Here is a 276244-nt window from a genome sequence, read left to right as displayed (position 1 = left end):
CATTTATAACATGATGAATACTCTGTCATGCACCATCGATCAGAGTGAATGTGAGATGTCCATGGCCAAAATAATACCTGTTATTTTTCCATACAGCCGTAAATGCCGCTCTCTGTCTCTATATGGACCCACTGGGGGCTAAAGTTCACGGAGAGGCTGTGAAACTTCTTCCATTGCCCTACAAACTCTGGAAATTCAGATGCAGGTCACTCAAAGGTTTGTTTTCCTGGAATGAGTTGCGCTCCATAATTTTGGCCTTAGACTGACGAGGAAACCTTTTGGCTTTATGGCATTGCTAAAGAGAGCAAACACGGGTTTAAAGAGGGAAAAAAACGAGAAGTTTACATTCTTCCATGTGGTGTGTTAATGGAAATTAAGCTAAGCTGAGGCCTGCGTGTCAAGCAGCAATTCAGGTAGCTCATACCAGGCATACCTGTGCTATTGTGTGGCTCTCAAAAGTGCCTTGTGAACGGCCTTTTTGAGTTTCACATGGGTTGGATGACATTTCAGCCGAACATTGTTATTACACTGGCCCTGGACATCTTCAAAAGTCCAGAGTAAACAAAAGACTTTTGTCAAGCTCAGGCCTATTTGTTTTTTTTTTAATATGAAAAATAGGCTAGGCATCTCCATATATAGGTCAGTTATTGTTACGTTTAATGACAACTAAGAATAGGTCTATTATACTTTAGCATTATGCACACATGGAAAAAATATTGTTCTCAGTAAAGACGAATACACCTTTTTGCGCTCCTTTTATAGAACCGTTTCACAGAATTCTGTTATTGCGCTGGCAAACACAGGTAACAAATTATTGGACCTCGAGCCTAGTGCTATGAACCAGAGTTTGACACTTCAATAAATAAATAAATAATAGGTGGAAACCCCAGTGGACCACGGAGTCTCAGCCAACAATGTCTAGGCTACGATACAAACAGAGCCTTAAGCATTGACGGGTATAGATGAACGGGAGCGCAGAGGTTAAAATACACGGTATACATCACACTAATTGAGCACCTCGTGCCTTAAAAGCGCTTGAAGTTTTCTCCGTAAAAGACATAATAACTCATGAACAGACTAAGGTCGTTTGAAGAAACATTGCTCTGAGGAAGACGGGAAATTTGACCAACTCGACTGTGGATGTACCAAAAAAAAAAAAAAACGAACCAGCGTTCTGATGCTGCAGAGTCTGTTTCTTTAAGAATGCAAGGTGGGATAGACCCTCACTGACGCGCACTGGGTATGCAAACATAAATTTAGCAACAACGTGTTCCCCGGGCACAAAATTCTGGAAGCAAATATGAAGTGTCAAGTTGTCATCAGAAAGGTTTCAGTCAACGCCTTAAGTAGTTCACAAGAGCTTAGAAGGTAGACGCCTCCAGTCTACATTCGGCTTGATTCACTCCTAACCGCGCAGAATTGAATTCCCTTACAACACTAACTGGGCGAAACTCTTCACCGGCAGAAAGATAAGGAACATGAGGGGATTTCTGTACGTATGGACTCTGCTGTTCCTTCAGGTACGAATTTTGAACTCAGTCTTTCGGGTGGTTTGATGGGGCGATGAACTAAGCATTTAAATGCGCAACGACATCTGTGAAAAAAGAACAGTAAAATCTGCAAGTTTATTGTCTCGTTCAATAAATGGGAAATAAAGATAGTTTAAGGGATTCAAATGTCTAAAATTTCTTGTACCGGACCAACTATCATTAACTTGAAAATAAGAGACGTAGCGCTGGTTTTTGTAAGACTATTTCTTGTTTCATTCAAAATTTTCCATGCTTCTTAATATAGCTCATAAAACTCAATATATCCAATGGCTAAAATCATGTTTAACTTGACCCACATAAGATACTTAAGTGAGGATTTTTTTTAGTTCAACTTGGCAAGAACTGTGGTGATTATAGGCTACATTTAATTGCCTCATCTACGCAGCTTGTAAGCAAGAGTCTGTTACGTTCGTAGATCTCCTTCTGGGATGGTTATGACGCAATTAAACAAATTAAAAATGTGCAGGCAGCAGTTTCTCAGTTTCGTGAATTTTCAAAGACTGTTTTTAGCATACAATACAGTGAAGAGAAGCAACAGAATCGTTTTTTTCCCCCCCCAACATCCCTGTTATGCATGTGGGCGTGCGCGCGTTCGCCGGGTTGTGTGTGAAGATGTGTGTGCGCTTGCAACAGATGCGTTTCCCATAGAAAGTTGTAGTGGAGGTCTCTCGTCTCCAAACGCGAATAGTAGAACTGGACCTGTATCAGGACCATTGACGGCTAGTAAAGAGGTGCCAGGCAGAAGGGGATGGGAGCTCTGTGGTGTGCTTTAAACAGACTGTACAGACCAGTATGAGGGGCTACATGTCTTGAAAGAACCCCCCACCCCCCCCCCACACACACACACACGGCACCCGCAAACCTCTAAGCTCCATCTTCCTCTCTCTCTCTCACTCTCTCTCTCTCTCTCTCTCATGACAGACAAGGTGTCATGCACCGTTGCTCCGTCCCCTACCAAATATGTGACTGGATTTGGTGTTGATTTTAGTCACTAAAAATTCTGATCCGCGGTGTTGAACACTCACCACTGTGACCAACACGAGTGCAGCCGAAGGAGAGTTGAAATGGTTTGTGAAATGATGTTTGAAGGATATGCGCGTCTGTCAAGCTCATTAAAAGACGATATGTACTCTCAGACAACTGGACGACTCTAGGTCTGCCACTTTCCTATCTGAGACTGTCGTCACGTTGACTTAACACCTGCTAAAGTGAGAAAGGAACATGTTCTAATTGGATTTAGGCCTATATTTTGCTGTCTGTTTATTTGTTTAATGATAGCATCAGGACCAGTTGTGTTGCTGCTTGCTGAGGGTAAAAAACAGGAGATTTTGCAAGAGATCGGATCTGAAATAAAGTACAAAAGGGAGATAGCTATGAAAGTGCAGGCAGATACTCAGAACTAAAACATCGTGACTCCAGACCAAATGAAGCTGGAAAGTTGCAGCTTCACCTTTGTGCTGGAATGACTTGGTCAAACTGATAGAAAATGACACCACCCATGTATGGTAAAGTCCAGCTCTTGGAAACAGGCCTTTGAGAGACTGAAAATGCATGGAATGAGAGAAGCTTCGGTGGTGCAGGTTGTCAAAGGAGAAAGATCAGAGGTTAAAAAGAAAAAGCCCCGTGGCTAATGATACAGAGATGAACTTATGAAATGGCTTTTATAAGATTCAGGACATCAGTCTGGCAAAGGAATTGAGATGATGCCAAGAGAGATAAAGTTAGATCCCAGAAATATGCTCACACAGACACACACACAGACACACACACACACACACACGCTCTGCCGATTATATCTTAATATGCACCTCTTTCTCCCTTGGTCAGTCAGTCTGTTTCTCTCTCTCTCCCTCTCTCTCTCTCTCTCTCTCTCTCTGTCAGTCTATCTGTATGTCTCTATTACACACACACTCACTTGCTTCACTGGGTTTTCCACCAGCTTCTTCAAAAATGTAGTTACTTGTGGTCTGGTTTCCCTCCATTTGGGGACATATTCAGTTGTGAAGGATTGTGGTCATTTGCAATCAAAAACTTTTCATCACTCTCTCATGGCAGTTAGTGGGCGGAAAATGCATTACCTTGCTATCAGTAGGAGAAGTGCGAGTGTTGATGTGTGTGTGTGTGTGTGTGTGTGTGTGTGTGTGTGTGTGTGTGTGTGTGTGTGTGGTGTCGCTGCTTTTCTGTTTAACGGTCTCTGTGGAACAAAAAAGTCCCTCTTCTGACACTGACATAATGATGTCCTCTTACCAACTCCCGACCGGCCTTGTTGACCCCGCGGACGGTGAGTTCCCTCTCTCTACGCGCAAACAGAGCAGCTAGGCAAATTCTTTACAATGAAACCAAAAGACTTCACTCAAAAGTACTGAACCGAAGCATAAGCAGCGGGGACACCACAGCCCGTGCCTTCCAAAGACGTCTTGGCATTTCCCACTTCACTGAGGTCAACAAGCTGAAAATGAAGGAACTGTAGACACATAATTGGCTAGTAAAAGAGGGCTGAAGGAGGAGAAAGTCTTTAGTTGTTTTTTTTTTGTTTTTTTTTTGTCATGTTATAATCCCCTCATTTAACCAATGAGAGCTCTAGAATGTTCCATGCCCTTCAGGGAAACAGCTGACAGAGGAGAAATGTTACATGGCATTATTTGCCATGTAAATATTGCGTATTTGCAACAGGAGATTTCGTTCCTGGATGAACTTTCCCATGCCTTGTATGACAAGAGGAATAAATCGCATAGCTCTTCGCATCAGTGAGAGATTTGTTTTCCTCTTGCAAACTCCAAAACAAACGCTTTTCCAAATCGTTGTCTTCCGATCAAAATATTTGTGTGCTTTCTCCAAATCCACAACAGTATCAACAGTTTTGTTTTTCTTTTTGTTTTGTTTTTTTTTTTCTGTTTAAATTTGATATACTGGCAGTGACGCCTCAAAGCTCACAATTCAATATTTATTGTCAGTAGGACTAAATATGGAATCATTTTTTCATTATTCCAGATCCTTTGAGTTAGCCTATCAATCAAGAGAGTTTATTTTACAAACAAACTTTTCATAATCATCTTGAGAAGTGCACAAAAGCTTATCTCTTTATCTCCGCTGCATTTATCTTTGGGGAGTGTTGCTCCTCAAGGTCATATGACATTCACGTCCAATTTGGAGACAATGCTCAGACGCAAACTGTATATAAGTCCAGGTGAGATGTCTCATTCTATATTGGGCTAAATGGTCTTTTTCATTATGGATTCTGACACTTGGACTTGATGCTTCTTCTGTGTTGACATTCTTCTTATTTTAACTGCGCTGTTAAAAAAAAAAAAAAAAAAATGATTCAAAAGCCTGCGTGATCACAAAATACCCCAGAAGACCCAATTAAGCAGTTTATTTGCAACTTTGTTGTGTGAAGGAATGGGATTAGATTGGAAGCATATTACGTGAAGAATGGTTTTGTCAAATATTGTCAAAAAAAAAAACAAAAAAAGAAAAGAAAAGAAAAGAGAGAAACTCAGTTTTCTGGCTCTGGGTTAGGAGCCAGCTTTGGAGTGTGCTAACGAGATTGAGTGTTTTCAGTTAAACTGCCGAAGCCCTCATGCTCATCTCACGGCTCACATCTGGGCCCAATCTTATGTGGGAAAAAGACTGAAATCCCACTGCGGCGCGAGAGACAAGGGATGAATCCGTCTGTATCATTTTTGGGCTCTTTTCTGGTTGGTCGAAGTTCCCAAACTCAGAGGTTGTATTGTTCACTGTTCTTGGTGGAGTTTCGTCCTCGTTTGTACTTAACCTGACTTGTGCTTAACCTCTCCAAGCAGTGTTCGCTACTCTTTTACGTAATGCATGCACCTGATCCAGCTAATCATGGTCCTAACATCCTCCTCCTTACATGCAGATTAATCAAGCTTTTTTTTTTTTTTTTCTTAGATTAAGTCAAAGTTTTACCAGTGTCTGAGAAGAGGAGATGACTCTTCCTGGTGGGAAAGCGATAAGATGTTATGAATGAATCTTTTCCCGCCCTTGACATCTGTCAAAACTGATTTCATCCTGCTTCCCCAACAGGAAGTCCTGCTTCTCTGACTACAGAAGGACAGATTAGGGTGGGGGATTGGGCGTTGTTGCACTTTCAGGGAATACCATGAGGAAGTATTGCATGGAAGGATAAAATTTGGAGGAATGAGGCTTTAGCCCCACCCCAAACGAACCACATACATTGTCAGACCAGGCCACGACTCAGTATGCCAAGGCGTCGAAATAGTATCAAAGCTAATATTCGTGAAGGAGTTTTGAATAGTTTATTGGTGACATAAAAAGTTCAAACCGTATCATGAGAGTCAGTGTGCCAGGGCAGACAGACACGAACAGGTTTTCATCTTTCCATGTTACCATATTAATGCAGATATGAACATGGTCTCAATATTATTTTCTATCAGGTGAGACAAAAAAAAAATCAGTCTCTCTGCCTACATAAGATGAGGACAAAATGAAGGGAAAGCCAGACAACACAGGATTGTTTCGTATTCAACAGAATCTACACTTTGAGACGTCAAGACTTTGAATTCCCCCGAGTCTTCGAAGTGACCTCCTGTCCTGCTGCAGGAGCATCGTCCCCTCAGCTGTGGGGTTTTGTCACCATCCCTGGCCTTCCAGTGACCATCAGTGCCCAGTAGATGGCACTGAAATTACAGAAGGCTCTTCACCTGTATTAAACGCAAAATCTCGTTTCAGCTTTTACGCCCTTAAATCGCCCGACCCCGGGGCCACAGAAGACGTTTTGTTCGTTTCGACAGATGTAAGGTCTGCTGTGCCTAAGAACTGATTTGGAGTCAGTTTCGATTCAGTCATGGAGAGAACCCAACTGCTCCAGTATCAACCACCTGTTGAGCAGTTGCTTAACCACCATTTTGTTTCCTCTGGCGTCTCCTCTGTTTTTCCTATGTACTAAAGTGGTTTGCTCCTCACTCAATCACTCAGTCATTAGGAGGTTTGTTTGTCATTGCTGGTTGGGCTATACATGAAAGGCTTGGCTGCTGGCATCCAGGGTCCTTGATGAAACATATTGGGCCAGTCTTTTTAGAATGATCGCACTTTCCATCATAGTGATGAAGTTTTGTTGTACAAGTCTATGTGTATGTGTATGTGTATGTGTGTGTGTGTGTGTGTGTGGTGTGTTTGGTTTGTCCCTATGGTGTGTAGCTGGATGGGAGTTCAAAATTATGTTGCGGTGAAATGACAAAAAGAAGAGACGGAGAAAAGAGGAGAAGGGGGGAAAAAGAGGAGAAGAGAGAACTTCATCTGGGCCGCATATTGAGTGTAGTTCATTTGATGTGTTGCTTCGTCCCTGAACTGAACTCCAGACCTGGAGAACAATTGAGAGGGTTTGTGTGTGTGTGTGTGTGTGTGTGTGTGTGTGTGTGCGTGCGCGCGTGTTTGTCAGCTTTGGAAGTGGAGGTGTCGCTCTAAATCCCAAGCATTTAGCTTTCTACCTTCTAATTAGGGAGTTGAGCAGGTACCACTTTGGGGAATCATTCGCGGTGCAAATTGTGAGGTAGTGTGTGCAGTGGGAGTGTGTTTGCCATGAGCAAGGAGTGAACAGATAGCAGAAGAAGGGGGTCAAGTCAATCTGAAGGCTGTTGTACTCAAAAGCAACTGAGCCATGCCAAATTCCAGTCTTTTGGACTTAGTCGGTTGAATGTTTTCATTCTACCTCAGTACCAACACACCTGATTCAACTTGTCCACTAATCACCAGCCCTTGATCAGTTGAATCAAGTATGTTAGTGATTTTGAGTGGGAGCCAAGACCAGAACAAGAGGCAAAAAGAGGATTTTTTTTTTTTTTTGAAGCAGGGAGATAAAGAGAGACAGAGGAACCCTTGGAACAGGGAGGCAAAGGGACAAGAGGATAGTGTGAATGAGAGCTTTAAGAAGAGGAGTCCAGGGAAATACTGGAGAGATGAAGGAGAGAGCGAGAGGCAGATGGTTGGGACAAGGGAGGAGGGCAAGGGAGGAGAGGCGAGTGTTGGAAAGAGGGATTGAGGGATGTAGAGAGAAGGAGTGTGTTGATGCTGAAAAGGCGGCTGTGCTCTGACAGGGTCTCCACGCCTCACCGGGACCAATGTTTGTGAGGCTAATGATGCTTCCTGTGGTTTGCACATCTGCTTCCCTCCGTCCACATGTGCACTGTGTAAACAGTACCTCAGCACAGGGTGTGAGTGCACACACACACGCACATGCACACACGCACGCACACACACACACGTGCACACACACACGCACACGCACATGCACACGCACCACACCACACCACACCACACCACTCACGCACACAAGCACACGCACGCACACACACACACACACACACACGCACATGCGCATGCACACACACCACACCACACCACACCACTCACGCACACAAGCACACACACGCACACACACACACACACACACACACACACACACACAAATTCAGTAGAGCTGCGCCAGCATTTGCACACTTTGTCGGCACCTGGGTTTTTAGTCATATGCACACAACCCTTTAAGCATTAATATGCCTCAAAAGCAACATCTAAGCAAGCAACATCTAAGCATTGATTTCTATCATAAACAATGGGACCGCTAATACAAAAAGACCAGAGTATATTGTCCTATGTGGCTACAATAAGAGTTTCAGTTTGCAGAGACATGATTATGGTTTCTCATAGAGGTTGTCCCAAACTGCAAAAAAACCCCAAAAAAATACAGAAGAGGCAACAGAGATCAAACTGTGAATTGTATTAAAAAATACAGTATGTCATGCATTTTTAGTCTGTCTGTGGTGGACATATTCAGTTACACCTCAGAAAGGCTCTACTCAGTGTCTTTCATACTTGATTACTGACAGTCAGTTTAAAATGGCCCAGACATGCTTGCTATCCACGGGTAAGCAACCAGCAGAGTTCTGCAGTTACAACAGCCGGCTGTGTGGATACTAGATGTCTTTGCTACTGTGGTCTGGCTTGTAGTGAAGTGAAGTTTTTGGCACTTGTAGTGAAGTGAAGTTTTTGTGTGTGTGTGTGTGTGTGTGTGTGTGAGTGTCAGTGTGTGTGTGCATGTGTCCGTGTATGTGTTTGTGTGCTTACAACCAACCGTGTGATTGAGACTGACTTAGCTTTTCACTTATGCGTGGGATGTGAACAAATATGAATGTGTATGTGTATGTGTGTGTGTGTGTGTGTGTGTATGTGTCCGTGTGTGTGCCTGTCTGTTTTTTCTGTCAGTTATAAGAAGATGTGGGTGGCACCTCTCGTGACTTCGGACCTCATGTGAGCGCTGGTAGCCGCACGTCTGTGTGGTCTGTGTCAGTGGGACTCAATCTGAGTCTCATAGTCTCATGACAGCTGTGTGGCTAACCCTCTAGTCTCCTCGGTCCCCTAGTCTCTGTTCCCAGGCAGGGATTACACACACACACACACACACACACACACACACACGAACGCATGCACACGTGTTACCACCAAACCCAAAGTCGCGGCAGCAGACACAGCTTTCGTCCAGCATCCTTTATGGAGATCTTGGCCTCCCTGTGAGGAAAGGCCCTAACTCCTGTGTGGTCCCCCCCCCCCCCCCCCCCCCCCCCCCCCACCAGCCAGGTAGCAGGGCCGTGGGAAACAGACCAGAGATTTTATGAAAGATTTGGCCCCTGCCTTTCACAAGAGGCTCTTAAACTCCAGCAGAAGGAGTAGAGGAGCATAGCAGGAGCCCGTGGCTCTGATGAATGCGTGTTGGTGAACTGGACCGAGAGCGGTGACACCAGTGTTTTAGACGAGACAGTGTCACTAACCGTGTTTCCCAGCACGGAGTTCACTTTGCCTGTGTGTTCTCATAGACGTGAGTGTCCAAGAGGGGATTTTCTTGTTGCGTTGAAGATTTACGGTATTAAGATTTATGGGCGTGTACATTTATGTGTGTGTATATGTGTATGCTTTTAGAGAGGTGAGAAAGGTCAAATGTGCTTGTGTGAGTGTGTGTGTGTGTGTGTGTGTGTTTTGTAATTGTATGGCATGTACATGTCACAGAACTCTCCTGATCACAAGACACTATGTCTAAAACAGCTTTTGTATCTGGTTGGTGTCATTTTTAAAGTGACACTGTGGAATTCCAGCCTTTCAAGCCCGTCGAGCTCCAGACAATGACATCACTCAAACCGAGACCAGGCAACTCCTCATCACTGACCACATGGTTTGCTTTGAAGCCGCTGATCACAGGGTCTCTAAGCACACACACGCGGTCACGTTTAGCTCCTTTTTTTTTTTTTCCTTTTCTTTTTTCTTTTTAAGAAACAAAAACACTAGTCTTTAGCACACGGAAAAAAGCAATTATCCTGCCATTAACCTGTGGCCATCCTGCTTACTGCCTGTTTTAACCTGTCATCCAGAGGCCTCTGCCTACAGACCTCTGTCAACACTGCTCCCTATCCTCTTTAGCCTGTCTCTGAGGACTGACCATGGTTCTCTCTCTCTCTCTCTCTCTCTCTCTGAGAGACATCTAACATCCACGGCCTGGTTTAAAAAAAAAAAAAAAAAAGACATGTACCCAACCCCCCCCCCCCCCCCCCTTACCTTCACCTCTTTATATATATATTTTTTTTTTCAATACTGCCTCACTCTGCAGGGATTTCGAGAAATCCTATTATTGCCGATTTTCAGTGATGGATCCTTGGAAAAACAACAAGGCATAGTTGGAATTTTAGGGCCAGTGGAAAATGCCTACTTCTCTAATTGATCATTACTGTGACCGTTACCGGGAGCGGCGGAGCTAAGCCTCAGTACCTGACTTTTAGACAGAGGTGAAGGTTGTGCAGTTGATAAATAACAGGCTAAGTCGTTTAAAAATATGGTGTATGCACGAATGTGGGAGATGTATGTAACAGATGTGGCACCACTGTTATTCCGTCTCTACAGATGCATTAAACTACCACTTAAGTCTTCATGTTTATGCAGTATTAAGTGGCCGCGTAGTCTCTAAAAACAGCTAATAGTAGGCTTTTGGGTCAGATAATGATCACATGCTTAACATGCAACACACACTGAAATGGAACTCCAGTGGGTCACCAGATCAGAATCAGCGATTTTTGATTTTTTGTGCCACATTTTCATCGCTGTTTCAACAAACAAAAATGATTCATTAAGACATAAAATGAACTGTTCTGCTATTTTTTTTTTGTGTGTGTGTGTGTGTGTGTGTGTGTGTCAGAGATAGAAAAGCAAACATTTCCATCTCTGACAGTGTCTGTCACTACCCCCATCCTCAGCAATCACTCCCCACCCACCACCGAAAAAGCCAGAAGAGGGCTGAAAGTAAGAGGAGCCCCACACATCTGATAAATCCTGTAACATTCCAGCCTCAGCACATGGGACCTCAGTCTGATAGATACATGCAATCTGATATTCCACTGCCACTCAATAACCAGATAATGAAGTAGGCCTCAGAGATAAGGAAGACAGAGCAAAAAAAAAAGAAAAAGAAAGAAAGAGAGAGAGAGAGAAGTTGGGAGAGAATGTGCTTTGACATATCTGATTGACAGCGTGTGAGACATCATCTCACGTCTCTTCTCAAAGGTACAGAGGAAAAACAAGGAAAAAAAAAAAAAAAAGAAAAGAAAAAAAAAAAAGAAGGGGAAGAAGGGGAAAGAAACGAGGGATGGGCAGAAACGGGTTCCCTCCTGCCTCCGTATCCCACGCCGCTGCGCAGACTGACAGAAGGGTGCAGCAGGTATGCTCTGGCCCTGGCCAGGAGACAGCTAGACACCCCGTCAGTCATCAAGCATTCACTGGAGAGAGTAATCATTACAGCAAATCATTTCTTGATCAGACAGCAGAAACTGCGCCAACTATGCACTATGTGTACTGAGAGGAGGAGGAGAACTGATGGAAAAGAGGAATAAAGAAGGAGAGGAAGAAAGAGAGAGAGAGAGAAAGAGAGAGAGTTTATTTGTGTGACAGAGAGAGAGAGAGAGAAAAAGAAAGAGAGAGAGTTCGTTTGTGTGTGTGACACAGAGAGAGACAAAGACAAAGAAAGAGAGAGCAAGAGAGAGAGAGAGCGAGAGAGAGAGAGAGAGAGAGAGAGAGAGGGAAGGAGAGAGGGAAAGAGTGAGAAAGAGTGAGAAAGAGAGAGAGAGAGAGAGAGAGAGAGAAATAAAGAAAATAATAGTGTTCATTCAGAGAGAGGAGGTTTTATCTGTAGGCCTGGTTACTGGCAGAATGTGCCTGAAGGGGAGTGTAGGGGGAATGTCTGCCAAGATGCATTTTCATTATCAGACACGGTATTCCTGCTTGTAAAATCATGCATATTTACTGTGCATTACCACCTGTGGCATTTCAAGTACAAACGGGCCCTCCGCTCGCATGTATGTTTGTGTTGTGTGTGTGTGTGTGTCTGAATCACTAAATGTGCCAGATTGGCAGTATCATATTCTGCCTGGTGTTGATGTCATGCACCTCCTATAATTCAGGTCTAGTTGACATGTCTCTTAAAAATAATGAATTTCTCTGCCTCATAACTCTGCAGTGTCTACACCGTCTATGTTAAGCAATACTAACAGTCTCAGAATTCATTGAACTCTGGTGAATTTCCCATGGACCTCCACCTCTGCAGAATATGCCCACAGGCCACCAAATTTCAGACAAATTCACTGTTAGGTTCGGTGTATAACTAAGAGTACTTAAGCAGTTATCACATTCATGCTATTATTCACTCAAGTTCCTCCTCTTTCACATACCTGTACACATACCTGTACATCAACAGTGTGACATTAGCCATCACATTCTTGTGATGATACAAAGAACAGGGTCATGCCTTTTGATTGGTTGCCTTCACTCAGTATATAATAGCTGGTGTTGTTGTTGTCATTGTTGTTGTTGTCATAATTAAGATTTGGTTACAGGCCACTATTGGTCACTGTGCCGCTCTACAGTGTTCTTTAGTGTTGGTTGTGCTTATTAAGTGCAAATATGTGTACACTGTAAAAATGTCATCGATTGTCCAGGCTTGACCACAGTCTGTATTCGGTTTAATTTACAATGCAGAAAAAACGGGGACGGATTTGACCCGTTCGCAAACTGTTACCGAGCAAATGAAAGAGGGAAGGCCATTCTAGCACTTTCTCACCGCCATTCCCTTTCCTGTTCTTGCTCTACTTTTTTTTTTTTTTTTCTTTTTTTTTGCCCTCGCTTGCTTCCTGTTCCTTGCAGGTTGCTTTCCAATGGCACATCAGTGGCATATCTTTCCTTTGTGTCAGATACAACAGTCAGAGAAAAGGAAATCGTTATTTTTCATTCTTGCGTGAAATTGAGGTGTGGATTATTTATCTCTTTAGGGCGTTCGGTGTCGCAGAAGGGTTTCCAACATCTTAAAAAATAAAATAAAAAAAAACAAAAAAAGACCTTTTGCGGTCGTAGTAGTAGTTAATTTGGAAAAAAAGAGGACATTACCACATCTTTAGCGGTAGCTGGAAAGTCAGTGTATTTTTATCCATACATTCCTCTGGGGTTTTCCAAACATTCCAATATCTCAGCTATTATTCTTTCCATGCAAAGAGGCATAGTAACATTGCACATGGGGCATCGGGAGTAACAGTGCCTGCAGCTGTAGCACAGCCTAAGTCCTGACCTAATTCCACACCACCTCTCTGAGTGATGGCCCACACGGTATCTGTGACTTCCTCACCAAGGTCGGAGGTCACGACTCTTAACTTCCTCTGACCTCCTGTAGTTATTCAGGAGCGTTGCCCCGGCGACACGTTTATTGCCGGGAAATTATGTATAGGAAGTACAACAGCACAAGGCCGCAGTCGGGTTTTTACATAGAACTTTTGTGTACGATGAACTTATGAAGTCGTATACCAAGGTTAGGTACATAGTTTTGGCACTAGGTTGAACTTTTCATCTGTTCAAATCGGCCCCACACATCGGGATTGATTCGTTATGTTGGCCACGCTTTCCGCAGTCTCTAGCAGTCCAGTGCTTCCCGGCGTGTTGGAAGTCTCGTCTAATTTGGTAATGTTGTGTACTTTTTTGTTCTCTGACTGCAAATAATGTTTAATGTTCAGCGGTAGTTTCCTCGGGATTTATACTCACATCCCATACTGTCGATCCTTTTCAAGGGCCCGTAAAGTAAGCCTAACCCGGCGTCATTAAAGTCTCTCGTCGTGAAGACGAGGGCATGCCGTGAACCTAAGGCAAAAGATTTTGGTTAAGGTCGCTCACCCCTTCTCTTTGTTCATCCATCTCTTCCTACGGTCGCTTTTGATTTGAGAATTGGAACGCGCTGCGATTTGGACAGCTCTCCCGCCGACAAGTCCAATTAAACAGACCGACCTTGACTCTCGCGGAACAACTTGACCGCTTTAGCCAAACGACCGGCTCTTCCCTTACTGGGAAAAAAAAAAAAAAAAAGATTTTTTCTGGTTCATGCATGAATATAATGATTAGTATTCATCTTAAAAGACCTTGAAATCGTGATTTCTGCAGTGACTGACTGAGGTACAACGGCAGTTCCCGTTCCCATTCTCATTCCCAGCAGGGAAAAAAAAAAAAAAATCAACTCTTATATTAAAGCTTCATTGAAAATGCAGTGGGCCGTGGGAAATGTTAATTTCCATGCTTGTACCATCGGTTTCAAAAGTATTTACACCGGCTAAAGACCAGCTGGTCGGAACATCCAGGTCACCGAGCTCCCCCCCTCCCCCCCCGCGAGACGGGCGATTGGTGAGATGACACGGATCCACTTCCATCAAACAAAGGACAAATCTGTTTTCTGCCATTTCGCTCACCATCCCTCAACCACCTGCCTGGTAGCGAAACTTTCCCCCTGCCGGCGACCTATAATTCCCTCTTTCCTGCCCAGATCACTCTTAAAGATTAACAGAGCGCTCACTACCTGTAGACCTGTTAGAGGCATTACTTTTACAGGCAGGGTGGTTCGGGGACAGCCAGTTTGGTTTTTATAATCCCTTGGAACAAGAGTAAGTCTTTTGGTATATATTCAGTTTTAGAGGGTGAAACCGCAGACTTGAGATCACATTGTCACCGACTATCGTGACCTTTCCATCGTTGGCAAACATTGTTAAAATAAAGTTACCGCTGACTTGGTGCCAGTTTGGCTCAATAAAGTTAATATTCATACAGTGCTAGATATACATATGTACATAGGCTATATATATATAAAGATGGTATTTAGATGTAAGTAGTTTTGTTTTTTTTTCAAGTAGAATCGGATATCAGGAAGAACACATGACATAGCATGTTTGCATAAGCACGAAGTTCGAAACCTCAAACACATATTTCACCAAAGTCAGAACATTCCCCTGCCACTTCTTCATGCAGTGCTCCCTCAATTATGTTTCAGTCTACTGAGTGACATTATTCCAAGGAACGCAGAGCCCCCCACCCCCCCCCCCCCCGCCTCATCCCCTACCCAAAATACACACCCCCCCCCCACACACACACCCCACACACACACACACACACACACACAGACGCACGTACACACAAACCCTACCACTCGGAGTAATAGTAGAGGACTGCGGGAGGCAATTTCCAAGTTATCAGATTGAAACACGAGACGGTTTATCCTTTTTCATTTTTGTCAGGAATACCTCTGGAAATGTGTCCCAAGCGCTACTCCATTTTTTTTTTCTTTTTTATGCCCTATCCCTTTCCTCTATTTTATTTCTTCCTTTCATCCCTAAAGTAATTTAACTCATTCATGAACTGATGGGCATTGACATGATGGGCGCCCTCTGATATGTCAATCAGTGGCACTGTGGTTTCTCAGTTGTAGGACTAGGTTTCATTATGCCCTTGAAAAACCACTGTAACAGGATCGGCACTCGTATGCCGGCGTGCCTCATGGCAAACCCAGAGGCTCTTGAGAATGTTTTACATTAAGAGTGTACTCTCTCATGCTATATCTTTTGTCCACCTGTGACATTGCAAGTATCTGGAACCAAACGGAACGTAAATGCATGTTTCTTCCATTTGAGTCGATTTTTTTATTTATTTATTTATTTATTTATTTACAGTTTCCAGATATGCAAATTTAGTATTGTTTTACAGTTCAGCTTGATCATGGGTTCTTAACGGTTTAATGAAATAGCGTCATGTACTTGGCCTTCCTATAACCTTGCACTTACATAATGCGACGGTATTGTGAGCATTTAAATACGTGGGAACCGAAGAAACAAATTAAAATGTTGACAGTGTATCGCTCAGATGAAAATATCTAGTATTGTGTAATGTTCAGGTATTGGCAGGTTTCTCGTCCCTGTATTTTCACAGAGTCCGGTTCATGCATCATTAGTATGTTTTCTACTGTCCACTTGGCCATTACCGCTCTTTCCAGAGTTCAGCTCACTTAAAGTCCTGATGGGAATCGGACTTTGGGCTTTAGACCAAGGTCGGCGGTTGGGGGGGGGGGGGAGGGGGAGGGGGGTGTTGAATATCATGTTTCCAGAATGAGGGTGGCAGCAGTAAATCATCTTGTATAATTTCCTTGATTCGAGTAGTTTGACAGAGAACTCTGAGGGGGGTGGGTGGTTTACATGTGCCATCGCTATAACCATGGCAATTGATGCATTACTATCATCTCTCTCTTATGAAAGAGGACTTGGTGCCAAGCTTTGTGTGCATTGGTGCTTAGAAAGATCTGGACTCGTGTAAATTTCTTTTTGATGAAAGAAAGCTTCCAACTGCTTGGCACTGACTGTGTATCCTCTCTGTTCTTGGATTTCATGCCACCAGGGTTTCTGTGCACCCTGATGAAAGAATATTACTCTTACAGATGTGAGCTGTAGCCAGTGAATCAAAACGAGGAGAGGGAGAGAGAGAGACAGAGACGGGGGGGGGGGGGGGGGGGGGGGGGAACGTGTAAGTCTCCTCATCAGATTGCAGCCATGCAAGTGGAAATACTGAAATGCGTTAAAGCATTCTGAAAGAGATTCTTGTTAGAAACGAATGGCAGATGTCAAAATAAAACAGTTGTCTGTTGAATAAATCTGAATTGTTACTCTCAAAATACTCCACCATCCTCAAACTTGCCACCTACACACAAATCTAACTGGTGCCCACTGGATATAGCTGAATACCCCTTTGTCTGTGGCTTAAAGCTTGTGGTTTAGACAGTGGGCAGGTGGCAAACTCAACAGGATGGAGCTCCAAGTCAAACAAGGCCCCAGCAAAAAGACGATGTGCTCATAGTTTTGCCAGATCCTTGGCAAGCATATCTATGGGCAAGTGTGGCCCAGTCACTAAGGGCAGTGCTAAAGAGAACACCTGTTTGATACTTCATTAGTTGGTTCGTGCCCATTGCCTCAGGCCATAACTGTTAACATTGCTCTATTTTCCGAACATGAACAGCAGAAAGTTATATACTGCGAGTTTTTTGGGGGGGTTGGTTTCTTTTTTTGTGGTTCAAATCTCAGGTGTTTCATTACAGCATGCTACATTACCCATGATGCCTTCCCATTGTGAAGGGCCTAACCCTCATTCAGCTGTACAAACAGATCCAAATCACAGAGCACCTAGATTTTAGACAACTACATTTTGATCTTTTCAAAAATACAGGCGCCAACATCTGAACATAATGCACCCACAACCAAACCTTTCACTATACAGAGCTGCTGTCTTGGATGTTTCAAAGTAGACCTTTCTTGTTTTTTTTTTCTTTTTCTTTTTTTTTTTTTACCCTCTCTCTTGACACTTCCAAGAAATTAAACGGAAACATTCTGTTGCAAGAACTCTCCGAGTCAACTGGCCGAGAAACGGGTCCTCAATCCTCAAATTAGTCAACACAGACAAGGGGCAAACACCACCATGACATCCTCAATTATTTGTTTTACGAAGCCAGTGTTGTTCACGGCCAGCGAGCATGAGAATCTGCTAAATTTCACCCCTTTGGCCTTTTGGTTTTGAATCTCACTTTCTGAGCGTTTTACTGGGACCCATGCATCGCCAGCTTGCAAAGTGCCGTCAATTCCTTGACCACTTGATACTCGCAAGACTCGATTCTTTGCCTTTTTTGACGGGGGGGGACCTATAAAGACATTATACTAGAGTTCATTTGCGTGCCAGCGCCGAAGTCTTAGTGCATGCTAGATAGGATTGGGCAGACGGGCTCTGTTACCGTCGCTGAAGGAGCTTGTCGAGCGTGTAACGCTATCTCTGGCAGCACACAATGGGAATCGATGCTATCACTTTCACATCAGGCTGACAGGCTATGGAGACTTCACAGGCTGCATATTCGCCAGTTGACATGTTAATGGCCATAGAGGGATGGTGAGCTCTCGCTCTTTTTCTCTCACTCTCCCCTTCTCTTGACCTCTGTCTTTATCCTGACTGCAGAGACTGTTAGTAACCACAAGAATTCCCTTGCCAGTGCACACACACACACACACACACACACACACACACACACACATGCACGCACGCACACATGCACACACACACACACACACATGCACACGCACACGCAGACAGACATGCAACTAGACGCACACCCTCTGACAGCTGTGAACTACATATTGGTAGAAAAAGCTGACATGAGGATTTTTATTACAGAATTGAACTAAAGAGGGTTGACTCTGCATTCGTATAATTTGCACATTTAGAATTCATTAGCTGAAACCAGAAGCATTCTGCGGTCATTTTCTGTAGAGATGACATAGCAGAAGCCAGTTATGTATTCCTAGGAGCACACATCAGGGCTTCCACTGAAGAGAAGCAGTTGGTCAGTACCAAATATTTAATCGCATAAGGTCATAGACTGCTTTTGACCGACGTTATTGTCTGCTCGCTGAGATAAGCAATGCCACCGCTCTGGAGAGGGATCCTGGTAACAACGAAAACAAACAGGGTCCGTCTCTCAGCACCCCGGTGTTTGGGTAAGGCAGCGGCGCTGAAAACCAACAGAACAAACACAGCTACTGCGAGCTTTACAGCAACACATGAGTCCAGGAATTAAAAAAAAAAAAAAAAAAAAAAAAAAAGGCAGGCATAACATACAGCACATTATGGAGCGCACAGCGCAGCTATTGCCGCACACATGGCGTCCAATAAATCTCCCCGTGTTGTGTTAGAGAATTTAAACGGTGCCGCGGAGCTGTCTCCTTAGGATAGAGAGAATGTGCTCTGCTAGGTGGGCCAAGTTTTTTTTGTTTTTTTTTTTTTTTGTTTTGGATTTTTTTTTTTTTTATTACTATCATTCACACAACATTGTGGCTGCACTCAGACTGGTTTTTTATATTGTAATTCATCAAGCTGTGGTAGATTCTTACAGAAATTGTTTTTACTATGACTTTTTTTTTTTTGGTACCGATTGTATATATGAGTCTGTAAACAAAACCTAAAATTACTGCCTACTTGGCACCTAAATTATCAGCTCACTTCGGGCGATCCGTCTGCTGACGTCTACACAAGCTTACACCCTAGTCAGAAGTGATAGTCCGCTTTTGTTGATTCTGGACTTTGGCGGGGGTAAGGCCGGTCTTACATCAGTCCCCTTGGCAGGAATGTAATCGGCCCAGAGCCGTTTCTCGTGGAAGGAGGTTTGGAGACGGGCGGGCAGCGTTCGGTCTTCCTGCTGTTCGTTTCAGGCATCCCTCTCACAATCAGTGTTTTGCTTGCCGGACGTCGTGTTAAATCAAATGTCAAGCTTGACTCTCACATTAGGAGAAAGATAGACAGATAGAGAGGCACGTGGGGTATGTTTTCTTTCTTTCTCTTTTTCTTTCTTTCTCTCTTTCTTTCTTTCTCTCTTTCGTTCTCAGTAGTAGCAGACGCTATGGCTCCAGAGGAGTGACCATGTACTGAAAATACATGGCCGAAACTTTGGCACAGTAAACTGTAAAGATCCAGTGCCCATACTCCCAATGAAGTCACACACACACTGCCATAATCTGGGAGGTCAGTCCAAGGACCCCTAGGAGATGTTACTATGATCCAAACCTTTAAAAATTCTCCATCATCTTTATAGGAGTCTTAAACTGTGAGACTTCACTTGATGGACTTAGTTTACTGGTCAGGGACAGTACTGTGTGCATTATATTTTTCTTAAAAAAGCGCCTATCGCTGATCTGGTTATGTGCAAATACAGTTTGAATCAGCGTTGTGTCTCTTCTCCTTTTGCGTGGGAGGGGGGGAAAAAAACCCTTACGATCTTGGTTTAATGTAGGTTGGTTAAGTGCAGGAACTTTGAGAGATAAGGAAAAGACAAGGTCAAATATTTTAGTCATTGGAGACACTGCATAGCTGGTTTTTTTTTTTTTTTACCTCCCTGCTTTCTACAACCCACAGAATTATGATGAAGAGAGAGCTTTAATAGAAAATGAACATTAAGCTTTCCGTTCGACGGGCCTTTTGAAACACGATGGTGTAAGATGCCAGAGGCCTATGATGGCACTGCCTTAATAATTATGCCTGACTGCTCATCATGAATTTAATGAAATACATGATTCTTGATATACACTGTTTTGGGAGGACAACATTTTTTTTTCAAATGGATTTTTTTTTCTTTGGTCTTGTAACGGAACGCGTTGAAGTGACTCATAGATCAGTCGTCTTCCCTGTCGTCTCTTCGATGACTGATCAGAAAGCGCTTCACGGTTCTTATTATTCTGTCCTCCTAGGGCCCGATTGGTTTCTGCACGTGGAGACGTGCGGCTTCAGTTGAGCCCAGAGCTGCCAGATGGGTTCTGTGTCTCTTTCAATGAAAGCTGTGATTATGGGCTTGGGTTTCTGGGAGGTCCTGGTTATGTCACTGGTACAAGTGACAACACCGTTCATGTTCAATCATTAAGGAATATGAAAAGTTAATGTTTGGAAAAGTGAAGTCAGGTAAGTCATATACAAGCCTGGAGACTTGCAGTTGCTCTACGAGCCTGCCTTTTTTGTGTGTGTGTGTGTGTGTTGAGGGTATTTTAGGCTGTGTTGGATCATTTTGGAGGTAAATGGGAATACCATTCTGAAATGGTGAACCGAAATGATTGTGTTCTTTTCACTGTGTGTCCTCAGATTGTGGTGTTTTAGCGGTTAGGAACCTTTCTCAGTTTTCCTTTTCTGTTTCTCCTTCTCTCTCTCTCTCTCCTTTAGAAACACACACACACACACACACACACTCATTCAATTTCTTGACATTGATGCAGACAGCTGTGTTAGTTCAGACTTCTTTCCCTCGTGTCACATCCCGTTTATGAACCTTTTTTTCTCCTAGCGTAATGAGCAGAAGCTATTGACAGATGTGCTGCTGGTGTGTCTGTGATGTGGCAGTTCTACTTTTACTTTCTTAAAGCAATGAGAGAGTTTCAAATGGATACACCGAAAACAACATGAAACGTGTTTGTGCAACACTAGAGTCCCCTGTTCACACGCTATGTAAATGCAGTTTCAACACTGTTCATTTCACTACCTATCACACCTCTCTGTCTCTGTACTCTGTAACGTACATTTTCGGGTTGATCACATATACCGAATTGAAGTGACAGCCATGGCCCCGTTACAGCGGCCTAATGACTTTTTATTCATAAAATCTGGCCGTTGACGTATAGAATCTGATGGCGCCGCCAGTCTTTTGGTTAATGCGGTGCCCCTGTGGGGTTTTTTTTTCTTTTGTTGTTTTGTTTTGGTTTGGGTTTTTTGGGGTTTTTTTCTGCCCAGTCTCTGTGCCCCTCTCTGCCCAGATAACAGGTCTAATCCTGCGCACTCCAGTTGTGATGAGGAGAGACAGCTGACAGGGTGGGAGGGCTGAATCAAAACCAAACACTCCCCACTAACTCCTAATTAAAACACTGGCGAATGGACCTCCAATCATAACATACCAACAAGCTCCAAAGAAGAGATGGCCAGGGTGCCTGCATGTGACAGGCTGTGTAATTACACTAGCACACAGCCAGAGTTCTGGATTTGAACACTCGTGTGTATATACCAGCATGCATGTGCGAGCGCGCACGCGTGTGTATGTGTGTGTGTGTGTGTACGTGCGTAAGCAAAAAGAGGTCAAACTAGGACACATTTCTCGCAGTTTGATTAACTGGTCACCTCTGTGTTAATCAATGTTGCTCATAAATGTATGAATTTGATGAAAAGCTCTGTGGTAGTGTTGCTGTCAAGCAGCTGGATTTGGAATCCAATACTATTTTCCTTGTAGTTCTTTCAGTGTGTTTACTCAGTGTAATTACTGCACATTTGTCATGTTAGAGACCTAGAAAATGATTGTGTGTTTGTGTGTGTGTGTGTGTGTGTGTGTGTGTGTGTGTGCAGAGCAATCCTTTGTGTTTATATACAGAGAAAATACGAAGGAAGGATGCATAACACCCATCCGATATTTTCGTAAACACTTGTGTTCGAATAGCATAACCTTAAAACATGAAAAACGTTATGAATCAAGAGCTGAGTCGTGTTTTGACATCTTTGACTCTTTCTAGTTAATCAGCCCAACAGAGAGAGGTGGACTATGTGAAGCATACACAACCCAAAACGCAAATAAGATTTTTACAGTTGCTCAAGGGTTTATGGCTGAGTGAGATAACAGCGTGTTTGTTGAGGTTGTTTAATGACTAAAACGCAAAATAACTCTCCTTAGAATGTTTGCCAGCCGAAGCAAATACACATTTGCGTGTTTGAAGTAGTCGGAAAAACCAAATACACATCATTTGTGAATAAGTGTTTATTTGAATGGACGTATGTATATGTTTGCATCTTTGAACACCGTACGTGAGGGTTTGAAGAGGGACTTGGATGAGAGACGAGGAGAAAACTGGAAGCAGTCAGAACGGTTGTCAGTTGGAGTAACAGAGGAGTACTAATAATCACAGCGTGGCTTTCATCTTTCCTTTTCCCCTCTGTCCTGCTGCTCCCGACACATTTGAGGTTACACAGCTGGTCCAGGGTCAGTTCCGCTGTTAAGAGTTTTACAGCTGAATTTTATAGGTGAATGTTACGGAAGACTTAAGGGTGTTTGAATCTTATTCACGGAGAAAATCTCAACACAACATTTTTTGTCGTCGTTGACGTTTCCTTAATCTATCCTAACGTACCGTTCCGGCCGACCTGAAAGTAAAGCCGCGCGAAATCTTATATGCGTCTGGGTGCGGATAGTTATACGTTCATTTGTTTAGTACGCTTACGTTGATTTTGGAACATGCGATTGCAATAGACATTTATTCCTACCACCCTTGTATACGTCTTGTCACTTGTAACATTCATTCCCAGAAAGCATGTAGTTCTTTTAGATTTACCCACTTCCTCTCGGCCACCCACACCCATGGCCAATGGGCTGGCTGGATGCCCTCTCTTCCATTCTGTGGGGCGTACCCACATATCTCTACACTCGGGTGTCTACCACATATGCCACTAGGGAGACACCACCCAAATCTTCCAAACTCTCTTTAATCAATTACAGAACTACATTTTGGGTGTTCTCGACAGAGGTCACCATAGCAACAGTGTCCAGGACCGGGGGTCAGCATTTCTGCTGCAGAGAATTTTGTAAGAGGCCGTTTACTCTTCACGGGGAGGGGTTTCATGAATAGGACTAATGTAACAGGCTTAAATCCTCCTGAGATTCTACGCATGCAATCTCACAAAAAAAATTTTTTTTAAAAAAATACGCTAGCGTATAGCCAGTCATTCATCATCCGTCAGGGTTGCTGTCAGGAAAACGAATAGCGTTTTTTTGTCTTACGTGGGTGTGATGGTGGGACAAAAAAAAAAAAAAAACTAGATCTATAATCAAAAGCAGAATGATTATGTCAGTGCAGAGTTTTCTCCACTCCTCTTTCCTTCATGGCCAGAACTCAAGAGAACAGCCAGGACAGCAGGCGCTGAGAGATGAGATGAGATGAGCTAGTATTCTTGTCTCCATCTGTCTCAGACCAATTACTGCATTTACCCATATTTCTTATCAGCTGTGCTTAAAACACCTTAAAGTGTAGTTTTTTTTAATGTTTTTTTTTGAGGGGGGGGGGGGGGGTTGTTTGTTTTTTTTCTTTTTGTTTGTTTGTTTGTTTGTTTTCCGTGTGCGTTGTGATTCTGAAACCTGTAGATCATTTTTTTTAAGTCTGTGCACGAGCGAACATTCATGTCTATTAAACCTTTTTAAATAAATAAATAAATAAAGGTATTTTACATGTAATAGGCAGAAAAGATACTGTGGTGGCCTCTATTTTCTCTCTGTTTCTAGTTTACCGTGGCTTCATCTCTAGCTTCTTTTATTTCTATAGCATTTTACAGAGCACATTGTAACAGGAAGGGTCGGCATGTCTTGGGAAGTGACAACGTCTGTTTTGCCGGAATTGTGCTGATGGCTTCCACATCAGTGTCATTATCACAACTTCTTGTTTGCATGAGCATGACAGCATCTCCCAAATAGCCGTTGGCATCCGTCTTAAAAGTCAGTTGAGGCCAGCTAAACTACAGTTCCCAGCAGCCCTGGTTGTGCGGCTCATTGAATCACTCTTCTTCACGCTGATGTGTTTATCAGACTCTAGCAACTATGAATTCCTCTTAAACATTGCATAGAACCACAGAATGGTTACTATACTGTTTTTCGGAGGATCCAAAAAAAACTTGGCTGCATGTTAGGCCCCTGATGTGTTTTTGAGTGTCAGTGCAATGCAAGTGAAGCCAGCCTGTCTCCTGTCTCCCATTTCATTAAAATGATCAGCATCGCTCATCACGTCGAAAATGATGCTCTCGTCCAACCTCACTCAGGCTTTATGACTCTCTGCGGAGCTGGGAAGGGAACACTAAATCATTACTTTTAATGTCACCGCCTGCCAGGAGCTGTTAGCCTGCTTAATTTCACCAGGAGCTCCAAGGCTTGACACGACTCGAACGGAATCTCCTTACCCCCTCTGAATGACTGGAGCGACTCGACTCTTTCTCCGTTCGCTGGTTGGTTCCGTTTTAACCTGGGAACTGAGGTTCAGGTGTGGAAGTGACAACAGATGGGACCTGACGCTTATTGCTTGTCCTTTGAGAGCGACTCAGCTTAAAACAAAGGAGTCTTGAGTTTCGCGTCTCCTCTCCGTGTTGAAAGCGTAGCTTGTCTAGTCGGCCGCTGTACAGTCACGGTAATAACCTCTGACACATGTCATTCAGCTGTCAGATTGTGTCTGAAAAGCCCATTGAGGAAAGTAAAGACTCACATTAAATCAAAACGTTTTTGTCACCTAAAGAGGGAGGCGTTATCTTTTTTGATATTTTTTTTTTATGGAGGAATTTCCTGTTTAAACAAATGCTATGTTTAGGCATTGCTTCTGTGCTAGGCATTTGACTCCACCAACATTCACTTGAAAGCAATGCAGTCATTCGCATGTGACTTGTGTGCAATGTTTTTCTCAACAAATTTCAAAAAATGAATTTGTGAAAGCCAACAAACATCTGAGGGCCCCCCCTCTTTTTTTTTTCTTTTTTTTATGTTGCAAATCTAAAGTGGAGAGACTATGATGTTTTTTTTTGTTTTGTTTTTTTCTTGTACTGATCTGTGAATGACATGTGATCTGCTAGGGCACAGACAAGCAGCAGCCACACGACTCTGCTCTGTTCTTTATCAAGGCTGTCAGACTCAGGAAGCTTGTGGATGTGCTTGGTAGTCAAGGAAACAGGCACAAGCAAGCAGACGCCAAGGATACGGACTGCTTGGAAATTCTTGGGAGATAAAGCTCCTCTTGCTTTAGGTTTTGTATGCAAGCTGCTGTTGTAAACTGACTTTTGTCTCTTACAGATCAACTGATGAACATCAGGAAAGATTTTTTTTTTTTAGTGCAGAGGTGATGGGTAGATCTTTATGAGTTTTTAGGATTTTCTCTTTTACAAAAATAAAAATGTTATTTATACATATTTACAGAATGTACAAATGCCGTATATACAAATTTACATAGTTCCACACAACTTGGTCTTCATATCCAATTCCTCATCTGTGTTCAAAAAGCCCAGATGCTCAGTTCCACAAGAGTCTTTGGTGCTGTACTCAACAGTAGGAAGGAAGCCAGGGAGGAAGCCAGGGAGAAAGAACCCAGTGTCTTGATACTAGAAAAAAAAAATCTACCATTATCATCTTGGCTTGCATTTACATAATCTAAATAAAATATTCTATGTCAGTGGATTCCAGAAAAACAAACAAACAAAAAACTTTCATGTCAAAATTTCAACACATTAACTTCAAAATATGAAAGAAGGTATAAGAAGATATATGAAAGAGGTAGGAATAGAAAATGTTTTTTTATGTTAAAATAAACTGTTCAACTGTAAGTATTCAAACTCAAATGTTATTATTCTCCAGAGTTGCTTTTGATTTCAAGAGCTCTGGATTGCGGTACAGAGTACAGTTGCTAACACAGCACTGTTAGATGATTAGATGCACTGCCACTGATAAAAAAGAAATAACTTGAATTTCAAACATAAAACATTCTTTCCATACTATAATTAGGCTTTTAGAAGACCAGGCGACACAGTGACAAAGTTTAAAGCTCGTTTAATCAAATTCAAAATAAACACGTCTAATTTTAAATCAAGTTGGCATCACAGCACTGCATATTTTTCATAGCAACAGTAATGAAACTTAATGAGAAACTGTATTTAATGTGATCTGAAGAACCACATTCTCTTGCAATCAGTACTTTAGTGAAATCCCATTAGGTCAAAACATGTTGTTCGGTCCTACAGCTTACAAACTCTAATGATTGTTATTTTCAAATCAGAAATACTAAACCTACTGCCTTTTGCATATGACATTTCATAACATTGCCAGTCTTTACTTTCTGAAAAATTCCATGCTTTTAAATTTTGATGCATTCCCTTTCAGAGTTTCTCCAATTTTCACATGCTATCTCTTGTTTTCTATGTACCTTTAGGCCAACATATAGAGAATGCATACCACCGGTGCCACTCTGCATTAAGTCCATAGCATGCCTCTTGTACTTAGTGGCTTGTGATAAGTTTCTCATGCTTAAAGTCTCTGGTGGTGGTATAGCGCTTTACATAACACAACAGTGACTTGGTTACAATGATCAAAACTGCTTCCTTTTCAAAAAGGTCAAATGCCTCAACTATCCTATGACAGCTGCAAGAACTCTGAACATTTCTGCAAGTTTTAAGTCTATTTAAGGCTGTTTTAAATTTAACTGTGCGACCCTCTTCTGGAGCTACTCACCTCGTTTTCTCCATCTGTACTTTTAAAGTTAGTATTCAGCAGGATGCTGCTCCACCAGGGACAAATCTGGGAACCACTCTTTGGACCATCTCTTCCTGCAGTTGCTAGTGTCACTTTGTGCTTTGCTTCCACAAGGCCTCCTACAGCTTTCCTTGTTGTTAAAACCACCAGGAGAGTTGAACCAAGGAGAAGTGAAACTTTTTGATGAAATGCGGGGACACTGTCCCTCAGTAATCACACATTTCACCGCCATGCCGACCGTGGGTTTTAAATACACCTTGTTCACCAAAGACCAAGTGAAGATTGGTTTTATCCCATATGTGTTTGCTCAACTACACACCCTTCCTCTCCTTTTGTGCTTAATGAAAGAAATGCATAAACCAGTATGACCTAGGTCTACCTCAGTGCGCCTAGGAGCATATGCCAAAGTGGAGCTAGCTTTATAGAGGATGTTTTGGACTTTGTTCTGAAGGACTGTCGTCACATGTGTGGCATACCTGCGTCAAATTTTTCTTTTATCTGAAGACTGAGGTACATGGGTGCGCACGTATATCACATGACCAGACAATTGCTTTTATTTTGCGATTGCTTTGTTAGAGTGCTATTTTCCTATGTTGATGTGTATGATTTTTTTTTAAACGATTTAGTTAGGGAAAACTGCAGAACTCTCACTATTTTCCTAAATACCGAACTTTGATTAATTAGGGTAGCACTAATATAGTTACTCCCATTGGGTGACACTTTAGAATATTGTACATTGCCTATGCGGAGTCAAGAAAATCTTTGCTCAAAAATTATATTCAAACTGTGCATGCATTTTTCCATCACATGACTCATATAACTATGAGTACTGTCTCCCAAAGCTATTTAATCTCCATTGACAATCCCAAGGATCATTCAGTTATTCCTTTACAAGCAGCTTTATCTGTTTTATTTTTTTACTGGCATTTTGATTTGCCATGTCCGACGCCATATATGGTGAAGTGACCTGATTCTTTTTAGGCACAATAAGGAACTACAGTACGGCATGTGTGGAGGTAAAGTCACACTGTTATGAAATCCTTTGAGCTGCGACCAGAACATGTCCATAGAAGGCCATGATAATACATTAACGATGCAAAAAAAAAATTCTGATACAACACTGCAATGATATTTTGATAAATGATGGTAACTCAGAGGTCCAGGTCAATTCCACCAACGATAAGTAGATTTTTAACATTCTGAAAGCATAAATACATAGAAGACTGAAATGTAAAATCTTCTGACCCAAGCCAATTAATGCTGTTAAAACCACACAGATTATCATTCATTCATTAAGCACTGTTCAGTGTTTCTAATATACTTTCAGTTACGGAAATATGCAAAAATGGCATATTAGCATAGAATGTTGACCAATAATTGATAAACAGAGTGAAATAAAATAAAAACAATAACAGAGTCAAACTTTGTGTTGTTATCTGAAGGTTTCAGTTATCCAAAAGGCAATTTTAAAGCAGAAATTTACAAAAGTTATGATTGCACAAAACATTAAAAGATTTCCGCACATTAGGACTAGCATACTGTGGCCCTCACACATTACCATTTTAGTTCATGAAATGAATTTTTTCTTTGGTATGCGTTATCAAGCTTTTACTGGCCTATGAACTCTTATCATAGTTTTCCGTCTTCCTGTTGTCTTTCTGTTTTAGTTTAATATGTACCTGCCAGGTCAATAAATCAGCCTTCAGAATCATCACCTTTTTAAATTTCATTCTTGGGTTTTAGGCATATACTTCCCCGTTCATACAGCAACACTGGAGTTGTACTTCAGTGGTTCAGTGATTTCATAGACATCATGTTGTCTCTAGTGTTCATATTTTTGCAAAATTTTCAAAGAACTGTTTATTCCGTCTTCCTTTGCTCTTGCAGAATGGAAAAATCAGTCACACAACACCCTCCCCATATAAACACATGGGGGTCAAAGTTCTCTCCATTTGTTGTAAAGTTAATGGTTAGCCTGAAGAAAAAGAACGGTGGATTAGCACTGATAAAAGCATGATCATTCTTTTTGTGCAATTCTATTTCCTGGCTACAAATCAGCTTGTTTATGAAAGTAAACCACATCTAACATTGAGTCAGAAATCTGAAAGAGAACCCTTTATGATCCGTATTCTATTCATGTTGGAAACCCTGTTTTAGCAGAACCTTTAACGTGAGCAAGGTAGACCATATGGTTAATCGTCACTACCAGGTCATAAATCAAAGCTGGCTGTTTGGATGACAGCATTTGGCAATGTGTGCGCTAATGACCTTTTCTGGTCGCTCAAATCAAATACCAAAAATACCATCATGGAGGGGGTGGAAGGGCACAGCGAGTCAGGAGACTGTGTGACAGGCATAGTTTACAGAGCGGAAGCTCTTCAGGAATGTTGGTTGGTAAACAGCAGAAGACAAGCAAGCAGAAAGGTAGCCATGGACTTGAGAGTAATTGAAGAGCTAGTCATCACTGCTTCAAGAGCACTGCGACCTTCTGAGACCATGTCAGGGTGAAGTGGCTTTGATATAGCCATAAGAGGCTAAAAATCCACCCTCATTCCAGTTCCGGCTGTCCAGACGCATACAGGCACCAATTGTGAAAGGGATTCATGTCTTGCTTGGCTTGATCTCATTCCCATGGTCATTATGACTTCTGAAGGGCAGAGAAGCCTTCTCTATAAAAGGCAAGAGAAAGAAAAGATTCATGACTCTTCACCAACACATTTAGTCTGAGGAAAAGGACGTTATGTCTCATCTGAGAAAAGTCATTCACGTTGGCAGATGGCATCACTGATCTGTGTAAAAAGTTGAACATCAGCACAGTAGTAACAGAACATTAAGTTCTTTCTCTCATTCTTTCTTTCTTTCTTTCTTTCTTTTTATTTTTCTCTCACCCTTTCTCGTCCACCTCTTCTCGTTCTTTTTCTTGCTTTCTCTTAACCCCCCCCTCCACTCATTCTTTTTCTCTGCTTTACCAGAAGAAAAAAAAATCTTTCACGGGCAGAGTAGGTACATCTTCAAAGGCCTCAGCAGGAAGACTGAAAATATAAAATAACCAAACAATCTGTCAGGACTCTGAAAAAGTGATGAAAGGAGCTGCTTTTGTTTTCTTGTGCGGTCGCTACTCAGCCATGGTACCTCGTTCCTCTAGCGTAACGCTTGAAGTGCAAATTGTAACCAGGAGAGGATATTACACCAAAGAGTGTTATATTGCACGGTGCCAGCCAAGACCCTGTCACTGACAAGAGATGTATGCCTTTATCAGGACTGTGATCACTGGTGATCTGGCTTTTCTACGGTAACAAGCAAATATTAGGGTAGGCTCTTATGAAATTCTGCATGTGTGTCCCTGATTATGTGTGGAAAATCCTCCTATAGATCAATGTGTGGGGTACAGGCTTAAGTCTCTCATTCCCATGGAAAATGCTAGAAAGGCTGAGCAATTCAGCCCAATGAGAAGAACAGCTACAGATGATAGCAAGAAAGGGGACAGTGTGAGAATGAAAGGACATGATGGAGAATGACAGAGCAAGAGAAAGAGATAACCGAAAGACATTTAAATAAACCATCAGAGACAGTAGGAGATAAACAGAGCGAGAGGAATGGAGGGCGAATGGTCATCATTCAGTGTTTCTCCATCCATGACGTAAAATCTAAAATAAAATCTAGGGCTGATCCCCCCCGAAAGCAGATAAGCCATCTTTTACCTCCTTCATTTAAGATAGCTAGAAGCAGATTGGAAAAAGAGGGAGGCGTTATCCAAACAGTGGAAGGGATCTTATTAATGAAAGGAGGCCATGCATGAAACAGAAGCCTAAGTTGGGCTGGTGCAACGAAGGTGTAGCCCCCCTCTCATTTCCCTGGCCCTGGAAGCTGGCATCTCTCTCCAGAAGAGGCCAATTATAATATCGGGTTGGTGTTATTACTGCTGATTATGTTCGTTTGAAGCACCGCCGTGCCCTGGGTTCACTTCCCCTCTCCCCTTCTCTCTGAGGGCTGCTCTCACACTTTGAAATCTAATCCAACTGCAGGGAAATGAATCAGCACCATGGGCACTCCATCCCCAACTAACTCTCACTCTCTCTCTCTCTCTCTCTCTCAATACAACTCATAGATACCCTGATATTCTGGTGGACCTCCATGTTAGCTCATACAGTTGTGTTGATGTTGGATGGTCAGGACGTCACTTTTCTTTCCAAGTGGTGGTTCTATTCTCCTTCAAACATGTCATGAGAGGGTTATTTATTCCACTGAGCCCTTAGCCATTTGTATCTGCCACTAAGGTTACTAGGGCATATTATGTGGTTAAGCAAGTCTCTGTTTTTAAAAAGTATTACTCATCTTAAGCATAGGTTGGGTTATAGACAGACTTTTTATTAATGTCATTACATCATTGCTGTTAATGATATAGTCATGTAGCTAATGCAGGAACTATAATGGCATACATAGGAGCATGCCCAGTTGTTTTAGGGTACAGAATTTGATGGGTGACACAAAATGATGCTACCACAGCAAGTATTGCCAAAGAGTACAATCCTTCACAGAAAGTTTTGTTGACCAATGAGTGGGACATTAGTGTCCTTACCACCACAGAGACTGAGTTCAGTGGGATTGCAAGCCCATAACATCTGATTTTAACAACCGGGTTGTTTTCTTAAGCAGGATGCAAAAAAAGGTGGGTGTGTGTGTGTGTGTGTTTGGGGGGGTGATAGATTCGCCTTAAAGACCCAAGAGAACACTTGGCTGCCATGCTCCATTAGGACTCAGTTCAAGCAAGTTTCATTCCACGCCCTTGTTCAGTTCTGGTAAACTCTCGGTGATTGATTTAGATACGGTGTGATATGGACGAATCAAGCAGACGTCAGTACTCGCCACATTTCTCTGTCCAATCAGTGTCCAATTAGTGGGTGGATATGGCGTCAATGACCCAAAAGAATGTGCAGCACAACTTCATGGGCTCCTCTGTGCTAATTTAATGTCCGTCGGGAAATCATTTTTAAGTTGACTGTGACCCAATACACACAACTCTTAGAGGTGAAAATGTCAGTTGGGTGTCAGGGAGCTCTGAAAAACGCTTCAGAAAATATGAAGGAAAAATATAGCTTTCATGACTTAGTTTACAGCAGGCCTGTGATATTAGCACTAACCACTCTGGCTTTCTGTTTCTTTTTTTTCACTGTTTGTCTTGTTCTGGGACATTTGGGCAGTTCTTCAAGTTTTTCTCTCAATTCTCTTTTGCCTTTCTTGGAGACCAGTGTCAATTTCCTAAATTATTAATTTACTAGCCATGGAATACCAAACTTAAAATAAATTGAACATGACGGCATGACTCATACAACAGACGCTAATTGCTTTAAGGCCCGAGATATGTGGAATATGCAGAATTAAACAAGCCAGAATTTGGAGGTTGTTGAACTTCAGTGATAAGCAGGAGTTATGTGCTGTTGAATGTGGTAATCTGCCAAAGGAACAGCCACTCATAAACACACGCACATCCTTTCTCCATTTGTTGATTGAGGCGACGTCAAAAGTCAAAACATGATCTGTCTCAAGGAACCTAGCTGATGGAATGTTTTTGATGTCATGTGTCTTTTTTATCAGGCTACGCCGCTCATTTGCTAGTGTTAAATTAACTACGCTGTCTCATATTTGTGTCAGACAGCATAAACATTTTCAAAACTTGTATTTGGAATCAAATATTATGTTTGCATTTGTTGAAGCTTTTCCAAACAGTGACTATATCTATATGGGTTTTAGGAGTCATACTGACATTTATTTGGCATGCTACGTGGGCCCAAGTGGTTACGAAATACTCTGCGCTGTAATTCAAAGCTTCATCTACAAGGCATTGTTACAGTCCCTTAGTATTAGAATAGGACCCCCCAAAATCCAGTGGAAGTCATGCTGATATCCGTTCCCATATTCAGCTGGACTCACGTTAGACTGTTGATATACAATGTGCGGTTATGTGTCAGTCATGTGTCATAGCTCTTTTCTCCCATTCCCATCCTGAAGACCCAGTTATTGCCCAATGCCCAGTTATTTCCCAATCCACCTCACTGATTACTTTCACAGATGGAAGTGAACAAGCTAATGTGTCCTGTCAAGGGTATACTAGCCAGTCTGTTCAAAGTTAGCATGCCTAATAAACAAAAGGAGCCAAACAAGGAAGGGTTGTCTTAAAGAAAGCACAGTTCCAGTTTAGATTAAAAATGAGGTACGTGGTATTTTCCACATTGCAAGCATTTTTTTCCCTAGATATAACATCACACCTGTCCATTATTGTGGCTTTTGAGGGCTTGAATTCAGCAGAATCATGATGGCTAAAAGACAGACGACGACGATGTTGGTACTTCATAGACGCAATTGTAGGGAATTACCTGAGCGACCAAGACCCCGCTGTCTTGTCATTGTTCCTTCTTCTAGCCACCTGATTTTCGTGCACGGTGTTTGAGTTTTGGTTATTACTACATTTGAGTTTGTCACATTGCGTGCCAACTCACAGGTGAGATCCCATAATTACGTGGTGTGTATTTTGGAGATGATTGCTTAGCAGAGCCTGCTTTAGGCGTTTCTTTTTCCCCCACTCCAAACACCCCCACCCCCACCCCTCCCCTGTAACCCTCCAACATCTCCAGTTTGGCACGAGTCTTCAGAGGCCCACACTTGACCTCACTCATTATGGGGCGTTTATGGCCCAAGGAGAGCAGCCTAAGCCTGGGGGCCGTGTTTGTGCATCCTTGAGAATGATTGGTGTTGTTAATGGGTCCCGTCCAAGCGGTCCCCTGGTGTGACGTCTAATATGGGAAGCTTTGCTAAACACTGAAGGGAAACCCAGCACAACAGGGGCCAACCACATAACACAAACCGTTTAGTCAAGCAAACAGCCTGAAAATCCATTTTTTAATGTGCGTGAAATGGTAGGAAAAACACACGTCTTTTTTTTTCCCTGCACACTTGACGGGTCTGTAGAGACAGAACTACTGGTATGACCAGAGGAATGCATGAACTGATCTTACACCCTCTGATTTACACTCGGAATACTCCAGACAATATCTTATGAATCACAGATACTTTGGCAGCGTTTGTCTCCTTGCAGTTCTTGATTGATGAGTCCTTATCTTGTCACATTCTTGTCTTCCGTTATTATAAATCATTCAATTAACCTGAATAGTATTATCTGGGATAAAAGAATAATATCAAAATTAAGCTGTGATACCTAATTGTTCCAGTATATACTTCAAGATTAAGTCAAAATGAAGAAATAATGTACAAGTAATGTAGTACACATAGTGTAAAAGACATTTCAAGTTTCAATTTTTATGTTTTTTTTTTTTCAACCTTCAAACTTAATACCTCAGTTGGAAACACTCTGTAGAATAACTCATTTGTTGGTTTTATCCGCAGACGAAAGTGTATGGAAATGACGGCAACGCTGTCTTTATCCGCGAGTTCACCCTAATCCGGCACGATGACCTTCCGGACGATTCTCTCCACGAGGCTACTGGCAGCCAGAAACCAGAGGACTCAGTAAGACACCATCTGAAGTTACCCAGTAACATACGGCACCTATCTTTGCCATGACACCATGCTCATCGTTGCAAAATGCCTTTTCTTTTTAATTGCTTCATGGTAGAAATGAAACATGGACATTTGTTTGTTAAAACTACTCACACTTTAACCGAATGTCTTGAAATAAGAGTCGTAGTTTTTACTGGTTCTTTTCACCAGCACTTTACACTGGAATACATAGCACGCTGCTGTGACAGGAAGGGTGTTGACAACTTCTCATCTGTGCTTCTGCATGTGACTGTCATAGGATTAAATATCAGCGCTCACGAAGCTTTACGGCATTAAGGACAGCACTATCCACTTGACAAATTTTGATATGAAGGGGTAACCAAAATCCTTAAACATGGATATGTATATAAAAAAGGCTAGTCCCCTGTGGGAAACTGCATGACGCATGAAAAGGGTGGGTATACCCTCTCTCTGACCCGATTGTGTCTCTGTGGTCCAGGGAGCGGGCCACAGGGCAGTACAGCTGCTTCCTTGGGTCATTATTCACTCACACGTTTGCCTTATCTAAGTGGGGCAAGGTTGCTAACGTTTCAATGGATGCTAATAGGAGCTTAGTCGTTTTTTTTATTGCCTGCATCTTGTTAGCACTACAGACGTAGCACAGTGGCATCGGAGACGCGAATCTGGGATCATCTCGAAACGGTCACAGCTGTTGTTCCCCTGATATATGCAATTGTCTGAGTGGAACTGTGTGTTCTCCTGCTCTGCTAAACCAATTGTTACAGTGATATTGTGGATTGAGAGATTCCATTATCCAGTGGAATAACCTGATCCAGCTGTAAAAACTAAACTGTTACAGTCATATTGCTTCACTTTTTAAACACTTAAGGAATGTGTCTATAAGCATTTAATCTAACTGGCTTCAGCGGTGAATTTATAAAACGGAAATTAAAGTCAAATGAAACGCTTCGAAGTGCCTCAGATCTTTCATTATGTATACAATTTACAAGATCTTCTTTATTGCATACTTTGTTCCCCTTTTTAATTGAAGTGCATTGAGTCAACTGCCTAAACTCTGCATTTGATGTATTACTGTAAGTCACCGCTCACTCTTGCATTTCCTAGAATAGCTGTGGTTCCTTGGAAGTGGTACCAAACAGTTAATAGATGCCAAATTGCCTCTTATTTGACCATGGAAAATGTCACAGCATGTTGCTCATAACATTGTGTGCTTCATCTTATATTTTTGTGAGACAAGGAGACAAAAAGCACTCTTAGACGTGTGGACGTGCGAGATTACATCCAACTCAACTGATTTTGTATGTTCTCTCTCTCTCTCTCTCTCTCTCTCTCTCTCTCTCTCTCTCTCTCTCTCTCTCTCTGTCCAAAATCCTATTCCATAAAAATATTTCGAGACATCTTTCATCCAAATCCTAATAACCTGATCATAATTTATTACAGTTTCTTGATCTGGAGCAAATTCACAACCCCTTTTTTTTCAGACTACTAGCAGAATCTTTGTAATACAATGAAATCTTTCTAAAGCCTGTGAATTACCATGGGGAAAGACTGACATTATGTGTGTCCTTAATCATCAAGGAAGAAACGATTGTTCATAACTGCATATATTTACATTACCTAATTATGGTGATTATACAGCTTTTTCCTCTCACTGTGGCATACACGCTTTCCATTGCATTACATTTTGAAATTAGACTGACCTTTCCTTCCCCATTCATGCTGCTCTTGCACTAATTAGCTGCTTTTGCTTAGGCAAGTCTTTAACAGATGTCTTACTGCAACAAGTTGATGTGTCATGCAGTGTATAATGTGTTTTTCAAGCAGAATTGTGGTCATATACAGAAGATCAACTCAAAGCTAGGCAATAATTTCTATTTTCAAACGTGACTTAAACAGGAATTCGTCCTCTATCAGGTTTTCAGAGGTCATTCTGTATTTGATCTGGTCATTCTGTATTTGATGTCACTGGTTACAATGCCACCTACTTTGAGCAAATCTTTACCAGCTGTGACCTGTGTTAAATTTTAATGTCATAACTCAACAGTTAAATGGATTTGAATTCCAACTGAACTGCCCTAGTAACTATGTCCTCTTTTAGTTTTTACAACTCATGTAGCTGAAAGAGAAAATTAGATTTATGTGCAAAAAATGTTAACCTCAAAATACAGTTGTCTCTTTGAGAATATTAGTTAAGGTATTGACCACACGGAATTAGCTTAATGTCTTAACGTGTGTTGTATCATATCCAGTATTATTCGCTATAATTATTTTCTGTCGTTATGACATACTTCCCCCACTTTTATGGAATGAACATTTAAATTCTCTTACATCAAAATCTTGGACCAGTCAAAGCTTGGTAGCTTCAGACCCTTACAAGTTTTTTTTTTTCTTTGTATTATTAGTGTTGCTCCAAAGCCAAAACTAACACTTCACAATTAAACGTAGCCTCGGACAATAATTTGAGGCCCAAAAGAGTTTTCTGTCTTGATTCATGAACTTGTTCTGAGGTCTGTGAGGCCAGAATGGAGCCTGGCGGCTATTGGGACTCTGGCTAACAACCCTAGCGTGACATGAAGGAAGCCATCCTTGGGAGGGAAAATGTTTGTCCTGGCACATTCAGTCAAGCTGGGACACCAGTGAGTACTTGGTATGGATTTGACTATGCTGAAGAGGCCCAATGGGCAAACCTACATAAGCAGGCTACTCAACACAGGAAATCCAATGGACCTCCTGTCAAAAGAAGACCAAGGTGAAAATGTAGTTGGCTTTTCAGCGATTGAGTGGACACCGGTCTGACTTGTCCTCTGAACCTTATTTCTTCTCTTCTTGGTGTTATATTAAAGGGCGTCTCCCTGTTCCTATTTACATTCTTTCTTACTTTACTTCTGTTCTGGCACGCTGTACTTGTACAAGCGAAACAGCGTTAAATATTGGAGACTTGGTAGTTTGGACTGGATTAAAACATAACCGTTGGTTTTATCTTTGTAGTTCACACACATCCTTTCTGCTGTGCTGCTTGTTTGGAGTGTGAAGTTGGTGCCTTTTTGTCACCAGAGAACTTCCTCTCACTGTGTGGACGACATGTTTACCACAGTACCTACGTGTCTCATGAGAGGAAAACCCGAGACCTACATTCTCTGTCTATATGTTTGAACAGATTTCAAGTGTCGTTTTTCCATATAAGTAAGACAACAATCAGCCATATCCATTAGAAAGACTCATTAATTAAGGTTAGTTTACATTGATTTACAGAATGATTTTGATACAAGGCGTTCTGTCTGTATATTTAAGTAGTTTTCAAACGTTTAATCGGAATCTATTCGTGTGCTTGAGCAGTTTTTCGTATACACCTGTAAGACTGAGGAAAATCAGGCAAACATTTGACAGGACTGAATACCCAGTAATTTGTAAGAACCCCATCCCAGCTGTGTCACTAAACAATACTTTGACAATCAACTTGTTATGAGCCTTTTTTGAGGTTAGCAGAAAGAGATACCTCGGTATCATGTGTTCGCTTTTGCTGAAGCCGCTTAAAGGTATTTTTTTACTTCCTTGTCTCTTCCTAATCTCAGAACCATGATTAGTGACAGAAACATGATGAGCAGGGATATGTTTCTCTTAGATAAATGGGATGACTGAATCCTGGGTGATCTCCATAGCTTGGAGGAGTTCTGAAACTCAAGTAGGATCCTGAAGGAATGATAGCTGGAGTTGGCAGCTTAAAAACCTCCGGGCCCAGGGAGGAAGAGGAAGGGAAAGAAGGAGGGAAAGAACAGAGCAAGGTGGAATGGAGCGTCAGAACACTTGACATGACATGGCACCGCTCCATTCAGAAGTCTTGAGTGAAGGTAAGGTTTAGATGAATGAATAAGCACTTTGATGTTTCTTTGTCCGGCACAACAAAAAGAGGCGCGCCCTTCATCATTAGCTTTCATCCTAATCCTGATATGACTCAAGTCCAAATGGCCCTGTTACAGAGGATTTTGAGTAGGATACTGGTCTCTATAAGCCTCTGGTAACTATCTACAGTTGCTGGGGGAAGAATATGAATTCTTTTTCAAATGTTCTGTCAGAGACTCTGTTATCCAAAATAAGCTTTTCCTGAAGATACCATTGCATTTGCGCACAGGAAACTCCGATTATCACAGCATGCGAGGCCAAAGAACTAAATCATCACCCTAATTGTTTTTTTTTCTTTTTTCTCTCTCTCTCCCTCCCTCCCTCTCTCTCACTCTCTCTCCCTCCCTCCCTCTCTCTCTCTCTCTCTCTCTCTCTCCACTGTAATGAGCGGACACTTGGCGAGATCTCACTCTCGTCTCCCTGGCCCTCCAGAGTCTTCCCCTTTCAGCTTGCCAGCACAGACATGTCTTAGACCTGGCTGCTTTTCTGGATGGATGGTTAAGCACTATGTCAGAATCAGGAACAGTGGGGAGTGTTTCTGAACAGTTCACACATCTGCAGAGACAGAGTGTGTTTTTTTTTTTTGTTTTGTTTTTTTTCCAAAGATCTTTTCAGAGTACAATCTACATATGACACATGCCCCAAGCAGAGGACACAGGAGGCAAAGGTAACAGGGGGCAGGAGGTAAGAAGGAGGTGATGTGGGTTGGCAGACGACGCCTGACCGGCGGTACGGGTCTGTAACCGGGCAAAGCAGCTGTGTTGTGGGTAAAGCTACGGAGCATAAATGCTACCTTGTTAAGCGCTTATTTAGTCCTTAATTTAGGAGAATGGGATGTTGAGCTTGGCAAATGGTGTCTCATCGCAAGCTATAAGGCTGACTTTGGCTTTCCGCCCCATTTGATGCACTGTCTACCTTGTACTGCAACCAAAAAACGAAAGTCCAAAAAAGTAAGCAAATCGTTTTTTGTTCGCTTTGAACATCTGTGCTCATTAATTTGTCATCAGTGGATAATTACTCAAATGGGGCAACAGACAGAGCCAGTTCATCTTTTTCTGTTAGAGCTCTTTCTTAGTAGGTGGGTGGTTTCTGGCTTTTTTTTTTTTATGCAAAGAAAACAATGGTTCTGTTTGTTATAATTGTGTAAGTCAATAACTTGACTTGTGAGCAAATATTTACACGGAGAAAATGACACAGGTTGATGATCGGTTTTGGATTTGGGGGGGTGTGTCCGCTGAAGCCGGAGCCCGAAAATATTGACGGCTTGTTTGCGTTCTGTGTTTAAGTTTTAATCCTCTCTGGCTGTCTTTGGCTTTCTTTCTACAAGCTGTTTGTCTGTGGAGTCTTCTGGGCTTGATCAGTAGAATCTGATTACTCCTTTGCTGGCTAGACCAATTGCGGCGCATGGCAGTCATGGGCCTTTGTGGCGCAGCTGGGAGAAAGTGCTGAGTGCTGGAGAACGTTTCGGAAAGCCATGTGTTTCTGGAAGGAGTGAGGCGAAGCCCCCCCCGCCGCCGCACCATTCGGTGTTTGCTTCGCCCGTGGTTTGCCATTGGTTCAGAGCCTTGACCTAAAGAGTCAACCGACCTTTCATGTGGTCTCATCTCATTGTGCTGTGGACGCTGGAGTGGAACTACATGTACAGACCTCCTGAAAAGATAGGGCACACGACTGTTTCCACAAAACAGTGTTCCTCCAAACTAGCAATACTGGTTTATGCTTTTTTTTTGCGCTCTCTCTCTCTCTCTCTCTCTCTCTCTTTCTACTAAATGCTAGAACATATCACTACGGGCAAAAACAAGGCATCCACACATTTCTGAACTCTTGTTGTTCTCAACTCAAGGCCATGTCTTCCATTAGTGGATGGGGAACCCATTCTGTACTCACTCTATATTACACCCTCCTCTTAACTATGTGCAGGCATGAGGTTGTGTGATTGTCACAAATGCCAAGGTTATGGACTGCCAAAAAAAAAATATACCAAAATTGCAGTTCAGGATCTCTGGGCTGCATTGTGAGTGAAAGGTTTTTCAGATACACGTTTTTTTTTGTTTTTTTTTTGTTTTTTTTTTGTCTTGACCTCAGAAATAATTAAGAACAAATGTCTGTTTAGGTCTTGAACACAGCAACGAATGATGACAGCTGGGTACATTAGCAGAAGTGGTCGGGTGGCCAAAACAATATGATATAAATAACCTCACAGTTTCCATGCCCACCACAGCAAATGACGAACCATAGTGAACTCACCTCCACACCTGTAGATTTGCTTTCCCACCCAGGCTTTCAGTCAGCACAGCCCATTTCTCTGCTGTCTGCTCAATCCCTTTTAGTTTCCGTAGATTAGCTAGAGGAGTTTGTCTGCTTTGCTTAATGAGAATGTCTTTCTTTTTTTTTCCAGCAGCGGGGATGTTAAGTTACAAGGGTCTGGCTTTCAAATGACTGCCTTGCCCTGGAATCGGATTGCGCCCTGTTGGAAACGCGCTCCTTTTCTCTCTCTCTCCTCTCTCTCTCTCCTCGCAGAAAGACCATGTTACTGGAAACGCTGAATGTCTACACAGAGCATAAACAGAAACAAATGAGGTCCTTTGCAGCGTGTGGATAATCGGGCCACAGCGAGAGAGAGAGAGAGAGAGAGAGAGAGAGAGAGAGAGTGGAACGGCTGGGATTCAGACAGACAGAGTTCGCGAAGTGGGTGCCAAAGAAGGCCCTTCCTATGAAAAATGTTCTTGTTTCACGACCGCAAAATTGAAAAAAAATCTCCCTCTTTGCAATATTAGAGGATGCAGTTAAACAAAAACCTTACAAATTCTTGCTCCTGAATCTCAATCAGCTTTCGGTAATATCATCAGGTCCAATATGCTCCTCATTGTTTACGCTTACATAGTAACCTTACATAGTGGTTTCACGCTTGATTTGACAATCATTTAGTAGAATACAATACCATTGTTTGAAAATAGCGTGCTGAGATTATAGACTCAAAGTGCAGTTTTGAAATAAGGCTTGATGTATATTTCTATTGGTCATGTATATCCAATTATATATCCCTCTTGACTAAAAGGAGGAAACTGAACAGTGAATACACCAGTGTTAAATTAACACTAAGAGTGTACACTTGGAATAATATATACTCTCGTCCTGTTAATTTAACATTGGCAAATTTACTCTGTGTTCCTGATGATGCCCTACTTTTTTTGTTGGCAGTACGGAGCCACAAAGAAAATGAATATGCAAAGATGAGAAGTTTTACTAAGCACATACCAAGTTATGCCAAAATTTCAGAGACATTTTTTGTTCTTTACTCAAAGGTAGAAGATTCTGGGGAAATTCCGAGGAAAGGGATTGATTGCTGTGTTATAGGTTAAGAGAGAGCAGTTTATGCTGTGAAAATTCTTGAGAATTTAGAATGACTGACTCAAATGTAAAGTTGAATAGGCACTTTTTTCCACATAGTATGAAATAGTCATAGATCATTGCACCTACTGCAAAGTAATCCACATAATTAAAGGATGCAGAGGAGACATTTTCTCCAAGCTGGAACGTGGCCCACAGAGGCTCCAAACTCCTCGACAAGGCAACCCAAGCTCAACATACTAAGTGCACTGAGTATAAAAAATATATATTATACATTTTTAAGAGGGCACTTTTTGAAATGTTTTATGAAAAAGTTTAAAATGACATCATGACATTGTTTACGTATCTTAATGGACACATCTCAAAGAACCTCAACAACTTCCACCAAAAAACAACAACAACAAAAAAAAAGGAGCAGAAAGTGCAAACAGAAGATGTGGCGCAAAAAAAAAAAACCCTTACAACATCACAACACAAACAGAGGAGCATGAATACAGTCTGAAGAAAAAGACACAGGGAAATGCACTTGAGCCCAAACAGTCAAGCGCAACGCGTGAGCAGGTCTCAATGTTGTGTGTGTCCTCCCCCGGGCTGTAGTTTATGCTGCACACCTGGCGTGTGCATCTTACGCGATCCCAAGGAAGCGGTCAGGTATTCGAATGAAGTATCCAAAGAGCCTTGAAGATTTGATTTTTTGTTGGGTTTTTTTTTTATGCTCAGCATATATGTTGTTATTTTATGGTTGTCCAACGATAGGACAGGGACATGCTTAGCAGATTGAGCCTCGGCGGTCAATCCGACCCCAAAGATCTGGTCACTGTAAATTATTTAAATATTTTGAAATTGTATATCCATTTATAAATGCAGGTTTGAGGAATTAAATGTTATTTTTATCCTCACTAAGCCGTTTATCCCAATTAGGGTCGCGGGGGGGGGGGGAGCCCATCCCAGCATTCGCTGGGCAAAAGGCGGGGAGACACCCTGGACAGGTCGCCGGTCCATCTCAGTATATTGAAACTTATTTAGCTAATTTCTTCTGCATATCGCTCACCGTCACCATCAGTTAGATGGGGTGACATGAGAAAACGAATGACCTGCATACCTCCCCTTCTCTTCTTCTGCCTCCTTCTCTCCTTCCATCTCTTTAAAAATCCATCAGTTTTCTTTTAGCAATTTTATACCCTTTGCTTTGGGTCCTAAAGGAGAAAAAAATATGTTTCTGATCAACTGGTGGTGAAACAAGGAATGACTCTAGCTCTAGCGAAACAAAACTTGTAAATAATACTGCTTGTTATTTTGAGGAATATAGGCTTGTGTCAATTACAATTAATCACTTTATAGTCCTTTTCATCTCCTTTTCTCGTAGTGGCTTTTTTTTTTTTTTGGTGGTATTTGATGACTCGGCAACTCGGGATTTTTAGGCCTTTTCATATTTCGTAGGAGGTACAAGACTATTAAAACAATCTACCTGACCTCACAATCTAGAAATCAAACCAAGGTCTTGCATATCTTGGATCAGTACTGTGCTCTGAACATTTGGTTTTGATTGAACCTGTAAACACTAATGATATTGTTAGCAATTTCAGAATTAAAAGTAATACGAAAACACCAAATGAGGTGACCCACATTATGGAACAATCTACTTTAGATACGCAGCTGAACTGATTAGGGAAAATTGTTTCTGTAACTACTTTTATGTTTAGCTGTATTACAGAAACTGTAATTAGAGGTTTTTGGTAGAAGCGATTTGCTTCGAGACGATACTGAATCATACATTTCAAATGGATGCGTATTGAGTAAACAGCTTTTTCCCGGCCTTGTGGATAAACGAAAGTGCCATGTGGTTCTTTACAGTCGCGACTAGACTTTTCATGCCCTCCAGCATTACATGGAATATCTAATGGCTTTTTTGTGTGTAAGTCTGAGCTTGGTCATATTACCTACACGTGAGGTTCTCAATATTTTCCAACAGCTTTTTTTAAAAAATTTTTTTTTATAAAACCCCAACATTTGATTTATGCGTGAGAAGAGAAAGCAGGATTTCTTTTTTGTTTAAATACAGGATCTTCTTCAACATGGGACTGATGAAAAATGATCTTATCCAGCTGGATTATTTGCATTGACATGTCATGTAGTACTACAGTCAGTCTAAGCGGGGCAAAGCCGGCAGAATTGGAAAAACACGTACATTAACCAAAAAATCACTAAACACATAATCACTCAAGCAAAATTCTCTCCGAGCTCCGGTTTATACAAGTCACTGCTCAGCCGTTCCACTGTCTCCCACTATCACACAGGGACGTGTCATCTAATAATTAACGATGCTTATGGTATCATATTCCCAGAGATGAGTGTTTACAGGTTCCAAAACCCAAACATGATGAAAGGTAATCCCAGCGGTACGCTGAGCCCGGGTAATGGATGGGTCCGCAGTGTGCAGAGGATTCTGGGAGTTTCTGGGTGTGGGCCAGTGTGTCAGGGCCGTCACATACTCCTCGGGCGTCTCTCCAGACAGTATTAGAATCCGTAGCAAATTGGAGACCGCAGTAAGTCATGTGATGGGTGTGTGTAGTCATTGAATAGAATTTTTATAAACACTGCATAACCTCTCACGGCCCTTGTTACAAGCCTTTGCACAAATGTTTGCAATATGGGGAGCTTCATGTAAGATGAATTAGTGAGTGAATCGGTGAATGAATGAATAACTGAATGAAAGAATGAGTGCGTGAGTAAGGCCCTGAGGAGAGAAACATATTTTTTTTCAGTGCTTTGCTGTTATGCAATGTATCCTCACTTCAGTTCAACTGCAATCTGCAATCTACCATCTTAACAGGCCAATGCCTGTAATACACAATACTGCACACCAGAGGTCACTCTTCATTGAAACTGCGCGTACAGAATTCCTATCCCAGATGTCTTTGACGTTGTCGTACAGCCACTGAGCTGAAGCACTGCAGTATTTTTCATTACTCACAAATATAAATAACTATAAGAGGAAAAACATAACTGATGGAGGATCATGTGTCAATATCATTTTTTCAACAAATTTTGGGTTCCTCATATAAAACTCACTTCTAATCAAATAAGGATTGGATATAGTTTTACTCTGTTTTTGTTTCCCTGTGATTCTAGATGGTTTGTCAAAAAGTGTTGTTCATTATCAGTTAACCCTTAAATACTTCCAACCGAATGTCCTTTTGAAAGAACAAATGCCATATTTTCTTTCGTAAAGAATGCTCCTTGGTTTGAATCAGTTGAATGTATCATATCTGGTTTCAGTGATGGCTCTGTGAAGCTCTTCTTCACACTCAGGAGGATAACCAGGGTGGTCCTGCAGTCTTGAGAGTTTTTAATAGGAACAGTTCGGCAACAGGATGATCCAGTAATTTGTATAGCAGATCACAGCATTTCACAGGGCCCCGAGCTTCTTTAAACTCCACTAAAATGGAGACTAAAGGAGGCTGTCTGCACCTCGCAGTTGATAAGTTATTAAACGTGACCCTTGAGGGCCTGTTTTTCTCCTATCTCCCTCAACTCAACTCCTTTGTCGACTGCGAGTATGCAAGTGTGTACGTGAGTTATTACTTGTGTGTGTTTGTGCATTCGCTTTTACATCCTTTTTAAACACATATTTTTTCTTTAAGTCAGCACAGACGAAAACTCTTTCTCCTCACCTCTCTCTCTCTCTTTCTGTCTCTCCCTCTCTCTCTCTCTTCCCTTTCTTCTCAGCGTACTGTGCAGTATATGTGTGATTGAGTCTGATGTCATAACAATTGGACACTAAATCAAGAACACAAAGATTTTGTTGAAGACACTCCTAGACAAACATAGATTTAGTCCCCTCACATTCAGAGAGATGATGTCAGTTTGTAGTTTGGCAGAAACGGGTACGCACTCAGCGTGCCAGGTCAGTAGAGAGTCAAGGAAAGGACAAAATGAAAATGGAGAGAAGGAAAGTAGACTCTTACATACAAAATAACTGGCTTCAGATCAGCAGTATTGCAGCTCTTAGGTACTGATGTAGCACTATGGATTTAGCCTGACTTTAAGTGGACTGGAGTTCCACTGTGCACAAATCAAACACTATATATTGTACTGTGCCGTGAATCAGCGTGGTAAATGATACCATAACATGGTGAATCAGAAATAAATGACTTAAAATAAATAACTTCCCAAATTGTTATTGCCTTGATTTTGTCCTTTATATGTAAGTATGATTAAGAATTAGATGAGACGGGTATGAATGAGTATAGAAATCAGAAATAAATGACTGAGACGTGAATGGTCGACTGGTGCCGTACAGTTCCTCGCCTTGCAGAAGTTCCAAAGAGCCAAAAGAGTTCCATGAGTTTGGAATTTCTCAGCTGTATTTGACCTCTTCCGTACAGAGTGGACAGGAAATTCTGATTTCATTTTCAGTGTATTTCAAATGATTCACATTAAGGATTATTTATTTACATTCTCTCCGGTCAAGCCTGTCCTGATGAAATTCTCACAGCTCAAGGGACGGTATACTCAAGCTTACCGTATGACGAACTCAAGGATGGCCCTGTCGACTCCGGTTTGCACTGGCGGGAGAGTAGCAAGTTCTCATTTTGCACCCCCCCCCCCCCTTCTAACTCCTCCACCTCCATCCAGGATGATGTCAGCTGTTTTCATTTGCCATTATCTTGTGGTCATATTTCTTGGATTTCTGCTCCCTAAACCTTGGCATGTGATCGTATGATAGATTTTGGAGCTCAATTCCATATTTCCTTTCCCTCTCTCTCTCTCTCTCTCTTTTTCTTTCCCTCTCTCTTGCTCTCTCTCCCTCTCCTTCCCTTTTCCAGAACAGAGCTTAAAAACTCCTTTTTCGCTGTTGGCGAGGATTGTGGAAGACCTCTGGAGTGGGAAATGAGCACATTTACACAGTGTTTATCTTGAGGCTTTCGGTGCAAAACCATAATATGGTTCCCGTGGGATACAGTTCCCCACTGACCTGTTCTTTAGTGCTGTGTAGTTCAGATCCCAGCGGGTTTTTTGAGAGAATGGACTGCCACCGGATGGGCGAGCTAGCTCTCACCTCTACTGCAGGTATATGATCTTCTGACAGTTTATGAGAGATAGCTCTTAAGGAAAATCCACTGCAGACAGACAGGTCTGCATTAAATCCTTTAGAAATCCCACCAGAACCCCTCTTGGGGCTTGATAGTAACAAAAAATAAGAGAATGAAAAAAAAAGAATTGAAAGAGAAACAAATACAGTGATAGAGTGAGCGAGAGAGAGAGGAATTAGAGGTTTATGGATTTTTTTTTTTTTTTTTTTTTTAATTTCAGTGTATCATGTAAAGTGTTCAAAGCCAATACCTTTTTATTGCCCCCAAAACAAATCCTGTTGGAGGGATTGTCTCTTCCCAGAAAAGATTTATTACAGCAAAGATTATTTATTGACTCTCGTTTGTAAATCCGCTCGTTCTTCAGAAAGCACAGTGGAATATTACAGATTAGGGATACGCTCGAATGACTTAGAGCCGTCCTCCCATTTGAATAGAGCTGTATCGACTTTTGTATTGGTATGTAGATGGCTTGTCATCTGAGAAGTAGCTAAATGATGAGTCCCATACAAAAATCATAGATCTTTCTGGAAAACAAAGGGGAAAAAAGAGGGACGTTTTCATTTTCTTTCCACGTATTAGATCCGCCATAGAAAAAAAGATCTGTTTTCCCCAAATATTGAAATTCTCTCTGTTTCACCATTCAGTTTAGATGTGTCAGTATGTTATACAATGACATGTTAATACCGGCTCTGTTACAGATGATATTATAGCCTCTAGCCCTTTTCCCCATACTGTCATTCCCACTCGCTAAATCCACAGTCTCATCCTTCTGATTGCCAAAGCATATGGAAGTGGAATTTACATTCCAAAAGCTCCACTGGAGCAGAAATTAGTCAGACTTAATGCCGTTTTATTTGTCTCTCTCCCTCTCCCTCTCTTTCTCTCTGTCTCTCTCTCTCTCTCTCTCTCTCTCTTTCTCCACATGTGCTCTAAAACAAAGAAGAGTCATAGAGTCTGATATCTGGCCGTTGTCCATTAAACCTTCTATTATCTAAGGATGCCTTAATGAGAGGCAATTGTATTTGTGTAGTCTAATTACTTTTGGATGTATAAGGAATTCAGTGCATTAACTAAAAAATTAATTGGTGACAGTTCAAGAAATCTCCACACTAAACCATCGGGTGTTCAAGTGGACCCAGTTGTCCATAGTGGTTAAAAAAAAAATTATCTGAAAACATATTAAAAATTAATTTCCAGATATGTTGGGATGCCCGCCAATGTTCTTGTACACCATCATTTTCTACCTTTGCCAGGCTTATCCCACCTTGTCAGACCAATGGCTCTTGATGTAAACAGCCTCCACTGACTCACAGCTGGTGAGTGAAGTTGTGCAGGTTAAATCTGTTCCACACACAGTTTGATTGACAGCCTTGTACTCATAACACAGCAGAGAAGATGGCTGAATCAGGGATAACTTTCACAGAGACACACACACACACCGCAATGTAATGCTGCCCAGGGAAACATTAGCACTGTAAACATATGCACTCATAATCCCGCATCATTCTCCCTCTCTTTTTGATGAAGGCCTGATTCAAAAGCCAGTTTGAGGGATTAAACGGGCTGTCTAGATTTAGTGACCGCACCTGGAGTACACTCCATTCTGTTTGGACTTGCAGCCACCTGTGGAGTAGCACAGAAAACGGATAGCACATGTTGCGGTAGCTAAGGAGGGTGTGGCTAGGCTGTTAACAGAAAACAAACCTTAAGAAAGCCTACAGATAGTTTTATCCTAACTCTTGCTGACTGCCTATCATTTGTCATCCTGCTAATTTGTTTGTTTGCACAGTAAAACCTTAATGTTTTTTGTAGTTGTTGTTTTGTTTTGGTTTGGTTTTTTCCAACCTAGCTACTGCAGCGGAAATGATACCCATGCTGTGCTCATTCGTGAAGCCGACAGTATATTCCACACTGTGACTGTTTGACAGCCTTCAAAGATTTTCAGTGGAGAGTGACCAGCCTGGCTTGAATTCAAACATTTGACGCTTGTTGAGGCCGGCAATACTGATGTACCTTTTCACTCTGTATATTTCAGTTGTTTTTTAAAAAGCCACTCTTAAACCAATTTTTTTTTTTGTTCTTTTCGATGCCAACTGTAGTTTCCAGTCGTGTGTCGTCTTTTAAGTCTTCCCTTTCAGTCGCTGTAAGATAAGCAAGTGAGGCTTGGTGTATGTTTCCTCAGGCAGATGAAGAGAACTTCCCTTTTTTTTCCACATTACAATTTGCATAGCGTGATGTAACACACATAGTATGACACAACTCTCTAACGCTTTCGAGATGTTACACATGTGCATGCAATCTGTTATGTGGCTGAGAGGTGTTGGCTTCTCGAGACTTTTGAAAATCTCAAAATTGACCATCTCTTTGACCATCTTCCTTCATATCACTATCACGTTCCCTTGTGAACCAAAAGAGCCAAAGTCAACACAGAGTTTCTTTTCAAAAAATGAAAAACACATGGTCCCATTTAAATCATTGCTAGGGTTAAAACCTGACACTTGGTGCGGTGTGTTGTACAGACAAGATCGCTGTTGAGGAAAACCTTTGTTAACCTTTGTTCCAAAATTCGTAATTCATCCATAACTGCCCTGCACCATCGCACACTCCCTTGAACTGACTTTCAATGTCAGTTCTTTCTCTTAGGAAAGTAATCCTTCTGAGGGTCGTGGAATTGGAGAAAAGGTAGTATGCAGTCAAAAATGGATCCCCCTCATAAACACTAGCCTCCCCTGAGCTCTGTACCAACAACAGTGTTAAGGCATGACCTTCTCACTCATTACGTTGAGGCTGGCCAACTCACACACTCACACACACACACACACACACACACACATACACACACACACTTAACCAGATGGAGGGCACCAAAAAAGTAATATTGTCCCTGCCTGCCCTCATTTTTCACTCTTGTCCTATTCAATATATGAAGTTCTGAAGTAGCCTACCTGTTGGCTCTCAAAGCTGTCCACTTCTATGGCTTCACTTATAACATGTTGCTAAATCCTGGTTTGTTGCACGGCTACTCAGGGGGAACGAAAACTGAAAACTCTGGAGCTGCAAGGAGCTCGACTGTATGAGATACTCCCCATGGTGATTGTAATACTAAATATGTTAATCAAAAACCAATGGAAACCTTAGCTCTTTTTCAGGGTCTTTGAGCTTTGTTTCATAAACTAGGAAATGAACTGTTGTTATTGTCCTGAATTTGGACTCCAGTGCTTGACCTCGGCAGGTCCCAAAAGGCCACAGAATGAAGCAACTGCTAAATGTCAGCATTAAACAGACCGTATCCTTTTCACTGGCTTTTCAGCTCTCTGAGCTCTCTCTTCTTATGATAGACAAAGTGGAGTTTTCATAACCTTTTCAACCGGTAGGGCAAAACACAGTCAAAGGCTTAAAGTGTCTGTGATACCTGCCCTTTTGTCTTTGAAAAGAGTTATTTGCATTTTTAAGGGTGCAGGGACAGTCCAGCGATTATAAGGCTCCCAGAGAAAGATACTAAATGTTCATGCTTAACAAAAGACGTATTGTCCCCTCTTAAGCATAATGTATTCATATTAAAGTTAAATGCGAAAGCTACCATTACCCAGAACTCTGTCCTTGTTCTAGCCCTTCGGCATCAACACAAGGACAAAAACCACTTGAAGAATGACAAAGGCTCACCACAGCCACCAGAGTCACCCCCCTTGCAAATGCATCTTAACATAGACTAATCAGAAGGAGAGGGAAATTTGGGGAGCCAAAATAAATTAGTTGGCCAGACAAGAGGAAGGGCTGAAGCCGCCACTGGGTCCCGCACATGCGGTAAACTGTCTCACATGCTGGATCTGGCACTTTTCAGAGAGTCTTCAAAGGCAATAAGGGCAGAGATGGAGAATCAAACCATTGAAATTACAAAGACATTGGACAATTTAGGATTTTTTTTTCTCCTTCAGGTGAATGATTGAAAGTGATCGTGCTTGTGGTCTTTGATTTAGTAAGTGTAATAATGCACAATTTATAAACACTACTGAGTTCATCCGCATGCGTCTTATCCACTCTTGCCTGACATTCATTCATGTCAAACAATTTTACTAGTCTACTTACTTACTCCATCCTCTTGTTCCTGAGGGAACAGTTCAGTGTAATTACTGCAATTAAAATATTCATACAGTTGACAGCGTATAAAATTATACACACTACAAACCGAATGTGAATGGTTAGAAATAAAAACAATAAGTAGAATGGATTTTAATGTTCGCAATATTGTTCTGCCCCTCCCACACTCCCTGCTCTGCAGTGTAGTCTGTAGTCAACACAGATTAATTTACACTCAGGTTTGAGGGGGTTTTTTTTCCCTTAGTGAGGAGAAGTGACTTCCTCATGTAAAGTACTAGTTCAGCACTGGGAAATAAGGTTGCTTGCATTTATACTTCCAGAAATTTCTAAAAACACCTAGCTGCCTGTGGGAGTGTGTTAGCAAAAAAAGAGCAAAGAGCAGAGGTTCAGGAAGTTATAAATACTTTCACTTCCTCCTCCTGTTTTACTTTCAGAGGGAAAGTACTTGGAGCTTCTATTAGCAGAGAATGGTGGAACGCTGGACCGCGTTTAATTTCATATAGCGGAGATTAAACGTGGCAGTCGACAGGAAAATTGAAATAGCATAGTGTGCTAAACTGCTGTTCGAAACCACTGTCACACCGTTCACCACCAGCACATTAATAAAGCTTTCTTTTTTTCCTCTATTCTTTTTAAAGTCAACTCTAGAATACAATGAATTGGCAATGTTTTAACACAAGAATAAAGGCTTTACATGAAGTGATGGCACTTCATAGTTCATCACAGGATTATATTGTTTAGCAGTCCCTGGCTAATTCACCCCCTGCTGTTAATATCAAGGTTAACTTCGCACACGGGCTTTTGACGAATGAGCAAAACTTTGACTCCTTCTTGCAAGCCCTTTTCAGGAAATTAAGGCCCCGTGCATTGGACAGACCTTATTTATTTTCCCCTGCAAGGGGATGGAAAACAAACTTCTCTTCGGCTAACCGTTGGGGAGCAATGTTCAGGCAGAACAAATATCTTCCTGTGCAATGGCTGCTGGGAAATTGGTATAGCCTATAGGTGGGGATGGACTCCTAATCAGTCAACCTGGCGTTTGTCACTCCCATGTGGACATTATTTACCCCAGAATGGCCTTGCCTGTAAAACTTCTCTGTTTCTCTTGAAGACTTAGAGCGTGTCCTCAGTGGAGTTGTTTACGAGTCAGTTAATTTATCATTCCTGGATTACTCAGAAAGCAAATGCATCACTTGCAGTGACTGCCCCAGTGTACTCACCATCTAATGGGTGTATAGAAGGGTATTGAAGAAATTAAGGCAAATAGATATATAATGATGATGATGATGATGATTCGCATCAATGCTTGCATACAAACTGAAATAATTGTGATAAGTGTCAACAGATGCGACGGCAGTCAGTGATGGTGTTTTTTGATGACAGACAAAAAAAAAAAAAAACAAAAACAAAAGCAAAGCTGTCAATGATAATAAGAAAGTTCATGAAAACCATGACAAAATACAAAGTCCAGACTGAACTCTTTGGCCTTCGCAGTAATCCCCGATGAAAAGCATTCTTAGAGAGAAAAATGTGCTGTTTCTCTCTCTCAAAGTGATCTAGAAATCCTCAAAGTGTCTGCTCCGCTGTTAATGCGCCATGTTCTGTCACACTTTATTTGTACTTTAAGTCCTTCCCCCACAGTTAAAAATGTACAAGGAAGGGTGTTGGAGAAAAAAAAATGAATCCTTGGTTTTGGATTTGTGGTTGATTTTCAGCTGTTGTAAAGTTGTAAAGTACCTCTCCTGGTAAAAACATTTTATATCTGGATCCGGAAAGCTTTTAAATTATGACTTTAGTGTAAATCATAGCGTGAGCACATGTACCACTTATCAAGAGGGGGAAGGGGGGTGGGGGGGAAGGGGGGGGGGCTACCATTTATCCTGCTCTAACAATTTTACTTTTCTCACAGGAGCCTGACCTTGGATAGGAGTGAAGCTTTATGCTTAGTTCTTAGAAGCCCTGTATCACGAGCCTCTGTTTCTTTCTCTTTTGTCGATATGAGCTCAAGATTTGTGCAATCTTATTTTACTTCCAAAAACAAGGAGATAACCACACTGCTTTGCTGTTTTGAAGAAATTTGTGTCACAGAGAATGTGAAATAAGTATTTTTGTCCATTTTTAATTCAAAGTTGAGAGAGAAAAAACATGATGCCAAAATGTAGAAGCTGAAATGTGTCAAACTAAGAAAATGTGCTTATAAAATCAAACAGTCATAAAGCATAATTATGAAATCTGGATAAAGAATTAAGGTAAAATCATGTTAAAAGCTCAGCACATGTGAACAGTTTGCAAGCAATTTAACAATGCTAATGCAATTCATTATCAGACCGTGAAGTCGGTTAACCGCCGGTGGCCGGCCTTCAAACTCAGCGTCTCCAGACAAGGTCAAGTGGTCACTCTGAAAGAGTGTGACGACATCTACTCTCAGACCAGAGTTGGCTGGGGTAGTTGATTTTTATTGATCCTGAACAGTCCTCAACCTACATGTCTCCCTTTTTTTCATCCCAGCCGAGCTTTGAACATGGGAAACAACCATCCCAGGAATAGCTGGCAGCCTTCGTTTATCATCTGGTATTGTGGTAGACCTCACTACATCATTGTCATTATCTCTTGGCCCCTCTCATCATCCATGGAAACAGCTCAATCATTTTCCAATTTGATGCAAAAACTTTTGCTCGGTGCAACTTATGAAAAGACTGTTTATTGCATTTTCAGCCTATAAGTTTGGAAGGCAGATTTGCTTCCTGCATAAATCATCTCAACATGGAGCCCCTGGAATCGCTGTTCATCCCTTTTGATTGCCCCATGGTTTTCTACAGTAAAAGATCGATATATTCTTGCACACAGGTTTTTAGACTATTTGGGCCTCCCCGTCTTTGTCAAGGGGCCTGTTTCAGCACATGTGCAGGGGCTTGTTCCAAAGGCGTAACGGATCCAATGGAGCGCTATCGAAATACACCGTATACGCGAGCCTTCAGATTGAAAGAAATGTTTAAATCCAAGGGACCTTTTTAATGTTTTGAGGACAGTTAGCATTAAATGCCATGCAGGCAGATTAACCCTCAGGAGGTGCCAATCACAGAGCTCATTTCCTCTAGATGTTGTTGGGTTTCGCTCTGGGTGTCCCATCGTTTATTTTTATTGGGCATAAATCCACCAAAACTTGGAGACCCTGTAGAATGGCTATTGGAGTGTGTATGTGTGTTTTGCAAGAACGGACTGGTTTTCTGTGTTCAGATAAAACTCAATGGGTATTTGTTTTGGAGAAAACCACATTTCTTTCCCCCTTAATTGAGAGTGATTGTGTGGCTTTTGTTCTGATGAGAGTGTTGGAAGGCTTTCTATTTGACATGAGGAGAGCTGGGTTTTGTGCTACTGGCTAAATGCCTTAAAAACATCCTCTCATTATTACACAGGCTAAAATCTTCTTTAGACCTCTCCAAAATAAATGTCACCAGCAGCAACTGACAACTCTGAAGTGTGTTTACAATGTTCAGCTCAGGAAGGGTCACATTATCCAGTATATTTTAACAAAAGTTTGAAGAGACAACATTACATCTTGAAGCAAGATCTCTTAGCGATCCTTCAGCTACCCCTTCTGTCCATGCACTCTGTGAGGGATGTAGACGGTAGAACTGTAATATGAATGCACTAGATTCCTTGCTAATCAAATTCCCATCCATGATGTGAACACAGTGCTCAGTAGTGAGGGTTCGGATGACTATTGCATTGCTCTCGAATCCAAGTGTTTCCCCTACAGACTAGAGGGAATAATCTATCCATAATGTGAATTGCGTAATACGAAACTGAGTTGTCAGTCAGTGCTAAAAGGTATTAAAAATACATCCTTATGCTATTCACAAAAAAAACCCTTTTTCAGTTAAAATTGTTCCTTTGTTGGTGTACCAAGTTCTTTAATTCAGATACCAGCTGAGAACATTAGAAATCTCTTGACTTGTAATCTTTTTTTTGAAATTCACCTCTTTTTGAGTTTAACAGATGTATGACGTTTCTGAACTGCAGTGTTCATGATCTATATCCTCATTACAGCCGTGAGAATGTCGTGAGAGTATTAAAACTGCCTGGTGAGAGAGAAAAAAAAGGCCTTTTGCAGATTAGAGAGTTAGTGTCATTTCACATCTGAGGACCATCTTTTCTCATGTGTTCCTCATGTAGAGCTGAAGCAGCTCTCGGGAGGTAAATCAAACGTGACGCCACTTTCCTAGAGGATTATCAGAGGACAGGCCTTTGGAGTGACTTTTGTTTAACAGCTTTGCAAATGTTCCAGTCACCACACTACCTCAAATGTAATAACGCTGCATGTATAAGACAAGGCGTGTATTTAGATCGGCAAATAAGTGAAGAACGTCCAACTTACAATTCGGTATTTCGCAGACGCTTTTAAAACAAAGTGACTTACAGTTAGTGCAGTTATCAATCAGGTTTAACTACCTCATAAGCAAAAAGATCACCACAGGAATGCAAATTAATTCTATTCAGTACCACGTTCCTGTATGTCCTGCAACGATAAAACCGAAATGTATATACAGCAATGTATATCCTGCATATCAATGCAATGATAAAACAGAAAGAACTCACTGAAGTCTGAATTTGCTAGAGAGGTTAACTGAGAACCAGTATCAAGTGGAATGTAAATAATTTGGGCATTCATCAAGCACGTTCGGGACACTTCACGAAACGCAACATGAGTTGTCACAAGATGCTTCACACGCGGTAAGAGAGGTACATGACAGGTTTTTACAGTCTGCACTTTCATGAACTCTTCAGGCTTTTTTTTTTTTTTTTTGGCTTTTTTACACCGTATTTTTACAGTGAGGTCTTTCCAATAAATCATATTTTAAGTCCTCCAGAGTGGTCCCTTAGATGTACACAGGGGAATTCTCTCCCCTTCTGCTCCCTACTCAATGCCCTTACCTTTGACATCCAGATGTTGTGAGAGAATTTCATTCAACCTACCCCCCCCCACCCAAAAAAAAAGAAAAAAAAAGAAATGTCAATTGCTCTTAGTTTGACCCAGATCCCTGGTTCTTGCATGATTGTGACTCACAGGGGTCTTGAAAAAAAAAAAGATAAATTGCAGCGTGAGGATAAAAGGAAAGTGTACAGAAATGTGTACAGAAATGTGTATTCGTGTCTATTTATGAGCCTGTGTAGATGTGGAAATTTTCAGTGATTTAGTCATCTAACTGTTTTTCTTCCAAGGTGACTGTAGTAAGTGGGCTGTTAGTTGGCTGTGGATAATGCTGGACAGGCCAGGACTAAGATTAGCTGGAGACAGTAGACAGAAGCCAGGGGAAAAGTGAGGAGGAGGAGGAGAAGGAGGAGGTGGAGAGAAAGAGAAAGAGAGAGAGAGAGACAGCACCAGAGATGAATAACAAGGAGAGACCAAGACAGATAGAGAGACAGAAATGGAATAGAAATTAAACTAGGTTAAAGAATGAGAGAGGCAGAACTGAAGGGAGAGAAAGAAGAGAGGGATTAAAAGAGAGTGCATGAATGTGTGAAGCTGCAGCTAGTCAGCGCCTTGTGTTTGGTTTAGCATGCTTGACTGGAGCCCCCTCTGATTGGCTGGCAGGTTGGACCCAGGGGCTCTTGGGGCTTGAAGCCCCTCTCTCACTCTTTAGGAAGAGAGGAACAGCCGAGGAGGCAGAGAGACCCAGCAGAAGGACACACACACGCTCACTCACTCGCTCACTTGCGCACACGCACACGCACATGCACACGCTGTGTACCGGACACCGAGAAAGGAGCTCCACTAGCTAGGCTCATACTCACACGCACACTGACACATGCTCAGGTCACTTTCCATTCCCCTAGAAGGCATGGACCGTCCCACCACAACTGCAGTGCTGCTGACTGCTCTTTTGCTACTGGTACAGTAATTCTACCTCTCTTCTTTCTCATTCCTGTCTTTCTGACTGACTGAGAACTTTTGAGAGTTTCTATAAAATGTCTGGTGATGATTCATTCTGGGTTGATTGTTTGTGTGTCCTTTCACGTGCATTGTAAATGTGAGCACAATGGAATTTTCATGATAGATGGTGTCTGCTTTTTCCGTAACATCAGAATTTATGTTCTTTCACTGACATCAGGATATATTCATTATTAAGAAGTTACATTAGACAAATGGAATGCACTTTGGAGGGGTTGAATGTTTTCACGTTTGAATGATGGTCACTTTATGAGACAAGGATGCAGGCTGTGTTATTTCTTGGTCACTTTAATCTGAAACCTCATGAAAATGGTATTTTTAGTAGGGAGTTTGTGGTGATTAAACTTAAGCCTGAAGGTCCTCTTTGTTTTATGTAGCTGACATAGATGGTTATCTGTGCTGTAAAATCTTTGGGGACCTTTTCAAAACTATCCTTTGATAGTTTAGACTTTAAAGCTTGTGATGAAAAACCAGTTATACCACCAAATCCTACGAGAAGGGCATAAATACAGGATGTGGCACAAAGGAGGCAGACAAGGGCTTAAACAGATGTGAGATGATCATATGACTTCCCAATTAAATAAAGGTCATAGCGTGAATATTGATATAACCCTTGGTCTGTGAAAGTGAGCATTGTGCTAGACTTCCTCAGCCTGTCACAGAGCTTTATTTTAAATAAGCAAACCCTTAAATCAGATTCACAGGTTTTGGTTCAGGGTTTGATCTGTTCAGACAAGTCTCATCGACTAGCTCATGCTGAAGGAACTAGCCCTTTTTTTTCTCCCTCTTCTCAGCCAGAGTTATCTTTCATATTATTGGGAGTCCAGTGTTTGGAATGGAAATCGCCATTCTAGTGAGAATCTCCCACCCAGAGAGAAAGAGAGAGAGAGAGAGACTGAGAGAGAGAGAGATGATGAGGCAAAGCATTCCTAACAGGAATAATCTTGCGTTTAGAAATCAGCGGAGGCTCCAGTGCAAACAGAGCTGCCGATTGATGACTGGGCAAGGTTTAAAACATCAAAACGATGGTAGAGACCCAAAAGGATATCCAAGACTTGATTGCCGTATCCAAGCAAACCAGTAGATTTGAATTGTATGCCCTGCATTTATAATCGCATAGTCAAGAACGGTAGTAATCAGAGCTTGTTTCATTCACACCCATGCCCAAGAGGGTCTCCATGCTGCTTGGATATAGCTTCGGTTATGTTCGCCTAGGTAGATTCACTCTCTGTAATTGATAACAAATCTGCAGATTGTGTTTTTGAATGAAAAGTCAAAGCGGCCGTTGGACAGCAAGCACAAATCAGAACAGACGTTTATTTATTCGGATACGGCGCCTACAGAGCAGGCCATTGGGGCAGTCTCTGCTAATATGATTTGCTCTGTGCTTCATCGGCTGTGTTTAGATCTCAGTGTTCTCTGCAGCAGTCTGTTTGGATTGCTAGTTCTCAGGCTGTTTATAGCTTTCCCTCTTTAATAATGTGGAACCTCACAATGAATAATGGGCCGTTTTGCTACCGGGCCCAAAGAAAATAATCCGTTGGTATCATTACCTTGTATCTCCTTTCTTCACTCGGACCATTTTTCAGGCTTAGCTAAACGGGATGCCATGCTTTTTGGATGGGGTCATATGCTTTTAAGTAACTGTTTTCCTTCAAAGGAGAGAGCCTTGCCCAGTAGGCATTTGTTCTGTGATTTAAGCATTGGAAAAGCAAGGCTTTAACCAAGTTTGCAGCCTTCTTTAAAAATTAAAAAAAAAAAACAAAAAAAAAAACCCACTTGAACATTGTGTGTTTCAGAGCAGGTGCTCCTTGCAGGAGTTCTCCGACTATGGTTTTGTGTTTAGAACCTATGAATACTGCAGCTTTGAAGAAATTACAGCTTTGTTTAAACAGAAAAAAAAGGACCTCACTAGATTCCCTGCTTCCATGAGACTCAAATGAATACTAACAAGACAGGTGTTGTTTGGTTTGAATGGCCTCTGCCTAAGACGTTGGCTCATGCTGAAATATCCATTCTACTTCCTAGAACTTTACACAAAGGCTTTTCTGGGAACATTTATATGGATTCAAGGCAGTGTTAAGAATCTTATCCTCTTAGACTAATCAACACTTTTTATTTCATGGTATTTCTGTATATTATCCTTTACTTAACTTAGCATAGCTTTCAATGTGTGGTCCCTAGGCAGCAGGCCCAGAGAATAACTACTTCGGGTGACAACTCAGAACTGTCCAACCCAAGGATTTTTTTCTCACAGCCTTTAGGCTACACTCCAAGTAAAATTGATTCAATGTTACCTTTTGATTGGTTTGAATACTCTGTGGTTGCGAATAAAAGAACAAAGTACTTTTGTGTGGAATCGGAGGCAGTATCAACAAAGGAAAACAGAGAAAGAGAACAATTCATCCAAGCACGACAACTGTATCCATTTTTGGCTGACAAATTCGACACCTGACCAAAACTAAGTTCTTCTGTGAGTGATAAGTCCCTTGCGAAAACAGCATTTTGGATCTGGATCTTCTGTCTTTGGTTTGGCCTGAACGTTAAGGCTGCGACCCCATTGGCTGTCACAGAATGCCTAGGATGCACATTGTCCTTGCAAATGTTGAATTCATCTTCTCATAATATTGATCTTGGAACCAGATCTCTGTCTCGTATCTCTCCTCAGTCCAAATGCTTTGCAGAGCAATTATAATGAAAATAGAAAAGGAGGAGGAAAAAAAAATGGTACTGGAGCTTGTTAACTGAGGTGTAACATTTCACAGTGTAGAGGATGATTCTGACATCTGACACAAATATGCAGAGGGAAATGTGAGAGCCTCTCAACCATCTCCTGCTTGTCTCTATTCTACCACACCGCAAACTTTCAGACAGATACCCAGTGGAATTTTCACAAGATCTTTTCTTTCCTTTTAGTCGTCTTTAACACATTTAAGCTTACAGTTTGGCTGTGAGGATATACATTAGTGTTAATCAAAGCTCAGCCTGATTTTTGTTCTTAACAACCGAGTTTCAGACCAGTAAATGAGATGTGATATTCTATAGGTTGGTAAGTTCAGACAATAGCGTCAAGCCTTTCGGGCTGGTTTGTCTGATCCTTTACACTTTCTCCTGCACATTGTCTGCCTTGACTTGTTTTTGATTCCTTTTCCTTATTCTTGTCTTGTGTAATCCTTCTCCTGAGTTCGTGACACTAGGTGATATGCTGTCATCAGATAACCATAGACTAATTAGATGCAAAGTATGAAGATTGCCTGATCAACTACAGACCAGTTGGGAAAAAGACAAAGACTTTTTTTTTTTTTTTGGAAGATTGGCTTGATCAGGGGTCTTAAAAAGCCAAAATGGAGGATGCGGTTGAGTACAGCAAAACCGAACAATGTTTAACCACAGATTAAAGACTTGAAATCTGACTTGGCATGGTTGGGTTCTTCTGCAAAGTGGAGCATTCTGGGTCGCCCAAAGTCTCTTTTTTTTTTTGGTTATCTGAGCTTTCCCCACCATGCATTTTCAAAGTCAGTCAGGAACTGAGTAAAAGCTCAAGTAGCGGTGAAGAATGTCGAGCTTTCGTCCCGAGATGTGTCTCCCTTATCAAAGAAATACGTACAATCAGAAATCAGACTTTGCTTTGCGTGCCCTGACTTTGGGAATATCTGACAGCATGCAGTTTATCTACATTGGATCACATGCGCATTATTTGTTTTGTTTGGTTGGTACGTTAGAGTTTTGCACATCTGTGGTCAAATGACCAAATGACCGTGTGACCATTTCGGTCAGGTCTTTCTGCTTTATGTAATGGAGCAGTAGAGCTGCTTTTACACCGGTATAATCATCAAATAATTGCAAGTAGGTCCTGTTATTACTTTTTAGACTTGTTTAGACTTAAGAGGATTGTAAAGTACAATTATTTGTAATTAGAGTTTAATAAACTCATTTTCCTTTGTCCAGATCAGATAGTGGCTAATAGGCTTTTAAATTTTAACTCGGTCTTAATTCTCTCTCTCTCTCTCTCTCTCTCTCTCTCTCCCTTGTCTTTCGTGTAGAGCTCTCGGACAGCTCGCTCAGAGGAGGATCGGGATACCCTGTGGGACGCTTGGGGCCCTTGGAGCGAATGTTCACGCACCTGCGGCGGTGGAGCCTCCTACTCCCTCAGACGTTGTCTGAGCTCCAAGTAAACAGCTTTCCCATGTTCTTCTCCCTCTTCCTCTCCCTTTTGCCATCTCTCTCTCCCACTCTCCCGCTCTCTTGTTCTCTGTCCATCTCTCTCTCTCATGTTTCACCACATTATTCTTCGAAGAGCCAAACCTTGGTCACCAAAGTAGCATTCTGCCCCCATTTGCATTTAGTTTTTCATTTATTTAAGATGTAGCAATAGTTTTCCAAGCAAGAAAGGTTACAACAATGAAAAAAAAAACCCACCACAAGCTAAAATAAAACACTGGCCAAAAAGGAAAGGAACATGAATGGTGAAAGACCTCGTGAGTGTTCCATAAGTTTATGGGGGTTTTTTTATCTGGGATTTATATTTTTGTGGTGCTCATGAGTTTTTTTCCCTTTTTCTTTTAGAATTCTGTACCTGATTAATATTTTTGGAGTCTGAAAATTCCTACCTCGAGAATACTTAGAAAAGTGCACTTGAAGTTTTGGGAACTCTAAGAAAGAGTTTACCCTAGATTCCCAGGAAAGGAACCGTTTTGACCATGCAAAATTTGCCAGATGGGATATGAATTCATTCTAGACCGTAACAGAGCTTTGTGAATTTCCTATATTACAACATAATGAAAACATCCATCGACAATTTGTAGAATGCCCTTAAATGAGGCGGCAGTAATCCCTTCTAAGAGTGACCGGCACTTGACTGCTTTCCATTAGACTCTAAATGATGGACGGAGGTCTCCCTCACTCTCTGGGTGGTTTATCCCCCGCCAAATGGACGCAGACGCGTCCCTAATAGCACGAGTAAATTTCAACATGAGCCCGCTTCCCTAGGGCTGTAATAGAAGAGTTCAAAATACATTTTATGTGACTGTTAAGGACTCCTTTAGGGCCAACAGAGAGATCTATTGTGTTACTGGCAAATGGGCTCCAGCTGCTGTCTGTATTTTAACGGACAACACAAGCAATATTGCACAGGACTTGATTATTGACAGCGCATGATGTACTTCCTAGCAATCAGGGGCACCTTGGTCCTGCAATGATTGGCTGAAAACGTTTGTTCGAAGCAAGGTGGAGGGGGGAGAAGGAGGAGTTGTGGTTCTTGAGGTAACTAACAAATGAAGAAGCCAATCATAAAGGGATTTCCATGGTGTGTGTGTGTGTGTGTGTGTGTGTGAGAGAGAGAAAGAACGCAAGGGTATGCTTTCCATAGAAATGTTGTCACATTTATAAGCTGAGAAATGTCTGTGAGCTGACCTCATGCATTCCACATTTAATGATTCCCAGGGCACTCTGTGCTCCTCAAAAGGTACCCAAAGAGCTTCGTGCGAGGGGGTCAAATCTATGTTGCTGCGTCGCCTCAAAACACGTCCGCCACCGCCGTGACAACATCACTCAACATGGACGGATAGCAGTATATAACCTGGCAAAGCTGCAGAAGAGGAAGTTCAGCGGGACACTGCGGCATTATTGATGTCTGGCAAAGCACCGTCTGAAAGCTCCGTGTTTGATTACAATTGAAAAAAGAAAAAAAAAGCTGAACAGAGAACACATAACAATGTGATCAGACTCATGCCGACAGGGCCTGTTATTCTTAAAATGCTTTACATCAAAACAGTGTCGTTCTTTAGCCCAATGTGACATATCTCCCCCATCAGTGCAAACTGAGAGAACATTTCAATCTTGTGGTTTGGTTACATGGGGTACTTTTCATTGCACCATCAGCCGTGAGTAGGAGCTACTCGTTGAAGAAACCTCAAATTGGAATGGCAGTAAAACCAACCCCTGCGACTTCATGTTGCGAGGTGTTTGAGGTCCAGTTCTTTATTAGGCTTTGTGGTCAGATTTTTGTGGGAGAGGGGTGTTTGTGTGAATTGGCGATGTCTTTTGAGAGCTTTTGGTTTGGATTTTGGAAAGGGGGTGGAGGTTGCATGGGAATGGAGTTCAGTAGCCTGGATTGGACGGTAGATCAAAGCTCGTTTAAGACTGCCGCACAAGGCCCTCATGTGTTAGTGAGAGGGGACTGTAAATATTCCTGTAAAACTCAGACCCACACACACGTTTGTTGACAGGTCTCACACACAAACACCGGCCAGCGCATACATCTGCCTCTCTCCAAGACATGCACTCACACACACACACACACACACACACACACCTAAGCACACACGCACACACACACATGGACACACACACACACACACACACAAACACACACACAAACACACACACACACACACACACACACACACAAACACAGTCACACACACGCACACACACACGCAGTCACATACACGGCTTGAACACATATAGCAAACATAAACCCAGTGCGGTACCCCTCTTCTCATGACCCCCCACACCCACTACTCCAAAAGACACACACACACACACTCACACAGTCATACACATGCGCACACACACACACACACACACCACACACACATACACACGCACACAGCCTTTCACTAACATATTTAATCACATGCAAGTTTGCCTAACTTGCCTGCAGTATGCACATGCAAACAGACACACATAGGGCACGTATGGCCCCTTATCCATCCATTCCTTTGCCTTCCATTTTGGCTCTAAGGCACATGGACCTCTAACTAATTACACAAATAAATACTGCAAAAGCAGGAAACTCAGCTCCTACAGCTAGAGAAACCTATACATTCTCATTCCTTTTAAAGTATACTTTTGTTAAAGAGCTTACAGGGCATATAATGCTATACATGCAAAATAAAGGGTAAAGTTTTGTACATGTAGTTTTTTTACAGCGGAGATCAGATGAAACCCAGGACAGATATATTCAAGTTAGATTGTTGTTATCACATTCTTACCTTAAGGCTATGCATTACTTTGTAATTTTATGTCATGTGTAATGTAGTCACACAATACATTTGACCTTTTTGCCCCAGAAGTTTCGTTTTGCTAAATGAGGACCAAGAGGACTGTGCAGACTGTGACAGACTGTGTCAACAGAAGAATTGAGAAGAAATGCTTAAAAGCAATGGGAAAGAAATCTGTATTTCGTTGTGAATCAGTGAGATTAAAATTAATCACATGTGTGGGGAATATGAGATGTACAAAATCTCTCTGATAGGGAAATGGTATTTGTAAAAAAACAAAACAAACAAAAAAAAAGTTCATTGTGGTCAATTGTTGGATGAATATTTTGAGGTTTTCGGCCTGAAATTACTCCTACCAGCGTTAGGAAACCTACAATTGAGCATACTGAGTACTTAAACCGAGTATGGCACAATCCAACACAAATACTTTACTTGAGTTTCATTGTATAAACACACTGAATTGACTAGAGACATTGGAATTGAACATTTAAGTGCAGAAACCACAATCAGCAGTAATTAGAAGGTCACACACTCGTATTTTGGTACCCTTTTTCTCTTAATTCAGGAAAGTGAGAGGAGAGCAGTAAAATACTGAGCAACATTTCATTAATTGTTCTAATTAGCAGCTGACTAGCAGTGTGGAACTTGCTAACGTAAGACTGTTGGACCACCCTGCGTTGTTTTTTAAACTGTTTGTTTGTTTGTTTTCCCTTTCTGAAACCTTAAGTTAATCCTTGTGGAATAGTCTAAAATTGAATAAGATCACATATTTTTCTTAGAATCTCAAACAGTTACCCACCAAACGACCAATTTTGGACACTCTTCTGTATTTTTAGAGAGGGGCTATATAGCATGCCCCTGCCTCTGTATAAAGAAAGTTAGCATACCCTTATAGTTTTATTGCAGTTCCTGTCTAAAGATCCTATATTTACCTATCTTAAATATCCTCTTTATCTGCTAAGTTTGTTTTGTAGTGGTCACTCAAAATAGAAACTTAACTGACATTTGACCTCGTCTTAACTTTTAGCTCTTTTTGAATTTGCAATTTAATTGAATCCCTGTGAAACTTTGAGTTCATTCTGAATTTAAATTCACATTGAAAAGCCTTTGAATAATTCAACTTCCAGTTTTTCGTTCAGAGAGAAGAGCGTCACAATAGGAGCATATTTCTTACATTATGAATTGGCTACGTTTTACGTTTAATCTATGATTTGCAACATGAACTGTGTTGATAATGAGCATTACATGCATTACAATATCATTTATTCAAAAGACATAACTGGCCATCTCAAGATACAGCTGAAATTTCGAAATGTAGAACAATTCAGTACAAGGGATTTATATGATGGCTTTAACAGATTTCAGGTCAGCGCTGTTTACTTTAAAAAATTGTAATATATCCGTGATATTGTCAGATCCTGTTTCGATTTGGTCAGTTGGGGATTCATATATGTGCCAGTATTCCTGTTTTGAGTACACTCCGATTTGGAGTGCGTAAAGCAAGGGGTCTGTGGTAGCCATATGTGCTTTGTGAGTCTGTATGTGTGTGTGTGTGTGCGTGTGTGTGTGTGTGCGTGTGCGTATGTGTGTGTGTGTGTGTGTGCGTGTGCGTGTGAGTGTGTGTGTGTGTGTGTGTCTTGGTTGCCGTTCAGGAGTTCAATGTCCGTTTAGGGGTCACCGGAATCCACAACACCCTGGATCTAAAATGATGTCATCCTGGAACTCTCATTCACCCTTTCCCGTTTCGGCTTCCGATTCGTTTCCAAGCTTGCGGCTTATGTTCGGCTGATGCAACGTGATGGGAATTTCATTTTCTGGCTTGCATATTGTCCATCTCTTTCTCCCAGCTAACAAAAGACTGGGAATAAATCACAGAAGTGTTCTTTTACGCGCCGGATTCCATCTTCGCTACCTGTCTCCCTGGCATCTCCTCGAAAAGTTGGTCAAAGCCCCACAGCCCACTGTTTGCCTTGGCGGGGGGACCATTTTATGACACAGATCTAATATTCTTGCCATGCCACACAAAAAACTCTTGCACTCACTCCTATTCTTCCTCTGAAATAATATCATAAACACTCACGAGTCCCTCACGAGTCCATGACTCACAATTCTGCCATGTAGCTTCTAATCGTGACTCCAGATTAGCTAAGGGCCAGTGACACAGGAATTTTACTTATGTCGGTGAAGTCGAAACGTTGCCTTTGATTAATTTCTTCCGTGCTGTAGAATGAACTGCCTATCTATCACTTATCAGACTGAGCTTCAAAAGCACGCGGGAATCCCAGCCTGCATGAACGGTGAGATAATGTGGTCAAAAAGTCAACATCAAGGGGGATACTTTTAAGAGGTCACAACTCCGTGTTGAATACACTTAAGTCAGCACATCTAGAATGGTTATTTTTTTATGTGTGTGTGTAGTTGATGTAGTATTTCATTTCGGGGTGCGAAAGAGGTCGCTGCTCCTCTCAAAGCAATAAATAAGTTATGACAATACACTGTTATATTTCCCAAAAGTAAAGATGAATGACTTTCTTTATTCTGTATGAAAGATGGTGTATAATTATTCACTAAGCTGACTTTCTGTTCTCTCCTTTCTGCTCCTTTTTGTTGTTTCCAATACAGAACTTGTGAAGGACAGAATATCAAATACCGCACATGCAGTAATGTGGTGAGTGAGCATTCCTGCAGTATTTGAATTGGTGGATAGATGGTTTCCATTCATTTAGCAAGATATATGCCGCTAGTTGTTATATTTTTGGAAATGATACTTTAGCCAAGTATCTATTAACTGTGGATAATAGCACTTGATGTCTGGAGGTCCAAGTGCATCATGAAAGTTTAGCGTTCTTCCTCACACTGTGTCATGTGAACTCCTTGTTCAGGACTGCCCACCAGATTCTGGAGACTTCCGCTCCCAGCAGTGCTCAGCTCACGCTGATGTACGTTACCAGGGCCGGTATTACGAGTGGCTACCCCTCGACAACGACCCTGAAAATCCCTGTGCCTTGAAGTGCAAAGCCAAGGGTACAGATCTGGTAGTTGAACTGGCACCAAAGGTTTTGGATGGAACACGCTGCTACACGGAATCCCTGGATATGTGCATCAATGGGGCCTGCCAGGTTTGAGAGCTATAGTTGTGCTTCTGCTAGACTTTGAGCTTTTGCTCTCAGCAAATTGCTTAATAATTGAATTAAGGTCTAAATCCACAATTTAAATCTTTGTATGATTGTATATGAACTACATGTTGGAAAATGGTTTCATACTTGCCTGGTGAGTGTCATGTAGTTTGGCGACAAGGCGGCTTAATGGCTATTGGATCAGTGCAACTGGTTTTAGCCTTGAATTCAGTTATGCATCTTGTAATATGAAAATCACCGGAATCCCTGTGGTTCATAAAGTGTGTAATATGTACTGGGCTTCGGTTCAAAGCACACTATATTTCCATTGTTGATCATAACCATAATAGTGCCACAAACCATTGATTTGAGCTCAGATGATCAGAGAGAAATAGGAAACACGTTAAATTGTGAAAAAAATGCGAATTGTGATATGTTACATCACATGGGAATAGAAAGCAGAACAGAACACTTGTTAACACTCATGTTCAACTGGCCGCTCCCTTTCCCTTTTGGCAGATTGTTGGCTGTGACCATGAGTTGGGAAGCACAGCGAAAGAGGACAACTGTGGGGTTTGCAACGGAGACGGCTCGTCTTGCAGATTAGTGAGAGGCCACTACAAGTCCCAGCATGCCACCGGGAAAAGTATGTGAAAGCCGACTCACGTTATAAATGTTTAGCGCAATCAGTCAGCGCTGCACTGCTTAGTATGTAGCATGTAACAGTTTTGATTGCTTAGTATTTTTCACATACATGTTGTAATAAGTAACCATGTCAACCACATGTATTTGATTAAAAGCCCATGTGCACCTGTGTTATCTTTGAAACAGCTATAACTGACAAGGCAGACAACTACCTCAGAACTGAACAGAGCTCGTAAAATAATAATGAACATCTGAGAATGTTCCAAGTACGAGTAATGTTCCACGTTTACTTATCACATAGAAAATGAGGATTTTTTTTTTCATTTGTCTTTCAATGTTCAGATAGCTCAGATAGTTCCTCAAAGTTCAGATAGTTTTCTGGAGCTGACCTGAATTCTGACCAAAATTCAAAGAATCATCTCATTTTCTCCCTCTGACAGCTGAAGACACCGTCGTTGTTATCCCCTATGGAAGTCGACATGTACGGCTAGTACTGAAAGGACCGGATCACTTGTGTAAGTTTTTGGTAGGTCCAAGGGTTTCCATTCAGACCTGAGGTTCTAGAACAGTGGACTGGTATTGAAGATTAGGCTATATCTTCTGTAAGCATTCAGAGAAGACACTGTATTCCAGAGTTACCAGAATTCAGAAATTTAAATGAACTCTAGAGCATACTGTGGTTATCATTTCCAGAAAGAATTCCAGAAAAAAATGCTTCCAGAAAGAATTTTCATCTTTATTGACAGGTTGTTTTTGAAAAACAAAAAACACAGAACATTAAAAACACATTGTCCAATGACTCAGGAATTTTCCTTTGTGCAAAATTTAATCATTCACAAACTCTTAAATGGTATGTTATTGAGACTGGAGCGTAAAAGAATTATCAGTTCTTTTAAAGATGCAAAACTGCATTTCTACAAGATTTTTCAGACTCTTGAAATTATAGATATTATGAACAAGCTTGCTCACAAGTACATGCACCAACAGTGACAATACTATACCGTTAAAGGAAGGAGAGTACCCCCCCCCCCCCCGAACACACACACACACACACACACACACACATCCCGACCATGAGAGTCTGATCCAAGGGCTCTTAGTTACAGCGCTGCTGGTGTCAAAATGTTGGTAAAAAAAAAATCCTCACGTGGTTGAAATCTATAACAATTGTTCCATCCTTTTGTTTCTCACATGGCAGACAGCTAAAAGATCTCCTCTTAGGGTCTGTTGTAGTTACTGTCCTTGAGGACAGATTTCTCTTTCAAGCGTTTCACCAGTTTTCTCACAGAGAACAATGAAATGGTAACCATCTGGATGTACATGATGAGTGCTGCTCTTGGATGTTTCCATGTTCTGCACCATTGTTTTGTAAACGTCCTCACTGGATTAAGACAGAGGCCTATTAGTGGAAAGGTTGACTCAAGGTCGGGCTGCCGTGAGACTAGAACAACAAATGGTTTAAGAGGTGCGCTATTACCCATAAGGCTCACACCCATTTTATGAGGATCCAAATACAACTGACTACACATCCAAATTCTTTTGTTTGTTATTATTTATTTTATTTTTGTTTGTTCTTGTATTTTTTTTCTGGCTTCCTGTGGGGAAACTGGGGTTGAACAGGTTTTCTGTTATAGTTATACTCATCCATTTGCATTCAGGAGGAGAAACAGTTTATGAATAAATATATGAAAAATGTCTTTTGCGCATTAAAGGTGACAGTTTGGAAGAATAATGTTTAAACCATGTAAGTTAAGATGAATTATTGTGGTTTTCCAGTGCGTGTTATATTTTGACTGGAAACTACATATTAAGTTAAGCATCCTAGTGCTATTAAGTTGTTTCCTACATTTTTATAAATAACATTTTAAAAAGCTGAATAAAGGAATTCCTATGGTAATATGTCCATTGCAGGACATTGTTAATAGTAAACAGGAGCTCTTTTGTCTAGATCTGGAAAGCAAGACTCTTCAGGGGGTGAAAGGGGAGCTCTCTCTGGATGTCTCCAAGCAGTACTTTCTAGAAAACACCACAGTGGACTTCCAGAAGCTCTCAGACAAGGAGGTCCTGCGAATTGCCGGCCCACTGGGAGCTGACTTCACTGTCAAAGTAAGCCAAAATTAAATAAGTTAAATTCCTTGCGATGGAAACATTTAAGTGCCTTGTTTTCTGCTGTTCAGTGAAGAAATTGTTTTATAGCACATGGGAATCACATTATTGGAACTTATTAGTTAGATACAGAAAATGACATATTTGTTGTACCAGATATTCATCACAAATGCTTTTTTGAAGCTGTATTCAAAACACGCAGATGTTTATTTTTGATTTCCTTTGACAGTAAGTTGATTGAAAATTTGTTGATACATAGATACCTATTTGTAACAATGGCATTACGGTTTTGGATAGGAATGTAAGTAAACCGATTTCACTCCTTTGCAGAATTTAATGTTGTTTTATCCATGATGTGTTGAACTTTACAGCTGTATGGGAGGGGAGACAGCTCAGCTGCTTCCTCGCGGAAAAACTTCAACATTTGTCGATGCTTTCATAATCACAGTCTCTGTGGAGATGTGACTAACAGTTGAGATCCCAAGCTGAATCTTAAAACCTCCCAAAATCCCAGTTATCTTTTTCATGTGTGAGATACACACACAGACACACACATACACACACACATATACCCTGACCCTCACTCTATGACTGAGTAGGGGGTCAGCCCAATTGGTGGGGGTAAATGCCGTGGATAATTATGAACCTCTCTGACCAAGCCTGTAGTCCCCTGGCTTATCCATCCTAATACAGGTCAGCTAACATGCATAGTTCTCACCCCTAACTTGTTCCAAAATGATAATTAGAGCCCTGGCAAAGGGCCAAGCACCAATTATGTCTATAGTTTCCCGTATATTTTGAGTAGCCTCTGACTAATGTCCTGGCCATCATGTGCTTATGGAAACAAGGGTCAACTGACATTTGAAATGAACCAGCCCACAATGGAAAAAGCCAGGAAAAACAGCCCCCCTTCCTCAAACAAGTCCAAATAACACAATAAATAGGAATGTTGGAGACAGAAATCTGAGAAGTTATAAATGCCTAATTTTCTAATCTGACACTAGGCAAGGTGCCAGTTCATATCGCAGTTTTGGAGAGGCCAAGCAAAGTGGAAAAACTCATTAAAATGCTAGACAGTTGTTCCATTGTAAATAAATGTGTGAATGTATGTCAAAGTTCAGTCTCTTTGACATGTTTTTCAATATTTGAATATGTCCAGTCTTGGGCTGTAATTTGCACTGGCATTTCAACACCTTTTTTGGACGCAAACCAAGACACACTGTCTTAGCTGGAGGATCCTGTTGGCTGCTTAAGTGACTAGCCCTTTTTAGACAAGTTAATAGATTCTAACTCTGCAATCTGAGTAGGACTCCAATGTGGCAAGCAGAATTTAAACGATGTTTTTAGTAATTCAGTCTGTTGCGGTTTGTTGTTGTCACTCTGCGAGTTGATGTAGAATTTACTTGCTGTCTAATTTTCAGTACCGATGAGCTTGGGTGATTGCACATGTAAACATATCTGCTTTGCAACATTGAAGACACTTCTGGCATCACAAAACTGAGTTTCAAATTGCAATTGCTCATAAAGTCCAAAGATCTGTGTTTGCTAGTTGATTTCTGTATACCTCCATTCCTCAGTGTGATATAATTTAATCCCGCACTGGCACATGTGAGTTAGTCGGTGAAGACTTTGGATGCTAACTGATGACTTGAGCTAAGTGTGGTATGACTAAATTAAAAGTGCTGAGAGCAGGGAGGTTTGCAGGATTGGATGGGAGAACATTCTGAGACAGAAAAATAGCGTTTCATTCATCTCATTCAGCGAATGATTATGATTTAAACACACACACACACACACAATTGGCTTACAACCCATTTGAGACCAGCAGGGAGTCAAAGAGGAAGTGTATGTTTTGGAACTTATTTCAAAACACATGTTTTTCAGGTGTATGTTTTTACTAGCAGAAGAAGCACAGGGAGAGGTGTGTGCTTTTCTCTTTCAGCTCCAGCTCCAGCTCTCAGTGGAACCTCTAGGGAAGTTATGTCTTACTGTGCAATATGTGAAACACTTTTGTCACAGACAAGGAATGTGACAGGCGGAACAGGTCTACTCGGACAAACCCTGGAACAATGACATCACTTTATATGTCACAGTTCACAACAAAAGAATGGGTGACTCTTAACTTGAAATGGGTGGTGTAATTTCTTAATTATTTTGTCATAGATTTGGCAGAAATGAAAGTTTGAAATTTAGGAGATGCTGTTTTAGGTATAATGGTTGTCAAGTTCAACATAGTGTAGTGTAGTGTTTTAGCAACCAGGTCTCATGAAAACAATGTCCAAAACTGACATGAGATCAGGTTGAAAATGATTGTGTAAAAAAGTTTCAAAGTTAGCATTCCTAACCCTAACCCAAGTCCTAACCTTACCCTTCAGCTACATGTTGCGTTTGACATTGTTTGTAGCTATTCTGAAATGAAGCAATGAAGCCGTGAGATCATGTTGAACCAAATTGCGAACTGTGAAAAGAAAAATAGCAGCCTCTCATGGACACAGTATGGAACTAAAAACATCAAATAGTGATGTTTTCCACCCAAAAATATACCTAATGTTTAGATTTGCCAAAATCTGACATTTTTTCAGTCTGTTGCTGCAATTACGAAATGACTGTGTCATGGCTAATATGTTGAATATGGATTTTTTTTTCCGAAATGTCAATAACTGATGAATTTTCACTAGATCGGATTGGTTTCGGAGATTCCTTAATAGCCAGGAAACAGACTCAAATGCTACAGGTCCCATTGCTTCATTTGTCTGCTCATTCAAAAGTGATGCAGGTGTCAAGCATTTTGCAGGGGAGTAAAACAGTCTGTAATCATTGTCATTAGTGGCAGGAGGAAAGACTTTATATATTTGGAGAGCACACAGTTGCCTGCAGTGTGGTGAGGTCTAGCTGGACAGATGCCTCATTCCAGTCACTACGAGGAATTATCCTGTCATAGCACCAGCACATCCATAATCCCACCCCGACACTATCTTGATAGCTTGATGTTCCGATATTAACAACAGCTGTTCCAAGAAAAATTAGATTTGAAGTAGCTGATCCCAAGTCAGTTCACAAGGCTTTAATGTAACCACACCACAGGCCCCCTCATCTTTGTCATGTCTCCATTGAAATTACCAGGCTTAAGAGTGTGGTGGTTGGAAATAAGAGAGAAAACACTTTAGGGATAAGAGACAACATGGTGCTATTTGGTGCCTAGTCAGTGGAACAGTTGGAGCACTGATGGAGTGTTGAAACTATTCTCACAAAAAAAAAAAAAGGCTTTTGTCATTGGCATGATTAAAGAGCTGATTTTGAGCCCCCTTGGGGCCAAATGGAATCAGTATGCCTGCATATGGGGGAAAAGAGCACACACTCTGGCCACTTTCCTCCTTCAGTTGAAAGAATTTGTCAGTCACAGCAAACCGAGGTCTCCAAAATGCTGAGCAGAATTTAAAAAGATGTTTTTAGTGATTCCGTACGTAGCAGTTTGTTTCTGTGCCTCTGAGAGCTGACATAGAGCCCCTGTGCCATTTTGTAGCAGAAGACTCAATTGGGCCGTTGGTAAGGATGTGTAACTAAATCCAAGATAGAAAAACAAATGACAAAATGGAGATGTTCACTCCAGGACACGAAGATGCCCTGAAGTTACGTATTTTGTCAAAACTGGGAGAAGAAGTACATCTGTAGTGAGTATCACTAACAGTCCTGTTGTGCCACCTGTTTGTCACCCGGTGAAATGTGATTGTGTGTTTGCCAGGTGCAGTATGTGAACGGCGTAGACAGCGTGGTTCAGTTCATCTTCTATCAGCCCATTGTCCATCGCTGGAGGGAAACAGACTTCTTTCCCTGCTCTGTGACTTGCGGTGGGGGTGAGACACCTCTCTTTGCAAATTCTGTGCCAGGAGGCAAACAACCTTTTACCAAAAGCCATCGAACAAATGTTGTGCATTGAGGCATTCTTAGTCATCACCTTTTCATGGCTGTGTGTATAAAGTTGTGTCTGACTCACTGTTAAATTGGACACAGGGTACCAGCTGACTTCAGCAGAATGCTTTGATCTGCGTAGCAATCGGGTCGTGGTGGATCAGTACTGTCACTACTACCCTGAGAATGTTAAGCCAAAACCTAAGCTGCAAGAGTGCAACATGGACCCCTGTCCTGCCAAGTAAGGAACTGAATGTGCATAAGACAATCTTCGTTTTTACCTAGTTATAACAAACAATAGATAATGCATTGCTGAAAACGCATGATTAGTGATCCTGCCTTGGTTCAAAATCTCCACTAGCCTAATTGTTCCACTCCGTTAATTGTCTCATCCCAACGGATTTGCGATTTGATACTAGAATAACTCATGAAAATGTTATCCCATTTCAGAACATTTGTGTTTTGTTTTGTTTTTTTATTTTTTTCCAGTGATGGCTACAAACAGATCATGCCATATGACCTTTACCATCCCCTGCCACGGTATGTACCGTGACCTCCATCGGAGACCTCATACTGCACATTTTCCTTGGCTTGCTCCTGGATCAGCCAAGCTGTTCCAGTTTTCCAGTCCACCTGAGACTGCCTTCACCGAGTAACATTTCAAGCTCTCTTCCACAAAGTCAGAGTGCCAGAGAGGTCTCCGGTTCGGTTCCAGAGTAGCAGAGTTTTCGGATCAAAGCCAGACTGAGGGAGGGAAGGCTTCTCAGTTCTTAGATGGGTTTTGAGAAAAGATCTAAAGAAACTGTTATTATGCACTTATGTGCATATTTTATTTAAGTAGTTCTATTCAAAAATTAAGATCTTTGAAATTCGAGCGAGTAGACCAAAAATGTGGGTCTCAATTAGATAGTGACGTGTTATAGCATGACTTCAAGTATTTTTAGAACCAAGAGCGCGCCCTCCGTCCGTGAGTTCTAAGTTAAACACAGATGTGATGTTGTCACTTTGTTGTACTGTCTCAGAGATAAATACAGAATCTGACACACTAGATCTTTTCTTTGTTTCGCAGGTGGGAGAGCAGCCCGTGGACAGCATGTTCCACCTCCTGCGGCGGTGGGGTCCAAAGCCGCTCAGTTTCCTGTGTGGAGGAAGACATGCAGGGTACCATCACACCCACAGAGGAATGGAAGTGCCTTTATGCACCCAAGACTCCTATTCTACAGTCCTGCAACACTTTTGACTGCCCAACGTGGCTAGCACAGGAGTGGTCACCGGTAATTCTGTTCCTCTCTGTTCTATTCTATTCTGTTCTATTCTATTCTATTCTATTCTGTTCTATTCTAGAAAACAGGGGTCCAGCCATATTGTTCAGATTTGGGTTTTTTTAAGAGGTCAGCATTGACGGCAATAAGAGCAAGATTCTTGGGTCTCTTTTTGCCTGGACTCTGGCCACTCCTGTCTTTTTCCCTCAACAAGAGGGATAATGTCCAGCTGACAGCATTATTTGATTTGCTGTCAGTGGCTCTTTGGGATTTTCATTTGGCTTTCTTTTATTTTATTCCTAATGTTAGGCTTAACATAGTAAATCATGTTTATAGTAGGAATTTCCCTATAGAAGAAGGAGAAGTTTTTGATAAGTCTACTAGCTGAACTTTTGCTGACCTTCCATTAAGAGCAATTAAACAGTTCCAATTGCTGTATTTGCAACACAGTCAAATATACAACCCGTAGAGGTATAATGTACCTGCTCAAAGAATGTATCCACTCCACAACTCCAAGGTACTGAGTTTTGCTCTGTTGTTGTGTCAGAATGTTAAAAGGATGGATCTCCAAGGAGCCAGTTTATGGCTCTGGCTTATCTCCAAGAATCAGCCTTCTTGCTCTGAACAAAAATAGACTTGCCATCTTAATTTAGGGGCTGTGCGCACAATGGCATGGGCCTAAACCTTAATTGCAGGCCCCAGGGTATTGTTCAGTTCCCCCCTATTAAAACACTATAACCACTGTGTAGTCCAGAGTCACAGTTAAACTTTGCAGAGTTCAGGGCATTTGCAGATATTCATGCTTGAGATGTCTTTGGCCCAAATCTAGTAGGTTTGTTTTTGGGGTTTTTTTTCTCGGTTTTGCTCCCACTGTTAGTACTTAACCCTGAAATCATGCATCAGTGAGCAGCTCATTAATCTCTGCTATCTCTGATCCACTACAGTCCTCTCCCACTAACGACGTGTTAATTAGCCAAAGGAGGTGAAAAGCGGCACAATTGATCTTCTTGGGATATGGCATGAAACTCGCCACTCGACATTTCAAAGAGCACACCTCGCCGCAAATGGCATTCCCAGCATAGCAGGCAGCTAGCAGCCACTAAAATAAACCAGTGTTGTACTTTACAATCCTCCGTTATTATCATCGGCAGTGTAAAATCCTGCACCCTGCCAACTACAGCAATTCCAAAACATACAAAAACTTTAATTAAAACCTCAAAGGTAACAGATGACATTCGTCATCTCACTAGAAGCCACACACTAAGATGATCAAATTGGTTTGATCTGGATAAAGTAGAGAAAGTTCCATATTTAGGTATATCTCAGTATAACCAATCAGAGCCCCGCTGGTGGTGTCTAGTGATTTTCAATTTTACAGGGAAACTAATTTCCCTCTCCTAACCAGAGCGAATGAGGCACAGAGAACCAGATCTGTGGCCTTTTGAAAAATGTGAAAACCTGGGACCATGTTTACCTAGAGCATTCCTTGCTCTGAACTCCTTTTAAATGCTTGTCTTGGCAAAGGATACACAAAAAAGCTCTTTCCAGGCAGCCAGTGTTTTTTGGTCTTCTTCTATTCTCTTCTTTTGAATTGAGACCTGCAGCAAATGCCTTAAGCAAGACATTGTCAGAGAAAAGGACAAATCCCATTTTGTCTTGTTTTTTAGAGGCTTGGTTAGTTGCTTGGCGTGGTTGATATGTGGTTGATATGAAGTTTTCCATAGTAAGCATTTTTGTAGATGAGGTAGTCTTCCCAACATAATGAAACATGAAGGGGTCAATGATATATGTCATATTGAAAATGAATTATCTGTCGACAGACTGACTGGCCTACTGACAAACATGCCATTTTGACAAACAGAGAATGTAAGGGTAATTTACAAACAGTTGACCTGAAAGGTCAGCTGCTTAACTGATTGGTTTAGCATAACTGGATGTTTGCTTAAGTAGTCAGCTGACAGCTTTTACGCAGCAGTATGTGGTTTTTGAGCTTTCTATAACATTCATTTAGTTTAATGGTAATGATTTTCTCTGCAGTGCACTGTGACCTGTGGGCAAGGCCTACGCTACAGAGTGGTCCTCTGCATTGACCACAGAGGCCTGCATGCCGGAGGCTGCAATCCCACTACCAAGCCACACATTAAGGAGGAGTGTCTGGTCACAGTGCCATGCTACAAACCTATAGGTGAGAGGCACCACCCCCTGCTCCCAGACTTTTCCAGCACAGCTATGGGAAGGCATAGTCAAGTGTTTCTCAGTCCTTTCCTTGGGCCGTTCCACTCTTCATACGTTCTCGTGCAGCTCTGGCAGACTTGATTCAATTAATGAGCACCAAATGGTGAATGGGCCCTTGTAGCCAAACTAAGAAGGCCAGCCAAGGACCAGAACTGAAATGACAAAGGACTGGATGACCTGAGGAAGACTTTGAGAAGCACTGCTGTAGAGTGCTTGTTTATATGCCTAGGGGAAGGGGGGGGGGGGGGTTACTGATTTATTTTATTTTGGGCCCATCCTTTGTTGATATTTCCCCTATATTTGGCCTTTGATATGTTGATATTTGTTGGTGAATCGTTACACTTTTTCATTTCCTTCTGAAATCATCACAAGGGGAAAACCCGCGCGTAAACCATTATCACTGCTCAAAAGGGAACGTTATTGAAGTAACTGTTTTTTTGGACACAGCAAGAAATATTTGGCAAAAGCGGAACATAATTGGAAGGCCCAATTATGTGCTGTACTTACCGTACCTTTTTTGTTTTAAGTTTGTATTTTACAACTTTGAATGTGATCAGTTACACCTATTAACACTATGGTTTGGGTCTTACAGAGAAGCTACCTGTGGAGGCCAAGCCACCTTGGTTCAAACAGGCCATAGAGTTAGAGGAGGAAACAGCATTGTCTGAGGAACCCACGTGAGTGCTCATGCAAACCAAATGATTCATTGTTGTATCTAATTAATTAACAGATTGTTTCTGTTTTTATGGTCTCTCTGAAAGAGAAGGAATCGGCGTCCTTCCCACTAGTTCCCGTAAGCCTCGCCAAGTCCTCACCTAAGGATTTAGGAAGAATCTGAGCATGCGAATATAACTTTGGTATTTGCTTAATCTCCTTCATAAGTCTGAATTTAGAGGTAAAGGAATATCACCAAAGCGCACTCTCCCTTTCTCTTTCTCTTTCTCTCTCTCTCTCTTCCTCTAGTTCTAATGCTCAAATGGAAATTTTGATCTCATCTAGGGCCTGCCTTAGTAGGCTGGTCCATGTTGGAAAAAATAATAGAGATTGGTACAAATAGTGTGAAGGAAAAGAATGGGTAGGTGGTGACCGTAGCTCTTTTTAAACAGATGTTCTGTTGAAACCATCACATCTTTTTTGGGTCAGGTGATGATTCATACGGAGGATTTAGGCTGAGCGACTGCGTCTCCAGATGCTCTACTCTAAACGCGGAGATTTACAGTGTTAAATATCCGTTTTTAAAGATTTAACATTGCACCACAGAGGGAAGTGGTGAATGGAGGACCCAAGCGTGTGTGCTATCCCATAGTCCCCAGGCAGTTACTTCAGCCGAGGTGAAATTTAGGTGGACTGAGGTTACTTCTGCTGTTGTAAAGCCTTTGGTGTCATCACCGCAGTCATGTCAAAACTCATTTCCCTCTGAGAGATATGCAAACAGCTCAGCTGTGGACTGAAGCAAGCACCGATTTCATGCTTTGCGTGATCCACGTCTCCTTTCTCATATCACTGGCCTACGTCTTGTGCATGAATTTGAGTGATCCTCTGGACATTTTTAGGATACATCTTGCCAAAGCTGGAGGAAGACATTTATAAAAAAACAGTAATAAGATAATTCAGTGACAAGACATAATCTTGTTAACTTTATTTACACATGCTCTGTGACTCACTCGTCTGTTCTTGTAGCACTGGCCTCATGAATTTGACTGAGCTTTTAGACGGTTTTGTCCTTTCATTGCCAGAGTTGCAGGAACACATTCATAAAACAGTAATAAGAGATTTCAGTGACAACACATAATCTTGTAAACTTAATTTACACACAGAGACGAAGTGAAAACCACCCAATCTCATTCTTTGTGATAGCTGTTAAGCATGCCAGGAACATATAGAAACATTTCAGTTGTATGTTAACTGCATACAGATATGCTTACTTTAAAAAGGATGCCAACACCTGTCAACAATTCATATTAATTAATTTCTATGTTATGATGTCTATGTATAACCATATCCCATCTATATTTAATGACGCTTACTTCACTGTGACCCCTTTTTGTGTTTTTGGATGAGGGTGGTGTGAGAGAGTCGTTTGATGCCAAAGCATATGATTTTGTTCTTTGCAAGAGCCATGTCTTGCCCTAAAAGCACATAAATAACAGTGTATAATATGCTGTCACCCAATGGCCAACAACAATATCTGCCTGCCATATGGGCCCAGGTTACGGATGCTAGAGGAACGAAGAGGAAATTCCTACGTTAGACTTATTGCACCTCCTCTGCCAAGATTTAAGCCTGCCGCTCTGCAGACACGGTCGAAACCACTGTAATGATTGCTCCCGAAGATCAAGGAAAACATATCGCTGGAGTTTGGAGAGCTGACCATCGACTAGCCGTAACCGTGACCGAACAACAGGTTTACAGTTGCCAGGACATTCGGACTGCAGTGGAACAGAAACAAAGCGAGTGTTTCTCATATATCAACAGATGAATCTTCTGCCGATGTCCTGAGTGTGAGGTTTCGAGCACAGACCGTAAGGAATCCAAAACAAAAGAACCTAAGGAATCTATAAGAATACGAGGGAATGCATGTCTTACAAGCCAATGCAAAGGGCAACCATCAAAATGAACTTTGTTTTTGTGTTTGTCGATTCATAAACCAAATTGGTGGTATTGTCTACTGCTGTGTCACAGATGATTCCTGAAGTGTTCGTTTTAGGGCCTGTGGGGGTGTATTTATAGTTTTCTCGCCGAGCCAAATCGTAAAAGACGAACCATGCGCATGCTGCGGTTTCACAGCTCATGCAGTAAAGAATGCGCGACACGACCTCAAAGACGCAAACACGATGCCTCCTGGCACCGAGAAACACAACAACAATGAGCGTATGGAGAACGACAAACACAGTGTTAAGTTTCTGCTCCTGGTATGAGGAGGCTGGATCCAAGTGTACACGTTTACCGTGCAGATGGAGTGGTCATGCCATGTGTTCTAAGCAGCTGTTGACAGTTAAAGGGCTATCATCGTTTTTTGTTTGAGTGTTTTTCATATCAAGGTTAAAGTTATACTTTCACTCGTCAGAGAGAGAGAGAAGGGACATAGGCCATTACTGAGTATTCTAACAGGCTATGTATTTAATGTTCTCTCTCACTCGCTCTCTCTCTCTCTCTCTCTCTCTCTCTCCCTCTGTCTCTCTGTCTCTCTCTTTCTCCTCTCTCTCTCTTCTTTCTCTTTATCTCCCTTGAAGACCACATTTATAAAACAAATGTGTGACATTCTTATTTCTGAATCTTCTTCTTGGTGGCTGTCAAACTGTCAAATAGGCTTGCTTCAAAAAAGTGCATGAGCTCTGTCAATTTAAAGGTATTTCCTCTCTCGGACCCATTCTTAACTAGGAGGAAGAACGCATCAAAGCAGTTTATTCAAGAACGTTGGGCCCTAATGTGCTGCAGCTGTTGAATGAACTGTTGAAGCTCTGAGTTTTAGAAATAGCTCTCCAGTTTATGAACTTAACAGCAAATGACTAAAATGTGTGAGGACAAAACGAATGCCAGAACTGGGCTGTCTTTCAAAGAAACTATTTTATTATGGCAGATTTGTGTTATGAGTCCCAAATTATTTATTGAAACATTTTTGTCCTCTCTTTTCTCTTTGTGTGTGTGTGTGTGTGTTGTCTCTCTGTGTTTATGTGTGTGTGAACGGTTGTGTCTGTTTCTCTCTCTCTTTCTCTCTCTCTCTCCCTCTCTCTCTTTCTCTCTCTCTCTCTCTCTTTCTCTCCCTCTCTCTCTCTTTCTCTCTCTCTCTCCCCCCCCCCTCTCTCTCTGTCTCTCAATTTGTGTGTGTGTCTGTGTCCCTATGTCACTGTGACTGTCTACATGAGCAGGTTCATCAGGGGAGCCTGGGGCCCTTGCAGTAGAACATGTGGTGCAGGGACCCAGCAGCGGACGGTGAAGTGTCAGGTTCTCCTGTCCTTCTCACAGACAGTGGCTGACCTTCCCGACGATGAGTGCGAGGGACTCAAGCCGCCTGAGATCCAGCCCTGCTACCGGACCCCCTGCCCCGGTGCAAAGGAAGAGGAGAGAGAAAGAACAACAACCTCCGATAAAGAGGAGCTGCACGACTGGGAATATGAAGGCTTCACAGAGTGCTCAGAGGCCTGTGGGGGAGGTGAATGTCATGATTCCCAAATGATGGGGTTTGAAAAGATCAAATTCACATTTTAGGAGAGTTTTTCACAGTTTATGTTTAAAGGGCCATTATGCATTTAATGTCTAATTATCTCTCCATGTTATGATATTGCCCAGTGTTTAAGAAGAATGTTGTCTAGGCAGTAAGCCGGTATAATGATGAAAAGACTCAGTCTTTAGATGTGCAATTTATGTTAAGAGTTTGTGTAATTTCACCTATACACACACACACACACACACACACAAACACACACCACTACACACACTTTAGAGTCAGAGTCCTGTGTGACATCACACTAAAAAACCCTTTGATGTGGCAGACGCCACTGTTCCGCCTTATTTGTCCTGATTTTAAAAGGCAGATTTTGTGATTTATGAAAGTCGTCACAGCGAGACATATGTGATGTGCAGGACGTCTCTGAGCGGGAAAGAGCTGCACTTCAGAGAAATTTGCCCACATAAGATCTGCTGTTTTGATGTTAATTTGAACTTAGTGCCTGTAATCAGGAGCTGTTTATACAAAGAGCGCAATGACTTGTGTCTGCTTTGAAGCTGTTGTTTCACCAGCTATGTCGTGTGTATGTGTGTGTTGCAGGGGGAGAGATTGGGATGGATGAGAGGTGCATCTGTGTATGTGCAAGAGTGTGTGTGTGTGTGTGTGTGTGTGTGTGTGTGTATTTTTATGTGTATGCGTGTGTGTGCGTGCATGTATGTGTGCATGTATGTGAACATGTATGTGTGTGTGTGTGCGTGCATGTGTGCATGTGCCCATAATTATCTGGTAATTACCAAACTGGAGTCTCATGCTATATGCTTGTCCACATCTGCAGTCACTAACAGAACGTGGCACTCAATAAAAAACCCCAGCACCCTGCAGTGCTTTCTCCTTATCCCACTGACACCAAGAGATATACTCTTACTATCAGGAGTCTTGTAAATGTCAAGGCTTTTCTTTCCCTCTCTTCATTTTTTCCCTTAACATATAGCATGTAAATTTACAACGCTGCCCTGTAATAATGTCCTCTTTCCTCCATAGCTCACATACTGTCTGCTGAATTAGCAACCCCCCCCCCCCCTCTTCAGCCCTCTAATGCTCTTATCAAAGAGTCCTCCCATATCTCTGTCTTTCCAGTGACTAGTAAACTGCCAGAGAGTAAGAACAAGTGGGACGGAAGGATTTAGTTTCATTGCTGGCAGGAAAAAAAAAAAAACTGGTAACGCTTTATTTTACAGTCTGCTAATTACCAGGTATTAACTAGGAAATGAGGTGGTAATAAAATACAGTTATTAAGATAGCAAGTACTAAATAATTTCTTGGTAGGTACATAGAAACCTACTAGGAAACTAGATGGCAACAACCCCTAACCCTAATCTTAACTCTAACCGTTAAGGTTTCCATGTACTTCCTAGATAATAATTTAGTACTTACTATACATTTCTAATGGGTACTTTCCAAATAACTATATTTTGTTGCCATCTACTTTCCCAGTACATTTCTATGTACTTACCAGGAACTTATTTAGTACTTCCTATCCTTTTTTTGTCAGTTTCCTAATAACTGTATTTTATTATCATCTCATTTCCTAATTAATACCTGGTAATAAGCAGACTGTAAAGTAAAGCATTACCAAACATTTTGCCTTAAGTTTGCATTTCAAAAAATTTCTTTTCACCAAGGTTACACATTCATGAAGAAATGTACACAAGTGCAACTTGTCAAAGGCTTCGGAGGCATCAGGTTCAGGGTCAGAGTTGTGTAAAGGGAAGTTGGTCATTCATTGCCTGTCTTCTAAACTTAGGTCATCAGATCCTGTCTATGAGCTGTTTTTTTTTAACATTTCTTTAATGCTACAGGTCGATTCAAATTCAGAATTTCTCTAATTGGGCATGCTTGAATCATTGTCCAAAGTTGTTAGTGATAAAAATGACTTAACCACTCTTTGATACATCAAACTAATTTGGTTTCTCTGAGCCCAGTGTATTCTAGCATACTATCCACTATTCAACTGAAGCAATGTAATCTATGGTCTGAAGCACAATTAAAACCAGCTGAACCCTTTTTTGCCTGCAAGTACTGAGTTGGACATCCCTGCGTGTTGTGGAAAAACTGAAGCTGACACACAGAGCATAAACAGTGTGGGTCTGTCAGGCGACACTGCTGTTGGAGTATTCACAGTGGTGGATTTTGGTAGATCTGTGTAAACAACTGTAAAAAGAGGATAACAAACATCTGCAGAGCTTAGCATTTTGAGGAAAGCAATCTTATATGTGAAAAATGATTGGAGAGGTCAGGTTTAAAATAATAGAACGTCGTTCTCTTCACTGGGGCATTGCAGCATTCTAACAATACCATCCTCAGTTACTGTTGTTTCATTTATTGTTATTTCTCACAGAAATGAGGAGCTACAGTCATGATACACACAGTATATTTCCAAGTGAATGTGCTTTGTGTGTGTGTGTGTGTGTGTGTGTGTGTGTCTGTCTGTCTGTCTGTCTGTCTGTGTCTGTGCGTTTGTATGTGCAAGTGTATACAGATTTGAAAGAGACAGTGAGTGAGAGAAAAAGAGAGAGAGAGAGACAGAGAAAGAGAAAGACACAGCATGTTTGGTGATTTTCATTGTTCGTACCACAGGGATGCAGGAGGCTGTTGTGATCTGCCTGAACAAACAAACCAGAGAAGGTGCTGATGAGAAGCTGTGCGTGAGCAGCCGTCGACCCCCTCAGCTCTTACAGGCCTGCAACACACAATCCTGCCCAGCCAGGTATGAACCAAGATCACACTGGTTATCACTTGCCATTGCTGACTAATTTAGTAATTTTCCCCTCTTCATGTGTATCACATTGCCTTATGACATTCATTCATGACACAGAACCCAGAACCCAGACACAGAATTCTCATGCATTCTCTTAAAAATTGTAAACAACAACAAGCATTAGGCTAAAGTTCACAGTTAACTTCAGTGTAATAACGGCAATTGGATTCCATTTAAAAAAGTCAGGCATCTATCAGTTTAGTGCTACTATAAGGTAGCAGGTCCTGCAGTGGGTAGGAAGTCTACAAAGTGAGATTGCCCATGAAATGCAAAAAGCGTTTAATTTGATGTTTTTGGCTCCATGTAGAAAACTCATAACTGTACTCAAAGAACTGGATCCAGGCACTGTAATATCTTTGCTCAGTTCAAAGCTTATGCACTCAAAAATGCCCATATATTTTGTCAGTTCTGGAGAAGTCTGCTACGAGGCCGTGGTGAAGTCTCACCATGTCATGCATTGGCTTCGGAGATTTTCAAAATGAAATTGCTTTGCTCGTTTAAAACTTCCTTAGACCTTTACAGGTTATCCTAAAACTATATCTTACTCTTGTGAACAATTGCACAATCTCTCTTATTCTTTCTTATTAAGTTGTTGGGAACCAACAGGAGTCCCTCTCACTGTCAGGAAATGAAACTGGTTGCCCGTTGGAACAATGCAGACAGGGATAGACAGAATGAGCATCGGGTTTCAGCCTAGCTGCTTTAAAAAGGCTGCTGGAATGTCAGATCTGTTCATCCCTCACCCAGTTACCAGCTCCACAAGGACCAGAGTGGAGCCAGGGTACTGTGTGAGAGGGTCAACTGTCAGATACTTTCAACCACTCGATCCAGAGTTGCATTTTTGTGCTTCCTCTGCCAAATATAGATGCTCTTTCATCATCTTGCGTTTCAGGGAGAAAATCAGTATAAAACAGTAATAATAATAAATAAAAAATAACAATCATTGGGAAATACTAAATCATGTTTGATGGAAAGGGGTGGCATTTCTGGTGTATTAGCCATATCAAATCTAATGTATATTTCAGGATGATTTAGTAGGCATTCAGAGATCCTGGTGTTGAAGCATCTCGGCCATCCGCTGGATAGTTTTTGCGATGGTCCACATTTGGAAAATTTACGCCCTCAACATTGTGCTGGTGTTCCACACTTTGCTCCTATGACTGAAAACCCTGAGGCTTTCTGCCTTACCCTAGCCTGTTTTTCCAAGTGTTACGTTTGTTTTCAAGTACAACAAACCTTGTGTTCTACTTGTTTCTTTTGGCCGACATACACCCACACCGCTAGGCCTTCCCACTCCCTCCCGTTCATGATTCCATTCCCTTGTAAAGGGAATCTGCAGGGTTCTTGTCAGCAACCTTGTCCAGGCTGAAATGTCATATCATTGAGGGAGACCCAGACGTACTGCCAGGTAGTGGGGGGTCCAGCTGTGCGTTGGCTGACCACTGGTGGTATTGGAGAGTGGACAGCCTGGCTGACACCAGCTTCTGTTGTTGCCATGGTTAAAGTTCAAGTAGTGAACTTACATCAAAGACCGCAGAGGGACTTCAGCATTTGTAATACTGTAAGAATGTGGCTACATGAGCAAGCCTTCATACCGGTTGTCAGATATGACCATAGTACCAGTTACATCTGTTGTTACATGCTTAAAGCTTTATAAATATTTTCATGCGGATGCTCATAGATGTATTTACTTATTTTTTTTATTTTTGCCGTTCGTGTCCCTTCACCTCAGGTGGGAGACTGGGCTGTGGAGTCCCTGTTCAGCTACCTGTGGGGTCGGCCTTCAGACACGGGCAGTAACCTGCACACACCGATCTAGATCTCACAGCAATTACACAGAGAAGGTCAAAGAGGAAGACTGTCATCAGCCAAAGCCCACCTCTTTCCAGGCCTGCAACCGTTTTGACTGCCCACCCTTTTGGGAACCTCAAGACTGGACTCAGGTTAGACACACTAGGTCTTTGCTAAGCTTTAATTATTCCACAAAACTACTTCCTGTCCGTTTTCAGTGCCCATAATAACGTAATTCATTCTGTTGTGCTTCCACTAAGCTAGCGTGAATGAAGGCTCATTACCTGTGTATGAGTGAAACTATGGGGTGGACAAACCTTTCAAGTTATCTTTGCATTTTGTTGCTTTAGTGTTCTCACAGCTGTGGGGGTGGGACTCAGAAGAGAGAGGTGCTCTGCAAACAGCGGCTAGCGGATGGGAGTGTCCTTGAGCTGCCTGATACGTTCTGCCCATCGCCGACCCTGCCCACCATACAGACCTGCGGCAAACAGGAATGTCCTCCTCAGTGGGTTTCCACAGAATGGTCCCAGGTGATAAACACAGGCTTCGTCAATAGATATATACATATACATATATATGTGCCCATATTTCCAAAATTCTGATCGAACGACGCAGACTAGAGTGACTGGAACATTAGAATTATAAAAGATACCCCTGCATGTTTTGTGCTCCTGAAGAAGTCCCAAAGTCCCAGCTTGTTTAAGTAGTTGTTTTTCTGCCAGCAACCAGCCTCTCTGCTGTTTCTCCCAAGACAAATTCACCCCGCTGATGTATGTTAACTTGCAGCAAATACATCAGAGTTGAGGAATGCTCTTAGTCAATGCTCACCCGGATCTTAGTTCACAGTAGGATTAGATTTATGGCTCCTGGGCACAAACTGTGTATGGTCAAAGTGTGTGTATGGTCAGTGAGTGCAGTGTGTTTTTGTCCAGTGTTCCGCAACCTGTGGGACAGGGACTCAGAAGCTGCTGCTGGTGTGTAAAATAAAGGGGGAGAATGGAGAGTACCATATAGCTGCCCCAGAAGCCTGTGCCTCTGTTTCCCAGCCTTCGACTGTCCGAGCATGCTCCCTTGGACCTTGTGAGAGTAAGAAAAACCTGTACTGAATGTTAACTATTCTCAGACTCAGTATTTTTCATGCGTTAATTCACTTCAACCCTTGTGTCGTCAGACTGAGCCAAGACTTAGACGCCATATATTATTTTGTTCTAGGTTTTTCAACACTTCTTTTTGTCTCACACTCCTTGTTTTGACATCCATGTAAAAAACAATGACAAGAAACATCAGTATTTTATTTATTGACCATCAGAGAGAAGGGTGTGGTGAATAGGAAGAGACACATACAGAAAAAGAATAAGCAATGTTTAAACAATTGATGATTCAGCTGGAACATTGTTCCAAAAAACAATAGGGAAAATGGAAATGTAGTTGTATAATAGTGACCAGACCAGTTGATTTTGCTGGAACAAGACAGTTCTACTGGTGATGTTTATTTCTTTGCTTCCAGCGCCAACTCTTAGTCCTTCATGTAGTTTTGACACATTTGGGTGGATCAGCTTACAGATGAGGTTCTTTGGAACTTAAATTACATTGTGTACATTAATCATTACAGAAACCTTCCAGTCAGAAGATGTGAAACCAAACCCTGTTATCTTAGCTCAAAGGAAGGTCTACATTCAGTTGAAGAAGGGCAGGAAGTTACACTTTGCGGTAGGTGGTTATGCCTACTTATTGCCGTGGACTTCTGTCGTCCTCCGCTGCCCAACCAGACACTTTCGCAAGGGCCATATCCGTTGGCTGAAGGACGGAAAGCCCCTCTTGGGACTTCCCCACCTATCCATCTCTCATCTTGGTTACATAAAGATTCAGCAGCTCCAATCTTCTGATACTGGTGTGTATACTTGTGTAGCAGACCAGACACAGGAGAGTTTCATTCTAAAACTCATTGGTAGCAAACGGAAGTTGACTCTGCCAGAGAGTGACCTCTGGTTGGCAAATGGTGGAAAGAAGATTCTCCAAGGTTCTCCAACATCTGATGAAAAAAACAAGGAATTGCGATTTAAATTTAGTCGTTACGACAGCATCATACAGGGTTTGCTGGACTCTCGAGACTTCCCTCAAGAAGGCCTCATCTCAAAGGAACAGCCAGACTCCGCTGAGCAGAATGCTTCAATTTTGGAGGAGGATGTGTCTCTTGATTCTGAAAATCCCCTGATGCTGGTGATAGACATGCCCAAACTGGATGAGATCACTCGTAATCTGTCAGGTGGTCAGCGTGGCCTAGAGAAAGACCAGCTCTTTGCTCAAATTCTTGGAGACCTTACCAAAAACCTTGGGGAGAAGAATGAGTCTACTCTGCCCCTTCAGGATAGGTCAGGCTCCTGGCAGGGTCACAGTACCCAGGGAACCAACCCAAGGGTGGTTCCTTATACAAGGAGGCAATGGAGAGGACAACTTAGAGGCCCTGTTATTGTTCATAGAGCTCTCAGGGGAAAAAACAAATTCCCATCGGAATTGGTGGCCAATGTGGGAAGCTTTGTTTTAGTGCCCAGACAAGCAACTATGGTAGTCCTCAAGTGCCATGCCCATGCAAACCCAGATCCAGTGATTAGCTGGACTAAGGATGGGAAGGAGTTGAAGAACAGTAGCAGGTAAGAGCCTGGCTTCCAAATTTCAAATAAACATCACAACCAGCCATGCAGTGGTACAAAGTAAAGAATTAACTTTCTCTAGTGCTTGAATGTTTTTTTAAGGAGTCCTCTCAAAATTACACTATGTTTACCTGTACTGTAGGACATTTTAGGGACATTCTCTGCTTCACTATGACACTGTTACAACTATCTTAGTGAACTGTTGTTTGACTACAGTAAAACACCTCAAATTGTGCCAAGCACGTCTATGTGGTTCAGCATTGTACTTTGAATGACTGACATTCTTATGGCTCCCCAAATTAGGCTTGGCAAGAGTACTACCTATTTATTGTTGTCGTGTCCTAATATTATCTTACTATGGTCAGCACAGGCTGAACTCATATTTAGGATCGTATCAAACTCTTTCCCGAATTATATATGAAGAGACAACCGCGTGGTTGGAGTTGGTGGCTAGCCTCTTACAAGATAAAAAGGAAGTTGATGATATGACTGATACTCAAGACACTAACAGCAAAAGCAAAACACAACAAAACAAGAAGAAAAGAAATGATTTTTACTGCCGAAAAACAATACAACATTTTTCTCAATAATACCTTTGCACCAAAGATTAATGACAATGTGCAAATTAATGATGAGGTGGACTTAGATACTGATGTAAAGATACATTTATAGATTAACGTGTTTGCAATGTTAAACAATTGGTGGGGAAAAGAAACACAAGCACTTCTAATTTAGTGCTTTTCTGAGCAGATGTGCATTTATTCTTACTTCTTAAGTAGTTTTCCATACTTCAAATCACGTCTGTTTAGAAATAATGGAACTTCTATTTATTTAAGATTTATTTTAGTACTCTTTCATCCCTGCAGCCATGGTAACTTATATCTGTTGACAACCCACTATTTAAATGAAGTGTTCAGCTAGTCATTTAGCTCCAAAGGTGCACTATATTTATTTCTGTGTGACTGTCATGATATTCCCTTTTCATCTTTGTGTGCTGCTTTCAGTAGTTTCCATTGTCTCTGTCGTGGCAGAGTAGGCCTGATGGCAGATGGCTCCCTGCAAATTCAGGCTCCAAGTGAGACCGATTCTGGACTCTACACGTGCACTGCCACAAACCTTGTGGGCTCCACTTCCATGTCCTCTCAGCTGCAACTAGAAGGTTAGACGTGTCATACACAGCACCAAAAGCACCGCATCAAGACTTCTTGGACTCAGCAAAACCTGTTTTGTACCTGGAGATGTGCTTCTTAGTTTTGCAACAATTTATGGGTTTGGTGTTTGTTGAGAAAGTCTTTTTTTTGCACTATTTATTCTCAATGCTGACTTCCAGAATAAACTAAAAGCTTTAGGGAGTTTCCTGATTTCCAGTACATATCTCAGACTAAATTTACTTGGATTTTTCAATAATAAATCTACAATGTGGTCAGGAATGTCTGCAGTGTTTGTTAAAGGTCAGTTCAGTGCTCTGGCAACTTTGTGATTAGTTTCTGACCTCATGGCAGAAAGAACAAAGCACCGCTGTGGCCTGTTCCAACGTACTGGACCTTGTCCCAACATCCGTCAACAATTAGTGAATCCAGGCGGCATTTCAAAGTAGATTAGGGGAATACGGCCGCACACTTAATCAGAATGGAGTGGATAAGATGCTTAAAGTGCTGAAAAGAATCCAGATCCAAGCCTTTACATTCTCTTAAATGGCATCCTGTTCTTGTACATGTGGAAGATTGCTGAAAAGCTTTGGAGTCTAATGTTTTTTTCCATTTTTCTTTTTATTCCAACACAAGTCTTTGTCATCACAACAGAGGCTTGTGCAAAATCAAAAATACTAAACACATGACTAACATACAAAAAAGTAACAAAACATTGTATGCATTGCACTAAGTAGTATATTTACATTGACACTTACATTTGTATTATAGGAAGTGACTGTCTGGGTGGTGCGGGTACAGGGAGCAGTTCAACATGTTCAAACAAACCACAGAGGTCTGAGGCTTGCACTGGACAACACTGCCCCCACAGGTACAAATGTGTTACTGCATATGGTATCACAAATTCGAATTGCACCTGCTACCACATAAAGGTTTCTCTGAGACCTTAACAAAGTACAGTCTGATAACAATTAAACTTTAAAAACAAAAAGTGTGATGAGATGTTTGAAGAAGGAGTATGCAAAAAGTATTCTTCTTAAAAATATTTTTGTCAAACCATATTTTTGTCAAACCATACTTTTTGCTGTTTATTTGAACTAAACTAACTTCAAGTGAGTGTATTCTGCTTTCTTAGGGTGTCTGTAAACAGATTTATGAGGCAGGCAGTATCCTTTCATTGATTTAAATGATCCTCATGTTGCAATTATTTCTCTAACGTGTAAATGAGTTATTTTACATGGGAAACCAACTACTAGTATGTAGAACTGTTTATATTCATGATGTGTTTCCTGAACAATTATGTTTTCTGTTCCAGTTAGACTTGCTTTTGTGAACATCCCTTTAATGTATTTTATTCTTAGTCTCCATGTTTTGCTTCTTTTTTTTTTGCTCTGTCCAGGTGGTTGGTATCCGTCTGGTCTTCCTGTTCTGTTAGTTGTGGAGGTGGAGTTCAGACTCGCTCTGTGACCTGCCAGAGAGGTGCAGAAACGGTAGACAAGTGTGTAGGTGCAGGAAGAAGACCGCCAGAAACCCAATCCTGTAACACCCAACCATGCGTTGGCTGGGCAACTACAGCCTGGGGACCTGTGAGTATCCTATCTCTGAAACCAGATGAGACGAGCGAGCAACCACATTACCCAGAAGGAACAACTGAGCCAAAGCTTTGTGAATGTTCAACTTAATATAATCACATTTTACTGGACAACTATTGGAACTGTTTAGTACATAAGTATTTGTCCTAAATATGTTTTTTGTTGGGTTTGTGAAACTAACTGTCGTTGTTGGTTATATCTGTGTGCCAGTGTCAAGGGCGCTGTGTCGGTCCACGTCAGGCCACGCAGCAAAGGCATGTATTTTGCCAGGACAAGAACAACACCCGATTAGCTCACCAAATGTGCAGACCCTTCCCAAGGCAAGTTCAAGCAATGACGGTCTTTTAGCAGTGTGCCTTAGCATTGTTGTGTCTTTATCAGTCTGTTTTCATCTCATTTGGTTACAATTGTGTCATATTGTCACATATTGAGTTTATTCAGACTGTTTAGAACTACAGTCAGCGTACAAGTGTGGGCTCAACTGTGGGAAGGTGTTCATTTTAATTATTTGAATAAATAAAGTGCAGCATTTAAAAGGGCACATTTCCTATACTGTAAAGTAATTTGCACAAAGTACATTAGGAGCATGGAAACTAATAAACAAGCAGTAAAAAAAAGTTCATTGAGTGTATATCAAAGCTTAATCAATATTTCCAGTCAAGGAGAGAGCATTATTGGAGTTCATCTCTCTGTGGCTGTTTCAGACCTACCTCCCGCAGAAACTGTTCGACAGAGGCCTGCGCTTTACACTGGCGAGTCGGGCCCTGGACTCAGTGCACTGCCACATGTGGTCGCCATGGCTTTCAGTCACGTCTCGTGACCTGTGCTAACCGTCGCACCGGAAAACCGGCACGAGAGTTCCACTGTGCTTGGAGGCCTCGGCCAGCCAGCTGGCAACGCTGCAACATCTTGTCTTGTGGGAGAAGTCAGTTGATTTCTTGTTAATAGCATCTACATGTACTTCATGTTCAGTGAAAGCGTATTCATACAAGTTAACGTTGTACTCTCAAGCTATTATGTTTTAATGTTGATCGCAAAAATTGCTTTTGTGTATCACCAGGTGATTGTCAGGACAGCACCAGGTACTGTGAGAAGGTACGACAGCTCGAGCTCTGCCCACTGCCCCAGTTTAAAGCTCGTTGCTGCCAGTCCTGTAAAGACACCTGAGACTGGGTCCAGACAGAGGCACTAAGACTGATCTACAGACAGAGAGAGAATGCCTCATGCCCTCCACGCCCAAAACACACACCCCCACCCCAAGGGTTGGGGGGTAATCTCGGATCAGGGCCAGGGAGGCTGTCGTCCTCAGAGGCTAGGCAGCAATTACATTCATTATTCAGTCCAATGAAGATGAGCAATCAACAGATATTAACGTTTAGTTTCAGACTTCAGTGAAGGTTTTGATTTCCATTTTGTTTGTTTGTTTGTTTGTCTGTTTTCTCGTTTATGCTGAACGTTATCTTCTGAAGGCAGAGAGCACTGTGAGAAACCTTGTTTGATTTTGTTGAAAATGAACACTCTCTTAGCTGTTTCCTCACGTAGATCATGGTAACTAATCCCAGTTGCCAAGGAGGAGATTTGAAAAGGAGAGCCAAAAAGATAACACCTTCAGGTTTCTTTACCTGTCTTTGATTTGTCAACATGTTACCCAAACACCACCAAAAACTACATCTAAATGGTCATAGGCTAATAAATTAAAATCCTTTCAGGAATTTAATTTATGTAACATTTTCTTCTCATGGTTGTCCCAGAGTTTGTTTTACCTCTAAATTATAAGGGATTGACTAAACACTTTTTAGTGTTTAGAAGCACCACCCATGTCAACATAAAAATGTGACATTTGTAATCAAGTGTTGTTGACGCAGATTTAAGTCCATTGGATTTTAGCCCTAAACTGAGACTAAACAAATGAATTAATAATTGCACTAATGCTTAAATTGTGCCATGGTATAAACGTCTATGGTAAGACTCTTGTCTGAGTCTCATGTGAGTGGTAAATAATCCCTTTGGCCCAGTATTGAGGACTGGACAGGGTAAACGGGAAGCCTGTTTGTTTTGCACTTGAAGTCCATGTTCAAAATGTGGCTTTGTTTTTCATTCTGTTTGTTATAAAATTGTTGTACTTGCTGGCATTTTATAAAGTAATTATACTCTTGATCATGTATGTCCATGGTCTTGTGTTATAGCTTTAACCACTGTCTGATTTTTTTTTAATTCACATTACAGAGTTTTGATAGTTTGCAGTACCATCCTTTTAAAAGCAGTACTTGTAATGGAAATGCCTGACTGTATCATTACTCAGTGGGCTGTGTTACAAAGCAAAATCATTGTGACACTGCTGTTTTATAAGAGTGGGGAGACTACTGTTAAGTAATTCCCCCAAGCCATTGCATTAGAAAACCCCTCCATTGTTCCTGTTTTACATTGTATTTGGCATGTATATTACAAATTGCTCAGAAAAAAAAAAAACCCAAAACTTTCTCTGCGAATGCACACCGCTGGTAGAACCGATAAATATACAGAATGTTGTAAGCTTTTGTTCATTTTTTTTTTTTCAATTCCCTCTTGTACGATTGTTCCCATAAAATCTCTTTGTAATTCCTTTTATTTATTTCATTGTCTGACTTTATATGAGTGCAGCTGTTTTGTAAATGAACATAATTTTTATACATGTCATTAACCTGCTCTGCCATATTGTACTTCTGTGGTCTATCATACTGAATGCTTTTCAGACCCCAACATTTGCACCTTTCCATTCTACAACAGGTTAATTTCAGTCAATAAAGTGAGTTACATTCCTTCCCCCACCAGATATACACCCTTGTAAGATCTGTTTATCTGTCTCATAAAATGGTAGCTTGAACAATACAATGTAACAAACCATGATATCAAGAGTGTTACCTTATATCTCACTCCTATTGTTGTATAATAATAAAAAAAGCTTCATCATACACCATTAAAAAGCAGTGATATTAGTGAACACAGCATGAAAGACATCATAGCAATAGCAACACATGACACACATTTCTAAAATAACTCCCTGTGTAACTTCCTTTTAGCAGTCAGTTCCACGAATCTAATAGCATATCGGTCACATCCTCCATTAGGACATCAATTATACAGATGTCATCCGTTCTGAAGGAATCTTGGAAGTATGTGCTCTTTTTTTAGCTGATTTGCTTGAGGAATATCAGGCTGACCATGTTTTTAATGTTGTTTTGAACATATTCCTCGTACGGGTCTGTTTATCACCTTTGATGGATAGATTATTTAAGATGGAACAAACAAGAACACTCTCACCTTGCCTGCAGTCTCTGAGGAAACAACGGGTTTCTCTTGTGGACAGTCTAGAGGGACATATCGAGGTCCTCTTGGATTTCCTGTTAATGGAATGTGTGTTCACCAGAGACGACCAAGAAGAGATACTTTATGAAAAAGGACCTCGTGGGAAGGTGCGAAAGGTGTTGGATATTCTGGACAGCAAAGGAGAAGAGGCAGCCAAAATCTTTCTTTCTGCCACCAGCAGTCTGAGTATGGTTTCCCAAAAGGTTCCAGAGCATTCTTTAAAACAAAGAAACTCTACAGGTAAGTGATGGAGTTACCACTGACAAAGCACCATGATTGATTTAGACAGATGAAGGAGATCAGGTCATATGAAAGCAGTAAATCACATTAATACTAATGCTGTTGTGTTTTCAATAGTTGCGTTAACTTTTGCATATGTTTTATTAAAATAAAAAAAAAATGCCTGTAATTCTCCAAGTTACTCTATCATTCGCTTTCACATTTCAGAATATCTCAGGCTAATACAAAAGCACAAAGCAGTCCTGAAACGCAGAAGTGAAAGTATGCTTTACTATAACACTCGACACGGTGAAAAAGTCCCTTTCTGTGAACACTACGTGAATCTTCTGATTGTGAATGGTCACCATAGCTTGGAAAATAAGAAGCATGAGGTTCTAGCCTTTGGCCAGCATAGAATCTCCCTACAACAGAATTCAGTGGAGCAGAGGTTAATCCAACCAGAGCAGCTATTCTCCCATGCAACAGGCACCCAATCAGCCCAAAAGATCCTGGTTGCTGGGGTTGCAGGTATTGGAAAAACTGTCCTAGTGCAGAAGATCCTCTTTGACTTCAGTAATGACAAAGAACATTTAGCTTTTGATTTCATTATTCACTTGACTTTCAGGGACTTGAATTTGATAAGCAAACCTGTTAGTTTTCGAGAACTGGTCCTCCGTAAAAATGGTCATCTCTCCAAACATCTGGATACCATCTTGGAAAATGACTCCAAGCTTCTGATCCTTCTCGATGGTTTTGATGAATTCAAGCACTACATGGGCTGTGATGTTGACCTATTTGTCACAGACCCTGATGAAAAAGGTGAAGTAGTTGAGGTCCTATCCAGTCTCATGCAGGGTGAACTTCTCCCAGGAGCTTCTGTGCTACTAACTAGTAGGCCGATGGCAGTAAGTCATATCCCAGTTGGAGTCATTGATTGCTTTGTTCTCATTATGGGATTCTCCTCCAATGAAATCAGGGACTTTTTCCATCGCTTCTTCCAGGATGGAGAGCTAGCCTCTAAGATGTTTGAGACAGTGGCAGGAAATGATTTAATGTTAACTCTTTGCTACATACCAGCTTTTTGCTACATTGTGTGCAGCATCCTGAAAGACAATGATGGTTTATCAACAAACAGTCCCAAGACAATGACAGATATCTACACACAGTATCTCGTGGCACTGATAAAATCTCACACTCAAAACCGGCAAGAGTCACTGAAATGTAAAACCACCGTCAAAGGGCACTTGGACCAGCTCCGAGAGATCGTGCTCAAACTCGGGAAACTAGCTTACCAAAAGCTAATGGATCATGAGATGCTCTTTTACAGCACTGATGCAGAAGTTGCCATGCTAGACAAGTGTGGCATAGTCAGTACATTCCTGGACATGACATCTATTCAGGAGCCAAGCTGTACAGAAGATGTGTACTCCTTCACGCACCTCACTGTTCAAGAGTTCCTTGCAGCCCTTTACTGTGCAATGTCAAAGACAGCCTTACCTGAGAACTTGAGATACAGTGTAGAACGTGGTCCTGAAAACATGTCAGGACGCCTAGACTTGTTTGCCAGGTTTCTCTCTGGACTTCTTTCAGAGAGAAACCAGAGTTTGCTCTCTCGAAACCTAGGGTTCAAACAGGAGGAGGATAAACAACAAACTTATCGATTAGGGCTTTTAAGTAGCATTCAGGCTCTGTGTGAGAATGGAGCTTATATCCTAACACACTTGCACTGTGTCTTTGAGCAGCAGGATGCTTCACTAATGCATGAACTTCAGCTACAAACGCTGCGCATTAATGTCAGCGATGTCACACTCTCCACAATGGACTACACTGCTATTAAGTACTTTCTTAATGAAATCCAAGGGACTATATTAGAGCTTGATCTGACAGGGTCTAACATCAACGCTGAATCTTTAAGAGACCTACAACCCTACCTGTGCAGATGCGAAAAACTATGGTAAGTGCATGTGCAGGAGATGATGTTGATCTCAAGTCTGACAGGAGACAAAGAGAACAGCATACTTGCTATGGCCTTTTATAGAAGCTGTAGAAAAGATGGGTACCAAAGGAAGGAAAGGGGCATAACATGATGTCATCAATTTCAGGCTTGGGGAAAACAAACTTGACATGAAAGCAGTTGAGGTCATCGCCGACGTGCTACGGTCTTCAGATACCATTGTTTATCTCGGGTACGTACATTGTTAGGAGACAAATTTTTGGCAGCATAGCTTATTCTTTCACAATATACATTACAGTGTTTTGGGTTTTTATACTTTTTTATATAAGTTGGTTGTTCTGTTACCTTTACAGTGTTATCACTATTCTCTTTTGCTTATGGTTTCCCACATTTACTTTGTTGCTTTGAACAGTCTAGGGTGGACAAATATTGGTGATGAAGAAATTTTTGTTCTCATCAACGCAATTAAGACCAGACAAACCTTATCAGAGTTGTGGTAAGCTGGCATCAAGATGGAATGATATCTGTTGGCAGTATGGGAAATAACCTGAGAAGGCAATTTCCTTTCTGCAGAATTCAAATAGTGTGAGGCAGAAAAACACCCTTTTCAGTTCTCTATTTTTTTTTAAATATGCTCTTATATTGTTTGTGTGTGTATTGTCAGTCAGTTCTCATATTTTGTTGGACATGCTTCCTCTCTATTATAGCTGAAGGATAATGAATAATAGATATAGTTAATATAGTTAATACTTATGCGGCTTTAACAGTCTCTTTTTCACCATTAATAAGGAACAGCTACTTTTCATTCATATAGTCGTTACTTTGTTACTCATTATTTTGCACTTCTGTATTTTATGACTGAGCAAGGTCTCACTACCGCTATTGTTTAGGAAATGCTCTTATATTTTACAACTTAAAAAAATACACCACTTACCATGGTGCTTGAAAAAAAAAAATACATGGTTCTGCCATAGCAAATTCAACATATCAGCTTTAAATTAATTAAATCATGTTTCCATAGGATGGAGGGAAACAAAGTCAGCTATAAAGGTCTGTCTGCACTACAAGAACTGACCCCATTTCCTCTGCGTACAGTGGCGTGAGTGAAGCGCTCATTTAAATACAGTATACAACAAGCACCATCCTTATTCCACTTCATATTAACCCCGTGCATCTCTTATCTTGTGAGACACCCTCTTTCTCATAATATTAACATAACAACTGATATAATGATACGATAACATCTATGTGGACAACGGTACATTCTCATTCATCTTGGATGCAGCACTTACACATGGACAATAACACAAGCTACAAATAAAGGATTGTCTTTCAACTGTAGACACCACACCACACATGTTCTGTTGCTTTGTGCAAACACACCTGTACTGCAGACACCAAAAAGAGCTACGGTCTGTCAAAATGTAAAATATTTACTCACAAACTTTTAAAGAGAGCATTCTGTACTGTATTCTATATAAATGTGTAAGATAATTGCCATCATAAAATTTCATGATGTCATCTATTGCAGTGCTATATGGAACGATGTGACTGATGAGGAAGCTGAGGAACTTAACAGCATCTCTTCAGAACAGTGCTTTACTGTGTCCTTCACTGACGACAACAGAATGTGGGAGGTATGGGCTGCATGGGTCTATCAGAGATGTGAGGTCAGCGGCAGTGAAAAACTGGTGACTTTTCTCCAAAAGGTCTGTAACATATCCAAACGGATTCTGGAGATTCCGTGGGCGGAAACGTTTTACCAGAAGCTTGTGAAACTGATCAAGATCAGGACGGACCAGTGTAACGAGGACGACATACGACGGAAACTGGAAAAATTTCAGGCACTTCTATCAGCAGAATGAACATCAAGGTTAATTACCGGATAATTGATTCATGAATTGACTACCCTAATTAATTAATCATGTGTCATTTACATGTCATCTTTCGTGGATGCCATCTTGCTGCTTCAAAGAGACGTGTCTTTGTAATGTACAACAGATAAAATGGCACGCGGGGTTCACATCAGTAAAGTAAAACAACTGCTGTCTCATTATTATGTGAATTCATTTAGTTTATTACAAATGCATCACGACTATATTAAAAAATGTATTTTGTTTTTAAATGTGAGCCTTTGAATCACCTGTCTGTTCCATAGTCTCAGTTCAGTATAGCCCAGTAGAAGTGGTTGTAGTTTGAAATTACTCATCTTGTCTGTAAGTCTTCAGAGGTTGCCAAGACAGTATTAAAAGAGATAAACACATGCATTTATTCACTTAGTAAATCTTACTGATTTTGTACAAGGCCTAAATTAAGGTAAGACTTTTGGTAGGCTGTAAACTGGTGCCGACAATACACGGATGACTCTTATTTTGTAAACACTTTAGAAGCATCTTGTTATTTCGTCTTTAATGTAATTTGAACGTCTGTTTATAATCACTTAATTGCTTAATCGTTGTTAATCCAACCTTTGTAATAACTTTACATGGTGAATTACACAGCATAACATCAATAGTTCAACACACCCCTTTTCAGTTTGCCGGTCAATTTAAACGTCATCAACAAGAGCCACAAGTACCGTAGCACCGCTGAACCTTAATTTAGTGCAACCATAGGTAAGTGCATATTTTGGATCTAGGCAAAGACGTTATTCGTCGGAAGTCACACATATTGATTTTACTGACATGCTCCTAAAGAACTGTAGTGGTTCATTCTGTAGTTCATGGACTTAGTTCGCAGAGATGAGCGAAAAACTCCGTATTTGAAAACGTTTGAATGGCGTAGGAGCTAACTTATTGACCTGAGTTGTTCAGTCACACTTCATAAAAAAGTTCGTATAGTTCGCTAAATATCGATAAATATCGCCATGCCGAATCAGTACTATTAAAGTGATGTGGTATGTTTGTTAAACAATGACCTCATGTGCTGAAACTTCTACATAGTGAAGCGAAAGTTAGCATAAGCATGCTACTGATTCTTAGCTTTGACATGCTTCGTTGTGAATAAAATGCATTCCGGATTGCTGGTGTAACACATAATCAGGGTGGATATTTTACTATCCTATGTGGTCGACTTCAACTGGCTCAGTAAGATAGTGAGAAGAACACGGTTTATTGATGAATGTCACGGTTAAATGCTGAATAATGGCATGTTTTTAAGCTGCTTTCAGTTACATCGTTTTCAAACAAAAGGTGTGCTTAGGTTAACTGGTATGTCACATCGTTACATTTTGCCCTTTTGCCTTAAAATGTCGAGTTTTAGGACTTTGCTGTAGTTGGTGCTGATCTTAAGCCAGACATCCGGAACACAGTTCATAATTATACAAAGTGTGTCATTGTTTCAGCACACCATATCTATAGCACTATGGTTGACGCTGAAAAGAAACCGCCAGGAGGCGATTCTACCATCAAGGACCCTAGTGAAAAGAAGACCGAAAATGAGAAGAAAAAGAGGTCTCGTGTGAAGCAGCTTTTGACAGATATCAAGAAGCAAGTGGAATTCTGGTTTGGAGATGTGAACCTCCACAAGGACAGATTTCTGAAACAACTCATTGAACAGTCAAGAGATGGATGTAAGTATTAGCACTCAGTAGTGGAAGAATACAGATAATAGGTATTCAGTAGGCTGCACTGAGGCCGAATATTTTTTAGGCGTAAGAATGCATACAGCATGTACTCTGAATTTCCTCTGATGTTGTTTCTGTTGGCCTTACAGATATTGATATTTCTGTGTTAACGAGTTTTAATCGAATGAAAAAGATGACAACTGATGTCAAGTTGATCGCCAGGGCGCTTAAAAATTCAGCGGTTTTAGAGGTAAGTGAACATTTTTGAGTGGTGTTCTTATGTGGTCCTCTTATGTTTATGTTTCCCAAAAGGTGCTGAAACAGTAATAAGTAAAAACAGAAAAAAAAGTTGTTATTTTCTGACCGTCGTTTGGTCCATCAGGTCAATCTTGAAGGAACCCAGATCCGTCGTAAGCATGTGCTTGGTGACAGACCAAAGGATGTAGATGAAAGAACAATATATGTGGTAAGTAATTTGGCCACCAATAATAGTTTGACTTCAAAACTCTGTAGTGTCCTTTTGGACTTAAGCCTCTAGGAATTTTGCTATTATACAATGTTACAGTTTCTGTTAATACCCTTTTACATTTGAAGATGTTTGGCATTATTTAGGAGTTTTTTGATTTTTTTTTGTAGGAACTTCTGCCAAAAGATGTGACCCACAGTTGGATAGAACGTGTGTTCTCCAAGTGTGGGAACGTGGTGTATGTCAGTATCCCAAGATACAAGTCATCAGGACAACCCAAAGGATTTGCTTTTGTCGAGTTTGAGACTGAAGAACAAGCACAGAAAGCCATAGAGGTAAAAGTGTACGTGTTATTGTGTAGATTTTTACATCATCTACTGCACAGTTAAATTGTTTTTCTTAGTTAATCTTAGGACAGCAGCTTGTATACTTCACTGACTGAGTACCACATAAAGGACTCTAAACTAACGCGCATGAAGTGGTAGTAATTTGAGTAAAATAATAAAAATGTTTTAGCCCAGCATGAGCGGATTATGAGAAGTATGGGTTTATCAGGAAACAATGTGTGGAGTACTACAGGCATTTTCCATAACCATATCTTCTTGACATATTTTAGATGCTGAACAATCCTCCTGAGGATGCTCCCAGGAAAGCAGGAATTTTTCCAAAAACAGTAAAGAACAAGCCTATCCCCTTTGAAGCGGCTCAGGATACCACACAAGGTGTGATCATCACACACAAATGCATCTCTGTATTACCACAGCATGCGAGATTAATTTCAAACAAAACTTGGATTGTGGGAGATGTAGTTTTACAGGCCATTTCCATGCATTTTTTTTTATCTTGCAGAAGAAGACGAGGATGGAAAGAAGAAAAAGAAGAAGAAGAAAACACGGAAAGAAAGCGCCAACGCAGAGACGGTATCCGTCGGAGACAAAGAGAAGGAACTTGCAGCTGAGGAAGAGTCCAACGATAAAACAAGGAAACGTTCAGTGGAGGCCACGGAGATGGAGGAATCGGAGGCACAGAGGAGTCAACTGAAAAAAGTAGAGAAGAAAAGACGGCGGTCCCGCAGTACCGAAGCGTCTGGAGGTGATGACCAGGTGGAGATGCCGGCCAAAATGAGAAAACTGGGAGAGGAGGACGAGGCCGTCGCCAGTGCTGAAGGTAAGGATTATTTTCCGTCGCCAGTAATACTAGCTTTCCTCTACCGCCTAGTCTACACAGGAACGGAGTCTAGATCTAGATCAGCAGGTTCGACCGAGCAGAGGTGATTTGGTTCCATGGTTCCAGTTTTTTTTTTTTTCCTTATTACAAGCAAGAATCTTAAAAAAAAAAAAGAGCTGTTATCTGTATGCTGACAGCACAGAGTGACATCAGTGGATGTACAGTTGGTGTCATACGAGTGACTGGATGTGAGATCTGATCATCTGTGGTTATTGTAGCCTGAGATTGTTTTGTTTTTTGGAAATCTTTCTAAAAATAGATTTTCTCCTTAAGTGTATACCAGGCCCATTTCTGTGACCTTCCCACATGTCCTGATATTTTTATAATCATTTTGTAGTCACTGCCAAATGATGTTTCTAAGTTCCATCACACATATTGTTTGACCAAAGTACAGTGTAGACTTCCACCTGCTGTTCAGTGAACTTTTGACTCCATACTGACACACAAAATATTATGTTCTCCTTGGCAGCTGCTAAGATGCCTGCATACCCTGTGATACCCAAAGCAAATATTTTTTAAAAATTACGTCTCACACAACAGTCATCTTATTGGTGTTTGAAAACAGTATTTGCCTTGCCGAAGGCAATCACAGTGAAATCAGATGGTTGCAGGTATTGAGCGGAACCAAAAAAGGACGATCATTTTCACTGTTAGATATGAGAAACTGTGGGATCAAAGTGTGAGAAAATCAAGCTAATAATGGGCTTTACCCAAAGCTCCATTCCAAGTAAAGCCATACAGCAGTGTAAAAATGATTATCAGTGTGATCGTTAGTTATGAGATCCTGCTAATATAACTAACCATTATGTTTAAGAGAACATTTTAGAAATATTTTGACAAGTTGTTTGAATCATATAGTCAGAGAGATATTTGATTGACTGAGGAGGTGAGCGGCTTATTCTGTCTTCGTAGATTTGGCATCTGAGGATACTACAATGAGACAGGAGGGGGATGAAAAAAAAGAAGATTCCCTGTTGAAGGCCAAAAGAAAGAGGAAGAAGAAGCACAAGGAAAGACTGAAAATTGGAGAAGAGGTCATTCCACTCAGAGTTCTCTCCAAGTAAGTCGAGACTTTTCCCTTTTTCATAAGCTCAACCGATGGTTTGAGTCCCTCGCTGCTGTAATGTCCCTACTGTGAAACCAGATGAGTGAAACTAGTAGTAATGTCTTGACAGAATATATGCGTATTACAATTAGAGGTGAAATAACAATATGAAACAATATGATTTTGTGATTTTTTTTTTTTTGCTAAACTGGGTTTTCTTTCTCTCACGTCCTGGGTTTTGCGTATGGAAAAGAAAAGAATGGCTGAACCTGAAGGAGGAGTATTTGATGCTCCAGAAACGCAGCATGGCGTCTTTGAAGAAGTCCATGTGTGAGATTAAGACAATGGAATGTGAGCCTATTCAAACCGGCGAGGATACCAGTAAGTATCATCAGCCTACGATTCCGCTGCTTAGTGGAGGAGACTCAAATAAAATAAGCTCGGTGTGCCCCCACCTCCCCCTCACGTGTCAGTAACGTTATTGTTCCTTTCCTGCCCCCCTCCACCTAAAAGCTGAGAAGAGTAAGGAAGACAAAGAAACATCCACCGGCCCTTCATTTGAGAGTGGAGTCATTGTCAAAATCACTCATACACAGCCATTGCCAGGAAGAAAATGTGTCAAGGTACAATTTTTGGAATCTCTGAATTCCAAAAATCCTCATGCATCACTCTTTCAGTAGTCAAATCATACTTTTTTTTTCTTTTTTTGCAATCAACTGTTCTAGTTGTTTCTGATATGGACTGACTCTTTTTTTTATTTCCACTTCTGTCTTTGTCATGTGAAACCCTACACTGGCCATTTCAAACGTGTGCACGTTGAAGGACGCTCTCTCTGAAATTGCACCGGTGGCATACGTGGACGTGCTCGAGGGGGACGCGGAGGGCCACATCCGATTCAAGACCCCCGAGGACGCGAAGGCCATTATCGCAGCCGGCTCGACGCTCCAGAAAAAACATAACTGGAAACTGGAGATCCTTTCTGGTGAGCAAACATCAAGCATCTTCACACCCCATTTATCGAGCGCTCTCCATAATAAGTACACGCTCTCTTTGTTTGCTTACCGAAGAGCACGCATCCGTTAGCTTTTCTCAGAAACGGATTCCTCGTACCAGCTTCATGACTTTTTACCGTGTTTCATGAATGAAAAGGTGACAATGAACAGAGGTACTGGCAGAAGATCTTGGTGGACCGGCAAGCCAAGCTGAATCGGCCGAGGGACAAAAAGCGGGGCACAGAAAAGGTAAACGGATCACAGACAGGTCCAAGGCGCGCATTTTAAGCCCCCCTCTTATTTTCAAAGCCTGTGTAAGAACTGCACAGTTTCAAACAATTTCAGCTTGTTTACATCGACTCCAGTTTTGATTGTGAAGGGTCGAATCTTTCTCCTCACACGAGTAAAAAAATGTTCCCCTCTGTCGCAGCTCATTTCCAAGGCTGAGAAGATCATCATTGCCCGGGCCAAGGAGCAGAGCAAACACATCCGTTTCGATGACTACTGACGTCTTCTCCTTCTCCTTTTTTTTTTTTTTTTTTTTTTTTCTTTTATTTTAAAGAAGCAATGAAAAGGGATGTAAAATATCGGAGTGTTTTCATTTTACGTGGCTGGAAATCGGTTTAATATTTTTACTGACTTTCATGTTTTCGTGCAAAACAGGTTTGATCTTAATAATTGCCAGAGAGTTTTATTTTGTGTAATGTTGTCATGAAGTGATATGTGAGTCTGTAATGGAACAAACCATTTGAGAGCATCCTCCAAAAGATGAATTATTTTTGTACATTTAGCCTACATTCAGTCTCACTGAATTGGCCAAATACAGTTTAATTATTTAGGTTGTAAATATGTACTTTTAGATGCCTATTGTGTCCAGCCTCAAATTTACAAGGAGAGATAGTGTGTACAATGTAAATATGCATTATTGAGTGTCATTTGTTTCCTCTGGTGTAGCGTCAGTCTTTTTGACTTGACGATGCAGATCTTGATGACAGGCTTTTTGTCAAATCTATCTGCAGCTGTTTAATCATCTTTTTTTTTAATAAAAACACTTTTTTATTGATATCTTTTTAAAATGCATCGCTGTTTTCCTATGAAGAAACACTCCAGGTATATAACAGCATATTTAAGCAGTTTGATGTATTCAGATTTCTGCTTTAGCAAACACTACAACTGACGTAAGGTAAAAGAAATAATAATAGTAAAATGTATTAAAATGTCTTTATTTGCATAAAACAATACGGTACCGTGCGTAAACAATTGGTCTAATGTGCTCTCGTGTTTCTGGTGTTTGCTGCACAGTTCCTCTGGTTTTGACTGTGGCAATGAGTGGGCTTCTGGCTTTTGACGGGGGCCTGTTTGGCTGGACTAGTGTGTCCTGCTGAGAAGGTACGGTACAGCCTGTATCCCTTGGACTCTGTGCAGTCACGCTCTAAACCAGTAGGCTCAGCATAGCTTGCCGGGCAGGGCTCCAGTTCCTTTTGCTCATAACTGGTGGAATATGCCGTGTCCTCCTGTGTGGGCTTGTAGCTAACGGGCCGCTCTGCGGTTTTAGGCGTGTACTCTGACGTGTAGGTGGTGACCCTCTCAAAGGCTCCCGTTGGCCTGTCTAGCTCTTCGACGTGTACCGCTGCTGATGGACGTGTTACCTCACAGGCTTTGTAATCCTCCTTCATCACTGACTTAGCCTGGAAAGGCTCCTTATCCTTCTCCCAGCACTGAATGGGTGGCCGAATCGGTTGTGGTGGCTGACACTCGTGTTTCACGTAATCGGAGTGGGCGGTGGAGAGAAATGCCATTTCGCCTTCTGGAGGGGTCCACTCCTCCACCTCACGGGCCTCCTTTGGTGCTGTTTGCCAAGCCTTATATCGGTAACGATACTCTGTTGTCCCCTCGAAGGGTGCTGGGTTGTTCTCCCAGGCAATTTTTCGCCTGATGCGCTTGGGTACTTCAGTGACAAACCCCTTAAAGTCCTCTTTGTACGTGGAGGTTCCTTGAAAGGGATCAGAAGGAGACTCGTACGACTCGTACGTCTGTTTTTCCTTGAGCTGTCTGGCTTGCACAGGGTGAGGGACATAGTGGAGCTGGTAGTTGGTGACACCATCAAACGGAAAGGATTCTAGCACCTCGGGGAGTGGCTTGAAGTTTTCCCTGGCCGTCACAGGTCCCTTGGGGCAGTAGTCATCTCTAAATGTGGTGCTTGTCGCAAACTTGCCCTCGTTCACTGTCAGGTTGTCATTTTCTCTGTAAGGTTGACGTTTTTCAGTGCGCCATACCTTGAAGTCCTCTTTTGAGAGCAGATTATTAGGTTAGATTATTAGATTATGTATAGTTACCAAAATCTAAAAATAATGCCAATCAAAATAGTATTTAAGGCTGCCACATCCTTGTCTTGATTAATTCATATTCATTCATTGGAAAAAGACTGGATATATTTCTAAAACCAGTTTATTTCAATTCATTTTGTTAGATAAAGGAAATATGGCTATTATGTAATACTCTCCTAAAGCCTATCTCAAATGTTTAATGATTCAGCAGTTTTAGTGTGTGTGTGCGTGTGTGTGTGTATATATACAGCTAAGTACAATATTTACCTTGGTATACAGACTTGGCATGCATCTTTACTGATGGTGGACAGTACTCTGCAGTCTTAGCCTTGCGTATGTTCTTCTGCACTGTGTGCTTTTGATAGTCCTGTGCATATGTGCTGGTCAGACGCATGCTGTCATCATGGAGCACATGCTCTCTTCTCCTTCTTGACCTCCTTTTCACCTCAGGTGGCACATAGTCCAGACTGAAACAGATAGTCCATCTCTGTACAAGACACTCTGTGGTGTAGTGTTTTTTGATTGTTTGTTTGTTTGTTTGTTTGTTTTTAAACAAGTAATACTGTGTTGAGATTTTTCTCACCCACTTTCTAATTCCCTCTTTAGATGTTTAAATCTTACACAGATTTGCTCTTGGGAAGCAGGCGTTCACTCTGTGGTCTTTCGGCAGTCAGGTACGCATCAGAAAAATTGGCGGGATAATTCTGTGGATGCACTGTGGCCATACAGTCTGTGTAGGGGACTGCAGTCTCCTTCATGTTCCGATGATATGGGCACTGATGCCGACTGAATGGAAAGAACGCATAGACATGGAAATGGGTTTTATAACCATGGAAAAACATTGACTGCTTATCTTGGTGCATTGCTCACATCAGGGCAGTCTGTGCGCATATTACCTTCTGCGTTGTGGCATTGTGGCATTCTCTTCCACTGAGAAATTATTGACAGTAAGACTATGGATGGAAAACGCTATACAACGAGAGCTGCTCGGGGCGTTCCGTGCAGCGTCCGAAAATAAGTACTCTGATATTAGCTACTTTTCCAAAGAGCCGTGTGATGGAGAAAACGGGCTGTAAACGGAAACTATGTAAATGACTGTCATTCATATGGGATTGCTGTTTGACTTTTAGAGGATGTTATCGGACCACAGCACAATTACTGCATGTAATTGTATGTCTGTGGCCGTGCTATACGCTTTGCAGACCATGCGTAGTTTCGTCTCCATCTATCGTTATCACAGTCTCAGTACTGTTCTTAATACAACTACTATTTTTACTACTACCACTACTAGTACTAGTACTACTACTACTAACAACAACAACAATAATAATAATAATAGCAGCAGCAGTAGTAGTAGTAGTAGTAGTAAGTTACATGCAGTGCAACGTACTGACAGTTGAATTCGCTTTGCCCTCAGGTGTTCAAGAGCAGCAGCCTATGGATACAGAATAGCCAATGGAAAGAATGATCTGCTTGCCATCGTACTCACCCACAAGTGCATATCTGGCAGAGGCATTGATGAATAGTCTTTTTTCCTTCAGGGTGTTTCATTCTCAGGTCCAGAGGCTAGATCGACCTGTAAAAATTTCGCCTTAGACCTATGATGTTAACTATGCCGAATACAGCGTGCTCTAAAATAACCTACCACTACATATAGCTTACTTGTTGCACATTGTCTGGTGTGTCCATACAACCTTCCATCTAACACAAGTCATGTGAAAAGAGACGATATGTAACAGTCAAGTTTGGGTGAAGGTTTTTGGAATCCGGCAGTTCTGCTTTATATGAATAGAATGTATTGCTACGTGTTATGAGTTTGTGATGTAACAGTTGTTATCTTTCAAACATTTGTCACTGTTAACAAATTTATTAAGATCCCGGTGCAATTTATGAGTCAGCTCTACGGCAAGGTTGAAATTGCCTGGGATTTCTGATGAACTGTGATTCAATGGTATTAATGTGAATGAGCCGTATCGCTGAATTCCATGGGCTGTGCTCTCTAATTCGCCCACAAGGTGGTAGTATTGTTAAAGTATTATTTTGTACCTGGTGAGCTGGTTGAAAAAGAATTGGCTACCAGCAGAGGGACAAGATTTTCAACACGATACATTGTCACCTTGATGATACATTGTTGATCAATTAAAATCCGCATATTAATTATGATCGACATCAACAATATATCCGTCATCGCTCACAGCTGTTGCGGTTAGAAAATGTGACCGGTTTAAAGATGTAATGCGTTGTGAACTTTCACGGCAGGTTTTTGAGTTGAACTAGGGAGTTATGTCAGGACGTTGACCTGTGGCAAACGCAGTTCATCTGTGCAATGCAGTAAATGGAGACGTCTAGCGGATTATTGGTCCACTCAGCAGACTACAATAGCAAATATTTACACACAGTGTGTTTTGTAATTGTTCCGCTTAACCGCTCACGAGAATCATCAAACTAGTCTCATGCAATCCGACCGTTTGTGCTCTGAACTTTCATTTTTTATTTAACCGTCAGTAATTCATTAGGTCAGCATACTGGCTGCGCACTAACTAGTGTGGTAGTCTAAATGAAATCTTGGGTAATCTCGTTGCTTCCTTGACCTAAACGTCATCGTGACCCATGGCATAAAAATCTTATTCATCATCAAATGATGACATCTACGCGATAAAATATGTCATCATTAAATGTTGTACAAGTTGAACTTTGCCTGCTTCCACCTCACAACGCCAAGCCTTATGATCAATAATGAAATCAAAGTATGATCAGGTCATAGTCCAGCAAAACGTGTTTCAGGTCACTTATTGTAGTCTTATTCATTTGCTTTTAATTCAGGCCATCCCAATGCGGTCAACGACCGTAGATTTTTTTTAAAGGCAGAAAATACTTTTAATACATAGAGAACGTACATATGAAATACGTAGCCAAACATTTGAAACAGATGATGGAATGCTGGAAGCCACGGAGATGTTGACTCATAAGATCAGTTTGTTAGGGACGACTGACGAACTCAGTTTAAGCTTTTGAAAACACAGTTAAAAACAATAATGTAGGTGAAAGTTCATTCGAAACAGAATGGTGTATTAAAAATGGTTTTATTCAACCGTTTTGAAGTATTCATCTACCAGCCAAAGAAACGTTTTACAGGTTTTATTTGGGGATCAAATGAAACAAGTCTCTTCACATAACCTGTCACAACAGTGTAACAGAGTTTTACCATTTATGCTACATATAGTCTATTAATGAAAAAAAATACATTAGGCTACTCTAGACGCATAATTTATAACCAGCTGTAATACTAGGAAATCCCCGCTGATATGCGCACCCAACCTTTGCCCTGAATTTTTGTCTCATGAGTGTGAAACATCTCGCGAGAAACCCTGACTATAAGTACTGAAGACTGCGCTACACAGTTGATACATCGGATAGATCCGGGAAAGGCGTAACTCGTGACTTGTCGGTCTCCCTAGGACAGGTAGGTAACTCCCTTTACCTACACTCATAATTATTTGGTAGTTATGATCTCTGATTTTGAAAACAGCTTTTCATTGAGCCGTCAGCAAATATAGTTTGTCAAGTATATTATGACTATTTCAAAAGTTTTAGTTTCTTTCCAGAGACGCTGGATTTATTTTGTTTAAAGTTGACACTTCATTTTTTAACATAGTCTCGTGTCTTTACAGTAAGATATGGCGCCCATGGAAGTTACCAACCAGGTAGGCTATGATGTTTTGATCTGCATCATAATTTATCACGAATGTGCTTAATAACAGTGTAAACAGTTTGTGTTTCGCTTGTGACTCACGTACGTGTCTCTACCTGTTCTAGAATGTGGTTACCAGAGTCGTAAACCTACCTTTGGTGAGCTCAACATATGACATGGTTACAAACGCGTACTGTAACACGAAAGACAGCTATCCATACATCAAGTCTGTGTGTGAAGTTGCTGAGGTTGGCGTGAGAACCATCACCGCAGCGGCTCTCAGCACAGCTATGCCTCTCATTGGCAAACTGGAACCTCAAAGTGAGTATCTCTCTCTCACACTCACTCACAGACACACGCACGCTTACTTGACGACATACAGACAAGACAGTTTTGGGTTTATGTGAAAGACGCTAAGCCATGTTTTAGCTCTATTCCATAGTCTATATGATTAATTAATTTTTTATAGGTGTTGCTAAACATGATTCATTTAAACAGTAATACCTTTGACACCTGGTTATTACAAATCCTAGTATTTATATATTGACACCATAATTTTAGTCACTGAGTTTGTTATCAGACCTGTGTTCTCTCCTCCTTTACATTATACACTGAGAAAGTAACTCATTCTTCTTCCCACAGTTTCCCTGGCAAATGACTTGGCATGCAAAGGTCTGGATAAGATCGAGAAGACCCTGCCCATCTTACACCAGCCTTCAGGGCAGGTATGTCATGACTGATTTCCAAGCTAAAAATTATTCTCTCATTACAACTAACGATTTTCTTTTATTTCCATTTATTGCAATATATATATATATATATATATCAGTTATTTCTTCATTTATGAGACTCGTATCCATTTGCCTCGTGACATTTTTCCTCTCTCCCCACAGATCATGACCAATGCGAAAGAGGCTGTGACTGGAGCCAAGGAGGCGGTGACCGGAACCGTGAACGGTGCCAAGGACTCGGTGTCCAACACGTTGAACGGGGTGATGGACAGGACCAGATGTGCAGTACAGGACCGTGTGGAGATGACAAGAACAATGGTCAGTGGAGGGGTCAACACTGTAATGGAGAGCAGAGTGGGCAAGTTGGTGAGCAGCGGACTGGACACGGTACTTAGCACCTCGGAGAACCTGGTGGACCAGTACTTGCCTGGAACAGAGGCAGAACAAGGTATGTGAATACCAGCTGAGAAAACAGGTTTATGATAAGAAAAGAAAGATTACAAATATAGATTCTCGTGAGGAAGATCATGATCTCAGTTGTCATGTGTGTATGCATCACATCCAGTGGAACAAACAAGTTACAGATTTTTAATATGATGTCAGTTGAGTTTTAATATACTGAGATGGGGGTCATGTGGTTATGGTATTTGTGGTATTAGATGAAAACATTTTACACAAGATTAGAAGCCATGCAATACTGTTTAAGGGAAAAATAATAAAGATATAATGTTCAAATGTAAGATTAAGTGCTAAATTGTCCGTGGATCAGTCATGGATATTAATGCAGCTGTAACATCAATGTTTGAATGAATTTGTTCACTTTCCAGGCAAAGACTTGGTAATCTGATTTACTTGGTTCTTCTCAGCCTAAGCTCATTTGAAAAGAGCTATTGAGCAGTAATCCACACAAACAGTTCAGTTTTTGTTTTCTGAACCCCATAGATCTTTGTTTAGATTATACCCAAGGAAATCCCTCAGCACTCAACACAAATTATACTTTGTTTTTACCCATGTTTCTAAGTACGCCCCCCCCCGGCTTTTTTTCAGAAAATGAGATTAAAATGACCAAAGGATTTGACGATCACTCCGACACACCCAGCTACTACGTACGACTGGGCTCCCTCTCCAGCAAGCTGCGCCAAAGGGCCTATCACAGAGCTGTTGCTAAGGTGCGTGATGCTAAGCAACGAAGCCAGGAGTCCATCTCTCAGCTAAACCACACAATGGATCTGGTAGGTCTCTAATTAAACCTTGAGCTGAGCTGAGATCTAGCTGATTGTAATAATAAGCCATTTAAAGTAGTATTAGAATGCTGAAATTAAATAAAGCCGAGAACAAATTTGAAACACGTCTCCATTGTCTATGACAAAGTTTGGGGCTTTGACCAGGGGGATTGTTTTATTACAATAAAGCCTGCCAATTTATCAGTAATCCCTCTAACCGTACCTAAAAGAACTTTTGCTGCGGCACATGTAATGTAATCACGACAGAGGAAGTTCTTGCCTCAGAGTTTAACTCGTGCTGTTTAATCATCAGATTGAATATGCCAGAAAAAACCTAGATGGTGCCAACCAAAAGCTAACCGACAAACTGAACTCACTGCTGGAACGGAAATCTAAGTCTCAGAAAAATGCTGAGAACGAGAGTGCTGGGGACCATGAAGCAGAGGTATGGACCACATACATATCCTGTCTGTTTACAGTAGCATGTTTTTGAACAGAAGGACATAATCCTGTAAACCCTGCAAAGCACACGGGCTTTTGTATCAACTCTAAATAAACAAATGTAATTCAGAAACATCCGGGGGAGCCTGTTAAATGTTAAGATCACATCTGGTAGAACGGAGCGGTGTCAAAATCCTGTAGGACATTAAACCTTAATGGGATGTGGATTACTTTATTTGATCTTTTGGAAGCGGATACCACAGAATAAAACGGCGGTTGGTAGAAGATCAACCATAACCTTCTCTTCTCTGCTTCTCCTCAGCATATCGAGTCTCGGACCCTGGCCATTGCTCAGGGTCTGACCCAGCAACTTCAGACAACTTGTCTGGAGCTGGTGTCCAGTCTGCAAGGTCTACCAAAGCACGTTCAAGACCAAGCCATGTCCGTCAGTCAGTCTGCCATGGAAGTATACTCCAACTTCAACAAAGCCACAGCCTTTAACGACCTGTCCGACACCGTTCTGACCACTAGCCGGGCACAGCTGGGACGCATGAAAGACTCTATGGACAACGTCATGGACTATCTGGTCAACAACACGCCGCTCAACTGGCTGGTAGGTCCGTTTTACCCACGCATGGAACCGACCTCATCCGGCCAAAGCTCACGATCTAACACACAGACCACGCCTGCATCCGAAGTGGAGATGGAGCCAGTGGACAATGACCAATAGTTCACTAACAGTGAAACTTTGGAATAAAGCAAGAACCTCTTTTTTTTGTTTGTTTTGTTTTTTAGCCTTATTTAGATAACGGTGATTATAACAACATTAACATTCCAGAACTTCCTGTCCTGTTTAGTCTTAACCTCTGCATTTTGCAAATGAGGATCAAATCACTGTTAAGCCTTAAAGTAAAAAGTCATGCAGTTTGTGCTGTCATAGAAGAGGATGAATTGGACTAATATGTCTGATTTTTCAGTGACCAGTGCCATAATTCCTAAGTGCCTGCTACATGCTGTTTAATGTTTTGACTTTCTTGTGCCTTTTTACATTTCTAATAAATGATTTAACATATAACACTTGTGGTATTTTGCTTCTTTGAAACCAGTGTCAGGGGATGGGAAGAGTTTGACAGTATCTCTGTTAACATTACTGGACTGAACAATTTTGCTTCCTGAGATACGTCTCCTGGTTTTGTATCATAACATTAAAACCAAATTCACTAGTCTAGTAAAATAATAAATGCAAAACAATGAATGAAACACAAGGGGAATAAGTATTCAGTAAGTCCATGCAACCTAGTCCTCATCCTTGTTATGGGTGAAGCTCCATCATTTGTTATAATACTCATTCTCAGTGGTCAGATACTTCTTCTTCAGCTGTTCCCACCCTATCCACAGGTGCCTGACTTCACCATCTCAGATCTGGCCTCCGAACCTGATCTATCTTCAGATGAGGAACTGGAATTCTACGAGGAAGACCTGCACCATTACAGTGCTTCAGTCCATTGATTTAATCATAGCACTTTGTGTATATTTATGCTAATGGTTTGTACTCTCTATTGTATCCCAACCCAAATTGCTCCCCATCACTCAAAACTGATCTTCATTAAAAAGTACTGGTTAATCTGATGTCTGTGTGCGCTATTTCACCAATGTTTGATGCTCCATTTTGAGCGTAACTGCGTTAGTCATGCTGCTTTAATTTAGATAGAGCTACAAATGAGTTCAGAATAAAATAACTAAACAGCAGATGCTGTGGAGTTGAGATGTGATCACTCGTCAAAGTTAGGCAGTATTTTTTGTAATGACAAAATACAGATTGAAAAGGATCTCTCTCTTGATTCGACTTTGCAGCTGTTGTTTTGAAAGTAGCGAAAAACAATGATGCCTCAGTATTTTTGGTGCACACTACCGTAACAGCAGCGCAACTTTTACAGCAGAGTTCTCCCTCCTTTGTTGTAAAATAAGGGTGAAGTTTTGTATAGCGCTACAGAAGCCTTTGTAAGTGCCCGATCCGTCCAGGCTGCGCGATCCGTTCTGCACATGCGCAAAACTAACTATTCCAAACTCTAACTATAAGCGCGCTTGCGCAGAACAGATCGGGCAGCCGGGACAGATCGGGCACTTACAGCCGGTTAGTGTTGCGCCGGAAGTACGTGTATTTTACTTCCAGAGTAATGTGATTCTCTCAAAGCATTTGGCGGTATAGAGGAAATACTTGTCAAAAACAAACTTTGTTAGCTGTGCATCGGTGCAGCGTTTTATATCATTGCTAAGCTACGTAGTACGCTAGCTCAGTGGATCTGAAGTGTAGACGTAAGAGAAAATCATCGGTCAGCCTTATCACAGAAGCTATATATGCGAAAATCGGCACGATGTCTTGCCTTCAGAAGGCAAACTCAGAATATTTATGGTGGCATCTACTGAGTCTCGGATTTCAGCCCGATGTCGCCGCATCCAGTGGGATCAGCAAAACCAACGCCCGACATCTCGTTCTTGGGAGGTGAGAGGCATCTGTTAGCAAGTGTCCTCATGTTAATAATGATTGTTCTGACGGTTAGTTATTGTGAACTGAGTCAGGGGTCGCTTATTAATATTACTGATAACCGTTGGCAACTAATGTTATAGATTTTATTGTGAATTATAAGTATATCTTGATGTACGGGTACGTCATCATCAAAGCACGTTACTGTAATTACGTGGCGAACCCGATAATTAACAAATTTAAATAAAGTTGTCTTCACAAGAAGTACGCACTGTCAACGGTTTCAGTACTGCGGGTCTGAGTAGACAGTAGTGATGAGAGCCAAGGGGACTTCGTGAAAGCAAGAGGATAAGACATTGACACTTTGTTTAGCCTACATGCACATGATGGTTACGGTTGTTTTTTTTTGTTTGTTTTTTTACAGTAATATGTTCGATAAGCCGAACAAGGAGGCCTTCTATATTGTCACTCATTTCTTGTTGGGAAAGTTAAATTCGTCACGGGCACAGGATGCTTTCCGGTAAGATCACAGTCATATATTGTAGTATCTTAAAAGCTTTCGAACTTGTCATCGTCATTAACGTGACCGCGACGTTATTATTTTAGGTATTGTTGGCCAGTTTTGGATCGCAAGGCAGATGCAGAATTCCGTAAAGTGGTTTTTGGATGGCTTCAGGAAATAGCAGTATGTAACATTCCTACCTTTTACACCACAATTGTATTTGATATTCATTTCGAAAACATTCCTTTTAATTTGCTAAATCTAACGCATTTCTCTATTTAGGCTGAAAGTGGTAGCACCTTTCCCAGAGTACTTGCGTCACACTTACTCTCTCCTGGTGGTCCAAAGTTTATCAGCATAATGCTCCACCTCGCCAAACATGTGATGTTACAGGAAATTAAGTCATTTTCCACAGGTAAATTATTTAACATGGTTCTTCTTCTAGCTACAACCAGTTTCAGTTCCCAGTCACTCCTTTATGGTAAATGAAATGCTTAGAAACTCTTACCAATATTGTTAAAAAATAATTACAACAATATCCTTACAGATGGCACTTGGATCCCAGAGGCTGCCGCGGTTCCAGCACGTTCAGCTGAAATGGAGGCAAAGCGGTTTCAACGCGTGAAAAGACGATTTGAGAGAGCTGCTGTGGAGGAAGACCATGTCATTCAGGAGCACCAGAGTAGAGCCAAGTATGTGGTCCTGTTATAAAAAAAAAAATCAAATCTCGCAGTGCCATTCTTACATTGATTTTAGCACACTGGACACTTTAACATGCTTGAATTCATTCATTCATTCATTTTCTAAGCCGCTTATCCTAATTAGGGTCACGGAGGGTGCTGGAGCCTATGCATTGTCCAATGCATTATGCATTGGGCAAAAGGGAGGGAGACATCCTGGATAGGTCGCCAGACCATCGCAGGATGCACAATAGAAATTTTGATCCCCTCTCTCTCACCTGCTTCTTCTATTTTTGTCTGTTTTAGGGCCTTAGAGAAGTCCCTGAGGGATCTAAGGGCAGAAGATGCCAAGTATGCCGATTTGCTTGAGTATGTCTGAGTAAGATTGCTAAGCATGGTTTTACCTCTAATACGGTGTGTTACTGTGGTATTTGTTGAATTAAAATGGCTGCGCTTTATAGGAAACATGACAGAGATGCTGATCAGGAAGGAAGCATCCTAGAAGAGAAGACTAAAAAGGTTTGGCCTCATTGCAGTCTCTTGGCACAGGCATAAAGAATGGTTCTCGTTGACCACTCCCTCTGGTGATCTAAATGTCATACTTGATCTTAGGCACGATCGCTATGGGCCACCGTCGACACAGTCTTATCCACCCTGGAAAAGGAGAGGGCGGTCGTGGAGAGCGTCGTCCAGGGAAACGTGGACCAGTACACCTTAGATGGGTCTGATTTGTCAGTCAAGATACCCCATGTTCTCCTAGAGAGGATGGAGAAGCTCTCTCACTTGGTGAGGTTCATAAGGGATTAAACCATAAACTAAATATTCCCCAAACATAAAAAAAAGGTTATTTTATTGTTGTGATTAAATTCGTAACATACTCTGTATAACAGGTAATATACTGTTTTCCTTTGTTTTTGGCCAAAGAGAAGAAGCTCTGGTTTTTTAGTTTTTGTCAATTGATTTTACATTATGCGGCTCGTAGTCAGTTTGTGTCCTCCCCTGTGTGTCCTCAGTCCAGTGTGGGGAACGTCTATGAGGCAGGCCGGCCGGTGCTGCTTAGCCTGCTGGGGCTGCTGAATGAGGCACTGGGCCTACTGAAGGAGGAGCGGGACACAGCTGCAGGCCCCACGGTGCAGCTCCAACACCAGGCCCTTCAGGAAAAGGCCCTGCTCCTGAACCGCTCAAGAGAGGCCCTCAGGCTTCTGAGGTACAGTCGAGCAAAACATTTGAGGACCATTGAGATGAGTAACATAGTGTTAACGTAATGTGACTAACAAATTGCCAATATTGAAATATGTCGTTTTGTTTCCTCGTGAACCTGCCAGCACCGTTAAAATTGTATTCAAAAATGCTATGTGCCCTAGGCAATTGTTTCCTGTGTAGTGTTTGAAAAAGATTAGTTATAGAGGTAGGAGTCTTGTCTTTACCTGTTTTATTACGGTTGTTTAAGCCAAACAGGTATTCATCTGCTAGTTCAGTGATTCTCAACTCCAGTCCTAGGGGCCCACTGTCCTGCACGTCTTTGTGTTAACTCAGGACTGACACACCTGATTTCACTGATCAATTAATCATCAAGCCCTTGATTAGCTGAATGAACTGTGATAACGAAGGGTTAAAACAGAGACGTGCAGGGTGGCGGGCCCCTAGGACTGGAGTTGAGAATCACTGGATTATTAGTCTCACTAGGTGGTTGGTCGATTGATTGAACGCATGTGTTGGTCATTTTCGTTTGTGGCCACACCCACTGAGTTCATTCCTTGTGGGGAATCAAGAGCTAAAAAGGCTGACTTTTCCTTTGGCAGTGTCTCTGCAGTTTAATCCAGCCAGCGTTCACCTACAGTCACAGACATGGAGAAGTTTTCATTTTATTTCTTTTCAGATGTTGTTTTGAACGGGCGAGCTAAGCTTTGTCACATTAATCCTGTTTTTGGTTCATTCAGTAAATGCATGTAAGACTCTCTTCTTCTTCTTCTCAGGAGTAAACTGACACAAGAAGACATTCCACAGGTTAAGACCTCCATCAGGAAGTTGGAAGCAGACTGGGAAAGGAAGTGGGCCAAGTGCCTTCAGTTCACGCCTTTGACATCCTTCCTCAGTGAGGATCCAGTGAGTGTGTGTGTGTGTGTGTGTGTGTGTGTGTGTGGTGTTTTTGTTTTTTTTGGTTTTTTTTTTGTTTTTGTTTTTTTTTAAAAATCACCATATCCAATCAAAAATTCTTTTTGCAGTCATCAAGTTTTCTTCTCCGAAGTGGTGCTTCTACTGCTATATGTTGGAGTTTAGAACTCAGTCAAACATGTTGGTTACAAACAGACAATTGTATTTTGAAGTTGTGAATAAATGAAAACATTACTCGGGCGTCTCTATTAATAACCTTTTTAAGGCCCTTGAATTCCTGTCTCCCATGGCGCCTCTGTCCTTTGAGCCTGCATCTGAAGCCAGCTTCAAAAGCAGCATCTTTTCCCAGTACCCAGCCAAGCTGTCTGGTAAGTATAGCCTGTAAAGGTGCGCTTTTTTTTTTTTTTTTATAAATTAAAATAAACTACTCACTCTAAATTTGCTATGTTGTACAAAGAAATATGATGGTCTTTGTTGTCTTCATATGTAGGTATTCAGATTGTGTTTTTACTCTCTGCCTTTATGATATTGAAATATCAAATTATGTCTCTTTCTTTCTTTTTCTTAGAATTATTGAAGCAGAATCCAGATTCACTGGAGACAGACGTCAAGGCTGATGCTGACAATACCAGGTATTGAACTAATTTAAAACCATCCCCTATGGTTCTGAAAAAGTCTAAATGCTTAAGGTGACAGTTGTGCCTTCTCACTTTTTGGATAGGAAGGGGCATGGGGAAAAATGATGAATATGGGGGGGGGGGGGGGGGTTTCGGCCTCATTTTGTATGTACTGACGCCTTTTTTTTTTTTCCTTCTTCTTCTACAGTTTGATGCTCCCAGTTTTGGAGCAGACCGATGACTTTATTTCTGCCTGTTCCCCAAGCTCCTTAACTCCATGTAAACCTCCCTTATCTGAGGTTCCTCCAGACGACCTTCCTTTTATCACCCCTGTTGCTCTTGCACCCAGCTCTGTACAGGTATTGGGCTCTGCACTGACAAATGGGATTCTGTTCGCTCTAAATCTGCTTGTGTATGACAACACTGCATTGCATCAGAGACTGGTAATAGATTTACATGTATAACATTATGGGCTGGTTTCCCAGACTACCATTACTACATTAGGCTCTGGAATAAGGCAGTTTTTTAGTAAGTTTTGTTTAGGACCAGAGCATAATTGGCTTTTGCAGCTGGTTCCAACCAAAATGACCTCAGCTTCAACAGATGAGGCAGACAGTTATTGGAAAACTTCTTGGTGTTGGTGGGAATAATGTTCTTGTGTGTTTAATTTTCCCACTGTGATAAATGCGAGCAGCTTCAGTGCTTTTTTTTTTTAAATATTCAATTTTTTTTCTACCAACATTTTTGCTTCTGTATGCTGGCCCCTTTTTGATATAATAAATCTGTCCTGAACAGGACAGTCACAAGAAAAATTGGCAAAGGCATACAAAGACCTCTGAAGTGAAAAAGGTGTCTCAGATTTTGGAATTGGAGTGTGACAACCTGGCAAGTCAGGTACAGTTAATTTTGCTATGATGTTGATCTGCTGATTATATTCAGTGCACTTTGTTCAAAACTTGAGCTCAGTTCCAAATTAATTACTTGTTATGGTTTTATTTTGCGTCTGTGTGGTGGGAGACAGATACCTGGGCAGTCCTGAGCAATGCTCTGTCCGTCACTAGCTCTCCCTATAGCATACCTGCTTTCTGATGACCGGGGCAAATTGAGAGAAATTGCAACGGACAGATACGGAGCAGACAGTCTCATGCTTTTTAGGGTTAACTCACTGGCGGTTTCCAGGTCTTGAAGACCAACTGGAGTATGCATTTGTAACTTAACCTAACTGATTCATTTCAGTGCATCAGAGCCTTGGTACTATAGAATTATTCTGAGCTGTATGATGTGTAGCTCTATCAAGATTTGTAGAGCTGTAGATCAAGACTGGAAATTGTGGAGTCATCGATTTTTCGAAATTAACCTTTCACGTTAACGTCTGTCTCTTTGAAACTTAGTTCGCAGAGGCTGTGATCACAAGCCCTGCTGAGGGAAGCAAGAAAGGCCTGGAACTAGAGCAACTGCTCAACACGCTATCAGATCCGTTCTCCACAAGGAAACAGCTGCCTCGCACCCCAGAAAGCCTAAGTAAGCTCTTTCCAAAGCATCAGAATTAAATGTTGTCTAATTTAAACTTGGATACTTTAAGTTGGATTAATTACATTTTCAGTTCTTGTTCTTCAGTCTTTTTAATTTGAATCTAGGGAGAACGATTGAAGAGGGTTTTGCGATTATATATTTAACGGTCATGTACGTTCTGCAGTTATGGAAGTTAGAAGCTCGTGGAGAAAGGCTGTGGAGGAGGGCGTGGCGGAGAAAGCCCGTCTATCTGGAAAGTTTGACAGTTTCACTCGCCACTTCACGCCCGTTTCTGAGACTGAAGAGGACCCCAGCAAGCTGGAGGCAGCTCTCCTAAGTGCCCTGGAGACCTCAGCTCCTGCACCTCCGAACCACAGTCCCCGTGTCCTCCAGCAGGGGGCCTCCTGTCACTCTACCTTGTCCTGGGACTCTTCACAGCTGGAAGCCCTCAACAGTGAGAACTCCAGCAACATCATCCAGTTCAGTATCGCCCATGAGACCTTCCCTGATCTCCCTGGCAACGATAGCCTGCTCAGCAACGCTGACGAGTCAGCCGAAGTTCTAGATGAGACGGAAGGTGAGGAGGAACTGGTCCTCCCGCAGGTACTTTCACATTCTCCTAAAAGAGAGGCGGCCCTGCAGTCGGCACGGCAACGGCTGGCGACCATCCTTGGTGAATCGTCTTTCATGGGCACTTGCAGGGAGAGGACAACAGAACCCCTACCGCCAAAGGATTCTGGGAGGGACGATTGGAGCAACAGCGAGAAAGTGTTTTCCCTCGATCTTGAACAGCTGGAAAGTCCCTCCCCTCCACAGCAAGAGGAGTTCATGCTCCCAAATCTAGTCACATTTTCTCCCATAGATGACTTCTAGTCCTTCGATGCAGATCTGTAAATTTGAAACAATGTCAGATTTTGAGACCATTTGCTCAAGGGCATTTGGTTTTAATGAACTTTTGAATCCACTTGAACACGGGTATGATGGCATACCACTTTTTTCTGTGACTGACTCGTTTTTAGATGAAGTTTTCATTTGAGCCTTTTGTAAATTGAACTGCATTTTATTTTTAGAAAATGCGATAGTTCTCTGTTAAGTGTGCTTCCTGTATACTCAAATAATGCAACTAATTAATTCATGCTTAACTTCGGTGGGATTGTAAAACATTGTGCTAATTTAATTGTATGAATTAAAGTTTGTTTACAATAAATTTGTTCGTTCGAACTTGATGGTTTTTAATTACATGATCTCAGCAATCAATGGTTTGATCATAATATTTAGTCACTTATTACACGTGACTCCCTTGCCCCATTCAAACTTGTTAAAACCATTTCTCTCGTATTCTGCGTAACCAAAGTACAACGTTCGCTGGTTGTCCACCTGTTACACGGTGATAACTATCACTCACCCTTCGCTCAAGATAGGGGGCATAAGCAACCTGCCGTTGTAGTAAGCCGGAAAACAGTGCAGTCATCTGAGCGAGCGAGTCACTCTTCTGGGCGGTTCCATTCCGCCTCTAGCAGTGGAGTCTGCGAAGCCTAAGAGCTCACCAAAGTAACAAAACACAAACATGGCGCCTACTGGCACCTACACTCATCGATAAGTGTAACGCGATCAAGTTGGGGGGAAAGTATTCGGGGGGAAATACGGAGTGCACTGATTCTGTGTGTATACTGGAGTGTTTTTTTCTTCCTCACAAATATAACGAAGGCGGAGTAACGAGGAGGTGAAAGCTACAAGTTGCCTACATGTCAACGTTCTCTCCCTGCGTGGTGTAAACAGCTGGTATGTGCTGCTTTGCTCTCTTAAGTTGTCTCGTTGAACAAATGCAGTACTGCAGTAAGTAAAGTTCCTGACGTGTACTGGATACAGTCTTTTGATGAAACGCTGGACTTAACGCGCCTGTGTTTCTTCCGCAATACACTTCACGAGCCACCTGAATTGTATGCTTGAATACGTTAGAATATAAAAGCCGGTCCAACGGATAAAACATTGTCTTTTGAGCGTGACAAGGAAGTTGAGACTGACATTTTTTTCCATTTATACTTTTGGTCGGGTTTTCACGTTGAGAGCGCAGCGGTATAACATGAGAAAGTGGCCGCTGTGATAACTGTGCGAAGTTGACCTAGTTACTGGCTTGAGGAAGATGCAACAGTTGGAGACTTTAGAGTCAGTGCTCCCTACATACAGGCCGCATGTGAGGGATTGTTGCTATTTCAAACAAAAGTGTGCAGGTGCTTAAGGGTGTGTCGGTGCACAGAGGTAGGCTGTAATCTGTTGAAGTTGTCCAATTCTGTAGAAACAGTTGCCTGACTTGTAAACCCAGGAAGTTAAAGGAGAAAGCCGGAGACAAGCACCGTCCTCTACTCACATGGCGTAGCCGTTCTAGCTGAAAAACAAAACATATGAAAGCAGTCTTGTAAAATATGGTTTCTTTTCAAGCTTGAATGTGCACCGTTGAATTTTTATCTGGATTATCAGACAATGTAGTACGCAAGTCTGTTGGACATTGTAAAAACAAATGCTGACGTGCCATTACTTCGCTTCACTGCTTAAACCGTGTAACAAGCATGTTTGTCCAGTTCGTAAATAAATGCACTTTAATTCATCGTTGAATTGGCATGATTGAGTTGCTCGAACAGTTCAAGTTTCGCATCCTGACAGTGACGAAAGCAGGTCATACATGATCAAAACTTTGGACCTCGTGACCCAGAGAAAGGCACCTGATGTGGATTTTTTTTTCCCTCTGGAATTTAATGTCCCAGTGTCAGGCATTTGACACTGGGAATCGTTAGGCATTTGGGTCCGTTTAGCATCCCGATATGCGTCACTGTATTCATAACAGAGTCATTCCCTGTTGTTTTTACTGTCAGCTTTTTATGACGTGACCTTTGTATACCTCTCACCCAGCGTTCGCTTGTCTCTTCTGTGTCCAGTGTTGAAATGTTTGCATTTGTTGATTGAAGGCTTTGGCTGTGTTCATATGTACACAGCCTGGCATTTAGTGAGCAAAGACTATCACGGAAAATGGCATGTAAATGTTCTTTCTTTCCATGCAACGAAACACCGGGTGGAAGAGGCATTCGTAACTGTCGTTTTCCTAACTGTTAAGCACCTTATATTTTAAGCTCGCGTAGGTATTGTAACTCGCTAAAAGGAATGATATCGGTTAGCTCATCTCATTACTGATTATTCTGTTAAACGATACCACATGTAATTGCTTTCTTTAAAAAGTTTAGAAGGAGGAACAGCAGTTCAAAATATGACTTTGGCCATTCTCATTGTCCAAATCGAAAACTCTCTCATATGCAGGTACAAGTGTTGCTACATTTAATTTTTTGTCAGCCTTAAAAACACCATGTGGTTAGCGTTCACCAGCTTTGCTGTTAAATTTTAATAGTTTGTTTGTGTGTGTGTGTGTGTGTGTGTGTGTTTGCATGCATGTGGATTGCTCTGCATGTCGAGAGAACGCTTTACAGGAAGTAACAGCTCGTGAGCAGTGTTTGCCGGGTCATAATTTACTAGTTGATCAATAGCTCCGATGACCTTGACATTGGACTGTTACACTTTGAACTTTGATCGCACTATGAATCTGGTGTGAAATAGGTCTGTCTTATGTGTTTAAACCTGATTACACTGATATATAGAGAACAGGATTACAAAGTTCAGGTACGTAATCTTGTGCTTCTTCTCTCTCTCTCTCTCTCTCTCTCTCTCTCTGTTTACTCTCATATTTGAGTCAAGTGACTTTGGAATCATAAAGAGGCACCAAACGGTAGTGAGTGAGGAAGTCCAGAGCTAGGCATTGTGGGTATCACAAAAGGGAGTGTATGTGGCAGGTAGGCTGGGCCTTGGCAAAGAAAGAGAAATGTGATACCACACCATCCTACGTGTGTTGTCTCCACTGCTTGCTCGCCATAGCTAACGTGTAAGCGTGGGACAAGGAAGGATGCAGCACGTTAGACTCTTGCTTTCTTTCCATATTGACTCCTGGCTCGGAATGCGTTGTGTTTTAAAACAAACCACTGCTCTGGAAAAGGGCGGATAAATTGTTCTGGCCCATGTAAATGAGATGAATGCAGGTGTTGTGTGCTTGTTTTTTTCCTACCCAAGGATAAATTCACAGCCAAAAATTGGTTTGTGAGTTTTTTTTCTTTAAAGTTTTTTTTTTTTTTCCTTTTTTTTCTGCTGTGCTCTTTTGATGAAATGTTAAATGTCAACCTTTACTCTGCACTAGATGTTCTGCCTTTGTCTGTGAGTGAGATTTTGCAGAGGACAGTGACAAAGGTCAGGGTGTGTGTGTATATGCGTTTTTGTGTGTATATTCATTGTTTAACGTACATTCAGCAACGTTGCAAGAGAAGCCGGCTTTTTGCCCTCTGTTTGACCTAATATTGTGACTCTTATGTAAAACACAGCGAGAGAGAGAGAGAGAGAGAGAGAGAGAGAAATGTTTTGGTCGTACTCACCTTTCACCCTGTCTGAAGGGCACTTCTGCTTCCCCTTATGCCCTTTTCTCTTTTCATACAACACCATGTCCTGTGGCTGCCTTTATAAAAATTGTTTCCCCCTACAAGCTAAAGCATTAATCAGCAGCCAAAAGTAATAGACACTTTGAAAGACTCAGTAACTCTATTTCCCCTTTATTTATTTTTTGTTTTGTGCCCTTGTCTAGTACCCCTGCCTCTGTAATAGACACGGAATGACATTTGTTACTGAAGCAGTGCTTTAAGTAGACATCCACTGTCTAACCTAAATGTATGAAGCTTTTACCTCCCTTAATGAGAGTGAGAGAGTTATAGTCTATTTGTGTGCACGCGTGCGTGGGTGTGTATGTGTCTTTGTGTGTTTGTCTTGCGTTGAATGAAGTGTTTAAAAAGCACATCAGAATACATTCATGCATGTTCTGCCAAGAACACCTCCTTTTTTCCATGTTTTCGGGTTAAAGTATTGAACTAGCAGTGGGGTGTGTGTGTGTGTGTGTGTGTTAGTGGACTAAATTGTCTTCCAGTCTTTCTAAGCCTGAGCTGAACCTCTCATCCGCTATCTGCATGGCAGAACAGACACTGACCTGTTCCCCTCACAGTTTGACTGTGAGAACATATCGGCTAGAGGAGAAATTAGCTATCTCTTCGCTCCAATAAACAACTCTAAAATGGGGTTATGTTTAAAAAAAGAAGAAGAAGAAAGAAAAAATTGTACTTAAAGGGAATTTTTGAGACTGAATAGGTGCACTATCTTACCAAAAGTAACAGGTCACCGAACCAAAGGCCAATAGCTATGGTAATGATAAAAGTAGGCTATGCTTTCCTTCCTCAGAAATGAGCTGCACAGTGTTTGACTGATTGACTGAGAAATGCTTTGTGATGTCGTTTGTTGTCATGGAATTTGCATCCCAATCATATCAGGAAAATTAGATTTTTTTTTTTTTTTATTTCATTTTGACTACAAAGCCGTAGTCTCTATATTTTCATTATTTTTTTTCCCCCTTTGATGCTGCTGTTGTGTTTATGCCGGCACGGCAGGCGTGAATGCCATGCTTTAGAGATGTCACTTTTCTTTTCATCTTTCTGTTGACAGTAGCTCTTAAAGATTGCAATACCAACCTCAGGCCTGGGAAAAAAAAAAAAGTTTCAGATTGCTTGTGTATCCCTGGCATGTCGAAATATTTTGAGAATACCAGCTGTTTATCTGTTTAAAGGAAGAGGAAAGGTGTTGTCTAGGAATCAGACATATGAAATGACTGCATTTTTCCTGACAGAGACTGACTCAGTACATGAAAGATTTACTTTTGTATTACAAAAAAGTTCTAGTTGCTGAAGCAGCTGTTTAAAAATTGTCACGACCCTGCTTTGTCCCGTAGAAACGATTTTAGTCAAGGCACTGTTGACACGAAGCTCAAACTAGTGAGCGCACTCAGAGTAAAAGACAAGTTGTAGTGGGTATTTGCTGAATGGAATATAGATTATCTTTCTCTTTTCATAATTTTTTTTTTTTTTTTAAATGTCTGTGTGAGTGTGTGTGTGTTTGTTCGTCTGGTTCAGTTATCATAAATCGAAGCAAAACATGTTTGTCATTCTGTCTGCTGTCTGCAGCTGATTGCAATTTTCACTGTTGACACAAATGTATTGGCTCCAGAACCAAACCAGAGACAAAGGCTGAAGGGGGGGAAAAAAAAAAAAGTTTGTCCTGTCAAATGGACTCCGAGACTACACGCTGCTTTCATAAATTTGTGAGTAAAGTAAGTATTCACAGGGCATCTCCACTGAAAACAGACCAGCACACAGATTTTCAGTGTCCTACAACTCTGGTATATCTTGTTTTATATAGCATATCTTAAAGCATATTTTACCAGCAGTTCTCTTTGGTGAGATTTCACCTGCTTATTAGGTCGTTCAATGCTTGCTTATTAAATACTTAATTGGTCGCTCTTTGTTCGTAGACCCAGGTGCCGACAAGACAACACGTTCCTCTGACAGGCGCCAGGGTCCCTGTTCAAAACATCACTCAGTTCAGTCTTGTTGTTTTCATCATGTCACTTGTGAATATCTGGGGTCTCCTGTTAGTTGATGGCCGGCAAGCACTTGTTGAGAGGGTTCTTGAACATGACTAAGCAGCTCCATCCATCGGCGTCAGTTACACGAGACGTCAAACTGCAGAGCGGGAATAGCATTATAGCGGTCTGATTTTCCAAAGCCTCAGCAAATTCAGCTCTCTCTTAAATGTTTGAGTCCCAACTCAGTGTCCATACGTTTATCGCCAGCTTTCTTTTTCGAAATATTTTGTTGGTGATTGCCTAGTGGTCTGTGATGCAGCCTAATTGCCAACGTAGTCCGTGGTGGCTGGCTCCTGTGTCTGCAAGTGATTGTGTTTGTTGACTGTGTGTGTGTGTGTGTGTGTGTGTGTTTGTGTTTGTTGACTGTGTGTGTGTGTGTGTGTGTGTGTGTGTTTGTGTTTGTGACCGTGTGTATGGGTTTGTGTTAGACTCAGGCTGTGCCATCGCATTTCCCCCTTAGGCCAAGCAGTTGTGGTGGCTGTGAATGGACTGAATAGACTAGCATGATGGGGCCTCCCGGCCAACAGAATTGAAACAGGCAGTGCAGGATAGAGGCCTCCCCCCCGAAACCCACCCCATCCCTTTCCCGGTAGAGTCTCTCTCTCTCTCTCTCTCTCTCTCTCTCTCTCTCCCTCTCTCCCTCTCTGGCAAAGAGTTCTGGGCCCATTGTGTGGTGTTGGTGACATCACTTGTTATGGGAGGGGACTGTTCAGTTTAAGTGACAGGGGGTGATGGGACATGGTGAAATGCTTCACACTCCCAACTACAGACTGCTGTCTCCGACATCAGTGATGTCATGACACTTTGTTAACGCTTGAAACATGGCTCACAGTTTGAACTATTGATTCACAACGACTTGATCTGACAGTGTTAACACTGAAGAAAATGCTAGCCTTAACAACTGAAGACATACATACATTTTGAGTTGGATGAGTGGGACGGGGGGGGAGGCAGGAATGAAAGGGTGTTCTTGTATTTTGTCATCTGCATGCAAGCTGTTTCATTGCAAGCTGCAGTTCAGGTTTTCAAGTCAAGGCTGGAAGCATTGCCAAGAAATCTGACCTCAGTTTTCCAGAGACAAAAGGGGGCTTGGCTGTCCAGTCGCATGTGGGGAAAAAACAGAAGGCTCAATCAAGACTTTAAAAAAAAAAACAACAGCAACAACAAACGCCTGAAATTCCACACCTGCTAGAAAGACCACACAAGCTAAAGGCACTCAACCAGTTTAGCTAGGAGTTATAGCTTGGGGGCAGACATCTATGATAGACTAGATAATAGACTTAACCTTAATGAATTGCATCGTCATGAGTGGAACTACAGAGTATTTGTTGACTGTATATAAAACTACAGACTAGTTCTTATTTTCAGACTAGTCAACAGTGCAGAGAATCCTGGCCTAAATTGCCTCAACAAATATGGATGAGTAATTTTCTAATGTTAATGAGGGTCTTGGTTGGATGTTTGTTTTAGGTTTTGATCTCGGTAGTGAATAAAGATAAGGTTCCGTGAGGGTTCTCCAGCATTGCCCTCATAGCCAGCAATGTCACTGAAACAGCTCCACAAAGAGTGTATGGTACTTTCCAGACAGAGACCATTGTGACACTCTACCTACAAAGCAGAGAGAAACCGGTTCTTAAGTTATGGGATGGGTTGCTCCAAGGGAAATGTCACGAGGCCTCGAATTACAACGTTCAAAAAAGCCCAAGACACAAAGCTTTACTCACAAGCAGGGGGAGAAAAAGTCACAACTTTGTTTTGGTCCACCTTTAATAGTTAGCGGTCTAGGTTAATTCTAACTCTCATGTGGACTTTGTGGTAATTGTTTTTAGTACCTACTATAGGCCTTGACCTAGTTCAGGGCTAATAAAACATCATTTCATGAAGCTGTATTGTATACTAATGTTCCAAAACAGCTATTTCTGCTAAAGAAGTTTCAGACACACGTCTACAGAACAGAATCAGCAGTGTTAGAGTGGAGCACATACCTGCATACATTGTGACTTTCACAGGAGGTTTGCTTATCCCTGACCTAGTTTTTAAATCTGTATATGCTTTGTCCACTCCCTATAGTTTTCTCACTTAGCGCAATGATGTTTTTAGCAGACAGAATACGTTAGCGAAGTCAACAATTACATTGCTGAGGTTGAAAAACTTTTCAGTGAACAATCTGCGCTTTTAAAAACAACCACATCTTAAATCGATGAATTGAACCACGGCTTTTTATAAGGTTGAAATAGTACGCACATGGTCTTCTCAACTTTTTACTTTTCCCCTTTTATTTATGTTGTGGTCTAACAAACTCGGCAGTACGATACCACTGGGGAAACAGGTTGTTTGCGTTGCTTTGGGATCGCAGGCAGCTTTCGCAGACGTTTGCTGGTGGGTGCGCGTGAGGATAAACTCTCTGCATAACACTCTTTGAAGGCCTGCATCAGATCAGTTTCCTCTTGCCGCTCAACTCAGAACAGTTCACGCCACAGTAGTGTGTGTGTAAGTGGGGGAGTGTGCGTGTGTTTCATGTGTGAGAGTGAGTGTACACAGCTATGTAAGAAGCAGTTGCCATGGCAACACTAATGTTTATGCCCCAACTGTTCACAAAGAGGACTTTGCCTTTTTCTTTTTTTTTTTTTTTTTTTACCCATAGCGTTTCAAACTATGAAACGTTTCAAAACGTTTCATTTAGTGGAAAAGAGAGATACATTCGTCAGTTTTTCGGATTTCCATGGCTGTGCTGACTCACACACAGTTCAGTTCTCTATTTTTGTTATGTTGATTTCTTTTTATGCTCCGGTAGTCATGAATTATTCCTTTGAATGAAAAGTGGCTTTCATTTCCCTGCAAGGTCCAAGTGTATCATAAATACAAAAAAACCAAAGGCTTCATTTCGATAAGCGAGAAAATGGAACCGAATTAGTAGTTAAAGCAGAGCTCCTACATCAATATGAAACAATGAGCGTAATAATAGTAATGATGATCTATGGCAGTTCTCTCCCTTTCTGCCCCAGCCCATTTTCCCAGTAGAATGTTCATCTATTTCTCCACCCCCCCCCCTCCTCTCTCTCTTCTCTCTGAGGAATGTGAACTGTCTCTCTGCCAGCAAGACAGTAATTAGTGAGGCTCTTAGCATGGTGGATTAGGTGTTTGGCAAGCACCTTTCTGTCTGTCCTGTTTAGAGTTCTCAGCCATCTCATACCTTGTTTTGGTCCGTTTCTCTTCTCACAGTTTGCACCCAAAACTCCAGCATACCCTTCAGTTTCCTCTTTGCTACAGTCTGGCAGAATTGGGTTTGAAGCAAAAGGTAACGAAACAGCCTAACGTCAGAAGTATAGGTGTGGTATGCTTCACAATCCTATGCTTTTTGCTCTGAGCGTTGTTGCCAAGGTAACGGTGAAGAGTTAAGCCACTGTGTCAGTGTGAGCTGTAGTAATCAGGGTGCCGGATGAAACCCCAGATTTAATTAACTCAAAAGCTAAGTCAGTTTTGCTGCTCACGGAGAACACTGAAAATTGTGTCTCAAGCATTAGCTGCACAAAATTCATTCTTTTGTATGATAATTCCGGGACTTGCACGTGTTCTTAATTGAAATCAGGAGAGGGATTTTGGAAACCAATACACTGGGATGATGAGCGTCTACAATGGAGCGATACGGTGAAAGAATCGGAAATGGGTATGTTAAGAGCTGTGTCATCATTGCACCTGAAGAGTGACATTTCAGTTTTGTCAGTTTGGCTTTCATCCCGCAGGAAACATTAGCCGTCGTATTAACATAGAGACAAAAGTGAGAGTGGCAAATTACCATGTAACTCAGCATCCAGACTGCACTTGTTAATTCTGTCAGTCATTTTATCACGGGGTGTCATAATTAAAGCTTAACATATTTTGGCGTGAGAGCAGGTTGCCTCGCGTCCTGTTTACGTTTTTGTTGTGCAGTGTCATTTGCAGCCAAAGCATCTCAGCGTGAGTGCAAGCTCTCGTTTGGCATGTACTCCACCAGATTGGTTTTGCCCACGCTGCCGGGAAGCCGACACTAAACTGGATGACTCAGGCTTTCCTACCCCTCCTGGAGAACGGGGCCAATCGTCCACCAATGGAAGACCAAAAGCCTTTGCTGGTGCTTGTAGATGTTGATGATAATAATATGTACAGTACGGTTCAGTGGGTAAGGTAATGGCCCAGTAATGAAATGGTTGCTGGTTCAGATCCCTGCTAGAGTTTACTCTTTTGGTGTCCTTGGGCTAGTTGCATGCTTGGAGAGGTTCAAGAACCTCTGATTAGTATCCTGCCAGTAGGTTTTTTTTTGTTTTTTTTTTTATTACAAGGCAAGACTGTTTGTTAAATGACCAGATACAAGCACGAGGTAACATATAATTACGGAAGCAAGATCCATACAAGATTATCTTTCCCTTTTTGAAAATGTGATCTTGTCTCCGCGTCCATTCGGCACTCGTTCGGTTCGCTCAGGCCACTTCCCTGAGAGCAGAGGGCCTGACCCACGGAGTGAGTTAGGAGTTGTGTTAAGAGTGGAGGAGCAGTTGGGTTTGGTCTGTCTGCTTTGCCGCTGACCTCTGGCTTTTCACTTGCCTGTCTGAGGCGCTTAGCGCTCCCACATCAAACAGCTGAGAGATGTGGTGCTACTGGCAGTCCTGTCTGTTTTGTCCCCTCTGGGCATGCTTCACGTCTCTGCCTTTGAAGACTCGTCTGGGTCATCTTCAGCATGAGAACAAGAATCTTTTTTCTTTTTCTTTTTTTTTTTTTTTTTTTTTTTTTATAGACGTACTATAGGGTGTATTTCTTAAATGCACGTCCATATAGATTTTGAAATGCTTCTGTCAGCATATGTTATACGGCCATCGTGATGCATATTGTGCATACGCGAGCAAAACGCCGATTTGTCATCTTAAGCCCTCTTTCCAAAAGTAGACACAGTAAACCAATATAAATGTCAGTCTTGTGTAACCTTTTTGCAAGAGAGCGAGATGTGAGCCAAAATATCCTAGAAGCCTCAAAAATGTGAGTGAAGGAGAAAATATAGAAAATGTGAGAAATGTCTCCCTCTCTTTTCCTCTCTTCTCCTCCTCTCTCTTTTTCTAATGCTCTCTTTTTCTTCTCTCTCTCTCCTTCTCCCTTCATGGCATGGAAAGTCTGAGACTCCCTATGTGTGCCTCTAAAACACCGAGACAAGTTTCTACCCACGCTACTGAATAAATTTTTACAGTTTGAGCCCGTCACAACTCAGCTCAAGGCTCGGTTCAAGGGTTCCTTCTCGTCTTGTATTTTATAATTGCGTCTGCACCAGGGGCTCATTTAATGGTGTGGTCTGGTTATGCAGAAGAGCAAAACCAAATGAAAAGAGGGATAAAGAGCCTTGCTCTCCTTTTGGCTGACCGGTGAAATGTAACCATGGTTACAGTCCTGTAAATCTCAGTCCACTCCTAAGAGGACCAACAGACACATTTTTGTATGTCTTTACCGTAGCGTGCCATTCCCAAACAACAAAATGAGATGACAGACATTTTGTGTAATCAGTTCTTAAACATTTTGAAAAGTGTGTTTGATAGAATCCTTACACTTAATTTCACATTTCCTAATTTAATTTCCTCAGGATACATGAATGGTGATTTGTAGGTATTTTCTGGATTCATTAAAGTCCATAATTCACTCTCAGTGAGTGCGGTCTGGATTTGTCTCTGTCTTTGGCTCAGCTGTACTTGTAAGTCAAAACCGCACTTTCGGTAAGGCCTTCAGCGTGTATTCATTGTCTTGGTCTTTTAGCTCAGATTGAGAAAGCTACTCTGTCTACTGGTGTTCACCAAAGACAAAAGTGACTTTAGCTTGTATAGCTATGTCCCACACAGGCCATAGTAATTATAAGGATTTTTTTTTTTTATGTTAGAAGGTCAACGCCCCAATCTGTCACCTTCAACAAGCCTTGGCTTCAAAGCACCGGACGGACAAGGTGTGGGGGGGTCTCATTGTCTTGATTTTTATTGCCTTTTCTTGTTTGTGAGAACACAAAAAAATCTTTTCCTGACTCACACATGAAGTTGTGCCAGGCTTAATACGTTCCTGAAATGATTTTTCTCTGAAACTGCTTACGCCAAGTTATTTGGGAAAGAAATTTTTTTGGGATTGCTCATCACGTTTTTGTGCCCCCCCTCCCCCTCCTCCGGATGCCGTGGGATTTCAAAAAAAAAAAAAAAGTCATGAGAAGCATGGAGGGTAGTAGGTCCAGATATGCGTGAATTAAAAACATTTCAAGGGATTCCCCATGATGTAATTTATTAATGTTGACTTTCCTGCAAACAAAGACACCAGGCTCAGCTAGACACCTTTCATATGCTAATGTGGGTTCATGTTTGCCTTCGGAACAGTAACAGTATCTTCATCTCAGTCGCTACAGCTGCTGGAAAAAAAAGTGTGTGAACTTGCTCTCTCTAGCTCAGCCTTTTATAAGGGAGACAATTTGGCATCTTCCTTTGTTTACAGTTGTAAGCAGATGCTCTTCCCAGTACTGTCATTTAAAACCCTTAGAAATAACACTCTTTTTTTCATACAGTCTTGCTCTTCAGCCATATTGAATGAGTTGTGGGTTATTTATTATGTGGTATCGGCGTTTAAAAGCAAATTTTCACACAAGACATAATCATAACTTGATTATCACTGCAGTTATTTCGTATGAGTACCGTTGAATTAAATTGTCCTGAAGAGGATCATTGTCATTGCTACTTTAAAAAAAAAAAACATTGATGAGATTCAGCAGCAGGTTTTTGAAGTTCCACCATTTGTCTTTGGCAAACGCTTCTGGCCTGATCCCTTTGATTGTTCGACATTGTGCTGGATACAGTGAGTGATGAAAGGGTTTTTCCAGTGGCACACACCATGCACCCTCTCTACCTCTCCATTAATGTGTTTTCTCCACCTAGCTGTTTCTCCCTCTCTCTCTTCTAAATTGAATCAGTTCTGCTTAATGATTGATATGCGAGGATCGGATGAGGGACCTGCAGCTCATGCTGCCGTCTGTGGTCACTGGAAGAAAGTCTGGACCAATTTGTTTAGGAAATTGTTATCTTGGAGCGATTAGTTTGTACCTGTTGTATTTCACCATAATGTGTAACCTGTACCTCTGAGCATACCTTTACCCTGCACATGTCGCTGCTGTTATTTACGGGTTGCTGCAGCGCTACTCTGTGTGCATACTCAGTCAACAAGATGATTGATTAGTTTCCCAGTCCCTCTAATTAAAGCTTGGTGGGTTCGTTCCACACAACTGTAGGCTCCAGCTGAGTGACACCTGGACAGAGATGATGAAGCACTGTTTGAGGTGTGGCTTTGTCAAGTCTCTTTTCTGAGGTCCAGAGGCGTGCAGTCTGATATATAAGATGTAAGAGACCGCCCCCTCCCCGACTGACCCATCTGACTGGAGACTGGAAACTTTCACTTCCTGTCTCGGTCACTGAATTTCTTTGAAGAGAGAAGGAATGTTTGCTTATTCAGCTTCACTTTCTTCTCTGAGAGCCATTTGTTCCTACTATCCCTGCTTTATTCCATGTTTTTAGAGGCAGTGCGGTTCTATGGTGTTTTGAACTTTTGAATTTTCCAGCTCCGCAAGAACTCTTCAAAGGCAGAGTTGGTTCTTTGTAAGACTACGACTTCTCATATCCTCTCTGAACAATAGAGGACTGCCCTTGACATAACCTTGCTCAGTACGTTTGACCTTCTTTCCACGTTTTAATTCCATTCAGTTTGGAGTCGAACCATGTATTCTGCTACATGTCGTGTATCAAGTTTCAAATTCAAAGTGCTTTATTACGTTGTACTCTTTGGTTAATGGTCCATGTCCTGTGAAAGAGTAGCCCAAAGGGACCAGCACCGGTGACAAAAAGGACTTTGTATTCTCCCTTTTAACTGCCAACTGCAAGACAGCCATTTCTCACATTTTGTATTTACTGATTGTGTGACACATTTCTTTAACCTACTTAACCAATGTCTGTTCTGTAGGTAGGCTGTTTTATCTCTTTGAGGGTGCCTCAAAGCACTTTGATTCTCCTCTAAATCAGACACACATTTTTCAGGCTTCAAATGAGTATTCACGGACGTTCCACAGTTTCACAGTATTTATAGTTGCGTTCATTGTTCATCCATTAGGAGAGGCATATGAAAACTATAAAAACTCTCGTGTAAGAATCATAGGGTCACCAGCTCTTGGCGTATGATAAGCTCGATAAGTCACAGCCTTTTGCTCGTCCAGTTCCCTGTTGGTTTAGAGTACACCCTTGATGAATAGGTTTGTGGGGAGGGAGGTTATTTTTGGTGGTGTCCACAGCGTTGGACTGCTAAAGTCTCCTCATTCTAAGGACTCCACAGAAAACAGCTGTGAAGATGGTGGTGCTGCAGCTGTCTCCACCACTGTGTTTCCTCCCTTTAATAAAGAGGTTTGCTGACTTCATTAGCGACTGCTCTGCTAATTACAGCTTCTTTGCCATTATGCGGCTAATGCTTAATTCAGCAGTCTGTCGCATGCTCCACAACAGTCTCGACGGCATGGAATTGTTATGCAAATACAGCCAGTTTTCCTCTCCAGGCTTAAAGGTCTAGAGAAAAAGACATGGAAAAAGAGTTTATTCCTGAGAAAAAAAGAGCAGTGAATTGCCTTTCTTTTTTTTTTTTTTCCTTTTTTCGAGAGGAACGTTTTATAACGTTGCTCTCTTGATTTACAGCCCTGGTGGCGCTTTTTCACATTCCAGCGGGCTCCGCTGCTCCCTGGAGCTTCAAGCCCGTCTGTCTGCTTTTTGCTGGAACGGAGAGATGTTGACTAGTGACAGGGAAGGTTTGTGAGCAAAGTAAAATACTTGCTGTGTTAGGCTCTGTCCATGCTTTTAAGCTCTTTTCTGAGCTTCCTGTGGCAAAAGGTTACGGAGCTCTGCTCTGTGTCTGCAAACATGTTTGCAAAATTTCTTGCTGTGTTATTTAGTCACCGTGATATTTAGTCTGGCGTGGAAACGCAGGCAGTTGCTCATTGTCATGCAATGTACAGAGGTGACCTTCAGTGTCGCCATCAAAATGGAAAACCAAATCAGGGAGAAAGAGTCTGTTGAGCTAATACACATCTTTTCCCTGGGTATGCACCTTCTAGTGGTTCAGAGAAGAGAGAAGTCAATAAAAGACTCAGAGAAGTCTATAAAAGACCTCTCTCAAAATTAGCGCTTGCACGAGTTTTTTTTGGATGCGAAATCTGATCTGTTCGATCCGAAAGTTCACAAGCATTCAGAAATCGCAGATAAATTTCTAAACTCTGAAATGTTCGGTCCAGTAGTCCTAACTGTAAGGCCTCCTTTTTCCCAGGCCCGCCCAGCCATGATTGAGGACAAAGGTCACCGTGTGACAGACTACTTCGTGGTGGCCGGACTGACGGACAAGTCCACGCCGCTTGAGCAGGACCTGTCCGAGACCAAGTCCAGCGGGCCAAAAGCCCCCATCACTGACCTGGCCGTCATCAACAAGTCTGCGGGGGAGACGGTGCCTGAGGGCTTCACCTGCATCGAGACAACGTACAGCGGCCAGCCTGCCAACCTCAACCACGGCAGCCTCAAAAGCCCAGAGCTCTTCCTATGCTACAAAAGAGGCCGGGAAAAGCCCCCACTCATCGACATCGGGTAAGCGCATCTGTTTCAGGGGTCACGTGTTCGAGAGCAGTGTTCTGGATGTTTGCCTTTTGTCATTTGAAAAGAGTACAAACGCAGGTACATTTGTTATGCTAATTTGTACCATCTGGTGACCTATCTATGGAATAGTGCCAAGAGGGTAAAATAACCTGGCCTTTCAGCTCACTAGATATTGTTCTGTGTTCTTACAGAAACAGTGGTGACCTAAATAGAGGGGCATAGACTGCCTTACGTCATGAGTCATGTGTTTGTGTATGCGCCCCACTAGACAATTAACATAATGTGGCTACTTTAGACTCTAAAAACACCTGTGTACAGAGACAAGTTGACAAAGTGACCTAAGCTCACATACATCTTACATACTTTCCTTCTGCTTGGTAAGTCATCACTCAGATTCTGTCTTATTTACCAGGGTGTTGTTGTCAAACACCGTACCACCTCAAACAGGAGTTCTCCTGACCAATATTTTCCACCCATCTTCCCATCCTTCCCATAGTAACTAGTCATACTTGCGATATCTGCCAGAAGTATGGCAAATGCCACAAGAGGAAGACGTGTGTACACGTTCGTGGCGAGGAACCTTAGAGGTTGGACTTTGCCACAGTTTGCCCAACAGTTTCCAAGAACGTAATGCAACACTTGAGGCCCTCACTGAGGAGATTGAATGTAAACAGGAGATCGAATGTCTAGTCGACGCATCTGAAGAAACGATGTAGATGTCGCTCGGACTTCGGATGCGCTGGTTGTGTGTTTAGAACGGAAGCAAGGGAATGCTGTAGATTCCCTCTGTCATCTTAGAATGACATGAATCAAGTGAAGTGTTGAAACAAGTTACCTGTCATTCATGGTTTAGATAGCACAAGATAACATCTCTATAAAATAGCTAGCTCTCACAGTTTTTCATCTGCAACAGAAATGGAGTGAGAATATTTACGTCATATCGAGAATCAAAGACCAGGACCAGGTCAAATATATAAGTATGTATATATATATATATATATATATATATATATATATATATATATAGAGAGAGAGAGAGAGAGAGAGAGAGAGAGAGAGATGTACATGTACATGTATTTGCTTAGTTTTACTCTCCTTTATGCCATTTAAATCCATGACTTTTTGGGAAATTCTGTCTCACTAAGACCTAACTGCAGAGAAAGCAGGTTTTACCGAACCGGTTCACATTGTTTATTATTGTTGATATGTCCCTTGATTAACCACTGGAAACAGTGTGTCCAAAACATACAATGAAAAAGAGTTTATTGTAGGTTAAATGAATCCTTTGAACAGTTTGCTGTGTTAGTGCTCAATTCCTAAAAAAAAAAAAAAAAGGTTTTCTTGAAACCAAAACAGGTTAGATTCCTTCATATTATTGTCTGCTCAAATCCAGATGAGTATCTGAAGAAACTACCATATATCATGCAATCTCTCAGTGGAACTAGGATCTTACAATAGCTTTGTCATGTTCAAAAAGAGAACCAGAGTTATGGATACCTGATTTTAGATCCACTCCGTTGGGTCATATGTGATTCAAATGTACATGCTGGGGTTTTTTGTTGGGGGGGGGGGGGGGGGGGGGGGGGGGGTCAAGGCATATTAGCCTTGGGGAGGAGTCAGTTGTTTTATACTAGGATTCTTCATTAAGAATGCCACTGTGACAAGGATTAGTGTTTATCTGAGAACCTAGCCCATATTTTGTTTGTATTGCTTAAGTAAATGAGGATTAATAGGGCTGTCTAGCATTTTACTAGGATGTTGTCAGTTTCTCTTTTACTTGCCAATTTATGTATCAGATTTATGTAATGTTGTGAAGAAACTGACACACTCTTTGCTCAAGTGCTGCACTACACGGGGCCGTTAGAGGGTCTCTTATTAATCTAAATCGATTGCTGCTCTGGCGTCTCATTTTCGTCAGACAAAGCATTAATTGCCAAATGATATTAAAAAAAAGAATGTGATCAATCAATTATTCATCCCTCTTCTGTCCACTTCGAAAGGCAAAGTAATTTCCTCGCTCTTGCCTCAAGGTTTCACAACTGACTGTTCCCATTTGAGCTTGTTTTCGTGTTTTAATTTGAGCTGGCCGGAGCTGTTCACTGGCTCAGATACTGGGATTCCACCCTGCTTCTTTTTCTTCTTTTTCTTCTTCTTCTTCTTCTTCTTCTTCATCATCCTGGAAGATGAACGACGGAGCTGCTTCCAGACAACAGGAGAGGCTTGGACTCTGCTTGTCTCCCAGAGTCACAAAGCGCTTGAAGTCCGCTCCTTTGACCGGACCCTAAAGATACCAATTATGCGAACAACACTGCCAGGGGGGGGTTGGGTTTGGCATTAGTGGCCTGTTCTTTTCCTGGCTTGACTTTTAAGTGGAAGTATGCAAGGATAGGCAGCTGGAGTTCTCCATCACCTGTCCCAGATGAAATTTTCGTCCCTCTAGATTCTTCTCTGTTCTTTCCAAATGACTGCTTTTAGAACACTCTCGCAGCCATTTTTGCATCCTTATGTGTTGAACAAACATTTTTTTTTTTTTTTTTTTACTTTCAGCTAGTTTTACACCCAGAGGACAAGCATGTTCAAACTCAATAGCTTGACTGATGGGATAGAGACTGGGAAGCGCACTGCCTTGTAAAAATGTCTGAGTCATATGTTAGTTGAGTGAACAGGGCATAACCATAAAACCGACGAGACACTCCCCACCATCAGTTCTCAGCTGGCTGAGATAAAGACGCTTCTTTCAGCCTCTTTATTTTCAGAGATGTGACTAATGCCTCAAAAATGCCGTTCTGGTTGGTCATATTGTGCCTCTAGTCATTTCTTTACATGCTGAAAGGTCTGGCAGACTCATCCCAAGGAAACGTTCCATCGTAAGAGGGGAGCATTAAGAGAGAGGCAGTGGAGAATCTTAAAAGAGAAGCCATCAGAAAACCAACTTAAGAAATTAGAATGAAAGCCAGTGTCTCTGTGGCGGCTGTCAATTCAATTATTCAGAGAGAGGTTGTCTTTTTTTTTTTTCTTCTCTCTTTCTTTAATTCTGTCCCTATTTTCTCCAGTGGAGCACACCTGATTGCATTTCCCTGGGCTGGGACTGTGGTGTGGCACCCCCTGGCATCTGAGCCGGATCACAGATGCAGGATGCACTTCTGCATTGTGTTGTTACTGTAGCAACCAGTTGCCAAGCACCTCAATAAACCAGAAGTGGAATTACTGACTGTGATCCTAGTTAAACAACTAACTCCTAATGATACTTTAGTAGTGCGGTTACCCAAACTTACAGTATTTCTATTTTTTTGCACCATATAACTGTCTAAGGCGGTTCTAGTCCCAGCTGCCCTGGAGAGCAGTTCGGTAGGCCATCAGCTCCGAGACACGAATTGCCCAAGCTGAAATTGTTGGTTTGCAGCAGTTGTATTAAAAAGCAGAACGGAGTTAGAGGATCTGAGTCTATGATAGTACAGTTTGTCACAGCAGAATGAGTCATGGCCTAACAAAACTTTTCACTGGAATCTTTCTTCTTTTTATTCTGCCGGCTTTTTCCATTTTGAAAAGAGATGTTTGTGCGGAAGATTTGACTCCACTGTGGTCTTTCTTTCTCTTTCTCTCCTTTCCTTGCTTTCCCTTTGGTTTTCTTTATTGGTTTGGGGTCTTTGTGCATTTTCCTCTCGAGAGATTGTTAATGATGTTGTTTCATATTTATTTTTCTGTTAGTGTGTTTTTTCCTTTGCAGGTCAGTAAAAAAGGACATTTTAAAAACTCAGTCAAAAAGCCTCTCACTCGCTCGCTTGCTTTTTTTTTTTTTTTTTCAATTTCTCCATCTCCCTCCAACCCTCTCTCCTCTCTCTTTCACCTCTCTATCTTCTCTCTCTCTCTCTTCCTCCCTCTCTCCCTCTCTCTCTCTCTCTTTCTCTCTCTCTCTCTCTCTCTTTCTCTCTCTCTCTCAGCACACGCACGTACACACACACACACACAAATTTAGTCATGTTTTCCATTTGTACGGTACAATCGTAGGCTTGCAGTCATAGAACAATAGGGCCGTTCTGCCTTTTCGTTTGTTGATCGCGTCTGAAAATGGCTTCAAGGTCAATTCAAATATTGCCTTAGTTTCACTTGGTTGCAGCCTCGTTGCAATCGAACTTTAATTGTCCATTGTTGAATAAGGTTACTGTTTAATGTTCCAACACATTGTCCCAAACATGTGGGAACGTATGCTTGCTGTGCACACATACACTGTTTTCTAAAAGTATATGCAAGGTTTCTGCAGTCACAAGGGCACACATAGAAAGACTATATCAGGCTGCCTAGTGAAGTCACAAGATGTTTGGTTTTAATCATATGTCTGTATTTGTCAAAGTGCTCCAAAAGGGTAAGAGGCAGTTGGTGTGTACGTGTGTGTGGACTTTGTGTATTTACATGTGTGTGTTTATGCTCTTTTTGTAATGACTATATCAGATTTCTCTCAGAAGAGGATATTCTGTTACTGGTTTACATCCGTATAGCTTTTTATCGAGTTATTTATCTTTTAAACCGGTCTGTATTTATTTCAGAGTGCTTTATGAGGGGAAAGAAAGGCTCATCCAGGGTTGCGAAGTCATCCAGGCCACACCTTTCGGTCGATGCGCCAATGTCAACAACAGCTCGGCCACGTCGCAGCGCATCTTCATCACGTTCCGCCGCGCACCGCCCATCCAGCCCCAGAACTCGCTCGCCGTCACCGACATCTGCGTCATCATCACCAGTAAAGGCGAAATACCCCCCCCATACCTTCTGTAAGGTGGACAAGAACCTCAACTGTGGCATGGTGAGGTCACACCCCCCCCCCAAAAGAGGCGCCATCTGAATCCAGATATTTTGCTGACACCACTTTACATGTCTCATACCTGAAAATAATTCATTTTCCATGGGAATGGTCCATTTGGGACATTATCCATGCCTATTGGTCTTATACTTACAAATTACATTCAGATATATCTGAAATATTTGTTTTTGTTGTTTTTAATGTGACAGTATGAGTAGCTTTATGCAGTATTACCTTCTGGGGCAGTCACAGTTTGAGCCGACAGCGTGAATTGATTTCCAAATGTCACACTTGCATGACTTTTTGTTATCAGTGGGGATCTAGTGTGTTCCTGTGCTATAAGAAGTCAGTGTCTGCCTCCAACTCCATTGCATACAAAGCTGGTGAGTCCTGCCCCCCACCCCCCCTTCTCTATCTCTCTATCTCTCTCTCTCTCTCTCTCTCTCTCTCTCTCTCTCTCTCTCTATTCATTCATGTTTCATATCCCCTCTGACTGATACTGAATCATCACAAACGGCCTGCCTGCTGCTGATAAGAGAACACTTCAAATGTCAGCTCTGTTATCATGGATTAGCACCTCAGCAAGCTACACTGTTCCATGCATCAAGCTCCAGAAAAGACATATCATGCTATAAGCCACAGAAAGAAAGAAAGAAAGAAGGAGAGAAAGAAAGAACATGTACAGTGGAGAGGTTAAGGATGGAGCGGTCACTCATAAGCTTAATTTCTCATATCACATTGTTTGCTTTACTTACATTCATCAGGGGCTAATTGAATGCTAATCTGGAGACTCGTAGGCGGCTAAAATAAAGTCTTAGAGGCAGATACACTCGTGCAGTTAACAGAGCTTGACAGTGGAATTCATTTGTTCTGATCCATTTATTGCCTCTGTGCTCATGAAGACCAAAAATATAAATAAATAAAATTTGAGATATCAGCCATTACCTTAAGCTTGCCTTTGTATGTTCGTACGAAGAGTTCAGCGTCAAAAGCTTCATTCAGAAACATACTGTTTTATACAGACATAACTAAATGACGGGGCTGACCTCTGGCAAACTGTTGTTTACAGCATTTTAGCAAATTAGCAGTTGGTACCAAGATGGTGATAGGGAACTAATGAAATTACTGTGTTTACAGGTAACCTCACCTTATCTGTAGAATATGAGTCAGTAGACTCCTGAAGCTAAGCGGAAGTCAGTTTGAGATTAGACTGACCCAGTATGCCAGTTTTGTCTGACATTCTGTGTTCAGGTCATGCCCTTTGACGCTCTCTTATCACAGTAGCGTTCTTGGAGCAAATGAGCCAGCTTTTATCTCAACACTGCCTAACTTCCTGTCAGGTGACCATATTTCTTAATCACTCAATAACAGGACATCCTGTCCTGCCCAGCCCTCTTTCTCCTCTCACTGGTGAAGAAGAACACTCCTTTGAGCATGCGTGTGTGTGTGTGTGTGCGTGTGTGCGTGTGTGCGCGTGCGTGTGTGCGCGTGCGTGTGTGCGCGTGTGTGTGTGTGTGTGTGTGTGTGTGTTTGTGTGCGTGTTCCGCAGTATCCCAGTGACAGTAACCTGGAGGCTGAAATCTAAACCTGCTAACATTGCAGTAAAACCTGAAATTACAATGATATTTTTCTTTTGTGTGGTTACAGTGTAATGAGAGAGCTCATACATAATGTGTACCTGCAAGAGAAAAGTAAATAGCACGTTTGCATACGCACTGTATTATTGTGTCTTTATGTTAGCACTCAGACCAGAGTCATGCCACTGACACACAGACTCCTCACTCCCTTTTCAGGTCTCATTTTCCGCTACCCAGCGGAAGACTATGAATCCTTCCCACTCTCTGAGTCTGTGCCCCTCTTCTGCCTGCCAATGGGGGCTAAGATTGAGTCCTGGGCACCCAATACACGCTACCCCCTGCCAGTGTTCTCCACCTTTGTCCTTACAAGCTCTTCTGGGGAAAAGGTACGTCTCTGCGACTTACAAGAAGAGCGTCGGACATGAGCCCTGTAAAATGTCTTCTAAACTTTTTTCTGTCGTCACTGTGCATATCACTTAACGACAGAAATCACTGGAGATGTTCTTTGGAACGCCTGTTGTTTCTCATCCTGTTAGTTAAACACTGGAAGTTGAAATAAGCTCACCAAACCAATCCCAGAATAAAAGCAAATGAATAGTACATATCCAGAGATTACAGAATCTGTGGTCAGATGTTATGTGTTTGACATCCAGTCAGAGGTTGTACTTGAATTGGTCTGTCCAGACATCTTTCTGGTCCCTCCTTTGCCGCTCTTTGAAACTGAACCGGAGTCAGTGCAGTTGGCCTTGAAACCCCCTCTCTCTTAAGGTTTACGGCGCAGCCATCCAGTTCTACGAGCGTCACCCTGTGGAGAACCTGAGTGAGAAACAGAAGATTCAGTTGGGCCTGCTGACGGCTGTGGAGAAGAAGCCCATCACTGACAGGCTTGTCAACACCAACAAGTGCATCTGCCTTCTCTCACACTGGCCCTTCTTCGAATCTTTCCGGAAGTTTCTCATGTTCCTCTACAAACTGTCGGTCTCCGGTCCGCACCCACTGCCCATTGAGAAGTAAGTCACGCAGCTGAATGCTTTGTGAGCATTAACATGGGCCAAACCAGGTCAAAAAAAAATATCTGTTTTACTTGAGTGCTTCTTGATGTAGACATGTTCGCTGAAATTGTATTTGGTCGAAGTGTATTAACAGCCGGTGGACGTTTCTTAATTTGTATTCGCCCAAATAAGTGTATTTTCTTAGCTTCTTAGCTTTGATCTGTTTAACGCTGCCGAGGTGGACGGCAGTTCAGACAAACGTTCCTGACTGTCATTTCCTTTTTCAGGCACATTTCTCACTTCATGCACAATGTGTCCTTCCCTTCCCCTCAGAGGCCCAGAATACTGGTCCAGGTAACAAGGGTTTTACAGGGTTTTGGAGGGGGTGGTGTTTGTTTGTTTGTTTGTTTGTTTGTTTTTTTGACCACATGAAACATTTTTCTGTGTCTCCCTGGACAATCACTTTACCTTTGGCCTAACCCTGTGCACAACTATTGTTTGAATTTCGTTCCCTGTGTTTATATGTGGGTGTGAGGTGTACCACGGAAAATTAAGGGGACTTCATGATGTTTCTCTCTTTGGTGTTGTGTTGCACACGTGTGCATTTGTGGAGGGAGACATAAGAAGACTTCAGTTTCAGTGACATTTCAACCTGATGTGTGGTGTTAATTGTTTTTTTGTTGTGTTTTTTTTAGCTCTCAGCGCATGACACCTTAACCCTCTCTCAGCCTGTTTCAACACCTTTACCACTAAGGTAAGCTAAGCTTCTCATGCTGCCACCAGTAGATTTATTAGGTCTTCTAAGACCTTCATTTTCAGACTGACCTTGGGTTTGCAAATTTTATTTCTCAAGGATTCTCTCTCAGGCGGTTCACTCGTTGGCTGCGTCTCACTCAAGCATTCACACAAACAGGACCGTATAAACTTTTCATATTCTTATGGAATATTTTTTTTTTCTTTTTCCAGAGGAAGTGCGTGTGTCTTTAAAGCAAGCATCTTTGGACTTCCTCTGTCCATTGCAGAGTTTCCATCTCTCTCTCTTTCTTTTTTTTTTGAGTAGGGCTAATGCAAAACACACTCAATCCCCACTGTCAGCTTAAGAGCATTTTTACGAGCACGAAGGCTCCTACTCACCAAAAAAAGTCCATCCGTCGGTCAATGCCAGAGCGATCGGAAAAAGTGTTGAGCTGTGACATTCCCATTTTTGAAGGGGGGGGAGGGAGGAATAGCGGTTCCAGGGCGAGATTTAGGATGTTTGCTTTTTTGCGGTGTTGGTAGTGTGATCCAGAGATCAGGGGGAAAATGTTCCTGGTCCAAATTCTTTGTCGAGTACACAGCTGCTGACCCTGTGTTTCAACATCCTCTCCCGTCTTAAAGATGGATTCAGTGTGTGCACCGTGGCTGGAAGATGTTTTCTGTTTCGTATCCTCCAGGTCATTGTTGACAGTGCTGTGTGTTAGTATGCTTTGGCAGCTCGCATTTGTTTCATCTTGCACACCCAGACTTTTCCTGGGGGGGGGGGGTTGTCACTCAGCTGTTTTCTAATTGGTCTTGATTGATGTCAGATAATGGTTTTGATTCTAGTTGTCGAAAAAATGTTTCATATGTCGACATTTCCGCACTGTAGACTTGACCCCTCTCTCTCTCTCTCTCTCTCTCTCTCTCTCGCTTTCTTTCACCTCTCTATCTTCTCTCTCTCTCTCTCTCTCTCTCTCTCTCTCTCACTCTTCATCTCCTGTGTGTGCTCCCTGTCTCTCTCATCTGCAGTGGGGCAGATTACAGCACGCTGCTGATGAATCTCGGCTCGGAAAACTGCGCCTCGCTGCTGCACTTTGTCCTGCTGGAGAGCAAGATCCTGCTTCACTCCCTCAGACCAGCCGTGCTCACAGGAGTGGCTGAGGCAGTGGTGGCGGTGAGTCAGTACACACGTGTCAAACCAGATGTCACATGGTCTTAGAGTACTTTATGTAGACTTAATCTCTCTCTCTCTCTCTCTCTCTCTCTCTCTCTCTGTTTCTCTTCTTCCGTCTTCCAGATGATCTTTCCTTTCCAGTGGCAGTGCCCCTACATCCCCCTGTGCCCCCTCTCTCTCGCTGGGGTCCTGAATGCACCTTGTCCTTTCATCGTTGGCGTGGACTCCAGATACTTTGACCTCTATGACCCCCCACCTGATGTGGTGTGCGTGGACCTGGACACCAACACTATCTATCTGTGAGCCCCTTTTCATCAACTCTCAGTTCCACGTCTTTTAAACCATGAACAGTTTAATCAAAGACGTTCATCATCACCGATAGAAACCGCACAACCGCAGCGTTCTCATCGTCAACTGTAACTGCGGATACCAACACCAACACGTTGAATATCTTTATTGATCTGAGGTTTTTCTTTTTGTTTTAATGCAGGTCTGACGAGAAGAGACATTCTAACTGGAAGAATATTCCAAAGAAGCCCTGTAAAAGTCTTATCAATTCCCTGAGCAACCTGCACAACCAGCTCGCCGCTGGTACGCCATCTCCTCACTGTTTACTTTCCAAGACTTTCCAGTTGGATGAACATAATCTGATGATGTCAAAGAATTAGACAAAACACCTCAAGCTCTCTCTCTCTCTCTTTCTCTCTCTCACCATTGTCACAAGTCAACAGATGCTGTGGTTGTCTCTGATATGAGCAACACCAGCTGCTGAAATGCTGCATGGCTGTTTGAAACTGTTATATCGAAAGTTTTCTGTTATTGTTTTGCTTACGTGTGTGTGTGTGTCCGTGTGTGTGTGTCCGTGTGTGTGTTTTTGTGCAGTACGGCGGACTCCCACGGAGGGCTCAGCGATAGATATGACGCCCATCGAAGCTGACTTCACCTGGCAGAAAAAGAGGACAGGCCTGGAGATGGAGATCCAAGAAGCTTTCCTGCGCTTCATGGCCTCCATCCTCAAAGGCTATCGAACCTACCTCAAACCCATCACCCAGGCTCCGTCTGAGAAAGCCACTGCAGCTGACTCCCTTTACGACCTGCAAGGTAACACCCCCTCCTCCCCCCCCACCAAAAAAAGACCACCCACACACATTGTGTATACAGACGTCCTTAGCCACGAGTGCGTTTTCTGCTCTCCTTGCAAATTTAACCCATTAGTGCTTTTTTTTTTTCAACGCTAACGGTCGCTACGTTAATCGCCTGTTTGTTCGTATTTACTCTGTTGAATGTTTTGATAACTATCCTCTGTGCTGTCTAGCGCGCTACAAGTCATTTTAAAAAATAAACTATAAAGTTGAGATTGTGGTTTTCATGGTTAGTTGCATTTGTAGGAATTTCCTGTTCAGCTATAGTTTAACCTGTTCAGTTTCCTGTTCGAATACAGTTTAAATATAGCTGAACCCACAGCTGCTTTTGCATTGAAGCCTTGTATCGCATCCATACCACATTAGTTCATATGTCTGCTCACTGTGGCACAGCTCTACCCAGTGAGACCAGTCTTTTTATGAACTTACCGTGATAATAATTCCATCTCCTTTTCTAGGGTTTTTGAAGAGTAGGGACCGCGCCCATCAGAAGTTCTACTCCCAACTGACCAAGACCCAGATTTTCATCCGCTTCATAGAGGAATGCACCTTTGTCAGTGATAAAGACACAGGCTTGGCTTTCTTTGACTACTGCATTGAAAAAGTGAGAACTTTACACACACTTAAACACACACACACACACACACAGATACACTTGTTGAAATATAATCAGCGGTCTATGATAACCCACCTTGGCAACACTTTTTTTTGGTGTTTATGAAAAAAAAAAAAAAAAGTCACGCCGTGAAAAGACGTGTGTTTATTCAGTGCGGTGTGATAAACAGTGGGGCTTGCCGCACGGTGCGGAGGACTAAAGAAACGCGGTTTCCTATGATTGATTCTGTTCCCTCTCCTCTCTTCTAGCTTTTCCCTTCTGATAAAGGAACAGACAAAGGCTCAAAGGTATGTTTTTATTTTGACACGAATTCTTTCCACACAGCATAGCTTTACCTCCACTATGGTGAGGTGATGATGTTATGATGAATGGAAAAGCTAAGAGAGGAAAATGCAACGCTTAAGTGAAGGCTGAAGTGATAAACTTTAATCTCCACAGATGGCTTTTGTTTCTCTGATGTAGGCCAGTCGGTTTAGCTGTGTGAATAATTAACTTTACCATCTGCTGACAATTACATTGTCATGTCATCAGTCCAGAAAGAGTGAGCCATAAAAAAAAAACAAGGAGTCCTCGCTAAGGGCTTCCACATATGAATTATGGTACATTCATCCTCCAAATGCACTACAGCCATAATCTGTCAGTTTTATATAGATATTCTGTACTTTTTTATGTTTCTTTAGTTTCCTAGTTTCTAAGTAAATGCATTTTTAACATGTAACTGTCCCCCCCCCCCCCCCCCCCCCCCCCCCACGTTGCTCTGTTTGCTGTAGTCTCTTTACTGTTACGTTCTCACTGCTCTGAGATCAGTTCTTACCAGTTTGTATGCAACCCACATTCGTAACAAGCTTTGGGGATCGGTTTGCGAGGTGCTAATGCTGGTGCTCCGCTGTGCAGGTGGAAGGGGAGTCATACGAGGACACGCGGCTGTTGGAGCTTGATGAGTCCCAGAAGAGCGAACACACCGTGTTTGTCATGCCCCCAGAGCCCCCGCCCGAGGACGGCTCAGAACCTCCTCCTAAATACAGGTTAGCTCCCAGTGCGCGCACACACACACACACACACACACACACTCACACACAAACTCATTTGCCCTCGTACATTTTTACGTGGCTATTTTCTACTCCCTTTACACTATTGACAGAGTCACCCATGCCCTCTTAACGCATCGTTTCAATGCCAATGCCGTCTATTTAAGGGGCTGTTGATGGCAGAGTCAATGCCAGCCTGTCATTCACATGCCAGCCTTGAGACTATGCCCAGGGCTGCAGGTGTCAGTGCCAGGCGTCCTGCTCGCTGGCTGACACCCCTTCACTCGTTTTGTCTCTTTTCCTCCTCTCTTATTTCTGTGTTTCTCTCATCAGTAAAGAAGCTGACATGTTTGTGAGAGTTTTTACTCTGCACAAAGTCTTGAGTTTGTGTTGTTGTGTGGATTGAATGTAGACGTACTCAATCTCTCTCTCTCTCTCTCTCTCTCTCTCTCTCTCTCTCTCTCTCTCTCTCTCTCTCTCTGTCTGTCTGTCTGTCTGTCTGTCTGTCTGCTGATATCCATTCATGTCTTAAATCGCTATTGCCTAATATTGAACCATCACCAACTGCCTGCCTCTGTTTGCATCTTTCTCTTTTTTTTCAGTTATAACAACTTTCCTCGGTTGCAGCTGGATCTATTTGATCGTCCTGTTGAGTTAAGGCCAGCACTGAGTACCAGAGCAGCAGGCGCCAGTTTGTCAAGCAGCCCAGCCCTCCTTGCAAAAAGAACCAAACAGGTTAGACTTGCTTAAATTCATCAATCTGTGCAACACTGCAATACCTTGCATCACTTGTCAAGTCAAAGCTGTGTAAAATGACCAGACATTTCCTTTGAACCTTTGCGGAAACTGGTTCCATTCGCTACCGAACCTGTTGTAAGGAGTTTGAGTCATGTCATCACTCCTGACACCCTAACATTGTTTGAGTAAATAACTGACATGTTGTTGACTCATTGACTTCCTTCTGGCAGACCTTGATCTACCACTAAAATCTGCTGTCAAATCTTGAACTTCCGTTCTTGTTGGTCTGTGCCCATTAAAGCAGACAAAAAAAAAAAAAAAAGAAAGAAAGAAAAAAAAAAATCAAAAACTTGATGTGTTTTTGGCTTGATGTTCACATACGCGCTAGAGGTGAATTAAAGGTGCTGACTCAGGGAGTTAAGTCAGGAGGTCAAGAGTCACATGATCCCTCATATACTAGTATCAGATCAGCGATCATACTCTGTCTGTAATGATTAATGGAGCAATAACTGTTTGGAACACTGAACCCAGATCTGTCTAGAGGAAAAGTAAATGGGACTGGCTACTGTCGTTTCTGTGGTTTGACTCTGTTTTCTCAGATTCCCCAGTGTTAGTGGTGAGATCAACAATGACAAGGCATTCAAAGACAAGGCACACACTTCAGCTGCATACAAGCACAGTCTGTATGTTTTGGATCCGGTTCTCAAAGTGGGACATGGCCACGCGTAGCTAAAACAACAAATGACCATGAAAGCTGTTTGTTTTCTTGTCGTGTACTTGCCTGGTCTTTGCCAGTGCTACAGTTCATATTTCAAAATCCTCTGTAAGGCAGCAGAGAACTGAGCACAAACCCAGCATCGGTCAGTCCGTCCAGAAATTTACTCATTCACTCACTCACTGGCTCTTAGATACGCACTCTTCTCCGGCTGTTGTCTGGTATTGGTTATTTAGCATTGCTAACACAACAGATCCCACATCTGGTCTCTCTCTCTCTCTCGCTCTCTCTCTCCCCTTTTGTCAGTCCTCTTCTCTCTCATACACAGAGATAATAGTCTATAGACTTACATCCACTCAGTTGTACCCTCTCTCTTTCACTAATTCATTCATACCCAAACATAAAACACGCACGCACACGCACACACACACACACACACACACAGAGCGGTAGGGTGTATTGTGTTCTGGCGTGAAGATGCTTGGTGGTCCAGGCAGAGCGTACACCTCTGTGACACGCCGTTATTTTTAGACCATTGTTATAGTGTGCCGTACACATGGGCTGGGCTCTTTTCACTGTCTGGAGCGAGTGCTTTTCCAAACTATATACACAATATGAACCAGACACGCTTTAAAATGAACAGAGGTCTCATTGGGACTTAGCTCTGTACTTTGGTGGTCAGACGAGTACGCTCTAGACTGAGAGGTGAAGTCAGACTTGTAAACTAAATTGAATTAAATCTTAATAAAGGTTAATACAGTGACCTCCGGAATTATTGGCACCCTTAATATAGATATTGATTCAAAACAGGCTGTGAAAGAAACAGCATTGGTGTTTAGCCGCTTGGTTCTCCACTGAAAAGATGTTAGAAATCCAGAAGAAAGGTGTTTGAAAGAGCGGACAAATATCTTTCTCTTTTCATTTATTCTTTTTCACCAGTGCATGTTTGTCATAATTATAGGCATCCCTTGAGAGATTCTTATAAACAAACTCTTTGACAGATGAATACTCCCATATTTAACCTTCAAAATTCATCTGTGTTTGGGAAGTTTTAAATGTCACCCGTGACTTTCTGTTTCACCGCGGTGTCAATATGAGGCGACACACAAACTAAACTCTTTGTCATCGACATGGGGAAGGTCAGAGAGAACACAAGCGAAATGAGACAAATGGTTGCTGACCTTCTTAAATCAGGCAACGCCTGCAAAATCATAGCTACAAAACAAGTTGAGCTGTGATTCACCTGCCTGGATAAGGGCACGAGTGTCTCTTTTCCCTTACAGTGATTGGGACGGTTCAAGAGGCAAGAATTTCTCAAAGTCACAAAGTCAAGGTCAGGAGAAATTCTGTATTGAGAAGTGGTCTCAGATTCCTTATCCTGTGTTCTCCCACTTAATCTCTCTCTCCTCACTCACTGCTAGATAAGACTCACAGAGAGTATGTTGGCAAATGGGGGTGCACAAAGCACTGAACACAGGGGTGCCAGTAATTGTGACACATCTTTTTTTTTTCCCAAATAAAATTCATTTTTGTGTTAGATTGGTCAGAAAAAAAAATACAATGAAATCACACTAAAAATAAAGAAAGGTTATTATACTTTTATAGCATAAAAATACAGTTGACAAATAATTAAAGCTAATTTCGTCCTCATCCTTTGCTCATATTTATTCAGGGTGCCAATCATTCTGGAGGTCACTGAGAGAGATCCAAATAAGTTTTTCAGGCAAACGCCCATTCTTCAACCCCCTCACCCGGGAGCTTTTTTCGAAACAGAGCCAAACCCATTGTATGCAAAACAGAGCATTGTTCTCTTAAAAAAACTGCTCTTCGTATGTTTTTTTTCCTCTCCTCATAGGAAATCAAGCTGGCGTACAAAATGGCAAAGCGTTTCTACTCCAACCCTCCACTGTGGGCCAAGTGTCTGTTCAGTCACTGCTACAGCCTGTGGTTCATCTGTTTGCCCGCTGGCATGCGCGCGGCTCATTCCAAACCCCGCGCCATGCAGCAGGCCTACGACGTCCTCCTCAAGATGAGGAGCACTGAAGTGGAGGTTCTGGATGAGGTAAATAAGACAGAGTGTGCAAAGTGTCTGTGCCGTGTTTCACTCTGTAGTTAAGCCGCTTGACTCCGGATGAAGTACGTATGACTTGTGTGACGCGCCTGCACTGTTTCACTCGGTCGTTAAAACAGTTTTGTTTTGTTTTTTTGGGGGTTTTTTTTTTTCAAAGTTGATATGATAATTAATGTCTTTTGCAGGTGTGTTACCGTGTGGTGATGCAGTTATGCGGACAGTGGGGGATGCCTGTAATGGCTGTTCGTGTGCTTATGGAAATGAAGAAGGCTAAAATACATCCTAACGCCATCACATATGGATACTATAATAAGGTACTGTTGACTTTTTAGGTTATGTTTTGTTTATATGTTTTTTTTTTCAATTTAAGAGAAATGTTACAGTTTAACTTAAACACAGCATAATAATTACACTAACATAATTACAAAATCCAGTTTAAAGGTTATGGCATTATTTTAGCTATACCTATTACATGGAAAAAGAAAAAAAACACATTTAGATGACAGTTAAATTTGTCAAATTCATTAGCCATACTGAATTTACCAGAGACACGCTTTGCTGCCTTATTTACATGAAACTGAACAAAATAGCCTGCAGTATAGCAAAATCATTCAAATACTGGATATTTTTGCAAATTCTCTCTCTTGTTTTCTGTTAGGCTCCCATGTCTTGTGGGAAGAATAAGATTGGATTCATTTCATTGTTCTAAGCCTTGAAATTTCAAAACTAATCGAAATGTCCAAATCCCACTACCCCTCTCCGAAAACAGACTTCAGCCAATTTAAGCCAATAAAAGTAATGGCTTCATTTGAAAGCAACGCTTTGGCTGATATAATTTGTCAATTTAGTGTTAATTTCACCAAGCCTGAATTTCTCCTAGCTTCTCATTTATTTAGGAAGAATTGATATTACAAAAAAAGATTGGGTTACCAAAGAAGAATAGGTTGTCATGGTTACACTTATCCCTCTGTCTAACCTCGCGCATAGGCCGTTTTGGAGAGTCCTTGGCCCAGCCGGAACCGTAGTGGTCACTTCATGTGGACCAAAGTGCGCAATGTGGTGCGTGGTGTGGCCCAGTTTAAACAGGCACTCCGTGGGAACGCACACTCGAAAGAACCACCCCTGATCAACACCGGTGAGTAGGACAGAAATTGGAGGACCGCTTGAGAGACGCGGACACCTTGTCCAAGCTCGGCGCTTTTTTTGAGTTACCCATCGGAGCGGAACATTTTAACGTGAATGTTGGGAATTTTGTGATGTCGTGAACTTCAGATACAAGTGAAAACCCGCTGGGTATGAATCGGTTTTTATAAATTTGCTTCCGAGTCTTCCACGTTAACAATGCTGTACCACATTAACAGCCAGCAGTGGATTAAATTATATTGTCTGTCTCACAACATAAAATAAAGAGTAAATGCACTGTAAGTGACGTGATGTCTAATACGTTAATGGACGTTGAGGGACTTTCTTCAGTGGTTTTGGAAAGTGGGTGACTATGCCGTGTGGTGTGTGTTTAACGGTGCAGCAGATACAGCGGGTGCCAGGGCCAGAGCAGATGGAGACAGATTTAGCCACGGAAGCGCTGACAGCGAGGCCAACGGTGACGAACACACGGTGTTTTCCCGCCACCTCATCGTAGGAGACCCCAGTGAGAGTCAGTGCAGCACAGGTACATACACGGATACACAGGGGCTGCTCCTCTTTACTGCACTCATTGGTTCACCACTGACGTCTGCTTAATGTGACATTGCTTTGTTTGCGTGAGATAGCTCTTCGATCACTGGAAACCTTTACTCGTTGCTACGTGTGGACGCGCGTGCGTGTGTATGTGAGTGTATGTCCCCACGCATTACACAAACTTGACGTTCCAAACTGGGTTTCAATAGGTGGCCAGTCTGATCAGGGCTATGGGTCTAAAGATGAACTCCATCAGGACTCCTCTGACCTGGCTAATGTCCCCGCCTCGCCTCTCCCCACTGCTGACCACAGCAGTAAGAGTAAAGCAGCTGAGGACCAGCATAATGGTACCCAAAATTCAAACATGCTCTAATCCACTTTAGCAGTGCCAGGGAGGCACCGATATCTGTGATACCAAAGTGGTTTTTATTATGTATATAAATAAATGTACATTCACAGTCTACATTATCATGGCCTATTAAAAACCTGCCTCCTCATGCCAGCAGTACTTTCCTTTTAAGTTCATGTGGAACTCACAAATCATCTCTTTGATGATGTGTTAACAGTTTTTCTATTTGAAGAACTGAAATGCATGTGTTGTTTGGTTAACTTTGCTGCAGGCGAAGATGCTGCTGGCTCTGTAGACAGTGCCGTTGCCATAACTGACCCCCCTAGTCCAGTTGACCCAGCCCCACCACCTGCCAGTATAGTCAAATTATCCACAGGCAGTTTTGATGGAACAAAAGGGATCGGAGAGACTGGTGAGTCAATCAACCGTTACACGGAATCAGTGAAATGATGCCCCCATCTGATGCTTAACTGTAATAGATTATACACTCTCTCTCTCTCTCTTTCTCTTTCTCTCTCTCTCTCTCTGTCTCTCTCTCTCTCTTGACTTAAAAAATAAAATGAATGGGCCCATTTAGTATCTCAGAGACAGTGACTTGGATTAAGCCCCTGGATGAACTGATCTTATGCTGTCAACAAAGTTAAACCAAAAACAGCTGAAGGTCAGCTTAAGCGTAGATGACAGAACTGGGACACTCATGGAAAGTGTTACATTGTTAATAAAAAAAATAGGTCAGCTTAAAATTACAATGCAATTTTCAGACTTTTTTTTGCATCTGGGGGGGGGGGGGTGGGGGTATATGTCAAAAACGTGAGTTTAAAAAAAAAAAAAAAAAGCCGCACAGTATTTTGCCTTATAATTTAAGGTGATGTAATGTTTTATTTTTTAGGGTTTAGACAAGTTGTGCTAGAACAGGGTTTGATGAACATTTATCTCTGCTACACCAGGAGTAACAGAAATGTCATTGTTTGCCTCATTCGCTCTGTTCTTTCCTTTAGGTGGTGGTGCAAGTAAGCTCTTCATCCCACGCAGTAAGAGTGAAGACGTGGTCCTTCCTGTGGAGGGTGGCTCTGGAAAGCTCGATGCTGTTTCTCAAACAACCCAGCAGCAACGGATCAAAGCCTTTGCTGAACGCAGTTGTAGTTTTAGCACGGAGAGCCGAGCCGGCATGCTTGGAAAGAAGGGCAGTCTGGAGCTCAGCGTGGACCACATGGGTGCCGACGCCAGGATCCTCGCTGCAGCCTTCTCTGGAGGCAAGACTCCTCCCCCTATCCTAGCAACAGGCTCTGCTTTCAAAGAACTGGAGGCTGAGACTGAAACTAAGCATTCCCTTGTGAACAAGGGCAGTGAAGAGGAAGGGGTGGGAGAAAAGGAGGTAGCCGCACCAGAGAAAGAGGAGGAGCAAGGGCAAAAAGAGGAGCAAGGTGAAAGACTCTCGAAGGAGGACGTTACTCCTCAGGGAAGTGTTGGAGTTGGGAGGAGTTGCAGTAGCGGTTCTTCCTCCTCTAAAGTGGTGGAGAGGGAAGATGTGGAGGTGGGTGCCGACCCTCTTTCCCTGTTAGCCTCTGAGAGCGAAGACGCTGCATCCATCCAGAGCCAGGAGTCGGCACGTAACGTCCCACCAGTCGTGTCAAGGAACCTCGCAGACGAGATTGAGATGTACATGAATCTAAAGAACCCGCTGGGAATCAAGGCCTCCAGCATGGAGCTCCATCAGGGGACCAATCAAGACTCGGAGTCCCAACAAGGGGACTCCACGGATTCCCCTGCCACCATACAGTCTGTCGAAAGGAGATCTAGCCTCCCTGTTGGTCACTCGAAAATGCCAGGCCCACGGGACACGCCCAAACGCAGCCCTGCCGTCACACGCTCAAAAACCTTCGCTGCCAAGTCCCCGAAGACGCCTGGTTCAACGCCAACCTCAACATCACTGACCGCCCTGGTCAGGTCGTCACAGAGCGGATCACTGGGATCAGTGATCAACTCCATCTCCGGCATCAAAATGGATGCCCTGCTCTCGGGGCCTAAGATAGACATGCTGAAGTCGGGTATGAAGCAGGCTGCTAATGTGGCCAGTAAGGTGTTGGGAGCAGTTGCCTCAGCCTACTCCTACTCTGACGACGAAGTGAGTAGATTCCAAAACTATTATGGTATAAAATAAGGTGAAAAGGCAAGAAATGACTGATTCTGAAAGACTCACAGGAATCAGCTAATTCTAATGCTAATCTTGTGGAGCAGCTGTTAGCATATAACCCTAGAATTTGTTTGCTTGCACATTTCCTTGCTCTGATTACTACATAAATCAGTGTGATTAGTTTTGAAAAGAGGACATTTCATCTGCCTCCAAAAACCAGAACCCTTTTAGTCTAACTCTGCTGTTAGCCTCAGTGCATAAGCCTGTAGCAGGTCTGTTAACTGGTTACTGAATGATTGTATATGTTCTGTAGGAGGACACGGCTCAGCCAAGAGATGCTTTCCCAGCCCGTCTGGAGGACCATCTTTTTTCTGACGACGGAGAAGTGGAGAACTCCGTTCCACGAGGTCTCATGCCCAGTCTGGCCTCCAACGGCCTCACCCACAGCACGACTAGCCTGGGTAGCAGCAGCGGCAGCAGTGACACGGGCAAAGTGCAGCACCCGTCATGTGAGTACACAAACAGAGCATGACTCCGAAACGCCATCTGTTTATTTGTGTGTAGGAAAGTATGTTTATCGGAACTAAGTTGCATTCATCCCCTTCGTCTCTCTCTCTCTCTCTCTCTCTCTCTCTCCCTCTGTCACGCTCTCCGATTTATTTCTTTTTCTTTCTATCTGTAGCAATGCCTGCAAGCAAGTCAATGAGGAGTGGGGACTCTGAGAGGTCTGAGCAGAGCTCCTCACATCACGCCAGCACCTCCAGTATAAACCAGAACTGTGCACTAGAGGTGAGAGCAGCGCCCCCTGCTGTTTAGCACTTAGGCTTACGACCTGATACGGAGTACATGGAAAAATGCCCCATCGTCGCTGTCACATCAGTGGGATGACGCCTTCATCATGTGATGCTTTGCAGTCATGGACTGTATCACTACCTCTTTTTTTCTCTTCTTGAGAAGTGCTTTTTAAAATTCAAAAGGCTGAATCGATGCATTTACCAAAACAATTACGTCATGCTACCAACCAAGTCAAAGCAAGAAATGGGAAACAACAAGGATGTGTTTAAAACAGATGAAGTCACTTAATTCAGGCGTTTATGTAACTCATGCTTGTAGAAGAGGTGGCAGTTGATGTGTTTAACTGAACTGTTAATTAGAAATTAACCTTTACTCCTGTTGTCCTGTTGTGTGTGTGTGTGTGTGTGTGTCTGTGTGTGTGTCTGTGTGTGTGTCTGTGTCTGTGTCTGTGTCTGTGTCTGTGTGTGTGTGTGTGTGTGTGTGTGTGTACGTGTGTGTGTGTACCGACAGGTGCTGATGTCCAGTTGCTCTCAGTGTCGATCATGTGAAGTTTTGGTGTATGATGAGGAGATCATGGCTGGTTGGACAGCCGACGACTCAAACCTCAACACCACCTGTCCCTTCTGCCGAAACTCCTTCCTACCCCTGCTCCAAGTGGAGTTCAATGACCTACGCTCCACATCCGGGTTAGTCAACTGCTCCACTTTCCCATGTCTGGCCCTAATCTAGTCTAATTCACTTGTCTGGAAGTGATGTGCTACAAGCCCGATAATATCTGAGTCCGAAGTACAGTTTGATAGTCAACAGTTAAGCTATTCCATCAAGTCTTATCAGTTAAAGAGAACGTGACGACTTCTCAGTGGTTTAAATCAAGTCATTTGATGATATGTTCGTTGAAATTTCACACAAGTCATTCCTTGACCCGTTTGTCCTTACGGTTGATTAAATATTTGTGGTTCGCGTGGGATGCTGAGGTTTAGTTATACGTTCTTTTTGAGGGTTTGTTTTGTTCTCCACTCTCTTTGAATAGAACTGTAGTAACATTGACTTTGATGGTACATGTCCGTGTGCCCGTAGCTTCTACCTGAAAGGCAGCACGTCAGGAGACAGCATCCACAGCACCAGTACCCAGCCCACTCCGTCCATTTCCTCAGAGCACAAAGAAGGCAGCCCCAGTGACCCGCCCGATCTCATCAGCTTTGCAGAGTCCTCTGAAGACACAGAAGAGTTGAGAGTGTCCCCCACCGATCAGGCCGAAACGCAGAAAACGTACGTTAACGCTTATCAGTCTCTGATGGAATTTCACGTTTTTTGTTTTTTTTAAATATCAAATGAGATGTTATTGGATCCATAAGAGAATGCAGCCACTGTACACTGGCCAGTTTGTTAGGATAACAGATGGTGAGCCATTATACTGGCTTAGATCAACATTGATTTGGCACATTCAACTCAGTGCATGTGGCTACGATTAAACGTCTGTGCTGAAATTCAGAGAGGGTACACTAAAAAAAATCAAACTGAAGTTATTTTGCTAAAAATGTTAGCGTTATCTGGTTATATTTCCCTTTGTTTGTTAAGAATGACCAGCGTATATATGAAGTCTCTTTTGTCCATCCCCTTTAGCCTTGTACCAACTCCTGTACATTCGGACCCCCTGGGCCTAATGGAGAGGCAAGCAGAAAAGCGCGGCACCTCTCTGACTCGCAGCAACAGTGTGGGAGGACCCCTGCAGAGCCTGGACTCCACACAGCGTCCCAATCACGGCGTCTCCACCACCAGCCTGCCCAGCAGTCTGCAGGAGGTGGCAGTAAGTTGACGGAGATACTTTCCAAAGATGATTTTGCAGTCACGATATTGTCACTTCTCAAAATAAATATCTGAGCTGGGTTTTTTTTTGGGTTTTTTTTCCCTGTACGCTAAGGTCAGATTACCACCTGAAAATTAAATTGTGAAAGTTACTTAACTGCACTTGCAAGATGTTGTCTGATTTAGAGAGATTACTTAGGATGTTGAAATATACGGGGGTGGGGGGGGGGACAATCAAGCAAGCTTGTGTTACAGCACCTTACTTAAAGGCACCACAGAGGTTTTAGCAAAAGATGCATGTCATGAGTATAGCTTCATAACTCCTCCATTGTGTTTGGGTTTCCCAGGAAACCTTGGGGCAGAAGAGGCAGAACCCAAAGCCGGTGTCTGTGCCTTATCTAAGCCCACTGGTTCTGCGTAAAGAATTGGAATCATTACTGGAGAATGAAGGGGACCAGGTACTAACTTACACACGATTAATGTTACATGTTTGAATAATAGTTCACCCCAGCATGAAGTATAAAACGATCTATAGATATGTACAGGTTCCATATTTTTTACCTGTTCATCCTTTAATGTCCTCAGGTGATCTACACTCATAAGTTCCTCAGTCAGCACCCCATAATCTTCTGGAACCTTGTGTGGTATTTCCGTCGCCTGGATCTTCCCAGCGTCCTCCCTGGCCTCATCCTCACATCTGAACACTGCAACAATGGAGTGCAGGTTAGAGGCTACAACTCTCTGTCAACTGTCCCTTTTCTCATGTCCTTTCTATCCTCTCGCACTCCTCCTCCTTTCCTTATCCTGTAACTAGCGGTCTGCCTGCAAGTCCTCCTCCTATACGCTAGACCAGCGTTTCTCAAACTGTGGGCCGCGGACCTGCCGGTCCATAGAGCCCTGCCGCTGTGGCAGTCAGATTATGCTTCTGTCACTCATCAAAATAGTAACATTTTATTCAAGATTCTGGAATGTTAAGCAAGTTCGCAAGGGCAGGAACACTTAACATTCTAGAATCTTGGATAAAATGTTATTAGTTCAGCAGAAAGTTCAGCCAAGGGGGCGGGGACCTGGAAGATTCCTCAGCGCCGGTCCACGGCCCATAGTTTGAGAAACGCTGCACTAGACAATGTAATAGGTTATACAATGATATACACTGTGTTAATTCATTGGAATCTGCACTAATCACCTCATCTCACTTTATCACACAAAGATACTTATTCAGATATTTCTCCCACGCTTTCTTCCGTAGCTCCCACAGACGTCACTGTCTCAGGACAGTAAACAGGTTTATGTCCAGCTGCTTTGGGACAACATCAACTTGCACCAGGAACCCAATGAGCCCCTCTATCAGCTCTGGAGAACCTTCTGTGAGTATAGCTAATAGACTGGAGAAAGTTACCGTAGAGAGATCCGCTGTGTCTGTCGGTGTGTATGTGCACGAGCTGTTAGTTTCTAAATGTCTCCTGATTCGTCTGTTTTTAGGGCAGAAGAAGGGCTCTCTTGCCCCCACAGACCACCAGGAGACGCGGACCCTGCTCAACAGTATTGTACGCAGCATCCAAACCAATGATGTCTACAGCCCCATCACCCTGCTTCTCAGAGAGATCAAGAGGCGCCCTGATGTGAAACGGCAGAGGTTAGACTCATCTTCATAAAGACTTTAATAAAAATGCAATCCCCTCGCTCGCCACTTTTTTTTTTTTTTTCATTCTAATCTTTCTTTATCTTTCCCTTTTGGTACAGGAGTATCTACAGAGAGATTTTATTCCTTTCACTAGTTGCCTTGGGGAAGGAGAACATTGATGTGGGTAAGTGACGTCGTAAAGGAATGTCTCGTTTTCTCAGGTATTTTGAGAACCTTTCTGTTTGTTTCGCCTTACTGCCTCTCGAAAGGTTTTATTTGTCTTCTCAATCCACAGAGGCCTTCGATCGTGAATACAAAGTCGCCTACGATAACCTGAGCCCTGAGCAACTCAAAGCTCTTTCCTCCATCGACAGACCACCGAGCAAAAGCGTGCAGTGGTGCCTCAAGTGTTTTGGAGCTCCGGTCATCTGACGTGGCGCCCCCTGGTGGTCAAAGAAGGGTATCAGCAGCCCCCCCCCCCCCCCCCCCCCCCCCAAACACGTAGACTGAGGGTTGGACTCTGTAAATGTGAGAGTGGGCTAAGGCGTCTTGGAGAATGACTCGGCCTGGGACAATTAAATCGCTCATTTGCACCGTCACCCAAAGATGGTACTTTTTTTTTTTTTTTTTCTTGGTTTTGATTTATTTCATTTTTCACTCCCTGCTTTTTGCAGCTTTTTTTTTTTTTTTTTCCTTGCAGTGACAGTTGTTAAAGCAGGTAATTATCTCTCTGGGTGTTGTCTTAAGGCCCCAGCGCTGCCTGTCATGTGTTGGTCCTTCCAGGCAGCAGTGAAAATTATGGGTAACTTGGTGAAGGACAGAAAACTCAAGTCCCCTTAAGACTTTTGAAGTGACCTATCACTGCCTTTTGTCCTGTCTGTTCCTGAAAGCCCTCCTGTGGAAAAACAAAAATCCAACGGAACAACGAAAATAGAGAGTGTATTCTGGAGAGATATCAACAGTAATGGTCTTATTTGATGTGCACTTTGCAAAATGGTTGCTTTATCAGTCTTCTTTGTTGTCTTTTTTGTATATATTTTTCTATGTCGGAATATTTGAAATGGGGATGCCTGTCTTGAAGTGAGGGATCTTTAGTCAGATTTCTATGGAGTTAGTCTTAACCACGAAGCTTGTAGGATCCATGTCAGTCTTCAGTTGTCACAGTGAAAGCTGTGTGAATTTTTGTGTGTGTGTGTGTCTGTGTGTGTGTGTGTGTGTGTGTGTGTGTGTGTACAACATGTGTATGTGTCTATATAGGATTCACCTAGACCTAGAGCAAAACAAAAAACAAAACAAAACAAAAAAAAAAACAGAGACTGTGACAGCAGACAATCAGACTTGTACCAGAACATTCCTTGAAAGCTGAAGAAAGTCTTAAGTCCTAAGTCTTAGTGATATGGTGACAGCGGTTAAGAAATGAAAGATGATTTATTACCAAGCACCTTGCTGAGTAGAATCCATGCCATAGCTGGTTTTTGGACCTTATTACATAACCATACTCTACAGTTATATCAAGGCAAATAGCGAGGAGAATGAAAATTCAGACTACTGAATGACGTGGTTATTTATCAAAGCAAACCTTTAACAACATATGTTTGCGTAGGCATGTTTCTCTGTCTCGGTCTTTCAACACGTTCTTTCATTCTTTTCATTCATACTCCCTCCATCTTTCCATACAGAGATGTTATCTCTCACAGGGAAGGAAAAATGTGCTCATCCGTACCTCAGTAGGGGGCAGAAGTGTCTCTTCTCCCTTAAGTCTGTCAATATTTTAACATTCTATTTAACATAACTGTCATTTTAACCACTGACATGACTTTGCATTTGATTAAATGTCATACTAATGCCTCTGGTTAAGCACAGAGGCCCAAGTCTTACACCATTTTGCAATGTTTTTCTGTGTGAGGTGACTACAAAACACACACCGCCAACCTTAAGCCTTCCTTAGAAATTTGACTATTCAAGGACTCAAAATGGCTTTGTGCCTTGATTACCTGAAAGACATTCAGTTTTATTACTAATAAATTAAAACAGTAGAGTTCAGTCTGTTTGCCTTAATTTATTTATCATTTTGTTCAACTTCCATTATTATTTCTAAGCTGTGACAGCTAGTGTGAATACATTATGAACTCATGGCTAGAACAGCACGCATTTTAATCAGAATACATGAAGTGATCACACAAAAATAATGATAGTAATAATTGTTTAGTAAATCTTCTGGCATAGTGACATTTGTAGGTCAGCATAAGGATTATTCAAAATTTTAGCGCTAACAGATTACTGATTCATCACTCGTTTTACAGATTAAGTATGTTGCTTTCTATTTCGCATGATGAGGAAAGTGAGCAAGCAGTTACTCTGAAAGATGTAGCTCAACCTGTTTTATTTACTCATGAAAAGAAGCTTGAAACTTTTTTTTTTTTTGCAGTACAATGTGATTGTGTCAAGAATTTTCCAAGGTAAATCTCAACATCTGCCCTTAGAGCGCTTCAAGCTTTTTCCAAAAACAGTGCGAGAGCTTGAAGCAAGGCTTCACACAGCACAAGAACGTCTCTGTGCTCGTGAACATAGCAGACACTGTGGTAAAAGGTGCATGCAGACACAACACATACAGCTTCAGAATGTTGCACTAAAACATTATTTTTCTATCTTTTTTTTTTTTTCTCTGGACGGTTTCCATTCTTGTGTCCAGAACACAGTTCCAGAAATGACAGAAATACCCACTAGCGATTGTTACTACAAAGGTTTTGGAGCTGTGTTCAGTACTGCAGTGAAACTGAGGTGAGAATTAAGCATTGCAGTGCTGTTTTGAAGACAGAAATACAGGGACCATTCCAAGCCTTAGTACTTTAAAAGTACCTGCCATTGTCTTGTGTTCATCGCAATGTCTGTCTGTCACACCCCAAGTGTATACTGTTTGTTAAAGATTGGATTACTGACCTGTGTACATACCTGCTGAATGTCAGATTTGTACATTACACAAAGCTGACGTAGAGTTTGTTCTGTTTTTTTTTTTTTTTTTTTTTCTGCAGCTAACATCTTAACACCAAGCAGTTCCGATTTGTTTGTTTTTTAAACATTGTACAGTGTATTTGTTCAAACATCTACAGGTTTAGAATTGAAACCCTGTTAACAAAACAGATCTCCTGTTAACAGAAATATCAGATCCTGGTTTTGAGAGGTTATGATAAATAAACAGATCGAACTCAGTATCATGGAAGCTAACCGTGAACTCCAGTTGCAATAAAGAATGTAAAACCCAAGGGTCTTTTAGCACCAGGATCAGATGCTACTGTACAGGGATTTGTGCAGCATGCCGCTTCTTAGACCATTTTTCTTTTACCATCCTGTGGAATGGATGTGAATTTGTCTATACAGAAATCAGTTGGTCTGCAATAAATGAGCTTCGTCTTGATATACATGTCAAGCAGGTATGTTTATAAATGAGACATTGACTCTTCCGTGAATATTAGTTTATGTGATATCTATTAGCAAAAGGAAAGTGTGCTTACGTCAACATAAATTACAGTTTGTTTGTTTGTTTGTTTTAATTTTTTACTGTGGCTGCTAGTAATCATAATGTAATGCTGTTCATATTTATATAACTGACATTTAGGTCACACGAACAGCACATGTACCTCAGACTCTGTGGTCAGCTGGATCGTGAGACGTACATCCAGCAGTATTCTGTAAACACCACTAGAGGGTGCAGTTTGACAGCGACCCCTAAATTTATCTTGAACGTGTACGCCATTGTAAACAGGTATTTCAAACGTTTCAGCAACCCCTTAAATTCCAAACAACGCAGTTTCCTTTGAGGCAAAAATTCCGTAGCGGGCTATGTAATGTAGTTTCGGCACAATACACCAAAGCTTTCCTTTTTTGGCAACTAAATTTAATCTGACACAGTGACTTCCTCGTCTCTTCATTCCAAAGATGTAAATTCCTGTAAACAATAGCTAAACTTGGAATGTGAACGTTTTGTATATGACGCTAATATAGGCTTTAAACAGGAAATATTCAGTACTTTATTCATGTCTGATGAGTATACACTCGGCACATTTAAGACCTTTCCTCCCAGCTTCCTGTTTTGTAAAAACAGGCTTTGTTAGGAGAAATACACGAAAATTCCGGAAACCACATCAGTAAGGTTCTCATTTTCATCTCCTGGGCTAAGTCAAAGTAATAAATTGACCACATATGACGTAATTCGTTCACAAAAATTAGATTTATGCAATTGATCTAGTATTTGCAGTACACCGTGTTATACTTATAGGATATTTATATCACTGTATTGCCTTTAAATGCCGCACCGTACTCACACTGAAAGTACGATTTTGTTCATGTTCGGTTTTCTAACAATTACCATCTTATGGTATTGCATTTGTTCAACAGTTGATAAAGAAGGTAAATGCCTGTGATGGTATCAGTGCGCATGCGTCGGTCACATGTTGCGTACTGTTGTTGTTCCCATTGCTGTGCACTGACAAGGAAGATAGCGGTTCGCCCGAGATTGGCCAGACTTTAACTGGATGACAGAATGACAACGGGACCAGTTGTGGATACACGTCGAGGGAAGCGTACTTACTGTATGACAACTACTCTGTGAAGGCTGCAAGTCGCATCACATTTTTAGTTATACATGAGAATGTCACAAAAAGATTACTTTGTGTAAAGCTATTCAGCCACTGTGGTTTATTATTATTTAGGGCGTCAGTTAGCGGCTGTTGAAATCGATAAACAGGTCGTTATTTAGTTGTCCCATAGAGTCAAATATGACTGTTCTTTTCTGGAACCAACTTCAAGCCGGGAGCTCCGAAGTGGACTGGTGTGAGGGGAATTATCTTATCTATCCTGGAATAGCTGAGTTCTACAACACGGTATGTCACCAGAGTGGTGTTTGGTCCATCGCTATGGTCTCTCGCTTGCTTTGTTTTCTATGCGTATCGGTCGTCACACTATGATGTACTCATAACTTAACGAAGTCTGATTCAGTCGTGGTCAAAGTGTTATGCATGTTGTTTGGCTTTGTGTCTTTGTACAGCGAAATGTATATTCGCTGTACATGTTATGTTTGATTAATGTCAGTCATTAGTCTCAGTATGGGGTTATTAGTTGTAGTTTTGTTGTTCCTACATTGTAACAATACTGTAACCAAATGTATGTTTTTTTGGAATATCGGTAACTTTGTTATATTTTCCCGTAAGATCGTGATAACACATATATGTAATTACACCTTCCAAACATTCTCTCTCTCTCTCTCTCTTTCTCTTTCTCTTTCTCTCTCTCTCTCTCTCTCTCTCTCTCTCTCTCTCTCTCTCTCTCTCTCTCTCTCGTGTTTCCTTATAGATTAGCAACATTCTGTTCTTCATTTTGCCTCCGATTTTGATGTGTCTTTTCCGCCAATACGCCACACATTTCAACAGTGGGATTTATCTTATATGGACATTGCTGGTTGTGGTGGGTGAGTGGTCTTTTGTAGCCTATTTTTATGACCTACAGTAACACTTGGAGACATAAGGGAACCTCTTACACAAGACGGCAGTCATTTACTTTTTTTTTTTTTTTTTTTTTTTCACAGAGGTCCAGAATGCTGATAATGATAGACTGTGACCTTTAGTCAGCTCTCTCCTTCCTTTTTTCTCTCTTTTTTTTTACAGACTAAAGGAAATAGCTAAGTACAAAGGGAAGTACTGTATGTCAAGAAAGGCTAGATTATATAGCTGGCGAATAGTAAGACGCTTAAGACACATTCAGTTTACCCGGTCTTCACTCAATGCACTCTCTCATGACAAGCTCACAATACTACAGTAGCCACATTTCCAAGTCGTCTGAAAAGACTGGAGAAAATCCTCAAATGACCAGAATATCCACACATTTTAGCCACACATATGCAAACAGTGAACCTTCAAGTCCTGGAAAGCTCAATAGAAACAACAGAAGTTCTGTCCTCTTCCCCCATTTCTCATATCAGTGTGACCTATGTAACTAGTCAAAAAAAAAAAAAAAAAAAAAAAAGAAAACCCACCACACAGCTTCATTGACACAGCAATGCAAACCGGTCACAGATAGTTCTGTTCAGAGCTCAACACTGGGGTGCAGCGACAGCATGGGAAATTGGCCAGCTCAGCACAAACACAGCTCTGTTGAAGCCTCTATGATTTACGCTGGTGTTTTCTCAAGCCCGCACCGTCCCAAGACTGCTGCTGACTTTATTAATCCATGTTGGATTTAACCTCTAGGTATAATCCGGTGGGTTTAGAGATCAGAGTTTGAGAAATAAAGTCTTTGTTCTGCGCTACAGTATAGGGGAGTGAAATAAAACCGTTTGTGCTGAAAGACATATTTATATGGTCGTCGTTAATCGCTTTGTAGATAGGCAAAATCTGAACAGTCATACCAGGTACAGAAATTGGAATGGGTTTTGAAGGTTTAATAAACTGTCCGGTGACATAATTTTGATGACACGCTCATTAAGACACTATTCTGTAGGCTTTTTGGAATCCATTGCCATCTCAGACATTTGAAACCGATTCTTCTGTAGACTAGTTAAAGGAGCACAATGTCATTTCGTGATTGCTCCCCCCTCCTGCTTTTTTTCTTTTTTTTTCCCCCGTTTTTTTTTTTTTTTTTGAGGAGGGCCACAAGTTAAGATGACAAATGTACACCCCTCCTCCCTTCTAGAATGTGTTGTTTATAGTTGACCTCATAAGAGCTATCATAAGTAAACAATAAATTCAAGGCAGGAGTTAATGCCCTTAACATGTATAGAAACTGTAAATCCAACCATGTAGAGGTCCATGTCTGACCGTACACCATGTCCTTGGGGACGCTTATAGATTTATCCAAGTGGAAGATTGATTATGGTCAGTAGGCTTAAAGTTATGTCTCCAACAGAATGATGATCAATTCAGTATTGTTGGTGTGTTAACAAAATTATTTTTCTCTTGTACCAAAGCCATTTGATAATATTGCTTGTTCTTCAGTTAAGTTTTAATGATTCTTCATAACTGGTTTAAAGGAAGTGTAGCAGTAAAAAAACAACAACAACAACAACAACAACATATGAACCATAAATATACAACAGCTGTTCTCGGATCGGTCCTTATTAACGTTCCAGTTTTTGTCAGCATCGTTTTTCCTTGATGATTTTCGTATCTGCTCCGGAATGCAGAAAGAGAATGCCTCGGCTTTCGCACGGTTAGAACAATGTACCCACTCTTTTGTGTGTGTGTGTGTGTGTGTGTATTGTCATTAGCGTTTCCTAACAGGATCATGGGCACTATGTATGTACAGGATATAATGGTTTACGTAAGAAAGACAGACACACTCTGTTTTCTCTCGTTCAGGAATTGGCTCCACATACTTCCATGCCACGTTGAGCTTCCTCGGGCAGATGTTGGATGAACTCGCCATTCTCTGGGTGCTTATGTGTGCCATCGGAATGTGGTTTCCCAAGAGATACCTGCCCAGGATATTCCGCCGGGACAGGTGAGGAATATGCACTGTGAAGACACACAAACACACACACATGTGCACACACACACATTCACACAACTTGTATTACACATTCTAGAACAAATACCTACTGTCATTAATTGAGTGTCTTAGGCTCTTTGCAATTATTCGCTGAATTATCACAGCTCAAGTAAATGTACCATCTGGCTTGTGTGTGTTCGGTCATTATGTTCAGATGAGTTTTCATGTTAAATAATACTGTCTCTTCTCTGAGAACAGATGAACATGTGTAGGCTAAAGGCTAATGTGTCCATGTGGGTGGTCCTCATCTTCTCTTTTCATTTCTCTCATTTCTCTCTCTCTCTCCCTCTCTCTTTCACACACTCACACACACACACACACACACATACACACACACACGCACACATGCACACACGCACATACTTCCTCCTCCACTCTGTCTGTTTCTTTCTCTTTCTCTCTTTGTATCTTTTTTTTCTCTTCGCCATTCTTTATTTCCCCCCTCTTTTCCCTCATTCATTTTCTTCCCTCTTCTCACCTTCCGTTTCTCAAGGTCGAGGTTCAAACTGGTCGTGGGCATTCTCTCAGGGATAACCACTGCCCTGGCGTTCGTTAAACCAGCCATCAACTCCATTTCGCTCATGACTCTGGGCATTCCGTGCACCGCCCTGCTCATCACAGAGCTTAAAAGGTCAGTGACCCCGTTGCGTGGCACACTGAGAATCCAGCGCTCTCAGTCCACAGGCTTTCTGGTATCTTATAATACATTTATGGCTTTGACGTGTTCTGTCTCCGTCTCCACGGTTACTGTACAGCACCAGCTCTTAAAAGCCAGGACCAGAGATATAAGCTGGTCGTGTATCAATGCGTATTTAAAGAAAGGATTAAGTTTTAAATTAGGAAATGAGGCAGGCTCGTCGGCGAGTGGATCTGCACGTTTTTTTGGGGGGGGGATTTGAAGTGAAGATTGTAATTCGTCTAGATTTGTTTATTCCGCCGAGCGTGTCTCGGGTCTTGTCGAGGCGTCTCTTGAGAGCTCAGTTTTTTTTTTTTATTTGTGTATGTTTTCCTGTGTTTTTATTTTATGCTTATGCGTTGTTGCTTTTGGTCATGGCAAAAAAAAATTCTAGCTCCCTCATGCATCATGACTCATATGCTGGAATACAAAATACTCCTATTGTCTTACCTCTCTCCAAACCATCCTAGCATTTAAATAAAAGGATAAGTATTTTTCTTTTTTTTTCTATCAAATGAGATCTTCTGTTTACATGCCGTTCTGCCCATACTGTTTAAACAGCGTAGAAGGACTACATGCAGATTTTAGTCAGACCCCCCCCCCCCCCCCCCCCCCCCCCCCCCCCCAGCAATATCTTATTCCCTTTAGAACATAACAAGCGAAGGAACCCTACGCCCCTTCGTGCCTCTGATCTTAACTAGCATCTTGTTCATTTGCATCCCGCTTTATTTAGTGAAACCGTCTAATCAGCACTCCCGGTTGGGATTGGCGTTCCGCGCTGTTTTTCCTCACAACAAACACTGAGATCCCAGCCCGTGATTCCTCTCGCTTGACTTCACAGTGACCTCGGGTCAAACGTTTATTTTGAAAAAGGCAAAAGATTGCGTGGTCATCTGCGTAAACTAAAGCGCTAATTAAGCGAACCGTAATGCGTCAAGCGCTCAAAATCTTTCAAACGAACCCGGAAAGTTCGATAAGGAATAAAAACGTCTAAAAACGCCGCGAATCCCCGTTGGATTCGAAACAGGATGGAGTAAAGATGGGAATCTTTTTTTTTATGGACGGGAGACCTCGTTGTGCTCCATTGCTTTTTCTCTGCTCGGTTTAGTTAGACACATATGTGCAGCTCTTCTGCTCGAAGGCCAGTGATGTAATCACACCCACACTCACGCACACATTTTTCCTCTGCGTATTTCCCGCAGTCGGATGCGTAGAAAGTTCCTGGGTCAGCCTTAGCTCAAAATAGGTTAGAAAGTATGGCCACGGCGTTGAATGTGCAGGCCGAAAGATAAATGGAAGAAAAACTGTATGAACAAGATCAGACATCAGGGGCAAAGTAGAATTTGGAGCAATACTCTTTTTGCATTTATTTGTTAAGAAAATTGAATGTTCTTGTAAATATGTTCAGTAGAATTCAAGCTCTGCTGGGGTTTTTTTTTTTGGTTGTTTTTTTGGTGGCATGTACTCATATCAGATATTCATGCTGTGGGCTTTGTGCATGCGTGCGTGTGTGTGTGTGTGTAAGACTATCTACCCTTGCTCTCTCCACTTTGTTCCTAAAATGCCAAATGACAGCCAGTCAGGAACACAAAGATTCCCACTAAACAGTGCATGCATTCCTCACCTGAACCAAAACTGTCCAAAAGCATGCTTCAATACGCTTCAAAATATTTGTTCTTCCCAAACAGCCTTTTGAGTAAACCCTTACTGGCAAGTCATTAGGGTTTACTTTACAAACTTATGTCTCAAATTTGACAAATTAAATTAGTTTCCCATTTTACTAGGCCGTATCAACACCATTTCAGTTTATCAGACAGTTTGCAGAATGTTTAAGAATTCAATCCTGAGTGCTCTCAGTTCTGCGTCCTAAGAGACATACATGAGAGAACATACTCACAGTAATTTCAAACAACCCATGGAGACTCTTTCACTGAACTCAACCATCCTTTACCTTTCACCCCTCCTCCCTCTCTCCCTCTCTCCTTCTCTCATTATTTTCTCCCCCTCCTCCTTCCACCTCCTCTTGATTTTGTTGTTGTTTTTGTTTCAGCTCTTGATCTCATCTCTCCGTTTTTTTTTTTTTGTCCCCCTGACGTTAGTTTGGCTTCACCCTTCCCCTCCCATTTGAAGTTAGCATCAGCCCTCATGAATTAATCATCAAGAAAAATCGTAATTAGCAGCCTGACATTGAATAGACAAGTGGGTAGAATGCACTTTTTCCTTCCACCCAAGAGTACGCACAGTAAACTGCACAAATGACCCGGCACATTTTCACCACAAATAGTGAATGTAACGTGTTTTGTGTTTTGAAGAACTAATAAGATTTTCAGCGTTGGCTCCGTTTGGATTCATTGTGTTCCTAATGGTTCCTTTGTCCTCACCCCAAAGTTTTCTTTGGCCTCAGTGTCCCTGTTTCCCCGCACTTTAGGCCCCTTCTTAATCACCTCTTCTCGTACCTCTTTTTTTTTTTTTTTTTTTGCTTTAACATGTTTGGCAGGCACAAATGGCTTTGCTCCAGTATTGTTAAGTAAACGACAGCTAGTGTCAGCGATCGGGGTCAGAGATGTCGACAGTCACAGACAATGCCGGCGCCGAACGCTGCCTCTCAGGGAAAGACGAGAAATTCCTGACAAAACTTTGGGAGAGGAATATAGGCTTGTACGCTGATGTTTGATTTGTGTTTTTTTTTTTTTTTTGTTCCCACCGTCGAAGACGGTGCTCTGATCTACGCATCCGTACATAATATGCGGAACAGGAATGACTCCCTGGTGTAAGCAGAAGGAATTGACATGAAACTGGAGGTTAAAAGTACATCTCTCTAAAACCTGCTTGACCGGTACGTTGAGGTATTATCCGGTCTGACGATCTGTTAAAACGAAACCGTCCCCTGTTTGACTACGCCTGTGCTCTATTCGCGGATCTCATTCATTTTAAAATGTTTTGTTCATCACTCTATCTTAGCGTTTAGCTGACTCACACCGATACTCTGTGGCACGCTGTGTGAGAGTGCAGTGATTTCGAGTGTGACACACACTGCTTTACTTTGCAGAAGAGTCAGTGTTTACCTCAGAGAACCGTTACTGCGGGCTAAATCCCAGCCACAGCTGCAGAACAGAACGAGCGTTGTGTGTCCGGATCTTTGTGCACAGCGTCCCTGTGGAAATGGCCTCTTTTTTTTTCTATTTTATTTTGTGCTCTGTCAGGCTTTAGATGTCCTCTGCAGAACATTTTACTGGAAAAGGCTTGTGCTTATGTCTGTGTGGGGTCGATAAATAACTTCCATATTCCCTCTCTCTCTGACTCTTTTTTTCTTTCTTTCATTCTTTCTCTCTCTCTCTCTCTCTCTCTCTCTCTCTCTCTCTCTCTCAATCTCTCTCTCTTTCTCTGTGTGTGCGTGTGTGTATTACTCTGCTGACTAACAAAGTGAAATCAGTAATAATGTCCCAGGGGTTTGGAATTCCCTTCAGATTACACGTGCCATCTGAACAGCATGCTGCATCTCTTTAACATCTTGTTTTTTGATTTTTTTTTTCTTCCCCTCCTCCTTAGTGTATGTCAATATTTATTTCCCTCAGTTAGATGTTTGGTACATATCTTCAAATGTCATTAAATGCATTGTGACAGTTTGTTCTAAGCATGTCTCTGTTTGTATGTGCGTCTCTGCAGATGTGAGAACCTGCGGGTTTTTAAACTGGGTCTCCTCTCCGGTCTGTGGTGGACACTGGCCCTGGTGTGCTGGATCAGCGACCGAATTTTCTGCGAGATGTGGTCGTCCGTCAATTTTCCCTACCTACACTGCGCGTGGTAAGTACCCTTGTAACCTTGCTAAACTTGCTGAGGGCGGTCACTGATTTCACGTTGCACTGAGTAAGCACACACTAGTGTGCCAACACTGATGAGTGTGCTCTCCCCTTATCTACTGTGTACACGCTTTATTACGACATGTCTACGTCCACTTCGATGGAAGTGACTGCTTTTAGCAGGCCTATGTATGTTACTTTATACTGACTGCTGTGAGTTAAATGTGTTTGAAAAATTAGATACGGCAGTATTTACGGCCCTATCCACAGATGTGATTCTTTTTTGTTCTCCCCACAGTGGTGACTAATATATTTGTTGTCATGGTTGCATCTGACCCAAATCCTGTTAAGCACAGGAACCACACAGAGTACAGAACATTCTCAGGATACTGTATCCTAATTTTATTTGAATTTTTTTTTTCTTTTTTATTTGTTCACTGCCTGCCAAATCATATTCATTTTCCTCACACCTGTCAAAAACAGTATCCTGTTTATCGAGTTTGTGATTTCAGTAAATGATAACTGCACAGTTTGAAAATGATCCTGTAATGTCTGCGTTGCATACTGAGAAAAACGATATGTTGCCACTCAGCGTCAGTTGACTCTTGTTGATTTTGTTGAACATTTGATATCAACCCCACCTCTGAAACTGTGTGTCCTCCAGGCATATTCTCATCTGTCTCGCCTCCTACTTGGGCTGCGTGTGCTTCGCGTACTTTGACGCCGCGTCCGAGGCTCCGGAACAAGGACCCGTGGTCAAATTCTGGCCCAGTGAAAAGTGGGCCTTCATCGGGGTTCCCTACGTCACCCTTCTCTGCGTCCATAAGAAGTCCTCCGTCAAAGTCACGTAACCCGTCTTGGCCGCCCGTTCTCCCCGCAGCATCAATGCACTTTCCTCTGGTCTCTTTCGCGAGACAGAGGAGAACTCATGTCGTCTCACACAGATCTCTATTTTTTTCAGAAGTATTACGATGTCACGAACTGCTCTCGAGCGTTTCCTGTAAGCAAGCGGCGTAAGACGAGACCAAATGCAACGGAACGTTTTAGATTTATACGGATCATATTTTTTACAGCATTATGTATATCCCCGCGCCACATTTTAGAGGACAAGAAAAGGCTACATACGTGGACAAACGTAATGATCTTGTTTATTTCAATAACCTTTAAGGACTGTCGTGGCCCATATGACCTCATGCTCCTGTAACTTTTTCAAAGGACGTAAGAGTAAGTATTTTGGAGGATGCAAGAGGGCTATAGAGAGCTCACACAAAACCTATGCAGAGCTCAGTAAGTATTTTTCATGTAGTGGTAGTTGTAGTTCATTAGCAATTGTAGTAGTTAGCATTTGATAAGGGTTTCAGTTTTTGACAGGCAAAACATGAAGCATGAATGCCTTCAATGTTCAGGTAATTTGTATTATACTTTTTGCCAGACTATAGATTACCCCTTTTATCTCATACCATTTAAACAAATGAACTGGACAGTTTTTCGCTTGGACAGACATAGCCGAACAAAATTGCAAAACAAGTTTTAACTGGTACCTCAGTTTTCAGCTGTCAGTTGTTCTGGAAGTATGCTGTGTGTTTTGGCAGTATTAGCATGGGTTTAGTTCCTACTGCCAAAATAGTTCTGACCATTTCGAAAATATGTTTACTGCCTTCTCGCCTTAGCCAAACAGACTTCATCTGGTAACTGCAAGCTAACCGTCCTTCAACTCTCATAACAATAAACCATAAAACGAAGCCTGTTAGTCAAAGATAGGCACATGAACTGTCTCGCCCTCACCAAAAAACACTTAGTGGGTCTTGGCTTTTTTCCACACTGAATTGTACATGGATTGTATAATGATATTATACTGTGTTTAAGAAATCGAATGCCATTCAGTCGGTTAAATCTGAGTGTTTTATTTGTTGTACTTTGAGCCATTTGTACTGCTGTGAAAACAAATGTTTTGCTACTTAAAGGAAAATGTGCTTTGCTTTTGGTATGAGCATGCATGGTTTTGGACATTGCATGGTAAACTGGAATATATTTCCTGAGTCTTTCCACAGTATCGCCAGATAGTAATTTTCTCTGTTTGGGGTTGTTGGCGGAAAGAACCAGAACAATTTGCTGGACCGTACTCGCAGGGAAAGTCATTTTGTTGTGCGGAGGTGCTTTGTAATTGTCTGTAGTAAAACAAACCAGATATCCTGCATTACCACTCCCAAATGATTTGTTGAAAGAATGTTGAAATGCATGAATCGACAGACTAAAGTAAAGTAATATGGTAGACGTCAATTTTTAGGACAGTTGTGAAATAGGTGTCAGAGATTTTATTTCATTAAAACCATCTGGGAACTTCCCGTACCTGTATCCATTAGAAGCACATTGTTAGTTACCGGTGATAAAGACGAAAGGTAGTCCTTGGTGGCCAACATCTCTTCAATAACGTTCCCCTTTAGAGAAGGACATAATTGTTGTCCAAAGTTCCATAGCTTCAGCTTTGTAATTAGAGGTCTGGAATTTTAAGTTCATAGTTGAGCTATGTCTATCAGCTGCCCAACTGAAACTTCAACCACAACACTTTTACTAATGCAGTCCACTCAGGTCTGTTCCCACAGGGAAGGGTTAGCTGTTTTAGATTAATCCAACTGAGCCATCAGTTCGAGCCACTGCTCTTGGTGGAAATCTGTTGAGTCTCTGGAGTCCGTAGATGACACAGAGACCATTTACACAAAGACTATTTATTTTCATATTTGTTACCAGTTCGTACATTTTTGTAAGCGTTAATAATGAATGACTGTCTTGAAAAAGAAAAAAAAACATTTCACATGGCTGTATTTTTACATTTTATTTTATGTAATAAAATATGTACCGTTTTACAAAACATTTGTTGTCCAAGAGCTGTATTTGAATGTGTATTTGTTTATAATTCTTTATGCAAAGTTAGAGGGATCAGGGTACCTGTTCATTTGTATAGTTGTCTTGAATTTAGTTTGGAGGGTGTGGTAAAGTGAGCCAGTAAGGAGTGGTCAAGACCATATCATCATTATGGTAGTTTAGTCAGGCTAATTAAAAAAAAACCCTACTGTTAATACGTTAGTGTAACAAAACCAAATTCTCAATATTGTACTTTAGTAAGGCCAATTAAAAAATACCGCTTCAAAACTTTCAGTTTAGGATTGACCTACCGCACATGTGGTCAAACGGTTTGCTCTTGCAACACTGTTTCTGTAGTAACCAGTTTTCTCACAGTGGAGAGCCTTGCTAAATCATACAGGAAGCGCTGTTGAACTCTGGCACCTCCTGTGAACACTGACCAGAATTTCAGGAATTTGAAAACAAGAAGTGTCGTTGAATAGGAATTTTTTTTTTTCTTTTTTGGAAGCCTTGAGGGGGAACGAACCTAGAAATAAGAGGACGTTTCGTTCTGAACCCTTACTAATACACACATTTGAAAGTCTGTGGTCCCCACGGGAACCACTGACTCCTCACCCTGTTCCCTGTGTCCGTTCCCCAAGGACAACAATAACCCGAGACCCTCATCCAAGCGGCACCCAAGGACGGGAGGAGGAGATCCCATGGGGAGGTATGTCACATGACCCCTTCTCTCCTGTCAGTTCTTAGCGCTTTCAAGATTTGATAAACAGAGAAAAACCAAAACTTTGAACAATCTTTTTCAATGATGATTCGAAGGCAGGTGTTTATAAAAATATATATTTAATGTAACAAATTTACTGACAAAGATGGATTTTCATTTGACAGCTGTGTAAAACATCTGGCATAATATAGGAGATATCATTTTACAGCTCTGCTGTTTCGTGAACAACTCGTGAGGCCTGTCACAAATTCTATTTCAAGTTGCCATATAAAAGACACCACATCCATTGGTAGCACTGTTATAAAACCAGGTAGTGTAAAAAGGAATAATAGACAGATAATGACATTTATATAATAGCAAACACCATAATAACATTGTCACAACAAAAATATGTCGAAAATGTTGACTGTAATAAAATATTTAAAAAATATATTAATACAATATTAATAAAATATTAATAATGACAATTATAGATCAGTACAAAGAGATATAAGACCACAGCCAATAATTATGTGCAGAATTTAACAGTGACAATGACTAGTCTTGTGTTCTAAAAGTACAAAGCACCATATATAAAAGTAAACATGCTACGTTCAAGACAGCAGAAAATAAAAAACAACATTCCACATTAGACAGGACATTGTCCTCAGTAGCTCTAGAATATATCACAAGGCGTAATTTGACTACATTTCTCTCTGTAGCTTCTCCCAAACTCTGGCTCTATGCTCGGGGCTCAGGTATGGACTGATCACCTCCTCAGTGTGCTTCACTCTCCGTCTGAAGCGATCTCTGTCTCTGGCCATCTCAAGCCAGCATGATCCATCTCTCGCTTCCCTGCTAGCACCACTCCAGGACTCTAGGGGGTGCACTGTCACACTGTCGCTGAATCGTACCTGGAAATGAAATTTATAAATAAAAAAGAAAACTCGGTCAATCGAGGAACAAAATTTAACAACGGTTACATCGTCGCTGTTGTTGCAAGTGTTGTTTGACTTCTGATCCCGTCCAATCTCTACGCAACTTCTGCTCGGACAGCTTTTCCCTCTTTGATTAAAATGCACACTTCTCTGGGGTAGGTCAACATTTCAAACCCCAGTACTACAAAGCTGCTGAAAAGGTGGTTTATACAAATATGTTTAAAACAAAAAAAAGCAAAAAGGACTCCACCCTCAGCTGTCCAGCCAGAGAGGATGATTCACATGTTTTTGCCTTGCAAAAAGGAATGGGCTGGCTCCATAGGGTGTGGTGTAGACAAACTAATCTAATAACAATCTGTTGTCAGGGAAACATGTTTTTTTGTGTCTTATCTGTGTTCCTAAGGCTCTTGTTACAACCCTGTGGCATCAGAAACATAATCTGTATGCCTCTGTGTTGATGGTAAGCACTGTGCATTCTCTCTCATGGCTTGCACAGTCTTACATCACTAGCCTATCCTCATTATATCTCTGAAGTCACTCTCGTCTGTCTCTATGTCTCAGAGCCACAAATAATGAATTTTAGCATAGTACCTGACGGTCAAAAGTATAACCGAATAAGGAAATGATAACATCAATTTAATAAATCTATGATTAAGAATAATTTAATAAATTATGACTAAATGCAACTGTGAAGGGTAAAAGGCAATCCCATCAATATTCACCTTCTTTGCTCCCTTCTTTGAGTTTGGATGTGAGTAGTCTTTCTTATCCTCCTCTTCTGTAGATGTTTTCTTACTTTTTTCACCGGTTTGAGAGACTGTTGGACGGTGTTGTGCAGTGTCTCTGGTCGTTGCTTTTGTTCCAGTGTGTGAGGAAAAGCTGAGGGGGTTGTAAGGGTCATTGTTGTTGAGAAAGGACTCCCAAAGCTCAATGCTCTCCGCAGACTCCTCTGAATCACCATCATCATCATCATCATCATCATCTGACCAGTCTGACTCATCCTCCTCATTCTCAGAAGCATACGAGTCTCTGTCCTCCTCTGTTGTGAGGTGTTTCTCTGTTTCTTCTTCGCTAGACTTGTCACCCAGCAGGACTTGATGATTCTCTTCATCTTCCTCTCGCTCTGAGTCCCAATCGAGCCAGTCTGAAAGTGCGACTTCGACATCTTCACAATCATCGTCACTAATGTCGTCGTCATCTTCGTCATCATCATCTTCACAAGCCTCCTCCTCTTCCTCCTCATCATCATCACTTTCTGCCTCCATCTCCCCAAAGTCAAACTCCAACACTGGTTGCTCCTCAGGGTTAGCCAATCCCTTACTAATAGGCTCCTCCTCCATCTCCACTTCTAGGTCCCATGTCACAGGCAGCATGGTGGTTGATCTTATGTTCCCAAGCCTGGACTCCTCTCCAACCCTCCCAAGGGCTTTCAAGCCCAAACACTTCTTCCCCGACCCTCCTGTCATGGCTACTTTGTCTCCAGCAAACAAAAAGTAGAACATCTTAGAGCTGAGAAGCTCTACAACGCTAACACAGCGATGAAAGATCTTACGAGCTGCTGTCCACAGCTGTACCCTAGCTGTCTGTAGCATGGGAAAACTGGACCATCCATTGGCCATACCAGTTTGAAAGTTTTCTTTTGTTCCCAGCATGGTGGATTTATATCCAGGCAGCTTTAAGGATGGAATGTATAAGGGAACAAGTGACAGGTGGCAGTTGTCCAAAAGCGGATGGTGAGAGTGTGTAATGAACGGAACTGTAGCAGGCATACTTGGTCTACAAAAGAAAAAAAAGAATTCGTTTAATTACTACATGACAAAATAATCATATTAAAATAGTCTCGTGTCTCTTCAATACTGTTCAAGTAAACCAACTTGACATGCGTTGTAGTAAGTGATTAGCTAACCATCATAATTGTGAGCGACACTCAGTGACTCATTACTGTGCGTTTGGGAGTGCCTGTACCCGACATAATCATAAAACATTCCGATAAGAGAACTGAGTGTACTACAGTATTCTTCTTCCTCTTTTTTTTGGACAAATAATAGATTGAATACCATAATGGCATTGTTTTTCTTCTTATCCCCAAAAAGGCTCCTCACACGATCTCTAACAACCACTAACCTGGTTAATCCTTCGTATTTTCAGATACGTCAGCCAGTCGCTTGGCAGTCACTCCAGCGAAGATTAGGCGCTCCAATATTAAACAAACCGATATTCTTAGTATCAGTTGTCGAGCTATGTAAACAACTTGTTTTCATTTCAGACGAATAATCCATTTTCTTTCAGTACGTGCTCATAAATGTCTTCTGCCTGGTTTGTATTTCATGTACATTATTCTTCTGTGCCTTAAAAAGAAATGATTTCTTGAGTGACACGCACAGTATTTATACTGCAAATGACTTCATGGCCAATAGGCGGGACGTACCCGTCCAAACGCTCCAAAACAGGGAAACTACGTCCGTTGGAAACTACGTGCTTTCTCTACGTTTCGAGAAACTCCCACTGTAGGGCGTGGTCCCGAAACGTACGTCGAATTCCGGAAGTGTTGCATCATGTCTCAAAAAGGAAAGTGAAGTCTAGAACGAAATGTTTTGTTATGTAGCATTCCTAAGAGACGTAAACATCTCAGAGTGAAAATGAAAACAGTCGGAGTCGGGACATTCTAATCTAGTCATCACTACATTAATAAAACAATTCATATTTCAGTTTCCTTCAGTGATATTGGGTATTCACCTCAGAATTTTATAGCTATTTCTGGTGCACAAAGCACACGAGTGGAAATTAAAATGAAAAATAAGCCTTAGTTGTAGTGAATACAGTCTGACCACCGAATACACTGTGAGACGGGGCTAATTAGAAGTGTAATGTCCTAAGTCCACAAGTGCCTCCATAACACTAATAATTAAACTACTTCATGCCAAACTGTTTCTACTTTCTGATAGTTCAAACGATCCAAACACTTATGTTTCATTATTTTTAATTAAAGCAAACTATTAAATATGCTAACATAAACTTATCCACTCGTTCATTCGTAATGTAAACGGACTGATACTTTGTTGAGCTTTCGTGTGGATAATGTACGATCTTTATAATGTGAAGGACATAACATCTGGCATGCTATGTAAACACCCATATTTAATTGACTCATTTTTATTTTACAGCCATAATCAAGTCAAACCTGGCGAAAACTAAAACACTGTTACTCTATTATAAGGTAAGGGTATCTGACTTAATGCACTGCCATCATCTGGCAAACTGGAGAATTGCACGTATGAGTACTTGCCGTAGAACACGCATGGCATGACTGCGAAGACGTCCATTACGTTTTAGTTACACTGATTTCTCATTACTCTCTCGGGTACACACTCAACAACAAAAACGATACATCACATTAAAATCGGTTGTAATTTATGCAGATCTATAGGACAAAGTACCAATTAGAATAAATTAAATGAAATATACTGTTCTAGTATTACAAGAATGATCAGCACACACTGAGTAATCAAAAAAATAAATAAATAGATAAACAAATAGGAAAAAAAAGATAACACAGGGACTTAGTGGAGAGACACACATATATCAAGAGTGGGTTAGAGATATACCACACAGAGCACTCGCGTTTAGTTGCTGATACATTAAAATCAACCTTTGGTCCTCCTTGCACAGATCCATGCTGAGGAAGGGGTTAATACCCAATGTGATTATCCAAATCTTGTGATCCCATGCTCAGCCATGAAAAGGGGGCTTTTATGTGCACATTACTTGACTTCCCAGTGTACGCACACTTGGAAATCGTCTCAGCACACACCTTATACAAAAGAGCTCTGAAAATCCTGGTAAGTGTTAACATTTTAAATACAGATGGAAAATATATATTCCGTAGCACTTTTTGGTGTTGGGTTGCAAGAATTTCTCATCACTGAATCTATGTAGCATGAGGGAGAATGTAGCATCTGCAGTACTGTTCAGAATCTGGAGCAGGGCTTGTGTGGTGGTGCTTTATGGTGCTCTGCTGAGTACAAAGTGTTTGAAAGCCTTCTTAAAATTTCATTCTAAGTGACTTTAATTCTGTTCTCCTGTATAATAAAAACCTTTTTTTTTCATAGGCTTATTGATTCAACTTTCACGAATTTGTTATCAGGTGTTAAATTATGACACTGACCCATGCAAAAAGCAAAACTGGGTCAAGGGAGATCATCTGTATAGCACAGTAGAGTGTTTGAAGTCTGAGAGAAAACGTAATTAAAATATTCTCTAAGGAAATCATGTACAGATTAAAATAAAGACTATGTTTTCTATCAGACATATGACAATGCCTGGAGTCCCTCATTCAGATGAGAATGTTGGCATAGTTGGCAACCATTTATGTCGTATTGGAAAACATGTTTTCTGGTGGTCAGTCTACACATCTAACAGACACAGTAATCATCCAGTTTCCACAAATGTTGAAGACAAACAAGACATTTGTGTATTCTGGGTGTATAGGTGACCCAGACAGAGTGGCTCTTCATATGTGACATCACATTTTTTCAATTTCACAGTCGGCTGTGAAATTGAATCTTGACCTACTTACTCTGCCTTTACTATGCCCCCCGGAACAGTGCTTTGAACGTTTTCTGCACGTCACTGTTAATTTGAAATTAGTGATTTGCTTTTTGAACTTGTGGGATATTAAGGTTCTTTTACTGCGCGTGTTAATACAATTCAGTTTTACCGTAGGCGTACATGTGTTAACACTGATGTAACCGAGGAGATCTTTAAACAGTAAACTGATACTTTGTAGCTGCCAGCACTGACAAATCTATCACAATCATCAGGGGATTGTGTAAACATGTGGTTAGAAGATATCCACTATGTAATACATCTGTACATCTACGTATTCCAATGTTCCAAGTCTGTTTTAAGAGATCGGTTACGTGCCTGAGCTTTCAATGAGCAGTTCAGAGCTGTATCACTGTTATTTAGTCATTCCTTTCAGCAACAAAATGGATTGACCTTTGTCTTTATGTTGTGTTTAATAAAACCTCAAAAGTGTTTATCCATAACCACTTAAATATCAGGTCTCAAACTCACTGTCAAATATCATTTGTGATCCTTTTTGTTTTAAGGATTTTAATATATGCGTATATATTTTTGTTGTATTGGTGAGATATTAGTGGAACGGGGCACAACAACAATGCACCCAGATGCCGTGGTTTTGGGGAGCCGACAGCATTGAGGGTTGTGCGGGTGGTGTCATGGAAACAGGATCCTCAGCATCTGGGGGACCCGCTCAGGTGCTTGGGCTACGACGGCTATCCTTTGCCTATCAGGGCCTTCTTGAGATTCCTTATGACATCATCCTGGAACAGCGGGACACACTGGAGGTCCTGGACCTGAGTTACAATCTCCTAGACGAGTATCCTTTTTTTTTTTTTTTTTTAATTAGTCCCGCCCAGTGTTCAGCATTTACAGGTATGTTTTTTAATGGACAAATACTGATGTTTTACCACCAGACCACTTGGACATGTGTTCTCGTGTTCACAGTCATGATACACATACATGTTATGGTATTTTTGCTAAAGATGGCACTTCTTCAGATAAAGTTTGTCCTTGACTAAGCTGCTAACGGAGTCCGGCTCTTCTAGGAGAGTTGGAGAAGCTTACAACCCTTATCCTGGACTGCAACAACTATAGCGCTCATGTGAAATTTCCTTATATGCCCAGTTTAAGCACTTTGTGGATGAACAAGAATAAGATCTGCAATCTACCTATTATTGTAGAGGAAATACGCTGCAAATTCCCCAATATTAAGTAAGAATTGTCTGTGTTTCTGTCTGTCTCTGCAGCTAAATACAGTTAAATAAAACAAAATACCTGAACACCGTACATACACATTACTCAAAGGAGTTCTCTCCACTTTTTTATACTTGGTAAAGAAACACTCAAAATGTACATAAGCATACCTATGGAAATACGCACACACACACACACACACACACACACACACACACACACGTGTGTGTGTGTGTGTGTGTTTGTGTGTGTGTGTGCGTGCGTGCGTATGTGTGTGTACTTGTACAGCTATCCTTGTGAGGACCAGTTTGATTTTTAGACCTTGGGAGTGACAACATTTTGGCTGGTTCTCACTTCTTCAAACGGCTGTTTGGGCATTAAGACTTGGTTTTAGGGTTCAGGTTAGAATTAGGTTTAGGTTAGGGTAAGGGTTGGGGTGAGGCATTTAGTTGTGATGATTGAGGTTAGGGTAAGGGGCTAGGGAATGCATTATGTCAATGAGTGTCCTCACAAAGATGGAAGTACAAGTATGTGTGTGTGTGTGTGTGTGCGTGTGTGTGCACGCATATGTGTGCGTATGTGAATAATTGTTAGTTTTGTCCTTCTTTCTCATAAATCAAGAAGCATCTCAGCCTCTGTCCATTATTTAATCCATTATAGACACTGTAGTTTTCTACAAATAAACTGTATTTTTTTCTGCACTACCAGGATTCTCAGTATGATGAACAATGAAGCCGCACCAAGTTATTTCAATGGGGGGAGTCTGACCCAGTATATTGATTACAGGTGAACTAACACAAACTGTCTGAATATGATAAGAGCACCAGTAAAGCACCATATTAATCATCTAATGACATTCCTAACAGCAATGGAGGCTATATTCTGAAGGGAAGGTGCACTTTGACTATTAGGATATAAAACATAAGAGGTATCAAGTAAACAACAACCCATAGCAAACCATCAAAATTCAAAATAGACAATGATGAGGCTGTCTAGGAGAAACAATTGAATGTGAGCTTTTGCAGTGATGTGATGTGAAATAAATAACTACGTGGGAACAGACTCATCTGTCACTTATGTCATATCTCAACTCCTTTCCGTTATTCTGTTCCTCAGGCAGTATGTAATAAGCCAGATTCCTGGTTTGGAGGTGCTGGATGACACGGAGGTTCAGGGGAAAGAGCGAGTGCTGGCCAGGAAGACCTACAGGATGCAGAGGATCCGTGAGGGAGCCAAGAGAAGGAAGGAGCTCCATCGTTAATTGGCAATCGTATTTACAGCCCTCCTTTGGCTGCTTTCCAAGACCCCCCCGGTCCTTCCATTGCCGAATCCTAAATCTGGGAACAATCGCACTACTCATTGCAGGTCCTAGTCACGCTAGACATGACAAAGTGAAGCCCTCTTTTGAACACAGTCCATGTTTGTTTGCTGACAATTTTTCCAGGCAGTCACAACAAGTTCATGTGAAATAGACAGTGCTTTTTTTGTTGTTATTTTGTTTTGTAATAATGTGTTTGACACAAGCCCATGGTTATGTGTTAGAATACAGACAGGTTTTAAAGCATTTTTTTAAATACAAGGATACTGTATGATTCTTCGTCTAGGAGAGAAAGGAAACAAAAGAAGAGACAAGAATAGGGGCACTGTATGCTGGACTGTCTGATATATGAACAACTGTGCAATATGATGCTGGAGAAGCCATGAAAAACATTCTAAAAAACATTAAAAAGATAAAAGAAGAAGAAGAAACGTCACTGAGCTTGTCAGAATCTATATATTTCTTTCTTCTAGAATTTCTATCATTACCACTTTGAATTCTATTTTCTATCGTTTTACATTATCAACATTTCGCCATAACAACAGACTTGTGACCAATCATCACTGATTATATTACTGTATGATGACTAGATAGATAGTGGGGTAGCCTATGCAGTGTTTTTTTTGTTTTGTTTTTTTTAAGGCAGATCAGATGTAAAGCCAGTCTTTTGTCAAATTTCAGATGGCCTCATCAAGTAACAGTCATATAATCAGTTAAACTCTGATTGATCATATTCATCAGATTTTAACAGATCAGTCATAATTAACAGAGGCAAAGAAAGCATAAAATTTTTTTTAAAATACAAACAGAGAAAACTGCTCATAACCATAATCGAGAGGTTTTCTTTCTTTCTTTCTTTGTACAAAATTGAAGAGATTAAAATTTTATTTTCATGTTGTCTCATTTATTTATTTTCCTGCCGTTGATGTTTTCTACTCTGTGAATATTTCACAGTTTATGTTTACCAATAGGTTCTGAGATATGATGTTCACTGTGAAATGAGAGCCTGCTTGTTATCACATAAGGTTCGGTCCAGTTGTGCAATCGCAATTTTTATTGGAGGATGCTTGCGAGTGCGGAAACACACCCCTAAAAATTGTGAACAATATTTCAGAGAACTCAACAATATTCAGTCTGCATTAAGCCAGTGGTATTTGTGTAAAAACATGGGTTTTTGTTTTTTTTTGATCACTAACAACAACAAAACATGATTTAGGACTTTCTCCCTTGCGATGGTATTGTCTGTCCATCTGAAAACAAAAATTAATTCAGCAGTAAACCGAAAGGGAGTAGTAACAATCTACCAGAACAGTCATCTTAATCAAACAACTCTGTGGTTCAGAAAATCGCTCGATTACAAAAGGAGTGAGAATGAACTTGCTCCGACCTTTGCAACGCAGATTAAAAGTAAACGCAACAATTTTACTAAAGAGCTGAATCATTACCGTAATAACGGTAAAATAAGATGACCGGACAGAGCATTAACACACCAAGCACAGTTATCCAGATATACTTTAGTGATATTTTCACATAATAAAGATTATTCACATAAAAGGAATGCACATTAAAAGAAAGTGAAAACGTACATAAAAATATCGAATGTTAAAGATATGTTTGCTTGCCCCTGATGTAACTCTGCCCCTTTAAGAAAATTGTCGTCATGTCTGGTTATAGTGCGCCTGACCCTTACTATACACCCGCTAATTCATAAACGAGAAGCACAGTTGGGGTTACGGGGTTAGAGGAAACAAGTGCATTTGGTAAGTCTTGCCAGACCTTTTTCCTCACATAATTGATGTTTTAGGAACAAACAGTCGTTAGTCTTCGAGGAATACTGTTCACGGTTCTGAGAGATTTTGCACATTTCATGTAGTTTATTTCATGCAATGAATACCAGAGCCTCAGATCCAGCAGTACCTTGTAACTGAATAATCTGAGATCGAAGGCCAGAAATTATGGCAGGATTCATCTGATGAACAGTTAAGAAGTACAGTATATAAAACAAAAACAACCGAGAGCTAAAATGCAGACATTTAGTCATATTTTGTGAGTAATAGCTATAGCAACGTTTTTCACGTTATGCTATTTGAGTCTTGCTAGCTGATAGGTGCACTGGGCAAACTGTTCCTGGTGGACTTTTCCCTAAAGCCTTACGCTTCAGACTGACATTGGTCAGTTTTCAGATAAAATGTTTAGATCCTTTTAGGAGCGGCACGTAACGTAACCCCGAAACCTATAGTTTCATTTGTTTGTTCGCTATCGTTATAAGTCACTTTGCTTATTTTCGTCAGACAGCTCCTGTAAATCCAAGTCGAACTGCGTTCACGAAAGTAATCTCAAAAAAGATTTTGTGGGGGTTTTTTTGTTGAAGTTCCGGGTTGACGTTCTTCTACGAGGTCTGCGGCAAATATAATGTGATTATTGCATGCTGTGTTTTACAGTAAGGTTCGAGTGTTTGCTTTTATATGACCGTTTTGAGGCATAGCGTAAGTAAATACGTTATGCAGTCCTCCCTAATTATGAATGAGAATGTCATTGTCATTTGTGTGATGGTCATTGTAAGTAGTATTATATAGGGGGATCTAAGGGGGCTCTTCGCATGGTAATAATTTTCTTCCGTAACTTAGCAAATCACTTTTTTTTTTTACTTTATGGCCAGAGACATCCTACCGTTTACGTGTCAATCATTTGCCAAGTCAAGGCATGTTACATGCTCACGTTTGCCAGTTTGTAAGGTAACGTGGGCTATCATAAACCTGTCCCACCTCCCCTTTGTCTTAGAAACAGTTACTTAATGCAGATTCACCACATTAGCGCTGCTTTCGCCAAATTTAATGGGCAGTTTTGTTTAGCCTAATTGTTTGTCTTTCATTGGAAAATAACACGGTATCTCATGGCAATAACAACTGTCATAACACTCTTTTTAGAAATGAAAAAGTTTAGTTTGTCATGCACTGCATTGCTCATTTTCGCTCCTTGAAAATTTCCTGTTGTGTTTAACGGCGACAATAGTCATTAAAACAGCATAAGGTCAACGAAGAGAGAGGTGATCATATCCATGCCAAAGGCCTGCACATGCACCTTTACTCTCCCACAGACCGATAGGCTCAGTGTGATATTTTGTAGGATAGAATAATGGAATCACAAACCAAGGATATGTACTCAGAAGGGTTTTACTGTATTTTTTTCTCCCTGCTAAATCCACTTGCTAAACCATTTCGTCAAATTTTGTAACTTCCTCCACAGGTTTTCCAGCAAGTGGATTACCCTGCTTGGCTGGTTATATTGTAGCTTTACTACTGCTCCATTGCTCAACCTCAAGCTTTGAAGCAAAAGGACAAAAAAAAAAAAAAAAAAACCCGAAAACTTTTTCTCCCAGAACAGCGTTAGACATGCTTGCTCTGTCTTTGCCTGTCTGTATCCCCTATGTCTTCTCATCACATAGTAGCATAAGCACTGGCTTCTTTACATCTGCCTGCAATTGTTTGGAGTAATTTATAGCCTTTTAGCTGGGGCTTCGTGGATTGTTAGTACCATGCTATTGACATACTAGGCTAAATCACATACTGTCAGTTTCTTCGAAAATCATGTTGTGGGAAGAGTGTGACTATAGGATAAATGTGAAAATGGTTTTATTTATAATATGTTGTTGGACCTTTTAAGACTTTTAAGAGACTGCTCTTATTTAATTGACTTGTGCTGTTTTGTTTTGTTTTGTTTTGGCATGGTAAAAAGAGAAGCCTATTTAATGTTTAAGAGTAAAAATCAGACACTGAGGTATCTTCTCATTCAGGTATGCCCAAAGAGTTTTAGAGGACAATTCAATGCTCGGCATTTTTACGTTAAGAATAACAAGTTGAAATAGTCTGATTTGCTTCAGATTGCTTAGACTTAAACAGTTTTGATCTAAATCTCATTTTTTCCCCCCCCAACAGATAGACTAGCTTTTTGTGTAAACTGGTCTGCGCAGAGATGGTGATAAACCACCTCTTTTTTGCTCTCCCTCCCTCTCTGAGTGTTTTGCAATGGTGGCGGCTATGGTATCGCAGATGGTGTGATCCAAGTCGTCACGTACGAACCCAGATTTCTGGCACAGGTTCACGTCTTTGGTGTCAAATAGGGGCATAGAAGGAGGTGAATCTCCCATTAATGGAGAACTGACATACCATCAGGGTGGGATGTTTGGGAAGATGCTTCAGCCAGCCATGGTCTTTCCATAAGATAAAATTTGTATGGCGCAGCTGTTAGTACAAGTTGTTTTTTTGTTTTTTTTTTTAAGTCCAGACCTTTTGAATTTTGAATATTTGGAGAAACTATTCCTGTGTACTTGTGGCTGCTAGTGAGTTTGGGCTGCTCCTTGTTACTGCTTGACTTGTGAAGTATTTTTGTCTCGCTTAACTGAGCCAAGTAACCATTACTGTCTTACATATCTCAAAATGATCGTCCTACATGTTTTCCTAATTGCCTGTTTTTTTGTCCCAGGTAATTTTAAGTGTGTGTGGGAAAGGGAGAGCGTCTTCAGCCATGAGTAATCCTTATATACACATCGTTGAACCTTTGGATCCCCAGAATCCTGACAATAAGTTTTTCAATCTCACAAAGCTTGGAGACCCCAGATATGGTAAACGCATTCTTAGATGTTCTTAAGATACTAGCCTAATTAAAACCTATGTCAGTGTACACTCACCATCTTAATAGTAAGATAAAATTGGCGATTGTTTTTCTGCATCCTATACCTGTAAATTGTGTGGAAATGTATGTTTGGCCGTAAGAACGAGGGGCTCTTTAAATCGTAATTAGTGAGTGAAATTTTTAATCCGCTGGAAAATTGAGTTGGACCTGATTATATTGACCTTCTTTCTGAAGAACACCTTCCCTTCTCCATTCGTGTGCTACTGGAGTCGGCAGTAAGGAACTGTGATGAATTCCTGGTGAAAAAGACGGATGTGGAGAACATTCTCAACTGGAAAGAGACTCAGACCCAGACCGTGGAAGTGCCCTTCAAACCGGCCCGCGTCATCCTGCAGGACTTCACGTGGGTTTCTGAACAACTTATCATACAATCTACGCCATCTGTTAGTTTTGTTTGCTCTCATGTACTCAATTGTATGCTTATTGTCATGGCGATCTTGTCTAGGTAGATGTAGTCCTCTCCTCTGTTTGTCTTTGCTTTGTAAGGTTTATCTGCCTTTATTGAAACTTGCCGTCGCTCTATTTTTATACTATGTACCTTGTAGCAGATCTTACAAGCTCAAATAGATGAGGGTGTTCCTGCACACTTATTGAACGAGCTTAACATTAGATACATTTAGGTGTCTTGTTGCATCTGAGGATAGTGTGTCCCTTCCCTTGCAGCGCATCTGCTGAGTCAGTTTTTTTTTTTTTCCATATGCTTTAACTTGCAGTGGGGTTCCTGCCGTGGTGGACTTTGCAGCGATGCGTGACGCTGTGAAGAATCTGGGTGGAGACCCAGAGAAGATCAACCCTGTCTGCCCAGCCGATCTTGTCATAGATCATTCCATTCAGGTGGACTTCAACAGGAAGTAAGCAGATCTTCCACTGCCTGACTGTTATCAAAAAATGCATCTGTACTCAAAGAGCAAAGCTGTGATATTTCCTCCTCCGCCCGCCCACCCCCCCACCCCAGAAAACACTTTATTAATTTGGATGATCTCTGTAGATAAATATCAATTCAGAACAGATCAGTTCATCATGTAGCCATTTATGGTTATGATTCCTGCTCTCTTTCAGAAAAACCCTTTAGGAAGGAGATTCTTTGCCTTTCGAGATTTTTTTTATTTTTTCCTCTTCCTCCTCCCTTTCTTTCAGTTGGACTCATATAGAGAAAGTGGTTTTATTTCCCTCTTCACTTCTATTTTGATGAAAAAGAGAACTGTATTTGAAACACTTGAGTTAAGCATATACTTAAATAGAGATGTTCAGTGTGAATTAAGGTTTCTGAGTGATATTTTGACTTTGCCTAATTCTTGAGCAAACCAGGGTGCTGCATTCTTGTTAACTTAGGGATGTAACAGTGGGGTCATGGGAAAGTGGCAGTTAACTTAAGTCAAGAGAAGAAATGCTAAATATTTCCTGTGGTATGCAGGAGAATGCTTAGATTTTTTTTTTTTTTAAAAAGGATAAGTTGTAGTGGACTCACATGACTTCCTATGCAGGACACCCAATGGTACAAAATAGCATCCATAAAACGAGGCCTCTCAACTACTGAAAAAAAATCTCTCCCCCAAGATAAAATGGTGGCTGGCTAATTATTATTTTTAACTTGTTTCTTATGGAAGACTGTCCTTTGACTCCGGTGTTTAAAGCTGTTCATTCGTTAAGTGGTACTAATGAGTTCAAAGGGAAGATAGCATGCGCATCCATCAGTTCTTAGATGATTTATGGTCATTTTACCCTCTTTGCCAAACAGAACGCTTATTCTCGTTGGTGGGCTGAAATAGTGGACTTTTGAACTCTTTGGCATACAGGGATCTGTTGTGTGAGCAAGATGTCACAATGTCACTGTTCACGGTGAACTTTAGCTGTGAACTTGTCTGTGTCACCAGTTTGGATATGAATGTTTCAAAACTTTGACCTTATCGCCAAAGTAAAACACTGTCAACTTACACGTGTCAGACTTCCATGAAACGGCAAGCATTTTTTCAGGGGTTTCTCAGAAGTTTTCAGAATTTGTATTGTCATTTCTAAGCCTTAAAATGTGAGTTGTACGGGTCCATATGTTTCACCAAACCCCACGATGAAATCAAACATCAAAAACTGTTCTCTTAGGTCTGACAGCCTCCAGAAAAACCAGGACCTAGAGTTTGAGCGAAACAAAGAGCGATTTCAGTTTTTAAAGGTAAACCTATGTATCATATTTTACCAGCACACAAATCCTTTAACTGATGTATCTTAAAGATTCTCTACTAAATTCATCTTGAAGTTGAGATTATGACCATTCGATGTGATTGTTGTTCTTGTTCTGCAGTGGGGTTCTAAAGCATTCCGGAACATGCGAATCATTCCGCCGGGCTCGGGGATCGTGCATCAGGTCAACCTGGAGTACCTGGCCAGGGTTGTGTTTGACCAAGATGGCTTTTACTATCCTGACAGCCTAGTGGGCACTGACTCCCACACAACCATGATAGATGGCCTGGGAGTCCTGGGGTGGGGTGAGCATTCTTTTGGAATCTAACTCGTCTTAGAAACAAAACCTTAAAGCTGACTCTCAATCATTTGTTACTCCATGAACATTAAGACAGAACACTTTTATGGAAAGTTCATCCGGTATTTACGTTTTATTCCATTTTCGTTTGTTTCTAGTTTTTTTTTTTTTGATTTGTAAATGCTTGGATTGCAGTAAATTTTGAACTAATGGTTTGTTTGTTAGTTATATCAAATTTTCCAGCTGTGTTCTGGAAGAATGCTGTGATTGGCTCTGTTCCCTTTGGTGGGAGTGTAACTACATCTTTCTCTTTGTGGCAGTTACTAATGGTCAGACGACTATGTAGTTACCCATGTAAAGCAAGTCATATCTCCCGATGATACTCATAGGATAGAAAAATGCAGTGATTGACTCCACATGTGTTGGATTAAGCAAGGTGATAGCCCCACTTATGTGTCCCAGACCTGTGAGATAGCATGTCAAAGGAAACTCCAAACTCGGGCCGGAAAAGCATCTTGTCTACACCTTCTGCCACATATTTATGCAGTTCTGATTAATACAGGTGTGGGTGGCATTGAAGCAGAGGCTGTTATGCTGGGACAGCCAATCAGCATGGTGCTCCCAGAGGTCATAGGTTACAGACTCCATGGAACTCCAGACAAGCTCATCACCTCCACCGACATTGTCCTCACCGTCACCAAGGTAACGCTCGCCTTCCATTACTGCACTATCCCAGGGATACTGCTTACCCTCAGAGGCGTATGATTTCCGTAAATATTCATATATATATATATATACACACACACACACACACACACACACATATATATATATATATATATATATTATATATATATATGTGTGTGTGTGTTTATAAATCTGTCCTCTTGTAGAAGGCAGTAGAAAGTTGCTGTTAAAAGGCAAGATTACATCATTGCCTGTAATACATAAAACAGTAATGTAGCCCTTCACTTTTATCATAATAAGAGTTTATCTGTGTGGCCGTGTGACCATCTTGTGTCTTGTGATATTTTAACAGTGCAGTAAAAGTAGGTCAAAGTGTTGGATATGAGTCAAGATCTACAAAAGTGCACTCACATCAAGAGAGGCAGACACAGAGACTAATGTTGACACCTACAGTGTACACATTGCACACATAACTCCAACTCTCTACGTGTGTGATGTCATAGCACCTGCGTCAGGTTGGCGTGGTGGGGAAATTTGTGGAGTTCTTTGGTCCTGGAGTAGCCCAGCTGTCTATCGCTGATCGTGCCACCATTGCTAACATGTGCCCTGAGTATGGAGCCACAGCTGCCTTCTTCCCTGTGGATCACATCAGCGTACAATACCTGGAGCAGACAGGTAGAATAAGGATAATCTTCAAGATGTGTGTTGTTAGAGGTTTACACATAGAGATAGATACTTTACCATTTATGGGTGTGCCCTGAGATCTGGGGCCTCGTTATTAAGGCGAATATGCATTAGGCCACATAGTTTTTGGTTCTAATTTGGATTGAGTCTGTATTTTACTCGTTCTTTCTTTCTTTTCTTTTTTTTTTAAGTGAATCTTCACATCTATGTGTGTGTGTGTATGTGTCCTTTAAGGAAGAGATGCTGAAAAGCTACACTACATCGCCCAGTATCTCAAAGCCGTAGGGATGTTCAGAGATTACGGCAACGAGAGCCAGGATCCTGATTTTACACAGGTGCCAAATATTTTTTCACACCGGCCACTGAACTTCGGCACGGCGAACACTCTCGCGAAAGTATATTTATTTTTCTCTCTCTCTCTCTCTCTTTTTTTTTTTTCCCTCCTCTTTTCTCCCTCTCCCTTGTTTAGGTGGTTGAATTAGACCTCAGCACAGTGGTCCCTTGCTGCAGTGGTCCCAAGAGACCTCATGACAGGGTAGCTATAGCGGAAATGAAGAAGGACTTTGAAACGTGTTTAGGGGCAAAGGTATACTCCCACCCTTAGATACTCTTTTATAGAAAGTGCACCACTAAATTTCCCACTGTACCATTTTAGACAACATATTCGAGGCGCTTTGCACTGCATATATTGAGTGCTAACAGTAGTGCGCACGTGTGTGTGTGTGTGTGCTCTTGTATCATTTTCAGCAAGGCTTCAAGGGTTTCCAGGTGGCCCCTGAACATCATAACGTGTCTGTGCCATTTGAGTATAACGGAGTCAAGTACTCCCTCTCTCACGGCTCTGTAGTCATAGCCGCCATCACCAGCTGCACCAACACAAGCAATCCCTCCGTAATGCTGGGAGCAGGTATGTGTGTGCCTGAAAACACCTGTCCAGCTGTGCTGAGCCTTACAGTCAAACTTTAGCAAGACCTTTTCAGGGGCAATTTGTGCAATTCCCGCTACGTTACGAGAGAGCTGTACATTTGAATATCAAACAAACGAGACCGCTGGTCTCTCAGAAGCAACGCGTCATTCTGTGGGGTCGTGTTTAAGTGCTGTATGAATGGAACACAATAAATTATGTGCATCTGTTTTACTAATGAGCTGATCTTTAATCTAATTAGCGTCCAATGATGAAAGCATTTGCTAATTTATTCCAGTGTAACTCACGAGGCAGAGAGACTGTTTTTGAGAGGGGCTGCTCAGTAGAATTAGAATGTCATTATCCTGATCCGGTTTTCAAACCCAAGCCTCATTTGCAAACCACTGAAGCTAACTGTCTGTCCTCGTCTGAATTCAAGCTGTGGAAAAAAAGAAACATGGAAATGTTTTTTTCAGTAAAGCCTTCTCCATGGCTTATGCAAATAAGAAGGGTCATACTATGCCATCGGTTTTGCTGAGGCAATGAAACAAACAGAACGCTATTCAAACAACATCTGGGAAAACTGTTCCAAGTGTGTATATTTGATCACAAATTGGACTGTTTTAAGTTTTCTGTTTGCTGTTTGTTATAATGTTGTTCTGACATCTCACCAATGTTTAACCAGCCTCATATCCCTGTCTCTCACAGGTCTCCTGGCGAAGAAGGCCATCGAACATGGCTTGACTGTAAAACCTTATATAAAAACCAGTCTGTCCCCTGGCAGTGGAGTGGTCACCTACTACCTTAAGGAGAGTGGAGTCATGGACTACCTCTCTCAGTTAGGGTAAGGTACTCGCTCTTTCTTTTATTGAACTTTTCAGACAGTTTTCCTCACAGCAAACAAGAAAATACAGGTGTCTACCAAATGCAGTAGGGTTCTAAAGTATATTGACAGAAATTGATTCTGCGCAGGTGTGGTTCCTAAGTCATTTTACGCAGTTAACATCCCATTCTGTGTAGAAACAGAAATACGAACTAGAAATGGGTAAAAGGGGTAAAGTGATACTAACAAGGATTACCACAGATCTGAGAGAAAGACATACGATGCTCCTTAACTGTGATGTCTGTGGATTGCTTTTAGATATGAGACTCTGAATGGCATGACTGACTAAAGATATCAGTCTATGGTTAGAGCAGGCAGTTTCATCAAGAACAGTGGTGAATTTTAAAGAGGCATACTATACTCATATGTAGCACTATAACCTTTGTTTACATCTAAGAATGTATGTTTGTAAGTGATGTATAGAAAAAGATCAGCTGACAGAATGACAATGCCCCCATACACAAGGGAGATCACTAAATGATATGATGAATGTGTGTTTCCTTTATTTTCCATTGACTTGTGTGTTATGAACATAGGAATGCTTGATATTATTTGGATGAATGTCATATTTGCCAGATCATCTACTGTACAGTGTTCTTTATGTCAGATGTTCCGATTGCCATTGTTATGAGGTATTTTATCAATTTCGTGTTTTGTCTCTCCCATTAGTTTTGAAGTGGTGGGTTATGGATGTATGACTTGTATTGGCAACAGTGGTCCAATCCCTGAGCCAGTAGTAGAAGCCATCACCCAGGTACGAACACATCTCCACCTTTAAGTAGAATGTGCATACAGATGAGCTATGTCATTTACGATTCTGTGACAATCAAACATCTGGGTTCTAGAATAACTTTTGCCTGTAATTTTCAATTGATCTTCAAAAAAACATTTTCACAAATGATAAAGAGGATCTAACCAGCTTAATCATCATTGTCAAACTGGCTCTCTGTTGTCAGTACACACTCACTAGAGTGAAGCTGTCTTCCGCAGGGTGATCTCGTGGCTGCCGGCATCTTGTCTGGTAACAGGAACTTCGAGGGTCGTGTCCACCCCAACACGCGTGCCAACTACCTTGCCTCTCCTCCGCTAGTCATCGCCTATGCCATTGCTGGAACGGTGCGGATAGACTTCGAGAAGGAGCCCATTGGTAAGGAGTGGGCTTTTGAGTTTCTCAGACTGCAAAGTTGCTGGGGGGTTTTTTTTTGTGCCCAGCTGTTCTTATGTGACCGAAATCCATCATGCATGAGTTTTTTAAGTTCTACTTTTTTTTTTTTTTTCCCCTCTTAATACTTTTTTTTCCCCTCCAGTTTAGTCATGTCCAATTCCTTTTTATTTCTATTCGCCATTGCTTTCACAACTGCCGTGCTGACTAGGGAGGGTGTGGGCTACAACATGTCACCTCTGCTACATGTGGGGCGGTTGACCGCTTGTGTTCACTAGACCATGGTGGACCAATGGAAGTTCCTATTGCAGTGATGGGGAGACAGTTCCCCGCCGGCTTCTGTATGTGCCCATATGGATGCTCATCCAAGCCAGGAGCACTGCTACTGGGTCTCCACTCTCCATGGTGCTGGGCTAGTGTCTTTTCTGCGGTGCCACCTGAGTGCCTAAGTTCTACTATCTAATCACGTGTGGTCTGATATTATGTTGCTTTGTCCTGTCATGTCGTTTAGCGGTGAACAGTGAGGGGAAAGAAGTTTTCCTGAAGGACATCTGGCCCACAAGGGAAGAGATCCAGGCCGTGGAGAGACAGTTTGTCATCCCTGCCATGTTTAAAGAGGTCTATGAGAAAGTGGAGGTAATCTAATGGTTACCACAAAGAGCCTCCTTATTGTATCCACTGCACTGAGCTCAACTCATTGAGTCATGTCAAGTGTTAACTTGGGTATTTGTGTGCTTTGCTCTCCCCTTTAGAGAGTGAACGAGCGCTGGAACTCCCTTGTCGCCCCTTCTGATAAACTCTACACATGGGACCCCAAATCCACATACATCAAGTCCCCTCCATTCTTTGATGGGCTGGTAATCTACTCTGTTTAGTTCTTAAATCCCTTACACGCCATGGAAATTGATGGACACGCATGTATAATGAAGCATTTGGTCAGACAGTAAGAGAGAAGTCAAGCAGTTATCTTAACCACTCAGGCTTTACTTCTCACCATAAGACTGAGCATATGTACATCGAAGTGCTGTTGCCGTAGCATCTTTTAAAGGAGTCATCTTCACCTTCTTTACTTCTTGCCATGTGTCTTATGTACTTGTGTGAACTGAAGTTCTGTGAGTCTTAGCACCTCAGCAATGATCTCTGTACCTTAGACCAGAGAGCTGAAGCCACCGCAGTCCATAACAGACGCTTCCGTGCTACTCAACCTCGGTGACTCTGTAACCACAGATCACATTTCCCCTGCCGGGAACATTGCTCGCAACAGTCCTGCTGCGCGATACCTTACCAGCCGAGAGTAAGAGATGTACACACACACACACACACACACACACACTTTCTGACTTTATGATTTCCCTTAGCTCAGTATTTGTTTATATATGCTGCTTATCTACAATATAGGTTTTGATGTATGTTTATTGAACGAACTTTACTGAAATGTTGGATTTCTATAAAATGTTCCTGTGTCTATACATTTTATAATATGTAATTTCTAATACTGTGTAATTTAATATGTAATATGCCATTTCGTTTTAGTTAAAATATAGCTTATTAGTTCAGAGCTACTGTGGTTGACAGCATTTGATTTTCCATACACATAGCGTCTTACTCAATACAGATGTCATCTGGTTAAATGAAGGTTCTAAGGCACAGCTTGGTGGCATATCTCTCTTTTCAGTCTGACCCCTCGAGAGTTCAACTCCTACGGCTCTCGCCGAGGGAACGACGCGGTCATGGCTCGTGGCACCTTTGCCAACATCCGCCTCTTCAACAAGTTTCTCAATAAACAGGCTCCACGTACTATCTTCCTGCCCACGGAGGAGACGGTATGTCGTAAAAAAACCCTGCTGTTGTTTTTGCTGAGCAGACTGATCCTGATATTTCGTTACTCCTACACTGGTAATGGCTTTGTCTCTTGACTACATCTTTGACTCCTTTAAATAGAGTAGATGTTGTTAAAGAAAGAGACAAGCGGGGAGTTTTGTCATCGAATGTGGTTTTAAATGTTTTAACTGGGACCTCACAAGGCTGCAATGTGTATTTATAAGACTTTCTTGCCAGCATAGAATTTTTCCATCGTTCTTTGTTTATAAGTCCTTCAGACAGCAGTTAGAGAGCTGCAGTTGTTTCATTTATTTTGAATGCCACTTTGGTAGGCACATTTGTAATACTACTTAACAAAAGTTTTTTTTCTATTGTTTTTAGTTCATTAGCCATCATTCCCCTCTTGCAGCAGCCTAATTCTGTCTTTCTCGTGTGTGTATGTGTGTATATGTGTGTGTGTATATGTGTGTGTGTATATGCAGATGGATGTATTTGATGCAGCAGAGAAGTACCAGCAGGCTGGTCACCCTCTACTGATATTGGCTGGTAAAGAGTATGGCTCAGGCAGCTCCAGAGACTGGGCAGCTAAAGGACCCTTCCTACTGGTGAAAGAACCACACACACGCACACCATTACTGTAACAAACACAACAACAACAGAACTGTTCTTCCTCCTCAACTGATTCATACTATGGTCCATATCACAATTCCTACATTTGGGTATGAATCCATTTATGCTGAAGAAACTATCCATTTTCTTACAGGACAGTTGACACTTGACGTTTGCAACCATAATGGGTTGAATACAGAAAGACACAACAGAATTTCAGAGTACTCAAGTATGCTTTGAATGTTGCGGCACATTGTGGCTGTCCTGACGTGTTGAGGTGCGCCTCTTCCTGAATCTTCTTGGTGGTTCTCTGTGACAGGGCATCAAGGCGGTGTTGGCAGAGAGCTACGAGCGCATTCATCGCAGTAACCTCGTCGGCATGGGCGTCATTCCCCTCGAGTACCTGCCCGGCCAGACGGCCGACACCCTGGGCCTGACGGGACGCGAACGTTACACCGTGATCATCCCCCCTCAGCTAACTCCCAGGATGATCGTTGACGTTAAGGTACGGAAACCCTTAGGCCAAGGGGCCTAACTATAAATCGAGTTCCGCGGCGTGTGATTCACAGTTATTCTCAAAGACAGTGTTAGCTCTGTTCGTTTGCCCTCAACAGGTTTCAATACCCTGTTGTCCTTTTCTTGTTTTGTGCACTTTCAAGAAATGACTATCATTCATTCTTTATATTTCAAACCAGTGGAACAACTGCAGTCTATTCTATGTTTTCTCCTCAGCTGGACACAGGGAAAACATTCCAGGCAAGGATGCGATTCGACACTGACGTGGAACTGACTTACTTCCATCACGGTGGCATCCTCAACTACATGATCCGTAAGATGTCTGAAAATTAGTGATGTGGATAAAAGAGGCGCTTCGCCGGGAAGTGGCCACACAAAACGCACAAAGCCTCCATCTGGAGACTGAATTGCTTTTTTTTTTTTCTGTCTTTTTTTTTTTTTTCTCTCCTCCCTTTCGCAGAAGAGCAAATGTATGTCTCCCTTGTGCATTGTCCTTCATATTAGTCAGAGAGACAAACCTGGGCTAAGTACACGCTAATGAAAGGATTGCTGATATATTAATACATTTGTCAGTGAGCTTCAACGATTAATCCACAAATCACTCATATATCAAATATCTTCACTTAAAATACTTTAAATATGTACTTGACCAGTTTGCATTTGGTGTAGTGATGGTCATTTTAGTTTGTCATATACTTGGTCTACCACGGCTGACATTGCTACAACAAATTGACCCAGAAGTCTAATTGCTTACCCTACCTCACTTTTGCCAAATCCTGATCTAATGTTTAATTCTCGATGTCTTTAATCTTTCTATAGTGCAAACACACTTCAAATTTCTTCGTCTTGCTTTCATCACTGTTGGAATATGGAATAAAATCATAAAACATAAAGACATAGTTAAAGAGCATTAAAAACTCAAGAGTACACAAGTGTAGTGTCAGGTTATCTTGACTTTTTTTAGACTGTGCTGCCTCTATGCAAAAGTCATTTTTTTACTCTGCTCCATAATGGAATACAACGTAAATAATGTGTGTCAGCAAAGGGCAAATATTATCAGTTACTTAAAGCAAAATTTCTATATTTGACATCTGTGTAACACTTGATTTTCTAGATATGGCAAATTTACAATATTTTGACCAGAATGCTCCAAGACATTCAGCGGTGAAATGATAATGAAAAGGACGTTCACCTGGATGTCTTTTTAAATGCTTGAAATTCACAACACACACATACAGTTAATTTTTTTTTTTTTTGAATTAAGATATTCTCAGTATCTCTAGGAGACAGCTTCTTGAAAGTGCCTACATTTTCACATTGACAGTTAAATTCAGTTATTTTAGGGAAACGACTGAAGCAATTTCATTACCGTGGTTTCTGTAATTGTACGTATCTGCCTTTACCTGTGTGTCTGTTATGTGGTGATATGATTAAATTAAATTTCATCATTCCTCTTACACAAAGATAACACCTTTCAGTGTCTCAATGGTATTACTCACATATGGACACATATTCCTGAACAGAAAAACAGGAATTGTTGGATTTTCAATTGCCAGAGATAGGTCTCACTACTAAAACATTTCAACTTTGGTCTCAAGGTTTCATGTGTGATTTCCACATAGAGATTCAAGTATTATTGTTAAGTGTTATTCTGACAGAAACAGGATGTATCTTTTAAACTCACTTCAAGAACCCACGATTTTCTGTTTATGGAACAGCTGTTTGACTAGCTAAGCTATGACATCATGTTCCTGGAGGGCTACAACATAGCTGCTGTACTGTGTAACTGTTTTGGGGACACAGATCCACATGTATCCTCTCTTTTCCTACAACTCTGGTAGAACTGAAACCCACGATCTCTGTTACTCACTTGCTAGAAAACCTTTGCATTTCATCCATTGCACCACAAAGTTTCAACTGATGCCGTTGGACAATACTACCAACATGGTGCATCAGCTGGAATGCAAGAACTCAGTGTCCAGATATTGTCAGCACAGTACAAGGCAAACATGAAGGGTAAGAGGACTGGGGCACTGTAGACTTCTGTGGTTTTCTGCATGAGATTGTGAAAATAAAGGTCAGAATCTGCTCAAAACACACATGTCTAATGAGGTAGTGCCTGCTGCCGATGGACTTTAATTTTACACTGGAAAAGTGAACATTATATGTCAGGTGTAACAGTGCCAAAAGACAGACTATGTGCTTAGTCTTCAATAAAATAAATAGTGCAGATTTGAATCCAACAATGGAATTTGAAGACCTTGGGGGGGTATTTCAGAGAGCAGGTTTGGTAAAACCTCAGAGTTAGTTAACTCAGAGAAAGTAGTAAACCCCCTAATAGAGGAGCCCTGTGACTTCATTCTCCTAGCAAAACAATTCCACAAGGCTCTTCTATTAGGAATTTTACTAGTTTTTCTGAGTTAACTAACTCTGAGTTTTCACTGAACCTGGGGCCTGTACCACGAAACGAGGTAAAGGTAACTTTTGGTTAAGTTAACTCAAGAGTAAGTAGTAAACCACCTTATAGAAGAGCCCTATGGCTTCATTTTCCTAGCAAAGCAAAGCCATAGGGCCCTTCAATTAGGAGGTTTACTCTGAGTTAACTTAACCAGAAGTTACGAGGATAAGCCAGTTGCCTCGCTTCGTAGTGTAGCCCTCTGCTTTCTGAAATATCCCCCTTATATTATTAGTTAGGCAGCACAGATATGGAATGAAGCTATCAGATTGAGTTCGAGAAGAAGGGCTGAGTCATTGCAGAAAGAGAAAAGCTATGACAAGAACAACAAACACACTTCTAAACATTAAAGCACTAAAGCCAAAGGCTTACACAATATGATTTCAAGACGAAGAGGGAATAGGTATTGCTGAGATTTGAACCCAGAAGCTCCTGTCCGCTAGGCAGGCACTTAATGAACAGCACCACATTGCAAATTTTTAGCCATTTCCTAAACTGCCTCACTTTCACTGTGTGCAACAAACCTGCATTGACAGAATTCCTTGGGGTAGGCACCGGGACTGAAAATTGGGGGACTTCTTTAATGTTATAGCTTTTAAAAAAGGTTTGTGTAGACTGCTGATGTTGGTAAAGAGAGCTTCAAGAGAATCAATAAGATCAATAGCTTAACTGAATCTTCCTTCAAATGTTTAGATAGCTGCAATGATTAATGCAAAATTTATCCAATGAAAAGAGGGAACAGTATGTTATAAAAGATAAACAGAATATGAGCATAGAGTAACAAATATGTCAGCATCACTAGCACACTGATCGCACACACACACACACACACACACAAGCAAATGAGATAACAAAAAATTAAAGCTATATGCTTGAGAATTTCTTTAGTCATTTCACTAGACTAAAGTGACACTTTTATCCTTTGGATGTGCTGGATTTTCAAACCGTGAGGCCTGAATTGATGCCTGCGTTGCCCAATTGTGTGTTCCCAGTATGTTTATGTTTGACTTCTGGTACAGTCAGCATGTACGACATGTACATCGTACTCATTACCCCCACCCAATAATTTCTTTAAATCTACAACTTAGTACGGTTTTAGGCTACTGTATTTTTACCGTAATGCCATGTAAGAGAGATTAGTGAAATCCAAATTGAAAAGACTGACCTAAAAAGAAATTCCTTGACCAGGACAGTGGGAGTGAAATTCTTGGCTACTAAAACGATGTGCATTGTTGTTGGATATTGTATGTTAATGTTGTTAGAATTGCATCATTAGGTTTAGGTTAGACTATTGGATGGTCCATTGGTCTGTGCCACGACCCTCGGAAGGGCATTACTAAAAGGATAGATCATTTAATGGACTCTCATGGTAATTTGGTCGTTTTTGTAGTCTTTCTGACTCCTTACCCTTCCCTTGACAGTTTTTATTTATTAAATCTGGAATTCCTTTTTTAGATTTTGTCATGACTAGTCACACTCAGTCATATGGGATTAATATACCTCTTCAACGAACAAACTCTGAACACTTCAGGCCAAGAGAGAGCAAAGACTGCTTCAGGCGTGCACTCAACAGACATGCACATACACACACTTGCATCCATGTAGTATATGTAGATATATGGATAAATGACACAGGCTAGATTGTGGCTGATTTTCTTTGGATAGGTAGGCTTTCAAGTGTGTGTATTTGTAGTTGCATCAGTGATGCAAGACTTGATGAGAATAATGTTGAGGAATGAAAGAAGGTGAAGGAGATGATTCATTTTGCTGATGCTTTTACTGATTACAATTTATGCAGTACAGATGTAGGACAGAAGGAGATTGAAATGTATTATCTTTTTTTTTTTTTTTTTTTTTTTTTTTTACAATTTTTCCATATCAGTGTAGGTTACACTCATTTTACATGTAAAAATAGGAAAGTCAGGAAGAGAAATAAATGAATCAAAAATCAAGCTTTGAAAGAGAATCCAGGAACCTCATCCTCACATTTTTCTGACACAAATGTAAGGGAACCTGGATGAACAGGGAACGTCCCTCCAGCCTAGAAAAGACATGAACAGTGATTAGATTCAGTACACACAAAGCAACTGTCTCAGTGTTACGGGAAATTGTCAGCGCACAAAACAAACAGGGTTTTGGGTTTTTTACAGGATGTAAAACATGACCTTTAATAATGTCATATAGAAGAGATTGGAGAAAATTGTGAGACATGAAGAAAATGATTGGATCCAGACTACAATATGGGAAGAACATACTAAGAGTGTGAACTTTGTGTCATGGGAGAGGATGCTGATACCTCGAGAGTCGGCCACAGCGCAATGCTCCTTTCGTCCACGGTTGTCAATACCGCCTCTCTGCCACCCGCTGTAGTTCCATCTGGACCCGTCGCTCCAGAACCAATAACCCTCCTGTAAACAGCAGAATGAAAAATTATATGAACACCTGGTTACCGTAATTATACAGTTCTACATATTTCTTAATCATGGCAACAGCTTAATTTGAAGTTTATGTGCGTCTCAGAATAATAGCTCTTCAAAGCATTATTCCAAGATAGATGAGCGAGGTTATTAAAAGTGAGGAATATTTGTAAACGAAAGAAACAAGTAAAAAATCTGTTGGAGTCATTGCTTGTTTAATATTACATATTAATAATAAAGTTACCTGAACAGCATCGTACGCCCCAATCCAGGCACCACAGATGTTGGCTTTCTTTCGATACAGAAGTTTCACCACAAAATTACGTTCCCAGGAGCTGTGTATAGAGACGAGGTTCCCTCCGCATCTAATGCAATACCTCTGTTGGTAGTGAGCGTGAGAGAGAAATTTTACATTTGAGCCAACCCACTGAATGTCAAATCAAAAAAACATTTTTGTTCCTACCTCAGCATGATACCACTGTGTGGGTGATGTTCTAACAAGGAAACAGCGACGTCCATATTTAATCCAGTGATATGGACAGCGTGTTGCCCTTTTCTGAACAGTCTTTCCTGGGAATCAAAAGGCAAAAGAGAAAGATATACAGGACTTTCCAAACATATTCACAGCTTTGCTAAAGGAAAACAAAAATGGCTTAGTGCTTATCATTCATCTCTATTTTAAGGCTCCAGCTCATGCAAAATATTTTCTGTAAAAATTGATTTGGTGGAAAAGACACTGAAAAGTTTCAGGTACTAGGGAATGTACACACAGGTTTAAGCCAGAAACTATTCCCCGCATGCATTTTTTGGGATATTCCAAGCATGAACTGTGAGACATCCCATTTGTTGCTAACACAACCTTTAATTCACTTTCCAAATGGCTAACTGAAAATAGTGGCCTATCAATCTATACAGTCTCATAAGTGCATTTACCCAGTGCGACATCAGCAGCAAAAAGCAAAAAAATGTACATACCGGCAGAGGTCAGAGCCTCTGTGCTGTTTTCATGGTCAGTTGTGTCCTCTGCAATAAATTAAGTCACATAGTTTAAAAGCAGTTATTTGTTATGTACTTATCTACATACAACTGTGCTGTATTGCTGTGTGTTTAGGAAAGTCTTTAGGAAAAATGGACATACCAACAGGGGGCAAGGCTTCAATGCTGTTTTCTTCATCATCTATTTCCTCTGCTATAGAGGAGAAGGTTTTTAACATGTTGAGAGGAGAATAAATATTGGGATTTGAAATGATGGGTTAAAGTTATTTGTAAAATGAGGTCTTTTACCTGCAAAGCTGAAGGCGAAGAGAAGGCAAACAACAGCAAATGCACTCAACTTCCCCATTTCAGGTGACTGCTGGAGGAAAAAAAAATATGAACACAAAAAGCAGCGCTGATGAGCTGAAATGAAAGAGAACAACTAAACTGCAGTAGTCATATTTGCAATGGCCATACTTACATGTGATGAAACTGAGCTAAAAACTTACTAACTATAGAAGAGAAAGTACAAGACGGTACGAAAAACTGAAAGACTTACCTTTCAGATGAAGGATCCGTCTGAGGAGATGTTGTTAGGTTTAGGTCTTAGCGTATTTATATATTTTTTGTCATGGTACCATTACAAAAGATAAATATTTTAAGTCAACATATTTATGATGATGAAGTAGCTTTACCCTCCCAGTGCAAACACAGGCATGTGAACAGTGTGAAATAATTTTGGAGAAAAATGACAAACAACACGATAATGATGATTCTGGTCAATATCCGGTTTACATAACTGAAAACTGATCAGGTACTGCATATTGACATTAGAGGAGTTCAGATGAACATTTCTGGCAGCGTTATTTGGGTATTCTTTGGAAATGCAAGTATACTGTCAACGGATCTTATTTAAGAGATAACATCTCCCTTTCAATGTAAATTATACAAGACAGACCCAGTAAGACCACCAGCCATGGGAAATGAAGATACCTCCTCATTATAACCTCTCCATTGTTGTTTCCCTCTAAAGATTCACCGAGACAGGGGATCCATTCATTGTAGATCCAAGGCCTCCTTTGGCAGGGACAAACAAACCTTTCCCACCATTAAGGTTTCAGCCTAAAACAACAGAGGGATCACCATACGGCCACAATTATTTCTGGAAAGCAAGAGTGCTTGTAGACCACTACAGAGACTTGGTTATTTTCAACAGGTGCAGTAAAATGTCTTACAAGATCGCAAACATTTTGTAATGACATCCATAGAGCTCTGCTGAGATGTATACTACTTCCAATACTAGAAAATGACCTTCAAACGAGACAAATGAAGGAGACCCATGTGCATGCATGTGCTAACATGCACACAGAGGGACGTTGATGTTCTCCCCTCACTCAGGAAAAAGAAAAAAAACATTTCACACTGAAAGAAACAAAGCATTTCGCCTTCCCCCTGCCCCTGCACCGTGTATGATGAAGCCAGTGAGCCAGTGGCAGCAGTGCAGCAATATAAGTATTTGGGCACCGTCCTAGATGAGAAGTTTAATTCTGATGCACATACAGATGCTATATGTTAAAAGGCAAATCATCGGTTGTTCTTCATGAGGAAGTTGTGAATTTCTAATTTGGACATGACACTGATGAAAATGTTTTATTTTTCTTTTATTGAGTCTGTCCTTTCTTTTTCTGTGATTTGCTTGTTTAACGGTCTTAGTCTTAAAAATAGGAACAAACTGGAAAAATTGTCATGCTGTGCCGTAAGATTACTGGTGCTACCCTTAATGACCCTCAGCACCTGTATGAAGGGAGGGTCATCTCAAAGGCACAGATCATTGTTTTGGACCCCTCAACATCCTTTACATGTTGAGTTCCAGAGGCTTCCATCAGGGCTGAGGTTTGGTCTTCCCATAGGTAGCACTAATAAATACAGATTGTCCTTTGTCACATCTATGGCAAGCAGTTTTAACATTTAATCAGTAAGGCTGACTAGTAGTGATTTAGTTTTCACTAGTGGGAATGACTTTTCAACATGTCAAAATGTCATTTTGACTAGTTAAAATGTTAATTGAAGACATCAGTAAAACAATTTTGACATGTTACAAATATATTTTCATTACATTTCGATTACATTTCAATTACATTTCGACTAGTCAAAACTGATTTAGGGGAAGGGCACAGAGACAGGAGTGGCAGTGTAGAATTCAGGTGTTTATTGAAGAAAGTATATGCTAACTGAAAAAAATTCCATTAAACCAAGGGAAACCGAATGTGATAGGAAATGAAACAAAGTAGAATAATTCTGAAATGTTCAAAGAGAGATAAACAGCGCCTGTTCTTGCCTCTTTTGATACAGAGGTCTAAAAACTCAGCAGAGACAACTTCACTCCTCTAGATAAATTAAACTTCCCAGTCCACTGATACACTGGCATGTGGATGCCACACAGCCACAAAAACAGGGAGCTCCCACACACATACATATAGTTTTGTGGCCAGCGTCAAAAAACAGAAAAAGAGGGTGACAAACAAAAGAATGTAACTAATAAATGAATAACGACTGAAATTTGTAATTTATTAATGAACAATTGATCTTATCTAAAAACAAAACACAACACACTAAAAGACTTATTAGAAAGAAAGGATCACAGTTAAGTCCCCTCCCCACAATTAGGAATGGTGGTGTCTTCTGCCCTCCCCTAGGAACCTTATGAATAGTCTCTGTTTCCACCTGTACCCCTTTTCCCAGCGGACCACATCTGGAAAGATAGCACTCAAGCATGTGAAAGTAAAAGAGGTGAATTATAGAAAACTATCATTTACTAGAGTCGTGCACATAACTTAGCAAATGAAAGTAAATAAATATTGTGGTAGACAAATGATGGAGTGAAATATTGAGTTATTTTAAATTATACTGTATATATGTGATGAAAGGATAAATGGGGTGAAAACTGGTGTAGCGGCCTATGTGTTTGGCCATCACACACAGCTGTCACATTCACATACCTAAAGAATCCCAGTGCTTTAGCATATAGTTTGTAAAAGATGGCAGAGAAAGCCTCTAAAGATTCTGGGCTGTGTGTGGATCTGCTTAATTCAATGCCCTCCAAACTGTGGGTGAGTGTAGCAACAATCAATGCTTTGGGGCTCCCATAACTGTGATAACTATCTGAAAGAAATTGCGATTTGAAGAAGTACACTTATATTCACATACTAATTACATGTAATAAAAAGTGTGTAGAAATTAATTTGTTACACACTCAGACTGGTGTTAAGAAGCGTGTTCAGATATGAAATCATTTAGAGACCTCAAAACAGGTCAGTGAAGTTTACAAATGAAGTCTAAAAAAAGAGAGGGTGAGGTTTTCATAACTAGGAAAATGTAATACAATCTCCTTCTTCCTTGACATCAAGCAAATGTAAATAGGCTTTGTTGACAGGCACACAGTTTTGTTTATTGTCATTTTCTATTGGGCATGGTTTAAAAACATTTACAGGTGGTATGGCTATGTGCAAATGTTTTTCCACCCGTGTTAGTGTCTTCGTGAGCTAGGAACATATTTCAATATGTAAACAATATTAGCATGCATACACTGTGGTGCAGTGCCTTCCAGAGCTAGAAGCCCTAAACCTTTAATGGAGTCCATGTGGGGTTCATGAACTAATTGAAATATGAACATTCAGCAGCCCCAACCCCTAAAAGAAGAGCACTATATGCACACAGGAGAGCAGGATGTTGACAAGTGTTTGTGAGCCTTGCAAACTGTTTGAACCCACAGTGGTTGTTTGAAGAGAGTTTCAGTTGTTTGTAGGGGCAAATAAAGTGAGTCTGAGAATGAGTTTCTGACTGTTTTTGTGTGTGGTAATTGTTGAAATCGTAAACAGACTGTATGCCCATCTTCATTTCAGCCATGTGGACATGCTCATTTTTCTAAAAAAAAAAAAAGAAATAGGCTATAGGTCTGAACAGTTGCTTGGATTAGCCTTTATGAAGACAGACGTGTTAAAAGTGAATGTTCATGTCGGCGTTGTCAGGTATGATCAGAATTTAGACATGTTCAAAATCATTAGCAGTATCTTTACGTCTTAGGTGAGGTCAGTGCACATTTTTCCCTGATGTAGGGTATGTTGTGATACTGACTGAAGTGATAAACTTGCACAAGCAACTTTTGTGCTGTATTAACACTGATACATTTCTCATACAGGGATATAGGTGGTGCTATAACTATGACTCATAATTGCCACATTGGTGTAATCAGGAGTGGCCATGCACAATTTGAGGCTGATCAAGCCAAGCATCACCAAGTTATATCCACTTCCCGTTTTGGTGTGGCGTCTCATGCAAATCAAATTCCTGCCATTATTTCCTCGTTTCAGGTATCCACTGTTCCTTCATATTTTACCATCACATACGTTTGAAATTTATTCCAACCAAATTTCAAGGAAATCCAATAAACTCTCTAGGAGGAGTTAGAAAGAGTTCATCAAAAAAATGTGTGAAAAATGCAGAAATTCCAAAATGGCTGACTTCCTGTTGGGCAGAGCCACTCAAACCAATGTTAAAAATGTCCGAAATGATGACAGTCATGCTCATGCCAAATTTAATGAATGTCAAAGCAACTGTGTCCTGACCATGAAGACCCTTGCATCTGGTTTAGCAGATCAGTTGGCCACCAATACATTGTTGTTTTGAGGTATCCACTATTCCTCACCACACAATTTCTCACCACATATGTCTGGAGTTTATACCAACCGAATTTCAAGGGAATCCAATGAACTGTGTAGACAGAGTTTGAAAGAGTTTGTAAAAATTCTGTGAAAAATGCAAAAATTTTGAAATGGCCGACTTCCTGTCGGGCGGGGCTAATGCAAGCCAATAGGAAATATGTCTGACATGGTGAGGACAATGTCCCCACCAAAATTTGTGAATACTGGATGAACTTTGTGGCAACCACAGCGATAAACTCATTCAGAAATGTTAGGGGGGCACTATGGAGTCCACTGGACACAGCCAAGGCAAATGACCAAAGGATTCTAAAATTTTGCCAAACTTTGATGAATGTGCCAAATTTCCTGCATTTTCGAGCATTCAAAAGGCGTCAAACAGTGTTTCCCACACATAGACTTTACTAGAGTGCTATGGAGCTTCTCGGCCACACCCAAGCTCATGCACTATGCAACTTTTTGATTTTACGCAAGTATGATGCGCATGCCAAATTTCTTTAGTTTTCGGGTGTCACAAATACCTTCAGTGCATGCGCCCTCCGGTGGACAACGGAAGCCAGCACCTCTGGTGCTCAGGCCCTAATTATCACATATGTAGACAGGATATTGGTAAGAACTTTGATTACGTCGATTAACACCTTCATCATTTGTCACCAAAATGATCCCAGACACCTAAATAGCCAGAGCATTCTCTCTGTGTGGATGTTAGCACATGCATGCACATGGGTCTTCTTCATTTGTCTCGTCTGAAGGTCATTTTCTAACATTGGAAGTAGTGTACATTTCAACAGAGCTCTATGGATTTCATTGCAAAATGACATTTTACTGCACCTATTGAAAATAACCAAGTCTCTGTAGTGGTCTACAAGCACTCTTGCTTTCCAGAAATAATTGTGGCCGTATGGTGATCCCTCTGTTGTTTTAGGCTGAAACCTTAATGATGGGAAAGGTTTGTTTGTCCCTGCCAAAGGAGGCCTTGGATCTACAATGAATGGATCCCCTGTCTCGGTGAATCTTTAGAGGGAAACAACAATGGAGAGGTTATAATGAGGAGGTATCTTCATTTCCCATGGCTGGTGGTCTTACTGGGTCTGTCTTGTATACTTTACATTGAAAGGGAGATGTTATCTCTTAAATAAGGTCCGTTGACAGTATACTTGCATTTCCAAAGAATACCCAAATAACGCTGCCAGAAATGTTCATCTGAACTCCTCTAATGTCAATATGCAGTACCTGACAGTGAATATCAGTTTTCAGTTATGTAAACCGGATATTGACTAGAATCATCATTATCGTGTTGTTTGTCATTTTTCTCCAAAATTATTTCACACTGTTCACATGCCTGTGTTTGCACTGGGAGGGTAAAGCTACTTCATCATCATAAATATGTTGACTTAAAATATTTATCTTTTGTAATGATACCATGACAAAAAATATATAAATACGCTAAGACCTAAACCTAATAACATCTCCTCAGACGGATCCTTCATCTGAAAGGTAAGTCTTTCAGTTTTTCGTACCGTCTCACGTCTGAATAGTGCATTACTGTACTTTCTCTGATGTTTTCTTGTACTTTCTCTTCTATAGGTAGTAAGTTTTTAGCTCAGTTTCATCACATGTAAGTATGGCCATTGCAAATATGACTACAGCATTTAGTTGTTCTCTTTCATTTCAGCTCATCAGCGCTGCTTTTTGTGTTCATATTTTTTTTTCCTCCAGCAGTCACCTGAAATGGGGAAGTTGAGTGCATTTGCTGTTGTTTGTCTTCTCTTCGCCTTCAGCTTCGCAGGTAAAAGACCTCATTTCACAAATAACTTTAACCCATCATTTCAAATCCCAATATTTATTCTCCTCTCAACATGTTAAAAACCTTCTCCTCTATAGCAGAGGAAATAACTGACGAAGAAAACAGCATTGAGGACTTGCCCCCTGTTGGTATGTCCATTTTTCCTAAAGACTTTCCTAAACACACAGCAATACAGCACAGTTGTATGTAGATAAGTACATAACAAATAACTGCTTTTGTTTAAAGTATGTGACATACTTTATTGCAGAGGACACAACTGACCATGAAAACAGCACGGAGGCTCTGACCTCTGTCGGTATGTACATTTTTTCGCTTTTTGCTGCTGATGTCGCACTGGGTAAATGCACTTATGAGACTGTATAGATTGATAGGCCACTATTTTCAGTTAGCCATTTGGAAAGTGAATTAAAGGTTGTGTTAGCAACAAATGGGATGTCTCACAGTTCATGCTTGGAATATCCCAAAAAATGTATGCGTGAAATAGTTTCTGGCTTAAACCTGTGTGTACATTCCCTAGAACCTGAAACTTTTCAGTGTCTTTTCCACCAAATCACATTGAGTTGGGGGCCTTAAAATAGAGATAAATGCTAAGCACTAAGCCATTTTTATTTTCCTTTAGCAAAGCTGTGAATATGTTTGAAAAGTCCTGTATATCTTTCTCTTTTGCCTTTTGATTCCCAGGAAAGATTGTCCAGAAAAGGGCAACACGCTGTCCATCAGGCTGGTGTCGATATGGACGTCGCTGTTTCCTTTTCAGAACATCACCCACATATTGGTATCATGCTGAGGTAGGAATAAAAAAAATGTTTTGATTTGACATTCAGTGGAGTGGATCAAGTGTAAAATTTCTCTCTTGCTCTCACTACCAACAGAGGTATTGCATTAGATACGGAGGGAACCTCGTCTCTATACACAGCTCCTGGGAACGTAATTTCGTGGTGAGGCTTCTTAATCGAAAGAAAGCCAACATCTGTGGTGCCTGGATTGGGGCGTACGATGCTGTTCAGGTAACTTTATTATTAATATGTAATATTAAACAAGCAACGACTCTGACAGATTTTTTACTTGTTTCTTTTGTTTACAGATATTCCTCACTTTTTATAATCTCGCTCATCCAGATTGGAATAATGCTTTGAAGAGCTATTATTCTGAGACACATAAAAAAACTTCAAATTAAGCTGTTGCCATGATTAAAAAATATGTAGAACTGTATAATTATAGTAACTAGGTGTTCATATAATTTTTCATTCTGCTGTTTACAGGAGGGTTATTGGTTCTGGAGCGACGGTTCCAGATGGAACTACAGCGGGTGGCAGAGAGGCGGTATTGACAACCGTGGACGAAAGGAGCATTGCGCTGTGGCCGACTCTCGAGGTATCAGCATCCTCTCCCATGACACAAAGTTCACACTCTTAGTATGTTCTTCCCTTATTTTAGTCTGGATCCAATCATTTTCTTCATGTCTCACAATTTTCTCCAATCTCTTCTATGTGACATTATTAAAGGTCATGTTTTACATCCTTTAAAAAACCCAAAACCCTGTTTGTTTTGTGCGCTGACAATTTCCCGTAACACTGACAGTTGTTTTGTGTGTACTGAATCTAATCACTGTTCATGTCTTTTCTAGGCTGGAGGGACGTTCCCTGTTCATCCACGTTCCCTTACATTTGTGTCAGAAAAATGTGAGGATGAGGTTCCTGGATTCTCTTTCAAAGCTTGATTTTTGATTCATTTATTTCTTTTCCAATCTTTCCTATCATTACATGCAAAATATTGTAACCTATACTGTAATGGGAAAAAAAGAAAATATATTTCAATCTCCTACATCTGTACTGCATAAATTGTAATCAGTAAAAGCATCAGCAAAATGAATCATCTCCTTCACCTTCTTTCATTCCTCAACATTATTCTCATCACTTAAGTCTTGCATCACTGTTGTGACCACAAAAACACTCAGTGCCTTAGTTCACTTTTTCTTTTGAAAGCCTACCTATGCTAACATGTGAGAATCCATTATATGATATGTCCTTTCAGTAATGCCATTCAGACTGTAGTTAGATGCGCCTGTAGACAACAATCCAACAGTTTGTTTGATCTAAATCTAAAATCATAATCGATCAAAAATGTCATGCACGAAAATTCTTGGTGGTTTAAGAAAGCATGACGAACAACATGCCGCTCTTTCTTAAGAATCTCAAAATTCTTCCTGCTTTGTCCATTCCTATATCAATGTTCTAACCACACCTGTTCACTATAACAATGAGTCATCCTGTTTCTGTCATGACAACACTACTCCACAACATTTGTAATTCCAAGCCATTAATGAATGACTGACAAGCTCCATCTGTATTCTCTTTGTTTTTGTGCTATCCACAATAATGGTGCTGTAATTTGACAAACGGTCAGTGTCCAGGGTGCTGAAACTTCACCTTCTGGACTGAAGCAACACAAGCTTTCAAAACAGTTCTATAAAATGATTCCAGTCCAGAAGTAGTTGTCTGGCAAATCCACTGAATCCAGTGTCAACCAAAAAAAAAAAAAGAAAAATAAGCCAGGTTGGCAGTGGACTGCATAGCCATAAGGGGTCCCGAGACATCGACAACCCTCCATTCCATTGTCAAAAGATGTGAGTGAATAGAGGTGAGACAGCATCGATGCCTCAGTTCACCATGACACCTCATGACCATGGTCCACCACCTCAACCCCTTTGGCTGTGGTAATTTGCTACACGCTTGGCTGAATCGGCAAGTCTATAGTCTAGACTTGTGTCTCAGTCCTTCACATTGGAAGGGTACCACTTTACAATAAGACTACCCTTATAAAGGATTCATAAATGGCTTACAATTCGGCTTACAATGGCTTACAATGAATTACATTGTAAACACTATCTAAATAATTAAGAAACACTTATAAACAAGTTATAACACAGTTTTCATATGCCAATGCGGGCTCACGATTTGGCAAGATCAACTTACTGCTGCACTTTTTATCTGTCTATTCTGCTAAATCTCAGATCTTGCTGGTTGCTTAGCTTACTTTATGTTGTCCCTTTATTAGTGATCATGTTAAGCTGTCAGCTTCATCTCATTTTTTGACCATTTATTTATTAATTACTAACATTTATAACTGCTGAAAGGGAGCCTTATTGTAAAGTTTGAAACATATCACCATTTACTAATGAGTTACTAACATTTTTAACTGCCAAAAGGGAGCCTTACTGTAAAGTTGTAAAACGCATGACCATCTATTGATGCGCATGACCATCTGGTAATTTGATATGAAAATTTGATATGCAATAATTTGATATGCCAAATGAAACTTTTTGACTATTGGGATATGCTAATGGTGGTTAAATGCTAGTAACTTATTAACAAGTATCTGATGGCGCTGAGAGGTATAAATGTTGGCTGACGAAGAGGACAAAGTAATCTAGTAACCCATGAGATCGGACGCTTAACAGTACAAATAAATGTGAGATCACTATTTGGCAAGCAACAGGTGACTGTTGCGTGTTTTATCTAATGTTTATAACAGCTTTTTAATGATTTATAAAGTGTTCACAACGTAATTAATAAACTAATTATGAACCATTCACAAACCCTTTATAAGGGTAGTCTTACTGTAAAGTGGTACCCATTTAAGTTTCCCTCTTCTTCTACAGCGGCTCTTTCTGTGAATTTCACTCACACACTTTCAAAGCCGTTTATCCTAATTAGGGTCGCAGGGTGCTGTAGCCTTACCTAGCGTTCACTGGGCGAAAGTCGGGGAATACCCTGTACAGGTTGCCAGTCTATCACAGGGTAGACACACAGACAAACATACTCACACACACTTTTTGTGGCTGTCTTTGCCCTGCATGAGTTCGACCAACCTCATGGACTGAAGTACAGTCACGAGTTTCTTCTTCAGCGCAGCAACACTAACGTAGCAGCACTGGAGCCTGGAATTGGGACAGGAATGTTCAGCTGAGGAAGCGGATGAAGGAGGGGTGGGGTGCACCACAGACTGTGGAAACAGTAGCTGTGTCGTATTCCTCTGCCCTTCATTATACTTGCCAACGTGCAGTCGTTAAGGAATAAAATAGATGAACTACAGCAAGTACAAAGTTTCTGTCAGCGTACAGACATTGTTGGATCATTTCCCCTTGGTGACTGGATCTTGATGCACACCTGACTGGCAAATCACAGGGAGGAAGTGTGTGCATGTATGTAAACACCCCATGGTGCAAAACTGTAGTCGTTAGGGACACAGTGTGTACCCCTGATATCGAACTTTAATCTGTTTCACTTCGCCTGTTTTACTCGCCACGTGAATTTCCACAACTGTTTGCCACAGTTATTCATATTCACCATAACGCAAATGTGGATAACGTGACAGCAACCGTAGTCAAAACTGTAGCATCTACAGACTATATGGCCAGGCGCACCCAATTTTATCATGGGAGATTTTAATCATTGTTCTATGACTAAGTCCCTGAATCACTTCTTCCAGTACGTCACCTGTCCAACAAGATGGGGTAAAGTATTGGACCAGTGTAATGGCACCATTAGGGGAGCTTATGTGATGGCTCCTCTGGGTTTGTGAGACCACAGCACTGTTCGTTTGGTCCCCACTTATCAATCGAAGTAGAAGAGAAGGGAGACTGAACATAGAGTCGTTCCGGTTTGGACTGAAGACTCTGTGCTGGAACTTAGGGACTGCTTTGAATGTACTGATTGGGATCTATTTAAAGAGCCATCTTCTGACTTAGATGATCTCACAGACGGGGTTTCTACTTACATCTCTTTTTGTGAAAATATGGTAATTCCTAGCAAAACATGTACTGTTTTCCCTTATAAGAAGCCCTGGATTAGCAAATAGCTTAATTCATTACGTCCAGATGCAACATTTGCACAGTCTCTTTAAGAATGGGTGCAATGTTTGCTTGCTTCTCCCTTTAGAGCCAGATGTGATGTGAGCGTGTTTTAGCATATCTTAATAGCACGTTAAATTTTCATATCAAATTACCAGATTCATACGCTAAGGCTTTGGCAATATTGTTTACCTTGACATTTTCAGCATGCTATCAGCAGCCGTCCTCATTATTATCACAGGTTTTGATATGACATATGCTATCATATTAAAGTGGTATATTGTGATGTGCATTGGGGCTAGATGGGCAGAGCTTCCCAGCATGCCTTGGGGCCATGGACTGTTGTTTAGCCCCAGTTCGTTATTGTTAAGTTTATGTTTCCCGTTGTGTCTAGAAGAAGTGTATGTGTATTGTTCATCATGTACTTTTTGTGTTGTGTTGTTAATTCTTGTGATAGTTTAATGTTATCGGTGTCCGGTAAATGTAATTGTTGGCATGAATGATGTACTTCCCTCCTACCATGTCAGCATGTTCAGTATGTTACTTCTTGGTTTGCGCTGTTGCAAAATAAAAGGTAGTATTATCACTCTAGAGAAAACCCAGCAACTCATTAGTAAATGGTGATGTGTTTCTCACTTTACAATAAGGCTCCCTTCTCCAGTTATAAATGTTAGTAATTCATCAATAGATGGTCATGCGTTTTACAACTTTACAGTAAGGCTCCCTTTTGGCAGTTAAAAATGTTAGTAACTCATTAGTAAATGGTGATATGTTTCACACTTTACAATAAGGCTCCCTTTCAGCAGTTATAAATGTTAGTAATTAATAAATAAATGGTCAAAAAATGAGATGAAGCTGACAGTTTAACATGATCACTAATAAAGGGACAACATAAAGTAAGCTAAGCAACCAGCAAGATTTGAGATTTAGCAGAATAGACAGATAAAAAGTGCAGCAGTAAGTTGATCTTGCCAAATCGTGAGCCCGCATTGGCATATGAAAACTGTGTTATAACTTGTTTATAAGTGTTTCTTAATTATTTAGATAGTGTTTACAATGTAATTCATAACCGAATTGTTATAGACTATAGACTTGCCGATTCAGCCAAGCGTGTAGCAAATTACCACAGCCAAAGGGGTTGAGGTGGTGGACCATGGTCATTAAGTGTCATGGTGAACTGAGGCATTGATGCTGTCTCACCTCTATTCACTCACATCTTTTGACAATGGAATGGAGGGTTGTCGATGTCTCGGATCCCCTTATGGATATGCAGTCCACTGCCCCCTGGCTTTATATTTCTTTTTTTTTTTGGTTGATGCAGTATTTATTGGACTTGCCAGACTGGGATCAAAATCACTTTAAAACATTTTATAGAACTGTTTCGAAAAGGTAGAGCCTCCAACACCACCAATGTCCATAAGCATGTGTTGCTTCAGTCCAGAAGGTGAAGTTTCAGCACCCTGGACAGTGACCGTTTTTCAAATCACAGCACCATTATTATAGAGAGCACAAAAACAAAGGAAATACAGATGGAGCTAGTCAGTCATAAATGGCTAGGAATTACAAATGTTGTGGAGTAGTGTTGTCATGACAGAAACAAGACGAATCACTGTTTAAATGTTTATAGTGAACAGGTGTGGTTAGAACATAAAGGAACGCACAAAGTAGGAAGAATTTTGAGATTCTTAATGAAGAATGTTCTTAAGAGAGAATGTTTATAAAAAGGACGACATGCTTTTCTTCATGCTTTCTTAACCCACCCACAATGTTCTTGCATTACATTTTTGATTGATTATGATTTTAGATTTAGATCAAACAGACTGTTGGATTGTTGTCTATTGGCGCATCTAACTACAGTCTGAATGGCATTACTGAAAGGACATATCATTTAATGGATTCTCACGATTATTTGTGCGCTTTTAGTCTGCTTGACACTTTACCCTGCTTGAAAGTTTTTATTTTTTAAATCTGGAATTTCTTTTTTTAGATTTTGTTACAAATAGTCATGCTGTGTACTATGTGTACTATGGGTATATCGTACCACTGTAACCAACAAACTCGGAACACTTCAGGCCAATTCAGAGCAAACTAGTTCTGATGTTTCAATAAGACAAGGGACTGTATCAGGGTTGCCCTCAACAAATATGCACACACATACACAAACACACACACACACACACACACACACACACACACATACACACACACACGTGAGTGTGCACTTAGATCCATGTAATATGTACATATATGTATAAAATATGGATAAAGAAACAGACAAGGCTGTGCTGGAAGTAGTTGTACGGTAGATTGTGTTAGCATAGGTAGGCTTTCTAAAGACAAAGTGAACTAAGGCACTGAGTGTTTTTGTGGTCACAACAGTGATGCAAGACTTAAGTGATGAGAATAATGTTGAGGAATGAAAGAAGGTGAAGGAAATGATTCATTTTGCTGATGCTTTTACTGATTACAATTTATGCAGTACAGATGTAGGATAGAAGGAGTTTGAAATATAATGTCTTTTTTTCCCATTACAGTATAGGTTACAATATTTTGCATGTAATGATAGGAAAGATTGGAAAAGAAATAAATGAATCAAAAATCAAGCTTTGAAAGAGAATCCAGGAACCTCATCCTCACATTTTTCTGACACAAATGTAAGGGAACGCGGATGAACAGGGAACGTCCCTCCAGCCTAGAAAAGACATGAACAGTGATTAGATTCAGTACACACAAAACAACTGGCTCAGTGTTACGGGAAATTGTCAGCGCACAAAACAAAACAGGGTTTTGGGTTTTTTAAAGGATGTAAAACATGACCTTTAATAATGTCATATAGAAGAGATTGGAGAAAATTGTGAGACATGAAAAGAATGATTAGATCCAGACTGAAATATGGGAAGATCATACTAAGAGTGTGAACTTTGTGTCATGGGAGAGGATGCTGATACCTCGAGAGTCGGCCACAGCGCAATGCTCCCTTTGTCCACGGTTGTCAATACCGCCTCTCTGCCACCCGTTATAGTTCCACCTGGACCCGTCGCTCCAGAACCAATAACCCTCCTGTAAACAGCAGAATGCAAAATTACATGAACACCTAGTTACTATAATTATACAGTTCTACATATTTTTTCAACATGGCAACAGCTTAATTTGTAGTTTATCTTTTTCACAGTCTAGCCAAGCGAGATTATAAAAAGTGAGGAATATTTGTAAACGAAAGCAACGAGTAAAAAAATCTGTCGGAGTCTTTGCTTGTTTAATATTACATATTAATAATACAGTTACCTGAACAGCATCGTACGCCCCAATCCAGGCACCACAGACGTGTGCTTTCTTTTGATCCAGAAGTTTCACCACAAAATTACGCTCCCGGTAATTGTGTATAGAGACGAGGTTCCCTCCGTATCTAATGCAATACCTCTGTTGGTCGTGAGAGTAAGAGAGAAATTTTACACTTGATCCACTCCTCTGAATGCCAAATTAAAAAAATTTTTTGTTCCTACCTCAGCATGATACCAATATGTGGGTGATGTTCTGAAAAGGTAACAGCGACGTCCATATTGAAGCCAGCCTGATGGACAGCGTGTTGCCCTTTTCTGGATAATCTTTCCTGGGAATCAAAAGGCAAAAGAGAAAGATATACAGGATTTTCCAAACATATTCACAGCTTTGCTAAAGGAAAACAAAAATGACTTAGTGCTTAGCATTTATCTCTATTTTAAGGTTCCAACTCACACAATACATTTTCCTTAAAAATTGATTTGGTGGAAAAGACACTGAAAAGTTTCAGCTACTAGTCTCATAAGCGCATTCACCCAGTGCCACATCAGCAGCAAAAAGCGAAAAAATGTACATACCGGCAGAGGTCAGAGCCGTGCTGTTTTCATGGTCAGTTGTGTCCTCTGCAATAAAGTATGTCACATGGTTTAAAAAAACAGTTATTTTTTATGTACTTATCTACATATAACTATGCTGTATTGCTGTGAGTTTAGGAAAGTCTTTAGGAAAAATGGACATACCAACAGGGGGCAAGTCCTCAATGCTGTTTTCTTCATCATCTATTTCCTCTGCTATAGAGGAGAAGGTTTTTAACATGTTGAGAGGAGAATAAATATTGGGATTTGAAATGATGGGTTAAAGTTATTTGTAAAATGAGGTCTTTTACCTGCGAAGCTGAAGGCGAAGAGAAGGCAAACAACAGCAAATGCACTCAACTTCCCCATTTCAGGTGACTGCTGGAGGAAAAAAAAAATATGAACACAAAAAGCAGCGCTGAAGAGCTGAAATGAAAGAGAACAACTAAACTGCAGTAGTCATATTTGCAATGGCCATACTTACATGCAACGAAATCAAGAACTGAGCTGAAAACTTAATGACTACCTATAGAAGAAACATAGAAAAAAACATCAGAGAAAATACAGTAATGTTGCATTCAGATGTGAGACGGTGCGAAAAACTGAAAGACTTACCTTTCAGATGAAGGATCCGTCTGAGGAGATGTTGTTAGGTTGAGGTCTTAGCGTATTTATATATTTTTTGTCATGGTATCATTACAAAAGATAAATATTTTAAGTCAATATATTTATGATGATGAAGTAGATTTACCCTCCCAGTGCAAACACAGGCATTTGAATAGGAGGAGTCTGAAATCATTTTGGAGATAAATGACAAACAACAAGATTATTCTGGCTAATATCAGGTTTACATAATTGAAAACTGATATTCACTGTCACATACTGACATTAGAGGAGTTCAAATGAACATTTCTGATAGTGTTATTTGGTATGCTTTGGAAATGCAAGTAAACTCTCAACAGACAGCACAACTTATTTAAGAGATAACATCTCCCTTTTAACGTATACAAGACAGACTCAGTAAGACCACCAGCCATTGAAAATGAAGATTCCTCCTCATCATAACCTCTCCATTCTCATCATTAAGGTTTCAGCCTAAAACAACAGAAGGATCACAATTTAGCCACAATTATTTCTGGAAAGCAAGAGGGCTGGTAGACAGCCATAGAGATGTGGATATTTTCAATAAGTGCAGTAAATATGTCTTACGAGTAACAAAAAATTTTGTAATGAAGATTGAAATGAGGATTTCTCCTCATTATAACCTCTCCATTGTTGAAATCTACAGAGCTCTGCTGAAATGTACACTACTTCCAGTGTTAGACAATGAACTTCAGAGGAAACAAATTAAGAAGACCAATGTGCATGCATGGGCACACAGAGAGAATGGTTTGGCTACATAGGTGTCTGAGATCATTTTGGAGACAAACGACAATGGTGTTAATTGAGATAATCACAGTTCTTATCAATATCCTTTTACGAATTTGATCATTTATATCTATTGGCAGCTACCTCATACTGACATTAGAGAGACATACATGAACACTCCACGATACCCATCATTTATGAGAAATAAGGATTCTTATGGCTATTACGTCCCCTGCTCCACCCACGGCAGGTTATCCTCTCATCAGAATACACGATCATTCTTGTCAAGGAAATGTGGAGAAAAAAAGGACCATCAGTGCAAAACATACTACCATAAACATGTACAAATTTATTATGTGGAATTCAGTGAATGGGTCTTCAAATGAGCCAAAGTGCATAAAATGTTCAAAATGAGTGTACAGAGGGGTCATGTAGGGGCTTCGAGAGTATTTCGAGAAAGCAAGAAGCCCAGTAGGTCCTGAATACACTCAGATACTGCTAATAAGTCCATTAAAAACTTCTGACATCTGATAAGAACAACTATGTAATGATGTCTACTCTTCGCCAATTTGGACAATTACCTCACACAAAAACAGTCAGAAACTCATTCTCAGACTCGCTTTATTTGTCCATACAAACAACTGAAACTCTCTTCAAATCAAAACAGCTACTGTGGGTTCAAACAGTTTACAAGGCTCACAAACACTTGCCAACGTCCAGCTCGCCTGTGTGCAAACAGTGCCCCTCTTTTAGGGGTTGGGGCTGCTGAATGTTCATAATTCAATCAGTCCATGAACCCCACATGGACTCCATTAAAGGTTCAGGGCTTCTAGCTCTGGAAGGCACTGCACCACAGTGTATGCATGCTAATGCTGTTTATATATTGAAATATGTTCCTAGCTCAGGAAGCCACATTGATGACTAAAAACATTTGCACATATTCATATCACCTGTAAATGTTTGTAAAGCATGCCTAATAGAAAATGAAAATAAACAAAACTGTGTGCCTGTCAACAAAGCCTATTTACATTTGTTAGAGGTCGAGGAAGAAGGAGATTGTATTACATTTTCCTAGTTATGAAAAGCTGTGGGAAATATTTAAGCATTAACACTGCCTTAACCTATACTCTGCCTAATCAAATCTTAAGCTGCAACACTAAGTGTCATTTTGGGTTGAACAGCGAAAAATAACAAAGAGGAAGTTATGCGAGAATGTGATGGTTGAGCGTGTGCAGGAATGTGCCTGCATGCCCAAAAGAAGAAGTATTGATCTTTTATTGATCTAACCTCTATATAATCAAGAGTATCAGTCACTGCTTGAACTGTGTCTAACCTTGGGTGAAAATATCTTAGATTAGACGAGTGAAAGTGTCAAAGGGATGTCAGGCCGTAACCATCTGTCACAGTCTAAAATTCTGTTTGTGTTACAGACAAAATCATATGTCAGACAAAGGTAAGCTGTGAGAGAACATTTCAGGCTAACTCTGCAGTTCTCCTTCGGGCACATGTTGTGTTGAAGTTTGGGGGCTGGACGGACTGGTCCTGCTCCCACATCGCGCCACCTCTAAAGTTGTTTGCGTCACTGTACAAATACTCTGTCATTCTCTCTGTTCATAGAGACTGTACTCACAGTTGACTAGAGTGCGCTCCCCCATGATCATGCTATTACAATAAAGGTACATGATTCATCACATCTGAAGTTTGTTGTCTCTGAGACTTAGCAACCCTCTATAAGGAGACCCCAAATTTCCCTAACAAACCTCACCCTCTCTTTTTTTAGACATCATTTGGAAACTTCATTGACCTGTTTTGAGGTACAGGTGGAAACAGAGACTATTCATAAGGTTCCTAGGAGGGAAAGCAGAAGATACCCCCATTCCTAATTGTGTGAGGGGACAGAACTGTCACCCTTTGTTAAATGAGCTGTGTATTGTTTTTTTGTTTTTTTTTGCTAAGACTAATTGTTGAATAATGAATAAAAAATTCAGTAGTTATTTTTATTTTATTACCCCCTCATATATTTATTTATTAGTTACATTCTATTGTTTGTACATTCTTCTTCTGTTTTTTGGTGCTGGCCACCAAACTATATGTATGTGTGGGGGAACTCCTTGTCTTTGTGGCTGTGTGGCTATGTGGCGACTAGCGTATCAGAGTACTGGGAAGTTCAATTTATCTAGAGGAGTGAAGTTGTCTCTGCTGGGTTTGTAGACATCTGTATTGAAAGAGGCAAGAGCAGACTCTGTATATCTTTATTTGAACATTTCAGAATTATTTTACTTAGTTTCACTTTCTTTCACTTTCGATCTCCCCTGGTTTTATGGAAATTTTTTCAATTAGCATATACTTTATTCAGTAAACACCTGAATTCTACACTGCCACTCCTGTCTCTGTGCCCTTCTCTTGGCCCATCCTTTACCGTGAACAGCAAAACCATGTGTAGTTTCGCCACTTAGCTATAAGGCCGATGAAATATTCATGGAAGGAAAGTTTGGGACTGTGGGTAGTTCAGTGTGATCCTTCCATCACAGAACATTGAGCAGAATGTATCAATTACACAGCGATCAAAATGATCCAAATCACAGTGCAGAATTATAGTCAAACTCAAAACAATATTAACAGGGAAGGCAGGAGCACTAGAACTCTGTCAGCATTTACATGTGGTTCGTCTGTCATTCCCAGCTACCCATCCGCTACGTGTCCTGACCCTGTCATCTGTCATAAACCATCTCTTCTACTGCAATTTCCGAGTGTTCTCATCTGCGAACATTTTGCATTAGATAACGCATCCACTAGAGGGCATAAGTACATAAGAAACTTTTGCCATTGAATTCTATTCAAACTCAGTTACAGATACTATAATTCATTTTGACATGTTATAATCCCAAGTTGACATATCCATAATGTAATTGTGACTAGTTGCAATTCTAATTAGTGATATCTACAACTCAGTTCTCACAAGTTAAAATGTTAATTACTGATATCAACAATTCAGTTCTCACTAGTAGAAATGTCAATTGTTGATATCGACAGTTGAGTTCTAACTTGTGGCAGTGTTCACTGTGGGTATCTACAATTGCTCTTCCATTACAGATATTATAAATGGAATTCTAGATATCTAAAATTCAATTCTGACTAGTCAAAATTAAATTATTGATATGTCTGTTTGGAATTGTAACTAGTATAAATGTAATTTTAGCTTACAGTTGCATTTTAGATATCTGAAAAACAATTGTAACTGCTGAAAATTATATTCTCTCTAGAAACAAATATATTTGAGATATCTACAATTCCTTTTTAACTAGTCAGAATTGAATTTTAGATATCAAGAAAGGAATTTTAACTAGTCAACGTCATTGTAGATATCCTCATACATATGCGAAATGAATGTGGTAATTTGGGTGATATATATGAAATGAATGTGGTAATTTGGGCGATATATACGAAATGAATATGGTAATTTGGTCGATATATACGAAATGAATATGGTAATTTGGGGAACAACGACGAGCGAAAATGGAACGAAGATGAAGTGGCAATTAACCTTCCAGTGACAACAAAGCAATTTTTAGCTGGTAGATTCCAAAGCTGAATATTCATCACGTATCCACATTTTGTCCATTTGTACCCCTCCGGGCTTTTGTAGGCTTTCAAAGACTCTCCAGATTAGGACGAGGGAAAGTTGATCAAGTAATTGTAGATGTCTGGATACTGCAGGTCTACTCAAAATGAGTAACGTGACGTCCAGAGCTCTGTATTGGAAAATGGTACACATTTTGCAAGGAATCAGCATATTTTCACAGAAAGAGATGTAACTACAAACCGCGTCTGTGAGATCATCTAAGTCAGAAGATGGCTCTTTAAATAGATCCCAATCAGTACATTCAAAACTGGCCCCTAAGTTCCAGTATAGAGTCTTCAGTTCAAACCGGAACGACTCTGTGCTCAGTCTTCCTTCTCTTCAAGGTCGATTGATAAGTGGGGACCAAACAAACAGTGCTGTGATCTCACAAACCCAGAGGAGCCATCACATAAGATTTATAAGCTCCCCTAATGGTGCCATAACACTGGTCCAATACTTTACCCCATCTTGTTGGACAGGTGATGTACTGGAGGAAGTGATTCAGGGACTTAGAACAATCATAGAACAATGATTAAAATCCCCCATCATAAAATTGGGTGCACCTGGCCATATAGTCTGTAGATGCTGCACAGTTTTGACTACGGTTGCTTTCACGTTATCCACATTTGCGTTATGGGCGAAGTGAAACAGATTAAAGTTCGATATCAGGGGTACACACTGTGTCCCTAACGACTACAGTTTTGCACCATGGGGTGTTTATATACATGCACACACCTCCTCCCTGTGATTTGCCAGTCAGGTGTGCATCAAGATCCAGCTACCCGCAATTGCAGCAATTTCAAGATCAGCGTCAAATTCGAGGTCTTTAAGCCAGGTTTCAGTAAGGGAAATGATCTTCCACAAGCCAAGACCAGTACCATATGCTCTGAGGGAAGCAGGGGAAAAAGAGCATAAGCGCTTACAGAGAAATGGAATCATTACACAAGTAAAAAGGAGAGACTGGGATGCTCCAATTGCTGTAGTACCAAAGAAAGACAAGGCATAGAGAGTGTGTGGTAATTACAAAGTGACAGTAAATTGATGCATACTCCTAGAAGACTATCCTCTGCTGAGTATTTGTTTGCTACTCTGGCCGGTGGGACAGTTTTCATCAGCAAGCTAGACCTGTCCTTCGCCTGTCAACAACTGCAGCTAGATCCGAGTCAGAGCAGTATCTAAGAATCAACACACACACAAAGGCTGCTTCAGATACCCTCACCTTGTCTATCATGTTTCCACAGCTCCAGCAGTGTTTCAACACACAATGGACCAAATACTGGACAGAATGGAGAAGGTGGTGTGTTTCATGTCATGTTTCAAGTATGGTGTGAGAATCAAACTTTCCAAGTGTGCGTCCCTCCAAGATTCAGTGGAGCACCTCGGGAACAGGATAGATGCACAGGGACTGTATCCAACAGCAAGCAAGGTAGACACCATCATGAACGCACCAGCTCCACAGAATGTTCCTGACTTGAGATCCTTTTAAGGACTGCTCAACTACTATGGGAAGTGTGTGGCGCTTCACCAACCGCTACAAGCCGACTCACAATGGAAGTAGTCTCCACAATGTGAAGAAGCCCTCAAGAGCTGCAAGCAGTGTCTCCTAGATAGCAAGAGCCTTGCACACTATGATCCAGAGAAGCCCCTGAGACTTTCTTGTGACGCTAGTCTGTATGGTGTTGAAGCAGTTATTTCTCATGTGTTACCCTCTGGTGAAGAACACCCAGCTGCCTTTGCATCAAGGACTCTCTCACTGAGTGAACGAAATTATGCTCAAATTGAGAAAGAAGCACTGAGCATAATTTCCGGAGAGGACGGAGGAGCATTTTGGGTGTTGCAGGTTGATGAGCTGCCCATACCTGCAAAAGACATCGCAGAAGAGACAAGACATGACCCAGTCCTTTCAAAAGTCCTTTATCTGACATTGTCAGGATGGCCAAAGTTTGTGCCAAACCTAGATCTTAGACTTAGATCTCTCCATCCTTGGTTATGCTATACAGCACCATGGGAAAGAATACATGTTGATTTCGCTGAACTGAATAAGCAACACCACCTGCTCGTCGTAGATGTCTATTCAAAGTGGCTGCCTACCTGGCTGACGACGGCTGAGAGGACTGCATACCTTCCCAGAAACCTCTTTGTGTCATATGGCCTACCAAAGCTGCTAGTGTCAGACAATGGCTCTCCACTTATATCAAGAGAGTTTGAGCAGTTTCTCAAGAGAAACCGAGTTCGTCATTTTCTGTCACCACTTTACCACCCTGCATCCAATGGGGCAGTGAAGCGAGCTGTGCAAACAATCAAGGAATCCTGGACTCGACTGAAAGCTCAGTCTGTGTCACCCCATCAACGGCTTGCTCGGTACCTGTTCACATACAGAAACACTTCACATACAGTCATTGAACACACTCCAGCTGAACTGTTTCTACAGAAACAACCATGCACTCGCCTCTCATTATTGAAAGCTGACATGTCTGAAGTGGTTGTCAAGCATCAGCTACAGCAGAAGAAGGCTCATGACAAGTCAGCAAAGCCACTCTGGATGTTCAGTCTTGGAGAGAGAGTGTTAGCTCGTTTCAGACATCCAAAGAAGCTTTGGATCTTTGACCTATGAGGCACAAGTTGGTCATTGTCAAGTCAAAGCGCATGTGGATCACTTGCTACCATCTAAAGCTTTGAGACAATCAAGCAGAGGGGATGTCGGTGATTTCCTGGACTACTCAACAGGCTGTGAAGTACAAACAGGAAGCAGAGCTGAAGAGGATGTTCCTGCTGGTTCATCTCAAGACGTTCCAAATAATGCTGCTATCCGGAAAGGCAGCAAACAGCACCAAAAAGATTTATTCTCTAAGTGTTCATGTAGAGATTATCAGGAGTGAATCTAGTATTCAAGTTCAGTGTGCTTAGTGTTATGTTAGTGACAAGTTTGTTAGTATAATTCAATCACTGCATATGGAGTTTAACAAGTATGGTTATAACAGTACAGTTAGTTAGTCTTGTCGTCATATGTCATAATCTAGGGGGGAGGAGTGTAGTAGCTTTATATCAAAACATTAGGTACGGTAATGATGCCAGCAGTAGTAGGGGTAATATGACAACGGTATAATCACTCATGTACAGTACCTGTTTACAGCAGAACCAAAGTATAAGAGTAAACAACACTTACCTTGGCTCCATGTCTCCAGGTACAATCATTCCTACATAAATATTACAATGATGACAGAGAGAACACAGCATGTCAAAACACACTACCCGTCCTTTGTTACTTCCTTCGTACTACTGCAGCAATCCTGGTTTCTGTTGTGTCATGCTGATGGCAGAACCATGACGTGTTGCAAGAAATGATTTGGAGGGGTGTTTTCTGGGCACACTTTGAGTCTCTTGACCCCAGCTGAGCAATGGTCAGCTCCATCTCTGTCAGTGTGTGATATGTTGTGTTTGCACAGGCCAACATCCTTTTTTGACTTCTGGACTTCTCTTAGGAAAAGAAAGAGAGAAATGGTGTAGACAAATACTTTCAGTCCAGATTTAGACAAATGATGTTGGTCAGCGGAACTAATGACCTAATTTTGCCATCTGACCGTAGATGCATTTCATTACTTGTCTTTGTGGACCTTACTGCAACGTTTGGTTCTGTACAGCACAAGATGCCTCTGGATAAGCTTGCAAAGTGTGCTGGAATTTGAAGATAGGATGGTTTGAATCTTGTCTGAAAGACAAACAATACCTTGTAAGTGTAAATGGGGAAGTGTCAGATATCGAACAAATTAAATATGGTGTGCCACTTGGCTGTGTTTTGGGTCCTGTGCATGCTACCATTGAGAAACATTCAGAAGCATGGCATTAACTTCCATTATTATCCTGATGATGCACAACTATATATATCTACAAGCCCACATGAATTCTCCCAGCCCAGATTAGCCAGTTGTATTAGGGACATTAAAGACTGAATAGCCAGTAACTTCCTCCCACGTGCCACAAACTAAGAGAGTCTGGATGTAGGTGGGGGCAACACTTTACAGTAATCCAAATCATTTTCCAAAACATAGACAACAAAAAGGCAGGGTCTGGTACACAAAACACTGGCGACTGGGGTTAGGCAGATCTGAGATTAGTTAACAGGCAAAGGTCTATACACTGGAAGGCAAAAGGGACAACAGGGCTAAACAGAGAGAACAGGTCTAAACAAAGAGAACAGGGCTAACAGTGCTAACAGGAAAATTAGGAAACAAGGAAAAAGGCATAGGTCAATGCAGACAGCTAGTATAAGACTTTGCAATGGTACACCGTAAGGGTGTAATGGTACACAGAAGTCACGGTTCGGTGCACACCACGGTTTGGACATCAACGGTTCAGTATGAGTTCAGTACAACGGGAAAACAGCAACAAAGGCCCCAAATGCATAAGGCTATGTTTATTTCATTTATTTTGAACAGGCAGTAGTGCAAGTTACTGTTTGTTCCACCAAGTGTTGTATGTCCCCGCATTAAAGGTGCCATAGAATGGAGATCACGATTTTCCTCGCCCTTTTGAATTCACTGAGATGAATGTGCTATGGAAACATTGTCAAAGTATGAAAATATGCATTCTTATCATACAGTCATATGATCTTTGTGAAGAAAACAAAGCTTTCAACAACCCTTTCTGAATTCCATGTGTTTGTGACGACACAAGTGCACATGGCCATCTACAGCAGCATATAGCCAATTGTAGGCTATTGACGGCCAGTGTTGCCATCTATAATTCATTAAGAAATGGGGTTTACTTCTTACTACAATGTACTGGTAAACAAGGACATAAGGTCCTTCAAAACTTATGTCGTCATTTGTTTGCACCACAATCAGATCCCAAATCTTAGAGAGAAGAGAACAAACCAACTATGAGAGAGTGAAATGAGAGACTCACACTTGTGAAATTTGGTTCCACATTATGTTCATCAATCTTCGCACATGCTGCGTATTCTCCGCACAACTATATGCACCGAATTATAAGCTGCCTCTTGATTTCTGTTTAGATGCTCTCTTTGCCCTATCCATATCAACTATGGAATAGTCTTCCAATCAATGTGAAGGACTCAGATAATCGCTCACATGCTCTTAGTTTAAGTCTAGAATAAGGACTTGCCGATTCAGCCAAGCATGTAGCAAATTACCACAGCCAAAGGGGTTGAGGTGGTGGACCATGGTAATGAACTAATTGTGAACTAAGGCACTGATGCTGTCTCATCTCTATTCACTCACGTCTGCTGCCAATGGAATGGAGAGTTGTCGATGTCTCAGGGACCCCTTATGGCTATGCAGTGCCCCCTGGCCTTTTTTTTTTTTTTTTTGATACTGGAATTGGTGGATTTGCCAGACAACTACTGCTGGACTGGAATCATTTCATAGAACTGTTTCGAAAAGACAGACCCTTCAACACCACCAATGTCCATAATTATGTATTGCTTCAGTCCAGAAAGTGAAGTTTCATTGCTCTGCACAGCGAACGCTTGTCAAATTACAGCACCATTATTGTGGAGAGCACGAAAACAAAGGGAATACAGATGGAGCAAGTCAGTCATTAATGGCTTGGAATTACAAATCTTGTGGAGTAGTGTTGTCATGACAGAAACAGGATAACTCTTTGTTTAAAATTTTATAGTGAACAGGTGTGGTTAGAACATTGATATAGGAATGGACAAAGCAGGAAGAATTTTGAGATTCTTAAGAAAGTGCGGCATGTTGTTCGTCATGCTTTCTTAAACGACCCAGAATTTTCTTACATTATATTTTTGATTGATTATGATTTTAGAACAAACACTGTTGGACTGTTGGATTGTTGTCTACTGGCACGTCTAACTACAGTCTGAATGGCATTACTGAAAGGACATATCATTTAATGGATTCTCATAGTTATTTGTGTGCTCTTAGTCTGCTTGACACTTTAGCCCACTTGAAAGTTTTTATTTTTTAAATCTGGAAGTCCTTTTTTTAGATTTTGTCACAAACAGTCTCAATGTGTACTATGGGTATATCGTACCACTGTAACCAACAAACGCGGAACACTTCAGGCCAATTCAGAGCAAACTAGTTCTGATGTTTCAATAAGACAAGGGACTGTATCAGGCTTGCTCTCAACAAACATGCACACACGTGCACACACACACACTTAGATCCAGAGGTGGACAAAGTAAACAACTTCATTACTTGAGTCAAAGTATAGATACTCCTGGTCAAATATTACTCCAATACAAGTAAAAGTTGTTCAGTTCAATTTTTACTTGAGTTAAAGTACTGGAGTACTTGCTTTTAAAAATACTTAAGTATCCAAAAGTACATTTTCTTTTTAATGTCATTGCATTGTTGTACTGTTGCAACAATGCATTTACATGACTCTGAAACAGCCTACTGAATGCACTGACTTGCTTGTAGAACCTGTAGAATAAAAAGCTTATGGAATATGCTACAAAGCCTATACAAACACAGTTGAACCAAATGCTTCCTCTATAAAAGACAGTGTATAGCTTCAGTTAAACAGGCACTAGGTTAACTCAGATTGGCCTTAAAAGGATAAACACGTCATAATGTTGTAGGCTAGGTTAATTTTACTTCTACTACATAGCATTGTCTGAAATGTGAAACAGTTGGATGACCATCGTCACCGCTTGATTCCCGCCCCCCTCGGCTTACTGGGACCGGGTCCTACGTGAATCCGCTGACCTTACAAGTATTACGGTGTTTACCTGACAAGATTAAAACATATATTTCTGAAAGGATTTTTGTCAGTAACGTTAACTCGGCATTTTCGCTAGCTAACTATTAGTATGCGTCAGCAGTGGATTCACACAGGACCCGGTGTTATGCCCCAAATGGTTTTCAAGGCAACTGGTTTCCGTACGTGTTCACACACTGTGTTAACAGTAGAAGTTGTGGTCTGCCTCTGTCACCAGATTCGTCACACATTCACAAACATATAAATCGCAATTTTCAAGTCACATCTCATATCTGCTGTGGCAAATGATTGTAAGTGTTAGGCGAACACAGCGCGTGAACGCATACGGGAAGCAATTAGCTTGGAAACCAGTTGATTTCAAAAATCTCAGACACGGATTTAAGATATGGCCATGGCTGCTCTGGTGAGGAACCTTTATCTTTATCATCTTTATCTTCCATTGTAGTAGCCATAAGTAAAACAGCCAAGTTCAGTTGTTAAAAAAAAATACAGCACGCACTTGACTGACAGCATTGGAGTAGTTTACTGTGATTGGTTTTTCCCCTGTGATGAACACAATATGGCTTGTCGCATTTTAGAAAAGAAAATTCGTCTGCTGACTTCAAAGCTATGCGTTAAAGTAACGAGTAACGAGAACCTTCATAGAAATGTAGTGGAGTGAAAAGTACAATATTTGTATTTCAAATGTAGTGGAGTAAAAGTCATAAGTTTCCAAAAAAAAAAATAACACTCAAGTAAAGTGCAGATACTCGGAAAATGTACTTAAGTACAGTACTCAAGTAAATGTACTTTCTTACTATCCACCCCTGCTTAGATCCATGTAATATGTATGTGTATGGATAAAGAAACAGGCAAGGCTGTGCTGGAAGTAGTTGTACGGTAGATTGTGTTAGCAGGTAGGCTTTCAAAAGACAAAGTGAACTAAGGCACTGAGTGTTTTTGTGGTCACAGCAGTGATGCAAGACTTAAGTGATGAGAATAATGTTGAGGAATGAAAAAAGGTGAAGGAGATGATTCATTTTGCTGATGCTTTTAATGATTAGAATTTATGCAGTACAGATGTAGGACAGAAGGAGTTTGAAATATAATGTCTTTTTTTCCCATTACAGTATAGGTTACAATATTTTGTATGTAATGATAGGAAAGATTGGAAAAGAAATAAATGAATCAAAAATCAAGCTTCAAAAGAGAATCCAGGAACCTCATCCTCACATTTTTCTGACACAAATGTAAGGGAACGTGGATGAACAGGGAACGTCCCTCCAGCCTAGAAAAGACATGAAGAGAGATTAGATTCAGTACACACAAAACAACTGTCAGTGTTACGGGAAATTGTGAGCGCACAAAACAAACAGGGTTTTGGGTTTTTTAAAGGATGTAAAACATGACCTTTAATAATGTCACATAGAAGAGATTGGAGAAAATTGTGAGACATTAAGAAAATGATTGGATCCAGACTAAAATAAGGGAAGAACATACTAAGAGTGTGAACTTTGTGTCATGGGAGAGGGTGCTGATACCTCGAGAGTCGGCCACAGCGCAATGCTCCTTTCGTCCACGGTTGTCAATACCGCCTCTCTGCCACCCGCTGTAGTTCCATCTGGACCCGTCGCTCCAGAACCAATAACCCTCCTGTAAACAGCAGAATGCAAAATTACATGAACACCTGGTTACCGTAATTATACAGTTCTACATATTTTTACACCATGGCAGCGTCTTAATTTGAAGTTTGCTGTATATTTTTCAGAGTATAATGACTTTTTGAAGCATCATTCTAAGATAGCCAAGCGAGATTATAAAAAGTGAGGAATATTTGTAAACAAAAGCAACAGTAAAAAAAAGTCTGTCGGAGTCGTTTTTTGTTTAATATTACATATTAATAATACAGTTACCTGAACAGCATCGTACGCCCCAATCCAGGCACCACAGACGTTGGCTTTCTTTTGATCCAGAAGTTTCACCACAAAATTTCGTTCCCAGGAGCTGTGTATAGAGACGAGGTTCCCTCCGTATCTAATGCAATACCTCTGTTGGTAGTGAGTGTGAGAGAGAAATTTTTCATTTGAGCCAACCCACTGAACGTCAAATCAACTGATTTTTTTTATTCCTACCTCAGCATGATACCACTGTGTCTGGGATGTTATAACAAGGAAACAGCGACGTCCATATTTAATCCAGCCTGATGGACAGCGTGTTCCCCTTTTCTGGATAATCTTTCCTGGGAATCAAAAGACAAAAGAGAAAGATATACAGGATTTTCCAAACATATTCACAGTTTTGCTAAAGGAAAATAAAAATGGCTTAGTGCTTAGCATAAATCTCCATTCAAAGGCCTCAACTCATGCAAAATATTTTCTGTAAAAATTGATTTGGTGGAAAAGACACTGAAAAGTTTCAGCTACTAGGCAAGGTGCACACAGATTTAAGTCAGAAACTATTTCCCACATACATTTTCTGGGATATTCTAAGCATGAACTGTAAAACATCCCATTTGTTGCTAACACAACCTTTAATTTGCTCATTTTCACTTTCCAAATGGCTAACAGAAAATAGTGGCCTATCAGTCTATACAGTCTAATAAGCGCATTTACCCAGTACAACATCAGCAGCAAAAAGTGAAAAAATGTACATACCGGCAGAGGTCAGAGCCTCCGTGCTGTTTTCATGGTCAGTTGTGTCCTCTGCAATAAAGTATGTCACATGCTTTAAACAAAAGCAGTTATTTGTTATGTACTTATCTACATATAACTGTGCTGTATTGCTGTGTGTTTAGGAAAGTCTTTAGGAAAAATGGACATACCAACAGGGGGCAAGTCCTCAATGCTGTTTTCTTCGTCATCAGTTATTTCCTCTGCTATAGAGGAGAAGGTTTTTAACATGTTGAGAGGAGAACAAATATTGGGATTTGAAATGATGGGTTAAAGTTATTTGTAAAATGAGTTATTTTACCTGCGAAGCTGAAGGCGAAGAGAAGGCAAACAACAGCAAATGCACTCAACTTCCCCATTTCAGGCGACTGCTGGAGGAAAAAAAAATATGAACACAAAAAGCAGCGCTGAAGAGCTGAAATGAAAGAGAACAACTAAATGCAGTAGTCATATTTGCAAAGGCCATACTTACATGTAATTAAATCAAGAACTGAGCTGAAAACTTAATGACTACCTATAGAAGAAACATAGAAGAAAACATCAGAGAAAATACAGTAATGTTGCATTCAGATGTGGGACGGTATGAAAAACTGAAAGACTTACCTTTCAGATGAGGGATCCGTCTGAGGAGATGTTGTTAGGTTGAGGGCTTAGTATATTTATACATTTTTTGTCATGGTACCATTACAAAAGATAAATATTTTAAGTCAATATATTTATGATGATGAAGTAGCTTTACCCTCCCAGTGCAAACACAGGCATGTGAATAGGAGGAGTCTGAAATCATTTTGGAGATAAATGACAAACAACACGATGATGATAACGATGATTCTGGCTAATATCAGATTTACATAATTGAAAACTGATATTCACTGTCACATACTGACATTAGAGGAGTTCAAATGAACATTTCTGATAGTGTTATTTGGTATGCTTTGGAAATGCAGGTAAACTCTCAACAGAGAGCACAACTTATTTAAGAGATGACATCTCCCTTTTAATGTATACAAGACAGACCCAGTAAGACCACCAGCCATGAGAAATGAAGATTCCTCCTCATCATAACCTCTCCATTCTCATCATTAAGGTTTCAGCCTAAAACAACAGAAGAATCACAATTTAGCCACAATTATTTCTGGAAAGCAAGAGGGCTGGTAGACAACCATAGAGATGTGGATATTTTCTCTAGGTGCAGTAAATATGTCTCATGAGTAACAAAAAATTTTGTAATGAAGATTGAAATGAGGATTTCTCCTCATTATAACCTCTCCATTATTGAAATCTACAGAGCTCTGCTGAAATGTACACTACTTCCAATGTTAGACAATGAACTTCAGAGGAAACAAATTAAGAAGACCTATGTGCATGCATGGGCTAACATGCACACAGAGAGAATGGTTTGGCTACATAGGTGTCTGAGATCATTTTGGAGACAAACGACGAATGTGTTAATTGAGATAATCACAGTTCTTATCAATATCCTTTTATAAATTTGATAATTCATATCTATTGGCAGCTACTTCATACTGACATTAGAGAGACATACATGAACACTCCACGATATCCATCATTTATGAGAAATAAGGATTCTTATGGCTATTATGTCCCCTGCTCCACCCACGGCAGGTTATCCTCTCATCAGAATATACGATCATTCTTGTCAAGGAAATGTGGAGAAAAAAAGGACCATCAGTGCAAAACATACTACCATAAACATGTACAAATTTATTATCTGAAATTCAATGAATGGGTCTTCAAATGAACCAAAGTGCATAAAATGTCCAAAATGAGTGTGCAGAGGGGTCATGTAGGGGCTCAGAGTATTTCGGGAAAGCAAGAAGGCCAGTAGGTCATGAATACACTCAGATACTGTTAAGAAGTCCACCAAAACTTCTGACATCTGATAAGAACAACTATGTAATGATGTCTACTAAACTCTTCGCCAATTTGGACAATTACCTCACACAAAAACAGTTAGAGACTCATTCTCTGCCTCGCTTTATTTGCCCATACAAACAACTGAAACTCTTTTCAAATCAAAACAGCTACTGTGGGTTCAAACAGTTTACAAGGCTCACAAACACTTGCCAAAGTCCAGCTTGCCTGTGTGCAAACAGGGCTCCTCTTTTAGGGGTTGGGGCTGCTGAATGTTCATAATTCAATCAGTCTATGAACCCCACATGGACTCCATTAAAGGTTCAGGGCTTCTGGCTCTGGGAGGCACTGCACCACAGTGTATGCATGCTAATACTGTTTATATATTGAAATATGTTCCTAGCTCAGGAAGCCACTTTGATGACTAAAAACATTTGCACATATTCATATCATCTGTAAATGTTTGAAAAACATACCTAATAGAAAATGAAAATAAACAAAACTGTGTGCCTGTCAACAAAGCCTATTTACATTTGTTAGAGGTTGAGGAAAAGGAGATTGTATTACATTTTCCTAGTTATGAAAAGCTGTGGAAAATATTTAAGCATTAACACTGCCCTAACATATACTCTGCCTAATCAAGTCTTAAGCTGCAATATTAAGTGCCATTTTGGGTTGAACAGTGAAAAATAACAAAGAGGAAGTTATGCGAGAATGCGATGGTTGAGTGTGTGCAGGAACATGCCTGCAAGCCCAAAAGAAGAAGTATTGATCTTTTGTAACCTCTATATAATCAAGAGTATCAGTCACTGCTTGAACTGTCTGTAACCTGAACTGTCTTGAACTGTCTGTAACTGCCACGCTCTGCTGACACTACTGTTGTCATTTCAGGTGGCCTTTGGAACTGCCAATCGGCGGTAAAGAAGGCCGACTTCATCTCTGCTCAAGCGTCCATGCTGTCTCTGCACTTTCTGGCCCTAACTGAGACATAGATCATGCCAGAGAACAGGGCCACTCCCGCTGCCCTCTCCACTGCCTTTTCCTTCTCCCACACCCCCAGATCCTTGGGGAGGGCCGGGGGAACTGGCTTCCTGATCTCCCCCTCATGGAGCTTCCGAGCAACCTCTCTCCCTTCTATCTCCCCAACATCTTTTGAATTTCACCCTGTTTCTGTTTCTTCCCCTTATAAACTACACATGACTGTTCCCATCCTGCTGTTAGGAGCCTTCAACCTTCCGAATTCTACTCGGTCTGATGGCCTACTCTCCCTCCTTCAGTCCTTTGACTTTACCCTCGCGGAGTCCCCTGCAACTGGACCTTGTCTTCACAAGAGGCTGCCATGTTCCTGATCTCACGGTCACACCGCTCCACACCTCAGATCACTTCTTCATGTCTTTCTCTTTCTCTCTCTCGATCTCACCCTCCCTGAAATCCTCTGCTCCCATGCTGCCAGTCTCAGCTAGGCATAACCTTCGCACCTGCTCCTCTAGTGCCTTCTGTTCTCTGGTCTGCTCCTCTCTCCCATCTGCGGGAGCCTTCTCACTTCTTCCCGTGGAGAAGAAATCCTCTACAGTCCTCTCTGCACTGGCCTCCTCCCTGGACACCCTCTGCCCCCCCGTCACCAACCCGGCACGCCCCTCCGCTCCCAATCCCTGGCTGACTGATAGTATTCGTGCTGACAGAGCCAAACTTCACGCGGCTGAATGGAGATGGCAGAAATCGAGATCCCCCAACGACCTATCCCACTACCACTCTCTTCTTTCTTCTTTCTCCTCTACCCTGTCCTCTGCCAAATCTGCCTTATTCCACTCAAGGATCAACTCTGCCTCTTCTAACACCAGCAAACTCTTCTCCACCTTCTCCTCCCTCCTCTCTCTCCCTCCTCCCTCATCCCTATCTGCTGATGACTTTGTTTCCTTCTTCGAGAAGAAGATCAAAGACATCTGCGACTCCTTCCCCCCATCCTGTCCCACCTCGGATCCAGCACCCTCCGCCCACCCCCCCCGATGTCAGTAGCTACCGTCCAGTCTCTCTCCTACCGTTTCTCTCCAAAACCCTGGAACGTGCAGTATATAACCAACTCTCTCCATATCTTCTGCAGAACAATCTCCTGGATCAAAATCAATCTGGATTCAAAGCCGGCCACTCCACTGAGACGGCCCTCCTTGCTGTCTCGGAGGAGCTCCACTTGGCCAGAGCAAAGTCTCTCAGCTCTGTCCTCATACTCCTAGACCTCTCCGCAGCATTTGACACGGTCAACCACCAGATTCTCCTCTCATCCCTTGCTGGGCTGGGCTTCGTGGGATCTGCACTCGCATGGTTCAAGTCCTATCTGTCTGACCATTCCTCCCAAGTCTCATGGAGGGAATCGGTCTCCTCTCCCCGCCCTTTCCACACTGGAGTCCCACAAGGTTCTGTACCTGGTCCACTCCTCTTCTCTCTCTTCACCAGATCACTTGGTCAAGTTATCTCTGCCCATGGTCTCTCTTACCACTGCTATGCTGATGACACACAGCTGTTCTTCTCCTTCCCCTCCTCTGACTCTCAGGTTCAGCCTCTTATCGCAGCCTGCTGAGCTGACATTGCCTCCTGGATGTCTGCTAACCACCTCAAACTCAACCTGGAGAAAACAGAGCTTCTGTTTTTTCCCGCTAAGAACTCCCCAACGATCAACACTGCAATCACCATCGAGGGATCTGTGGTGCTCCCCACCACAGCAGCCAAAAACCTTGGTGTAACCCTTGACAACCAGCTGACCTACTCCGGTCACATCGCAGCAGTCACTCGATCCTGCAGATTCTCCCTATACAACATCAGGAGAATCCGCGCCTTCCTGTAGATATCTTCAATGACATATCCGAAATGAATGTGGTAATTTGGGTGACAACGACGAGCGAATATGGAGCGAAGATGAAGTGGCAATTAACCTTCCAGTGACAACAAAGCAATTTTTAGCTGGTAGATTCCAAAGCTGAATATTCATCACGTATCCACATTTTGTCCATTTGTACCCCTCCAGGCTTTTGTAGGCTTTCAAAGACTCTCCAGATTAGGACGAGGGAAAGTTGATCAAGTAATTGTAGATGTCTGGATACTGCAGGTCTACTCAAAACGAGTCACGTTATGTCTTCAGCTCTGTAATGGAAAATGGTACACATATTTTCACAAAAAGAGATGTAACTAGAAACTGCGTCTGTGAGATCATCTAAGTCAGAACTTGTTCCAGTATAGAGTCTTCAGTCCAAACCGGAATGACTCTGTGCTCAGTCTTCCTTCTCTTCAAGGTCGATTGATAAGTGGGGACCAAACGAACAGTGCTGTGATTACGTTATCCACATCAGTGTCAATTTCGAGGTCTTTAAGGCATGTTTCAGTGAGGGAAATGATCCAACAATGTCTGTACGCTGACAGAAACTTTGCACTTGCCTGTAGTTCATCCATTTTATTCCTTAACGACTGCACGTTAGCAAGTATAATGAAGGGCAGAGGAATACGATACAGCTACTGTTTCTGGTGCACTCCACCCCTCCTTCCTTGCTTCCTCAGCTGAACATTCCTGTCCCTAGTAGAGTTGGCATTCTCCACAAAATCTTTCTGGATTGCTGGTGGAATTACAATTCCAGACTCCAGTGCTGCTACGTTAGTGTTGCGGGACTGAAGAAGGAACTCATGACTGTACTTAAGTCCATGAGGTTGGTCAAACTCATGCAGGAAGAAGAGAGCCATAAAAAGTGTCAGAAACACCAAGAAACAATGTGCCGCGTCCATGATTGACAGATGACAGTTAGATCAAACACATCACCATTTGTTCACTTAAAAAGCAGTCAAGGATCGACAATTAATAGTGCACAAACCCGAAAAACAATAGGCAGTTTGTGCACTTCTGCCAGTCACTAGTAGTGCAGCACCCTAAGAGAAAAAAAACAAATCATGATTGTAATAGAACAGTAAACAGCAATTACCTTGGCTCCCTGCCTCCGAGTATAATCATTTCTACACAAATATTACAGTGGCGACAAGGTGATAAATTAAAAGAATCCACATTATTGATGGACATAGATGATGTTGACTTAGATGATGAAAGTCATGCCATATACAACGGTTCGCCTGTTTCCTGATCCAGAAGAAACTAAAGTTCCTAACTAGCAAAACGGCTGGGCTTAGCTGGCAAAACAAAGACATGACGGCTCCCAAAAAGTGCAAGATTGCCCTCCCATGATGAGTGCTTGCCACAGGCACAAAACTGCATTCCAAGAGACAACAAGCAGAATAGACTGAAAAGTCAGAACGGAGATTCACAGAAAGAGCCACAGTAAAAACTCTACTGATAGAAGAAGGAAAGCTATAAAGAAATTCAGTGAAGGGAAATATCTGTGAAAATGGTGATAACAGGCAAAGTTCCTGGATTTGACAGTAAGAAGGAAGATTTTGATTCATATTTGGAACGGTTTGAAAAATGGCTGTCGGTAAATTATATTGATGCAGAAAAAAAGCAGATGTGTTCCCAAGTGTGTTGGATCTTACAGAATATGGGCTATTGAAGAAATGAGTTGTGCCAAGAAAGGTTCTGGAAGTGACATATACAGACATCACAAGTACCCTGTTGCTGCATTTCAAGCCAAAGCCCACTCATATTGCTGAAGGCTTCACATTCTACAGAAGACAAAAAGATGATGAAACAGTGACTGAATACATTCTTGCATTGCAAAAATGAATGAGCACTTGTGAGTTTGGACAATTTGTTAATGATGCTCTCAGAGATCAGTATGTCTGTGGCCTCTCAGGGGAGATGAATCACAAACGGCTATTATCTAAAAAAGATTTGACATTTGAAAAGGTCTGTGATATTGCAATTACTGTTGAGTTGGCACGTAAAGACACAAAAGAATTGAGAGAACATGCTGATAATCCAAAACGGGGGAGTTCACAAGGTCTCCAGCATTTCAGGTGAAAGACGGCATCTCAAGAAGAGTAGTGGGTCATGTCACAAGTGTCAGGATGATCCAAGAACTTAATAACCGCGCTCCTTTGCCAAGAAAAAGCAGAAGTGCCATTGATGTGGCGAAGACAATCATCAGCCAAGTGAATGCTACTATTGCACTGAAACATGCCATGGATGCGGCAAAGTTTTCCATCTGAAAAGGATCTGCATGAAAACAAAGCATAGAGACAAAGCTGAAATGGTGGCAGTAGCAACTGAAGAAACTGATGCCTCTGATGAACGTAATGATGATGCATGGGACCTGTTTACAGTGTACACTGCTCAAGGGAAAAAAGATGGGATTTTCATCAAATTGGAATAGTCTGGAAAACCTCACATGCAATTGGATACAGGTGCATCAGTGTCCTTAGTTCCTATTTATCATGAGCACCTGAGGAACTGCCCTCTGCAGCCAGCAATCATTCATCTGTCTTCATACACAGGTGACACCATCCATGTACTTGGAGAAATCCTAGTGCCACTGAAGTATGAAGGAAATGAGTGGAAGCTGCCACTTGTGGTGGTAAGAGGCAACAAACCGCCGTTACTGGGAAGAAACTGGCTGCAGAAGATAATGCTGAACTGTGGAAAGATCTTCATTCTTCAAAGCTACAAAAAGATGTACAGCCCACTAGGCCTGCCCCCTAATAGTTGACCAAACAGTTAGTCGATGAGAAAAATCTTCTTTCTCAGCCCTGGAACTCAAACCATTTTCGGATGCCTCAAAAATATATATTTAAATAATTAAATTAACATCATAAACATGCGATGACTAGTCGAATGATGGCTTGCAGATGCACAGGGACTGCATCCAACAGCAAGCAAGGTAGACACCATCATGAATGTAGCAGCTCCACAGAATGTTTCTGAGCTGAGATCCTTTTTGGGACTGCTCAACTACAATGGGAAGTGTGTGGCACTTCACCAACCGCTACAAGCCAACTCACAATGGAAGTAGTCTCCACAATGTGAAGATGCCCTGAAGAGCTGCCAGCAATGTCTCCTAGATAGCAAGCACCTTGCACACTATGATCCAGAGAGGCCCCTGAGATTTGCTTGTGACGCTGGTCCGTATGGTGTTGGAGCGGTTATTTCTCATGTGTTACCCTCTGGTGAAGAACACCCAGCTGTCTTTGCATCAATGACTCTCTCACTGAGTGAACGAAATTATGCTCAAATTGAGAAAGAAGCGCTGAGCATAATTTCCGGTATCAGGAAGATCCATAAGTATCTTCTGACAATCCTAGGTTCCAAATCTGCAGCTCAAACTCTGGCTGCACTTCGCAAGCCATGCTGGGCTTTGGTCTTGCTGGCGTATGGTTTTGACATCCAGGACAAACGGTCCAGTGACCACGCCAATGCGGATGCATTGTCATGACTCCCATACAAGCATGACACTGAAAGTGAAGAGGACAGAGGAGCATTTCGGGTGTTGCAGGTTGATGAGCCAGAAATGATGCCAGTAGTAGTAGGGGTAATACGGCAACGGTATAATCACTCATGTGCAGTACCTGTTTACAGCAGAACCAAAGTATAAGAGTAAACAACACTTACCTTGGCTCCATGTCTCCAGGTACAATCATTCCTACACAAATATTACAATGATGACAGAGAGATAACAGCTTGTCAAAACACACAACCCATCCTTTGTTACTTCCTTCTCACTACTGCAGCAAGCGACCACGCCATGTCCCTCAAATAATCCTGATTTCTGGCGTGTTGCAAGAAGTGATTTGGAAGGGTGTTTTCAGGGCACACTTTGGGTCCCTTGACCCCAGCTGAGCAATGGTCAGCTGCCTCTCTGTCAGTGTGTGATATGGAGCGTTAGCACAGGCCAACATCCTTTTTTGACTTCTCGACTTCTCTTAAGAAAAAAAAGAGAGAAATGGTGTAGACAAATACTTTCAGTCCAGATTTGGACAAATGGTGTTGGTCGTTAGCATAACTAACGTCCTAATTTTGCCATCTGACCGTAGATGCATTTCATGGACCTTAGTGCAATGTTTGGTTCTGTACAACACAAGATACTTCTGGATAAGCTTGCAAAGTGTGCTGGCATTTGTGGATAGGATGGTTTGAATCTTATCTGAGAGACAACCAATACCTTGTAAGTGTAAATGGGGAAGTGTCAGATATCGAACTAATTAAATACGGTGTGCCACTTGACTGTGTTTTGAGTCCCTTATTGTTCTCCTGTGCATGCTACCATTGGGAAACATTATTATTCAGAAGCATGGCATTAACTTCCATTATTATGCTGATGATGCACAACTACATATATCTACAAGCCCACATGAATTCTCCCAGCTCAGATTAGCCAGTTGGACATTAAAGACTGAATAGCCAGTAACTTCCTCCCATGTGCCACAAACTAAGAGAGTCTGGATGTAGGTGGGGGCAACACTTTACAGTAATCCAAATCATTTCCCAATCATAGTCAACAAAAAGGCAGGGTCTGGTACACAAAACACTGGCGACTGGGGTTAGGCAGATCCGAGATTAGTTAACAGGCAAAGGTCTATACACTGGAAGGCAAAAGGGACAACAGGGCTAAACAGAGAGAACAGGTCTAAACAAAGAGAACAGGGCTAACAGTGCTAACAGGACAACAAGGAAAATTAGGAAACAAGGAAAAAGGCATAGGTCAATGCAGACAGCTTGTATAAGACTTTGCAAAGGTACACAGTAAGGGCGTAACAGTACACAGAAGTCACAGTTCGGTGCACACCACGGTGTGGACATCACGGTTCAGTACGAGTTCGGTACAATGGGAAAACAACAACAAAAACCCCAAATGCATAAGGCTATGTTTATTTCATTTATTTTGAACAGGCAGTAGTGTAAGTTACTGTTTGTTCCATCAAGTGTTGTATGTCCCCGAGGTAGTTGGTACAGCCTGTAATGCATTAAATGTGCCATAGAATGGAAATCATGATTTTCCTTGCCCTTTTGAATTCACTGAGATGAATGTGCTATGGAAACATTGTCAAAGTATGAAAACAAGCATTCTTATCATACAGTCATATGATCTATGTGAAGAAAACAAAACTTTCTACAACCCTTTCTGAATTCCGTGTGTTTGTGACGGCACAAGTTCACATGGCCACTTACAGCAGCATGTAGCCAGTTGTAGGCTATTGACAGCCAGTGTTGCCATCTATAATTCATTAAGAAATGGGGTTTACTTCTTTACTTCTTTACTTCTTACAATGTACTGGTAAACAAGGACATTAAGGTCCTTCAAAACTTATGTCGTCATTTGTTTGCCCCATAATCAGATCCCAAATCTTAGAGAGAAGAGAACAAACCAACTATGAGAGAGTGAAATGAGAGACTCACACTTGTGAAATTTGGTTCCACATTATGTTCATCAATCTTCGCACATGCTGCGTATTCTCCACACGGCTGCATGCACCGAATTATAACGTCCTAACCATGAGGGTTCTGGACGAATACACATATTGTTACACCCCTAGTACACAGGAGAACGCTGGGCCAAATGTACACAGATACGATGAGGGAACAAACTGCAGACAGATGTACACAATAATTGGGGAACATGGTGATTACCCAGTCACATCCAGCTTGGCTCTAATTAGAGGTACAGACAGAGGCCTGGCACGACTGAACTCTGATCAAACTGAAATATCAGTTCTCGGACCCAGTTCCCCTAGAAATAAGCTGCCTGATCTTGAATTCTGTTTAGATGCTCTCTTTGCCCTATCCATAAGAACTGTGGAATAGTCTTCCAATCAACGTCAAGGACTCAGATACTCGCTCACAAGCTCTTAGTTTAAGTCTAGACTAAGGACGAGCCGATTCAGCCAAGCATGTAGCAAATTACCACAGCCAAAGGGGTTGAGGTGGTGGACCATGGTAATAAAGTGTGATTGTGAACTAAGGCATGGATGCTGTCTCAGCTCGATTCACTCACGTCTGCTGACAATGGAATGGAGAGTTGTTGATGTCTCGGGGACCCCTTATGGCTATGCAGTCCACTGCCCCCTGGCTTTTTTTTTTTTTTAGTTGACACTGGATTTAGTGGATTTGCCAGACAACTACTGCTGGACTGGAATCATTTTATAGAACTGTTTCGAAAGCTTGTGTTGCTTCAGTCCAGAAGGGCGAAGTTTCAAAGTTTCAGTGCTCTGCACACTGACCGTTTGTCAAATTACAGCACCATTATTGTGGAGGGCACAAAAACAAAGGGAATACAGATGGAGCAAGTCAGTCATTAATGGCTTGCAATTACAAATGTTGTGGAGTAGTGTTGTCATGACAGAAACAGGATGACTCACTGTTATAGTGAACAGGTGTGGTTAGAACATCAATATAGGAATGGACAAAGCAGGAAGAATTTCGAGATTCTTAAGAAAGTGCAACAAGTTGTTCTTCATGCTTTCTTAAACCACCCAGAATTTTCTTGCATTGCATTTTTGATTGATTATGATTTTAGATTTAGGTCAAACAAACTGTTGTCTACTGGCACGTCTAACTACAGTCTGAATGGCATTACTGAAAGGACATATCATTTAATGGATTCTCATGGTTATCTGTGTGCTCTTAGTCTGCTTGACACTTTACCCCACTTGAAAGTATTTTTTAAATCTGGAATTTCTCTTTTTAATTTTGTCACAAATAGTCACACTGTGTACTGTGGGTATGTCGTACCACTGAAACCAACAAACTCGGAACACTTCAGGCCAATTCAGAGCAAACTAGTTCTGATGTTTCAATAAGACAAGGGACTGTATCAGGCTTGCTCTAAACAAACATGCACACACACACACACACACACACACACACACACACACACACGTGTGCGCGCGCACTTACATCCAAGTAATATGTATGTGTATGGATAAAATATGGATAAAGAAACAGGCAAGGCTGTGCTGGAGGTAGTTGTATGGTAGATTATGTTAGTATAGGTAGGCTTTCAAAAGACAAAGTGAACTAAGGCACTGAGTGTTTTTGGGGTCACAACAGTGATGCAAGACTTAAATGATCAGAATAATGTTGAGGAATGAAAGAAGGTGAAGGAGATGATTCATTTTGCTGATGCTTTTACTGATTACAATTTATGCAGTACAGATGTAGGACAGAAGGAGTTTGAAATATAATGTCTTTTTTTCCCATTACAGTATAGGTTACAATATTTTGCATGTAATGCTAGGAAAGATTGGAAAAGAAATAAATGAATCAAAAATCAAGCTTCGAAAGAGAATCCAGGAACCTCATCCTCACATTTTTCTGACACAAATGTAAGGGAACGTGGATGAACAGGGAACGTCCCTCCAGCCTAGAAAAGACATGAACAGTGATTAGATTCAGTACACACAAAGCAACTGTCTCAGTGTTAAGAGTGTGAACTTTGTGTCATGGGAGAGGATGCTGATACCTCGAGAGTCGGCCACAGCGCAATGCTCCTTTCGTCCACGGTTGTCAATACCGCCTCTCTGCCACCCGCTGTAGTTCCATTTGGACCCATCGCTCCAGAACCAATAACCCTCCTGTAAACAGAAGAATGCAAAATTACATGAACACCTGTTTACTATAATTATACAGTTCTACATATTTTTTCAACATGGCAGTGTCTTGATTTGAAGTTTACTGTATATTTTTCAGAGTATAATGACTTTTCAAAGCATCATTCTAAGATAGCCAAGTGAGATTATAAAAAGTGAGGAATATTTGTAATTGAAAGCAACAGTAAAAAAAATCTGTCGTAGTTGTTGCTTGTTTAATATTACATATTAATAATACAGTTACCTGAACAGCATCGTACGCCCCAATCCAGACACCACAGACGTGTGCTTTCTTTTGTTCCAGAAGTTTCACCACGAAATTACGTTCCCGGTAATTGTGTATAGAGACAAGGTTCCCTCCGTATCTAATGCAGTACCTCTGTTGGTAGTGAGAGTAAGAGAGAAATTTTACATTTCAGCCAACTCACTGAATGTCAAATCAACTGATTTTTTTTGTTCCTACCTCAGCATGATACCACTGTGTCTGGGATGTTATAACAAGGAAACAGCGACGTCCATATCTAATCCAGCCTGATGGACAGCGTGTTGCCCTTTTCTGGATAATCTTTCCTGGGAATCAAAAGGCAAAAGAGAAAGATATACAGGATTTTCCAAACACATTCACAGCTTTGCTAAAGGAAAATAAAAATGACTTAGTGCTTAGCATTTATCTCCATTTAAAGCCCCCAACTCATGCAAAATATTTTCCTTAAAAACTGATTTGGCAGAACAGACACTGAAAGGTTTCAGCTACTAGGCAAGGTGCACACAGGTTTAAGCCAGAAACTATTCCCCGCATGCATTTTTTGGGATATTCCAAGCATGAACTGTAAGACATTCCATTTGTTGCTAACACTACCTTTAATTTGCTCGTTTTCACTTCCCAAATGGCTAACTGAAAATAGTGGCCTGTCAATCTATATAGATCCATAAGCGCATTTACCCAGTACAACATCAGCATCAAAAAGCGAAAAATGTACATACCGGCAGAGGTCAGAGCCTCCGTGCTGTTTTCATGGTCAGTTGTGTCCTCTGCAATCAAGCAGAATGTTTGTCACATGGTTTAAAAAAACCAGTTATTTTTTGTGTACTTTTCTACATATAATTGTGCTGTATTGCTGTGTCTTTAGGAAAGTCTTTAGGAAAAATGGACATACCAACAGGGGGCAAGTCCTCAATGCTGTTTTCTTCATAATCTATTTCCTCTGCTATAGAGGAGAAGGTTTTTAACATGTTGAGAGGAGAATAGATATTGGGATTTGAAATGATGGGTTAAAGTTATTTGTAAAATGAGGTCTTTTACCTGCGAAGCTGAAGGCGAAGAGAAGGCAAACAACAGCAAATGCACTCAACTTCCCCATTTCAGGTGACTGCTGGAGGAAAAAAAAAATATGAACACAAAAAGCAGCGCTGATGAGCTGAAATGAAAGAGAACAACTAAACTGCAGTAGTCATATTTGCAATGGCCATACTTACATGCAACGAAATCAAGAACTGAGCTGAAAACTTAATGACTACCTATAGAAGAAACATAGAAAAAAACATCAGAGAAAATACGGTAATGTTGCATTCAGATGTGAGACGGTATGAAAAACTGAAAGACTTACCTTTCAGATGAAGGATCCGTCTGAGGAGATGTTGATAGGTTGAGGGTTTAGCATATTTATATATTTTTTGTCACGGTACCATTACAAAAGATAAATATTTTAAGTCAATATATTTATGATGATGAAGTAGCTTTACCCTCCCAGTGCAAACACAGGCATGTGAACAGGAGGAGTCTGAAATCATTTTGGAGATAAATGACAAACAAGAAGATGATGATAATGATGATTCTGGCTAATATCAGATTTACATAACTGAAAACTGATATTCACTGTCACATACTGACATTAGAGGAGTTCAAATGAACATTTCTGATAGTGTTATTTGGTATGCTTTGGAAATGCAGGTAAACTCTCAACAGAGAGCACAACTTATTTAAGCGATAACATCTCCCTTTTAACGTATACAAGACAGACTCAGTAAGACCACCAGCCATGAGAAATGAAGATTCCTCCTCATCATAGCCTCTCCATTCTCATCATTAAGGTTTCAGCCTAAAACAACAGAAGGATCACAATTTAGCCACAATTATTTCTGGAAAGCAAGAGGGCTGGTAGACAACCATAGAGATGTGGATATTTTCAATAAGTGCAGTAAATATGTCTGACGAGTAACAAAAAATTTTGTAATGAAGATTGAAATGAGGATTTCTCCTCATTATAACCTCTCCATTGTTGAAATCCATAGGGCTCTGCTGAAATGCACACTACTTCCAATGTTAAGGAATGAACTTCAGAGGAAACAAATTAAGAAGACCTATGTGCATGCGACAATGGTGTTAATTGAGATAATCACAGTTCTTATCAATATCCTGTTTACATATGTCATAAAACATATCTATTTGCAGCTACTTCATACTGACATTAGAGAGACATACATGAACACTCCATGATACCCATCATTTATGAGAAATAAGGATTCTTATGGCTATTACGTCCCCTGCTCCACCCACGGCAGGTTATCCTCTCATCAGAATATACGATCATTCTTGTCAAGGAAATGTGGAGAAAAAAAGGACCATCAGTGCAAAACATACTACCATAAACATGTACAAATTTATTACCTAAAATTCAGTGAATGGGCCAAAGTGCTTAAAATGTCCAAAATGAACGTACAGAGGGGTCATGTAGGGGCTCTGAGTATTTCGGGAGAGCAAGAAGGCCAGTAGGTCATGAATACACTCAGATACTGTTAATAAGTCCATCAAAACTTCTGACATCTGATAAGAACAACTATGTAATGATGTCTACAAAACTCTTCGCCAATTTTGACAATTACCTCACACAGAAACAGTCAGAAAAACTCATTCTCAGACTCGCTTTATTTGCCCACACAAACAACTGAAACTCTCTTCAAATCAAAACAGCTACTGTGGGTTCAAACAGTTTACAAGGCTCAAAAACACTTGCCAAAGTCCAGCTCGCCTGTGTGCAAACAGTGCTCCTCTATTAGGGGTTGGGGCTGCTGAATGTTCATAATTCAATCACTCCATGAACCCCACATGGACTCCATTAAAGGTTCAGGGCTTCTAGCTCTGGAAGGCACTGCACCACAGTGTATGCATGCTAATGCTGTTTATATATTGAAATATGTTCCTAGCTCAGGAAGCCACATTGATGACTAAAAACATTTGCACATATTCATATCACCTGTAAATGTTTGTAAAGCATGCCTAATAGAAAATGAAAATAAACAAAACTGTGTGCCTGTCAACAAAGCCTATTTACATTTGTTAGAGGTCGAGGAAGAAGGAGATTGTATTACATTTTCCTAGTTATGAAAAGCTGTGGGAAATATTTAAGCATTAACACTGCCTTAACCTATACTCTGCCTAATCAAATCTTAAGCTGCAACACTAAGTGTCATTTTGGGTTGAACAGTGAAAAATAACAAAGAGGAAGTTATGCGAGAATGCGATGGTTAAGTGTGTGCAGGAATGTGCCTGCAAGCCCAAAAGAAGAAGTATTGATCTTTTATTGATCTAACCTCTATATAATCAAGAGTATCAGTCACTGCTTGAACTGTCTCTAACCTTGGGTGAAAATATCTTAGATTAGACGAGTGAAACTGTCAAAGGGATGTCAGGCCGTAACCATCTGTCACAATCTAAAATTCTGTTTGTGTTAAAGATAAAATCATATGTCAGGCAAAGGTAAGCTGTGAAAGAGCATTTCAGGCTAACTCTGCAGTTCTCCTTCAGGGCACATGTTGTGTTGAAGTTCGGGGGGCATGATTCATCACATCTGAAGTTTGTTGTCTCTGAGACCTAGCAACTCTCCATAGGACGACCCCAAATTTCCCTTACAAACCTCACCCTCTCTTTTTCAGACTTCATTTGGAAACTTCATTGACATGTTTTGAGGTACAGGTGGAAACAGAGACTATTCATAACGTTCCTAGGGGGGAAAGCAGAAGATACCACCATTCCTAATTGTGTGAGGGGACAGAACTGTCACCCTTTGTTAAATGTGTTGTGTATTGGTTTTTTTTTGTAGTTGTTGTTTTTGTTGTTTGTTTGTTTTGATCGGATTAATGGTCGAATAATAAATAAAAAATTCAGTTGTTATTTTTATTTTATTACCCCCTCATATATTTATTTATTATTTACATTCTATTGTTTGTACGTTCTTTTTCTGTTTTTTGGTGCCGGCCACCAAACCATATACGTATGTGTGTGGGAGCTCCCTGTCTTTGTGGCTGTGTGGCTATGTGGCGACTAGCGTAACAGAGTACTGGGAAGTTTAATTTATCTCGAGGAGTGAAGTTGTCTCTGCTGGGTTTGTAGACCTCTGTATCGAAAGAGGCAAGAGTTTATCTTTATTTGAACATTTCAGAATTATTTTACTTAGTTTCACTTTCGATCTCCCCTGGTTTTATGGATTTTTTTCAATTAGCATATACTCTCTTCAGTAAAAACCTGAATTGTACACTGCCACTCCTGTCTCTGTGCCCTTCTCTTGGCCTATCCTTTACCGCGAACACAAAACTATGTGTAATTTCGCCACTTATCTATAAGGCCGATGAAATATTCATGGAAGGAAAGTTTGGGACTGTGGGTAGTTCAGTGTGATCCTTCCATCACAGAACATTGAGCAGAATGTATCAATTACACAGCGATCAAAATGATCCAAATCACAGTGCAGAATTATAGTCAAACTCAAAACAATATTAACAGGGAAGATAGGAGCCCTGGAACTCTGTCAGCATTTACATGTGGTTCGTTTATATTGTAGGGGGAGTCGAAATCCAGTCCTGGTAAGCCAAGATCCTGCTGCTTTTCTTCTAAGTAAACCTCATCTGGTCTTTGATTGGCTGATTGTTGTGAAGACTTGTTTTGCAGGAAAAAAATAAGCATGTAATTAAGATGTGACTGTTACGGCTTCGGCTGTGCTCGTAGTTTCGTTTTCCCTTGTGTTTCTAAGTGTGTCCCCCTCCCTTGTGTCTCCTGTGCTCCCTCTGCTGTGTATCTGCGTGTGTGTTTGTGTGTAGGTGTGGCGTTTCCGGATCCCGATTAGCGGCACACCTGCTTCTCATCTATTCATCACCGCTGCCGCATTTATACCCCGGTTCTCCCACCTGTCACCGTCAGTTCGTTGCCTCAGTTCGCTCGGTAGAGTTATAGTTTGCGTATGTATTAGAATAAGTCTGATTTGTCGGTTGTGTTAATATTCTTCTTTTGGTAAACAGGTTATCTGCCGTCTGTTCAGCTCTTGCCTGCCTCTCACCCGCCACACGCCTGCCTTCTTCGCCTGCCTCTGGTCTGTCATTCCCGGCTACCCATCCGCTACGCGTCCTGACCCAGTCATCTGTCATAAACCATCTCTTCTGCTGCAGTTTCCGTGAGTTCTCATCTGCCTGTCACTTTCCCATTTTTCTCAATAAAACCCCGTCAAAACTTTATTTAGAATCTGTGTTCTGCATTTGGCTTCAATCAGTTAGCTGCAACAGTGAAAACAAAAAGCAGCGCGATCTTGGCCTTTCCCTCTCTGGGTTTCGACACCCCTGCTCCTGTGAACCGGGCATATACACACAAACATTTCGCATTAGATAATGCATCCACTAGGGGGCAGAAGTACATAAGAAACTTTTACCATTGACTTCTATTCAAACTCAGTTACAGATACCTGCAATTCAATTTTGACGTGTTATAATCCCAAACTGACATATCCATAATGTAATTGTAACTAGTTGCGATTCTAATTAGTGATATCTACAACTCAGTTCTCACAAGTTAAAATATTAATTACTGATATCAACAATTCAGTTCTCACTATTAGAAATGTCAGTTGTTGATATGGACAGTTCAGTTCTAACAAGTGGCAGTGTTCACTGTGGGTATCTACAATTGTTCTTCCATTACAGATATTATAAATGGAATTCTAGATACCTACCCAAAATTAAATTATTGATATGTCTGTTTGGAATTGTAACTAATATGAATGTAATTTTAGCTATCTACAATTGCATTTTAGATATCTGAAAAACTATTGTAACTGGTGAAAATTATATTCTCTCTAGAAACAAATATATTTACATATCTACAATTCCTTTTGAACTTGTCAGAATTGAATTTTAGATATCAAGAAAGGAATTTTGACTAGTCAACATGTCATTGTAGATATCTTCAATGACATATCCGAAATGAATATGGTAATTTGGGTGATATATCCGAAATGAATATGGTAATTTGGGCGATATATACGAGATGAATGTGGTAATTTGGGCGATATATACGAAATGAATGTGGTAATTTGGGTGACAACAACGAGCGAATATGGAGCGAAGATGAAGTGGCAATTAACCTTCCAGTGACAACAAAGCAATTTTTAGCTGGTAGAATCCAAAGCTGAATATTCATCACATATCCAGATTTCTTCCGTTTGTACCCCTCCAGGCTTTTGTAGGCTTTCAAAGACTCTCCAGATTAGGACGAGGGAAAGTTGATCAAGTAATTGTAGATGTCTGGATACTGCTGGTCTACTCAAAACGAGTCAGGTGACGTCCGCAGCTCTATCTTGGAAAATGGTACACATTTTGCAAGGAATCAGCATATTTTCACAAAAAGAGATGTAACTACAAAACGCATCTGTGAGATCATCTAAGTCAGAAGATGGCTCTTTAAATAGATCCCAATCAGTACATTCAAAACTGGCCCCTAAGTTCCAGTATAGAGTCTTCAGTTCAAACCGGAACGACTCTGTGCTCAGTCTTCCTTCTCTTCTGGGTCGATTGATAAGTGGGGACCAAACAAACAGTGCTGTGATCTCACAAACCCAGAGGAGCCATCACATAAGATTTATAAGCTCCCCTAATGGTGCCATAACACTGGTCCAATACTTTACCCCATCTTGTTGGACAGGTGATGTACTGGAGGAAGTGATTCAGGGACTTAGAACAATCATAGGACAATGATTAAAATCCCCCATCATAAAATTGGGTGCACCTGGCCATATAGTCTGTAGATGCTGCACAATATTGACTACGGTTGCTGTCACGTTATCCACATTTGCGTTATGGTGAATGTAAATAGCTGTGGAAATTCACGTGGCAAATAAAACGGGCAAAGTGAAACAGATTAAAGTTTGATATCAGGGGTAACGACTACAGTTTTGCACCATTGGGTGCATCGGTTTACATACATGCACACAGCCCCTCCCTGTCATTTGCCAGTCAGGTGTGCATTAAGATCCAGGCACCAGGGTTGGACAAAACCTTCAATTTCAAGATCAGTGTCAAAGTCAAGGTCTTTAAGCCAGGTTTCAGTAAGGGAAATGATCCAACAATGTCTGTACGTTGATAATCACTTTGTACTTGCTGTAGTTCATCTATTTTATTCCTTAACAACTGCACGTTGGCAAGTATGATGAAGGGCAGAGGAATAGAATGCAGCTACTGTTTCCATAGTCTGTGGTGCTTTCCACCCATTCCTTCCCTGCTTCCTCAGCTGAACATTCCTGTCCCTAGTAGAGTTGGCATTCTCCCCAAAATCTTTCCGGATTGTTGGTGGAATTACAATTGCAGGCTCTAGTGCTGCTATGTTATTGTTGCGGGACTTAAGAAGGATCTCGTGACTGTACTTCAGTCCATGAGGTTGGTCAAACTCATGCAGGAAGAAGAGAGCCATAAAAAGTGTCAGAAACACCAGGAAACAATGTGCCGCGTCCATGATTGACAGATGACAGTTAGATCAAACACATCACCATTTGTTCACTTAAAAAGCAGTCAAGGATCGACAATTAACAGTGCACAAGCCCGAAAAAATGACAGGCAGTTTGTGCACTTCTGCCAGTCACTAGCAGTGCAGCACCCTAAGAGAAAAAAAACAAATCATGATTGTAATAGAACAGTAAACAGCAATTACCTTGGCTCCCTGCCTCCGAGTATAATCATTTCTACACAAATATTACAGTGGCGACAAGGTGATAAATTAAAAGAATCCGCATTATTGATGGACATAGATGATGTTGACTTAGATGATGAAAGTCATGCCATATCCAACGGTTCACCTGTTTACTGATCCAGAAGAAACTAAAGTACCTAACTAGCAAAACGGCTGGGCTTAGCTGGCAAGACAAAGACATGACGGCTCCCAAAAAGTGCAAGATTGCCCTCCCATGATGAGTGCTTGCCACAGGCAGAAAACTGCATTCCAAGAGACAACAAGCAGAACAGACTGAAAAGTCAGAACGGAGATTCACAGAAAGAGCCACTGTAAAAACTCCACTGATAGAAGAAGGAAAGTTCTAAATAAATTCAGTGAAGGGAAATACCTGTGCAAATGGTGATAATAAGTTCCTGGATTTGACAGTAAGAAGGAAGATTTTGATTCATATTTGGAACAGTTTGAGAAATGGCTGTCGGTAAATCATATTGATGCAGAAAAAAAGCAGATGTGTTCCCAAGTGTGTTGAGTATTATAGAATATGGGCTATTGAAGAAATGAGTTGTGCCAAGAAAGGTTCTGGAAGTGACATATACAGACATCACAAGTACCCTGTCACTGCATTTCAAGCCAAAGCCCACTCAGATTGCTGAAGGCTTCACATTCCACAGAAGACATCAAAAAGATGATGAAACAGTGACTGACTACATTCTTGCACTGAAGAAATAAATGAGCACTTGTGAGTTTGGACACTTTGTTAATGATGCTCTCAGAGATCAGTATGTCTGTGGCCTCTCAGGGGAGGTGTATCACAAACGGCTATTATCTAGAAAAGATTTGACATTTGAAAAGGTCTGTGATATTGCAATTACTGTTGAGTTGGCGCTTAAAGACACTAATGCTGATAATCCAAAACAGGGGAGTTCACAAGGTCTCCAGCATTTCATGTGACAGATGGCATCACAAGAATAGTAGTGGTTCATGTCACAAGCGTCAGGATGATCCAAGAATTTAATAACCGCGCTCCTTTGCCAAGAAAAAGCAGAAGTGCCATTGATGTGGTGAAGGCAATCATCAGCCAAGTGAATGCTACTATTGCACTGAAACATGCCATGGATGCGGCAAAGTTTTCCATCTGAAAAGGATCTGCATGAAAACAAAGCATAGAGACAAAGCTGAAATGGTGGCAGTGGCAACTGAAGAAACTGATGCCTCTGATGAATGTAATGATGATGCATGGGACATGTTTCCAGTGTACACTGCTCAAGGGAAAAAAGATGGGATTTTCATCAAATTGGAATAGTCTGGAAAACCTCTGATCATGCAAGTGGATACAGGTGCATCAGTGTCCTTAGTTCCAGAGTCTATTTATCATGAGCACTTGAAGAACTGCCCTCTGCAGCCAGCAATCATTCATCTGTCTTCATACACAGGTGACACCATCCATGTACTTGGAGAAATCCTAGTGCCAGTGAAGTATGAAGGAAATGAGTGGCAGCTGCCTCTTGTGGTGGTAAGAGGCAACAAACCACCATTACTGGGAAGAAATTGGCTGCAGAAGATAAAGCTGAACTGTGGAAAGATCTTTTTTCTTCAAAGCTACAAAAAGATGTACAGCCCACTAGGCCTGCCCCCTTATAGTTGACCAAACTGTTAGTCGATGAGAAAAATCTTAATTGACCAAGTTTAAGTAGTCGCAGAAAAAAACTCTCAAACTACATTTGGGAGTGAATGTCCAACAGGAATTACAGCGGAGTATTAGGGCCAAATTGAGGGGGAAAAAACTTCAGAGATTTTGAGAACAAGGTTGTGATATTACAAGAACAAAGTCGTAATATTATGAGATTAACGTCATAATTTTACAAGATAAGGGTCATAGTGTTACAAGAATAAGGTTACAATTTTAGGCTACATGTTATTTTAGACAGGAAATATCAGAAGAGCAGCCTTCCATTTGCATTAAAATGAGGAATGTGGAGCATGTTGTAAAGTTATACTTTAGTACAGGTTGCACAAATAATGAAATACTTAATCTTTTGGCACATTAGCACCAGTTGCCAGAAGCAGGCTCAGGCTGCCTGACCTCTCACCTGTTTTGTTGGTTGCTGGTAATATATTTTCCTAAAAATTGTTTTTTTTTCCTTGAATTTGTACAATTTTATTCTTGTAAAATTATTGTTCTTTTCTCGTAGAATTCTGACTTTATTCTCGTAAAATTACCATTTTTTTTTAAATATTATGACTTAATTCTCATTAAATTGCAGCTTTATTCTTGTAATATTATGACTTGTTTTTCAATTACGACTTCACTGTCATGATATTACGACCTTATTCTCGATATCTCAAAATTTATTTTTTCAATGTGGCTCTAGTACTCCGTAGTGGGAAATCATCCAAAGTGTGGGATCATTTCGAGCGTGTAAAGGATGACCCAAAGAGGGCAACATGCAAACTCTGCACGCAAAGATGTTGCCAGTAGCGTTGTCATTAACAGGTAGCTCACTTCGCGCATGCGCTCGTAAAATTTGTATTTTAAAGGCTCATTGTTACGGTTTTGTATTTCTCTGTAATGTAGCACGGTGTTAAGTATTACTTATATCATTCTTTCTCAGCCCTGGAACTCAAACCATTTTCGGATGCCTCAAAAAATATATATTTAAATAATTAAATTAATGTCATAAACGTGTGATGACTAGTCGACTAATGGCTTGACTTAACGACTAGTTCTCAACTTGGAAAATCTTTGGATGGGGGCAGCCCTACAGCCCACACTGAGAACTATGAGAACTATCTTCCACAAAGCCATGACCAGTACCATATGCTCTGAGGGAAGCAGGGGGAAAACAGCATAAGTGCTTACAGAGAAATGGAATCATCACACAAGTAGAAAGGAGAGACTGGGATGCTCAGAACCAAACTTTCCAAGTGTGCGTCCCTCCAAGATTCAGTGGAGCACCAAGGGAACAGGATAGATGCACATGGACTGCATCCAACAGCAAGCAAGGTAGACACCATCAGGAGCACACAAGCTCCACAGAATGTTTCTGAGCTGAGATCCTTTTTAGGACTGCTCAACTACTATGGGAAGTGTGTGGCACTTCACCAACCGCTACAAGCCAACTCACAATGGAAGTAGTCTCCACAATGTGAAGATGCCCTCAAGAGCTGCCAGCAATGTCTCCTAGATAGCAAGCGCCTTGCACACTATGATCCAGAGAAGCCCCTGAGACTTGCTTGTGATGCTGGTCCGTATGGTGTTGGAGCGGTTATTTCTCATGTGTTACCCTCTGGTGAAGAACACCCAGCTGTCTTTGCATCAAGGACTCTCTCACTGAGTGAACGAAATTATGCTCATGGTAGAAAGTTTGTGTTGTTGGCAGATCACAAACCACTTCTGACAATCCTAGGTCTCAAATCTGCAGCTCAAACTCTGGCTGCACTTCGCATGCCAGGCTGGGCTTTGGTCTTGCTGGTGTATGGTTATGACATCCAGGACAGATGGTCCAGTGACCACGTCAACGCGGATGCATTGTCATGTCTCCCATACTAGCATGACACTGAAAGTGAAGAGGACGGAGGAGCATTTCAGGTGTTGCAGGATGATGAGCTGCCCATACCTGCAAAAGACATCACAGAAGAAACAAGACATGACCCAGTCCTTTCAAAAGTCCTTGATCTGACATTGTCAGGATGGCCAAAGTTTGTGCCAAACCTAGATCTTAGACTTAGACCTCTCCATCCTTGGTCATGCGCTACAGCACCATGGGAAAGAATACATGCTGATTTCGCTGAACTGAATAAGCAACACCACCTGCTCGTCGTAGATGTCCATTCAAAGTGGCTGGAAGTCCTGCCAACCTGGCTAATGATGGCAGAAAGGACTGCATACCTTCTCACAAATCTCTTTGCGTCATATGGCCTATCAAAGGTGCTAGTGCCAGACATGGGCCCTCCATTTATGTCAAGAGAGTTTGAACAGTTTTTCTACCATCTAAAGCTTTGAGACAATCAAGCAGAGGGGATGTCGGTTATTTCCTGGACTACTCAACAGGCTGTGAAGTACAAACAGGAAGCAGAGCTGAAGAGGATGTTCCTGCTGGTTCATCTCAAGACGTTCCAAATAATGCCGCTATCCGGAAAGGCAGCAAACAGCACCAAAGAGATTTGTTCGCTAAGTGTTCATGTAGAGATTATCAGGAGTGAATCTAGTATTCAAGTTCAGTGTGCTTAGTGTTATGCTAGTGACAAACTTGTTAGTGTAATTCAGTCACTGCATATTGAGTTTAACAAGTATGGTTATAACAGTACAGTTAGTTAGTCTTGTCGTCATAGGTCATAAGCTAGGGGGGGAGGAGTGTAGTAGCTTTATATCAAAACATTAGGTAGGGTAATGATGCCAGCAGTAGTAGGGGTAATATGGCAACGGTATAATCACTCATGTGCAGTACCTGTTTACAGCAGAACCAAAGTATAAGAGTAAACAACACTTACCTTGGCTCCATGTCTCCAGGTACAATCATTCCTACACAAATATTACAATGATGACAGAGAGATAACAGCATGTCAAAACACACAACCCATCCTTCGTTACTTCCTTCTCACTACTGCAGCAAGCGACCACGCCATGTCCCTCAAATAATCCTGGTTTCTGTTGTGTCATGTTGATGACACAACCATGACGTATTGCAAGAAGTGACACCGGAAAACGCTGGGGCAAATGTACACAGATACGATAAGGGAACAAACTGCAGACAGATGTACACAATAATTGGGGAACATGGTGATTACCCAGTCACATCCAGCTTCGCTCTGATTAGCCTGGGGACAGAGGTAAAGACAGAGGCCTGGCACAACTGAACTCTGATCAAACTGAAATATCAATTCTTGGACCCAGTTCCCCTAGAAATAAGCTGCCTGATCTTGAATTCTGTTTAGATGCTCTCTTTGCCATATCCATATCAACTATGGAATAGACTTCCAATCAATTTCGAGGACTTAGATACTCGCTCACAAGCTCTTAGTTTAAGTCTAGACTAAGGACGTGCCGATTCAGTCAAGCATGTAGCAAATTACCACAGCAAAGGGCTTGAGGTGGTGGACCATGGTAATGAAGTGTGATTGTGAACTAAGGCATAGATGCTGTCTCACCTCGATTCACTCATGTCTGCTGCAAATGGAATGGAGAGTTGTTGATGTCTCAGGGACCCCTTATGGCTATGCAGTCCACTGCCCCCTGGCTTTTTTTTTCTTCTGGTTGACACTTGATTTAGTGGATTTGCCAGACAACTACTTCTGGACTGGAATAATTTAATAGAACTGTTTCGAAAACTGTTTTGTGTTGCTTCAGTCCAGAAGGTGAAGTTTTAGCACCCTGGACAGTGACCGTTTGTCAAATTATAGCACCATTATTGTGGAGAGCACAAAAACAAAGGGAATACAAATGGAGCAAGTCAGTCATCAATTGCTTGGACTTACAAATCTTGTGGAGTAGCGTTGTCATATTAGAAACAGGCCGACTCATTGTTATAGTGAACAGGTGTGGTTAGAACATCAATATAGGAATGGACAAAGCAGGAAGAATTTTGAGATTCTTAAGAAAGAGCAACATGTTGTTTGTCATGCTTTCTTAAACCACCCAGAATTCTCGTGCATTACATATTTGATTGATTATGATTTTAGATTTAGTTGGGACTGAGTTTCTGCCTCAAGTGGAGGAGTTCAAGTATCTCGGGGTCTTGTTCACGAGTGAGGGTAAAATGGAGCAGGAGATCGACAGGCGAATCGGGGCGGCAGTGGCAGTCATGCGGTCGTTGTACTGGACCGTCGTGGTGAAGAAGGAGCTGAGTCAGAAGGCAAGGCTCTCAATTTACCAGTCGATCTTTGTTCAAACCCTCACCTATGGTCACGAGCTCTGGGTGGCGACCGAAAGAATGAGATCACGAATACAAGCGGCGGAAATGAGCTTCCTCCGCAGGGTGGCTGGGTGCACCCTTAGGGATAGGGTGAGGAGCTCGGACACCTGGGAGGAGCTTGGAGTAGAGCCGCTGCTCCTCCGCATTGAAAGGATCCAGTTGAGGTTATTCGGGCACCTAGTAAGGATGCCACCTGGGCGCCTCCCTGTGGAGGTGTTCTGGGCACGACCAACTGGGGGGAGACCCCGGGGAAGACCCAGGACACGTTGGGAGAATTATATATCTCGGCTGGCCTGGGAACGCCTTGGGATCCCCCAGGGGGAGCTGGTAGATGTTGCTGGAGAAAGGGATGTCTGGGCTACCCTCCTCTGCCTGCTGCCACTGCAACCCGGTCCCGGATAAGCGGTAGAAAATGATGATGATGATGATGATCAAACAAACTGTTGGACTGGTGTCTAGAGGTGCATCCAACAACAGTCTGAATGGCATTACTGTGAGAACATATCATTTAATGGATTCGCATGGTTATTTGTGTGCTCTTAGTCTGCTTGACATTTCTTTTTTTAGATTTTGTCACAAATAGTAATGCTGTTTACTATGGGTATATCGTACCACTGTAACCAACAAACTCGGAACACTTCAGGCCAATTCAGAGAAAACTAGTTCTAAGACAAGGGACTGTATCAGGCTTGCTCTCAACAAATATGCACACACATACACACACATGCACACACGTGTGCACGCCCACTTACATCCATGTAATATGTATGTGTATAGATAAAATATGGATAAAGAAACAGGCAAGGCTGTGCTGGAAGTAGTTGTGTGGTAGATTGTGTTAGCATAGGTAGGCTTTCAAAAGACAAAGTGAACTAAGGCACTGAATGTTTTTGGGGTCACAACAGTGATGCAAGACTTAAATGATCAGAATAATGTTGAGGAATGAAAGGAGGTGAAGGAGATGATTCATTTTGCTGATGCTTTTACTGATTACAATTTATGCAGTACAGATGTAGGATAGAAGGAGTTTGAAATATAATGTCTTTTTTTCCCATTACAGTATAGGTTACAATATTTTGCATGTAATGCTAGGAAAGATTGGAAAAGAAATAAATGAATCAAAAATCAAGCTTTGAAAGAGAATCCAGGAACCTCATCCTCACATTTTTCTGACACAAATGTAAGGGAACGTGGATGAACAGGGAACGTCCCTCCAGCCTAGAAAAGACATGAACAGTGATTAGATTCAGTACACACAAAACAACTGGCTCAGTGTTACGGGAAATTGTCAGCGCACAAAACAAACAGGGTTTTGGGTTTTTTAAAGGATGTAAAACATGACCTTTAATAATGTCACATAGAAGAGATTGGAGCAAATTGTGAGACATGAAGAAAATGATTGGATCCAGACTGAAATAAGGGAAGAACATACTAAGAGTGTGAACTTTGTGTCATAGGAGAATATGCTGATACCTCGAGAGTCGGCCACAGCGCAATGCTCCCTTTGTCCACGGTTGTCAATACCGCCTCTCTGCCACCCGCTGTAGTTCCATTTGGACCCGTCGCTCCAGAACCAATAACCCTCCTGTAAACAGAAGAATGCAAAGTTACATGAGCACCTGGTTACTATAATTATACAGTTCTACATATTTTTTCAACATGGCGGCGTCTTGATTTGAAGTTTACTGTATATTTTTCAGAGTATAATGACTTTTCAAAGCATCATTCTAAGCCAAGCGAGATTATAAAGGAATATTTGTAATTGAAAGCAACAGTAAAAAAATCTGTCGTAGTTGTTGCTTGTTTAATATTACATATTATTAATACAGTTACCTGAACAGCATCGTATGCCCCAATCCAGGCACCACAGACGTTGGCTTTCTTTTTATCAAGAAGTTTGACTACGAAATTACGTTCCCGGTAATTGTGTATAGAGACAAGGTTCCCTCCGTATCTAATGCAGTACCTCTGTTGGTAGTGAGAGTAAGAGAGAAATGTTACACTTGGTCCACCCCACTGAATGTCAAATCAACTGATTTTTTTTTTCCTACCTCAGCATTGTACCACTGTGTCTGTGATGTTCTAACAAGGAAACAGCGACGTCCATATTGAAGCCAGCCTGATGGACAGCGTGTTGCCCTTTTCTGGATAATCTTTCCTGGGAATCAAAAGGCAAAAGAGAAAGATATACAGGACTTTCCAAACACATTCACAGCTTTGCTAAAGGAAAATAAAAATGACTTAGTGCTTAGCATTTATCTCTATTTTAAGGTTCCAACTCACACAATACATTTTCCTTAAAAATTGATTTGGTGGAAAAGACACTGAAAAGTGTCAGCTACTAGGCAAGGTGCACACAGGTTTAAGCCAGAAACTATTCCCCGCATGCATTTTCTGGGATATTGCAAGCATGAACTGTAAAACATCCCATTTGTTGCTAACACAACCTTTAATTTGCTCATTTTCACTTTCCAAATGGCTAACAGAAAATAGTGGCCTATCAGTCTATACAGTCTCATAAGCGCATTTACCCAGTATAACATCAGCATCAAAAAGTGAAAAAATGTACATACCGACAGAGGTCAGAGCCTCCGTGCTGTTTTCATGGTTAGTTGTGTCCTCTGCAATAATGTATGTCACATGGTTTAAAAAAAACAGTTATTTTTTTATGTACTTATCTACATATAACTGTGCTGTATTGCTGTGTGTTTAGGAAAGTCTTTAGGAAAAATGGACATACCAACAGGGGGCAAGTCCTCAATGCTGTTTTCTTCATAATCCATTTCCTCTGCTATAGAGAAGAAGGTTTTTAACATGTTGAGAGGGGAATAAATATTGGGATTTGAAATGATGGGTTAAAGTTATTTGTAAAATGAGTTCTTTTACCTGCGAAGCTGAAGGCGAAGAGAAGGCAAACAACAGCAAATGCACTCAACTTCCCCATTTCAGGTGACTGCTGGAGGAAAAAAAAAATATGAACACAAAAAGCAGCGCTGAAGAGCTGAAATGAAAGAGAACAACTAAACTGCAGTAGTCATATTTGCAATAGACATACTTACATGCAACGAAATCAAGAACTGAGCTGAAAACTTAATGACTACCTATAGAAGAAACATAGAAGAAAACATCAGAGAAAATACGGTAATGTTGCATTCAGATGTGAGACGGTATGAAAAACTGAAAGACTTACCTTTCAGATGAAGGATCCGTCTGAGGAGATGTTGTTAGGTTGAGGGCTTAGTATATTTATACATTTTTCGTCATGGTACCATTACAAAAGATAAATATTTTAAGTCAATATATTTATGATGATGAAGTAGCTTTACCCTCCCAGTGCAAACACAGGCATGTGAACAGGAGGAGTCGGAAAGCAAGAGGGCTGGTAGACAACCATAGAGATGTGGATATTTTCAATAGGTGTAGTAAAATATGTCTGACGAGTAACAAAAAATTTTGTAATGAAATCCATAGAGCTCTGCTGAAATGTACACTACTTCCAACCTTCAAAGGAAACAAATTAAGAAGACCTATGTGCATGCATGGGCTAACATGCACACAGAGAGAATGGTTTGGCTACATAGGTGTCTGAGACCATTTTGGAGACAAATGACAAAGGTGTTAACTGAGATAATCACAGTTCTTATCAATATTCTGTTTACATATGTCATAAGACATATCTATTGGCAGCTATTTCATACTGACATTAGAGAGACATACGTGAACACTCCACGATACCCATCATTTATGAGAAATAAGGATTCTTATGGCTATTACGTCCCCTGCTCCACCCACGGCAGGTCATCCTCTCATCAGAATATACGATCATTCTTGTCAAGGAAATGTGGAGAAAAAATGGACTGACAGATTTCCCCAACCATTTAAGGTTTCAGTGCAAGGCATACTACGTTTTATCTACAAATTTTTTATCTGAAATTCGGTGAATGTGACTTGAAATGAGTCAAAATGCATAAAGTGTTTAAATGCAAGGAGGCCGGCAGGCCACGAATACACTCAGATACTGTTAATAAGCCCATCAAAACTTCTGACATCTGATAAGAACAACTATGTTACGATGTCTGCAAAACTCTTTGCCAATTTTGACAATTACCACACACAAAAACAGTCAGAAACTCATTCTCAGACTCGCTTTATTTGCCCACACAAACAACTGAAACTCTCTTCAAATCAAAACAGCTACTGTGGGTTCAAACAGTTTACAAGGCTCACAAACACTTGCCAACGTCCAGCTCTCCTGTGCGCAATCAGTGCCCCTCTTTTAGGGGCTGGGGCTGCTGAATGTTCGTATTTCAATTAATCTGTTTAGCACCTCTAGGTCTGAAGGGGACTGCACCCCACAGTGTATGCATATTAATATTGTTTATACATTGGAATATGTTCCTAGCTCAGGAAGGCACATTGATGACTAACAAGGGTGGAAAAACATTTGCACATATTCATATCACCTGTAAATATTTGTAAGGCATGACAGAAAATGACAATAAACATAACTTTGTGTACCTGCCTGCAAAATGTATTTCCATTTGTTTGATGTAGAAGGCAGAGATTGTATTACTTTTTTTGGCTACGTCATCCTTACTCTCTGTGTCACTTCTTTCTGAAATTGTACTAACCTGTTTTTAGGTCTCTAAATGATTTCATATCTGCACATACTTCTCAATGCCAGTCTCACTGTGTAACAAATTAATTTTTTACAAACCTTTTATCACTTGTAATTGGTATGTTAATATACATGTACTTATTCAAATAGCAGTTTCTCTCAGATAGTTGATCACAATTCTGGGAGCCCCAAAGCGTTGTTTGCTGCTACACAACCCAAACTCCTTGGTTATCCTCCTTGGTGACTTTAACAAAGGTAATTTAAGTCAGGATCTCCCTAGATGCAAACAGTTTATTAAATTTCCTACCAGAGACTAGAACACTCTGGATTATTGTTACGCTACCATTAACATCGCTTATCATGCTGTGCCCCGCGTTGCACTGGGTCACTCCGATCACACAGTGTTCCTTCTGATTCCTGCATATAAGCAGACATTAAAACTTTCTAAACCCTGTTGTGAGGAGGTCTAAAGTGTTGAGCAGTGATGCAGTAGAGGATTTGCGTGCGTGCTTGGACCGCACTGATTGGGACATTTTCAGGTCTGCAAACAATACCCTGGATCACTACACTGATGCTGTGATGTTATATACCAGCTTCTATGAAGACAGCTGTATTCCAACACGCACCGGGGTGAGTTATGACAATGACAAACCCTGGTTCACAGCTAAATCCCCCCTACTCTTCTCCCTGTGCACTAACAGCTGCACCATCAGTCACGATTCCGTTAAGCTCCTGAAGTTTGCTATCCAAACCACCCTCATTGGACTCATCTCTGGTGGGGATGACTCCACCCACAGGTGGGAAAGTGGCCATCTGGTGACCTGGTGCAGCCAGAGCAAACTGGAGCTCAATGCTCTAAAGACAGTGGAGATGGTATAGGACTTCAGGCTTGGCTCAGTTCCACCCTCCCCCATCACTTTGCATGACTCCCTGGTCAACACTGTGGAGTCCTTCCACCTCCTGGGCACCATCATCTCCCAGGACCTCAACTGATGCTCAGCTCCCTCATCAAAACAGCCCAACAGAGGATGTACCTCCTACAGCAGCTGAAGAAGTTCAACCTGCCAAGGTCAGTGATGGTGCACTTCTACACTGCCATCATTGAGTCCATCCTCACCTGTTCCATTAGAGTCTGGCATGCTGCTGCCACTGCCAAGGACCAGGGCAGACTGCAATGTATCATCTGCTCTGCAGAGAAGGTGATTGGCTGCAATCTGCCATCTCTCCAGGATCTGCACGCCTCCAGGACTCTGAGGCGAGCAGGAGAGATTGTGGCCAACCCTCCCCACCCCAGTCACGGACTGTTCAAAACACTACCCTCCAGCAAGAGACTGAGGTCTATCAAGACCAGAACCACACGCCACAAAAACAGTTTCTTCTCTACAGCAGCAGAGGTCATCAATAAGCACCCTGACCCCCACTGACACAGGCTCTGCCCCTAAGCCCAAGGCTTGCTCTCATGTACACATGTGCACACACACACACACATACATACATACATACATACATTTTTTTAATGTGTGAGCATATTTATACATTTTGTTCATTATATCATTGCAAAGGAAAAATACATTCAATCGATATATTTATGATTATAAACCAGCTTTATCCTCCCAATGCAAATATGGACATGTCAGTCATTTTGCCAATGTTGGTGATGATGATGTTAATGATCATTACCATTACCATATCTCATTTACACATTTAGAAACTAATATTCATCGTCAAGTACTTCATACTCACATTAGAGGAGTTCAGATGAAGATTGCTGGCAGTACATTTTATTATTCAGGTTCTCTATGGAAATGTGAGCAAGCTGTCAGCAAACAACAGACGTTTTATAACAAGATAAAATCTCCCTTTCAGTATAGACCCAGCAAGACCCCCAGTGATGGGACATGAAGGTTCTTCTATCTCATTATAACCTCTCAATTTTTGTCTCCCTCTGAAAAAACACCAAGACAGATGGTCCATCCATTATAGACCCAAGACCTTCTTTGGCAGGGACAAACAAACCATTTAATGTTTCAGCAAAAAAAAAAAAAAATAGATTACCATACATGTATATAAATGTATTTTCTGAGATTCAGTGAATGAGACTTCAAATAAGCCCACATGCATAGACTGTTTAAAAATTAATGTACAAAGGGGTCACATGGGGGCACAAGTATTTCTGAGCAAGTAATATCAGGCCACCAATACGCTTACGAATTGTTAACATTTCAAGTAAAACGTATTTTACAATTTGATAATATTTGATAATAATTTTGTACTATGGATCTCTGCTAATTTACACAAATATTGTGACAGGGCCTGGGAAGAGCAAGTGCTACTGCCACATACAAAAACAGTCAGAAACATCCTGCTCTCCTGTGTGCAAATAGTGCTCTTCTTTTAGGGGGTGGGGATGGTGAACTGATATCTTCATATTTCAATTAGTCCATGAACCCCATGTGGACTCCATTAGAGGTTTAGGGCGTCTAGTTCTGGAACTGACTGCACCCCACAGTGTATGAATGCTAATATTGTTTATACATTGAAATATTTTCCTAGCTTAGGAAGCTACATTGATGACTAACAAGGATGGAAAAACATTTGCATATATTCATATCTCTTGTAAATGTTTGTGAAGCATGACTGATAGAAAACGAAACTAAACAAACCTTGCATGTCCGTCTGCAAAATTTATTTCCATTTGTTTGATGTAGAGGACGGAGATTGTGTTTTGTTTTGTATTATTTTGGCTATGTCAACCTCACTCTCTGTGTCACTTAGATTTGTTTTGGAAATTTTACTAACCTGTTTTTAGGTCTCTAAAGGATCTCACAACTAAACGCTTTTCTGAATGCCATTCTGAGTATGCAGCAAATTCATTTTTGCACATCTTTTACAACATGCAATTGGTATGTGAATATATGTGTACTTAATCAAATTGCAATGTCTTTTAGATAGTTCATCACAGTTATGGGAGCCCCAAAGCACTGATTGCTGCTACACTTACCCAGAGTTTGGAGGGCACTGAATTAAGCAGGTCCACACACAGCCCAGAATCTTTAGAGGCCCTCTCTGTCATCTTAACAAACTTAATGCTAAAGCACTAGGATTCTTTAGTTATGTGGACCCAAAAACCTTTGGACTGTTTCACCACTTGTCTACAAGGCCAGTGAAGTGTCTGTTGCACGGCACAGCCTCAAGCAGAGTTTGGGAGTGTCTGGGTACGTGACTGTGACCCTTTCATCACAGAACATTGAACAGTATGGGACAACTACACAGTGATCAAAAAGATCCAAGTCAGAGTGCAAAGTTATGGTCCAACTCAGAACAATATTAACAGGAAAGGTAGTAGCACTGGAACACTGTCAGCCTTTTGGTTTTCCCGCATGAAATAAAAGCAAACTACAGGCTGAACTTGACTTTAAAAGAAGTTCCTCTTACAGACGGACTTCGGAATTCCTCCAGAAAAGTAAACTTCTTGTCTCAAACATGAAAATAACAATAGCTTATATGTTTTGTAAGTAATGGATTCAAGCAAAAACAAAATAATACATGTTTGACTCACTCGAATGGTGGTCCAAATGTCAAGGGCATTTACCTCATCAGTTAAGCTACAAGGCCATGGAGGGAGGCCACAAAATACCATATATCTTATCAAGAATTTGCTATGCATTTCCTATAACAGAGTCATCTCATCCGTCTATTGGCTTACAGCTAACTGACTTCCTGTCACATTAGGATGTTTGATCTCCTGGTTCTTTTTAATGTAAATTGCTACTACCATGAGTAGACAAGTACTGACTGAAGTCCCTTTGCATACACTCCTATTAATTCCTCATCTATTTGAAGTTCCAGATGCCAGTGATACTGATCCAGTGATATTGTGATATAGCATTCTTACTGTTTTCAGAAATTTAGTTCTAAATCCATTGTATTCTAAATGTCTTCCAGATGAATTTATATTCTACCATATCAAGTCTCGTTAGAAAATAAATAAAACCATGATATTTAACGAAATGTTCGCAATCATAAAACTATGATAAGACTAATGTTTTGATGTGAATAATGCATAATCCACACTGAGGGGTTTAATAGGTCTTAAACTGTCAAGCAGCGTTTTGTCTTTTCTGGCACAGGAATAAGAATAATTAACCCGGTTGGTAGTAGTCGAGAAAATGTATCTGCACATTTCTGTAAGACAGTTAAAAGAAGTCCCTTTATATCATCATTTTTTTATATGATAAAAAAATCAATAAGTAAAAATGTGGTCAGCCCATATTAACCAGGCACTTGATATTGTCACTTTGGAAGCCAACTCAAAGCATTCATTAGTTCTAAGCCAGTACTCAACTCTTGATTTGCATGATTTATTAGGGTTCGCCCGTGTGAAATGCTTCTCTTCAGGATGTTTTGCTCTGCTGATATGTATCAATGAATCTGAATAGCAAAAGTTGTATGATGTTATTGAAGTTGTAATCAGTACAATGTGTTGGGCACATATCAAGTCATTCATTAGGAGTGATATTGAAATCTCCTTCAAAGAAACAAGTAAATTCTGTACCAAGAGAAGTTTTCAACTCTACAGTGATATCAGTACTATTAAATAGCAACAATTCGTTTTGTACATTACTGCTGAAACCATCTACATTGATCAATATCAAACGCACCGTTCACATTTATCACTGTACGCTCGTTATTTTCAGAGCTCCGTTTGTTTGCCTCCTAAAGTTTAGAAACTCCTTCTTTAGAACGAAAAACTTGTTTTACAGACATTGCTGTGCAAGGAAACAATTTCAACTTTTTTATTTAACGTTACTCCATCGATTGTAATGCACGAAGAAATCAACACAGTGGCATAGAAATACCACCGCAAACTAGCGTTTTGAAGGTTTCATTATAGAATGACGCAGACACACCAACGCAGAAGTATAAATGCTCACAACGGCGAAGGCCATTTGCGTAGGCTCCGTGTAAAGCCTACGCAGAAGTAATAATCAGCCTTAATAAGTCAGTTCCATTAACGTTCCATTAGAAGTAACGACGTTCCGTGGTCATGTTAAGTCATAGAGCGGCCCCTGCTGATCGATGGGAGCTATGGCTCCAAAAAAAGGATATCCCTCCAATGTTTTTTCCAGTATACCGCATGTGTATTTTGCCCCTTACAAAACAGACGTGTGGCTTTACGTTCACATTAAGATCTAGACCTCCTTGTGTGTTAAATAAATAAATGACGATGTGTCTTCTAAGAGAGCGCGAAATAATCATAGCTCTCCACAAAGAGAAAAACCTTGCGTTTCCCCCTTTTTCTATATAGATTTCTATATAGATTGGGTAAGTAGCGGTAGGTATATTCTATTTTATTTTTGTTACAGCCTAAAACGACAGAAGATTGATATCGAAATTGTACTGATTGGCTAAATATGTAAATATGCAAAAGCCCATTAATAGCAATTTCTTCACTTTTATCCAAACGAAATCTTTTATTTTGAAAGCTGATCAAGACTATACGTTTGAAAGAGGCAACCCCGGAAGTAAACATGAACAGATTCTTGAGAGCGACATGCTGACCCATACTGCTGATTTCCATGGTGTTTCGATTCTTTAAAAAAAATAAAAAAAGTACCGCTCCAAACGTGCTTTCTTATGCTCTCAAGTATACTTTGAGATAAGCTTCGATGGATGTCAGTCTGTCTTGAGTCCATGACTTAAAGCTTATTTAGTTCGCCTGCTTTGGTCAGATGATCAAGGACTTTTTACGTGTGCAAACGTTCAGACTAGAGCTGTATCAAGGCATCGGAGCACGTGGATAGCAAAGCAAACAAACAGGTCAAAGCATATGTATATTAAACTCTGATAGAAATGAACAGTGAAAATTTTTCCTTGAGTGAAAAGATTGTTTCATCCTCCTATGTGCGTCAAGGCTGTCAAGCACGTCGCGGTCACGAGCAACTAATACGAGTTCTACTAGAGCAAGTAATGTCCTGTGGACTCGCACCCCATGTTAGAATGTGCACTACCCAGTTTGTGTTTTCGGTCTCGAGACTTTCACGTGTACAATTTAGACGTTTTTCCTCACAATTTTCAGGCTAAAAGTTTAATCAGCTACTTGTCTAAGGCACACGACGCTACTTTCTCTGTCCATCTCTTTCAAGGGGAAATGTCCCGAGGTGGGATGGAGCGAGAGTACCATAGAGCTGTTCCTGAACGAGTTGGCCATTATGGACAGCAACAACTTTCCAGGCAACTGCGGAGTAGGGGAGAGAGAAGGAAGGGTAGCCTCTAGTCTTGTGGCTAGACGACATTACAGGTGAGCTGGCTCACTCTTAATCAACTTCACCACCAAAATAGGCCCGAAATTAACTGATACAGTTCTCCCTACATGCTGACAGATTGCTGTTTGAAGGTCAGGCGAGTATTTCTGAATGCGAATTCTGAATTCAGAAAAGGCTGTCTGCTTAGTGTTTCAAAGGTGCGAGCTTTAGGTAGACACAGTGTAAATCCCCTTTTATCTCCCCATCCTTTAGATTGATTCATGGCATTGGTCGGTCAGGTGACATTGCCGCAATACAACCAAAGGCTGCGGGTTCGAGTCTCCTCAATAAACTTACTAATTCAGTTGTACTAGACATTCTTAAACTCGCAGGTGAGAATTTTTTTCCCTTTTTCCCCTTTATTTTACAGAACTTCGATAATAAGCATATATAATAGACCTTTGAAGTTAATTCAAATAGCGGGCTATTTAAAAGAAATGGTGTCTTACAACTTCTGAGAAATCTATAAGCTTCACCAAACCTCAAAGCGTTGCCCCATGATGGCTGTGTTTACAGGTGTGCGGAGCGTGTCCTCGTGTTTCGTTGTTCCCATGGCAACAGGGATGAGTTTGACATTGTGCTTCCTAACTCTCAGACACCGGAGACCTGGAGCACGCTACATCGTCTGGCCTCGCATTGACCAGAAGTCCTGCTTTAAGTCCATGGTCACCGCTGGTAAGACTAACAGTGAAGGAGAACGTACATTAGTTTGAGGCAGGTTGGTTTTCATTTAAACCCTTCTTATGGGCCTTGAGAATTACGACAGAACTGGAGTTATTGTTACCCATTGTCTGGGTAGTCAGGGAAGTATTGATTCGCAGGATAATTCTGTTTATCTCTGTCCAGGATAAACTGCTTTGAGAACTGAATCTTCTCTTCATTTCATTGGCTGGAAGTTATGTGGCTGTTAAATGTCTGTCAAACAAAGCATGGAAAACGCGGGAATAGCCCATGAGAGATTCATTTGCAGTGTTACTTCAGGGTCATATTTTGCCACAGATTTATGGCACCAGATTCTTTTATTTTTCCCCTTATCAAACTGGTCTGATTTGGGTTCAGCTGAACATGTAAAGCATAGTTTTTCTTAGCCACTGCTCTGTTGATGATATTGACTGTAATATACAGGTTTTGAACCAGTGGTGATAGAGAATGTTCTGGAAGGAGATGAACTGAGGACTGATCTGGAGGCTGTGGAGAAGAAGATTGAGGAACTTGGTGCAGAGAACATCCTGTGCGTCCATTCAACAACTTCCTGTTTTGCTCCCCGCGTTCCCGACAGGTAGTGTCTCTTAGCATGAGTATAAAATGGAATTAAACATCTACTTGATAATTACAATTCTACGTTTCTTTCTTACAGGTTGGAAGAGCTTTCTGTAATTTGTGCCAAACACAACATTCCTCATGTAGTGAACAATGCTTACGGAGTGCAGTCATCCAAGTGTATGCATCTGATTCAGCAGGTATTGATACTTACTTGTGTTTGTGTTTAACTTGAAATCCTTTTGATACGTTCACAAAATATTTTAGAATCAAAAAAGCCAAGCTTGTATTCCACAAAGCAGCATTTATCAGTTAGCAATGCAACTCGACCCAAAAGTCAAAACCGTCAAATGGAAGAACGGCTAATGAACGGGCAGTTTTAACTGTTGACTCAAGCTGTCCAGCTCAGTGATAGATCCTGCTTCGTGTTGACGCGTAGACACGTGTTTCACGTTTCGACAGTTCGTTTACATGCTCGCGTTAACATTATTTACACATTCAAAACCGATAACGAGAAAAATGATTGGCCTATCACAAATACCCTGACCAATAGCTTAGCATGTCATTGCTTGGGTAAAGGGACAGAAAGAATTACTCTGTTAAACGGTCCAGTAAATCAGGCCTTCTCATGTTACACAGCATGACTGACACAATGTTTCCAAATATTATATGTGAAAAACTCACTGCTAATTCACTGCTAGAATTTCACAACCTGTCTCTAAATTATTGTTGTGTTTCATTATTAGCCACAGAGTAAAAACGTTCAAATTACTGATACTGATTTTCTGTTGCAGGGAGCCCGTGTAGGTAGAATTGATGCTTTTGTTCAAAGTCTGGACAAAAATTTTATGGTTCCTGTGGGCGGGGCTATCATTGCTGGTTTTGATGAGACCTTCGTTAAGGAGATCAGTAAAATGTATCCCGGTTAGTGTTCACCAGGCCTGACACTTTTCCCTTGTTTGTTTCTCCTCTACAAATTTACCATTAATTGATTCATGGTTGGATTTGTATACATATGGAGAGATTTAATTTGAATGTAGGAATCAGTTTTAAGAGTTAACGCTTTAATGTGGATTGGACATTGTAAGGTATCCCATTGTGAGTATTTGTCCAGCTGGTTTCTTGTTGCTGTTAAACTGACCATATAAGGAGAGCCAGCTGCCTTGGACTTTACGTGATAAAATAGAGAATTAAAAAAAGGAGGTTGTGTTATGTAACTGCCGGTTTCTTTTTAACAGTTGCGCACGCACGTATATACACACACACACACACACACACACACTTCTGCAGTGCAGAGTGAGTGCAGAGTATAGTATTGATTCAGTGCTCTGGGAGTCTGTTTGGAAGGCTGAGTTTATTGGAAAATGTGTCCATTACTCATGTCAGAAAAGCCTTATGAGAAATGCTTCAATTAGATTAATGACACAACCGTCCTCTGGCCAGTGGACTTTAATGGACTAGCGCAGTGAATATAATTGTTACTTTCACTCGTTTGAATGAGAATCAGACAGGATTCATGAGGACTCATCCCTTTTCCATATTTTAAATGCTGGAAGTGTAAAACAAGTTTAGTTGAAGGCATGCTTTTTAATGTCTAAATTCAAGGTTTGAGCTTGACAGTTTGGCATGATAAAAATCAGTTGCTCCAAAGAAGGAAGCTGCTGTTCTTAAGTCCTATAGATAGAATTAAATCATTCTTCTGATAGAGCGCTATTCTTTTCTGTGCGGTTTTGTGCTAATAACTTGTTTAAATTTTGCTGTACAGAGGCCAGTAAACATTTGGGCTAAAGTAGGTGGTCTGTGTGCTTGAGAAGTTGATTAAATACTAGGAGTTAACAGTGATTATGATTTCAGATGTATTAATGTCTGATTAATGTATGAGACCAGGGTATGTCAAAAAATGACAGTATTAGTCATTTAATAATGTATCGTTCATTGTGTGAGGTCCATAGGTCCAGTTTTGTTTTCCATGGCTGTTTTTGAAAGATAACTGACCACAATCCTCTGTTCCTACAGGTCGGGCGTCAGCCTCACCCTCCCTGGATGTCCTCATCACCCTGCTGACCCTGGGGGCCAGTGGCTACAGGAAACTCCTTGCCGAGCGAAAGGTGAGCTGGTACTGCCCCAACACTTAGCTTAGCAACCAGCTTGGCGGGATTTCTCACAGCACGTCTACAGAAACAGCTGGCATGGGCCTGGAAAATAAAATACACACACACACACACACACAAACAGAGCAGAGATATTGACTGTGACTGGGGGAAGCAGCTCAGCAGAGAGAAGTGGATGGAGCAAACAAGTGACACACTTGGGGAGGGGGGGGGGGGGGGGGGGGGGGTGTGTTACACTTACACTTACACTTAGTAGAAACTCATACAAACACGGTCAGTTAGAGAAAGCTTGAAATGACTCCCTGTTCACACTGATGAAGCTGTAGCCCATTCTGTGGACACACCACCAAAACATATGGTTTAGTTAAGGAAAACATTAATGGTTTTTCTAACACAGTCTATGAAACTGTAAGAAAGAAGAATAAGAACCAAACTTGAAATATTGAGCAAAACAAAACACCAAACAGACCGCGAGGACGACTGCTTCGCCTTAAGCCTCGGGACTATAAATGCACTTTAGTTCTTCTTTTTAGACTGGGTAAGGGATCACAGAACAGAACGGATTTTTGATTTTAAGTTTTGCACCAGTCAGCAGGATTTATGTGACACATATTTAAAACAAACAAACAAACAAAAAAAACGACTTGGCAAAATATAGATATCTTTTGATGCCAAGGCCGTTCTAAAAAAGCCCTCCCCTGTCTCTTCTCTCTGTTGGCGCAGGACTCTGCAGTGCCTTGAAAAAAACTGCAGGATGGGATTCCTGGGGCTCTCAGCTATGCTGGATTGTGTCCCAGTATGAGTTCACCCTGGTTTTACTTTTATTCACACAGTGATCCTGTTCCGTGTGTTTACATTGTAAAAGTCCATAGTCAGTTGTGCGAGAATTCCGCAATGCAGAATAACTTAGGACCGAATTCCAATAAACAAGATGTTTTCGAACTCAGACCTATTGTTTCTCATTTATCCAGTATGGCTCAAATTATTATTACTGTTTTTTTTTTTTATATATATATATATTAGATGTTTTTTGTAAAAGATGATGGTGGTGGGTAGCGGTCTACCGTGAGATGTTTTTTGGACCAGTTTACTAGCTGCACGTTTTGAATCATCGTACTTTAATTATAATTATATTTTTAATTTGAATTATATTTTCACAGTCAGATATTTTTATTGTTCTTTGAGGAGATGACTATTTTTAATGTAATTGTAGGCAGCAGATGTTAAGCGTTCAGCCAGCCCTAATTCAACACACCTGATTCTGATGTTCAGGTGCTCGCCAGGGTCTTAATTAACTGATTCAGGAGTGTGAAGGAGTTTGCCTCTGTGCTTTTCATGGCTTTCACAGTGACCCTCAGTGCAGAGCGTCGCTTAACATCTGTATTAGAGCTCACGCATACACATTCACACACCCACCCACCCACCCACCCACCCACACACACACACACACACACACACACACACACACACACACACACACACACACACACACACACACACACACCCACCCACACACACACACACACACACACCCACACACACACACAGATTTTACGTAGTGTGTTTAGAAATCTTGGAATCTTTTATTTTAGCTAAAGCCGATAACTAACCAATAACAGCTAACCTTTAGCTTTACCCAGTAACTGCTTTAACTGTCAAAGCTTATTTATTCTGATAGCTGTTTATGGTCGAAGAATGACCCTTGGACAGTCTACATAGCACTGGTGAATGTGACCCCACCCCGCTGTTCTCCTACA

At 41.3% G+C, this 276244-nt stretch overlaps 13 protein-coding genes and 1 non-coding gene across 14 annotated transcripts in view; 11 read left to right on the top strand and 3 right to left on the bottom strand.

Moving 5' to 3' along the window:
* The first annotated feature begins 33052 nt into the window (after positions 1-33052).
* LOC115816235 (ADAMTS-like protein 1) lies at positions 33053-92285 on the top strand. The gene is made up of 27 exons (XM_030779201.1): positions 33053-33082; positions 33372-33521; positions 34141-34263; positions 60717-60844; positions 66300-66345; positions 66560-66796; positions 67313-67439; positions 67879-67953; positions 69387-69544; positions 73287-73398; positions 73556-73694; positions 73943-73993; positions 74523-74727; positions 76753-76900; positions 77543-77627; positions 80820-81103; positions 83756-83885; positions 85669-85879; positions 86078-86257; positions 86660-86813; positions 87340-88378; positions 89383-89537; positions 90298-90397; positions 90926-91112; positions 91329-91438; positions 91823-92043; positions 92179-92285. The coding sequence occupies exons 1-27, from the start codon at positions 33053-33055 to the stop codon at positions 92283-92285; spliced, it is 4692 nt and encodes a 1563-aa protein (XP_030635061.1).
* A 2108-nt stretch (positions 92286-94393) lies between these two features.
* LOC115816234 (protein NLRC3-like) lies at positions 94394-98501 on the top strand. Its single transcript, XM_030779200.1, has 6 exons — positions 94394-94703; positions 94911-96636; positions 96785-96868; positions 97049-97132; positions 97658-97735; positions 98168-98501. Exons 1-6 carry the CDS (start codon positions 94394-94396, stop codon positions 98499-98501), a joined length of 2616 nt encoding a protein of 871 aa, XP_030635060.1.
* A 1611-nt stretch (positions 98502-100112) lies between these two features.
* larp7 (La ribonucleoprotein 7, transcriptional regulator) lies at positions 100113-104439 on the top strand. The gene is made up of 12 exons (XM_030780608.1): positions 100113-100207; positions 100351-100451; positions 100584-100667; positions 100838-101002; positions 101284-101389; positions 101517-101834; positions 102807-102954; positions 103193-103324; positions 103463-103562; positions 103762-103921; positions 104089-104180; positions 104362-104439. The coding sequence occupies exons 2-12, from the start codon at positions 100386-100388 to the stop codon at positions 104437-104439; spliced, it is 1449 nt and encodes a 482-aa protein (XP_030636468.1). The 5' UTR covers positions 100113-100207; positions 100351-100385.
* Positions 104440-105196: 757 nt separating this feature from the next.
* LOC115816233 (stabilizer of axonemal microtubules 2-like) lies at positions 105197-107809 on the bottom strand. Its single transcript, XM_030779199.1, has 4 exons — positions 107748-107809; positions 106880-107044; positions 106526-106725; positions 105197-106218 (listed from the first exon to the last, which is right to left on the bottom strand). Exons 1-4 carry the CDS (start codon positions 107807-107809, stop codon positions 105197-105199), a joined length of 1449 nt encoding a protein of 482 aa, XP_030635059.1.
* Positions 107810-109681: 1872 nt separating this feature from the next.
* Positions 109682-113419, top strand: plin2 (perilipin 2). The gene is made up of 8 exons (XM_030780000.1): positions 109682-109721; positions 109930-109962; positions 110075-110270; positions 110592-110674; positions 110843-111128; positions 111728-111912; positions 112217-112348; positions 112667-113419. Exons 2-8 carry the CDS (start codon positions 109936-109938, stop codon positions 113072-113074), a joined length of 1317 nt encoding a protein of 438 aa, XP_030635860.1. The 5' UTR covers positions 109682-109721; positions 109930-109935; the 3' UTR covers positions 113075-113419.
* Positions 113420-114719: 1300 nt separating this feature from the next.
* On the top strand, positions 114720-121128 carry haus6 (HAUS augmin-like complex, subunit 6). Its single transcript, XM_030779198.1, has 16 exons — positions 114720-114847; positions 115254-115349; positions 115436-115514; positions 115614-115746; positions 115879-116023; positions 116318-116380; positions 116473-116530; positions 116624-116797; positions 117025-117218; positions 117988-118117; positions 118392-118494; positions 118695-118758; positions 118952-119102; positions 119539-119637; positions 120135-120264; positions 120440-121128. Exons 1-16 carry the CDS (start codon positions 114720-114722, stop codon positions 121126-121128), a joined length of 2436 nt encoding a protein of 811 aa, XP_030635058.1.
* On the top strand, positions 119755-119885 carry LOC115817690 (small Cajal body-specific RNA 8). The gene has a single exon (XR_004025482.1).
* A 720-nt stretch (positions 121129-121848) lies between the features above and the next one.
* On the top strand, positions 121849-160885 carry dennd4c (DENN/MADD domain containing 4C). The gene is given in 35 exon segments (XM_030780089.1): positions 121849-122037; positions 136151-136461; positions 141015-141219; positions 141221-141268; positions 141579-141648; positions 143059-143228; positions 143611-143852; positions 144122-144188; positions 144530-144588; positions 145602-145746; positions 145870-146045; positions 146237-146337; positions 146629-146847; positions 147347-147492; positions 147753-147791; positions 148399-148529; positions 149135-149267; positions 151841-152047; positions 152242-152370; positions 153044-153195; positions 153607-153725; positions 153943-154080; positions 154354-154494; positions 155081-156207; positions 156530-156725; positions 156899-157005; positions 157522-157697; positions 158089-158280; positions 158635-158818; positions 159165-159275; positions 159403-159540; positions 160067-160184; positions 160300-160453; positions 160561-160625; positions 160737-160885. Coding segments are annotated over 34 exon segments (5841 nt in total). The 5' UTR covers positions 121849-122037; positions 136151-136162; the 3' UTR covers positions 160874-160885.
* A 4063-nt stretch (positions 160886-164948) lies between these two features.
* Positions 164949-175284, top strand: acer2 (alkaline ceramidase 2). Its single transcript, XM_030780500.1, has 6 exons — positions 164949-165321; positions 165791-165905; positions 167791-167932; positions 168474-168611; positions 172323-172460; positions 173121-175284. The coding sequence occupies exons 1-6, from the start codon at positions 165217-165219 to the stop codon at positions 173305-173307; spliced, it is 825 nt and encodes a 274-aa protein (XP_030636360.1). The 5' UTR covers positions 164949-165216; the 3' UTR covers positions 173308-175284.
* Positions 175285-176483: 1199 nt separating this feature from the next.
* Positions 176484-179289, bottom strand: ppp1r15a (protein phosphatase 1, regulatory subunit 15A). Its single transcript, XM_030780106.1, has 3 exons — positions 179081-179289; positions 177679-178732; positions 176484-176932 (listed from the first exon to the last, which is right to left on the bottom strand). The coding sequence occupies exons 2-3, from the start codon at positions 178723-178725 to the stop codon at positions 176723-176725; spliced, it is 1257 nt and encodes a 418-aa protein (XP_030635966.1). The 5' UTR covers positions 178726-178732; positions 179081-179289; the 3' UTR covers positions 176484-176722.
* A 2856-nt stretch (positions 179290-182145) lies between these two features.
* On the top strand, positions 182146-183995 carry LOC115816231 (leucine-rich repeat-containing protein 72). The gene is given in 4 exon segments (XM_030779196.1): positions 182146-182357; positions 182561-182752; positions 183443-183520; positions 183851-183995. Coding segments are annotated over 4 exon segments (627 nt in total).
* Positions 183996-185736: 1741 nt separating this feature from the next.
* On the top strand, positions 185737-199951 carry aco1 (aconitase 1, soluble). Its single transcript, XM_030780920.1, has 21 exons — positions 185737-185812; positions 188535-188673; positions 188919-189087; positions 189458-189595; positions 190842-190911; positions 191041-191224; positions 191780-191919; positions 192408-192579; positions 192823-192923; positions 193058-193174; positions 193336-193495; positions 194201-194336; positions 195045-195129; positions 195366-195522; positions 196049-196173; positions 196290-196394; positions 196689-196831; positions 197213-197360; positions 197841-197963; positions 198287-198472; positions 198700-199951. Exons 2-21 carry the CDS (start codon positions 188577-188579, stop codon positions 198814-198816), a joined length of 2673 nt encoding a protein of 890 aa, XP_030636780.1. The 5' UTR covers positions 185737-185812; positions 188535-188576; the 3' UTR covers positions 198817-199951.
* Positions 199952-218608: 18657 nt separating this feature from the next.
* Positions 218609-219930, bottom strand: LOC115816230 (galactose-specific lectin nattectin-like). The gene is made up of 6 exons (XM_030779195.1): positions 219873-219930; positions 219727-219777; positions 219565-219609; positions 219211-219317; positions 218993-219127; positions 218609-218767 (listed from the first exon to the last, which is right to left on the bottom strand). The coding sequence occupies exons 1-6, from the start codon at positions 219928-219930 to the stop codon at positions 218609-218611; spliced, it is 555 nt and encodes a 184-aa protein (XP_030635055.1).
* A 50433-nt stretch (positions 219931-270363) lies between these two features.
* The window catches only part of sepsecs (Sep (O-phosphoserine) tRNA:Sec (selenocysteine) tRNA synthase), a 9647-nt gene continuing 3766 nt past the window's right edge, over positions 270364-276244 (top strand). The window contains exons 1-8 of the mRNA XM_030780124.1: positions 270364-270778; positions 270958-271112; positions 271330-271448; positions 271633-271791; positions 272242-272395; positions 272474-272576; positions 273171-273300; positions 274393-274484. Of these exons, the coding sequence (XP_030635984.1) occupies positions 270665-270778; positions 270958-271112; positions 271330-271448; positions 271633-271791; positions 272242-272395; positions 272474-272576; positions 273171-273300; positions 274393-274484 (1026 nt within the window). The 5' untranslated portion in view covers positions 270364-270664. The remainder of the gene's footprint in view (positions 270779-270957; positions 271113-271329; positions 271449-271632; positions 271792-272241; positions 272396-272473; positions 272577-273170; positions 273301-274392; positions 274485-276244) is intronic.

Source organism: Chanos chanos, chromosome 7 (genome assembly GCF_902362185.1).
Source record: "Chanos chanos chromosome 7, fChaCha1.1, whole genome shotgun sequence".
Classification (NCBI taxonomy): Eukaryota; Metazoa; Chordata; class Actinopteri; order Gonorynchiformes; family Chanidae; genus Chanos; species Chanos chanos.
The sequence above is the reverse complement of the archived record's forward strand: the minus strand, read 5'-3'. Positions and strand labels throughout refer to the sequence as shown.

Excerpts from the sequence above, each read along its gene's own strand:
- LOC115816235 (XM_030779201.1), top strand. The coding sequence starts at position 33,053 with ATGGCTAAAAGACAGACGACGACGATGTTG. Across the intron at positions 74,728-76,752 it reads TAGCACAGGAGTGGTCACCG|TGCACTGTGACCTGTGGGCA; the intron begins GTAATTCTGTTC and ends TTTTCTCTGCAG. Across the intron at positions 88,379-89,382 it reads GAGTTGAAGAACAGTAGCAG|TAGTTTCCATTGTCTCTGTC; the intron begins GTAAGAGCCTGG and ends TGCTGCTTTCAG.
- LOC115816234 (XM_030779200.1), top strand. The coding sequence starts at position 94,394 with ATGGAACAAACAAGAACACTCTCACCTTGCCTGCAGTCTCTGAGGAAA. Across the intron at positions 96,869-97,048 it reads GATACCATTGTTTATCTCGG|TCTAGGGTGGACAAATATTG; the intron begins GTACGTACATTG and ends TGCTTTGAACAG. Across the intron at positions 97,133-97,657 it reads CAAACCTTATCAGAGTTGTG|GATGGAGGGAAACAAAGTCA; the intron begins GTAAGCTGGCAT and ends ATGTTTCCATAG.
- larp7 (XM_030780608.1), top strand. The coding sequence starts at position 100,386 with ATGAAAAAGATGACAACTGATGTCAAGTTGATCGCCAGGGCGCTTAAA. Across the intron at positions 101,835-102,806 it reads GGCCGTCGCCAGTGCTGAAG|ATTTGGCATCTGAGGATACT; the intron begins GTAAGGATTATT and ends CTGTCTTCGTAG. Across the intron at positions 103,325-103,462 it reads ACCGGCGAGGATACCAGTAA|TAAGGAAGACAAAGAAACAT; the intron begins GTATCATCAGCC and ends AGCTGAGAAGAG.
- LOC115816233 (XM_030779199.1), bottom strand. The coding sequence starts at position 107,809 with ATGAAACACCCTGAAGGAAAAAAGACTATTCATCAATGCCTCTGCCAG. Across the intron at positions 107,045-107,747 it reads TGCCAGATATGCACTTGTGG|TCGGCATCAGTGCCCATATC; the intron begins GTGAGTACGATG and ends CTTTCCATTCAG. Across the intron at positions 106,219-106,525 it reads TGCCAAGTCTGTATACCAAG|AGGACTTCAAGGTATGGCGC; the intron begins GTAAATATTGTA and ends TGCTCTCAAAAG.
- plin2 (XM_030780000.1), top strand. The coding sequence starts at position 109,936 with ATGGCGCCCATGGAAGTTACCAACCAG. Across the intron at positions 111,129-111,727 it reads TGGAACAGAGGCAGAACAAG|AAAATGAGATTAAAATGACC; the intron begins GTATGTGAATAC and ends GCTTTTTTTCAG. Across the intron at positions 112,349-112,666 it reads CTGGGGACCATGAAGCAGAG|CATATCGAGTCTCGGACCCT; the intron begins GTATGGACCACA and ends GCTTCTCCTCAG.
- haus6 (XM_030779198.1), top strand. The coding sequence starts at position 114,720 with ATGTCTTGCCTTCAGAAGGCAAACTCAGAATATTTATGGTGGCATCTA. Across the intron at positions 116,531-116,623 it reads TAGAAGAGAAGACTAAAAAG|GCACGATCGCTATGGGCCAC; the intron begins GTTTGGCCTCAT and ends ACTTGATCTTAG. Across the intron at positions 117,219-117,987 it reads GAGGCCCTCAGGCTTCTGAG|GAGTAAACTGACACAAGAAG; the intron begins GTACAGTCGAGC and ends TCTTCTTCTCAG.
- acer2 (XM_030780500.1), top strand. The coding sequence starts at position 165,217 with ATGACTGTTCTTTTCTGGAACCAACTTCAAGCCGGGAGCTCCGAAGTG. Across the intron at positions 168,612-172,322 it reads CTCATCACAGAGCTTAAAAG|ATGTGAGAACCTGCGGGTTT; the intron begins GTCAGTGACCCC and ends GCGTCTCTGCAG. Across the intron at positions 172,461-173,120 it reads CCCTACCTACACTGCGCGTG|GCATATTCTCATCTGTCTCG; the intron begins GTAAGTACCCTT and ends TGTGTCCTCCAG.
- ppp1r15a (XM_030780106.1), bottom strand. The coding sequence starts at position 178,725 with ATGCCTGCTACAGTTCCGTTCATTACACACTCTCACCATCCGCTTTTG. Across the intron at positions 176,933-177,678 it reads CAAAGAAGGGAGCAAAGAAG|GTACGATTCAGCGACAGTGT; the intron begins GTGAATATTGAT and ends TTTCATTTCCAG.
- aco1 (XM_030780920.1), top strand. The coding sequence starts at position 188,577 with ATGAGTAATCCTTATATACACATCGTTGAACCTTTGGATCCCCAGAAT. Across the intron at positions 194,337-195,044 it reads GACTACCTCTCTCAGTTAGG|TTTTGAAGTGGTGGGTTATG; the intron begins GTAAGGTACTCG and ends CTCTCCCATTAG. Across the intron at positions 197,361-197,840 it reads TCCTGCCCACGGAGGAGACG|ATGGATGTATTTGATGCAGC; the intron begins GTATGTCGTAAA and ends GTGTATATGCAG.
- LOC115816230 (XM_030779195.1), bottom strand. The coding sequence starts at position 219,930 with ATGGGGAAGTTGAGTGCATTTGCTGTTGTTTGCCTTCTCTTCGCCTTC. Across the intron at positions 219,318-219,564 it reads CACGGCTCTGACCTCTGCCG|GAAAGATTATCCAGAAAAGG; the intron begins GTATGTACATTT and ends TTTGATTCCCAG. Across the intron at positions 219,128-219,210 it reads CATATTGGTATCATGCTGAG|AGGTATTGCATTAGATACGG; the intron begins GTAGGAACAAAA and ends CACGACCAACAG.